The sequence below is a fragment of the Aspergillus stella-maris genome, assembly GCF_047715825.1.
Source record: "Aspergillus stella-maris strain CBS 113639 unplaced genomic scaffold BDV14scaffold_34, whole genome shotgun sequence".
Lineage (NCBI taxonomy): Eukaryota > Fungi > Ascomycota > Eurotiomycetes > Eurotiales > Aspergillaceae > Aspergillus > Aspergillus stella-maris.
In genome coordinates this window covers 1-255,038 of record NW_027396828.1, presented here as the reverse complement: position 1 = coordinate 255,038, position 255,038 = coordinate 1, and the positions used below count along the sequence as shown (strand labels likewise).

Below are 255,038 nucleotides of genomic sequence, written 5' to 3'. Positions count from 1 at the left end.
AACAGCTTCCTGGTAGGAACAATATAGGCTTGATAACGAGTGTTGGTTGTCGCGACTGTTCAGGGTTGAAGACTCAGAGAAAGAATGCGCATCCTATGCATTCATGTCTATGGGTTTCTTCTACGCCATAAGCCAGTAATTACATGGTTGAGGAATAGTGGACTACAACTCCACCAGCCCTAAGCCAAATTCCTCAACCTCCTCGTCGCTCATCGAGCCCAATCCTAGCAGCTCATTGTCAACGTTTGTATACTCACCCCCATAGTTCCCACTGAATAGAGCAGCAGCAAACATTCCCGGAATAAGAGCTGGATCAAACCTCTGCTTCAGTTGGACGAGTGCATTCTGAACCTGCTCCTCCGCATCCAGGTGCATCTCGCTCCAGTCCTCCCCAGGCGTCCACTTCCTCGCAAACTCATAAATCTTGTGCTGCGTGAGAACAGCATCATGAATCCGCAAGAGCCGATTCCTGCTCTCTTCAGACATTCCCAACGACGCAACAACAGCCTTCGCAACGGTACTCAAGCGACTAGCACTAAACCTCTTCTCCCCATTGTCAAAAAGAGCCACATTCCTCCCCTTCAAATCTACAGCAAGAGGCATCGTAAACAACAAATGCATAAACACGCCCACCGCAAAAACGGTAAACTCGATCTCGCCGCGCTCGGCTACTTCCGCAAGATACCGGTGTATCTCCACAGCGTCAGCGTGAAAGGGTAAGTCCTTGCCCACGGGGTCCGAAGTCATGGCGCCAAATTCCGCGGGGATAAAGCGCTTTACGCCGACGGCGATGCTAGCGTCAATGATTGGTTTCTGGAGCGCAATAGCGCCGGGTGGAAGCGTTGATATTACGACGGAGTGACCTGTTAGGGCGGGTTTGAGGGAGTCGAGAGAGGTGTAGTCGACTTCCTTGATTGTAGCGCCGGGCGGAATTCCGACCAAGGATTGTGATTTTGCGGAGCGAGTAAGGATCGTCACCTCGAACTTGGATTTTAGGAGCTCGTCCAATACGAGGGTGCCGAGGGATCCTTTCTGTTGTTTGGTCAGCGGTGTTGGGACTAAGTTATGGTACGTACTTAGAATGGAGGGACTTACGCCAAGCAGGGCGACTTTCTTGAAGGGGCTCATGTTGAGGGATCTTGAGGCTGCAGAGAATTGCTTTTGGGAATAGAGTCATCAGTAAGAAGCAATTCTCGGCCTCCGTAGAAATACCCGTCCGTGTCACTGGTACTCGTCAGCCATTTCGATGGCTGATATCAGCATCCCGCTGCACAGGGATACATTAGGAAGGGACTAAGTCCAGTGGCAACTTCCCATGTTCTTTGTTTGTCTTCACCTTCGCTCCTTCCCTGGCTTCCTTGACGCTGTTCATCACCAATCAAAGTCCTGAAATTCTGTGTTTTGCTCGGATTTCGACTGCAAATTCCGACTGATCTACATAGTCTAGATGAGCCCGCCAATCATGCACAACGTGGCTACTGGCTTGCTCTCAAGCGTCAACCTGCAGTCGTACTTTTGAACGAACAAAGAAAATGTCTGGGCCATTTGTTATCAGCGACGTTGAGCCATCACTCCTAATCTACCTTGGCGGGATGGAAGTTTGAATGGCAGCGCTTATATAGTATCAACGCGGATATTGACTGGTCCTTGATAGCAGCCAAAGATGGTATTCCGGGGCAAGGGCAGCCCGTTTTGTGAGGGCTGTCGTCGCAGGCGAATCAAGGTACCAGCGTCTTCTTGGACCTTTAGGAAGCCTACTGCTAAACATATCCAGTGCGATGAAGCCCGACCGAGTTGCTCTCAATGCGTCCGAGTGGGACTTACATGCTCCGGCTACAGAGGGAAACTGGAGCTCCTATTCCACGACGAAACTACAACCGTCTCCCAGAGATGTAAAGAACTCGTCAAGCCTAACCGTCTTGGAAGTGACTCAAATAAAACAGTTTCTCCATCCACCTCTGAGTCCTTGAGCTTTATCCGGCCGGCCTTTGATGTTGATGAAGCAGGCAGACAGTATTTCCGGATAAATTTCAGCACAAGAGAATGCAAGCCAAATAGGATAATCGAAGAGATCTTATTTACATCAAAAACCAGCCTGTCCAGCATCGCGTCAGCCGGTCTAGTTTTGATGGCTCGGGTGCGCAGCGATGGTCAACTAATGGGACTTGCACGAACGAGATACACAGCTGCCCTTCGGGCGCTTTCCAGTTCAATTCAGAGCCAAAAAGAAGTAGAAGGCGTACCACGTACAATTGCTAGTCTTCAGTTAACGATATCTGAGGTCTGTCAGGCCCCATATTGTCGTTCCTACATCATGGACTAACCGGACAAGATGTTTATGTCGAATAATCCCGACGATATTCATACGTGGACCAAGCATCTGGGCGGCTTGACAGCACTCTTTCGCGTTACTCCGATTCAAGACGATGATCGAATCGATGCCATCGTTGGACTTTTCCCGGCCATCTTCACGATAGTAAGTCCAGTCACTTTCTGGTTCCATCAACTCAACTGATGTGGAATCGTAGATCATGGGTTGTCTTGTTACTCTCAGCCGGTGCCCCCCTCCGTCGTCCAGCGCATCAGAGAATTTCAGGCGATCAAACAAGGGGCGGGAGTATTACTCTGGCTGGAGTATATTGTGGTCTCGATCACTCTAGTCAATCTATACGTCCAGTATAGGCGTGGTTCCACAGGGCAATATGGCCCTGACCTTGAGTCAAAATTGTCAAAGATAGATGATTACTTGGTGGCACGCATCGAGTATACACGAGTGCTGCATGGTAGTACCTCGCTTGAGGGCGACTCTCCTTCCACGCGATATCATCGGTTAATATCAAGATTGGGCAGTATCTGAAATTCTGCCGTGTTCTCACGCATGAATTGTCGATCCGTCTGGGTGGCAAAGAGCCACCGGAAAGAATGTCGCAGATGAAGTCGAGGTAACTGTGCGACGAGCTTTATGCGAGTTTTCCGTTCCTGGTACAAACGTCGATTACCTCTGCCACCCCCGAGCATCCCAATCGGTTTGTGGTAAATGCGGAAGTCTTCTATCTCACCTCGAACATGCAAGGACTCTGTACTATATTGGGCCGGGAATTAGTCGTCAAGCAGTGGGCTCGTGTGGCCTCGGAGGAGTATGGAGAGCGATTTGAGCCGCTGAGGGTGTTTGTCACTGGACAACTTGGGCCACCAAACCCTTGAATATTGGTTTAAACAGATGGGTCTGAGACTCACGAACGCATGTCTTCACGAAATACAAGTGTGTTTGTTTCGCCCCTATTCCTCCACAGTAATCAGGCTGCGGTATGCTCCGGAGCTACGAGACAAGGCAACATAAGCCCGAGCTCTTATAAGGTCCGGAACGTGGTCCTTTCCAGCGCACGTAAGATTATGCGATCCTGGTCATTCAAGTAAGAGTAGTCTGTAACGCCCGTTGACGCTTCACGATTCAGACAAGGTCTAGCCATGCCGGGAGTGTGGACCGTAGAAAGCCACAGGATCACGCCCGGATAATGGCAGCGAGAGCTAATCGCGGCGTCCCTTTTCCGAGGAAGGAATCGAACTTAAACAAAGACGTTGTCAGTCGTCTGACTCGAATTCCGCAGATCCAGACAGTCTGGACGACTTTCGCGACGTCGCCAGCAACCACCAAAGGTCCAAAATCCAACCAAGAAGCCAATTTCTCAATGATTGCCCAGAACCAAATGCCCAGCAGCAAAGATCCACATGGCACCGATCATACTTTGACTAACCAGGTATCTGGGTTCGCTAGGTCCTTGTTTCTGTGGGGAAACACTTCTAGAGCCGGCTGTGCCCACCAAAGCGAGTAAAATAACTGGTCGATCCGCAGAGATTTCTATATAAACTTTCCAGACAGTCCTTGGAACTGTTTGCCCCTGACGCTCTGAAACACTGGGCTTATAGTGATCTCCCCGGGCTGTTGTTGGCTTGGAATTAGCGATCATCTAGACTAGGCACTGGTCCTTCGATAAATTAGTACTTGCGCGAGTGACGATCTTTAAATTCGACGTCTTTGACCGTTACCGCGGCCCCAGCCATGGCCACCTGGAGGCTATATCGTCGGCTGTCCCCGCAATCCACGTCCTGTTCCTGTTCCTGACCCTGCTTTTCTCAACGTCGTCTCCATGGTCTGCCGTCTCTGGCACCTGCCAGCGATAGCCTCTTCTACCTCTCGACGATGGATGAGTCCGATGCATCCGCCAACAGAGGCTGGATCCTCCTCGCCGTCTCATGGCCCTTCTTCGCCATCTGCACAATAATAACAGGGTTACGCTTCTACGTCCGCACCCGCCTAATCCGCTCGCTGGGGTGGGACGACGCATTCATCTTCCTCGCCCTCGTTTGCGCGACCCTAAACAGCGTGCTCATAAACATCAGCGTATCCCACGGCACAGGCCGACACACATCCACTCTCACACTAGAATCCCAAATCGGCGCAATGAAATACCAGGTCCTGTCGCAGGGATTTCACGTCATGGCTACGAATTGGGGTAAGGTCTCTGTCGCGCTGTTTCTGATAAGGATTATTTCCGAGGTCAAGAACCATAAGCGTGGCATGTATGCGCTTATTGTTGTTATGACAGTGATTAATGCGGCTGCTGTTGGGACGATCTATGGGCAGTGTTCGCCGCCCGATCTCATTTGGGATCATCGTGTAGAGGGGAGTTGTTGGCCGCCGGGGGCGCAGAAGAAGTTTGCTTATTTTCAGGGGTGTAAGTCTCTCATCCTGTCGTATCTAGTTATGTGAGGAAGCGGGGAACTGACGGGGTGACCGGCGACAGCATTCTCGGCTTTCACCGACCTCATACTCGCCATTTACCCCCTCTTCACAATAAAAGACCTGCAAATGGCAATGAAAGTCAAAGTCGGACTAGGTGTTGTATTGTCGCTGGGTATAATGTGAGTATATTGCTATCCCACCACCCTACCCATATCGTTGTGCCCATGTTAATGACGAGCAGCGCCATGGTAGCAGCAATAATAAAAACCACGCACCTCCCCGCCCTAACCCTCTACAAAGACTACACGTGGGACACAGTGAACTTAACAATCTGGGTCCTCGTCGAGGAATACCTCATTATCCTGGCCGCATGTATACCCTCTCTCACACCGCTCTTCAACATCATCGTTCGACACAGAAGCAGTAAAAGAAGTCGCTCAGACGCAAATGTTCTTGCGGACGTAACGAGTCCTCATTCAAGACTCCACTCCCATTCCCATCCTCATTCCCGATCCCATTCAAAGATCCGATCGAACAGAAAAGGAAGCAAGCATCGCGCGGGAGAAAGTACCACAACCTTCGACGCAGGAAGTCACCAGGCCTACGTTCCCTTCGCTAGCGTCGGACGGGAATTCGTCGAGTATCCCTTGACATGGACGCAAAGGGATGAGCCGTTTGACAGTCATATGAGTAGGGGGAGTGCTGGCGATGGTGGAATGGGTATGAATGGGCATGGGAGCGGGAGCGGGAGTGATTCCGAGGTACCTATTACAGCGGGTATGGGTGGGTTTCCGCAGGAGGTTGAGGAAGGGAATGGGATTTTAAGGACGACGGAGTTTCGCATTCGAGAGGTTTCTTCTGCTTCAGGGTTTGGGGGGCGGGGGGTTTGATAGTTGGGTTTATTTGAGGGTTTCCTGTTTTCTTGTCGAATACCCATGGTCATCGTGAAGCGTTTTGCGGTATGGTTATGACTGTACGGTGGCTATCTTATGGTTACGATTCGGATTGACGATAATGAAGAATTATTCGGTCTTATCTGCATGACTTGAGCTAGATTTACCTCGCTTATCCGGGATTCTTCATTCAACGCTAAGTATTCCCTGCATTCCTGCATACATTGCCTACTCCGAATCCGAGTCTAGACCATCCGATAGAGCTCCTCTGAGATGGCACCGTCCACCGTCCACCGTTGCTGAAGAACGAGAAGATGGGGCCATCGGGGTTGGCTCAACACATAAAACAACGTCGCCTTTTAAGATCAGTGACTCTTCAGATGAGGCTCCCGACATCTCCATCCCTGCCGGCCCTCGGTGACCGAATGGCCCCCAACAGGCCGAGTCGGGGATCCGGCTTATCTCACATCACCCAGCGTCATTCTTGCGCATGGCAACAGATGGAATGTTGTATCAGGAGCGTTGTACAGAGCCACGTGTGCTGTAACCTCACTTGGAATTTTTTCCAACGGCCAGACCGTCTTTTCTTCAACTTCTCGAGTGTCTTTTTTTCGCACCGTTTTGGTTAACAAAGAGGTAACTGAGTCAAGGGAATCATGCCCAAGGTCCTCGCCCTCCACGGGCACGGCACAAGTGCGTCGATATTCAAGTCGCAGACTTGTAAGTCCTGCCTCCTTCCCAACCTCACGACTTATCCCCCAGTCCCTCAAACCCTCATCTCAACCAAAACAAACTAACCTCCTCTTTTTTCTGTTCTTCGTACAGCCGCCTTCCGCTCCCGCCTCCCCGCATCATACACATTCGACTTTTTAAATGCCCCGTACCCGTCCTCCCCAGCCCCCGGCATAAAAGCAATCTACCCCGACCACGACACATTCACGTGGTTCCGCGAGGCCACGCCCTCAGCGTTAAGAGAAGCGCACGAACGCGTCCTGGCGTATTGCGAGACACATGGCCCCTTTGATGCGGTTATGGGGTTTAGCCAGGGGTGTTCGCTGCTGGCGAGTTTGATTTTGTTTTGGGGGTTTGAGGAGCAGTATAAGGCTAGTATTGGGGTTAATGGACATGCGAATGGAGGTGCAAATGGGGATAAGAGTGGTGAAGGGGGTGGTAATAGGTTACCGTTTCGATCAGCGATTTTCATCTGCGGCGGTATCCCCCTCTACGCCCTCTACGACATCGGCCTACCTATATCGACCGAAGCAGAAGAGATCAATAAACTATCAGGCGCACTCCTACAAAACACCGCAGGGTCCCTAACAACATTCGCGAAAGATACAAGCCAGATAAAACGCGGGATCGGCCTCTGGGACAAGAATCTCTCCTCAAACTCCCTCCTTCACGATCCCACCACGCGACCAGAAAGAGATAACGTCTTCGGGCTAGATTTCACGTCCTTCCCCGACTGGGCGAAAATCGATATACCCACTGTGCATATTTACGGAGGAAAAGATCCGAGGTGGCCTGCTGGGATCCAACTAGCGGAGTTTTGTGAGAGGAGTAAGAGGGAGGAGTTTGATCATGGTGGTGGGCATGATATTCCGCGGACGAGTGAGGTTTCGGGGAGGATTGCGGGGTTGGTGAGGGGGGTTGTTGAGCGGGCTTAATCTACGTACCTACCAACCATCTGAGATGCAGCGTCCCAAGGGAATGGAGGCGTCGAAAGCTAGCAGATCGATCGATCGGATAGATGCGACGGGATGAAGATGTCAGGATGTGAAGTTGTTAGGGTTGCGATGCGTGGTGTGGTGATGTCATGGTCCGGGCGTCATAATGACCGCGATAGAGAAGACAATTTTACAGCACGGAATTCATGAAGGTTATAAAGCCATTGAAGTTTAATACTAGATCTTCTTACTCATGTTAAGAACTTGTAAACTGCGCTCGGCTCAATTCCTGTCTAGACTATATTTCCCGCGCTCGTCATTCCATACTTTTCCTCACTTCACCATGCCCCAAAACCCAAAGAACTACACAGACCCCGAACTGCGCGAACAAGTCAAAAATGAAATCCAGGAGGGCGACAAAGGCGGGAAGCCAGGGCAGTGGTCTGCGCGAAAGGTGCGCCCTTCCTCCCACCTACCCCCCAATCCACCGCCAAAGAAAGTTCTTGATACTGACACGCGCAGGCCCAAATGACCGCCTCCGAATACAAAGCCCGAGGCGGCGACTACACGACCTCCAAAGACGAAAAACAGCCTCAGCAGAAGAACCTCGATAAGTGGGGTGAGGAGGAGTGGCAGACAAAAGAAGGATCAGGGACAGCGAAGGAAGATGATGGGACGCGGAAGAGGTATTTACCTAAGAAGGCGTGGGAGAATATGAATGAGCAGGAGAAGGAGGAAACGGAGGGGAAGAAGAGGGCGGGGAGTAAGAGGGGGAAACAGTTTGTTGGGAATACGGATAAGGCGAGGAGGAAGAGGAGGGAGGTTAGTAAGGGTGAGAAAGGGAAGGGGAAGGAGGGCGATGATGTTGATGGGGAGGAAGAAGAAGATGAGGAGGATGAGGTAGAGGAGGGTAGTGAGGAGGGTGAGGGTGACGAGGAGGAACACAGTGCTGAGGAGGAGTATGAAGAGGATGAGGGAGACGAAGATGTTGAGGAAGATGAAGAGGGCGAGAAGGGTGATGAAGAAGCCGATGGGAAGGAAGATGGTGAACAAGAGCAAAAGAAGGAGTCTAAGGGCAAGCAACCAGAGAAAAAAGAACAAAAGAAGGATTAAATATGTTCCTCTGTTCTAGATCAATAAGGACATATGTTTGTGAGATTATGGTGTCGGGCTCATACTCCCGCTTCCTAGAACTGCGCCGTCTTATCCTCCGGCGCAGGACTATACAGCTGTTGCCCATTCTTCTTAAACCCAGTAATAACACCCTGTCCCTCCTCACTAATAACCCACTGCACAAAGTTCTCTGCCATCTTCCCATTACTTGCCTTAGCTCCCACCAGAATATGCGCCGGATTCAACAATGGATCCTCCGCATCATCCGTCGCAGCCTTATAGATAACCGTCTGATTCTGCAAAGCCCGATCAATAGACAAATACGTCCCCCGATCAGTAATAGTATACTCCTGCAATAAAATCGCAGCAGTAAGAGCCTGAACCGGATAATCCGCGTACTGATGGTACCACTTGGAGTAAGCAAGCGCCCACGGAACCTGCCCGATCTCCGTCCACAGGGCAGACTCCTTGATATTGGTCGCGGACTTGTCGTAGCGCGTCAAGAACCGCGTCGGGATAGAGTTGTTTGTTTCACTGGCGAGGCCAGCTTCTGCAGCAGAGAAGATATCAGAGAACATCGTCCGAATATCATCGCTCTTCTTTAGACCAGCGGGGTTGGCCTTTGGGCCGACGAGCAGGAAGTGGTCGCGGAAAGCGTACCAGGCGGGTGAACTGGCGATGCCTTGGTCAATGGCGATTTGTTCGGCGAAGGGTGTGTATGTGATGCCGACGTCGACGGTGTCGTCTTTTAGGTAGTTGATTGATTCGGTTGTGTCGCTGGTGTACCAGGCGATGGGATAGGGGTCGGAGCCGTTGGCGACGGAGGATTGGATGAATTTGTCGGCGAGGGCTATATGAACTCTCTATCAGTCCTGTTTGGTATGGAGGAATCTGATTTCCAGAGGGGTTCTCATTTGTAGTTGACGCACCTTTGACGAGTCCACTCTGACCGGCACCACCGTTGCCGATGCGAAGCTTCACGCCTGATCCAGTAGATCCGACAGTCAGGAAACCCGATCGATCGAGCTGTCAATAGTTCATGGGCCGTGGCCCGCGCTGGAGCCTTATCAGCCTCTGCTATTGGGCCACATCACGAACATGTCCACTTTGACTTAAGCTCAAGACCCTTGGCGAGATCCTACGCCGATCTATCTCCTAGATCAGATGTTGTGAAGAATATTTTGTTGAGTTGGGTCCAATCGGGAGCTTGTGCTACGGACAATTGCCGAGGGGTTCCGGAGGGGGATCCTGCTGGTTCTTGGAATTGGGTCATCGACAGTGTTCAGCGAAAAGGCAGTGAAAACAGGGAGTATTTTAGGTACTTGAAGTTGACATATGTTTCACCGGAAAGCTATAAATGGCGTACTCAAGCTTGAGGGATCTTAAACCCCCCCGGACCCCGTCTCTGAAAGACTCCCTCGGGATCAACCCTAGCAGAAACTTCCCTCATCTTTTTCACATTCGCCTCCCCATACTTTGCAATTGGTTCCTGGCTCCCATCACAGTAATTCAGATATCGAAAGTCTACATCGCCATCAAACGACTTGGCAAAGTTCTCAACCTCCTCAATTGCGATCTTCAACGCCGGTCTTCCCACGTTGTTATTCAACTTAGCGCTCTGGGTCTCAAGTGAACAGACGAGAATTATGCAGTCGTCTTTTATACGCTCAAGTCCAAGCATATTACCGCCGCGAGCAACGGAATGTTCTGCAAAGGAAGCAGCTAGTGGTTGCAAAACCATTTGCGAGCTGAAATCGTGGTCTGGGATCTGAGTTTTCACTGTTTCGATCAGAGCCTCGAAGACTTGTCCTGCCTTGAGGACGATACGTATGTCGGCTTTGAATGTCAAGGTGAACCAAGTATGACTGTTCTTATTAGCAAAAGTGAGACGGGCGTAAAGTGACCAAGTGCTTACTGCCCACCAGTCGGTACAATAAACCCCTTCAACTTCGTCGCAACAGACGCCATATATTCTTCACCCTGACCAGGAATAGAAAGGAATCCTGCAAGGGTACCGGGATTCTCAGCACCGTCCAAGTTCATCAAATCAAGCACAATGACATGCTCTTCGGCGTTTGGCGTATATACCCACATGACAAGGATGTGATCATCCGGCGCCGCAGTGATGTTCTTCGTAAAGTCAATAAATGCGCTTGCCACCTCTGCGGTGTGCCCCTTTGATATCATCCGCGATGCATTCCAGATATTCTTTGCCGGAAACGTCACCATATCGAAGCGCGTCACGATGCCAAAGTTGTTCCCGCCGCCTTTTAGGGCGCGGAAGAGGTCGGCGTTGTCGGTGGCGTTGGCGCTCACAATGCGCCCGTCTGCGAGGATGACTTCGTAATTTATGACTTGGTCTGGAGGGTCTCACTTAGCGAGGTCGTAGCAGCTAGACGAGGTGTAGATGATAGAAGCTCACCACAACCCCAACCAACGCGACAAGTATAGAATGTCTTTCCACCACCCGTCAGTAAGCCCGCTATGCCGACTTTGCCTTCACGGCCACCGGCGACCATTCGTCCGTCTGATGTACTTAGCTCTGGCTTCATCCTTAGGTAGAACTATACAAAGCATACGCTTCTCCCACTCCCTATACGAAACAGCCCATGACCCGCCCGGCTGCAAGGATGCAACCTCCGTCTCAGGTTTGTAAGTCGTGCTAGCCATAAGACCAAGATCAATCGTGATGCCGTCTTTGATACTACTTGCTCCAGGCCATTGCATGTGTCCACCACTGGCGACCATGTTAGCTTTTCCCTCCGAGCTGAGCTGGGGGTAATGAAACAGAGTCTGATTAACCTCCGCACCGCGAATTTCAGATCCGTAACATCAACAATTGCCTTGACTGCCTTGCTAACCTCTTCTGTTGTTCGTGGCTGTACAATCGCCCACGGCTTCAATTGCGCAGTTTGCGACCAGTGTGATGCGACGCGGTCGTTGTACGCTTCTTGGCCTGGGCGGTATAGCACATCGCTTAGCCCGGCGGCTTTGAGGTTTGCGAGCGCTTGGTCTTTAAGTGTTGTCATTTTTCATGCGAAAATGACAAGATAAGATTGGATTTGCAGTTGGCAATCTTTTGTCGTGTGGAGGAGTCCAGGACGTACCTACCTACCTACCTATATTTAATGACTGGAGGGGCTCAGGCCTCCCAGCCTGACAGCTGTCACCCCGCATACTGCAAAAACATCGCAATTGGTTACGCCGTAACAGATCGCTAGGAGCTAAACCATGCCCGGAAATGCTTTACGCTGCGGCCAGTAGTAGGGTATCTTGAGCTTGCGAGCTCTTTGCTTGGCAAGGAGATGCTATATGTGGCGGACACAGGTTCTGGGGAACGATGGCACTGCGCTGGGACATCAAGTACAAATTCATTACCGCATTCAGATAAACTCCAGATGCTCTGTAGGCTGCCATGGCCTTCGAAAAAATGTGAAACCTTTCACTCGGAAGGACTGTTTGCTCCCTGTCCGACGGCGATGATGGGTACTTTTCGCGCCCATCTCGAGTCTACAGGCAGGTTGTATACAGGGTCCCGTAGGATCCGCAGACCCAAAGGGGCCTAAGGCACAATTTTTTGAGTTCTGGATATTAAGTTTATGCCTTGGGGAACGATAGATAGAGCTTTGTTGGGACGCGGGTTTGTCGTTATATATTTGTAACCTTCCCTTGGCTGCCGCCAGCGAACCAACCCAAGACAACCCCCTTTTTATCCGCCGCCATTAATTTGGGCTTACCCACTCGCATGATAATTCATCTGAGGGAAACCTTGTTTTTATCTAGTATCAACCCACACCAAGCATTTGATAATTTGGATGAGGGTGATATCTGCCGCCGTCGATGAAGAAGGAGTCCAATCTGAGTAGAACGACTATGCAGCGCTACCTGGCCGTCAAACTGATAGACCTACGTGAAATATCATAAGAGTTTCCGAAGCCATTTTAGAGGAAATGGGCTGTTTGATGAACATAAACTCAGTCTACTGGTAAGACTACTTCAGTCTGTTAGCGTACGAAAAGATCGCATTATTCAGCCGAAGACGCAGAGCGAACAATCTCTGGCGCAGGGGATACTCTTGACATCTTGGAACGTCCGAGGAAGAATAACAATTACGCATCGCCACCGCGTGTAGCTAGTTCCGTAGCGTATCCATGCGGTTAGACTACTATCCTCGGATAGTTTACTGTACATTCCTGTGGCTGGCTGAGCACCACTGCCACACTCCCACTACACCCCGAGAAAGCTCCACAGATGCCATCGGCGGTGCCGGTGGCTTTGCTCTGTGATGATCGGCGACGTCATATACTACATGGAGATGCTCCCCGGGCCTACTATGTAGCAAGTTGATTCTAGCAAATGCGCTAGGCAATGCAGTAGACATACTTCGCAGTTCACACCCTTTGCAGCTAGCAACATTGGATCAGCCCCAACTCCCAAGCAGTTGGACATTCAATGCTGGAGTTTGGACAATACTGCTGGGCCTTTCCTACCCGGAAATGGAAGGTCGGTGACATCGCCCCAGTGTGCACATCCCGTGTGAATCGATAGGAACTGCTGTCTTGCAGAATTCGGCAGACAACCAAGTATAAGGCTAGGAACGAACCACTCAAAGCACATTTTTAATGAACAGCACAAACGCGAACCCCGAACCCGAGATAAACCCGCGTCTCGTCAAGAACAATAACCACGGAGGATGTGCCAAATCAGCGAGATGTCTCAGTCGGAACCCAATTTTGTCCTCCCGAGTCCTCGTGCATGTGGGCCCCAGGCTGAAAATAGGGCTACGCTCCACTCCTGTCTAATGAGGGTCCCATCATCCTGTGAAACTATTGGACCGGTGCCTGAACCAAGCAAATTTTGCATGATGATCGTCCAGCAGACTTGCTTTCTCTGATCGGGATTGGCAGACGTTGGAGGGTTCTTCTCGGGGTGGCTTTAGTCTCCGAGACATGCGGCTGTGTAGGGTCCAACATGTCGGTTCTCCTGTATATGGCAGGCAAATGCCGAGGAGGCGATTCCAGGGGGACCTTCAGATTCAAAAACCTGGTATGGGCAGACTTTTGGCTCCCATACACACACTTCCAATAACAGCTTCGGATGTGTAACTCTCTCCTTGCACCGTAAACAGCCTCTACCGACCGACTGTCCTGATCTGCCCTCGCCGAGGAAGAACTTTGCACATCATGATCGACAACCTTGTGCACGCTAGTTTCAATTTCTCATCCTGTTCGGTCCACAGTGGAGTATACTGCCAACAGTGTCGCTGGATCTCAGGGACCTGAATCATTTGACGTTCAAGGCTCTGATTATTTTTCCTGCGCTACGCTGCCCGATTGGCTGAAGATTGAAGAAGGACTATTATACGATTCGATTTAGCGGTTCTTCAAGTTCTTATAAAGACCTTGGTGCGCCTCAGTTCGATCGCAAAGCCGATCTCTATATCCCACCGTGTTCACTCTTTTACCATCAACGACGAAACAACAATAGCCATGCCTTCTTCTATAATCAGCAAGCTGCACCGACTCGAGCACCACCACGAGCCATCGCATGATCATACGCATGAATTACCCGCCGCTGCCTCGCCGTTTCAGTATGAGCAAGTCCAAAGCGAACTCGACGAGATTGAGCCGCACGACGCCATGATACAGGAAGTGATGGATACCAAGTCAGTCTCTTCCTCCTTGCAGATTACCACGGCTCGAAACAGTAATGCTAACATCGTTACAATTTAGCCACCTACACCATGAACCCCATCACCCGCACAGCCCACCAATGCTACACCTCCCACACGATTGCCATGACGCAATGGCGAAACTCCCCGGGAATATAACATTCTACGTCGCGCTTCTCGTCCTCTTCCTTTTCGCTCGGTACTTCATCACATCACTTCTTAAACAACTGCGAGGCGGGTCGCCGAAGACATACAACCATACGCCGGCGGTAACAGTCACCGATCCCACGAGTATAACAACAATCCACATCTATTCCGACAGCGAACAACATCCGAAAGTCGAATACCGATTGAGTCCTGAGAGGGAGTTTAAAGTTCTCAGCTGATTGAGTTCAAATCCTAATACCGATAATCCGCGACCACGTTCCACGGCTGTTTTACTACCATATAACGCTCACTCGACCATTTTCTTTCTTGTTCATAACATTTTCCTCGTGGGGGTTATCGACACACCATGTCCGAATGCTCCCGAGATCACTCTTTATTTTTCCTTCTCTGTACATACTTTCTCTACATTTTGACACCATGACGGACTAATACGATGATTTCCTTCCCTTGATTCATGCTTCACCTCACCTCACGGTGCAGTTATTTTAGAGTGACTCCAATTGGCGCACTACGCATTTTGTCAACTGGGTGCTGCATGGACGCTACGGCCCAATGCCGCTGATCCTAAGGCGGCGAGTATACTTCGATACTAGGTAACTGGCAGTCTGAGGCTCACATCTCGCCGGGAGGTTTCCAGTCCTGCAGGTGGTGGTCTGTCATGACCAAGAAAAGAACAACCGGTGTCCCAAAGACGCACCTTTCCCACGCTAAATCTTGCGGGGTTGGGGGGCGAGGAAGACGCGACTGCTTCCAACCATTCATGGAACCTACCACGGAGCTTTCATCACCAATGCCGAAGACGCCTGAGAATGATGACCATAGTAGGCAGCCCAGGATGTAGGGAGAATACCGATCTAGGTTCGATAATGTGTCGTCTCATTGAAATAATGTCATTAAGCCCCCTTAAGAGGGAAGTAACAAAACTGTCCACTGGGTCTCAAAGCCGCGATAGCTCCGCTTGCCACAGGGATCAAGCCTTAACATCAGGATAAACAGGCGGCGGCGTAGCCACTCCTTCTTCCGTCCCAATAACCCTCATATCCTCCTGATCCTCGATCCTCCCAGCATCCCCAATAACAGAAACGTGCTGATCACCGCCAAGTTCCTCCCTCAACTTCTCCCCCTCCCCGATGCGATTCGGCGGAATGAAGACATCATAGTACCTCGGCATAACAAATCCGAGCAATATAACAAGCAGGATGATATGCGCCAGTATAAACCCCGTAATCATAAGCGGGTCGTACCGAAGCGTATGGAACTCGGGATACGCGAAGGAGAAGATTATTGCTAGCACGGGCGCGCACACGTACCGCAAAAGCACTGGCCAAAAGGAGGGGATTTTCCAGTTTTTTTCGCCGCCGATTATAGCGTTGAGGTCGCGGCGGATTTGGTTTCCCTAGAATCTTGGTTAGTAAGCGCGTCCCCTATAAATATGATATATATGGGAAGTGGGGGGGGGGGGGGGGGGACGACGTACCGAATAAGCAGCCAAATACCAAAACCGACTCAAAAACTCATTCCTCCCCCAGAAGCTCGGCGCCGGAACAGTAGGCGTCTTTGACAAGTAAACAGCCAGTATACTAAAAAACACATAGACCCCGAATCCCGCCCCAGCACCAATAGCAGGATCTTCCTCCCCATGCGCAACAGCAACACCGATAACCTGCCCGCCGAAGTAAGCAAAGTTATACGTCGCAAACCCGTAGAGCCCGGTATGCTCAACAACATCCTTCCATCTGTAAACTGTACTTGCGCTAACAACCTCGGACCACACAACAAAAATGAGGCAGATGTTGTTAATCCACCGATCTATACCGTCGAGAAGGTAGAAGCCGAATTCCGTGCAGTATGGGAGACACATTAGGAATGAGACGAGGGTTAAGATTGTCACGACGATAGGGCGCGAGAGCTTGACATGTCCCGAGTCGATGATCAGCGTTGCGACAGCATCGAGCATCACGAACGCAGAACTGAATCCTAGCACGACGAGCGTGAAGAAGAGAAGGACGGCCCAGAAGTTCGCGCCGGGCATGTGCAGGACTGCTTCGGGGAGCGTGAGGAATCCAACAACAAATGCGCCGAGGCGCTCGCCGTCTTGGGGCCAGCGACGGAGGTATCCAACGACACCGAAGACAGCGAATGCGGCAAAGTTCTCGAAGAGCACGTTGCTGCCGCAGATCAAGAGAGCGTCCATGACGGCATTCGAGTGCTTCGCATTGTAGGAGGCGTAAGAAGTAAAGTATCCGAATCCGATTCCAGTTGAGAAAAAGACTTGTCCGACGGCTGTTTGCCAGACTGTTCCTGATGCAAGTTGGCCGCCTCGCCAGGTTGCCCAGAGGAGCCGGACACCCTCGCTTGCGTTCTCGAGGGAGAGGGAGCGGCCGACGAAGATGATTGTCGTTACGATGGGGAGGCCCATTGTCCAGTAGACGACTCGGCCTGTTAGACCGACGCCGCGGAATATCGAGATCCAAATGAGGAACCAGATGAATGCGCTCCAGCCGACTGTTTCCCCAAGTAAACTGACACCGGGGTAATCCGTGTACGCAACGACTTCCTTATTGTCGGAACTTAACGAGCCCAGCACGGGATCAACATTATGAATAACATCGCCCATATAGAACTCCTCGATCCGATTCTCCCACGGCAGGGGACTCCGGAACGAGTTGCGGAAGTAGTTCATGATCCATGCAAGATTAACAGTGAAGTACTGCGTCACGATAAAACTGACCAGGATCGGACCCATCCCGACACCCTTCAACCGGCGATTAATATTGTTGAATGCGATGACCGTTCCACCCTGGTATGCCTGACCGATCGAAATCTCGAGAATGAGCGCTGGGATCGCGACGAAGAATATCGCTAAAAAATACGGGATAAACCACTGGAGGCCGTAGTTATTGTACACGACCGACGGATACCGAATGAGGTTTCCCTGCCCGGCGCATCCGCCCATCGCTGCGAGGAGGAACGCAGCTCGCGAAGGCCATTGGTCTCGTCCCTCGGCGGATTGTTGAGGGGGAGGGGCAAGCCACGAGGCTGCCTTCTTGAAGTATTGGGCCAACACCATGGTTGAAGAGGTGAAGTCTAACACAAGACTTTGGAGTACATGTGTTGCGAAATCGTTGCAGAGAGCACAAGCAAAAATCAAATGAACTGCAGGGTTGAGACAAAAAGTCCAGAACACAGCTCACCCCAGCTCATCTTGGCAGGGCACGCGCGCGTTATATGGCCTTCCCCGCCAAGGCCCCGGGGGATCCTCTGGGGAGGCGATTGCATGACTCTGGCCTGTTAACGCCCAGTTCACAATTGCCCAAGTGGGGATTGTAGTCTGGGCGGCCCCAAACAAGGTGAATGCGATTGTGACCTTGACCTTGAAAACTCTGGTGCTACCTGGACAGCTCTTCTAGCGCGGTCAGAATACTAATTTGCCCTGTGAAGAGAGGGGCAATGGCCCCGCCCTACGTCGGCCACGCCGTGCCAAGATCCCGCCGAGAAGCCAAGCATGACGCGAGGCGAGCTGTTGAAGGCGTTATCAGTTGTTTAAGGGATGTGCGATTGGTTACTTGTTCAGATTTGAGATCATGCAAGCTACCGCATGGGCCGTTTCCGCTGGATCGGGTCGATTTCCTGCAGTTGAGATGCCGGCTCCGTTTCTGTGCTTCCGCGGGTTGCGCCGGCGCTCGTGGGGAGAGCGTTCTTGGTAGAAATGAGGATATCCACAATGCGACTCGTGTGGGTTTGAGGGCTTGATCTGGTGTTGTAAGCCAAGAGGAGATACGAAATGTGGTGGTTCTACCGCTGGGCGCGATAGGTGCTCTGCTGGAGTTGCTTTTTTGATCGCGCTTTTACAAGCGCGTCATTAAGTATAAGATCGCGACAGTTGTTCAACATGGAAGGACTGACCTCGTGGGCGATACTCTCACCTGACATCTCTCTGTACTGTGGTCATCTGACTGTTGACTACCAGTCTGCTGTATAGCAGGTAGAGTAGGTAACATGATCCTTTTATGTGGGACAATTTGGCAATTATCATGGAATGTCACTAGATATCCCGTCGCCATGGAACACCGTGGTTGTAGGTTTGTTGAGAGTGCCTTTGTCAACCATTTGAATGGCTATAAAACTGTCCATGTAAATCGAGCAGCGGTTTCGTACCCTTCATTCCGCTCTAACCTCTTTCGTGCACCCTACGAGTATCATGGCAATTTTGACGAGAAAAGACACCTCGCACCCTCCACACCCTTAACGCCATACTCAGTCCTCGTCACTACCACCTCGCTCGAGCTCCTCCAACCTCTCTTCCACGCCGCGCCGACCCTCCTCACCTACGAGTGGATTGCGTAAAGCTCTGTGTCCATAAGCGCCAATTTAGCCGTGGATTGTGGATGCTTACGCTCTCAGTCCTGTCGCTACCCGGCTTGGACTCTTTGGCTTCTCCTGCTGCCTATACATCTCCTGTCGAGCCCCTTCCTCATCTAACTTTTCGAGCATTGAAGTTGCCTCTTCTTTCTTCTCTTTCGAGACGCGAGGATTATGAAGCGCCCTGGCCAATAACCTTCAGTGATCGATATTGCACTTTCCAACTGGTCGGGGCAGCACATACGCTTTATAGCCCCGCGCTGAGTCAATCCTCTGCTGTAGTGATAGAGAGTCTATGTTCTCATCGCTAGGGAGCTCTTGTGGCGCCATTGCGTGAGATGATGTAGCAGGTTGATGTTCAGTAGGTTACTGACGTCTCTTTGTGCATCGAAAGGAATCGACGAAGCCCGCGACTCCGTTCAGGTAGGCTTCTGGAAGGATACTACTGACATCACATAACTTTATATTAAGCCATACCCCACGGGATCGACCCCAGAGTTTATGGATCGCAACCGTGGATCGCAGTAACCTTCAAGAGACTCTCGACCAAGGAGCACAAACATTTTTCAAGGGTGGAATTTGATTGTCTGATAATTATCATCCATGACGCAAACCAGGCAATGCGATTAAAAAGACACAGACCTTACGTTCAAGACTGCTTGCCGTTTCATAACCCATCAAAAGACGACAAGGTACATCTAGAAGATCAAGCGAGCGACCAAAGCCAGCGACCAAAGAAGAACGGTATCAGGTTGAGGAGGCCAAAGGGAAGAAAGGAGCGGTGGGCCCCCATCGCTCCTTCCGGATTCAAGATATATCAAAAGGGGGAAGGTGCAACTATCGTTAGAGGAGGAATGCGCGATCAACCTCTCTCCATGCACCTGCACGTTACTCAATGTTCACCATAATGGGCGGTCCCTTCCCGATGCAACCGATAATGCTGTTCTACATTGCTCTTCTGTTCTAGTCTGCGCCTGACGTTGTCGGCCTTGTCTCATTTGAATCGCACCGTACATTCCATCCCGGCTTATTTCCCAAATCCAGGCTTGAACCCTCAATACTCCAACTAGTACCAGTGACACTAGCTTGTTTATCAAGTACAAAATCTTTACTGCACGATGAATCTGAGCTCACACATCATGGAAACAGATATCACAAACAGAGCTCTCCCGTCGGCCCAGCGGCGTGAACGCATCGCGGGTGAGAAGCATCCCGATGCGACAGAGGCTCATCCGGTCCATCGAAATCCGCTTAATGCAAATACAGAGCCGATAGGGCTGCATGATGCAGAATAATGCTCAGGCCGTTTCGATGCCCGGTATATTCTATGCGGATCCCGCACTATTCCAGGCGACTGCTGAAAGGTGGTATACTCAGGAACAAAAGAGATATGCTACGGTAGGCACGGATAGGTGGTGTGATGCGAATCCTTTTCTAGGACTCTGAACTATTAATTACTTGACTGATCACTTTTTGCTCATGATGCTATCAGGGGCTCACACATGGGATGCTTCGAGAGTTACGCTTATGGAAGAGAAAGGTTTGCTTCGGGCACTGTGTCGGGCCTCGAACCCGCCGACAGCCGCGATGCGCATGCAGGCAATGCTGCACTAAATCTCCGACTGGACTGTCACCGCAGGAACTGGACGAGCCCCTTCGACAAAGAATTCTCTCGGCGTCACACAGCACCGCACCGAAAACATCAACCATTCCAACAATTTGCAATCGCATGACCATTGCTCAGCCCATCCAAGCTCCCTTGAATAGCCAATACCCAGGCAAGGTCAACCCCAGAATCTCTCCAGACTTTCAACGTCCCACACCCCAACATTAGAACACGCGATAATTGGCCCCTCCACGCCAAGACCCAGCTCAAGCGGGCGTTCTTGGCGCGCCGGGGTAGAGTGCTCGGTATATCTGATTCAGGAAACCCGGCAGCGCCACGCGACATGGGTTTCATCCTGCCAAGGGTCAGATTTCTTGCCTTTTCGCACAGTCCAATAAGCAGAGGTAACACTGGCGAGAAGGCGGGCAAGGATGTGGTCAACTGAAGGGCCGTGATCCTGCGGCGCCAGAGGCGTGCGACGGATGGTCTTGGCACCGCGCTCAGATTCAGTCAGATGGCGGGGTGATCCTGGCTTGCAGTTCGCTGTGTGACAACGTTTTGGGAATCTGTCTACGAGGACGAAAAGGGCAGCTTAGCCGCTGGATTGATAATTAGCGCATGCGGGTGTCGAGGGAAGGTGTATCTCGACATGAAGGAGGGCTCGGTACCAAACTGCTGGATCTCTAGCTCTGTTGCGGATAGATTGTCGTGCCACAGGGAAGACACCTACCCCGGTCTGTTCCGGACCCCTCCGGTCATAAGGGAACTGGAGCTTAGGCGACGTCTGAGTTTGGGACTGTTTGTCGTCACGAAATTATGCCGAGTCAACAACAACGTCGTACAGAGCACAAGTTCAGACAAGGCCACCCCTTTTCAGCCGTGACCTAAATTTCAGGCGCGCAGCACAACGCGTCTCAGTTCTCAACTCTCAACACCAAAATACCGGATACATATAGGTATCCAAGGAATAACAAAAGCACAATGACGCACCTCGCAGCCACATCGGCCCCCAAAGTGCTTGTCATATGAGTCGATGCTTACTTGCGCCCTTGATCACTTAATCTGCGCTGCTATATTATATAAGGATTGCGAAATATACCGTCCTAATGCACCGCCAAGGTCGGTATATTGCATGCGCGGCCAAAGCTCTCGAGCTCGGGACGCACTGGGCCGACATCAGATGGGAGCTATCAATGACATCATTTACACTCCGTACATTAGCTAGGTAAGGAACATGTGAGGCTGAGGGGAGATACTGTGGTGACTTTCTTTGCATTTCCGGGAAACAATGGGTTGTCGTGGATTTAGGCAATGAGGATTTTGTGGGCCGCTGCGATAGACAGGAGAGCCGCAGCGATCAACAGGGCCGAACATGTGGTTCGGAGAAAAAGCGACGACCGAGCTGTCGCTGGTCGTCGATACGATCATAACACCTGTTGGGTAAACACTGTTGCGGGTCTGGGCTGATCTCCTGTCTGCATGTGGTGTTGATATGCAAGGGATTTCTCTACGACGTACTCGATCGTTTGGTGGGTGTGTAAGGGTTGCTTCGTAACAGGGTGGAGTGTTTACGGAGATCGTAGTTCATGCATACATCAGAACTCGATTAAGCTAGTCATCTAACCATAAATCCGTCTAGAAGCTCTAACTATCGAAAACAACTAGAGTAGACGAGATCTCATCTCACGACGTAAAATCCATCAAAATAAAGATGCGGACCGTAGTCCGGCATCGAGGGTATAAAACTACCAAATCCAACTCAACTGATATCATCTCCCTTCTCAATCTATCACCGCCTATTGGCGTTGATCTACCTCTTCTCGATGTGCGACTCGTTGGTACTCTCGTCGCTCTCAATCTTGGGGTTAGGAGCATGAGTAATACTCTCGCGACGGATCGCTTCCTCGATGTACTCGGACTTGAGGTTGCCGTGCTTGTCATAGCGGTAGGGCTCCTTGATGGAGTGCTGGACTGCATCCCAGATACCGTGAGACTTTTTGAAGATGGCGTCCATTTCTTCGAGGGAGCGGTAGCGAGTTTCGGGGAAGCAGAAGTAGACGACAGGGAACATGAAGGCGTTGCTAGATGACGTTAGTAATTTGCCAGAGCAGATTAAAAGGCAGAACAAGTAGGACTTACATAACGGCAAAGATGATATATGTCCTGTATCCGATGTTGGTGAACGACACTGGGGTGATCATGACAACCATGAAATTGAAGATCCAGTTCGCGGAGGTCGACAAAGCGTTGGTGGGCGCACGGATACGGAGGGGCACAATCTCAGCGGGGTACAACCAGGTCATACCGAGCCAGCCGATGGCGAAGAAAGTGTTGAAGACGAAGAGGAAGACGGCTTGACCGATACCAGCTTGGGTGTCGTTGAGGTGGGTGACGCGGTAGTTGGTGCCAGCAAGGACAGCCATAGAGAGCGACATACCGGCGGCCTGGATAAAGAATTAGTAAACCAAACGAGCTGGGCATGGAATAGTACGTACACCGAAGAGCATTAGCGGACGACGTCCGACCTTCTCGATGATGAAGATGGGAATGAACGCGGCCATGAGGTACTCGGTTCCGTTACAGGCAGCCATGAGTTTGGCAGTGTTCCCTCCACCAAGACCAATCTCGCTATACAGTTGGGGAGCCTATATTGATACGTCAGCGGGTGCAAAATCCCAGCCATTGGAACAGGCACGTACGTAGTAGGTGATGAGGTTGATTCCGGAAATCTGCTGGAACATCTGGTTGACGTAGGCGAGAGCGACACGGTGGAACTCGCGGTACTCGGACATCTTGAAGAGGCTGCGGAAAGATCCCTTCGACATCTCTAAGACCGTCTCCTTGATCGCCAGTAGTTCATTTTGGATGTAGGGGTCCTCGCGCGGCAGTTCGTTCAGCAATTCTAGAATCTCCACAGCTTCTTCATCCCGGCCCTGCATGACAAGCCATCGGGGCGACTCGGGGAGGTTGAGGATAGAGGTAAAGATGATAACAGCAAAGACAATCTGGAAGGCAATTGGGAAGCGCCAGGAAACTTCGTGGTCGGGGAGGAAGGAGAAACCTGACAATCGTTAGATGAGCGCACCTTCCTCAACTGTTACCAAATGGTGACTTACCGTAGTTGACCCAGTAGCTGAGGGTGATACCTGCCGTGATCAACATACCCTCGATCATGACGAGCTTTCCACGATCGTGCGCTTTGGACGATTCAGACTGCCAGGTTGGAACGGTACTCGTGTTCATGCCGTTTCCGACACCAGTGACAATACGTCCGACAATCCATTGAGGAAGACTGTAAGATGTGCATTGCAAGATGGCTCCAGTGGTCATGGTAATGCAACCGCAGAAGATAGTCCGTCGTCGACCCAGCAGGTTACCGATGAAAACAGTCAAGATAGCCCCGAGGAAACAGCCCAAGTTGTACGATGCGACAGCGATACCCTGGTTCAAACTGCGCTGCGACGCGCAACCAGGACCGTCGGCGTCTGTGCAAGAGCCCTCATCAATTTCAGGGAAGTATTTGATGAACGAAGGCAAGTCAAGAAGACCACCGGTAACACCTTGATCGTAACCGAAAAGCCTGTAATTGTCAGCCTGAAACTCCAAATATAGTGGGCCATTGGTCGTACAGAAAGTCGAGAGATCCCAGCGAACTAATGGCAAGGTTGAGCGATCTGCCCTTCCAGCCGAAGTACTTTGGAAACCCGAACATGTTGATGATGACGTTCCAGCACAGCACGAACGACAGCGATTGACAGCGACGATCTTGAGATGGAGTCCGGGGATGCGGGAAAAATTGCGAGCAGCCGCATATATAGCACAATAGCTCCAGACGCGACAGGTCCCGGGATCCCCAAAGCAGTAATCCGGGCTTTGAACGCGACCTGGGTAGGCCAAGGGACCGGGGGTGGTTAGCGGGGATGGGGGCCACGTTCACTTGGCGCCATCTACTCTATGAGTCCGATTCACAGACGTCCATCAACGCTGAGAGGTTGACCAGACTCACTTGGCGACCCACTTGAAGCAGCAGCTAATGCCTGGCATTTATCCAAATGAATTCCAACTCATCCTCTCCAACTTAGGGCTGTCCCGAGGGGATTCACTCCTGTGAGGCTGATATTTCCAGCATCAAATCACATCCTGGTGCAGTTACACAAAGCCGGGCGCAGAAAGCAAACTTTTCATCCAGTGAAATCTGACAAACACCACCTAGGCTCGCAAGATCGCCCTAGGCGTGGCTTACTCTGTCTCAAAGTTGGCCAAGTGAGCGCAGGTCGACGCCATGACCAACCAATCCCCGCGGGGCATTAGGCCGTCGCCCGGGGCACCCCAATCCGCGTTTCCTCCAGATTATGACAGCAGTGGCTTCCCTGGCTGGAAGCCAAGCCAACCGTGGCTCAGAGTTGGCCAATACCCATGAGATGCTGTTCGGAAACCTACCAGAGTTTCCCTTAATCACACACCACCCTGCCATCGCGGCTACCGGCACTTCGGCTGGGAATGAGGCCACTCATTGAATTTACCCAGAATCCGAGAAACATTGTGGCTGAATAGTCTCAGAAGCGCCCATCACATGACAAAGAAAGTGGCAACTCGGGCTGAAGGAGAAAGAAAGCGAGAGTCGACAAAGAAAGTCAGCTTGACTCACTACCACTGCCAAGCCCGCCTACCTCCGCGCCAAGACTTCGGGTCTGTCCACGGTCTACCCCCCGTCGACCACTGCATCATGACCCGGCCACCACCCGGAGTCCCCCCGGCTCTCGTCCCGGGCTCGGTCAAGTGTGGCCATCAACAGAGATTCGGCTATATTTGCCCCGGGCATGTGGTGTCGCAGTCTGGGGCTCTTCCAGCCATGGGAGATACCCCAGTCTTGTCGTTAAGCGCCCGATAGTACCTGTTGGAGACGCTGGGAAAGACAACGACATTAAGTTATTAGGTAAGAATACTCCAAATTGAGCCCCATGACCGGTGTTTCGAGTCATTAATCTCGTATCTCTGGCAGGGCAATATCTCGGTTCCTCTGCATCGATCTCTACGAACAAAGGAGTCTTGCAGAAAAGACTTTTCTCGAGCCGCCCACATCCGGGATCCCAAATATAGATCTCGTTCCTTCCCCATGGGCAGAATATCCCGCAATACCGGGAAACCGTCTTCCAGATTCTGGGGATCCGGGGACAGTCACGCGAGCTGATACTCGCCACTACTAAGAGTGACCTGACCTCACTTCATCGAATGACTTTGCTGCTGTCCAGCCAGATTTCTTGCTTTTAGCCTAGGTCAGGTGCTGGAGGGTTTTGCTCCTCGCCTGCGTGAACTGCCTTTTGCCTCCTCATAGTCACAGACATCGCCCTGCTCTGGACATGGATCGCTGAGAGAATCTTTCGGCTCCATATACACTGGTTGCGGCTTTCCCGATCTTGTTTGCTTTCTTCTTCGAAGGGCGTCAAGGTTTAATTGGAAACACGGGAATAAATCTTCCGCTCTCCTCCAGTCCTTCTCCCTAGGGCTGCCCTCTCCGCACCACTCTTGATGCAAGGCCATTGCATCTGCCAGTGGCTTCGACGGGAGTAGAACCATCTCTCCACAGTCAGTTACAGCACCATTTTGATGGCTAGAATTGGAGTATGCTCGGGTGCAAGACTCCGATAAATAGCTGTGAGGCACTGGCTGATCAACAGATCTCCTACTACGGTCATCACATTACCGCTAGATTCGACGTAGTGAAGATCTGAACACTTGTACCTCTCCTTTCCGTGTGGTTGGTTTTTGTACATTTAAAGCGAGGGTTCCAAAGTGCCTGCCGACAATATCGAGTACTTCCGGGGTTGACCAGGCTTGGTAAGGGTGTTCCTTCAAGTCCATGGCGCCGCAAGTACAGGAATGACATACATATACTCGTATCTATAACGTCATCGAGAGCACGGACGATGCTCACCCGGTGTCTATTATTTTGCACAGTGAGCTTCGATTAATGATTTCCGATCCTCGGCCCAGACGCTCCTGTTCTGTGCCCCATAAAAGGGGAGGCTATAGCAAGCTGCATTGCTATAGGAGGCTCGTTCTCAACGATACGCTAGTCTGTGGACACGTCACTCGGTCCTCTCTCTGCCCGTAGCGTCCTATCGTTGTGGGGTGGAGAGGTTGTTGAGTATTGTGTGCATTCTGCTGGGCACCGAATATATATCACGGCCTTGGTGCTTGCGAGGACTACAACAGCAACCAAGTAATGCACATGAGTGAGCCAAACAACAACTCTCCCAATACGCAATTAAGAATTAATAGGTCCTTCGTATGGTCTTCCGCCGTAAATTCGGGGTCAAATTGTAGTTCAAAGACACTGACAAGTGACAGCTGGAGAGCATGTCACGGGTCCTGTCGCAAACGGCACCCGGGCCGACCCGGCTATTTCAGCCTGAATACTTAGGCATCAGCCCCAAATTAGCAGCTCAGCCGCAGTTTTGGCCCCTGACAGATAACAATTCTTCATCCACCCCACCAAATAAAATGCCGAGCAGGCCTCAGCAGTAATTGAAAAGCTTGTCTCTAGGACAAGTCATCCGGATGGCCTATCACAATGACCACCGGCGCCACGAGCTCAAGAGGTAGCTCGATTGGGCCGTTGAGATCACGGCGGGGGTGTAAGACGTGCAAGTAAGAGCTTGTTTTGGTCTCAACCCTGTTCTCCAAGAAGCAAATACTAATACATCGACAGAACTCGACGAGTCAAATGCGGAGAAGAGAAGCCTTATTGCCTCCGCTGCTCAAGCACCGGTCGGCGATGCGAGTACCAGAACCCAGCATATGGGACGTTCTCGTCTAGCTCGATTGTCTCTGTCGTGCAGACTCCGCCATCGGCATCGCCAAATAGGTCATGGCGAGAGAGGAGGGCGTTTACTTATTACTTCCAGCATGCTGCCCCGATGATTGGCGGGCTGGATGCTGATTTCTGGAGTACTATTCTCCCCCGAGTCTCGCACTCTGAGCCGGCCGTTTGGGATGCTATTATCTCGATTAGCTCACTGTTCGAAAGTTATAAGCCTGCTACCCCGACTCACAAATACCAAGATGCACTGGGGTGGTACTCGCGCTCTGTATCTGCCGTTCGACAGCGGATTGAGCGCGGCGGAGCAGACGTCTTCGTTAGTCTTATTAGCTGCGTGCTATTCATCTGCATCGAAGCATTACAGGGTAGTGCGCCAGAGGCATTCCGTCTATACAACCAGGGAATAAATCTCATCCTCGCGCTACGAGAACACGTTGCTAGTGGGAATGTTCCGAAATCCAGAGCCGCCCTGCTAGAGGACACGATTGTCCCGATCTTCTCCCGACTGAGTCTCACGGGGAATGCGCAGAACCAGATATCAGCGGATGCGTTGCTGCGGGATATGGATCGGGCTGTACCGCAGGGGTTTGAGTCTCTCAAGGCTGCCAGGGAAGCGATATTCATCCTAACATCCGAAACGCATATCCTACAGAAAGCGTGCGAGAAATACCACGATACAACCTCTGACTTTCAAGTCCCCGACCATTTAATGGTCGAGCAAATCGCCCTTCTATCACGACTAAAGGAATGGCGCTCCGCATTTGACACACTGACCACCAACCTGCAAAAGAACCTAACACCAATTCCACCCACCCAACACCAACACCAAACCCGCATAACTGCCCTCCTAACAACGCACCACGAAACCCTCTGCATCCTAATAACAACCTGCATATCACGCTTCAAAACGACTACAGACACCTGCATCCCCAATTTCCAATCCATCGTCACTCAATCGCGCATTGCACTCGACGCGTCCGCACGCGCAGACGGGTCCCAACCGCCATTTACACTCGATATCGGCGTTGCATTCCCATTGCTCGTTACGATCTTCCGGTGCGCGGAGCCGAATATTCGTCGCGCGGCACTGGCGCTTATGAGGCGCGCGCCGAGTGTTCAGGGTGTTTACGCGAATCATTTGGGGGCGGCGTTTTGTGAAAATGTTATTCGGATTGAGGAGATGATTGCGGGGGATATTGCGGCTTCCCAAGCCCTATCTTGCTCGCAAGGTCAAACGCCGCCGTTGTTGAGTCCGCCTTTGACTATAGATCGACAAAGTCCGTCGGCATACAGCTATGCTTCTGATACAGAAAGCATGACGATGAGCATGCGCGTTAATAACCCAGATCGCTCACCGAGTCCGTACCCGGTTGGTATGGGCATGCCTGTGCCACTACCCGAGGAAGCGCGCATCAAACCGTACGCTGTTTTCAGACCACTTGACGGTATTCCGCCGGGACTGGAGGGGCATGTTGCGAGGTGGAATGTTAGTCCTGAGCAGTCGTTTATGGTGTTCTCGAGGAATGTTAGGGATAGTCAAACGGGGTTGTGGAAGGTTATTGATGAGTGTGCGCCGTTGGACTTCAAGTGGACTTGATATGGGATCCTAATGTTGAGCTGGGCCGTTGCGTGTTTACATTGTACTAGATGGTGCTCAGGGTCTAGTGATTAGGATTTGTATATATTCTGTTACTTATCAATGCAAATACGGTAATGATTTGAATTTCCTTCTTTGAAAGCCGTACGCCTGGCGCCCATGGTGGACTTTTTCCAACTGGCCAGCGGGCACCCACTTCACCCATCCCGGGCCCTGTGGGACCATACCTGGGTATGGCCGGAGAAGAAGGAAGCTGTGCAGGGGCCTTATTATCGTGGGCAGGAGGCAGAGGCGTGTGGCTTGGTGGAGTATTTGGTTGCATTTACCAACCTTCTATTGTCTTTGGAATGAATTCTAAGACTTTATTCTGTGACTTACTGCTTATAAGCGCCGGGCAACAATGAGGTTCCGTCCTCAACTACCTAGTGAGTTCATTTTACTAAAATAGTATTCCGGACTTAAAGCTTCATGCCGGGGATCTATAAAGGGATTGCAAATGGATTCTTGTCATTATTGACGCATAGCCCACTCCCAAAACGTGTATATACATGCATAACGCGATTTTCTTGCTGCCAAAACTAGCTTCTCTGCTGGCCAACAAGAAGCTCAAAGCTGCAGTTCATGCATTCAATGACATTGCCCCAAGGATCAGCAATATACAACGCGTATTCACCACTACCCATGCCCACAGGGCCACATATCTGCCTGCCACCATTCTCAACGGCCTTGTCCGCCAAAGCACCCACATCCGGAACAGTGATTGCAAAATGGAACAAGCCGCCCCTTGTAAACTCGCCTTCCTCAAAGGTCCGCCCCGGGTCTTCAAACCCCGGATCGACAAACTCAAACAGCTCGAAACCAATCCCGTTACCTGCCGTCATGAAGGCGATTTTTGCCTTTTGCATAATCGGGCCGTACATTGTGAGTACTGGCAAATCGGGCGTCTCTGGACGAGACCGGGTCACTTGGCGGAGGAGACGAAAGCCGAAGACAGTAGAGTACCATTTGATTGCGTCGTCGAGGTTCGGAACGGACATGCCGATGTGGTTGATGTTTAGGTTCTGCTTCTTCTAAGCGGGTGCTCGTGGGATTGTATGGGAAACTTGACTCAAGGGGATTGATTTGGAGTACTCACTGCGGTCATTGTCGTGGTCTTTGCCTCCTGGATATGTCTGAGTTAACGCTCTCTCATCTCGGAGGGGGGGTGTGGATGGGGGTTCTGAATTTAACAAGAGGTGTGGGCGTGGGGGTGAACGCAATAACGCAGACATGAAGGTCCATGTGGGTATTGCAACTGGTCATGAAAGGCTCTCCGAGGGCTGCCAAAGGTAGCATGGTGTCTCTCCTCTGCCTGCACAACCCGCCTATGCACAGTGTCACTGTCACAAAAAGGCAAGACAGAACCCACATTCCAGTGGCCAACCGGTAACTCGGCACTCAAAAGATCATCACGGGTCGCAACCCCCCAGGCTCCGGCTTTTACCCGCGATTCAAGGCCATGTAGGGTCGATCATTCGTGGGTTAGGTTCAGATTCTAAGACCTCACGGCTACTTACGTTCTCTGGAGAATGCGATGCCTCTAAGCCCACCTTTATTCTTTTGTGGTTTTGCACGGCCTTCAGATTGGGTATCAGCGGGCAGAAATTGCCACAGCGTTTGCTCATTAACTCCATCGCGACAACCGAGTCACTGAAGGTATTCTACTTCTCGAGCCGTGCATACAACTAAGGCAATATGTGTTCTAGGGACCAAAGGAAAGCTTCCACACAGTGATGTAGTTAAAATCAAAGCTAGCATTTCCGGTACCGTAATCATTCAAAGATGGCAACTACCCTATGTCAAGATCACCTATGCACTCCCTAACCTAAAAAACCTACCCTAGCTACCTATCTGAGCGGTAGAGTTCACCCAGTTGACGTGGTCACAGCCCACCCACTCAGCAGGCGAGGCATCAAAGCATCACCTCACACTTCCTGCCTCTCGGAGCGATGAGGGAGTACTGCGCAATCTCCATGGACTCTGGCGTGGTAGATGGGGCCAGTTTGATACACGCGCATTGACGGAAGAGCAAGGCAGTAGCGAACCGAAGCTCCATCTGGGCGACGTGAAGCCCAATACACGTTCTGCTCCCACCGCCAAAGGGCGCAAAAATTGCCTTTGCATGCTGTGACTCGTCCAGCCACCGTTCAGGATGGAATCTGTGTTTTCAAGCGGTTAGGAACTGTTGTGGAGAGAGGCAGGTTGCAGGGTCAGGTCAGCTTACTTATCAGGCTCAGCCCATACACTACCGTCTCGATGCAAAGAGTAGGACTGGGTAGTAACGATAGAGCCGCCGGGGATTTGGTGGCCACATACATTGAAACCGGCCATGGGAACAACACGAGGCAGTCCAAAAGGCGCGGCACCATACAAGCGGAGCGACTCGTTGATGACTGCGTTAAGGTAAGGCAGCTCCTCCAGCTCCGCGTCTGTAAAGTCCACTCGCAGGGCTGCGACCTCATTCACCAGCCGCGACTGGATCTCGTGGTTCGCCATCACTGCCCATGTGAGGAAGGTCATTGTCACAGCTGTTGTTCCAGAGCCGGCTACGATCAGCATGACGGACTCTATCAGGACTTCGCGGTCGGCCATTGTCTCGTCGCTGCTCTTGCCGCCTTTTAAACCTGCAAAGATGTTTGCTTTCGGCAGCTCCCTTTGCGAGGCCCGCTGGACTATCTCCGCGCTTCTCTTTTCGATGTACTGATCCGCACGAGTAAGAGGGTCAAAGTAGCCAAAGGTGCAGGTTCTAAGCGCACAGTACAGGCCGTAAACCTCCAGTCGGAGCGCCCGAGCCTTGTTGACAAACTCCAATTCGTCGATATACTTGTTTTTCTGAAGGAAAGTAGAGTCTCTTAGCATAGGTAATTGAGTTAGGGCTGACGCACCCACAGCTTTTTAGGTATAAGAACGAACCTGTCCGGTTTTGGTCATGCTAAAATCTTCACTGAAAACCAATGCCCCCGTTACATCAGTGGCCATGGAAGTCCACCATTTCATTGCATCCGAGGGTCCAGATACTGCTTCCTTCTTGATGCCTTGCACAGCGGCTTCCGCCAGTTGACGCACGGTCGGTTCCCAATGCTCGCGGAGAGAACTCTTGCTGAAGGGACGCGAGAGAAGCCTTCGCTTGCGGGCATGGACCTGCGTGTCAGTTGCAGTAAAGCAATTTACAGCCTCGCGGAATTTGATGTACCACGGGGATTTGATGAAGGGATTGCTGATCTTGTGGATCTCGCGATATCCATCATAGTCGCAAACATCCACCTCGTCGGGGGAGATACGAACGACCGGACCATATTTCCTATGCAGCTCATCGACCCATTGAGACCGGTAGCCGTTCAGCGCATGGAAGCGAAGCACGAGGCCTGTCACAGAGGTATACCACGGCCCAGGAAGATGGCGGAGGGGATTGAAGAGCGTTTGTTTCAAGAACTGCCCTTGGGTTATTGGAAGCTCGAGTCACAAGCTGTGTGGTAGATAGGGAGGAAACTAACAATCAGTGAAAGGACCAGGAGTACCAGATGCACCGCCGGTATCTGAAGAGGGGGATCGGAAATGGGGATATCCACTTTCAGCATCCTGAGATTATTGAGCAAACATCGATTAAAAAGCATGGAACAAAAATAAAAAAACCATGCCAATGGAGTGGGAGGAAAGCTGCGATTTATGTCCCGATGTACTGAGCTGGTTGATTCCAGTTGCATGCAATGCGTCACCTAAGGACAATGAGTTGAATGCTGATCCCAGCGATTACCAGCAGCTTCCAGCCGGTTGATCCGATCACTTTCTCAATGCAAGCTGTAAAGCTCGTGCAAACCAGGCTCTTCTGGATTAGGAAAGATTCGCGGCATACGTGGGGTTTCAATCAGTCTTGCTATTGCTTGCTACGCAGCCTATGCTGTGGATCGCACGCAGGCCTTGCAGTAGTGATAGCAACTATACAAACCAAGAATTAGCCAGACCGCCCCAGGTAATTAGGTAGTGGGAGGATACGGTGAGGTTCTCCGACCAGAGGGATGTGCCAATGCCAAAATGTGCGAGTGCCCAATGGAGCCGTGGCACTAAATCATGCTATGGGGTGACTAAGTACATATTATGACTCTTGCCAATCTACACAGCAGGAATGCAGTAAAGCTTATACCAAAATCCGCACCTGACGAGTGGCATAGCTTAGGTTTATTATTGTTACAAACCCCTTCCAGGTACAGGTTACATGTATCAGACTTCGAAGTCCAAGAGACAGGCTTGGAGGCTCCGGACACAGGTTTGCGTCGCGGTGTAGGCACAATGCATGCTGGGTAATTACTGCTACATCGTGTTACTACAAAGTATCGCTACGCTGCGCCGACGCACGAGAAGTCAAGGACCACATGGCAACGACGACCGGGAGACGGCGACCGTGGCGTTCAGAGAGAGGCGCTCAGACCAGGGGGCCGAATGCATAGCCAGCTATATAGAGAGAGCTGCCCAGGGCAGCCACTTCCACACTGACATGGAAGTGTTTGGCCGCCTGGCTCATGGATGGGCTGAAGACGGCCGAGTCGAAGGTCGAGCTGATGCAGGTGAAGGCAAGAATGACCCTGATGAAGAGCCTAAGCAGTAAAGGACAGGCCAGTCAGTTGCATCGTGGAAATCCTGGATGGAGGGGAACAGGGGCTTCGTACCTGGTTCTCAACGGCCAGGTTTGGGGAAAGGACGCGTCGTCAGGTCCGTCAAAGTCGACAACATAGTCCTCGCGGTCTGGTAGTGGTGGCGGATGCGGCCTGCCTCGCCCAAAAGACATGGCTTGAGCTGCTTCGTTTGGGGCCAATCCGGCTTCCAAGTCGCGCCGATGGCCGCTGCTCGAATGGAGTGATTGTGTTCGCGATGATTCGGGTGTGTAGGGAACTCCAGTGGGCAGATCAAGGGTGGTATCCTTTTCATCAAAGCACGAAGCCTTGAATTGAGGATCGGTTTCCTGCATGCCGCCGATCTCTTCTCCTTCATAAGAAGCGTCTCTTACCTGTGCAGACTTATATACAGCACCATTGCTAGGAGGCACAGATACACTAAAAATGCATCGTTTCATAACTTCTCCTTCCCGCCATGCCGAGATATCCGGCACGGCGGTCACGCCGACTCAGGGCGTAGTCGAGGTCTCACTGCGATAAAGAAATAGGCAGGCAGCTTTATCCGGTTGCCGGGTTAGCGCAACTAAATGAGACGTCAGCCAATGTTGTCCATGGTCCCTCAAGGCCCGTTTTGCGCTCGCCGCGATCCAAGGTCTATGGAAAGCAAAGATCCACTTGCGCCCACCTCCCCTCCCCCCCTCTCCCTGCCGGCGCCTGGGCATTCCCTGTGCCCCAAAGGCACCTGTGAGAAACGACTTCCAAAGGACGAGACACCTGGGAATGCCGTTATACCCGACCCTTTGCTACGCATATCGGATTTAGAATCTCATCCTGTTTAGGACACTCAGTGGCATCGAATTAATTCGGTGCTGGGGAACGTGACGCCACATTCATGGCTCAACAAGACCGGAGGCCCGTCCCTGGTTCCCTCATCATGCCGCGAGCACTGCCTGGAGGACGGCAATATAAAAGGCAATGTTCATCCTTTAAATCGCATCAGTATTGTATTCAAGTCGTTCTCTACGTATCTCGAAATTTGCGGCTTTCCAAGTTCATAGCTGGACTTCTCGTTCAGACGGCCTTTGCTGCACCCCAGTTCCCAAGAGGCTTCCAGTCCAAGACAGCCTCCACCATCTTCCAGCTGAAGAACAATGGCACTTGGATCGAGAATCTGGCTGTACGGTCCGACGGCTCACTCCTTGCTACACGGATTGACGCCCCTGAGCTCTGGTCCATTGACCCAAACGCCAACGGCAGCAGTTCAGCGCGTACTTCCATCATCACCACCTTCCCCCATGCCATGAGCACGCTGGGCATTGTCGAGCTAACCCATGACATTTTCGCCATTGTCGTGGGCAACCTTTCTCTCCCGAGCGTTACGCCAACCCCGGGCTCTTTTAACGTCTGGACGGTCGACCTAACCGGCCATGCTCCCTGCACCGAAATCCTAGCACGCATGCCAAACGCGACCTTCCTAGACGGGATGGCGAAGTATGCCGACAATCTTCTCCTGCTCACCGATGCCGCCAAGGGCGCAGTTTGGCGCCTTAACACGACGACGGGCGACTACTCCGTGGCGCTGTCCCACCCTTCCATGCCCCCGGCAGCCGGGTAGCCCGTGAAGGTTGGGGTGAACGGAATCAAGGTGCGAAAAAATTACGTGTACTACACGAGTTCCAGCCAGGAGGTATTTGCGCGCTTCCCGGTTGACGAGAACGCAACTCCTACGGGCCCGGTCGAGATCATCGCCAGCGGGTTCTTTTTCGACGGATTTGCGCTGGCTGTGGATGGTACGGCGTATCTTACGACCAATCCGCAGAACGAGGTGATTGAGATCTCGCCGGAGGGACGTGTGCGGCTACTCGCGGGCAACCAGTTCATGCTTGTGGTTGGCGGATCGACTGCTGCGGCCATCGATCAGGAGCGTTCGGTTCTGTATGTGGCGACGAGTGGTGCACAGTTTGCGCCGGTTATGGGCCGGATGGAGCCTGCGAAGGTTGTAGCCATTCCTTTGTAATCTCTTTGATGTTGTAAAAATGCATTCTGTTGTTTGGCTAGGCAGAGGCAGAGGTTGAGCTGTATAGGAGAGCTAAATACTAAATGTTTGATAGTTTTAGTATTATATAATCAATTCCATCAGTGTGTCTAGAGTAGTTTGACCCAGCATGATTAAATGAATGACCTTCTCACTGTCTGCATTCACAATAATGACTATCGTTGGCATTGGTAGTCTCAGTCATGTGACCTATAGATGAGCAAAGGCGTCCAGGGCAGAGTCAAAGTCCGCAAGATTAAAAAAAAAAGTGGGAGCCGAAGACAAGTTAAGGGAATTCGTCGACGCCCTCGGGGACATTTGATCCACTCGCTTGTGCAGCCAGAGCGGAGCCCCTGTGGGCTTTCTGTGGGCCGTCTGGACTTGGCGGCATCTACACTGAGTACAAAACTTCAAAGTAAAAACACCATCACCAGGCTGCCAAGTCGGGGTGGAACATATTCTGACTCCCCATGTAGTACAGAAACTGACTTGTTATAGTAGCCGCCGGAGAGGACGACGGGCTATAAAGGCCCCCCAAAGGACCTGCTCTGGGAATTCAGTTGTGCTACACATTCGCAGGAATCAATCTCCTTCACCATGAACAACATCTACGGAATTCGCGCTGCAGACAGCAAAGTCGCCTTTGTTACCGGTGCCAACGGTATTAGCGGCAGTGCTATTATTGATCATCTGATCAAGCAGCCAGCCCGGGAGTGGTGAGTCCTCCGCTCCCTACCCAACACCCATGATGATGTCTCGCCTCTTGATAGTCTGTGTCTGCTCACCACTACCCAAGGTCCGAGATCATCATCACCTCGAGAAGCTCGATCAAGACCGTCTACACCGATCCAAGGGTGCGCTTTATCGCCATAGACTTCCTGGAACCGGCCGAGGCTATCGTCGAGAAGATCAAAGGATTGTGCGCGGGCGTGACCCATGCCTTTTTCTCATCCTACATCCACAACAACGACTTTTCGCAGCTGTATAAGAAGAATGGCCCCTTGTTCCGTAACTTTATTGAAGCAGTGGACCTAGCCTGTCCCAAGCTGCAGCGGGTAGTACTGCAAACCGGAGGCAAGGTAAGCACGGGTTGCAGACTTTTCACTCCCCCTACATGAGATAGCAGGACGAGACTCTCTAACCTACTGCCGGCAGCACTACGGGTTTCAATACAGGAACATCACAATGCCCCTTCTGGAAAGCATGCCTCGTTACGAGGGCCCAGAGAACATTTTCTATTACGAACAGGAAGACGACCTTTTTGCCGCCCAGAAACGCCGCAACTCCTGGAGTTACAATATCATTCGTCCCATGGCCATCATCGGGTATAGTTGCCAATGTACGCATACCTAGCCCAGTATAACCCCCATCCGTTTGCTAACCCATTCTGCAGACCTGGGAATCAACGAAACACTCCCCCTGGCTCAGTATTTCTTGATCTGCCGAGAACTCGGCGAGGCCCCCCGCTGGCCCGGGACGTTGGAAAGCTACCACCGCGTCGAGAAGCAGTCGTCCGCCCCAGGAATAGCCAACCTGACTCTCTGGGCAGCCACAAACCCCCAGTGCAAAAACGAGGCCTTCAACCACGACGACGGCGACGTCATCGTGTGGATGTTCCTGTGGCACTTGCTCGCCAAGTATTTCCAGGTTCCGATGGATAGATTCGAGCCCCCCACGGCTGCGACGGAGCCATTTGATCTGGGCGAGTGGGCCCTGGACAAGAAGGCTGTTTGGGAGCGAATTGTCGCTAGGTATGGTGGGGACCCGGAGGCTTTCCAGATAGACGCGTTTAAGCTCATGAACTGGTACATCACGCCTGCGGCGAACTTGGCGCCTTTCATTAGTACCGTTGTCAAGGCGCGGCAGTTTGGCTGGGACCATGGTGATGATACCTACCAGTCTTGGCTGAACACCATGCGTGTGTATGAGAATGCTGGTGTTTTGCCAATTCTCCCCTGATGGCATCCAATGTGTTGCTGCGTCGCGCGGAAACGAAGACCATTGCATTTGCCGAGTCGGGTCAACATAGACAAAAGTTAGGACAGTTTTTGTTTTACTAAGATAGAATGAAATATCAGCGAAGAATTTGTCAATAACAAAAGCTTCCATGTTCCCTTCTTGCAAATTTGATCTTTTGAACATTGGCCAACTACGCAGTCTAGCCTTTCAGAATGACATAGCAGCATCATTAGCCATGAAGCTTCTAAGACTAATACTGTGACAGGACTTTAGGTTAAGAAAGACTCAATTCACCCCACCATCTGCTATTCAATATATATATACAATCCATCCACAACGCCATCATTCATCCCCTTCCAGAAAACGCTCCGGGTCCGGGAGAATACCCGCATTTTCATAAGAGCGAAAAGTACTAATCCAAGCCTCATGCGAGTCATCAATCCGCCCCCAACCAAACTCGCGCGCCTTGTGCGTCGTAGTCAAAAACGTCGCCCCAGGAGTCGGCGGCGAGAACAATCCGTCCAGCATGGCAAAGCCCTGGTCTTGAAAAGAATCTGCAGCCCCACCGTACTGTTCCGTAATGCGCATCCAAATCGCGCGTTTGTCGCGCGCCCACTCGGCCATTTTGAAGCGCGGCTGCTGGTTATCTGCACCGGCATAGGAATCAGGCCCCTCGATCTCAACACCGTAGTACCGCCCGAAGAGCGTCCACAGGAATCTCCAGACAATGGCGTCGCCGTTGCCGTGGTTGAAGGCCTGGTCGCAGGCTTGCTCGCTTGTCGCGGCCCAGACGTGCATATCTGCGAGGCTAGGCGCGTACGACTGGCCTTCAACCTGGTGCCAGCCGTTGTAGTTGCCTGGCCACTGGGCAGAGTGGCCTAGCTCGCGACAGATGAGGAAGTACTGCGCGATTAACAGGGCTTCGTTCATGCCGGAAACTAAAGAGGAAAGGATTAGCTCTGGCCCGTGCCCGGGTTTGAAGTCTTCCCGCGCTACGCAAAAGCACATGACTTACACTGGTTTGTAAAGCCGACGATGCCAAAGGGTCGGATGATGTTGTAGTGCCACCGCTTGGTGCGTTGCTGGACTGCAAAGAGAGTGTCCTCTTGTTGATAGTAGAATAGGGTTTCGGCGCCTGGGCCTTGATACCGCGGGGTGTCTTCGGAACAGGGGAAGTCAAACCCCCGGTATTGAATGCCGTAGTGCTGTGAGACGTCAGTTCAACACACCACGGATGAAGAGAAACAGTCCACTCCACTCGCAACACACCTTGCCTCCAGTCTGAAGACTGACTCGCTGGAGCCGCGGACAGGCGGCGTCGACGGCCTCGAGAAAATTGGAAAACAGCGGGCAATTTGTCTCGGGCAGCTTAGCTGGTTTGCTGTCATGGACATACGAGGTGAAGAAAGCGTGGGTGACCTGTCGACACCTTTTTTTCAACTTGGCTATGAGTGCCTCGCGTTCTTCCTGCAGAAAATCAAGGGCAATGAATCGGACCCTTGGGTCAGTCCAACAGGTCTTTGGTGCATTGCGCGAGGTTATGATGATTTGCGACCTTCCCCGGGGTAATTAGTCCTTGCCTTGCAATGTTCAGGTCGGAAGATGGGGTTACCATTCATGCTTCGGGGTCCGGATGAGGTGGTCAACAATCGCTTGGCCTCCCATGCCGTTGGCGCCGGTGACAAAGGCCACCCGAGCGGACGGAGGAGCGCAGACAGAAATTTCCATGGTGAGATCTAAGAAAACGTTGGTGGCCGAAGGTTGGAAATGCTGGGTACCGCTCTATATAATCCCTTTCTGGAAGATGGTTGCTACGTCATGATGAGTAGCATGATGTCAGGTATCTTAGATCGGGTCCAGTCTTTTTTAATAGATCAATCCTGATCGTCTGGGTCGACTGGGGTATACAACTGTTGTTCTACTTGGTTGCAACCATGAAATAACCTGTTGTTGAAGTTGATCTTGAGGGGCGCAGCAGCCATAGCATGGGTCCAATAGATGACCGCATTTAACCTTCACTGCACATAATTTGGTACTTTTATAGAGCAGTATTAGCTCTAATGCTATGGCACTCTCATTTCAACAGCTACTTCATGCAGTTCAGTCCCGGACATTAAAAGCTGGGTGCCATCTGCACACTGTATATACATATATTGGATAACTCCAACACATTTCCAAAGTGTGTCTCGATTCAAAGACACCACAACACAAACGAACTGACACCAGCCTATCTGGCAGCTACCCTTCTAAGCCACGCATAAGTTCACAGTCGTAGTTACGGTCACCGCCAGCGCGACAGCGTGGACACTCCCTCCCATGCGTGATGAATAGTAAATGCAAGGAATACTTGAAATCATCAGGAATCCTGCGCTCTAGATGAGCCCGAGCAAGCTCCGCAGATGCACTAGACGGCCTCCACCCCAACTGCCCCGTAAGTCGATAAATATGCGTGTCGACAACGAACCGGTGCCGCTGCAGCGTCAAAGCAAGCACACAACTCGCTGTTTTCGGCCCAATCCCGTAATACGAGAGGAGCTCCTGCATGGCCTCCGAGTCTGTCGCGCGGAATAGATGGTTCAGCGTATATTCACCGTGGTTCTTCTTGACCTGCTCGAGGATCCTAATGATCATGCGAGATTTCCGCTCGTGAAGGCCGCCGCATGCCAATGCGTCTTTCAGCTTGGATTCGCCGCCCCCAGCGATCGAAGTGAAGTTCGTCCAGGATCCGAATGTTTTATCGAGACTGTGTACTTGGCGGATTGCGTTCTGCTCGTTTGTTGCTTGGCAGAGGACCCCGTAGACGAGACCGTGCAGCACGTCAGGGAAGCTGCTGGGGCGGGCGACGTTATCGGCGTTCATTGCATTGCTGGAAAGCGGATCGCGGGCGCCGTGCAGCTTGGTGAGGATGCGGTTGGCGCGCGAACATTCTTCGGGCGAGGGCGACTGGAAGTCAGGGTAGGGGGACTCTGAGGCGTAGCGACGGAATTGGTTCCATTTGTGGGATGCGCGGGGTGCGGGTTTAGGGGACTGTACTGATGATGTTCTAGCTTTGACTTGGGGTTTAGAGTTGGTTCGCTGGGCGTGTTGACGGAGAACAGGCGCCATGACATGTATGTGGCGGAGCATAGAAGGGCAACTGAGGCGGCCGGACTGCGGTGGTTGACCCTCTTTAACGAAGCAGTAGAAATGCTCATGACGTCCGGACCTGATCGGAGGATCGAACCTTGAATTTATCTGACCAATCACAGGCCTTCGATCATTTCATCGTGCAGTGGTCTGTGGGTCACCGATCCCGTCTGATCCGGAGCCACTGGAGTAGGTGTGGACCTGAATAGCCAAGGTAGGGGTAGGTGTGCTATAAGGACCTCGCCCTCATCTGGCACCAGATCATAGTCCCTTCCCACACCCGATGTCATGTCGTATGCCAGAGAGTCGCGCTATACCTATCGCCATCTCCGCCTCCTGCAACAAGGCTCGCCGAGGAGCCCGCTACGGGTGATTGCCCTGGTCGACTACGATGCATTCTACGCCCAATGCGAGAGCGTCCGCCTAGGTCTCCCACCGACGGTTCCACTTGCAGTTCAGCAGTGGAATGCAGTTATTGCCCTGAACTACGCTGCGCGGGAACACGGTTTGAGTCGGGGCATGTCCGTGGATGAGGTCAAGGAAAAGTGCCCCGATATTGTCCTGCAACATGTCGCCACCTGGCGTGAAGGATCACCGACCTGGGCGTACCGATCGGATGTTCTGAAAAGGATGAAAACAGACAAGGCTGCATTGGATCCCTATCGAGTGGAGGCCCGCCGGACAATGGCCCTGGTCCGGGCATGCTTTCCGGCTCCGCCCTTGATTGAAAGGGCAAGCATTGATGAGATCTTCATTGATCTTTCCTCCTTGGTATACCAGGAGCTTGTTAAACGGCACCCTGAGGTAGAAAAGCCCCCATCGGTTGAATTAGACGCACATCTTCCGGTCCCCCAACTAGAGGGAAATTTGGAGTGGAATGATGCGCACGTTCAGGAACGTCCACAGGTGCACCTTGAGGTCAAGGACCACGCCACTGACTGGGACGAGATTGCGTCCAACATCGGGTCGCAGATCATCAACAACCTGAGGCAAGAGATACTGCGGCAGCTGAAATATACCTGTTCGGCAGGCATTGCCCCGAACAAAATGCTAGCGAAGCTGGCCGCCGGGCGTAACAAGCCAAACGGCCAGACTGTAGTGCTGCCAGGCGCAGTTTCCAGTTTCCTGTCATCTAGCCGAGTGACCAAGATCCGCGGACTCGGACGAATACTAGGACGCCATCTCGTGCGTGAGTTTGAGACCGACCAGGTGTCTTCTCTATTATCAGTGACTCTGCCGCGGTTACAGTCGGTTTTGGGCTTGGAAGCCGGTCGCTGGGTCTACGATGTCATCCGCGGCATCGATAGAAGCGAAGTAGTGCGTCGCATACACGTTCAATCGATGCTTTCAGCCAAGACATTTGTCCCCAAGCTTCCAGCCGGTCGTGCAATGTACTGGCTTCGTATCTTTATTGCTGATTTGCTCGGACGGATCCACGAACTGGAAGCTGAGGGATACGAATTGCGTCCGACAACTCTTGCACTGACCCATCACATTGATGGCCGGTTCGGGCCCGGACGTTCAAGGCAGGTCGTGATTCCTGCAGGAATGCCCATGTCGGAAAATTCGCTCATGCCAGCCGCGCAGGCCCTGTTGATGAAATTCGCCGGCGACACGAGCTTATGGCCTTGTCAGGGACTGTCCTTGCGGCTTTCGGGATTCGAAGTTAAGCCTCAGCGCAGTCGTTCCATTTCGTCTTATTTTGCAGCGCCAATGGTACGTGGTGCGGTGGACTCGGTGCAGGCTGTGGAAAGCTCGGGGTCAGGGAGCTATACTTGTCCGCATTGCAGTCGGCCTGTCCCTGCGGCTGGCGTTTTGGAACATTTAGATTGGCATCTGGCTATGCAGATTTCTGAAGACCAACAGCAACAAACTGCTTGAATGTTGACGAACAAGCTGCTCCGTAGACCAGATTTTCAATATCACCCTAAGGTCCGCGATACGAGTCAATGAATTTGGATAAGACAAAGAATTTAGTGATATGACATAAACCAGGTATCTCTATGTATTTGTAGTGGTGTTTATATGGCCGCAATAGGCAAACATTTCAGCCAATAAAGACACCTAAATCCACCAAGTAGATATGGTACCAGGCACTGCGAGACATTCCGGGCAGCGACCTGCCTCCACCCCAGCAACACCAAAGGACATTACGTGAGAATTGCTGCAGGTCACTCATGAGGCGTTCGGCATTCTAGATTCTGGAGAGGTGGATGTAGTTAGGAGGTTGGGCTTTGGGCTGCGTGACGCTGCGGGCGAGGTTAAGGGTTGGATAAAGGCCTGGCAAAGACAATGATGGTCGACGCCAGTCGGGGCAACAATACTACGGCACGTGGGATGATAATATGGTCTTGTAGCGACGGCATGACCCATGATAGTCCGCCACTGAGAAAGGAAGGATGCGGGGGACCTCCAGACACCAGATTCCGCAATCCTCCGTCTGGGCGCATGCAAGCGCCTATGGTTATCAATGCAGTTTTCTAGATAGCTCCTGCTTCAGCACAGTGATCTAGTAGCATGAGCAGGTCCGTCTCCAAGCTCGCTTTCCATGTTATATATTACCAGGGGCCAAGGGTTCAAGCATCATCTAAGAGCAAGGTGAGTTTGGAGAAGTCGTCGTCGTGCACAAAGGACGTGAAGTATGCGTGGGTGACACCTGAGCAGATCGGTTTGAGCTCTGCGGCGGTCTCCTCCCTGGAACAAAGTAGGTCGATGGCCATTAAGTCAACCCGAGGGTCAATTCGATAGTTTGTTAAGTGCTTTCGAGATGTGATGACTATCTTGGACCTACCCAGGAAGATGTGAATGTCAAACTCAGTAGTACGGGCTATGCAGGGTAAATGGAGGAGTGGTTACCGCTCGGTAGACGGTGTACGGATCAAGTGCTCGATGATGGCATATCCAGTAGTTCCATTAGCCCCGCTGACTAAGATGACATTGACCTGACTGGGTGTCTTCGGCAGGTTCTGCATTTTGTTGGCCGGGCTAGATGTACGCTTTTCTGCAGTGTGGCGCATAACCACTACTCTTCCTTCGCAGAGCAATGGCATGGAGAGTGAGTAACTGCGCCGGGTGGGTCTGCCCAATCAGACGACCCTTCCAAGCCTGTGCAAGCACGGGGCATCTGCGACACAACTAAGCGGCACTCGGATCTCGCGGACGCCGAAAGCGTGGAGACCAAACTCGGGGGTGTCTCGGTGCAAATCCCTATAGGGCTCCCCGGCCGGGATCTCCAGCTTCCGCTGTGTGAAGAAACACGAAAGCCGGAGATGGCAGCATGTACTATAGATACAGCATAGCCTGAAGAATATCCTGGCACTACTGAAGTCTAAATCAACAAAGCTTATGCACTATGCGTCTCTCTGTCTCCCTCCTCGCCTGGCTCGCCACCCTTTGCGCAGCCAAGGACGCCGGCCAACCCTCGCCCTTCTATTCCCCGAGTGCTTTGATTGTAAGTCAGGCTGTATCATCTTCTCAACCACGTCTTTCATTCTAACCATTAGCCCAGGAAGCACTCCCCGTCTTTTATGACATATCGGACGTCAACCTGGTCGAAGCCAACCATGCCCTTGATTCCTTCTGGGCAGTCAACTACATCCGCACCACTAACAACCGGTCCTTCCTCCTCAACGTGAACGCACTCGTCCGTAACGGCAGTGCGACCCAACGCGCCGGTATCATGTCGCTCGATAACCCGTCTGTCCCATACCCAAAGAACTATCAAAACGTCGGCCAGGTCAAGAACAACAACGGCACCCTGGACCCCTTCAACCTGACAATGCCCGGCGGAAGGTTCGGCCTCGAGACCACGGGTCAGGGCGCTGCTTCCTCCTCCAAAGAGGCGGTACTCCCCCCCATGCGCATCTTCAGCCATCACCCCGGAACAGAATTCGACATCGACCTCGACTTCCAGGGCCCTGTCCTCTTAAACGCAGGCTTAGGCTCCTGGCGCTGGGGCGGCGGTATCCAGCATCAGGTATCGCTACCAGAGGCCCGGCCTCGCGGCACATTCGTCGTAGACAATATCACGCTCACTATTGATCCTCGCCACTCTGTAACGTGGTATGACCGGCAATGGGGCCCCACGCAGCCCGACCACTTCACCTGGTTCGGACTGTACCTGACCGACAAAACCGGCACGGAGAGTTATATCTCTATTTGGGACTGGGAGGACGAGATCAACGGCAACAAGACCTTCGTGACTATGCTCGATCAGGACGGCGCTAATACCGCGCTTCCTGTGTTGGACTTCCAGCGCTCTACGGATAATGTATTTCACTCTAAGGCTACTGGCGTCACATATGTACTCCAGCATAACATTACACTGGCGGATGGCTCCGAACTTATCGTCACGGCCGCGCAGCCGGACCAGGAGTATGTCATGGATGGTACTACTGTTGGCTTTTATTCTGGATACGTTGAAGTCTCGGGTGATTACATGGGCCATGGCGCTATGGATATCATGCCTCCGATGTAAATCCTGGTCGAGGTCTTTCAGGTTCGGATGGTTCGCCGTGGATGGGTTTTGGTTCTTTCAATATAGACGAATCCCGCTGTCAGGTGGATCTTCAGTTTCTCACACTTGGACGCTCGTTTTGCTGGACCCTTGTATAAATATCTCCTGTAATAATATAGCGCTAAATTTAGATTGCAGTGTTAGTATAAATCACGGAGTATATGGCTGAATAAAGCACATATAAAATTAAATGCTCCAACTGTTCTGGCTGGCCATATATAGCGCCCTGCACGTCCACAGGTACACCCCATGTACAACCCCTTGATGTTGGTAGGCAATATGAGGACTAGAGCTTGAGAGGAGTATGTTTGAGGTTTCTGGTCGCGCTGCCAGGAAGCCCAGGCCTATGGAGGTCTGACATAAGACAGCCCGGTTATAAAGCCTCCGGAAGTTCATTGTGTATGAAAGCTGTTTACCATCCGGTTACACCACAGTGACAACTATAGACCCTGCCTCGACTGAACACAATCTAAGTAGTAATGGGTGTACCTAGCAGGATGTCTTAGAATGAAGATTTACACTGGTTTCCAATGCTAATTGGGACTCGCATTGTGCAGTCTGTTAGTCCCAAAATGTGTGGAAGTTCATTTAGGATGGTTGGACTCTCGTGAGGTAGTGCAGCCCTAGCGTTATATATTCATTGTTTAAATCTCTGGATACGTATAATATCGGAGGCCTACCGCCCCTATACAAGCATTAAAGCATAACGCACCCACAGGACTTTCTCAGTTCCACGGGTCATTTGCGAGCCTTTGCGGCGTCCATATCTTACTGCTTTATCTCAGCGCGAATGATACCCTGCCCATCACCAGGCGGATAAAAGAACTCGGCCTCAAATCCGGCATCACTCAGCAACTTCCTCCAGTGGCCCTCCGAGCGCTCCATGCTATTCAAAAAGACCATCATCTCCCAGTCCCACATGGCAGGAAGGGTGGGGCAGTCCTTGTCTGGGAGAATGAACTCCTCGATTATCAGCGTTGAATAACCTGGCTTCATGGCTTCGCGGATATGTTTTAAAATCTCGATGTTCTGAGCGTCAGACCAGTCGTGCAGGATGAACTTCATGTAGTAGATTCGTGCTCCTAAAGGAAAACAGCCATTAGCCAGCTACGCAGCAGCACAATTTGTAGTATAACCATACCTTTAACGGGTTGTGGCTTGAACAAGTCAAAGGCTATCTTGTCCGCATCCAGTCCCTGCACGCTTTGCTCAATAACATGCGGCAAGTCTTCAAGAACGAACTTCCCCTTTGTGTTGGGAAATTTATGCTTGAATGTTTTGATATCATGCCCTCGCCCACCGGCCACATCCACAAAGAAAGTATCATCATCACCGCCCCTCCAATTAGTAAGAATCTGCTCCTGTACAGGGAACCACTCCACCCACGGCGGCCGACTCCCACGGTCAGCCTCCATGAAGCTGTTCGTGATGTCAAGCCGTTAAGGACTTTCAGCAACCCACTCCCAGATTATTCTGTCCTCGCCCATCGCGTAATTCCAGGGTCCGACTGTGAGCCCTCAACGACCTGATGGTTATGGTTGCGGAGCCATTCGGGAATCTTCGCGAGGCTTGACATGCCAAAGTCATAGCTACGGACAGAATCAGTCAGTCAGTAATGGCCTCTGGCTTTGCTCTGGGGAATACATAGTTCTTACTTGAATTTAACCATCGCGACGCTGTATCGGTCGGCCATCTGGTGGGTCATTCGGGTCGCCGTGTATACGTGGACGTCGCGCTCCGCAACATACTCAATTCCAGACAGGATGCGTAGGACGCGCTCTGTAGAAATTGAGATAGTATGTAAGCAGGCAACTAAGGCGTTTAAAAGATTGTTGAGGAGTAGGCAACCGACCGGCAACGAAGGGATTGGCACCCTCTACAGCAGCCAGCTGCTTCAACGTCATGGGCTCCGTCGCTTTGCTGAGGGTTGAAAAAATCTTTAGATCAATCCCAATTCGTACGCACATGGCCTGCGTTGGCTGTAGGGAGAATAGTAATTATCGTTAGCAACTGCTGCGCTGGGACGTCGCGATCGCGTTGGTCGCAGGTGTGGCGCTCCAGGCGAACATACCGAGTAAGCCAGGTGGTAGGCATTGTCCTTGGGCTCATGAAGAGCTCTGACAAGCTGCTGTGCTGCCTTTAGTGCTTCGAGGCGGTCTTTTTCATCTCCTCCTGTCTTAAAGTTGCCAATGGACTGCGTAACCTGGTCGAGGATGTCGTCAACAGGGCCCAGCTTCCTCCCATACGTGCCATTAGTGCCGTTCATAGTACTTCCGTTCGTCGCCATTGTTATTGTCGTGCTTGCCTATATTGACAACAATAGGTAAAAAAGACTGGGGGGAAACATAGGAAGGTGCGGATGTCTGCGCGAGCTCAACGTTGGAACAGCAACTGCGACCCCACGACCGGTTGCTCCTGCTACGACTCGAAAGCAACTCAGGTGGAGACCAAATGCTGCCTCCGAGTGTCCTCCAGCGTATCATTCCATTCCAGGCGTTTATCTATCGTGCGTATGGATAGCGCTATGCAGCTCGCTGCACCTTCCCCGTCCTGTCATATCACCGACAGGGGTAAGACTGGACCCAACGCCATTGATAAAAGGGCTGGAAACTGACAACGGAAGGATTCGGCAGACGCACTAGGGCTTATTGCTTGAGACGCTTAAATGCCGTTGAAACTAACACAAGCTATCGGCCAATTCTAGATCCCCGTCACTGCTGATCAATTCATCCTCGGCCCACTGGAAATGGACCGGCTGTACCCTAGCTACCCTTTTGACCAGCCCATCATGGCCAGCTCTTATGAGGCGATGGAAATGGCCAGAACGTTCGTCACTTTGCTTCGGTCCTTACTCTGTAGATGACTCCTGTCCACAAAGGTACGGCTATGTGGAGCTCTCTACAGTTCTGCCCCGTAGGTTCTGCAAAGGGATTCTTCGTCTGCTTTATATGTCAAAGTCCCTATGTTTCCCGGTAAGGTGCCGATCAAAGCTGTGGCCTTACAAGCGTCAACCATTCGACAACGCAACCGGCCATGGGTATTGATCAGGCATCCACAATCCCCGGCGTTTCCTGGACGCTGGCAAGTATTTCTATTGCCCTGGTCGGGCTCAGGGTTTTTATAAGAGTGTTCCTGACGAGGCGACGTGGTTGGGACGACTTTTTCATTGTTTTCGCTTTGATACGTCTGGAGCCATATTCAACCGAAAAGGACGAGAGGAATAACAGCCACAGGTCAATGCGATCATTTGTTCAGCTCTTGCCCATGTCGGCGTTTCATACGACCTAGGCAAGCACTTGACTGCCATTTCCAATCCCAGCAACCGAGCAAACGCAGTCAAGTATACGGTGATCGCTCCAAACTTTTGCGTCGTTAGTACAACCACCGGGAAGATCAGTGTCGCGATCTTCCTCCTGCGCCTCATGGGACAGACGGCAAAGCTCTGGCGAAGGTGGTTCTTGGAACATCCTAGCAATCATAGTGATCATCGGGTTCTGTCGTCCGATTAAAAAACTTTGGATCCCAGACACCCCGGGCACTTGCCTTTCGCTTCAGCTGCAGTTGATCGGAGGCACTTCGCAGGCGGCGTTCAATGCGTTTGCTGATTTGGCGTTGGCCTTTTTCCCTGTCATTATTTTTAGAAAGGTACAGATGCATCGGTGGAAGAAGATTGGTGTCGTTGCAATTCTGGGAGCAGAAATATTGTATGCTGGTTAACCCGTTGCGCATGACATACAGATATGCTTATAACTCAGTGCGGCGGCGGCGACGTTTGTCAAGTGTATCTTGCTAAAGATCCTCCCTGAGCATGTGGACATAACGTGTTTGTCTCAATCCCAGGGCATCGAGTGAACTCCGGCTGACGACGACGAACAGGGTTCTGGGCCCCAATAACGACATGGTACTCGTAAGTCCACGAAATCATCGGCCGTTTGTCCGTTTTTGACTTTGACGTACCTAAACTGACGGTGGCAGACTTGAGGTATAACTTTACTTAGCCTTATTACCCCGCTGTCATAGGTCTAATGGTGTACCAGATGTACGTGATAATAATCTGCGCCACACTCCCAACCCTCCCACAATGCTACAACGCCATCCGCAACAAACGCTCCACATCCTACAACAGCGCCCTGTCCGCCGGACCCCAGTCAGGCAGTTTCGAGCAGCATTAACACACGCCCATTCGCCTGAAGCGGATGCTAGACGCGAGTCTGTTTGAGACACAAGAAGAAGGTGAGCGCAATGGCAACCAGGAGAGCATACTCGTCCATAAGCAAGCATGCTTGAACAGGAACATCAAAAAGACTACGGAAGTCCATATCGTCGACGAGAGTCTCGAATTAGCTGCGCAGGAGAATGACAACCCAAAGTACTTCCCCTGACCGAATCCGTTCCGCAGATCGGAATTCAAATGTGAGGACGGAGGGAGAGGGTCAGCGAGGTAGACTTCATGCTCGTGCTATGTTCCGCCGTTATGCGAGTCAGAATTTTGAATCTGCAGACACAGCCACGCTGAGGTCGTCAGGCCATTCCCGACGTCTCCTATGCCAAGCCATCCACCGTTCACAAAAAACACCATTAGCAACGGCGATGATCATTAAACAAGCACAACACAACATCTAGCCCGCTACCTGCGCTCAAGCCCAATCAGCTCTCGGCCCCGGATTCAAAGATGTTTTTCTCGCAGTCCACTAAAGCCCGTAATAACACCAGCTGCGAATCAAACCTGCTAATATATTGACGTCTGGCGCAGGACGCCCGATGGAGGCTGCGCTATGCAACGCAACGGTGCAATGAATACCCGCCGGACGGCATTCAATCCACTACGCCACAAGGGACCAGAAGAGGTTACGCACCAGAGGGTAAAAAGGGCAGTCTGGTAGTTGTGCAATAGGTATCTGTAGATAAGTTCCATACCGGAACGTACATTTCATCTTTCGGATCGTTTACCTGGGGAGTCAGAACAAACAGTTGAAACCCTTTCGTGGTGCGTAATTTGCTGATTTGTGTTGGAAAGCATAGATAGGGATTGGGACTCTACCTACCTAGGTGTTTTGGTCGAGCGTTACAGTAGTTGAAGGTGGATAATGACGTCGAGGTACATGAACATTCTTCAACTAGGCGTGGTCGTCTGAAATCGTTCTATGTTGTGTGGGTTATGGATCAACGGGTTCGAGAAATAGGTTAATAGGAGGTGTAAAGTCCTCGTCCCTCTTTGATGACACCCGGTATCTATGATTTTGGCCCGATCCTCGCGATAGTCTACAATTCAGAGGCTTTATCTTGTGTATCGGCTTTTATCGGATTGATCAGACAGTGCAGATGAGGAAACGCATCATTTAATCCCACCAGACAAACCGGGGAAATACAGAGCCATAGTACTGCCGGTCAATTTTCAAGTGTGCGAATCCTTCATTTACGGGAAGGTGGACTTCCCATTCAATCCATGTAACCATCCCTTGACCTGGAACCTGTTCTCCCAGACCAAGCCCACGAGTAGTCATAAGAAACTAGAATTAACCAGCTATATCAACGGCTGGACGAACTAGAACACTCCGACGAAAAGCGAATTAGGACTACCAAATTCTCATTGAGACCGATGAAACAGCCCAGCAAAGTACGAAGCAAGAACCCCCGTCAGCAAGAAACAGATGGCAAAGTTCCGCGCCGCAGCAATCCCAACTTTCACCATGTTCTTATCATACCGCCTATTCGTCGTCTCAAGCGTATTCCCAGCAGGAAACGGCTCGTCTGGTATAGGCTTCCCCAGAAACCTACAGCCCCATTAGCAAGACACGTTAACACACACAAGGAGCTGAGTAGAAAAGACTAACCTGCAAAGTGGCTCCCATCCATCCTGGACCGTCCAAACAAGCAACCGTCCGGGCTCATCAGCCAACGCCCCCTTAATCGTCGCAGAATGCTGCCGATAAACCCACTTCCCATTCCTTTCCAAATCCCCATAAAAATGCATATTGAAGCAGTGAATCGTATATTGCACAGCCCAATACATATCCGCCTGAAACCAGGGTAGAACATTATACCAGAACCCCCTTGCATGAGGCAATATCAGCGCAGTGATACTCTCATACCAGGAGTCTACATCGCGGTGGTTAAGTATGACCTTTGCCTCAGGATACGCGTCTATCAACTCCGTCGCGAAGATCGAGCAAGGTTGATCTGTAACGGCTTCGGAGTGACCTAGGATGTTGTCAAAGTCGGCGCGGGTTATGTGTGGATCACCCTTGTGCGATGTACCGACGCACCCGTATTTCCGGCGGCCGAGTAGTGCCCACTCTTTCCAGTGCATGGGGTGGGATTCGGTCATGTCGAAGCCGTGGTAGACGTGGTCGTAGCCTAGAATTTGGAGGGCGCGGCGCAGTGACTCCGTTCCTGAGCGGGACATGCCCAGGGCCAGGACCTGCATGGGTTTTGTGCGGGGGCGGGGAGGTTGTGGGGGGATGGCGTAGAGCCATTTCTCCAGATATGAGGGGGCTGTTTGGCTGGGCATTCTGGCAGCTCCGCTCGCGGGTTGGTGTGTCTCTGCGTTGCCTTGGAGTCGAGATCGAAGGAAACTGGAGGCGGAACTGGGTGTTCCTGGGATGCACCCGAGAGTCAGATCGATCTGAGCCGGTGGTGTACTGCGGGGTCGAGATAGATGAGTAATACGTGGGCTGGCTAGCTGTTTAGGGTGTTATCCTGCGCTAGCCTCTGTTTATCAATTTGATCTACGCAGTGGTGTAGACTATTAAGGGCGCGGCCACTCTGGGGCCTAGGCTCCATAGCCATGGGTCGATGATCGCGATCCAAGGATGGTCTCACTCTCCAGGACCCAGTATAAACCGCTACGCTCATGCTATATCAGCCGCATATATAGATTCGTTTGGGGGGCTAGAGAACATGATTGTCGTGCTAGAACCAAGTAAGATCGCCTAGCATCTGTTCGGGCTTGGGAAGCAGACCCCCTGTGCCCAGAGGAAACCCCGACCTCTTCCGTTTTAAGCTAGCACAGCTCTTCAAATGTTGCATCTACCAGCAGAACTCCAGCTATTAATCACTCGACAGCACCGTCCACAACTTGTACTCCTTGCTCAGCACCCTTACAAAACCGATGACTTGCATGTAACCTCGTTCTCTCAGAATCTAGACATGGGATCCGATTCCTGGTGATTAGATCGAGGTAAGGGTGGACGAGGAACTGTCGGGCAATTCCGCGGAACAGACCCCAGAATACTGGGGGTACCGAACTTTATTACGATGTCGTCTACCCACGACCGCCGGTCCTGCTGGGGGGAATGGTACCGTCTGGGCTTGCGATACCGAAGATTCAAATCCGGGGATTGCGTTGCTTCTCGTAACTACACCTCGTCTGGCTCGCCTGAATGCCTAGCTCCCTGGGGACGGTGACTGGGTGTAGCGTGTTATAGAGTGGACTATTTACAGGTAATTCGTTCGTAATAATGACATGCTTCCACTCCAGCGCGTGGGTTATATACATGCAACGGCACGATGACCCACTTCGAGGGTGGTGCAGAGCGTATCACCCATTCGAAATTCATCTTCCTGGGCTTATCGGCGCTGTGCCGGATTGTCACAGACGAACCCTATGGTAACGAGGATAAAGATATGGGGGGGGAAAGCTATCACAAGGCCATTGTCCCTTTCAGCAAGTCACATCGCGATCAAGTCCTGCAAGGACTTGACAATCCTCGAGCACCTCCTATTCAATCTTCTTAGTTTGGCGAATCATAAACACAAGGGTTAATCTGCTGGGAGATACATGGTGAGCTACCGAACCTGTTACTCTCCTCTGATCCATGTCATGGTACATATCAATTTTCCTTGACTTGCTACAATGCTTCCTTGGTGGGCCTACGTGCCCTCCACTCTCGCATCCCGATCCGTGGATCTAGATGGATCAAATTTTTACCAATGGGATTATACCAATTCCTATGAGACCTTCCGAATAGAACCTAGTCATCCGGACAGCGGTGCTTGCTGGGAGATCTCGGCAGCTCCCTGATTTTTGTTATTTACCACACTGTCAGGTAGTTCGCTCAATGCCGGTGACTACACAGCTGTACTATGCGACCCGCCAAAGAAAAACCAGTAATCATCAAATTCCTTGACTACAACTCTCGAATATTAGGGAATTCTCCGATTCCGTCGTTGACGAAGTTCGGTTGAGTTCAACTCTGCGGCACCCAAGTCGCGATGTCCCGATGTGAATCTGTGTCCAACGTCAAGGTCCCGTCTCAACCTACCATCACGATGCGCAACCAACTTCCACTCGAACTTCTCATCCAGATCGCCGGATACCTTGAGGCGGAAAACGTATCACTGCGACAATACGCGCTGGTGTGTCGGGCTTGGCAAGTTGCCTTTGAGAGTTTCATCTATAAATTCGTGACCATGCACAGCGACAAGGTGTCAGAGCTCGAGAGCATCATTTCAAAGTATCAGCGGCGGTCTCACATATCGACCCTTACATGTAAAATTGACGTTCCATATGATCTACGGGATTATAGCGCGAGGCTTCTTGAAGATGCTCGTCAGGGCGAAGCTTATGATCAGGAAAATCTGACGCGAGCAGCGAAGACAAGGCCTTCCAAATCGGAATCGTCAAGTTAATGGATTACCTGAAATGCTGGGGCGAGTTGCTTCGTTTACACCTCGTTTTAGCAATTTCAGGCCGTGAGCAAGCGCTCGAACTAGGCACTGAACGCGACGAGGAACTTCGAGAGTTTGCCGGGCGTCGCAACGGAGACCTCACACCCCGACCCTACCGCGCACGCTTTCTCAATAACGGCAATCACCTCGAACTCCCTACTCTTTCATCTGTACATCAATTAAACTTCGACAACCGTTACGATATCTTCAATCCTGTTCATCGTATCTGGCCGGCTGCGGCACTGCATATCGCCAGTTGTTGCCCTAATTTGCATTCCCTGTTTCTCGATATCGAGGAGTATGTCCGACCAGACCATGTTGATTATATGCAGAAAGGGCGAAAGGGTATGCCCCTTACTCATAATACCAACTCTTACATCAGACGCCTATCTGACCCTCTCTAGCCTTGGGCGAGGGGTTATCCTCTCTTCCTGCAAGCCTTCGGGTTTTCCGCGTCAAGAACCGCCATGACGACGTCTGGCACGGGGGTCAGCCTGGTTCTGATCTCTTTGCAGGTGCGCAAGACATATTCTCGCACAATCTACGTGACCTCAGCATGCGCCTCCAGGAACTCGATATATCTCGCACACAGGCTGCCTTGGAACTTTTCTGTCCCTTGAATACACACAAAATCTCCTCCATTCAACCTATCGGTAACTGGGCCTCTCTCACGGCAGGTACGCACCCTTAACCAGAACCTCAGCTCTCAGATGTAGATATTCCATCTTACTTACCCTGTTTGGGCATCATCAGGCGGATGGCTTCTTGACCCCACAGAGAAGAAGAGGAAGAGAACGAGGTCCCGGATTGGGACAATCAATTCGAAGACGACTACGAATCAATCCGCATAATCAAGGAATCACCGTATCATCGGTCCCAACTCCGGATTGATCTTGCTCACCAGTGCTTTACATCGCTTGGTCTTGCGGCACAACATATGCCGCGCTTACGATCGGCCGCTTTTTATTTCACGGTGCGCCCAGAACTTGCATTGCTGCTTCGTACGGATCCTGTCAGCGCAGCACGAACCCTCACGTGGTAGGGATACTATGAGACTACGGGGGGTTACATGCCTGACGCTGGCGTTGCGCGTGCTTGGGGGTTTGAACTTGGTGACTTGGTGGATGTTGGGAGATCTTTCCCGACGTATAGTGTTGAGTTGAAGGAGTGGCCGCTTGCTTCGAGTTGAACTTGAAGGATGGATCATATCCTGGGTGTTTGTGAGGCTAGGCGCACTTCTCTTGGTCTTTGCAGTGGCGCTGCACCTATCACTGGACATGTCTGTCCTCAATCCTCGTAATCCATGTTCCATGGCCAGCCTTTTATCCTATCAGCTGGATTGATCACATGTATATAAACACCGCGCTGTTCCTGCATACGCAGTTTGTGCAATAACTAATGAAAGCCTTGTGACTTTCATGTTCCCGATTCAAACCATGTTTCCAACTTCTCACTCAGCATGAAGATTCTAACCGCGCATTCCCAGGTATGAAGCCAAACCACCAACCATACTGTCATGATAGAGCCCTTGCTTCACTATACAATGCGTGTCCCCCAACCCTTTCAAAGGATCTAGATGACATCTCGCCAACGGATACGTTGCTTCTTGTATCTCATTCATCACTCACCCAGTACTATCAAACGACCGGGTTTACTTCTGGCCAACTGGAACTGGAAAACTAAGACCCTTCCGCACCAGCGCTGATAGCATATACCACTCGCGCTGCATAATGCTAAATTGGCCTTCATATCCTCAAATGAGGAGCGCAGCCAGAACACCTCTTTGCCGGACTTAGAGATTTATGTCAGAGCGGGGCCGACTACTCGTGAGATAGGGCCTTTACCCAGTCCCAAATTCAGGCGTCCTTTCGGATTATACATGTCTCTACGCGTCGTCCGCGTGGGCGTCCTATAACATACCACTGCGTGCCCTTCCCTTTTAGCACGTCCATATTAACCTGTAAAAGACCTAGAAACATCCGGTCGGTTATTGATTGAAGATTTAATGATACAGCAATAGACGCGATTTGGTTGGCATCCGTTCCGTCCGGTCTTGCTTTGTAACACACATTCTCTGTCAGATCTAGCCAACAGGCAACCTTACCAATACGCGCCATCAATGACGAAATGCAGGAATCGACGAACGAGAATGCTGGCGGGTCGCATCCATAGTCTATCTACCTGCCGCAACCCCTTCTCCAGAAATGATTGCTGAGCAGTGTCACTAACCCATCCATCAGTGTAACTCGGCTCCGGAGAGACCTGGATAGGTAGTTCAGTATGGGTACCTAGGTGGTTTGGTACGCCCGCAGTGAGCTTCGGCCCGTTCCGCTAGGGATGGTAAGGAGGGCCGGGGGCCCGTTCACGGGACACCCCACGGCTGCAAGTACGATATGGGGGTAATTCCTTTGCTGGCATTTACTCTTGCTTTTCCTAACTCTGCATACGATGTTCGCGTGGAAGTGGTGACGATGAGGGAACCTGGGGAAGGTACGCCAGAGAGGCTTTGCGAAATGCAACATGTAGATTCAGACAAAAAAACCACTAATTGCCTCGCCTGGTTAATACAGTATAGCGCAGATAACAAATGTCCACCTTGGGCCGCCAAGTAACCAGCATACCGAATGAACGCTGCACGTATGGTAGCGCATACACAGGCCTGTAAATCCACGAAAACGACAGAAATCCTCCCAGTCAGAGTCAGTTCCCAGCCATGCAGTAACAATAGCAATAACAGTAATTAAAGGAAGCTAAGGGCATTCAACAATTTCATCAATCAATCAATTAGCCACGGCCAACCCAAGCCGATCCAACCAGTCAATAACGAGGTCGGTCAAACTTCACGACCCCCTCCTGGACCTGGACGCGCTGGCCCGGATGAATTTCTCGAATGACCATGGCGTCATTGATGCCAAAGCCGACTACTCTTCCCCCGTTCCTATCAATAACGACGGCGGAGGCGCCCTTGAAGGACATGATCAATCGCGTCTGGGGATCGAATGTGTGCTGATGGATTTCTTCAAATTCGCCTGAGAGGGCCAGTGCGCCCAGTGGCCTGTCCAGTGGTCTGTCCATAGTGTGGGATTAGAGGGTTTGTCACGAGAAATTGGTCTTAGCGAGTGTCGGGTGTTTGAGTGATGTGAGGGTATGGGTGGATAGCTTCTAAGTGTAAACTGTCAACCAACGAACCTGACAAACGCAGATGGGAAGATAGTTACCTTTGTGAGATGCAGGAAAGAGCCAAAGCGCAGACGGAAAACACAACCAGGGAATCAAGGTAATGCTTGCCCGGGGTCAGTCGTACTTTTAAGGGCACCATCTCCATCACGTGAGACAGCCTAGGCCCAGCTATCAGGCTACCATCGCAGAGGTCCGGGGAGACGGATTGGTTGACAATAGGTTCTCAACTTGCGTCTTCATCTGCGGCGCAGACGTGGTGCATGCGTTCTGCAGCTTGCATACTAGGGCGCCAACGGGGCGTGCGATGGGGCGCATGGGACGGCTCGGGATCACACCCTTGGTATCCAATCGGAGCGCCCTATCCAAGCAATGGGACGACCCGCGAGATTGTTTTTAGGTCTACCGTGGGACCTTCGGCACTGTTCAAAGTCTCTCTGATCGATTCAGCCGATGGTAGATAAGTCGCATTTCCCCAAGATGCCTCCACCAAGACATCGCCGTCAGCACATGCCCTCCAGTGTGTTTTCTTTCACCCCACGAGCAGGGATCTGACATCTGAACAAAGAACATGCATGAGGCTTATGCATGGCCCTTACCAATCGGCTCAACCCGCGGGAGGCCGAACTCGAGCGCGCCGCTTATCGTACTTTGGCGCGGGGTAAGCAGAGTGATGATCGAGCGATGTAATGGTATAATAGGCAGGAGGCCGAGACGCAATTTTGGGTCCCGCTTCTGATGCAAGCCACTTAATTTGATGCGCAATATACGTAAAATGGAGAATGCTGTTTAGCCTGAAGCTAGCCGGGGTACGTTGGAGACGCGGGTGGTAGGTAGTGGGCCACCTCACAAAGTTGCATCTGAAGAACTGAGGAAAGGAGATCCAGTTCGGTAAGGTGCAATACTAGTGGTAGTCTCATCGGGCCAGATGCGCATTGTCAAAGAAAGCATGCTTCTCAGCGGGGATCTCGCGTGTGACGACTTGACAAACGATGCAGAGTGTTGAAAGGGGGATGCGTAGGGTCACTAGGGTGTGTGATAGCTAAGCGCCGACTTTTAGCTCCTGCTTTTGTTATTGGGTCAGCCCCGCGTCTTTCATTTAGCACCCGCGAGCTTGCAGGGTACGAGCTGCAGTGTGATTAATTCGGTATGCCTCTTTGGCGTTGCCGGTGCATACTCGTAAGGTAAGGTGAGATCTCTTTACCCGAATCAGGCCCATACAGGCCGATAGCGTATCCAAAGGCAATTCTCAATAGACGATCTAGTTGTGATAGCGAATAACCCTTTGTTGCAACCGAAATGCTCGCTTCGAAGATATCAGCACCGGTGTTATCCGTGCTTGACGGTTAGGCAACCATCGGCCGGTGGATGTTTTGGAAAGGATGATGGTCTTTATGTATGATCGTTCCTAGGCTATCGTTCCTTTTTTAGGTGTACTTTTGCACGCGATTACTCTCCATCACATGGAAAGCACCAGTCTGCTGGCGAAAGGAATATTTCGGCCCATCTTCGTACCTGCTTAATGTGGAAGGACTTTCCTTCATTTGCTGTCTACCTACGCTTCCGCAGTCTGACGAAACAGTGGGCTAGATACACTCAATATGCCCAAACTAACCTGGGCCAGGCGGCCACTACTCAAATTGAACAGTGCATCCTTCATATCCATACGGCACGGGCTTCAAGTCCTCCAATCCAACCCCCCAAGCTCTGGCAACGCGCTAGTCAGGCCTATACCCCTCTGTAACAGAATCCTCGCCCGACCAGTGAACCGTACGTTTCCCACCCCAAGTACGTATATGCAAGAGGATATTCGGAGCAGTTGTGATGTAGTACGTTACTGATTCGAGGCGCGGCATCCGTTGCGCTGCATATCTGGATGATATGAACGCTCGGTGACAAATTTCCGTGTTCAGAATCGAACGGCGGTACGGGATCGCTTCGAGGTCGCACGGGTTGAGGCCTTCCCAGTCCCCGACGTCGTTTATGGCGAGTTCCTCCTCTGTCGGGGTTAACAGCCAGTTGCCTGGTTCTGTTAGAGAGACTCGTGGTGGTGAAATGTTGAATGCCGGGTTCTGTAAAGAACCTGTGTGTGGTTATACATACCGTTTGGTAGGAAATTGAGGCACAGTATTTCCAGGATTTTCAGATTCGGCCAATCGAAAACTGGAAGGGATAAAGGGTTCGCGTCATCGGCGAGAGGACAGAGAAACTCGCGCGAAAGAGTGACATTCTCTAATTTAAGCTCTTCGAGGCGCGTGCTGATCCCCCGGAGGTTGTTTGAGAAGCTATCATTCCGGCCTCCTAGCAGATCAAGACCAGGGTGACTGTCATGCCATGGTGCCTCATCATAACTATCGTCGTGCATTATTCTGAGAGTGCTAGGCAGGTCCGGCATGTCTTCAGCCAGCGCTGTACGAAGATTGTCAGTTATCATATCAACTATCGTGGGTGGGTTAAAGGCGGAACAAGTCTCTATGGCTTACCAGCCCATCTTTCCTGCATGCATCCCACATGGTCCGGTCGGACATATGCATCCACATCAACAGACAATCAAAATCTGACCATATACTGCCGGTTCCCAGCCGACAGGATGCTTTTGAATTGGGAATGGTGGTCCAGATCACTTCGGACAGTAACCGACTCGTAAATAAGCGGCTCGGAGGCCATTTTCCATGCGCGACAGACCAATGCACACTGTCCTAGTGGAAGGCACTCTGCATCGAGGCACTGCGCAATTTGCGTCAGTGACTCAACTAGAAGCCGAGTGATCATCGCGATTATGGAGAGGTTGCACTCGAGTAACTCCTAAGTCATTGGTATGATCAGTAAGGGAGACCGATTGAATATACTTAGGTAATTCCCACAGCATCCGAGGCAGGTGCTAGATATATCGTTGGTGGCGTTCGAGGCCAGGGGTATGTCCAGTCGCAAACAAACGGTCCTGCCAAGTGCTAGGTACTGCACTAGCACCTATCAAGCAGGTCGTGAAGTGATCCATATTTTTGTTCCGTCCAGATGATGTGAGTACATCCGCTCGGCAAGCGTAGATCAATCGAGGGCCACGATTCTGCAAGGGGCTGAGGAGAATCCGACTTGAATATGGTGAAATAAGCGGGATCTCAGGTAAATTCACAGCGCCGCAAATGACAGCATTTTGGGGAAGGTGCGTAAATGAACCGGGTTGGTCACGCTTGCCGACTTTGGGTGCCGATGAGCCAGCCCTAGCGACTGGCCTGTATTGCAATACATTGTATGTAGACTATGTAAACTGAATGTAGATTGTCTTGGATCTCTTGAAGTATCTAGTATTTGTACAGTATCCTCCTGACAAAGAGGTAGGGTATACTGGATGTCCACTGCCTCACCCATAGTCCCTCTGCAACCTCGAACCATCTATACACCCTCCTTTCGATCCCCAACCTCACCAGCCTCGCCAACTTCCGCAACCCTCCCAGCACCACCCTCATCCTCCTTCCCTCTGCGCGCTATGACACTAACCCACCCCATCCCCCCCGCCGCCAAAACCGCCGCCCCCGCCGCAGCAGCAGCAACAACAAGCACCCTCCCAACAGCCCCATTATAAGCCCTCAACACCCCCCTCAGCAGCTCCTCATCACTCCCAACAACACTCCTAACCGCACCCGCACCAGCAGCCTCCAGTGTCCGCGCATCAACACCTGGCGCATACCTGCCCAACTCACTGCTCAAACCAGAACTAAAAACAACCTGACAAACCGCCAAAAACACCGCACCGCCTAGATTCTGCGAGAGGACAACGAGGCCCGTTGCAATGGAATGCTGAGAGCGCGACGCGACTGTTTGTACGGCGAGCAGCGGCATCTGTACGCCCATGCCGCGGCCTATACCGCTGATTATTTGGTAGCCTATCCAGTTGCGGCTTGCTGTGGTGGGTGTTAGTGTTGTGAGGAGGGCTGAACCGATTGTTACGATTGTGCCACTTAGGAGGGCGAAGGGGAGGTAGTAGCCTATTTTTGTTACTGCGGAAAGACAACACGTTAGTCATGGTCTCAAAATATATGGACGGGGGTAGAGAGGGAACATACCGAGAACTCCACAGATACCAGCAAAAAGCATAGTCGGGACAATCGTTGGTAACAGGTCAACACCACTCATCGTCGGACTCGCGCCCCGCACAGCCTGGAAGTACATAGGTAGATAGTAGGTAGCGCACATCATGCTCCCGAAGAGGAAAGCATAGTTTGCGCAGGAGGCCCAGATGATTCGCTGTCGGACAAGAGAGAGCGGAATCATTGCTTGGTCTCCAACGCGGTATTCCCAGATGATAAAAACGAGGAATGTTACTCCGCAGCCAACAAAGAGGCCGATTATGGTTGAGGAGTTCCAGGGGTGGCTTGTGCCGCCCCAGTTCAAGGCGAAAAGGAGTTGCATTACGGTTCCTGCGAAGAGGGCGAAGCCGGGTATGTCGAGAGAGATCAAGGCTGTACAGAGGGAGAGTGACTTTTGTTGCGTGGTGCGGGCTTCGGGGATTGGGACGAGGATTAGACCTGGGTAGATTAGGGCTGCGCAGGGGAGGTTTATGTAGAAGCCTATCATTGAAATATTCTGTCAGCTTCCAGGTTTGAACAAAACGTGAGATATATGTGGGACTAAGAGGGTGAACTGGGACGACGTACACCACCGCCACGAAGCGTGCTGCGTTAGGGCACCACCAATTAACGGCCCCGAGAGCAGGCCGAGCTGGGATAGACCCATAAGTATCCCCGTCAGAGCTACCAATTGTTAGCTATTTCTCGTTTGCAGCGTCGCTTTGGACAGAAAGACCAACCATCACGCCGCGCAGGTGGAACACAAGCATTAAGTATCGTAAACGCCCCGTTCATGAGCCCCGATGAGCCGATGCCGGCAAGGGCGCGTCCGACGATGAGCATATTCGATGATTGAGCAGCACCGCAGATAGCAGAGCCGAGTTCGAAGATGGTGAAAAATGTGATGAATGTCCACTGCGCTTGTCGGTTAGGTTCCTCTCTGGAGTTGTTCGGATGACTGAGCTCACCTTGCTGTTGAAGTGGGTATACATCTTGCCGCTCAGAGGTTGGACGGCGCAGCTGCCACAGTATTTGTCAAATTTCATATGCTTAATAAGTGGGGTTATATTGGAATTGCTCACTTTGCAACAAGGTATGCCGTTCCGTACCAGCCGACGTCGTTGAGGGAGTGGAAATCACTTGTTATCCGGGGGATTGCCTATGAAGCCGTTCTCGGTTACGAAGTGTACAGATACTGCTGCGGAGTCTGCCATTCTTACAGTAGACACTATGGAAGTGTCAAGAAGCATGAGATATACCACGAGGACACAGCAACTCAAGGTCGAGACCAGGTTCAACCCAGCAATATAGTTTCGCTCATCGTTTGTCTGCTCGACGGTGTCGCTAGGCTTTTTGCCATTTTCAGAAGGCGATCTGGAGTCCGTGATGTTGTTTTGGGAGTCCAGAGATTTGTCCAGAGATCCTGTTTGCTGCATTGTTGAGCTGTGTTTTTCAAACACCGATGAGCTTTGGGCCAAGAATCCGAGGAGCGTAAATTTATATATTCAGACCCCGATCGGAGCCTCAAGAACAAGCAACCTCCGACTCAGAGTCTCCCTAAGTCACTCATCAGAGTCCGAAGACCATTATTCTTCAGCACCGGAACTAGAAAACGAAATGGCATTGTTTACCCAATGAATTGTGCTCTACAAAGCCATCGGAGCCAGGAGCTGAGGAAAAATCGGAGTCGGAGTAAGAGTGGCGATCCGACTCCGGATGGGGCCAGGCCAGGCTTCCTTCTTCCCAATCTTACGATCGGAGTCACTTTCATCTTCCTACTCCTCTTTCCTTCTTCCAAAATAAGTGCTCATATCTAGAGATTATCTGAGATTATGTCGGATAGCAAGAAACCGCCCATCCGCGCCTGTACCAACTGTGTGCGCGCAAAGGCCAAGTGCTCCCCGAGGCTGTTGAAGAAATGCGACAGGTGAGCACACCGATGCTAGCCATTCAGTACAATGTCTAATGAAGCAGATGTCTTCGAATGAACAAAGAATGCCATGCATCACCGCCTGTTCGGAAGCGCCGCGCGACCAAGGTCAGCAAGAGCAGCCAGGTGCAGAAGCTGGAGGAGCGCGTCGATGGCCTCGTGGTCATGCTACAAGCTGCGACGAATACGAATACGAAGTCTACCTCCAATAGCACGTCTATCAGAACACCAGAGTCCACGAACACATTCAATTCCCACCATACAGGTTTATCGACTGCTCAGGATACAGCAGGCACAACCGAGGCCGCCGCTCCTTCCCCGTTCATTCCACCATCAGCTGCCCAAGTCGACCCGGCGGAAGCAGAGGTAGCGTTGGATCGATTCCGTAATGTCTTTCTTCCGAATCTACCGTTCATGACCTTGTCGTCATCTGTAAAGGCGCAGGAACTCCGTCGCGATAGTCCACTGCTCTGGCTGAGTATCATATCTGTCTCATTGCCACATCCATCGCTACAGTCTGCGCTTTCGGATGAGGCAAGGGCAATCTTTGCGCGGGAAGGCTACATCGTGGGTACGCGCAGCATAGACTTCCTCTGGGCGCTGCTGGTCTATGTGACTTGGTATGTGAGATATGGATGAACTCGATCGGGAGCGATCCCACTAAACTTTAAATAGGGATAGATTCCACACGTGGGCAAAGTGCCCATCGCTCAGCCTAGTCCATCTCGCGGCCGCAGTCATGTATGATCTAGCGCTTGATAAGCCTCTTTCCTACGACGCGGGACTTGGCTTGATGTACGATGTCAAAGGGATGAAGAGGGCGCCGATGCCCCCGCGCGCACCAGGATTAGAAGAGAAACGCGCTGTTCTTGGGTGTTTCCTTGTCAGCACGGTGTATGTTTGCCTCTATCCTACTCCTGCGTACGCGATATACTTGCTAACAACCGATGCAGACGCTCAATGCACGGAAAGGGCGAGAGTCTCAAGTGGACGTCTATCTTCGACCAGTACGTTCGAGATATTGAAGAAGCGCAGAAATTTCCATCGGACTCTGTCCTCGTGCAACTTGTGAAATTGCGCCTCGTTACTGAGACCGCAACAGAGTATTTCGCCTCATGTGCTACCAGTTCCAGTGCCACTGGTCGCGGCGCGGGTTCCGGACTAGATGCAACAGCAATGCTAAAATCATTAGAAGGTCAGTTGCGCGCTGTCAGAACCCAAATCCCGCCATATCTTCTAGAAAACAAAACGATCGCTATGGAACTCCTCTACACCGACGCAACGATCCACCAGATCGGGTTCAACGCGGCAGATGCTCCTTTCTCCATCCAGTCAACCCACCGTTTCACATGCATCTACAGCTGCCTCCAAGCGGTCAAATCATGGGTTGAGACATTCCTCTCCCTTCCTCCAGGAAGCTACATTGGCCTGTCAACACTAAATCACAACGAAATGATGCGGTGCCTGATGAACATCTGCCGATTAGCGATCTGCGACCACCCAGAGTGGGACGGAACGCTACTGCACGAAAACATTAATGTCTCGGTGGCGTTAGAAGAAACGAGCAAGCGTTTCGCACAGGCAAGGGGGGCAGCGGGAATGGAAAGCGGAGATATGAGCGTTGACATGCACGCGCTTATATCTCAGAGGACGCTGGGTATGAAGAGTTTTTGGGACTCGTTGACGATGCCGACACCGGAGTCCACTGAGGAGATGGGTCTGGGGACTGCGGGATGGATGAGCTTTGTGGATGAGCTGGGGAATTTCTCCGAGGAATTTCTGGGGTTGTGGGACTTTGCCTGACCCCAGACTATGAGACATTTCTCCGGATTCCAGATATATCTCCAGCCTAGGTACAGAGCATGGGGCTTAGAGGACCACGTCACTGCCGAGCGCCCTCGACTCGAGGCCAAGATCGGATATCCTCCGATACCGCTTAAAAGGGAAGAGATCGTGGATCTTCAGGACAAAACTTGCAAATCTTCCTGGTTCCGAATTAGACACTCTGGAGGAAAGAGACCTTATTGGCCCTTCTTCCCCCAAAGTCCCCATTTTTGCCTAAATCCCCACAATCTATTGGAGATCGCCATCCCCAGCCAGGCACTTAAAGGCTTGACCCTCCCCCGACTCAACTGCAAATTCTTCTCCAACCTCAATTTCCCAGAGGAGACACTCGCAGTCTGCACCCAAGCTCCAGACCAGGCCTGCATCCCCGAACCCTGCCGCCAATATGAAGTACACCACCGCCCTCCTCCCCCTCGCCGCCGGCACGCTCGCAGCAAGCGGCGCAGGCCCCCGCCCCAACGCAACATTCCAAACCTTCCAACCAGGCTTCAGCGAAATCATCTCCGCCACATCCAAGATCGAGCTCCTACACGAAAACACCACATACCCCTTTGCGCACGAAGCACCCGTCTACATCCCCAGCACAGGCGACCTGTTCCTAGTAGGAAACTACCAAACACCGAAGGGCGGCGCGCCTATTCAAATCTCGCGCATGTTCAAGAACAACGCCACGTCCAGCACCGGAAACGGACAATACACCTACGGCCGCGAAATCATCCACCCGGATGTCCCCATGGCGAACGGCGGAATTAATTACAAGGACGGCATCCTCTTCTGCGCACAGGGGACATTCGCACAGAAGTCCGCGCTTATCTGGATGAATGTCACTGCGCCGTATAATACCAAAGTTTTACTGGATAATTTCCACGGGCGCCGCTTTAACAGCCTCAACGACCTCTTCATCCACTCTGATGGGTCTATCTGGTTCACAGACCCGACCTACGGCTACGATCAGGGCTTTTCGCCTGAGCCGGAACTCCCGAACCAGGTCTACCGCTTTGATCCTGAGACTGGTGACGTCCGTGTTGTTGCTGATAAGATCGGCCAACCGAATGGGATTGCGATCAGCCCAGATGAGAAGATAGTTTATGTTACTGATACCGATGCGACGTGGGGGAATGGGAACATGTCTAGACGGCGCGGTGCGACTATGTAAGTCATTTTAACGCCCTCCAGATTCTTTCTTCAATCCATAACGTACTAATTGGTGATCAGCTACGCCTACGACATAGTCGAATACTCTGGGGCCCCCTTCCTCACAAACCGGCGCGTCTTCGCCTACGACGAGTCCGGTATCCCAGACGGCGTGAAAATCGACACAGAAGGGAACGTCTACGCCGGTTGCGGTGACGGCGTGCATATCTGGTCTCCCGCCGGTGTACTCCTCGGCAAGATCTATCTGAACAGTACATCTGCGAACCTGGCGTTTGCGGAGAAGGGCGAGTTGTTTGTGCTTAATGAGTATAGACTTTGGAAGGCGACGCTGGATGATGTTGTTGCGGGGGATATTTTGAGGTTCTGACTAAGTGTTTCTGGGAGTGTTGGGTTGGGGTTTTTGGGATTGATGTATATATGGAGAGTTCGTGAGTGAGGAGAGAGGGGGATTGTATATATGAATGATTCAGATGATGTATAGATGATATGACAATGCAATGATTACGAAGAGTTGCAGTATTCTAGTTGTGTTTAACCGCGACAATCTTGACTTGTGATATAGAAGGGTCGCTGGATAGCTTATGAATCAACGATAGTTGTAGAAGTACATGATTACTTGCGAGCAATGGAGTGGTAAGCCATAGCCTGCTAACGACATGAAGCGCAGGCCGACGAGACATGTGGCGACTGCCGGGGCAAGAATGTTTGAGCCCTAAAACAATGCCCCGACCTCCCTGAAAAAGTCCCTCACATACTTAAGAACCCCTAGACGGCGATCTACACTAACATCAGCCAACCCCGCGACGACGAAAGCAAGTGCCAAAAACTTCAAATAACGAAAGAACTTGTCGAGGAGCAGACCTCGTTTCACAGCCTCCCTTTCCTTCTCGAGGGACCAATTCTTTTGGATGCCCGCGCTGTTCTTCACTGCCAACTTCTTGATATCTGTTACCGAGTACGGCGGGCGCATGAAGTTGGTCATCATGAAAAAGAAGGGTGTTGGGCGTGCGATGGTGCGATAGTGCGTGAAAGATCTGAAGCCGTAGTCGCCGTGGTAGGCACCGTGGCCAGAGTCGCCGACACCACCGAAGGGGGCATTTGGGACCATTGCGTGGAGGAGGACGCCGTTAATGCAGACGCCGCCGGAGAGCGTGGAGTTCAGCACTAGATCGAAGCTATTAGCCATGGCTAAGGGGGGAGGGAAAGGACTCACGTTGCTCAGTTTCATTCTGGTCATTGCTGAAGATGTAGATAGCCAGAGGATGAGGGAGGCTTGGAAGTTAATATTTGGAGGTCAAATGGAACACCTGAGGACATACCTGTTAATTGAGTTGATGGCATCCTTTGTCGAGGCAGTGACGACAGGACAAATGGTACCGAACAGTTCCTCAGAAAGTAAAGAGTCATCGAGCTTCACGCCAGTGACAATGGAAGGACCCAGCCTCCTGGTCTTCGCATCAGAAGAACCATCATGCTCGACATTGCCGGTGGTCTTCTCGGCCAACCCCTTGAGCCGCGCATAGTTCTTGTCGTTGACAATATGAGTGAGAGAGCTTGTAGTCCCCTTGTTGAACTCTCCCAACCAGTATCTCATCCGCTCAATCAACTTCCGTTCAATCGACGGATGGGCGAAGACATGGTTGACGGAAAGACAAATCTGCCCAGCATTAAGATACTTAATCCAAGCAATATCCTTCGCCGCAGCCTCAACATCCGCCGAACTTGTCACAATAGCCGGACACTGCCCTCCCAGTTCCAGCACCGTCGGAGTAAGATGTTTCGCAGCCGCAGCAGCAATATGCCTCGCAACAGGCACACTCCCCGTGAAGAAAATATGATCAAACTTCCTCGTCAACAACTTCCCCGTCTCCGCCGCACCACCAGTAACAACCCTCACAGCCTCAGAATCAAGATACTTCGGCACAAGATCAACAAAAAGACCCTGGACATGACTTGTAACCTCGGACGGCTTGAGCAGCACCGCACAACCAGCCGTAATAGCAGCAATAAGAGGCTGTACCAACAAACTGAACGGAAAATTCCACGGCCCAATTATCAGCGCCACACCCAACGGCTCAGGACGAACAGTAGGCCTCAGCATAAAGCGCATCATTCCAGCCGCGGGAGTCTGGTCAGCCGTCCATTTATCGATGTTCTTTAGGTGGTCGAGGATATCGGTCTTTACGTTCGCGATCTCAGTGAATGTTGTTTCGAAGGGGTGCCGGTTCATGTCTTTCATTAGGGCGTCGTGGATAAGAGTCTCGTTGTCGTCGACCATCCACCAGATTTGCTTGAGTTGCCATTTCCGCCAGGCGATTTCTTTGGTTTTGCCGGATTTGAAGGTGGACCGGAGGGTGGTGTAGGTGGCTTCGACGTCGGCGTCGGAGGTGTAGGGGGTCATTTTGAGGGTGGGGTTGGACGGTGGGTTCACGAATAAGGCGATAAAAACTCAAAAGAGGGGAGAGTTGGTCGAGAGACGTCTGATTTAAATTGCTAAACAGAAGCACATGTCTGTAGTGAAGTTGAGGGGCGAGACGCGGCCAGGAGAGTCCGTCGCACAGGCTGAGGAAGGAGCAGACGAACAGGAGGCAGGATCGCCCCTTCCCGGCGAGTCAGAGCCATAACTCTAGATTGTTGATACCAATAGTAAGCTACATAAGCAATATGGGTTGTCGCCGACTCTGTCAGTAGTGTCTATAGTAGTTTCAGGATCTCCGCACCGGACAGCCGATAGCACCGCGGCCCGTCGAGTACCGAGCGTTATCCACATGAAGGCCCTCCACTGTACCCTATTTTGTGGAGTATAATGCTGAATTCGGTCTATTTTTATCAGGAATTGTGTCAAATGTTCATTCGTTGAAGGTTCCTTGAAAAGTCATGAAATATATGTACAAGAATGAGAATATGGATCGCATCGGATCTATCCGAAAGTCCGATGCCACCAGTCCTTCTTCCACGTCCCTCCAAACCGATGATTGACACAAGCATGTTCGCTCCGGAAACTCTCCGCGCCGCTGTGTCGCTGCCCATTGCCCCAGGCATTCACCGGTAGCACGCAGAGACCACCCATTGACTCCCCTTGTTTGGCCTCGCGCGCGTCTACGCAGACAGGTTCGTGGATCTTGTGAAACGGCGCCCAGGTTACTTTGCGTGAGAGTGATCCAGAAGGCGTGAGCAGATCGCCAATCCCTTCGTCGGCTTGGATAGAGGTAGTGATGAGCGGATGTGTCGTTGGCAGGGTACGCGACAGCGCAACAAGAATCGCGTCGGTAAAGACCCCAGGTCCGGTCACCTCGAGAATGGTTTTCTCGTTGTATCGCGGGCCGATAATGGGCCAACTGTGTTTATTATGCTCTCGCGTGTGGGAAAGAACTTTTACGATGACCTCGCGCAGCAGCGGGCTGAAGCGCTGGGGTGCGTAGAAGGTATACTGAATAAATCCGTACGTTCGAATCCAGTGCCAGTCCCGCATCAGCTGTGCAGAGGCATGCGGCTCATCGATTTCAATTCCAACAGCGAGCGAGATGTTCCCTGTCCCAGATTTCAAGTCCGTGAACACAGGTTGTAGTGACGGGCATCGCTTTATCGGTTTGGCGGGGTAGACATCCATATCCGCGTAGTAGCCACCAAAGTACCAGAGGAGGAGGTATCGCAGGAGGTCGGATCGGATGACATCGTAGGGGTATGAGTCGTAGAGCTGTTTTAGTTCAGGGACGGTGGAGAAGACGTTGTTGATAAAGTGGTTGGCCTTTTCATCTGTGACAAGCTGGAGAAGTTAGACTCAACCTCCGTTGATAAACTGGAAACTGACATACTGTATACTGCCACTCATTATTCCTCTCGCTAAACTTTACCGAGTCCGGCGACCGTTCTGCATCGCCTTGACTTCCCAAACGAATCTGCCAGATGCGGTCTTCTGCTGCGCGATCGCCGTCAGCGGATTCCAACGCATACTCTTCAATCTCTTGCAGAGCCTCAGAAACGCGAAGCTCGAACAAGCCGTTGTCGTAGTCATGTTCATAGGGCGAGCGATGTAAATAGTGCGGACGTTCTCCAACATTGTAATCTGGTAGCCATTTACCGTTGACGATGCGATCGTGTCGGGAAACGGGCAGGAAATGATAAATCAGGAACAGGAGAACCACAACGACCAGATAAGACAGCCGTCGGTGTGGAACAGCGGGAGCCACTGGTGTCTGAGCCTTTGGTTTGAACATTTTGAACCATGGAGGGTAGAGTAGCCGCGGTAGCAGTGGACTTTAAGGAAGGCGGATTGCGACAAAGTTGTCAGACAAGTGACAAGAGCGCGAAAGGCGACAGCCGTAACCTGAGAACCATGGGCAGTGCTAGTGAGACAGGCCCGGTCGCGTTTCCAATTCACAGCTCGAAGAGTGGCAGCCATGGGGCCAAATCGTGAAGTAGGGCCGGTGATCCTGAGGCTGTGGGCGATTCACAGTCCCTGAAAAGTGGTGGCAGGCCTATAATCTTGCTTGGTCAGTTCCACTCGTGCTTCGCCTTTGAGTCAGGCCAATTGATTCATCAGCGTAGGGCTCAGTGGAGACTTCAGGCCTCGTGTTGGTCCACTGAGACGTTCCACCACTGCGAATCATGACTCTTTTTTGGGGCGGTTGACGTCGGACAGATTGTGAAGTGCGCCCATTGTTTTGGGTCGCGCATTGTTCTCCCAGGGGCAAGAAATGGAGATGCGAATTTCTGGAACCTTAACTTTGGATTGGAAATGTAGTTAGAAAGGTATTCAGACACAACGTCAACGTTCTGTGGAGGTATAAGTGCTGTTGTGACTAAAAGGACAGGCCACTACCACAAACGGTCATTCGCAGCGCACCAACAGCGACACTCATACAAGGATTGGGCTCTCGGGGTGTCGGGGCCGAGCAAGCGATAATAAGCAGTTAAGATGGTTAAAGCCAATTGCTTGCGGCACAGCATAGCGTCTTGGGCTGAAGAGATGAGTCAAGTTGATCGCTCGTCGACGAGATATATATAATTGCGCATTGCCCTCTCTGCAGCTCTCTTTTCAACACCACAACAAAATGACATCAAGAGTACGATCAATACCTCACATCCTCCCCCTCGCTCCTACTCACAGCAGTCGACGGGGTCCTCAAATACGAGCGACGGCATTCTCAACTAGCGCCATCAGTCTGGATAAATCCTCACCAAGCTCAACCCAAAAAAAAGAGCCAGTCAACCCGGAGGTGCCCCGCTTCAGCTTCGAAGGACTAGGCATCAGCAAAAATGTGAAGATCGTCCTGTACACACTCCTCAGCACATGGGGAGCATTCGAAACATACTTTTACTATCAGGCGTTTATGCGGTGTTGGAGGGCGCGAAGTCAGCTCGATGATATTCAGGATGTCGATTAGTTAGGGTACGTCTTGCATTGAGCCGCGGTTATGTTCTATCGCTGATGAAACGGTAGATGCAGATAGCTGCATACTCCCTCTATCGGCCATATGGGTATTTGTATATTATCACCACTGTGTACTTGGTTCTGACGGAAGGCGCGACTATGTCGAGGTCCGGCTCAAATCCACCGTCTCTACATGTTTCCCGTCTTCCTTCTGTTTCAACACTCAAAAAACCTCGCTCATTTATTACCAAGCTTTACTATCCATTCGCATACTATATTGTTGATTATGTCTACACAAGCCGAAAAATTGCAACGTTTCGCAGCCTTGACGAACCGCCTAGGATGGGATTTATGCATAGAGTACGACGACCAAAAGCCGGAATTCCACCAGGAGGGACGTGTGCTTTCTCCAGTTGGCATTACAAGCACAATTGCAATGCTCGCAAGCGGCGCGAACTTACAGGACGCAGAGATGCTTTGCCAAAGGATTGGCATTGACGGCACCGAAGACCTAGAATTGGTGGAGACCGTGCTAAGGGAGCTGGGCGGTATACCGAAATCAATGGCATTCCTCTTCTTGACTGCCTGGTTTACCAACAATAAGGCTTTGCTCGACTCCGAGTATGGCGCTGCCATTCGAAAGTTCAGAGCCTCTATCATATCACAAGACAAATCCAAACCAACACTCGCTAGCCAAATCAATGACTGGGTGAAAGAGGAGTTTCCTATTTTCCCCCACGTCATGTGTAGTGTCGAGGGCAGTTCGAACTGGCATATATTTATTGGCAATGTCCTTAATTTTACGGCCTTGTCGGAAAGTGAGTTCGACCTGGCGCAAACTTGCAAGATGCCTTTTGAGACCGACAATTGGGTGGAGGTTGACGCCCTGGTGCGCTGAAATGAGTGTCTCCTGGTGGCCGATCACAAGAAGTTCACTGCCGTAACCCTTCCTTACTCCCACAGCCCTCCCAATACGTAGTGATTAACTGCCGTTAAGAGTAAGGTCGACGATCTGGACTGGAAAGATCTCCATGAGACCCTGACAGGAAGCCAGTCAACGTTCAAGAGAATTATGATTGGCGAGTTCATGTTACCGAAGTTCAAAGTTCAAACGCGGCCACGCGATCAAACCGATGCTTGAGAACCTAGGCATCTTGCTCTCTGGTAAACTGCCAGATCTAGGAGAGGGTTTCCAGAACCTCGATGAGATCTTGCACAGCGTATACTTCGAGGTGAACGAGGGCGGTGCAGCATTGCCTGACCAGGCTGGATTATCCAAAGTGGACGATGTCGATGTCTCATGGAAGGAGCTCCGCCTTGACGAACAATTCATGTTTACGGTTCACAACAGGGAGTTGAACATTGCTGTGCTGATGGGCTTTTATGTTGGCCCCCCAGGGGACAACCAGGCTAGACTAATGCCATTCTATAGAACTGGGCATACATCACCGGGCGGCAGGTACAAGTGATAATAGTGTATGAGCTGGAGTAGATGGGTCTAGCTCTACAACAACTGATGGTTGAGAAACGCGGGGCTACAAGATAATAGATAGTTAGATAGTACCAACAAGATCATCACAGGCAATCCCACATCCATACTTAAAAACGTCAAAGTTCATCAGAATAGCCAAGGCCGAATCCTTCCTCCTCTAGCCCCCCATTTCCAACCCGGCACAACCTCCCATCAGCTTTCTGCTTCCAATCGTCAGACCCAACACCCGTAAGCGCATAGAACAAGTCATGCGGGTCATAAACACTCTTGGTAGAACGCAACCGCTCGTAATTTCTCCCGTAGAATGCGGTCTGGAAGTCTGGCTGTTGGAAGTCTCCCTGCCACATTTCCTATCGTTAGCAACGCCGCGAATATCACTATACTCTAGCAAGGGAACCAAAGGGGTGGAAGGGAAAACATGGAACAAACCTCATTCAAATAAGCCCCCGATCTCGGCGCCAACCGCTGCAAAAGCGGAACATACTCCTCCGTCATTTTTCTTTGCGCTTCCTTCATCGCGGTCACATCCGTCCAGTCCCATACCGTCGTTAATGTCGAATGAACAAGTGCTTCTCTCCACGCCGGAAGAACAGCATTATCGACGTCCCCTGATACCTTCTGTGAGACGTCTAGCGCAACGTTTATTACTGTCCCTCCGTCCTCGACTATATTTTCGAAGGCGGATGTCAGGTCTGCAGTGCGGTTTAGGACAACGGAGCGTGGGATAAGCCACCCGCCATACTGTGCGATTCCAACGGGGATAAAGCCTTGCATTCCCGTGAACTGGGAGAGATAGGTAGGGAATTGCGCGGAGTGCATTTCGTACTTTATGCCGAGGAAATCAAGTGTTGATATCCATGGTTGAAGCAAGCTAAGTAGTTTGTCAACGGGGATATCCGGTCCTGTAACGGGGGACAAAATAAACGATTCATTCGTGAACGTCGTTATTGCCATCCCGCCTGCGTCGACGATCTTCGCTTGGGTAGATTGGTAAGTAGAGATAGCAGTGTAATACGTCTCCCTCGATAATCCAGTCCGCGAGAAAGTGAGGTTTAACCCGCTGACTGGTGTTGAGGGATGGACTTTTACAGTAAGTGATAGAACAACGGCGTATGTCCCACCACCTCCGCCAGTTAATGCCCAGTAGAGATTCCTATGCTCGTTATCTCTCGTTGCGATGATATGGCGACCCTGCCCATCAACGACTTCCCATGCGAGTGCTTGATCGGCGCCGAGGCCGTATCGTGAGGAGAGAGCGCTGTGGCCGCCTCCTTGTGTATACCCCCCCGCGATACCAACGCTGGGACACTCGCCTCCAACAACCTGATACCCATTCTCATCGGCTGCTGCATAGGCCTCGAAGCCTTGGACGCCTGCGCCCATTTTAAGCGCGGGGCCGGTATAGTATCTATCCTTATGCCTTTTGAACTCCAAATCCTTAAGATGATGCATCCAAAGCCCCAAACCACCAGCCCCAGTTGACTTTCCTTGATAATCGTGCCCTGTATTCCGAATAACAAGACGTATGTTATGCTCTTTCGCAAAGGAGAGTGTTTTTGAGACTTGAGAAGCACTGCTAACGTTCACGGCGTAGGAGATGTAGTTCCCTAATGAGCAGGGTTTTGAGACCGGTTGGAAGGGATCGCAGCTAGCGTTCGCGAAGAAGGGGGCCATTATTGAAGAGGAGGATTGGTAGCTTTGCCATTTGAGTATACGAGCGCGAGGAACGGAGTGAGGGATGGCAGGGTGGGCTTACTGTGGTTCAGGGTCTGTCCATCCGGTTCGAAGCAAAGTACATATTTCCTCGTCGTAGGTCGGATCGTGGCATGGTAAACCGAGCGGTGCAGTCGCAATTAATTGACCGTCAATTGATTTGTTGAATTCGCCCCATGTTGACAGGGAAGGCCAGCATTCGTCGCCGGGGAAGCAGCGACAGGATGTGGAAGGAGATGCAGCAGCCGCCGTGACTGTCGCGCCTACTACCGAGAGGGATAGCAATCGCATCTTTAAGTTCGAGCTGTAGTTGAAGAAGTATTGGGGATTTGGAGACGGTGTGGGTGGCGCTGACTTAAATCAGCCTGTCAGACGTGATCGGCGCCGCCCCTCGCAGGGTGCATGAGGCTATACCTGAACAAGGAGATAGCGGCTTGCCAAGGGGACGAATCGATAGTCGGGCGTCTTGGAGGTCACATCGTGAGGAGATGAAGGTTTTCGGGCACTCTTCCAGGCATTGAGAGAATAGGCAGAGCAGTGCGTTATGTCGAGTCTGTCGAAGTGCCGTAGGTTCCCGGATATGACTATCCGGCCATCGGAGAGCTGGCTGGCTAAGCAATGCTTACAACAAGTCAGAACTCCCCCTTGACCAGTTCTGATAAACAACGATCATATTGTAGTTGAGAAAGCTTGTAGACATATCAAAATTCCCCATATGTCTGTCCCTTCAACAGTATAAGCCGACACAAGCTCGCCCCAATAAGAAAATGAAGACCTTTAGAGGAAGCTGCAGATCAATGTCCGTATTACAGCAAAAATACCATCCTCGACTCAATGAATCACGGCAAGTATGTTGCTTAGATTCAAATCCACCCATCTGGAATCGATACCGGAAGTCTCCTCACAGACACCGACAATCCTACCAAACCCCCTCCGGGTCTTCGTCAAAGTTTCGTCCAAAAGCCAACACTGGAAAGCTACCTGGTCAAAAACTGACACTCGGTTCCAATTTGCCCTCGATGTTCTTCAGGAGAAAACCCTGCTCGACCGCTCCAGACGCCAGACGAGGAAGGGGCGTTCATGGATGTGGAAAGAGCGATAGGTGACAGCGTCCATCGCGCCTTGCGACCCGCAGAATCTTTGAAATTCCAGCAGTGGAAGGCACGAACCTGAACAGAAGGAGCGATGGGTGATGACCGTCCCCATTGCACCTTCCCTTTAGATAGGGAGGGATGCATAAGGCCGTGCGAGGACCGATCCGGATCCCCAACACACCCCAAACCAGGTGGAGGCTGCTAGCGGGATTCCGGTACACGCGCAAAATATGATTCGCATTAGACATCGAGCATGGGCATACCAGCTACGACCCGTCACTTGCGCATCTACCTGGGTAATATAATAAACTTCCCATTATGATCGTCAATCTGAGTAATAGGGACAGGGCGTACCCTGCTTATGGCGCGAACGAGGCGAGGATTAACAAGACTATCGCGGACATATACAACCTATGTGAGAATAATGTACAGCACCATCCAAAAAGAGTAGCGTTACTAGGCTAATAATGTTCCTGCCAGTTATCGTAAATGACGGTCTATACCTATTGGATTGGCATAGGGCTTGTCGCATCGCGCCCTTGAGTGACAAGCGACCAAGAATGAATGGATCACTTTGAACAAGAACATAAGTCTGATCCTTGTGATCGCTTCCTCCAGATAACTGAATAAACCACTCCGAACGAACTGTGGCTCTTTGATGGAAGACGATGACGAAATGAGAACACATCGAGTCACACCCGATTCGGATATTTTTCCGAGGGCGCCCGCACCCTCCTTTCACGAAAATCTTCGGTTATGGGGCTTACCGTTTAAATCTACAACCGAGAGAAGAGCAAAAGCTTTGAAACCGTCTAGAAGAGTGCCATCTCAAGGCCGGAAAATCAAAAGGGGGGTAATTGCATAGGGCTGAGGAAGCGAACTAGTTGACCTATAGCCGCAGCCCTACGTATAGAAGCTCGACGGGGCTGGGGGTTCTCTCGGGTTCTCGGTTGACGCTGGCGGCTTGGGCCGATCGGTGACTGATCTGGGATCTGGGTATTCGTGATAAATATCGCTCGTTTTCCATTAACATACTTCTGCCTCCCCTTTGCCCCTGGACGACCGACAAGATAATGGAACTCGAGGCCAACGACGAACACAACCAAGCCCGAGCCCGCCTTCAAGAATGGGACAGCGATGACGACCCTGGCAATCCTCGCAACTGGTCCCCCTTACGAAAGAACCTCACGACAGTCGTGATTTGTCTCATTGGCTTTGCAACGACCGTCAATGCATCAATGTACTCCTCCGGCCACGAACAGGTCCAAGAAGCCTTTGGCGTCTCGACGACGGTATCACTGCTCCCCCTCTCGGCATACTCCCTTGGCCTGGCATTCGGCCCGATGATCTCCTCGCCCTTGTCGGAAACGTTTGGTCGGAAGTTCGTCTATCTCTTGACTTTGCCGATGGTCGATCTATTTACGATCGGAGTTGGTGCCTCGCAGGGGATCGCCTCGCTCATCATTTGTCGGTTTATTGCCGGTCTTTTTGCCGCACCGGGAGTCTCAGTTGCCGCAGCTACTATAACCGACTATACTCAGCCGTCGAAACGAATCATTCCACTCGGGATATACTATACCATTCCGTCAATTGGAAGTGCAATGGGTCCGCTCATTGGCGCCTTCGCTGTCGAACACCAAGGGTGGCGCTGGACAGCTTGGGTCCCCTTGATCATGGCGGCAGTCCTGCACCCACCAGCCCTGTTCATCCGCGAGTCCTACAAGCCCATCCTCCTTCGGAAGCGCGCAGAGAAACTCATTGGCGACGGTGATGGTATCCTTCCATTCCAGCAAAAGGGCGCCGTGCAACTATTCAAAGAATTTATAACATCCACTATCGTTCGACCCCTGCACATGCTCACAACCGAACCACTCGTCGGGTTTATATGCCTATACTGCGGGTTCCAATTCGCACTCCTCTACACATTCGTCGTCGCAAGTCCTCGCGTCTTTGCATCCGTCTACAACTTCTCAGCCTCAGGGCAGGGCCTCTCCTTCCTAGGAATGGTAGCAGGCTGCATAACCTCCCCCCTCATCCTCTTCACCGTCGACCGCTTCGTGCGCACCCACCGGGACCTCCGGATCCGCAACAACAACACCGAGTCTACCCCAACAACATCCCCAGAAAGCATAACCTACGCCCCCGAAAACCGCCTGTACACAGCCATGTTCGGCTCGCTCATCCTCCCCCTCGGCCTCTTCACATTCGCATGGACAAGCAGACCAACCATCCATTGGATCGTCCCGATCATCGCGCAGGGAATAACATTCCTAGGAAGTATGCTCATCTATATACCCTGCAACTTCTACATGCTCGACATATACGGGTCTAAATACGGTGCGAGTGCAAGTGGAGCGAGTAGTTTGACGAGGTATGCGCTGTCTACGGCGTTTCCGCTCTTTGTGCCGCAGATGTATAGTTCACTGGGGGTCGGGTGGGCTTCTAGTTTGCTTGGGTTTGTGGCGTTGGCGATGGCGCCGATTCCGTGGTGGTTTTTTTATAGGGGGCCGCTTTTGAGGGGGAGGAGTGGGTATGAGCATGGGACTTAGATTGAGAAGAAGACAAGGATATCATGTATATAATAGAGATTATAGGAAGTAGAGGAGGGTACCTACATCGGGAATACGAATCTCCGCTCAGGTGAAAAGTGCGTTCGACAGGCTGTATGTAACCCAAGATCGGGACTATGCGATGTGACTGCCGATCGCTCATGTAATGGGACTCGGCCTGGCATTTTGTGTGCTCGAGTGGTGCTTGTGGGCTGGTCCCCCAATTAAATTACTGCTTGATAAGGTATCTACTTCCATTGAGGCAGGGACGGCGGGTGCGGGTGGGTGGGGTCCAGTTCTTACCTCCTCGACGCGGACTCTATTCTTCTTTCCCAACAACGACGATATCTCTCTTCATCGCCATCCATGAGATTACAAAGGACTGCCATTGATGCATACTGTGGGTATTTGTGATCTACTCCGCCCCATAAACCTGCAAATAAGCGAGCAGTCACTGCCAACCAGAGTCGTCGACATGCGTGGCCAAGAATGGCAACCAATACGAAGTAATCTGACGCCCAGGGAAAATGGCAAGCAAAACCGGCTCAGCCGCACGAGGCTCGCAAAGCCCAGACTTGCCAAGTGTCAAGTGTCAGAAGTTTGTCTTGCGCAGCAGCTTATAACACTTCAATCACGGTCAAGGGTGCCCGGTTGGACGGCGAAAATATCTAAACCGCGAACTTCGAGCTTCGATATGCAGACAGAGAGGCTGAGCATTCCACAAATCCCTTGACCGAGCAAGCAAGGTGTGCTGTAATAGGCTGTTTCTCAATTCGCAGCAAGGCCAAGTTTCGAGGTCGCGACATCGCCCCAGGGTCCAGACACCAAGATACCTTCTTCAGCCTTTCGCTCATCTTAGCTGCATGAACGTAGAGTCTGGACCATTCGCCCGGCCAATGATTCTTCTTATCCGTAGGGCTCAGAAGTTAAGAATAGACCCTGCAAGGTAATCAGTTTCATTGGGGATAGTTGCCAAGGACAAGCCGTCGCGGCGTGCATGACAGCCTCGTGGATTTCCTTTTTCGGGCAGCGCTGGGACCGCCGACTCTCCGCCGAGCTTGGCTTCGCCCCATGTTTGTGAAGGCTGTTTTTGCACTTGAGAATGAGTCTGGGGGCGGATAATCCTGGACCGTCGATAGCAAAGAAAAAGCAAGAAATATGACAGGGGGATTGAAGGCCGGCAGGAAGTGGCGTCCTCGGCTGAAGCGTGGTCGACGACGTATAAGATGCTGGCGAGGCCTGATTCTACTTCCCCTTTGACCATCTCACCCTACCACCCCCTCCCCCCAGGATTTGGGTACTTACTGTTCTCTTCCATTCATATTATCCCTTTCTCCCTGCCTCAGTCGCACCAACCGCAACCATGCCTCCCCCACCGCAACGCAAAGCTGTCCCTCCTCACAACCGCTCCCACTCCTCGCCACAACCTCGCCCTCCAGCCCAAGCGCATATGCGTCCAGGCGGAGCTCAACCTCGCCCTCCCCAGCAAATGCAATATCGCCCTCCTCAAGGTCCAGCACACCGCCCACCACCAGGGCCAGTCCACCACCCACAGCCTCATCGCCCACAGATGCAGCATGGCAGACCAGCGTCTCTGCCCGCCAACCCACCACCCCAAATGCAACGTCCTAGCCCACAACAAGCGCAGCAACTGAACCGTCTCCAGGCCCAATCCGCTGCGCACACCCAACAACTTGGCAGACACAATGCACAACTCTCGTCCAGCCAACGAGACCTTGCCGCGCAGAAACAACAGTACGCCAATCTACAGAAACAAATGAACACCAACAACAAGGAACACCAGAAGCAACTAGCCGCGCATGACAAAAGGATGGCTCACGAGATGCAAAACATCAGAAAGCAGAACGAGCGGGACCACAAGAAATCGAATAAGCCCAGTAATGCCGCTATCGCGGGTGGTGCGGCCGTGGGTGGTGCGGCACTCGCTGGTGGTGCCTACGCCATTCACAACCACTATACCGAGAACCACAATTATGAAGGGGACAACACTTGGAATTCGCAGGAAAACAACTGGCAGCAAAATAGTTGGCAGCAGAACAATCTCTACCCGGAATATTCGGATCCAGAGGATGAACCGGAGGAATGGCAGCCACCTAGTTCCCCTGAAGGTGAAAATGAATATCCGCCATCACCCTCGTCTCCACACGACCCCGGCACTCCCGACGGCCACTGGGATAACAACAATGACCTGGACCAGGGCTTGGACGGTAATAACTTCGAGGACCAGCAACCCACCTCGCCGCCGGCGATGGAGGCGAAAGCACCGGAGGAAGAATCCGAGTGCTGTGGTGATTGCGGCTGTGACGGCTGCTGTGACGGCTGCTGTGACAATTGCTGCGATGACTGTGGCGGATGCTGTGGCGGCAATGATGATCAGAATAGCAGCTGCTTCGCCTGTTGTTGCTGTTGTGATTAGGGCTGGATGATGGATATCCCGTATGTAGGGAGTCGAGATGCCGAGGCCGATTTCTGATTCGTATATTTTCCAACACCCACATGTCCACCTAATTCTATGATTAATGATCCGAACTCCACTGTTTTCTAGAATTGCATTTGACGTCCGCTCACTTTTGTATTCCAATTGGATTGTGCCTCTGTCATCGCTGATTGTGGGTCGATCGCCCCGGCCTTACTTCCCATCTTGACCTCTCTACCGATCCAGGGAACATTTGTTGGGAAGGATTTTCTTGGCTAGTGAACAAATATCTTTTTAAATACCCCTGTCAGCAATTCTTCACCCTTCCCAGACTGAAGAACACTACTCATAATAAAAAATGTCGAAAAGCAAATTCCCCTCAATCCCCGGCTTCCACGCCTTAAGCACGCAAATCCACACCCGCGATGGCCTCAAAAACACCACAACCAACCCCTCCATAACAAACCCAACCCAACCACGGATCATAATCCTCTACGCATGGGGCGACGCAAACCCAAAGCATGTCTCAAAGTACCTCGATGGATTCCGCTCTCTCTATCCGGCCTCAAAACAACTCCTTGTTCTTTCGCCGATCCTCACCACGATTACACGCTCGTTGGAGCAGAGGGCTGAGAGCATGAAACCTGTTATTGAGGCTGTATACGGCCCAACTCATCGAAATGGAGAAGAAGAAGACCATGATGATAATGTTCTTGTCCTCGCAATGTCTAATACAGGCGGAATCGCATACGCGTCTACCCTCGTGGCTTACTTCAAACAATACAGCCGCGCAATGCCGCACAGGTTACTCATCCTCGACTCAACGCCCGGAAGTACCGATTTATCTCTTTCGAATATGGCCCGTCTCTCATACGCATTGGCGCTGGGTATTGCGCCCTTCATACCATTCCCATTCGTGGTTACACAATTCCTATCCGGAATATTCCTGTACATCATATCATTCATCGAAATCCTTCTTGGCCGCAAAAGCGCCGGGTTCCAGAGTGCAGAAATTATCGACAGTGCGGATTATTGCTCGACGGGTGCAAGGAGGCTTTATCTTTATGGGCGGAGTGATCGGATTATTTCGTATAGGGACATTGAGGGGCATGTTGCGAGGGCACGGGGGGAGGGGGTTAAGGCTGATGCTGTGGTTTTTGAGGGGAGTGGGCATGTTGAGCATATGCGGCTGCATGGAGAAAAGTATTGGGGGAGTATTGAGGAGTCTTGGGATGGGGCTTGGAAGGTGGGTGCGCTGTAGGATGGGTGGGGTTACGGATAGATTAGAGTGCTCAGGATATTCAAGGGGGAAAATGTAAATAGACTTTGACGTTTGTTATAATTACTAATTTTGTAGCTGACATAGGAAAGAACATATCCACAGAATACAAGCAAAATTGATCTATGTGGACGGAGCATCACTCCCAGCAGGAAACATCCCCGAATACAAAATCCTTACCATCCGATCAACATCCATCTCCTCCCCGCTCGAAGTAAATTCATTCTTATAAGTATGGCCCAACGGGGCATTTCCCTTCTGTGTTTGCTTTGTCTTTGGCGCTGTTGACAAGGTCTGCTATGGAACGGAGTTCTTCGCTGACTTTGTCAGCCAGCATGGATAGTTCCCGCTCGTCGTGCGCCTCCTGCGCGTTTAGCAGTGAATTAAGCATTTCACTGTCGCCGTTTCTAACCGCCGAGCTAGGTGCAAGACTATCGGCGAGAAAAGGTTGGGTGTTGAGGGGTTGTGGCTACCTTTTTACCTATTTCGAACCTGACACTAACGGCTCTGCTCTGTCAAGGGAGAGGTTTCGGGAGGGTTGTCCTACTTGGGGGTCTTGCTTGGTGTCTTTTCTTGCTATTCACTCTGTCGGTTTTGATGTATTATGGCGTTGTTCTTTGGGAATCTAGTCTAGGATCTGGTTTAGAATCAAAAAAAAAATGTCTTCGGTGGTGTTATAGATAGAGTCTTATGGATGGTCGGCGTCTTAGATAGCTACACACTGTGAGCCTCACAGGCAATCTAATATTGTTTTTCATGTCCTTCTATCTCTATGCAGATAGCTATAGCAGAGTGTTATCTGCCCTCCTGAGCAATGGATGGACTTCTATTGTCAACTTCGCTCTGGTTCTCTAACCTCACCTCCCGTCCAGTTGCTCAGGTACTTGTTGGCATTAGCTCTACTTGTCCGACCTTCATTCCCACGACTACGTATCAGGTCCAATAACACCGTAGGTCTGGGGTCGTTGGTAAACCCTAACCTAAGTTAATGGAAGGCTCCCTAGGTGCTCACCCGTGTAAGCTCCCATCTCCTACCCGGGCCCTACTATCACAACCCACGACCGCGCCATGCTATTAGCTACGAAGATCAGAGAGACGATTTCAGCGATTTATGTTAGCAAACTCCCCCAGCCTCGTACACATATTGGTATCTCTTCAAGCCTTTCAACGGCTCTACTTCCCTAGTAGAGTATGTTTTGCTGGCCAAGAGGGTGCAGCCTGCAGGTGCAGTCGATGTTGGAGACAGGCCCGGACAATCATCTCCACAAGGCACGTCTTGGCCATCAAGATTCCCAAAGACGGTTTAGTGCCTGCAGATCCATAGATGCTGTCTACTGCTTGGGAAGGTGAGCAATGGCCCAACCTATGAATTTCTGCGCTCTATAAATGGTTCCTTGTGCGCGCTCCTTAATCGATATTGGTACCCAAAAAGGTCACTACTTGCTTCCCCCTTCCCCCCGCCCCCCTCCTTCCTCCTCGTCTTCATACCAGTCCGCCTCGATACAATTCCAACCATGAGGTTGAAGCAGGATACCCTCGTCCTCGCAGCCTTTCTACTCCTCCCCACCACCTGCACCCTCGCAGCCCTCCACCCCGACATCCGCGCAGACACAAACCGCGACGGCCTCGTCGACATTACCGACGACACGGACGTCCATAATAAAGGTACCTGGTCCACCTCGCGCGGCGCAATATTCCTCCCCAACATCGGCGATTCAAGCGGAAGATGCGCTCAGACGGACCTCAACGGCGGAAAACTCAGCAACACCGAGTTGGCGTACTGCAATGATGCATCTGGAGACGTCCTTCTGGCTCCAGAGTACGCGGCGCCTCTGAGGACGGTTCCGATGCCGGATCTGTCGAGTGAGGCGTTTGGGCATGCCTATGCTACGCCTGATGCGGCGTATGAGCGAGTTAGGCTGTTCCTTGGTCAGACTGTGAATGACGATGGGGAAATGGAGTGGACGTTGTTAGATAGACGGTATCGGCTGAATGCGACGCAGTTGCAAAGTGGACTTGTTCTGGCCCTGGATAGTCGGGAGCTGGTTAGGGATAAAAGCAACTGGGATGGCAAAGTGTTGGTTCAGCTCGATGTCTACGATGGCAAAGACAGTGGTAGTGATTCCGTTGCGCTGAAGCTCGCGCCTGTCGTGACGCACCACCACCTACAGGAGGTCGAGACCATTGTCAGCGTTGCCGCAGACAGCGACGCACAGCGGCGATTCCTGTCTGGCTTGAACGAGAGCCGTCAGGAGGCGGGCATTCAAGAGCCCCTCCTGCTTTTGAACCAAACAGATGATATTTGGGCCCAGGATTTCTTCGAACCGGCGTATTCTAGCATGCCCGGTCCCGATGGCCCCATCGCTATACGCATCATGCTGCGCTCGGCACAGTCCACTCGCACTGCTGGTCGGCAGGTATTCGATACACTTCGTGGGAAGGGCATCGGGGGCTTCCAGCCTGCGCCGGGATTCGGTCACGAAGAGATCAACTCGTTTGGCAATCTCGAGACAATCCCTCCGTACGTGTCAAAGTCTGGTGTCGCGTACAATTCTGGTCGCATTATCACTGGCAAGCATTTCGGTCAGCTACCAGCGGAGTCCATGCTCAATTTTCTGAACAGCCAGGAAGTCCAAGCGCCATTGGTTCTTGAGACAGGATGGTTACTCATTGGCCACGTCGACGAGTTCGTTCAGTTTCTTCCCTTTGGGAACGACCTTGGATGGACAATCGCGATCGCAGATATCAATGTAGCCCTGGACCTTCTGAGCCACGCCAACGAGGCTGGACATGGGGATGCACATGCCATCTCCTTCAACCGCACATCGGGCTCCGGGGACTACGGCTCAGCAGACCCTGAAGATCTTGCCTTGACGATAGACGACCTCTTGGGTAATCAGACTTTCCGGGAGATCAACGAGTACGCGCAGCGCCATATTGACGCAAATCTGGAAGTTCTGCTATCGGAGATCGACCTGCCGCGAGAGCAAGTCATTCGCGTTCCGACCCTCTTCAGAACTCCGATCTGGGATCTGAATGACCTGTCCAAGCGAGGTGGACTACCGCCCCATTCGACGCCCTTAATGCCTGGGGAATACCAGTTGTGGCCTTTTGGCCCGCTGCAATTAATGGCGTTGTCCTAGGAAAGCATTACTCTGCGCCGCGCCCATGGGACCGGTGATTGATGGTGAGGACATATTGGCAAGGGTTTCCCAGCGGGCCTATGCGAGGGCCAATATGACGGTCAGCTTTGTGGACGACTATCTCTCCCATCATGTTGGCGGCGGCGAGGTTCACTGTGGATCGAACACTCTGCGTCAGATTGACGTTGAGTGGTGGAACTGAGCTAATTCAAGGCTGAAAATGGGCAGCCGTTTCGATATCCGAAGATAATTCATACAAAGGCTTAGAATGGCCTCAAAGCAGAAATAGCGGCGCATCAACGAAGATATCGTCCCATGTTCTCAGTGTCGCATCCGGTCTCGAGGAGGATGTTTCAATCCAGAGACCCTGTAGAAACAACACGGCATCCCTCATAGAGAGCGTCCCAAGGTCTGCTGCCATCTCATATAGCCGTGCACAGATGTAGCCAAAGTTCTCCCGATCGCGGTTGCAGACAGTACTGTGTACACCAGCCACAACCAAAGGCCAGAAAATGAATTTCCAGTAGCTTTCCTGGCAATATCTGTCCTTCTTTGCCTGAAACAGAGCATGTATTGAGTTTATCAGAGAGACGAAAGCGACATTTCGAACTTCTTGAATGACTGACGGAGCTAGCATGGTGTCGGTAACCCGTCCAAAGCTCATCTCCGTGTTGGAATATCCCTCAATTGCATAAAGCATGACGGCGGAGCGAAAACATTCCGTGAACAATGCGTAGCCAGAGGGTTTGTCTGGGCGCTTTAGAGTTTCGGTCCTGGTAGTCAAGGAGCTGGGTGAAGATGCGTCCTTGGGACCGTTGTCCCACGAGCGATTAACCTCCAGCTCAGCCAGAATGCCGGATAAAGAAAGAATTGGGATTTCGACTCCGTTAGTAGGTCGGCAACGGCTAGCCCTTGCAAGGTTCACCAGAATTGCGGATTCCAATACGTCTTGCGGAATTGGAATAGGAGTTGGGCTTGAATTGTAGTCAACGTGCGGCAGCGCTTTGAGATACGCGAGGTGCCAATTGATGGTATCGGGAGTCATCATCCCCACTGGAAGCATGGTTGCTGAGACCACATCAATTACGAGTAGATTCGAGAGCACAAAGTTGCAATGGGGCTGTCGATCGAAAAAGGCCTCGTATCCACCGTAGAGGTTGATGAGTGTCTTGAATCCGTCGAGATGGATTCGCCAAGGTCCGTATGCTCCTTGTTGCAACTGCATCCAATTAGTCCAGTGCCATTGCAATCAGAGATGGCTTACCTGAGCAAATAGTAGCAGCATAGCCCCAGCAAGAGCAGCGGCGCTGGCATTGGATCTGTTCTTCGATAACGCGTCGTTGAGACCTCGCAGAGCAGATGCGCGATATCGACAAAACGTGGGCTCTTCTGGATCTGACGATAACAAGTCGGCTGAAAGATTGGTATTCTGTGACGGTAAGGAATCGGCTTTATTGATCGCCAAGCGCCGCCGGGCCATACGGTGGAAGGCGCTGATTGAAGCATGGATGTGGTTGAGAAATAAGGGTACATTCGCAGTCCCAGTCACCTTCAGCGGCCACCGAAATGGGTTAGAAGGGGAATCAATCGGGACAAGGTCTGGAGCAACGTTCTCGTTATCTGGAAGCATTAGCTCGATCTGTTGAGATTATTTCTGGAAGACCAACAATATACGATCTCCTGATCAATCGAGGATATCTGCACTAGGCTAGACCAGAGCAACGGCCGAACCTCGATCAACGAAACTATAACGCAATCAGTACTAGTACCGAGAACTTCCAAGTTTTAATGTACAGTTAATAGTTACCTTGGTTTCTCTGCCGGTTTCCCATTCTAGCTGGATTCTGTGGCTTCTTCCATCGCAGTGGCTTGTTTGGCCCGTACCCCGGGCAAACGAGGCCCTTGGCCTCACACTTTGCGCACTTAGGAGTCTCAGAGCCACACCGGACGCGTCTCTCGCGACACTTCCAGCACTGGGGACCAAGCGACATCTTTCATGGCTAATCATTTGAATTCTGGAGTCGAGGAAAGAGCGACAAAGCCATCAGCACAGCCACATAACGTTGCCCTTGGCCCTCGTGCCTGGATCACGTGTTATCACGGGCTACGTGCGCTGTATGCGCTTATGGAGAGAGCCCCTACTTGAGGCATGTTGAGACAACATTTTACCAGCAGGAGAGAATCATCAATAGGATTAAACCGCCCAATCACTTTCGATCGATCAGTAATCATCTTTAGCCAGATCAGTAATCGCAAATCGTGCTTGGCGATCGTATTCCACCTTGCCAAGACCTCCGTTCATAGGGGGTGACGATGATCTAAATCTCACCAGCTAGATCCCAAGACGATGAAGCTGGAAGGATAATCCTTCATTATTCGATGGAGAGCGTCGTAGCTTTGGGCACCTAATGAGAAAAAAAGTTCTGGATACGTCGTATTTCAGCAGTGGCGCTGGCTGGGTATCTTGGGAGCTCGTATTGTACAAAATATATATAGCGGGCGAGGCTAAACGGATGAGAACCACCAAAAACCATCTCTCCGCAACATATTCCTGCAGCACAAAGCAGTACTACTATCAATTTGTCTTGAGGTTAGGATTTCAAAATGGACTTCGGCCCGAACAGCGAATTTGTCCCCAGTAGTCGCATCGATCATGTCGGTATCACGACACCAAGCGAACAATTCGAATCGCTGGTGGAATTTTACAAGAATGCTCTCGCACCGCTGAATTACAGAGAGCTTATGCGCTTTCCAGGCGCCGTCGGTCTCGGCGACCAAGTTCCGGACTTTTGGATCAGCGAAGCAAAGACCGACGCGCCGCAAGGCCTGCATTTCGCGTTTGTTTCTGACGGCGAGTTCCTGTCGCTGGTGGAAAATATGGTACAGAACTAACAGCAACTAGATCGAGCAACAGTCGACGCCTTCCACACAGCAGCGCTTGCAGCGGGAGGAAATTGCAATGGCAAGCCCGGTCTGAGAACAGAGTACCATGCCAATTACTACGCGGCGTTCATCTGGGACCCGCGAGGGAACAATGTGGAGATTGTACGTTCAAGCTTTGTTTATCGCGCTCTGGGTCTGAACTCTGAATGCTCGACTAACGGTGGGTAGGTTTGTCATCTACCCTGCAAAGAGTAGTTCGGCCGTGACGACTGACGACGTGTTTGTGTTTGTTGTCATGAGCCGTGGCCGTGGGCCGGCGGTGTCGGTTCCGGGTCCATCTTGATACTGATAGCCATAGCTATATAACCCGTTTGTCAACGCACGACAAGATATCATCCAGATAACGTATCTTCTAAGCTCTTATCCTTAGTCTGAGCTTAACTCAATCAGGCATTCCTGTCCCGTAGTAGATTGCCCAGCCGTGCTCTCTCCCACTCTTGAGTGCTGAGGGCTGGCTCAGGCACGGCCCGCCAAAGGCACACGGAATGCAACCGAAGTGGACCTTTGCAGTGGATATGCGAGATTTGATTTCTAACAGCAGCTGCAGGAGCATTTGCGTTTCCACCAGCAATGAGCGGCAGGGGCAGGTGGGCCGTTGAGCCTACAAGAAGCTCGGGATGCATCGGAGGAACACCGGAGTCGGGAGACCGAGGCGTGAAGTTTGTCCAGAAGGCAGCGACATGCTCTGCCCTCTGTAACTGGTTAAGATGGCCTCCGAAGTTGCTCCGATGACTTTTCTGGAACTGCGGTGGAATCCGCTCACGTGACCGGGCCACAGTCAGCGTTAACGGCGACGTCATTTGGCCCGCTGATATGGGTCGCGTGGCCAACATCCAATTAGGGCTTCTTCCACGACGCCAACCCATGGAACGGTTGCAGCCACTATTCCATTCCAGGTTACGATTGGCCTGATTAGATAACCGGGGCGCCGCAGAGATAACTCTGGCAAATCAAGAGGCAGAAGCTGAAGCAGCCCATCTCGTTCCATCTTAGTCTGTCCTGCGCTCTACGCCTGTTTGGCAGTTGCTCCCCGCTAAAACTTTTTCTTCTGTCTTAAAGCTCAGTCTCCCTCCCTCACTCTCAGTCTTGGTATCCAACTCAAGTCAGCCCTCGCAACACTGTACTCCCGGACAATGCCCTCGCGGTAGACCCCATAGCGCCATCCCCGATTTCTTGACTCCGGTTTACTCCGCAGCCCAAGCGACACTTCCCCGCAGCACCTTTTACTACTACAGCCATGGCGACCTCCGCGAAAGATTCAGATCTCCAATGGGCCCCTGCGACAATGAACGACAGCGCCTTAGAAACTGGCCCCGACAAGGCCGTCGCCGATGCACTCCTTGAAACCCTCGGTTACACCCCAGAGCTGTCCCGCAACCGGTCAACATGGAACGTCGTCTTCATGTCCTTTATCCTCGCCTCCGTCCCCTACGGCCTATGCACCACCTACCAGTACGCCCTCGCGGGAGGCGGCCCAGCCAACATCATCTGGGGCTGGGTCCTCGTATCGCTGATCATTCTCGCTGTAGCAGCTTCCCTGGCCGAAATCACCTCGGTCTACCCGACCGCCGGTGGCGTCTACTACCAAACCTTCGTCCTCGCCCCGATTTGGTGTCGCCGGATATCCTCATGGGTTTGCGGCTGGGCCTACTTTGCTGGACAAGTCATGATCACACTGGCAGTGAACTTTGGAACCGCCCAATTCTTCATTGCTTGCCTGAATGTGTTTAATGACTCGGACGGCAAGGGACTGACGGACAGCTGGGGTGCCTGGCAGACGTACGTGATCTTCCTCGCGGTGACCGTTATCTGCCATGCCATCCCGGCGCTTGGAAATAAATGGCTCCCCTGGCTGGAGGTAGATTTTTCCCCAATGCGACTTTCATTCGTTCCCTGTCCCTTGTCCCCTGTCTCCCCGTTTGCTCGTTTGCTGATCTCTTCAAGTATTTCGCCATCTTCTGGACTCTGGCTGGTGTGATTGCCATTGATGTTTGCCTGCTCGTTATTGCCAAGGAGGGCAGACAGAGCGGCAAATGGGCGTTTGGCCACTTTGAGCCCCAGACGGGGTGGCCTGGTGGCTGGTCGTTCTGTATTGGTCTCTTGCAAGCCGCCTACGCCACTTCTTCCACTGGCATGATCATCTCGTAAGTTGCCTCACCTTTCCTGTTCAGGAATTTGCTAACCAACGAGATAGTATGTGCGAAGAAGTCCGCCAACCCGCCGTGCAAGTCCCCAAAGCCATGGTCGGCACAATCGTCATCAACCTCATCGCCGGCCTCGTCTTCCTCATCCCCGTCGTCTTCGTCATGCACGACCTTCCCGGCCTCGCAGCCCTCGTATCAGGCCAACCAATCCCCTCCATCTTCAAGTCAGCCATCGGCAACTCCGTTGGGACCTTCCTCCTCCTCCTGCCCCTCCTCATCCTAGGTCTAATCTGCGGTATCGGCTGCGTAACCGCTACATCGCGATGCACATGGGCGTTCGCCCGTGATGGCGCCATCCCCGCGTCGGGATGGTGGAGAACCATCAACAAGAAGCTCGATATCCCGCTCAACGCGATGATGCTGGACATGGTTATTGAACTGCTGATTGGATTGATCTACTTCGGTTCCACGGCCGCGTACAGCGCTTTCTCTGGTGTCGGTGTTATTCTCCTGACGCTTAGCTATGCGTGCCCGATTGCAGTCTCGCTTTGTCTGCGCGGTCGCGAGGATATCAAGAATGGGAGCTTTGATCTCGGCTACCTCGGTGTTTTCTGCAATGTTATTGCGCTCGGTATGTCCTTTCCTTTCTTACCCCTCCAATCAACACCCGCTAATATTGTTTCGCAGCCTGGACATCAATCGTAACCCCCCTCTTCTGCATGCCCACCTTCATGTCCGTCACTGCCGAAACAATGAACTACGCTTCCGTCGTGCTGGTCGGCTTCATCGGCATCTCGGGCGTATGGTACTGGGTCTGGGGCCACAAGAACTACGTTGGCCCGCCCACGGACGCAATCGATCCCGAGGTCGAGGGCGAGGCGAATTCGAGTACGGGTAGTCATGGCGCAGAGGAGCGGCCGAAGAATATCTAGACTGGACTACTTGACTCCGATTTTGTGGGTTAGGTGGTTTTGTTGTTCGATTCGACTTTCTGATATGCTGGATGCGCCTGGTCCTTTTACTCTGGTGATCTGGTTGGATCAGTGGATCTGTGTATATAACTAACTTACATTTTAGATACAGAATTAACGTGTAAACATATGTATTTCCTTGCTGTTCTTCATATTCTACTTGGCAAGCTATCAACCTGGTCGAGATCACGTGGCATGGCTCTCTCGTTGTCTACCACTCAACCCAAGTGTCAAAGTCCCTCCACGCTGAGCAAGCCGGTCCCTCAATCGTTCCTGCCCTTCTAAATAGCGTTATAGTCGTGTCTTCCTTAATAGGTCGACGGCGTGCTGGTCCGTAAGGCAAGGGCGATGGATGGCAGGCTGTCGCTCTTTCTCTGAACACTCTTTCTGGCTTCTAGGTAGGCTTCACTGGCGTTGCGGAGCTTATAGAGAGCAAATCCGGATGCATTGTTACAATGACTCCCTGCGTTCATCCAAGCGTGATTGGATTTGGGATACTTGATCTGTCGCAGAATAATTACTGAGCGGTTGACAATGATTGGACGGCCCAGTTGCTTCGTGGGCTGGGTCGGCCGGGGCTACCCTAAGCATCATGCCACGGATACGGAAGAACAGTGTATGGTATGTACATAATTCATGACTAGCTAATAGCTAACCTCATACCCCCAGTTATCAAGAGACTCATGAAAGCCCCAACCGACTCGCCTCAGCTGCAATAACATCCGGAACCTCCTCCTCAAGACTCCTCTCCTGTGGCTTCCACCCCAGCACCTCCCTAGCCCGCTGCGCCTGTCCACGCGAATTCCACCCCCAACTAGCCGCCTCAAAGCCAGCCGGAGTCTTGAGCGCATCATCAAGCGACAGTTGCTTGACCTCAGGCTTCTGCTTCAAATAACCCAACTCATGTGCCTTCTCACCCACAAGCTTCGAAAGCTCACCCCAGACGTGCTCCCCTTTCTCGGAGAGGATATACCCCTTCTCTCCCCAGATCTCGGCATCATTCTTTCTAGATGGATCCGTGGCCGCCGAAACAAGAAGCGAGAATAGCCGACTCAAATCATAAACGTGCACATTATTCCACCTTGCCAGTCCCCTCCCGATAACAGGGACATACCCCTGCTGCAATACAAACGTCGCAAGTTCATAAACCTGTCTTCCGCGCAGACTAACAGGCCCTCGTCCGCGTCCATAAATCGTAGGCGGACAAACAATAACAGTCTTGACTTTATCAGCATGTTCAGTTCCAGTCCTGAGCACGATCTCGTCGACATTGCGATGGAATGCAGCGGGGGGGAGGTTCGTGAGTTCTGAGACACCGCCGTAGTCGTTAAAGACCTTCTCGTCGTGCTCGCCGTGTGTCTTTTTCACTTCGGAGTCGAAGTATGTTAGGATCCCGGTTCCGCCGGTGTGGAGCCAGTAGCCTGGTCGGTCGGCGGAGTGCCCATTTACGAGACCCTTTGCGATGGCGTTTGCGGCGCCGACGTGGTCGGAGGAGTCTGCTGTGTCTATCGTCATGCCCAAAATCAGTTATTTCCAAGGTCCCCAATGAGAATGGAATGGTGGTGGAGGATGGTGTTCACATACGGAGAACGATATCGGCCCAGGCAGCTTCCTTCTCAATCAATTCGGCATCGTCATTCCCACCGAGAACAATGCGAACATTTGGGTATAGTTCTCGAACATATTTGGCCTTCTCTTCTGTCCGGATGAGCGCGGAGAATTCAATGTCTTTGTGTTCTTGCGAGAGGACGTGGAAGGCGTCGCCGCCGATGTAGCCGGTTATGCCGGTGATGAAGAGTTTTGTGGGCATGTTGAGTCTGTTTATGAGTGTGGATTGTAAAGTAGAATGGAGTACAGTATGAGTGAAGTTGAAGTGGTTATATATGATGGCATCGCGGGGTCCTCCAGAGCTTGTGTGGGGCGGGAATGACTTCATCCATCGGAGTTTATGCAGTTCTTACAAATCAAGGGTCACGTTCTCGGTCCTCATTTCTGGTTTTGATATAGCCTGTACTCTGTACGCATGATATAGACAATATGAATGAATGATTTAGATCTATCTGCCTATGCCCTGTGGTCTTTCGATAATACCCCCGATTGGCTCGTCCATGTTCGTATACACGGATATAATATCCAGCAATCCCCACTATGACTTCAGACACAAAGTTGATGGTCATTTGTAAGGCTCTGCGGAATGTTCCGTTGGGCTGCTTGTAATCAACAGCATATGACAATATGCGATGTCATACTGGTCTCGCGGCGAGAGATGCAATCCCAGCCGTGCCTGCTCTGTTGGATCGCAAAGGTCGCTCCTTCCTGCTATTCTTTGCTTAGCAATCAATGCAGGGTCGTGCCTTCCTTGTTGGATATGGGTCATAAAATTTGGGAAGAGCGATGGATGGTGATTGATCCTTCCACAATCCTCGAGTTTTGTGCAGTCCTGCAGCTGCGCGATCATGTCATCCCCTTATAGAATCGCGCAGCATTACTTCCTTTCCTGCGCAAGGAAAACCTCGAGGCATCGGCTCGTCCATTTGGTTCCTCAATCTTCGGCTGCAGGAGATGCGTGTGCCAGTGGAAACCAATATACTCGGCAAGCTCTTCGGCGATCAAACCATTCACATTTCTTTGCATCAGATCGACCTGCCCTTGACCATTCCCTCGTCGCAACTCGGCAATTAGAGCCGCCGCTCTCCTGAGAACGGACTGTCTTGTTTGACCTAGCCGAAGGTCAAGCTCCACGCCAACGACGACATCAAGCACCCAGTCGACGTCCTCAATATCCGCGCCGACGGCGTTGAAAACCAGCTGGAACCATCGGTCATTTGGGGCCGGTAAGGCTCGGATGGTGCGTCGAGCGATATAATGCACATCAGCCTCGTATCGAACTGGAGCAGCGGTCTTGTCAAAGTTACCAAAGTCTTCAAAAACTACTCGGATGGGTGTTCGGTAAGCAAAATCCTCGTTATCAATTGTTCCAGGACTTTCGACGGCCAGAAAGTCGATGAAGTCGAGATTAGGATGTTGCAGAGCGAGGTGCCATGCTGTCCCACCGGCATTTCAGTTTTCGTTATTGTCTAGGTCGTCTTCAATTATCGTCTCGGAGAGGTCGATGTTATGCTCTAGGAGACTTCGTGCGGTGGCGCCATTAACCATCTTACAAAGGTTAGCCTTCTCCCGCATTGTGAACATTCCTTCTGCATCAAGAACTGAAGTCTCGGCGACGGCTCGAGCCCAGCTCTCGGTAAAGGCGCGGGCCCAAGAGTGTTCAGCAAACAAGGCCAAGTAGTTGTCATCGGCTGCGGGTTAAATAGCATCCTCAACTTCCGTCGGCTGAAGGAGCATTGCGGCAGGGTAGCGACACAACATCTGCGCCCTTTCACTTACAACTCCTCCGGCCTGCAGAGCTGACCCTTGAAAGGCGAAAGACATTGTCTTCACCAGCCAGCAACACCATCGCTCTGCTCTTCTTGCTCCTCCATCAATAGCGTCGAGGCCCACGGGTGGGATAGCGATGTGCCTTCCACAGCGGAGTAGTCGTAGGGTTGTCCTGCGGGTTCTGCTGCCAAATTTCTTCCTATATACTGCTCGCCTGGTGCTGTGAACGGTGGTCCCCATTTGCACTGGATGATCCTGTCTGCAGAGACGTCTCCAACACTTCATTCTGCTCCATCCTGTGGTCTGAGGTTTCAAGAGCCTGCACAATTACAGGCCATTGTTTGATTCGTGCGTACTCCAGCGCCGAGATAGTGTCACTTATTACGAAACCCTCTCGTTACGGACCAGATGTACCGTGCGACTGTGTGTTCGTAGACGGGGATTAGTTGCGAGGTGAAGGCGTCTATGTAGCTTAGCAGGTCGGTGTGGGATAGGTGTGAGATGATGGAGTGGATTATTGGGAGGTAGATTAGGTTTATTGGGGGGTGGGGAGCATGAATTCTGCTGCTGCCATTGTGGTTATAGGTATATGAGATGCAGTATGAAGTCGAAAATCGTCGGGTAGGTCTACGGGTCCACGGCGGGTAGTTATGTACGATGTTGACAACGTCGTCGTTATGCGACATCGTTATTTCTAAATCACGGAGTATGGCTGATTTGAGGTGCAAGAGAGACACCGTCTGCGATGTTTGAGATTGAGATGGGAATCGAAAATTTGCTCTTTATCCAAAATGTAGATAATGAGGCCAAAGCTACGGTAGATGATGGATGTACCTGTCTCAGGTCTTTGTTGCCCGACGAAACAGAAAATGATTATTTTGTTCGATGCTACGCACAATGAGCAGGTAATAGGGAGCACGACTGGTGTGAGGTCTTATGATGCAGTGGTCGTAGATTGTATAGCATCGACATAAAGTAGGTTTTACTCAGACAAAGCGGACTATGTCTTATACGTCGCGGCACTTGCAGCCCCGACTTATGGACACTCCTACAATAATCGGCGGCTGATTCGACTGGCGCTGCCTATTTCAATATGGGTAACGACGCTGATATAGAAATTTAGTAGTACATCACAGTTCCTGAGGTTGAGTTATAAAATGTAAATTCCAGATGGTAATACATCGAAGCTATTATAAAGTTTAGAGCTACCACCGAGCCACCCTTAGGTATCGGTCAAAAACATCTAAGAATCATCGAATTATGTACAGGAACCAGCAATGGTCATTCTCTTCAAAAGCTCATCAGCTTTATACCCCCCGTAACCTGGCCACCCTCCGCGTCTCATACCGATGCCCCCTCTGCGGCCCAAACGCATTCCCAGCCCCCGGAGCTCCAGGAACCCGATTAACCTGCAGTGCCTCCTCAAGCTCGCGATACCCTCTCGCCCTAACAAGATCCCGCGCCGTCCGGCCCTGAGAATCCTGGGTGCCCAAATCCGGCCGTCCATGGCGACTCCCCGCCCTTACAAGATAAATCAGCCTCTTGGCCCGATCAATAAGCCCCTTCCGCTGCCTCGCTTTTTGAGCCCCAGTAAGCCACGTATTGTTCGCGAGTTTATCGAGCTCGAAACTTATCCCGCTGATTACAGTGTGCAGGAGCGTTCCGCCTTGAACTCTCTGACCGGGAGAGGGGTTGATGGCCCGGTAATGCGCACATGCAGCGAGGAGCCATTTATCGTTGACGCGGGGGAAGGACATTAAGTCTGAGCGGACCATGGCGTCGCACTCTGCGCCAAGGGAAAGGAGCTTTCTGAAGTGGGTTATTTTTCCAGTTGTTCGTGCGTTCTGGAGGGGTGTTTCCATGTGTATCCCGCGGGAATTTATCGAGTTGGGGGCAGCCCAGACGTGAATAAAGTCCAGGAAGTCGGTGTTTCTATTGGAGAGGGCCAAGTGCCAAACTGTGTCGTGCGTTGAGGCGTTGACGTGCGCGAGATTGATACCGCTGCAGATGCGGATGCGCTCGGCTTGGTGGCGGGTTACGGTTCGGCAAAGGATGATTTGGCTTTGGTTATGTAGGGGGATTGGGGTTTGGTGTCTGAATGAGGTGTTTTGGAGGTATGACCACCAATTTGTGAAAGCCTGGTGTCCGGCGTTCTGGATGATGAGGTCGACGTGGTTGATTGTGTTGTTGATTTCGGCGGTTAATTGGGAGGACTGGGCTAGTCGCTGGGCGAAATTCAGGTCGCAACGTGCCGTCGAGAGGATGTAATGCAGCACATATGTGCTGCGCCTGTTGTTCGCCATAAGGAGATAACTGCCTCCATTCGCAGTGTAGCCGGTGGGTACCCAGTGGCCAGCTCGGTGTAGCGCCGCCAGGGCAGCAACGGCATCCATCTCAATCAGGACCGTGATTGGGAATACGGCACCACTGAGATTCCGGTTAATTTGGCCCAGCGTGAAAGGAGCATTGGTGCCTGGGGCTCTGGTCGCATGCCATGCTACCAGAGCATTTTCGTCGGCGAACTGGGCGTGATGTGGCCAGAGGCCATTTGGATTTTGCCCCCATTTAAAAATAGCGTAGGCATGCTGTGGATAGCATGCCATAAGTTTGACTAGCTCAGCGAAGGGGTACTGAGCGAGATTGTTGAGATCAGGTGGACGAGGAGCTCCATGGACGGGGAAGTTCGGTAGACCACCTGCCCATATCTCCCTCACTCCTTGTGAGATCTCCTCCTGTGATCGGTGATGTCTTTGTGGCGCCGCCATCTTTTATACGGTGAACTTGTTTGTTTCTGATAATATCGTAGATAATCCTCGCTCCTCTTCGTTCTCCGCGGGTCTAATATGTAGTGACATCCTGTCGTAGAGCTATACTTGGAAATGTTGACACCTTCCATCCTTTGTAATGGTTGTTTAAAATGAAAATGCAAGACCGTTGACAGTCTTTGTAGTGCCGGTCTTTGTGGGAGTCACTTGAGCCATGTCTCCAGAGCACACGGCATTGCTTTATGCTCCCCATGAAACTGACACTTTCTACTCTGTAACTTCGGTAGCTAAAATAGATGATATCTGTTACATCCAGTTTATAGGCTTACTATTTTAGGATTCTGGAACATTGGTGACTGTGCGAATACCTTTGAGTGTGATTCTTGATGGTGCCCGGGCTGGAGGGAACGAAGGCTCTAGGTGACATTGAAGCGATGATATACAGCGCGCTCATCGTAGCAAGAAAATTAGTACAGTAGAGCATTCATTTATCAACGTATTTACAAGAAGGTATAGATGTTGTTATTTCCACCCATCATCCCCTTCAGCGAGAGTCTCGCTGGTGGTTTGAGGATTATGGATCACATCTCTAACGTTTAATTATGCACAGGGGGAGACTCCATTAACCCGAGCAATGTTTGATCCTCAGCGTTTTGCGATTGCTCCAGAATTCGGCAACTTCTTGAAACAGAGAAAAAGTGTCGAAAGGTTCATTGCTGAGAAAGAATTTGAGGGAAATGACAAGACTTTGGGCGGCTCGGAAGTGATTATAGCAGTCATTCAACTCGGGTGCTATGGCCTAATCCAACAGATGCTTGAGCACTGCGATGGTCTGGATGTGAACGCGGAGTCGGAGTTGGATGTGGAAGGGGAAAACGCACTTCATGAGGCATTGTTCTACTGCGACTATAGAATCGCCCAACTGCTTATTACAACAACATCTATCGACGTGAATAAGAGAGATGGTATTGGCTACCCGCCCATCCTCGCCACCGTGGAAGCGGGCCGAATCGAATTAGTTCAGACCATAATTGAGGGCCGGGATGACCTGGATGTCAACGCAGAACACTGCGGACGCACCGCCCTAGGTGAGGCCTTGGAGTAGGAAGACGTGGATATCATTGAGATACTCCTCAGTCATCCTCGCATCAATTCGAACGTAACAAAGTCCAAAGGGGTGTCTCTTCTACATGCCGCCATCGAGCAGGGTTGGCACGACATCAGAGATCAGCTGCTTAATCAGCCAACGGACCTAAATATTAACCTACGAGACAACCAGGGCCAGACAGTCTTAAGTAGGGGTGTGCTTGACAATGGTTTGGAAGTCGTCAGGTGGATCCTGGAGACTTAGAGTGATGCTGACCTTCACATGGAATACGGCTTTCGCGATTCCGCTGACTCGACTAGCGACGGTGAAAGATGGACACCTTTCCATATTTGTGCAGCAGAAGGCTATCTGGACGTGCTGCAGAGTCTGCTAAATTATCTCGGAGAAGGCACAAGCTTTGGTGCTCAGGATGATCATGGACGGACGGTGATACATGTCGCTGTCAAGCGTAGGCGGATTGAAACGCTCACACGACTCCTGGAAAGAGGGGCTTCTGTGTGCATCAATACAAGCCATGGAGACGGACTGAGTTCGTTGCATATCGCTGCTCGGAACAGCGATGTTGATTTAGCTCGACTCCTCTTACAGCATGGCGCAGATCCGAGTATCACTAGCAATGGCGCAACGGCGACAGAGTTGCGATTAAAAGCGGGCCTTCCGACGTTGCTGAACTGCTCCGAGTCTCGACATCTTCACATGTGGAATAGACCGTTCGATCTACACCTGCTGATCATGCGGATCCGATGTCATAGAGTATAGATATGGCAGGCTCTACTAGTTTCCATCTAGGCGTGGTTGATGAGAGGGTGTTGGCTTACAAGGAAACAAAAGAGGCATAAAATTATACACAAGCTCAAGGCATTGTACAAAGATTCTGATATATGTTGACTAAGATCATATGGATATAAATCCACAGAGCACTGTTCGGGTTCCACCTTTCTCCATACCTAATAAACAGTAATCGAAGCAGACCCACTACTCTGATACCCCTCCGTAGCCACAATTTGGTAATTGTGAGTCCCAAGGGCCATACCAAACTGCGCCCAAGCATTAAAGTGATTGCCAGTGTTAACACTCCCCGAAGTGCGCTTCGACTGGCGAACAGACCAGAACTGGGTAAAAGTACGCGTGCCCTCAATAGAAGGCGCATTGACGCGCTGCGAGGTGTAGATGTCATATGTCGCGCCGTCGGAGTACACGGTGCCGCGGTAGGTACCTCCACTGCCGGGGTTGTAGGTGCCGTAGGACTCGACAATGTAGTATTCGATAAGGGGGTTCTGAGTCCAGCCGTAGACTGCGAGGTAGCCGTTGCCACTGGGGTTGAAGGAGCCGCTGTAGCTGATTGTTCTGCGAACTGTTGGTATGGATATACGCACAAGGATGAGGTAGACCCTTACCTGGTACTACCAGGATTCCAGCCTTTTCCGCCTACAAAGTTGCCTACATTGCTCCATTGCACTGAGTAGGAACCTCCGTTGCCGTTTGTGTAGGTCACATCGCCACCGCCGTCGGTCCAGAAGGAATAGTAGTAGCCGTTGTGGTAGCCCGTGGAGCTGGGGGTGGAGCGTTCGAGAAGAGACGTCTCGCCGCGTTCTGCAAGCTGGTTGGCCGGAGCAGCAAATGCGCCGAGGGCAGCAGTGCAGGCGAGGAAGAGGGCAGAGAAGGAAACCATTTCGATGCCGAGTGTCAAGTTGAGGTTGTTGGTGAGGATGTTGTCAAGGGCAGACGCTATGCTTTATAGTCATGTTACACGGGCCATGGAGACTCGATCTGCATGAGTCTGGCCCTCCATGGTGGGATTCTCGTATGAAGCCCGTCGTATGGTGGGTGTCTTGCATTTCAGGCTAAATGTATATGAAACGAAAGCCATCAGATGCCTGACCCAGCACAGGCGCATGATTCTTCAGGGAGAAGCTTAAGTACCGTGAACTCCTTGTCCCGAAGGGAATATGCAGTGATCTCCGCACCTCAAAAGCGGGCTAAAAGCTTCGGGTGGGAGCGTTGCCTGAGCATATTAGGCTGATATATCAAGTAAAATAGCCAATTGCTCCTGAAGATCAACAAACCCTCCTAAGGATCAAAAATTCTGGCCAAGGCCCTACTGCGGGGTAGTTGTAGACCCTGCTCTTGAGCCTAAACATTGATATTGGAGAGCTTGAGGTCTTGTCGCTCTGTCGATTTCGAACTGTGTCGACGCGGACGAATGGACGAACGGGGTCTCGGACCGTTTTCCAATCCCCCGTCTTCTTTGTATCAAGGAGTCTAAATCAATATGTGCAAAGGGAGTCATCTGATATGATGGGCATAAAGATGGCTCATTCATGCAGATTTGTCCTTCCGACGCATTGCCGATATCCTGCATATCTCGATGTTGTTTGTTTCTGGGGCGAGCCGTTTACGGTATCTCTGCGTGACCCTCTTCATTGGAGAGCTGAAACCGAGAATATGTTCCCCAGGTTCGTTGCTATACCTGCTAATCGCACCTCACAAGGCTGAGCTCAATTTATTGGCTGGGGTGGCAATTTCCACAGAGTCCGCGAACGTGCAAAATCTTGTCTCATGTTTAGGCGTGTAGAGCATCTATCGGGTCTAATAGTGCAGAAGAAATACCCCCTTTTCTACAAATAATTCCAAGTCCAGGTTCCTACCAAATTTTCAACCAAAGGCGATTGCTACATTAGGTACTATAACACTTATACTACTAGGTACTCCTCCAGCGCCCTCGAAGCCGTTTCAGCCCGGGACCCTAACTAACTAAGAGCTAAGTAGAGCCTCCTTGCGCCCTCCATTGCCCACATCTTACCCATTGCACATTAGGGCGTCTTGCATTAAGAAACTGTTAATGTCTTCAGAAGGGAATGGAATAAACACACACTTACCTGAAAGACCACCAATCAAAACCCAACCCGCATACGCAAAAAGGGAAAAGAAAACAGGAACTGGACCTTCTTGGAACGGAAAAGCGAATGGAAAGCAAAGCCAGAATTTGAATGGATCTAAACCTAAACCAACCCACAACAACTAGCTCTATACAACTCTCTGAAAAACCGCCTCTCATTCTCACTCTCCCGCTCACCCTCACCCTCACCCGGCCCTTCCCCGTCGTTCCCAAGCAAAACCGCCGGCCTCCCAACCTCAACAACAACCCCCCCATGAAGCACAACAACGCGATCACAATCCAAGACCGTTTGAATCCGATACGCAACCATAATGACCGTTCGATCACAAAACCACTTCCTAATAACCTCCTGAACTAACCTATCAGTCTCCTGATCCACACTAGCCGTCACCTCATCGAGGACAAGGACAGATCCACTTCGCACCATCGCGCGAGCCAGACAGAGAAGTTGTCTTTGACCGACACTAAGCGTTTCGTTTGCACTTGTAAGTGGTGCGTCCAGACCGCCGAGTTGGTGTTGGATTGTGGAGTGGAGATGCACGCGCTGCAGGATGGTGTGCAAGTCTGCGTCTGGCAAGGATTGTGCAGGGTCGATGTTTTCGCGGATTGTGCCCGGGATTAGGATTGGCGATTGTGTTACGCAGATTAGTCGGCTGTAGAGGGTTTCTGGCTGGATTGTGGATATGTCGATGTTGTCGATTGTTATGCTGCCCTGGTTGATGGTTAGGAGGTGGAAGAGGGATGAGACGAGGCTGGATTTGCCACTGCGTAGGTGGTGAGATGTTAGCGTTGGAACACCTAGAAGATAATCGAGTAGAGAGAGTAAAGCCAGGGTAGGTACCTTCCACTCCTCCCACAAAGAGCAAGCTTTTCCCCATGCTGGATGTTCAGGTTCACGTCCTTGATCACCGTCTGTCCCCGACCGGAGCTGTCGTAGGACGCCGTCACATTGCGGAACTCGATGTGGCCTTTTGCAGGCCATGAGGCGGGGATATCAATATCTCCTTCATCATAATCATCATTGCCGTTGTCAGTGCCATCTTCTCGAAAGGCACCCGGACGAGAGCTGGAGCTGGAGCTGAAGGCAGCATTATCCTCAGCAAAAGCCCTAATCCTCGCCACAGCGCTAATCGAAATCTCCAACTGGGTCCAATTACTCAAGAGCGCCTTAATATTAATCCCAAACTGGACAATATTCACGAGCGCAATCCCCATAAACCCCGCATCAAGTCCACTACTCCTCCCACTTAATCTGACACCAATAGCAACAACCATAACCGCAATCCCGGCAACCACCAAATCCAGCACGAGATTCAGCCAGCGCTGCACACAGAAGAGGAGGTAGAACGGCCGCTGCGAGAGATCAAACGTTTCCCGATTCCGAGTTTCAAAGTCAACCTCCCACCCGAAGGCACGGATCGTCACGAGGCCCGATATGGCTTCCAGAAACCGTGTGAAGAGCGGCGCTTTGGCTTCGATGTCGAGGAGGCGGAGTTGGCGCGCTGTGCGGAGGTAAAATTTTTGCACGAGGTAGAATACGCCTAGGAGGGCGGGGAGTGCGGCGCAGATGTACTTTGATGCTACGGCGATGATGATTAGTCGCGCGATGCACATTAGGAGTTCGACGGTTGTGTTGAATAGGGCGAGGGGGAGTTCCATGTCTGCTAGCTGCAGGTCCTGGGCGAAGCGGTTCAGGATTGAACCCGTATCGCTGTTGTGTTTGGAGAAGAGCGAGATTGGGGCTTTGAGGATTGTCGATAAAAGCGTTGTGTGGAAGGTGGCTGATGCTCGGGTGAGCATGTGTTCTGTTAGTTGCCTGTACAGTACATTCCATGTTAGGACTTTGCACGTTAAGGCGGGAGAAAGACCAAATACCAAGCGCCAACAGCAAGAGAGATAACGGCCAGGCCTGACATGGCACCGTATATGCCTAGGTACTGGGCCCGGTGGGAGATGGTGTACTCGTCACTTGTCTGGAGCCACCACCGCACCACGAATTCTGATAATCCCCAGTATTAGCACCCTCATCGACCTAGGAAGTTAAGCTGTTACTAACGAGGGATAATGAGCCCAACAACAAACAGCGCACACGCAACCACGAACACCGCTGCATTCCACGGATGGACTGCTTTCGCGTAGTACTTGTAAACAGTCATATCCCCTGTCCGCCGTTCGCTCCCCTGAGGCGTCTCAATCAGAGATAGCGGTCGAGAGGCCTCTGCTCCAATGGGCACTGTATTCCCTCCAGGTGAGGTCCCGTCATCATCTATGCCGGTATCAGTGCTGGAAGTAGGCGTATATTCGTGAGTGATCTCTGCCGTTAATACACTGGCCTCCTTATGCCCGCCGTCTGGGCGAACAAGATATCCATTACTATCGAGGACTATCACAGTATCTGCATACGCGAGGCGGTGCACTATTTCCATATTCAGTCAGAGCAGGGTCCCTCGAGGGTGGAGGAGGGTGTCAAAAAAGTATGGTAAACAAACCAGCATTCGTAGCCAAAACCACAGTCGTATCAGATCCCCTCAGTAGCCCATTAACACCGAACAGGTTCGCGAAAACGCGCTCTTCAGTCTTTGCATCAAGCCCGCTGAAGACATCGTCTAGCAGGAGGAGTTTCTCACGCGCGTACACTGCGCGTGCGAGTCCCTAAACAGCAGAAAGAAGGTAGGTTAGCTCTCAGCCCTCAGCTCTCGGCTCTCAACTTCGCATAGTTCATCCATCCAGCCATCATAGTAGGTAGGTGCAAACGGGTAACATACAACTCTCGCCCTCTGCCCACCACTCAACTTCATCCCGCCATGCCCAACAACCTGCTGATCGCCACCTCCACCCGAAAGCTCCAGTCCACGTATATCCTCAGTCAACGCACAAGCCTCAACAACCCGATCATACCACTCCCGAACAAGCAGACTAGTGCCTAGAATATTTTGCTGGATAGTATCATTGCTGATCCAGGGTGTCTGCGCGCAGAAGCTGATTGTGGTAGGCACCACTGTCGCGCTTCCGCTGGTGGAACTTGTTTCGCCGAGGAGGGCGTGCAGGAGGGTGGATTTTCCGCTGGCGACAGGGCCGATGACGAAATTTACACTGCGACTGTAGATGTCCAAGGTGAGGTTTTTTAGGATGAAGTTTGGTGTGGATGGTGCAGGTGTGTCGGCTCCGTCTCCGTGCCCGGCCCCGGCTGACCAGCCTGCGCTGAAATTCTGGAGGTGGATGATTGGTTTTCGTGTCTCTTCCGGATGCGCTTCTTTTTCTTTGTTGTATTCATTTTTTCCGGGTTCTGCACCTGAAATTGGCTCCTTGTGGGGTGGTATGTCCTTTTTCTCCTCATCTGGTTTCCATTCTACAACACCAGCAGCAGGAGATTGAGAGAGGTATTCGCCAATGCGCTGGAGGGCACCAACGGCGGCTACAATCCCAGCGATGGCGTCAAGGATGAGCGACATGGGTGTTTGGAGCAGGGCAAGCAGTGACAAAGATGTATACGCCTTATCGTAGTTGAGCACCTGCGTTCCGTTCCGGATGGCGAGAAGTGTGTACATTGTGAACGCTAGAAGAGGGCCCAAGGCGGCTGTTGTGAATGCTGTAGTAATTCCCCTGTATTAGATTGTGACTGGCGAACTGGGGTAGTGTAGTTTAGGTAGTTTAGGTAGGGTGGGTAGGGTACGCACACAGGGTAACAATAGCAACCAACGCCTTCTTAAACGGCCGAGACTGAGTGATTTCTTCCCCCCGTAGGGCTTCTAGCTTCGATGCCATGGATGCCTGCAACCCGCTCAGGCGGATCTCTTTCATGGACTTGAGCATCTCCGACGTTACTTGGACCCTTGACTGGATGGCTTCGAGCCAGAGACGCTGGCGGGTCCCCATGGTGCTTGCCACGCCGAGACCTAGAATACTGCATACTGCATGTTTCTCATCAGCAACCTAAGCTTCCCCACAACCTTGGGTGAAGGGAGAGAGGGAAGTGGAACTCACAAACAAAAACCGCAGCGGGCGCAACAGCCGCAACCCCAAGCTGCCTCTGCAACAACCACAGCGCAAGCGCAACATCAACGGGACTCGCCCAAACCTCATGCAGATTCCTCAGGCCAGACGCGACGCGCTCAGTATCAACGCTCATAAGCGTGAGCGCCGCGCTATCCCTCACCGCGCCAACATCCAGGCGCAGCGTCTGGCGGTACATGAGCGGGACCAGACTCCCTCGGATCATGGTGATCAGCCGGTATGTTTTGTGCTGGCTTGCTGCGCCGCTTATGGCGAGACCAAGGTAGATGAGGGCTGTTGCGATGATGAGGCCTGTGCCGTGGGATGTTGTTGCAGCGGTCGAGGGGGTTGTGGATGATATGAACGTTATCACTCGTGTTAGTAGGAAGGGCTGCGCGAAGGTGAAGCCTGTTAGGGCGAGGCGGAGTGGGATTCCTGCGAGAAGGGCGCTGCGGTGGTGGAAGAGGAGGAGGAGGATAAGCGATGCTGAGGACTTATGCGGGACTGTGAAGTTGTCAGTGAGTATGAGGCCTGGGTATTCATTTCTTGGGGAGGGGGGTAGGTTGGTTGGGTAGGCATACCGGCGTCCCATTTCCTTGCGAACTTGTCCGTGTCAGTCTCGTTGTTCACACGGTGGTCTATAGCAATCAACTTGTCCACCGCTAGCACTTCCCTGAACCCTTGCAGCAGCAGCGGGTTGAGCCACCAGAACAAGTTCCGATTGAAGACGTTGCCTCTGGCCTCGCCGGGAAGTGGATCTAAAGGCCCATCCTTCTCTAGTGATTCCAAGGCAAATTGACGGTGTCGCATACTAGTCCGACAATGAAGACAATGACAAACATGCGAGGCTGGACCGCCCAGATGGTTCGCGCACGAACTGCATCGAGAGAGATGCATGCGCCGAGGAAGAGAGTTAGGAGCGTTGAAGGTCTCGGCGACCGGCGATGGAACCAGTACGATGAGGCAAAGGCAGCGAAAGAGGCAGCGACAGAGACAGCCGCTGCGGCGATGGTGGCCCGGGTTCTAGGAATGTCAAGCCTGGGAATGACGAGCAGGACGAGGAGGACGAGCTTGATGGCAGTAGAAAGGAGATGCGCTAGCTATGTACGGTCGGTCGGTCGGTCTTTGCTCTGCTCTACTTGAGGATCTTGTGGTTTACTTACTAGCTTAATCACGAGAGACAGACCGGCACTCGAGCCTTGAGGCCGTTGTGTGGACAAAGGGTACAGTATCAATGGCAAAGTCAAAAGAAATACACTGCAGGGGCCGACGACAAAGATGGCCTCTTCGAACAGGAGGGTGAAGTCGAACCCATGGCGACATTCCGAGACCACCGTTGGGCCAAAGACGTCCTCGACGACGATGGAACACATCACCACCTGCAGCAGCGGGTCTGGTCGGATTCGCTTCCATCAGACCAGGGAATCTGGGCTTAAATGAAGGCTTTGCAGTCCGTTTTTCACGCTGCAGCTGACAGCTGACACGGGTGGTGTACATCGGAATTTGTACATACAAGCAGTCCCCGGTGGGAGTGGGCCTGGCTGTGTCGGCTCCGAGATGGAAAGCAAATCAGGAACAACAGAAAGGATCAGAAAAGAGAAGAAAACAATGGGGAAAAAGAAATGAGACGAGGAAACTAGTGTGGCACTACTGCGAAGCTGCACCGGGTCAAGGCAAGGCTACACCCCATAAGCTAATAATACGCCCTGCTAGCAGCGAGGCTAGATCCATACAGAACCATACACATGCACCGTTTCATCTCTTAGTCTCAAGTATCTAGGCTGACATTGTTTCACTCCAATCAGAGAAGGCCATCGAGACCCTTGCCGCTAGCAACAGCCACTCACGCAGTATGACCTCTGTGACTGGTCTGTTTGCCAGGTACCTAGAGCTGCTGCTGCAAATAGAGTGAGCAGGCTTGGATGTCTGTATCGATCTCAGTTGCACAATGAGCCATGCAATTGCTGCGACCTGGAGAGGTTTGGTTTAAAGCCATGGCTGTCCTGAGGTTTTCTCCAATGCTGCTCCCGCTCCTGTGTCAGATCGCTGGAATTTGATCAGGCTCATGATGTATTTATCTCGCCTCTCGCTCGCTCTTGTGATGGTCTCTGGGGTCGCTGTGCTCGCTGGTCCCGCGCCGACTCCAGCGCCAACCACCGCGCCAACTGCCACCACCAATTCCATCGATACAAGAGATGTTGATCTCTCACTCGATCTTCCCACTATATCGATCGAGCCCTTTACGCTCTCCTCATTAGATTTGCATCTGCCATCCAATACCTGCACTCCCACCGTCACCCCCGACGCCAACGGCTATGTCCCACCAGAGGAGTGCAATGCCCTGTACCAGTACTATCCCTCGTTCGCCGCCGCAGTGGCATTCTCCGTTCTTTTCGGAGTCTTGATGATTGCCCATTTTACCCAAGCCACTGTCCACAAGTGCGGTTTCGTCTGGGTGATTCTAATGGGTGCGGCATGGGAATGCGTGGGCTACGTGGCGCGCGCAGTGAGCACCAAGAACCAGCAGGATACTACAGTCCTCACAATCACTCAGTTGTTTATTCTTCTCTCTCCGATCTGTACGTGCCTGTCTCTCTTTCCTATATCTCGACTAATAAACCCAGTGGTCAACGCCTTCGACTACATCGTGCTAGCCCGCATGATCAACTTCTTCGTCCCCGAGCGCCAAATCGGCATCTTCAAACCTTCCCTGCTAGCCATCGTTTTCGTCTTCCTCGACATAGGATCCTTCATCATCCAACTAATTGGCGGCGGCATGGCCACCCCCAGCGCCGACGCCGCAACAATGAAAAAGGGTCTTGACATTTACATGGGGGGCATGGGCATCCAGCAATTCTTCATTCTATTATTCCTGATCATCGCCATCCAATACCACCGTCGCATGCTCCAGCTATCGCGAGAACACCGGCTCGTCGGACTCAAAGTACAATGGAAACGACTCCTCTACGCGCTCTACACCAGTCTCCTATTCATCACAGTCCGCATCATCTACCGCTTCGTCGAGTTCTCCGGCGGAAATCATGACGACAACCCGATCGCGAATAACGAGTGGTACATGTATGTTTTCGATGCAGGGCCCATGTGGTTCGCTATTGCGGTTTGGAATGTCGTTCATCCTGGGACGGTGATTAAGGGGCCTGATGCGGTGATGCCGCCGAGTCCGCTGAGGGAAATCTTTTGCTGCGCTTGTTGTAAGCGGCGGATGGATAAGCAGATGCAGAAAATTCTGAATGAGGATTCGTCGGGCGGCGATGAGATGTTGCCTTTGGCTCTCAGGGCGGCTTCGCCTGCTACCTACCCTAGGTAGGTGATCTGACTTCCAGATGGACCGGGCCTCTAGGTTTCTTCTCTAAATGAGCACATGTGGTTCTGAACAAACTCCGAGATCCTGTTGGACCCTTCCTTGATGTACATACTTTGTCTCTGTCTTCAACTTTTCTTCCACTCTATATAGATTGCCATAGCTGGGATTGACATTGGATGAACAATCCTCACCCCCGGCCCCCCCCATACCCGACCCTTTGAGAATGGATAAATCTCCAAATCCGAATCCCGCCCAAACACCTCAAACCTCGCACTCTCAAAGAGCCCAGGAAGCGCATCCAACCCACAAACCCCACTCGCAGATTCGATCCCCCCGGTCGTCACGCCAGATGCAGATGCAGCTGCCGCATAGAACTAACGCGACACCTCCACGCTGTTCTCACACAGGTAGAAGAACAAGGCGAATCCTTCGCAGGGCAGACCGTGCTCATTACGGGCGCCGGTACGGGGTCCATTGGCGCCGCCATGATCCGGCATTCCCTACAGGGGGGCGCGAGAGTGGTCACGACTACATCGTCGCTTTCGCCTAATGTAACGCGCGCTTACCAGAAGATCTACATGGACTATGGTGCTCGTGGCTCGCAGTTAGTTGTTGTCCCGTTCAACCAGGCTAGTACGCGGGATGTGACGGAGCTTATCGAGTACGTCTATTCACCGAAGACCGGGCTCGGATGGGATCTAGACTATCTGGTGCCGTTTGCTGGGATCAGTGAATCTGGACGCACACTCGATAGTATCGACTCGAAGTCTGAGCTTGCGCACCGGCTGATGCTTACGAATGTCTTGCGTCTACTGGGCATGATCAAAGCCTGCAAGAAACGGTATGGGTGTAGATCCCACCCGACACAAGTCATCCTGCCGCTCTCACCTAACCATGGAGTGTTCGGTGGAGACGGTCTATACGGCGAGTCCAAACTCGCGTTGGAAACGCTATTCAATCGATGGCATGCCGGGGAAGGCTGGCAGGATTACCTGTCTATCTGTGGTGCGGTGATTGGATGGACGAGAGGGACGGGGCTGATGAGCCAGAATGATGCCATCGCCGAGGGAATTGAAGCTGGTGAGGACATGCGGACATTTTCGCAGGAGGAAATGGCCTACGCTCTGGTTTGTTTGTGTGTTCAGATGCTTAATGAGCTCTGTCATGAACGGCCGCTTTATGTTGATTTGACGGGGGGAATGGGGAGGGTCCAAGGGCTTCCTGAGAAGCTGAAGGTCTTACGACGATCGATTAAAGAACGAAGTGAGATCCAGGCTGCGTTGTTTGCGGAGTCGATTGTCGAGCAGGAATGTTCGACCACCACCTGCAGTCGTGTATCAACGGCAGGAGGACCCAAGAAGCTACAGCAAAGGGCCCATGTCCGTCTAGACTTTCCCAAGCCTCTTGATTACGAGGTGGATATCCGATCTCCGGTTCCAGATCTCCAGGGAATGGTAGACTTGACGCGAACTGTTGTCGTAACAGGCTTCGCGGAGCTGGGGCCCCTGGGCAACGCTCGTACGCGCTGGGAGATGGAAGCAAGCGGGCACTTCTCGCTAGAAGGGGTCGTGGAAATGGCCTGGCTAATGGGCTACATCCGTCACTTTGCCGGGACAATAAACGGGAAGCCGTACTCAGGGTGGATAGACGCAGGGAACAAGAATCCCGTGGCTGATGTGGATATCAAGTCCGTATATGAAGAGAGGATTCTGGCTAACAGTGGAATCCGGCTTGTCCAGCCAAAAGATTAGAAAGGCGAGTCTAGTTTCCTGCATGAGGTTATCCTACAAGAAGATTTGGAACCGCTGCAGGTACCCCAGGCGTTCGCAGACGAGATGAAGGCAGAGCATGGACAGTTCGCCGATGTCATGCCATCAGCAACACCGGACCTTTTTGCGGTCCAGCTTCGCAAAGGTGCAAGAATATTTATACCTCGTGCAATGCAAGGCAGCCGCACTCGCACTGCTGCAGGGCTCATCCCATCTGATTGGGACCCTCGGACGTACGGCATCCCCGAGGACATGGTGAAGCACATTGATCCGGTAACGCTATACGCGCTCGCCTGTACGGTGGGGGCACTGCTGTCATCTGGTATTACTGATCCGTACGAGCTCTACCAATACATCCATATCTCAGAGGTTGGGACGTGCATTGGATCAGGATTAGGAGGTATATCGTCGCTTAAGAAAATGTTCAGCGGACGCCAAACAGACCCGGATATCCAGAAAGATATTCTCCAGGAGACATTTATCAGCACCGTCAGTGCCTGGGTGAACATGCTTCTTCTCTCAGCATCCGGACCACTCCGTACCCCCGTGGGCGCATGTGCAACGGCTCTCGAATCTCTCGAACTAGGCTACGACACCATCACAACAGGGAAAGCCCAATTCTGTCTTGTCGGCGGCTGCGATGACTTCATCCATGAGACTTCGCAGGAGTTTGCTAATATGAAGGCGACTGCCAATACTGAAGAGGAACTAGCTAGCGGTCGAGCGCCCCATGAGATATCACGACCAGCAACCAGCACCCGCAGCGGGTTCGTCGAGTCAGAGGGTGCAGGCATCCAGGTCCTTACAACTGCCGCATTGGCATTGAAAATGGGCTTGCCTATCCGCGGTATTGTAGCCTTCGCCAGTACGTCCAGCGACAAGGCTGGGCGTTCGGTGCCAGCGCCTGGCAGGGGGGTCCTAACAAACGCGAAACAAGTCGCATCGAGAGTAGCCGCCCCCTCGCCTCTTTTGAACATACAGAATCGCCGAAAGCGATTAGACCTCCGACTACGCCAGATTGCAGAAGCCCGAAACACGGCAATGCAAGACCTCCTCGAGTTCGAAGTGCCCGCCGTACTCGCCCAAGACGCCACCGTCAATGTCGACGGATACATCCACGAACGCCGCCAGCAAATCCTCAATGACTTCACTCGAGAAGAGAGCGAAGCGCGCTTTAGTCTAGCCAACGCCTTCTGGCGCAATGACCCACACTTTACTCCCCTGTCCGGCGCCCTAGCAACCTGGGGCCTCACGATAAACGACATAACAGTAGCCTCCTTCCACGGGACATCGACAGTACGAAACGACATCAACGAGTCTAGCGTTATCCAAACCCAGATGCGCTCTCTTGGACGACGACCGGGGAATCTCCTTCTAAGTGTCTTTCAAAAGTACCTAACGGGTCATTCTAAGGGTGCCGCGGGCGCCTGGATGCTGAACGGGGCGCTGCAGATACTCGAGACAGGAGTCGTTCCGGGAAATAGGAACGCAGATAATATCGACGCGGCCATGAAGGAGTTTGATCTCATTGCTTATAACCAGCGAGCTATTCGCGTTGGTGCAGGTGGTATCAAGGCTGTTTCGTTGACCTCGTTTGGCTTTGGGCAGAAGGGGGCGCAGGCTCTTGTTGTTCATCCGCGCTATTTGTTTGCTACCCTAGGTGAAGAGGAATTCCGGGGGTATATCAGCCGGTGTGATGAGAGGAGGAAAAGAGCCGATATGTATTTCTATGAGGGGATGAATGGGAACTCGCTGTTTAGGGCGAAGAGTGCGCCGCCTTGGGGGCCCGGACTGGAGACCCCGACGTACCTTGATCCGAAGGCGAGGTTTTTTTAGTATGGTATTTGCGATTGGTTAATATCGATGTGTATGTATTGTCTTTTGTATGAGATGACAGGGTTTATGTTCGTGCTGCGTTCCTTTAAAAAATATCGAATCTTTATGTATGATGTCCCTCCCTCTTGTTGACCAACTAGCCATGACTGTTTAAATACATTACTGTGATAACACCCATTGTACAAAGATCGATTTGCTCGAGGTCCTGGACCGAATGCCTCCGACTCCGTCGGATTTGGTGGCTTCCAGCTTCGAGACCCCCAAGTTAGCTTGTTTTGTCTATCTCTGCCTGCCCCTTAAGAGAAGTAGATACCTATGGCTATTTATCTTTTACATGGAGGTGGGGTATCATAATGTTCGCTGTCATCAGCCAGCCCTGAGGCCTATCTCCAAAGGCCTCGGAGTACCGCCGGCCTGATATCGACTGCATCGAACGGATACGAAACCACATCAACCATCCATATATTAGGTATCCTACTGAAGTTCATTGACGTTTGATATTAGTTGGTGCTAAGGAGGTTGGCTGGAACGGCTACAGACGGCACGCCCTCCAAGCATACCCGAAAATTTATAATCTCTAGCATGCAGCATGCACCTAGTAGTTAGATTCAGTACCCTACATCTCTCGGCAATATATAAATATATATCCATAACCGATTCTGCTGTGAGTTAAAAGGACCCTTGTAGCGGGGATGTAGGGTACAACATCATGATTCGTACGGTGTAGTGGTAGGTACTGACTTAACCTAACCTTGCCTTATTATACAAACCAACCCAAACAGGTCCCTACCGGGCGTGACTGAACGAACTAAAACCAACACTCTACCGCCCACTCTCCGAACCGAAGATCGCGCCTCGCGAATACCTGTGTGGCTGGAGGCCACACATATATATATAGTAATATATCCATCCACATCCGTATTCCCAACCCACCGCTGTGTCAGCCCCAACGCCAACGCCGGCGCAGCTAGACACGTTAAAGATGTTCTTTTATCTATCATGTTTTCATTAGTCCTAATACATACGACCACAGGGTGTGGAGAACAGGGCTTCCCGTCCGCTCAGCCGTACTTAAGCCACCATTGTAAACGTGGTCAGAAGTAAAACAAGCCCTTGGTGGGTTGCCGCTTTTATGGATGACAGACACTAAATCTTGGGTGAGTGCAGGTGAGATGGGTGACAGCGAGGTGAGAGGGGTGATAGCAGGGTGAGAATTCTACCCACTTCGGGTGCGCAGAAGTAAGCGATACGGATCCACGCAACTCAGGCTATCGCTGTTATTTCTTAAGCTTAAGATAAATAGCAAGATTTCTTACTTTTATCCAATATTTTTGGTTACTTTACTTTTTCTATACTTTCGCGATCCCTATTACTCACGTGACCCATGGCTCCCTCGAAGGAAGAAGTAAGACTTAGAAAGCTCAAACTGCTTCGGAAAAACTGCAGAATCCATGGATTTACAGAAGAATACTAACAGAGCCTGATAAGCACTGAGAATGTTATCAGCCATGAGAAGAGAGCCCCAGCGACTAAAGAGATATACGAGCGTGCTGTTGATAAATGGAGATTGTAAGAAAGTCCGGTCCAACCCAATATAAGAATAGACGGTATTAATTTCTGTTATTCAATAGATCAAGCGGTTGCCGCTGTTATATGACATTAAATAAGTCTGTAGTCCAAGCATTTGACCTCCCGGGGATTGAGATGCGCCCACGAATCCTTGATGGAGTGGTGCCGAACGATTACCAAATCACTCATATCACGCACTTTAATCTTGATGTACACGGCAGGACAGTGTATGAGACACCATGTATAGCGCTCCCCATACTCCATCGACGACTCGTCTTCGTGACTATGACCCCTCCTTTCAGAGAATAAATCTCACCGCCACTCACTCACAGCTAGCTGATTGAACCGGAGTTCCCGGAATATGGCCCGAGGCACCTATTTGATCTAGGCAAGTCTGCCTAGCAACCACCCCGTCTCAACCATGTTATCCTCCTCTTTCTATCTATTAAACTCATCTCTAAGCCAAACCCTTCGAATTATCCCTTACAATGTCCTCCAGAGACGTCCACCCATGCCCCGAGATATCCCTCAGCAACCGCTCCGAATAATCTCCTGTCCTGACCACAGTCCTCGTCTGTCCGCCCTGAAAATCCCTCACGAACTCCCTCCCCCGATTCTGATGCCTCAGGATATCCAAAATCATATTCCAGTTATACTTGTGCGCGTATCCGTAGATACGCCTCCCACGGGCGTCGGGGTGGATTGCGCCTGCGACATGTAGGACGCCGACATCTTTGGCGTGTATGGTGTATTCTGAGGTTGATGTTAAAGGAGAATAGTCAAATATGGATGGGCTTGCTAGACTTACGGGGTAACTGCAGCTTGAGAGCGTCGATCTGGCCGTTCCATAAGGCTGGGATTGAGGCAGACGTTGTAGGGCTGCCTTGGTTTATGGGGTCTAGGCGTTCGCCGAATACTTGGGCGGGGAGGACTTTCAGGGGAAATAGGTAAATGTTAGACCATCTCACAGTAATGGCAGGCCATGGGAGATGACGTTGAGCGCCTACCAGAGTTAACCACAAGATCCGGGCGCCTGCTTTGATTCTCTTCCACAAACTTCCAAACGGCTTGCTCGGCCAGGGCCTTACTTGCGCCGTAGATCACGCAAGCGCGCACGAGTCCTGCCTCGGGGAGATCGGTCTCAATCCGTCGGACTAGTTCATCGGCGTAAGAGGTTTCATCTAAGACGATGTCGTCGCTCTGTCCGGTTTCCGGGACTAGTACGGCCGCGGACGACGAAGTCAGGACGAATCGTTTGACTGTGGGCTCGCCGTAGGCTGCTTTGATACCGTTGAGTGCACCGGCGACAGTCGGTGGGATGACGTTATCGGGGTTTTGATCGAATGTCACGATTGAGGCTGTATGGATGAATGCTGATGTACCTGAAAAGGGTCAATTCATTGATCTGGTACCTAAGGAGTAACATACCATTCACGACCTCGTCATACGCACCGGGCACAGTCATATCACTAACTGCCACAAGCTCAATGAGGCCGCTGCCATACTTGCTGTTGAAAAGGGAAGTAAGCCAGGCGCTCTTGACTGGGTCGCGGACTGTGCCACGGACTCTATATCCGGCGGCAAGGAATTGGTTTGCGACTTGCGACCCTACCCAGCCATTTACCCCGGTGATGAGTACGATAGAGCCCTTGGGGATTGCGGGATTCGTTATGGTGGCGGACATGCTACACACGATATTTTTCTAGCGTAGAGGGGATATCTGTAGAGGTCTCGAAGGCATACCAAGGGCCTGAGCAAGTCTTTTTATCTTTTAAGGGGTCTAGTATTCAAGTCAATATTTACTATAGACCTTAGAGCCCGGGGTGCACTAACAAGGTCATTCAGAAAACAGGAACTCGGGGTTCCGGTGCGACCTTCCTACGACTGACATTAAAACCCCATGTACATCCGACCAGCGGAGTTTCATGCGCTGTCTCTAAACACTCCGCTACGCTTAAGAATCATCACTAGAATGGATACCATCCTAGTTAAGACAGCTCCGGACTTGCAGTGCACAACATGCAAGAAGAGATTCAAGAGGAGTAAGTTAACCACCACATCACCACACACCACTTTGCTCGCCATCCGTTCTATAAGCTGACAAATGCCTCTGTAGAGTCTTCGCTCGTTCGCCATACCAAAATATGCCCTAATTCGAATCGAAAACCCCGACAGAGATCCTGTGTCTGGTGCGCTGCTGACAGGAGCAAATGCGACCTCCAGCGGCCCAGCTGTGGCCGCTGTGCCTCTCGCAAACTTCTATGCACGTACAAGCATTCAAAGCAAACCCCACGGCCTAATATTGCAAGTGGTACCTATGTACCTCTGTCAGACATAACTCAGTCTTTCGATACGTTAGACTTCAATCAAACCCTCCCTAATCCTGGACTCGGGCTGGGGCTCATCATTCCACCACCCCAGCCCCATCCTTCAGACAGCCCGAACGAAGTCTCTTTCGCCTCATTAATGGCCCTCTTCAGCGAAGACAACAGCTACCCCCAAAGCTTAATCGTAAATCCTGCCACCTGGCGCCAAAGCGTCCACCTAAGCCCCAAATCCCGGTCTCCCTTGTGTCAACACAGCTTGGAGTTCTCGTTCCGCGTGCTGCGCACCTGGCCTCGCATGATGGCAAGGGATCTCGATCCCCCACCGCTGTTTCACCTTACGCAGCTGGTGCCGGAGCGCATGGCGACGCCGCTGGCGAATTGCTTTGCTATCGTGAAGATGTGGCAGGGGCATTGGGGGATCGCAGCGGGGGGATTGGTTCATGATACGACGGTTAGAGAGTTGGTAAGGTTGTTGCGGGAGGTATATCTACCATTTTCTTAGCGTATACCCCCCTAAACTACCACTCTTGCAAAGCTTAACAGGTATATGTTAACTATACCATTAGTATAGAAAGTTCACCGAGCCTGAGCTAGTCGCCACCCTACAAGCCCTCTCAATCTACATGATCCTCCTTCTCTTCCCCTCCTCCAGCACTAACACCAACACCGACATCTCAATCCCCACGATTCACATGGTCATCCTTGCAAACATGCAAAAGCTCGTCCACCACGCCACCAGCACCGCCCCTGGCCTCACCCTCCCCGAAGAAACAACCCACACCGTTCCCCTCTGGCACTCCTGGATCAAAACCACATCGCGCCGCCGCGCCGTCTTCGCCCTGTACTTAATCCACTGGTCGCTGTCGACATACTACGGTCTTCCGGCGTTGGATTGTGAAGAGCTTAAGCTCATGCTTGCCCCGGCAGCGAAGGGATTATGGCAGGCGAAGGATGCAGAGGTTTGGGGGGAGAAGTACAGACAGTGGTTGGGGGAGTGGGCGGGGGTGGAGTATTTGCATGGGGAGGTTGCGGAGATTGTAGGGGGGGTGTGTTTGGATAGGAGGGGGGAGAGGTGGTTGGAGGAGACAGACGAGTTGGGGTTGTTATTGCTGGCGTTGGGAGAGAGGGTCAAGTTGGATCGGGAGAAGCTATAGCTGGAGTTGTTCGGGTGACTGATGACTTGTTTTGTCCAGGATGGTTGGAGGTGGTGTTGGACTTGTAGTTATATTATAGTATAAGTATGGCATAGTAATAGCATATCTTCCACCTGGTCTATATTTTATTTCACGTGCTGTTAACTAGCGGTGGTGTGATAGATGGTTACTAGGCTCTAGCCTTGATTTCATCCACTGCAGTTATTCTATATCTAGTATCTATATCTAGATCCCTACATCTCCAACACGCGTCCCAATGCATCTCCTTCCCAAACCAAATCATAATCCATTCCAGACCCAGCTAAGCAAATTACCACATATATTAGCCGCCATAACCTCAAACTTCCACAAACCAACTCCCCCCCTTCAACCAAGCGCCCCAAAAATAAAGCGCACAAAACGCCCCCATACAAAGACAAGCCATGCCAGCCAGAGAACTAACACCGCCCGCTACACCCATCGCGAGGAACATGGGCCTCCCAAAGACGACCGCTGCGGCAGCGAGCGTGCCCCGGGCTGCATTGTTGGCTGCGAATAGCGACGCCGCGTAGCGCGGGTAGATGTTTGGGAGGTAGGTGAAGAGCACGTTTAGGATAATGTAGCTGCTAGATTGGTTGAGGATCACACCTATTAGCAGCATGGAGTACAAAGCAACGGAGTAGGGACTTCGGGGTGCCCGGTGCGTAACCTTAGCATTCCGATTGGAGTGGAGTAGCGGGATTCGGAGTGCGGGTGCTGTGGTGGTTAGTATCGAGGAAGTGCCCCATTATTAATTCAACTTGTAGTAATCTTTACCTTATGAACAAGCACCTATTGCTTAGTGGAGGTTCCTCATCAGCATGTTTCTGTCACCGTAGATAGACTAAACTGTCGTGTAGACTGTGCTCCAACTAGATACTACCAACACGTGTGGAGGATTTTGTCTTTAAAGAATCTCCATACTGTGCACTTGACCTGATTATGGACTGAACAAGCTCCGCAAGTCTGTCAGAGTTACAGGATGATGTGATCATTTATGTCCCTGGACTTTAAGGAGTTAAAAGTGCGGTTTTTTTACTAGAGTACTCAAATAAGACTCCAAAATTAAAGCTAAGCTGGAAGCTTAACTGTAAGCTTTTCCATTGGAGAACCGAGCCTCTAACGCCGGGCGTGCGGTGCATCGGACTTCGGGGTGCTGTGCACTTCCTCTCCGTCGGGTTGAATCCACCAAACATTCATCCGAAGTTCCCACCACCATCTATATTACAATTTGTAAGCTGTCTTAGTATCTGTAGCACTCCTGGAAATCATTAGCTCTCGAGAGATTATAGATATAAATCCCCTATTAAAGCCTTACCACTCTGAATAGCATCCTAAGCCCAAAGCTCCATTAAACAACTGCAGTCTCCCAAAGTCCATTTAGCACCACTATTATACAAGCTATAGTTAATTCAACCAAGCCAAATTAAACCAAAAATGAAATCTCCCACCCATACCGACCACGACCTTATCCGCAACACTATCTCTTCTATCGCCATCGCGTTTGACACAAACACCTTCTCCGCTCTCCGCGCCTCCTTTACCGAAGACTGCGAGGCAGACTACGTCGGCTCGCTGGGCCTCCTAACAGGAATCGACCAGATAATCAACCAGCTTCAGAAGACAATCGGGCACGTGTCCACCTTCCACAGCCTGACCACGCAGTATATCTGGCTTACTGGGAAGGATACAGCGCAAGCCACGACCTATTGCGCGGCGAGCCACTGGTTAGATAAGAAGGCGTTTTTCGCGGAGGCGAGGTATGAGGATAGGCTTGTTAGGGTTGTGGATGGAGAGGAGGGGGAGGGAAGGTGGATGATTAGGAATCGGGTTGTAACTATGATGGGTGTGCCGAGGGGGGATGTTTCCATGTTTGGGATGGATTTGGAGGAGTGGAGGGATAGTTTAAAGGCTTGAATTAGTAAAGCCTCTTTTATAGGTCTTTTTTAAAGGTTTATTGGTGAAATCTTGCATATCCTCCACATGTTAAATATAATGTAGTACCAGTATTTCAACAGGGAAGCTCTGCAGGATTTTATTTAGGATACATAGTATAATTAAGAACAAGATTGGCGCGTGGTAGGGCATGGTGTCAGGGAAGTCTTCTTTCGTACCATGCATTTGCATGTTAACGAAGGCCTTAACTTAGGCATTATTATTACTAAAGGCTTTGTTTCCGGCTCTAGCATTCAATTTAGGGCTAGATGAAAATATCAAGTTCCCAGTTTAATACTGTGGTGTCAATTTGCGAGATCTTCTTACCGCGCTGGGCCAGCTTGAGGATACTATAATTGGCGGCAAGTGCTTGGGTATCATTACAAGGGCAGAGTCAGCGTCCGGATTTGAAGTGGGCGATCCAGTCTCTGCCATTCTATATAGCTTCCTCCAGCCTCGCCCGGGCCAAGGGCAAGACAGCTTGTCGAATTCCACCGCAGTTGGACCTCAAGGTTATTGCATTACTACCTATTATCTTTTATTTAGCATACTATGCCCTTGTACAACTCGCCAAAGTTAAACCAGGCGAGACAGTTTTAATTCAATCTGCCGTATGCGGCGTTGGGCAGGCTACCATCTAGATCAAGAAGATGCTAAACGCAGAAATATTCGCAACCATCGGTCCCGAGGAAAAATAGCAGTTCCTACGTACATAGTATGGCATCAACCCTGCACATATTGTTTCTAGTTGCCCTCTTCATGTCGCTACTTATATCAAGTGTCTCACCGCGGGGCGAGGCACAGATGTTATTGTGAATTCGCTGGCTGGGGAAGCCCTGCGCGTGTCCCGGGAATGCATCGCGCCATTTGGCCGCTATATTGAAATAGGCACAAAGGATATTAGCGACTTAGTCAGTGAGCTACTGCAGTCTGGATCTATCTTAACAACTGATGCCCCGTGGCGTCAACCCGATCTACTAATCCAACCTCTTGAAGCTCTTATAGAAGTACTGCGCCGACTTATTACCTGCTCTTCTGCCCAGCAAAAGCCATGCTGTTCTCGGGCTGAAACCTCCTTCTGCGCTTTAGGGTTCTGGTACCGAAAATTCACACTGGCTGCAACGACCTCTATATGATCACCTTCATCATTAGTCACAAGCGACCGATATATATCCGACTCCAGCCCTCTCCGTGAGAGCACCTAAACAAGGCCAGAGGACCAGCTAGCCTCGGCATTGTCCACCGAGCTCGTAATGAAAGCGTTTGTGACAAAACTAGCCAAGCTCCTCATCATGGACCGGGGCGACCTTTGGCTTGGTGTCCCTGCTTTAGCTTATGGTGTCGATTTGTTGGTGGCCGTTAAGTTGCGCGAGTGGTTCCGCAAGGCCGTCCGGGCTAATGTCAGATAACGTGTTTCCCGGGTCCACCGTAGTTCCCGGGTCCGCCGTAGAACCTCAAAATTTCTAACGCGTCTACCACCCCTGAAATTCAACAACCCACCATGCCACGAAAACCGCGTAAAACGAAGCAAGAATTGATAGAGCAAGAGGGCAGGATCGAATGCGCGATACGCGATTTAAATACTCGAAAAATTCCTAATATTGAGCAAGCTATACACGCCTACAACCTACCCCCTCAAACCCTACGTGATCGGTTAAAGGGACACCCTTCTCGAGCAGAACTCCGCAACCACAACCACAGGCTATCTGAACGCCAGGAGAAGGCATTAATAGGATGGATAGTATCTTTGGATATACGTGGCGCCCCTCCTAGGTCCTTCCAGGTACGGGAGATGGCTCAAATTATACTGGATGCTGAATCCTCAACTCCATCCCGACCAATTGGAAAGGATTGGGTTACTGAGTTTACTAAACGGCGACCAGAGGTCAAAACAAGATTTGCTAGAAGGATTAATCGCCAGAGAGCACTCTGCGAAGATCCTAAGGTTATTGGTCAATGGTTTGATGAGGTACAAAAGGTTAAAGATCAGTGGGGGATCCAGGATGAAGATGTCTATAACTTTGATGAAACTGGGTTTGCTATGGGTCTTATTGCAACAACAAAGGTGGTTTCTAGAGCAGAAATGCCTGGCAAACCATGGCTTATACAGCCAGGAAATCGGGAATGGGTTACCACTATTGAATGTGTTAATTCAAGAGGGTGATCAGTACCCTCTACAATTATCTTCAAGGGAAAGGTCCACATAGAGGGATGGTTTGATAAAGGCGCGATTCCTGGTAATTGGAGGATTGAAATGAGTGCCAATGGATGGACTACCAATGCAATTGGCCTTCGCTGGCTTCAAAAAGTCTTTATTCCAGCCACCAATGGGCGTACGAGGGGGGGGTATCGAATGCTGGTTCTTGATGGCCATGGAAGCCACCTAACGCCCGATTTCGATCATACCTGCAAGGACAACAATATCATACCTCTTTGTATGCCTGCCCATTCATCTCATCTTCTACAGCCTTTGGATGTTGGTTGTTTTGGCCCTCTTAAGAGGGCGTACGGCAAGCTTATTGAGCAGAAAGGGCGCCTGGGATACAACCATATTGACAAGCTGGATTTCTTGAAGGCTTATCCAGCAGCTCATCAGGAAGTCTTTACTATGGAGAATATCCAAAGCGGATTCAGAGCAACTGGGTTAATTCCTGCTAATCCTAAGGCAGTACTGGATAAGTTGAACCTTAACTTGGGTACCCCTACCCCCCCTCCCAGCGAGGGGAATGCTTCAATCCCTTCCTCTTAGCTTGGTACGCCTTATACCGTGCGCCACGTGCACCAAAAATGTTCCTCAGTCAAAAAGATGCTTCAGAGACGGTCTAATAGCCCTCCTACCCCTACCAAAAAGGTCTTGGATGACTTGGTAAAAGGTTGTGAGTTGGCCATTTACAATGCCAGCTTACTAGCAAGCGAAAACTGTCATCTCCGCTCGGCTATTGAAAATGACAGGCAGAAAAAGAGTTGTTCTAAACGCCAGATGGCTCCTACAGAAGGTGTTTCATTTTAGGAAGCCAGGGACCTAATTTTGTCAAGAAATAATGAAATAGAGGCAAGATGGGGGGTTACTGGCAGAGATGCTCCTCAAAGTTTAGGTGTACCTAAACGTGCTCCACCAAGATGTTCAGAATGTAATATTCAGGGCCATAAGAGAACCAGCTGTCCTAATCGTTTTGGTGCTTAGCTTATTTAAATTGAATTACTTTTGGTTGTTGTATAGTACTTTAAAGTTAAGCAAGCATGGTTTTCGGAGGGGGTTCTACGGCGGACCCGGGAACTACGGTGGACCCGGGAAACACGTTATCTAGCTTACTAATGAATGACTAAGCGAGGCTGACCTCTAGGGGCAGGCGGTACTGGACGGCAGTATGCTACGACAGCCTGCCAATACTTTTAAGCCTCAGGCAGAAACGTACGACGTCAAGTTGCAGACCTCGCGTTCGACAACCCAATGCCTGCAGGTCTACCCAACCCCTTCCCGGTCAGCACTAGCTCGTCGCCATCACGGCGGCGGAACGGTGGCCATATAGACCGCTGAACGACTCTCTAGGGGTTTACAGCGATTCATTTCTGTACAAGTCCTACAATTGAATACAAGCTTTTGATTGGCCCATTCCCGTTGTTCCCACCATCGTACGTTTACTCGGTAGTCGCTAGTCTTGCTTCCCTTACACCAGTACACTACACCAGTCAAGGTCTTGGATATGTTTATAAACATCTCTTTAACCTATATTGCTTACGAGTCCCTTGAAATATCATTTGAAAAGGTGCAAGCAACTTATCGAGGAGAGCTTACAGAGATTAAGATAGCAATTATTAGCAAAGAAGTGTAAGTATAGCTTAGACTTATAAGTTAATTTCTACAGATTTTAGAGGGCCTTTGTTACGAGTATAGCTAAGCGCTCGGAGTTGGAATATGTGATGTTCCACTAGTGAGGGGCTATATCAGTTGTACACGTGTATCTATCGTCTTCCTGTTCAGTAACTAAGTCCAGGAGCTTGCTCACTCTGTCAATATTCACTTGGTTCTCTCTATTCTGAAGCTATTTCCTCTGACCAACTGTAGGTTTCACTACAGCCTGAGTACATTCATGATGGGCTCGGTGTTATCCATGGAAATGTATCGTCTCCAAATATTCTTCTCTCTTATAGCTCATGCCGTATGAAGTTTGGTAAAGCAAGACTCTTACTCCTCCGCGACCCCCACCAACCTACACATGGCCTCCCAAACCCTCTCCTCAGCATCCACATCATACATCCTCTTCACAAAGCCAACACCAAAAACATCCCCATCATCAACCCCCTCTCCGGCCTCCCCACAGTCCTCCAGATACCATCCTCCCCTCTTCTCCCACTCCGCCGCAACAGCCGCCCAAACCGTCGTCGCAGCGCCCTGCTCAGGACTTTTGACAATCCGCGCAATTGCCGGGTTACTCATGAGAATATCCACAAACCCCTTCCCGACATGCCGCGAGATGGCGGTGTCAATCCCACCGGGGTGCAAACTCGTCGCGTGCAAATTGCGCGCACCGTACCGCCGCTCGATCGTGTTCGCCATGTATATTGCTGCGAGCTTTGCGCGACCATATGCGGCTTGCATATCGTATGTAGATGAGGCCCCTCTGAAATTGTAGTCGTACCCCTCCTCACCATCGGCATTAAGCTTGGCGGCCCGCGCCGCAGACGAAGAGACGACGACGACCCGAGACGATTTCTCCGGCGACGCCGAAGAAAGCAACGCGTCCTTGAGCAAATGGAAAAGATAGAGATGCCCCAGGTAATTCGTCGCAAAGTGCATCTCGTATCCGTCCTCGGAGAGGGTTAACTCGGGGAGGCCCATCATGCCTGCGTTGGCGATAAGGGTGTTGATCTTTCCACTCGATCGGCTGAGGATCTCAGTTGCGGCGCGCTTCACGCTTGCGAGACAGGAGATGTCCATCTCAATTAGATTGATGTGCGCTTTATCGTGGGAGGAGGGGAGGAGGGTGGACAGGGCGGTCTTTGCGGACTCGAGGTTCCGGACGGGCAGGTAAAGGGTTGCGCCGGTTGCCAGGAGAGCACGTGCGGTTTCGAGGCCGATTCCAGATGATGCACCTGTGAGGACGAAGTTTGTGCCTGGCAGGGCGTTGGTGAGGGACTCGTCCGCAATGATTTGCAAGGCCGTTGGGCGGGCATCGCCGGGTCCGCTGGGGTTGGTGTGCAGGTGAGCGTAGGGCTGTGCGGGAGACATTGTGGCTGGTCCTGGTAAGGCTCGAATTGAGTATGGTGAATGCGACGGAATTAAAGACGAGAGATGAATGATAGGAGTTTCTGGTGAGGGTATTGAGACTTTATATAGCTTTCGGAATCAGGATATATTGGTATAGCTCGGGGCGGGAGTAAGGAACAACGACGACCAACCCGGGCCCTCCTTAGCCCGTAGCCGTCGATGGAATCGGATGCTGGATTATCAACGTACTCCATTGTTGGTCATTCAGCTATAGCTGGAGCTCTAGTAACTACACAAACGTTTTCCGAGTCTTACTGATGCCAACCAATCAGATGCCAGGTGCCTGGGTGGAAAGCAATTCCAGATTACGGCGGCCGCCAAAACTTCCGCATTGCGCCCGCAACCGGCGGCCGAAGCATTTTCTTTCCCTTCCCCAACCTTGGGGGTCCGGCCGCCATCCAGCCATGGAAGCCGCTGCGAGACCCACACAAGCTCTTCAAGTTTGCAAGTCCTGCAAAGACAGGAAACGCAAATGTGACAAAGCGCTCCCAAAGTGCTCATTGTGCGCTAGGTGCTCATCGCCTGCCTCTTTCTCGAACGTTCCCCGCTGACACCATCCAGGAAGAAGCTGAGGTGCGATTACCGGTATGACCGGATCGAGTCGAATACCTTGGTATCGTCATCATCCCCTGGTGCACCTACAGCGACGGCCACTGCTACATTGTCGCACTCTTCGGCCAATGATAATATCAGAGCGGCCGTCCCTCCAGTAACGCTCTCGACCATCCTCTTCCTGGACCCAACGCTCCTTCAACATGGCCCGCTTCAGCTCGAGCTCGATCACCACGGTACACAGATTCCCACCGACCTCGTTGCTGGCCTCGGGGGAGTCGAGGAAATCCGCCTAGTGACCGATGAGTTCTTCACAACCGTTCACCTCTGGATGCCCATCATCTCGAAACAGCGCTTCTATGATGTCTGTCTTCGGCATGACTCTCACACAAGAGGAGACGTGGTCCTTCTCCTTCTCGCAATGCGTCTGATTGTGAAAACCCCAGTCCAAGACCCGCGGATAGGAGACTACGATCGGGTAAAACGCTTTCACCAGAGGGTGGAGGGGTCGGGCGCGCTTTCTGTCCTCGTATTGCAGGCGAATATATTCATCGCGCTATATGAGCTCGGTCACGGACTTTATCCCACGGCGTACATGACGATCGGCGCCTGCGCGCGGTATATGTACGCGCTCGGAATCAATGGGACGAGTTCTCGCAACGTGAATATGAATCCCCCAAGACCCATGTCGCTGGTCGACGTCGAGGAAAGGCGGAGGACGTGGTGGGCTGTTGTTATTCTTGATCGGTATCCTCCTTATTCCTCCTTATTCTACACTTTCCGCCCAAAGCGCTAATTTCCTTGCGTACGTACAGCTTTGTTAGCATCGCGTCGCCAACCCGCCCGTTCGCATCTCCAGATCCCGAACTCGACGATCTCCTGCCTGTTGACGATGAGGATTGGGATAATGGAGTACGTCGGACTTGCACCTCCTTTACTCACTATGTTGAGCCTTCTATGTACCGGCCGCCACTAACAAAAGCGTGTTAGAATATCAACACCTCGGACCTCTGCACCATCGCAACGCCCAGAACCACCCATATGAGCAGATTTTCCCTTCTCTGCCAAGCTGCCCGGGTCCTGGGGAAAGTGATCTGCTTCCTCAATCGATCTGGCCCTCGCAATGGGACTAACAACGATAGTGATGAGACAGATTCCCGTCATGAAGATGAAGAGCGGATCCAACTTGACACGACTCTGCATGCCATGCTCACCGCGGCTATGCAGGTTGACGAACCTGATCTGGATACGATTACTTTTATATATAGGTATGTTCACTTCCTCTCCTCTCTCTGCTCTTTCTTCCCCTGTCTAGGGGAGAACAAAAAAAGAAAGAATAAATGAAGGAATGAAAGTCACTCGCCGCCCATGAGCATCTTACCTAATAAATAGAATCCTCAAGCACCATAATGGCTCTTTACACCCCCCATCTCGCCTCCGCAACCAGCAACGCAACCCCATCCACATTTACACCACGGTCAGGAACCCTCTTCCACGCCCCGACACGCGCCTTTGAACTCATCACCGAAGTCACAAACGCGCAATTCCCAAACATGCTTGACAAGAAGTGCCTCTCCGGCCGCGACCCGGGAGGCATGTCTCCCTGGCGGGTATACTTTGCGTACCGCGCACTGGGCGTGCACATGCGGACCTTGCGCGAGGCTGAGGCTGGAAACGGAAACAGTGCGGAGCGTCCGTGTCCGACTGTGTTTTTAACTAAGGTTGAAATTGGCAATGATAGAGAGCCCGAAGATATGGTCGAGGAGGTACCCCTAAAGGAGGTGGTAGGGATGATGAAGGAGGCGTTTGGGGTTGTGGCGGAGAGGTGGAGGGTTTGTGGTTTGTTTTTTTTTTTCTTTTTTTTTTTTCGTCTCTGTTCCCTAGCGCTTGTTGCCGGTGGCCTACAGTACAATTCTCCTCAAGTCCGTCTACTGACCTGAATGTGGATAATAGGGATTTATTTAAGTTTACTCGAGGCGCAGGAGGTTCTTGCGGGTGGTTCTTAGCTAGGCGAGAGGCTATCTATGAAGCATAGTAGCTGATATACAGGGACAGCCGGGGAAGCGATAGATTCTGCTCTTCTATCATCGGCCGGATCCGTGTGCCAGTTCATCCAAGGCTTTTGTGCTCAGAGTTAGGCTGATATCAACTCAGAGTGGAAAAGAATTATGGCTAGAGGGAAGAAGTTGGGATAAGCCTTTGGCAACATGACAAGTACCCCCAGTACTCCTCTACGGAAACAGCTTCTTGTTAGACAAACCACCATTCCATACAATCCAATGCAATATGAAAAATCACTTCCTCGCAACAGTAATATAAAACTCCAGACCCAACGCCGCCCCCTTTGCAACCTCCTTGCGGAACCCGTTAATCATCTCCCTGAGCTTCGGATTAGACCCCAAAAACCTATCGGGACGCTCATCCAGGAGCTTGTAGCTCAGTTCCTCCCACACGCCGAGCACTGCATACAACGCGGTGACTCGCATGGCTGGGAAGATTTTTGGTGTGTGTAGCTTTGCCGAGGACATTCCGATGAATTCGCAGATATTTGGGAGGGTTTTGAGCCAGCTAGCAGGTAGGTGGAAATTAGTGTTAGTCGTTAGAGAAGGCGGCAATCAGGGAAGGAGGGTTGGAAAGTTAGAAGGTAGGGGCAAAGGGGGTGGGCGTACTTATAAAGTACCTCGGACGAATCAAGGTATTTCCGCCAGGACGGCAGATGTTGCTCTGGTGTTGTCATAACCCCTTATAGCGGACTATGTGTGAATTTCAGGACAGTCTGGTCGTAGATGTCCGACTCCATCCATTGAAAGTATCCACCGGGTTTTGCTCGTGCCAACAGTGTCAGTGCTTTCCTCACCTCAAACCAGATAGCCCACCGCACGCCCGTAAATGCGGGATGTCATATTTGAAATGGGTAACCATATAGAGACCTTTGTAAAAAAAGGACTAACTAGTTATAAACGATAGTATTTTGCCCGAGCTTGGCAACCTTATCTCCCTGTACTGACAAAGCAGCAGGCGGGATGGGTAACCCCAATTTCGACTCCCGCCGATGAAATTATTTGATAGGCAAATAATAGGTTATGATATCAAGCACCACAAGAAAGAAGTAACACGGCTGACGTTTCAGGATACCTTTGGGTTGCGAGATACATATAAACAAGTTTTCGTTGGGTTTTATAGCTCTTTAAGTTCCATAGGATAAGTTAGGGTTGTCATGTCTCAAGGGATCAGAGTTTAAGCCTAGCTGTGACATAGTACGGCCCAGGGAAGAGTGGGACACTCCATTGCTTCTTCAATATACTCTCTCGCGTGGATTCCATTTTAACTAGGGGAAGAAGAGATGTGGGTATCCATACAATAGGTAATCTGCTTTACTTGGCAGGCAGCACTCTAGCTTGCTGCTGTTTGTCTCCACTTATAAAGCTTGTGCTGACAGTAGCTTAGAATTAATTTGCGTATTCAACTTTCAGAGCGTTTTAATCATTGCATATCTGGCTTATGATTCCTAAACTACACCCCTTCGAGTTGTAACCCTATGTTTTGTTTCAGATGATTTGTAGCCAGAAGGAGTGCGTAGACGCACGGCATGCTACCTAAGTCCTAGGGGCGTTCCCGGCAAGCCAAAGACGAGCACACCAACTGCGGGCTGAGCAGAGATTATTGGCGTCAGGGATACTCCGCGGTGGCTAGAGCCGGAGAGGCTTAGAGTCTTTTTAACCCAGTAGCCTATTCCAAGTAGAGTAAGCTTTATTATGCTAAGTAACGGCGTGGCCGCATGATTCAGTGATTCAGGCTTCAGCTGCTCAGTCCGGTTCCACCCAGCTGAACCTGATATCTCGTGAATTCGTAAGACTACCACCTCGATATCCGATATCCCCGACTTCGAGTTCAAGACAGGGTCAGACAACTGGCCACTATAGGGTCTGAAAAGACAATTTAGCTTGCTATTCCGGGCCTAAATAATATACGTAGTTTTCTAACTAATCCAGTTTATGATAGAGACTGTCGTTTTTAGGGATGCCTAGGGGTAAATTTCTTTCCCGTTACCATTACTGTAATGCAACATGTTAGCCATTGTCTTTAACCAACTCCTATCTAAACTCTTGATCATGATAGCAAACATCTTAAAGGATGATCATGATGCACTGACAACGCTGTCCTGTACCATTTGCAACCTTAGAGCAGTTTGTGTCCCACATCTTTTTGTAATTCTTCGCATTACTTTCTCTGTATCTGGATTCACGCGCCTTAAGGAAGTTTCAAATTCTTTGTTTGCCCAGTATTTGACAGCTATTTGCTATAAAGTGCCTGAACTTATTAACGTAAGGGAAGAGTTCAATCCATGCCAAGATAATACTGCCATATAGAGGAGTCTAGTCCGATATATGTCCAATACTGTTTAGCGATAGGGTTATATCAAATGCCCAATAGTGAGGCCCATATTCCAGCCAATCTCAGAGCACAAATAATCTGACTTATATACGTGGCAGAAGATCGTTCACTACTTATGATTGATTCACCAAATCTGGTCTAGACTATTCCCTGATAATATTGTTCACGCAGTTGATTCAGAGTCTGTTTGGAAGGTGCAAAATCCCATGCCCAAGATTCAAGTGCTAATAGCTGGTTTATCACACAGCTAATGCAAGATGGCATCCTATTTCCTTTGGTAACAGGGCAGGAAAGAAGTAAACTACAGGGTAAACTTTTAGCAAGGCCTGGGAGATTACTAACTCTTTTCTCACTCGCCCAAGACACTATTCTTGGAGCCATGTGCGAAAGTTCTCCCGCAGCTTACACCTCCCGGAATTGACGACCTAAACTCCGCACTACTGAAAGAGTTTAGAGGCGGCAGAAATACTTGGCTAATTTAGTTTGCGGAGAGTGTGGTTTATAAGATTGATATCAACTATGCCGGATCGCCAGCTTTATATTAAGCTTAGCAGATGACAACTGCCTGCCTGCAGTTCTGGCTGTTTGCAATGTGTTATAACTTCGGATATATAAAGTTAGCAGCGCCTTATGTAGACGGTGATGTGGCACCACTCGTATATAAACTAACCAAGGAAGAAGCTAAGCGTCGTCTAGCCGCGCTGGCCTAACATTGGGATTCAATTCCAAGCGGATCTGGTCAGCTCATTCTGGAAATACAACGCTGTCTAGCACAAGGAAATTCTTGGGGACTACTCGTCCAGAGAAGCTCTATGAATACCCGACGGACTGGGAGCGAAACGCGTCTGGTAATATTTTAAAGGTCTTGTCCATTTCACGTGCGAGGAGTGAAAATGAAGCCTTCCTGCTGTTCTTGCCTTTAGCAGGGAAGAGAGTATGAGAACACCCCAAAAACAATGCGGGCTCCCTGTGGGCGATTTTATGCAGATGATTATTGTTTCCTGTACATTCCATATCCCTTGGTCACCATCTTCCGCGAAATTATCTTTAGCTTCTGGAGACGAGAACACTTCCTCCCCCAATGGCAAAGGTTATCTGATGGTTTATGGCCCTTTTCTTATCCAGTTATATCTTCTATTCAGAGCGGGCTCCAAGCGAGACGTTGTCCCTTCTGGAATCAATTGAGCTTACTTCGCATCAGCCTGGCACTCCACAGTTCCTGCGGACCAGGATTGAATATTGATGAACGCTTCAGAAATAACGACGACTAAAGCTTATAAACTTAGAGATGGTGTCAGATGTCCCCATTGCCATAGGATTCTGTCAAGTAGCCAATGTCCGTTCTGTTACTGGAGGCCAGCGGGTACTAAGGTTTATTGATAGATCAGATGGGCAGGTTGCGCGAGGCAAGTAAGGCATGTGAGCCGGCAGTGAGATTCTCATCCTTATTGTGCACTCACCGTAATCTCACTCAGTGAATGCGCATTGCTTAATATATATAATTCAACTTATAACGAATTAGTACATACGACCACAGGGTGTGGAGAACAGGGCTTCCCGTCCGCTCAGCCGTACTTAAGCCACACGCCGGTAGGTTAGTAGTATGGTGGGTGACCACATGCGAATCCCTACTGTTGTATGTTTTTGCTTCTATTTCTGCGAGCGCAGCGAGCAAGAGATGTATTTTTTTTTGGTTTGAGAGAGGAGCAAAGACCCGAATGCAGGCCTGAATCCTCCCTATGCGTTGCTTGGCTGGGAAGTTGGCGGCTCCTCCCTGAAATTGGCCAGGGCCTTGCAGTACTTTGAACCAGGGCTAGTTGCCCGCATTGCCGATAAATGACATTTTTGAAACAGACGAAATCATTGTACTCGCGGACTTAAAAAGTATTACACCAGGAAGATTGTGATTGTCGGGGCCGGATTCGGCGTATCGGCTAGAGGTCGTCCTGGTTGAAAGATACCGGCAGTCCCATGGTTACAGAGGTATGAAGAGCGTAACATGGTCAACAGTCACACTGAGGTTCATCGGCAACAGCTTGCAGCAGTGGCGTCGATCAATGAGACGGTGGGGAGATACAAAGAGTACAAAACTACAGGCACTCACTGCACCAATTTCTTGCAAATAATAATGCGGCATGCCTAACAAGACGGTCTCACACTTGGCCCGCTTGAATGTAGGGGTAGGTCATGGTGGATCCTGGGGACAATGCAGGCCAACGTGGGCTGATTGTATATCTACTTTTGATTGATGGACAAGGGCTTTGTTGGCCGGTCCTTGCTGGGGTTGCCGCGGACTCCGAGCGCTCTACTGGAAAGTCCGTCGGCCTGGGTTCATGGCCCAAACAGTGGAAACCACCAAGGCAAATCTGCAAAGGAGATCGGCGGCGAATTGTTGTGTTGCGTTGTTACTATGGGGGGAGCTGAAGCAGTTGGTCACGACAAGGTCGTAGGAAGCATTAAGGCTGGCAAGAAAGCAAACTTCATTGCTGTGGATCGTGATCTTAGTGCTAGAAACTTTGACGGCGCAACTGTGCTGAGGACTTGGTTTGAGGGAAGACTTGTGTAGAGAGATATGCTTGTATGATACCGCCGAGGACGTCATTCAGTTTCTCTCAGACTCTCAGACTACAAGTCTTCGTTGTTCAAATTTCTTTGCACTGTGTCTACACACCTGGTTATATATCCAGCTTTTTTTGTCTACTGTAGATTCTCTTACACGGACTCTGCCCCGCTGTGACGCCGCCTGACAGATAAGCAGTAACTAGCCTGTTCAATTAGAAAATAGCCCTTTCGACTCCCGCATCTCGAGCAATCGGCCCTTGAATTGGAGTCGAACACCTGCATAATATTTGGGGCCAAATGCTGAGGGAACATGTCGCGATAGTGGCGGAGTACGTCGACGACGGCCCGCCGAAAAGTAGGTCAGGCTTTAGCTCAAATTGAGTGCGATGATCGCGGGTGGTAGATCAGGGGCAGCGCGAGATATGCCCGGTTGGGGTCGAGCGCGGGAGGCTCAGCGGTGGTCTAGACAGTTCGACGGACCAAACATGAGGGTTGTCGGTTTGGGCCGCTCTTTCTGGGTTACGATGAGGGAGCGCAGAACGGAAGGAGCGACCGGTATGGAAGGTCCCTTAAATTGGCGCCCGTTGTTCTTTCCCTGCGAGGCTGATGTTGGTAAGCAGCTGGCAGCACGAGCGCCAACAAAAGCTGACCTTGTTATGACTCTTGACGGTCATGGCCAGTTTCTGTACCTAACATCAATTGTAGATCATCTGAATCTCAGCGAGCGTTGTCTAGCTAGGTAAACCAGAACATCGAAAGCCCTGTGCATAGGGACGCCGGGATTTGCTTTAGGGATGCAGCCCCCATCTTGGTGATTCTACGCCAACGCAACGACAGCTTTGCGGTAGGGGGGAACACATTTTCAAAGTGGGCGATGTCAAACTTGAAGGATCCAAGACCCTGTCATCACCTAAACCGCAACCTTGCAGGTGGTTTGTCAGAGTTGACAGTATGCACTACAGGATCAAACCTCATCTCCACAAGGAGCATCAGGGTCTATTTTCAGGCCGCTTCGCCCAGTCAGCATGCAGACTCGGGGTCTGTTCCTGAGATGGCGCAATCTTGGAATGCGTCGTATTGGTTGTTCGCTGGGGTTGGCGCCTGGCAAGGTGGTCTGCTGGCTCAGCCTCAGCCCAATACGAGGTCGCGACCATTCACTGACAGCCTTGGGCCCTTGGCGTAGGGGCCATGCATGTACAGCGCCAAAGAGTAAGGTTGTAAACAGATGCTTCAGCCTGGCAGTAATTATAGCTTCACTTTCAAGCAAAGGGGGCTGACGTTGTGTTTGGGGAATATAAATACGCCTGTAAACCCGGCGTTCGTCGTCAACAGCAGTAACAACAGCAACAGTCCCATACCAGCAATAGCCTCACTCCTACAAACACATCGCTAATCAATCCTTTACCATATACAATATGCACTTCTCCAAGCTCGCGCCCGTCGCCCTCTTCGCGGCCCTCGCCACCGCATCACCCATCCCCTCCCCTCAAATATCTGTCGACCAAGGGCAGCTCCAACAGTTTGCCGCTACCGTTCAGTCCTTTGCTTCCAGCACTAGCGCCGGAATCTCTGAAATTGGCAGCCAAGCCAGTGTCATCTCAGGAAGCTTCACTGGCTCAGCTAGCGTATGTAATCGTCGATCCTCCAAATTCTCTTTTCGCTTTCCGCAACACTAACACTCAACAGCAACAGTTGCAGCAGCAAATTTCCGCGCTGAACGCCGCAGGTAATGAGATCCAACAGGCTGCCGCGGCACTGGTTGAAGCTGTCAACAGCGCTTCGAGCTCATTGTACGTTACTTTCCTCCACTTTTCACTCTGCTATAGACTAACAGCATCTAGCTCCGAGACAGAACAAGATTTAGCCTCTTCATGGAGTCGCCGAGATTTCGACACCTATAAGAATAAGCCCCCGACTGTCGACTGGACGAGGGTCGGTGGCTCCCAAGGGGAAACTAATACAGGCGTAGAGCAAGGGGAAGTCAAGCAAGCCGAGACAAGCGTCGACTCAATCAAGGAAAGCGACTCCCAAGGTGAAACCAATACAGGAGTCGAGAACCAGGATGTCAAGAACGGCGGATCAAGCGTCGAGCCGATCACAGGGACCGACTCTCAGGGTGAGACTAAGGCTAGCGATCAACAACAAGCCTCCCAGCAGACCGAGACCGGAACCAGCGATTACAATGTTGGTGTTCCCGTTAGCGGCGAGGCAGATGCTAGTGCAGCTGCTTCTTCTCAAGGAGAGGCGCTCTCGGCTGGTTCCGCGAACTCCCAGGGAACTGCACCTGATGCGTACAATGTTGGGGTTCCTGTTAGCGGTACGGCCTATGGTTACTCTGGAACGGCTTATTAGGCTGGGGCTTGATGGTTTGCCGCGTTTCAGGGGTGTCTTCGCATCGCGGAGAGGTTTAGATGCACGGTACTATAGACCAGCGATTCCGGCAATGCGGGCTCAAAAACGTTTACATTCTGTATTTTAATACTGTTGTTATATTGTCTTTCATCTTTTCTATGAACCAACTTTCCAACATATTCGCTCCTGCATCCATCAACTTCGGACTACTAGCACCGGCAATAAAGCATCGCTGCATCCGGACCGAGATTAGGAAGTTGCTGCATAGTCCCGTCGTGGTATTCCCATCTCAGATAAGGAATCTTTGATGCTTACAGCGAAGAATTCAAGTGCAAGGATTCGCGAGCTGAGCCCTAGATCGCTCATCGGATACAGGATCCCGAGTCAGAGAGTGCTATACCTATCTCGCCCATTCTTTTGGCTGTCAGTTGGAGTTTATGATGTGATATAGCCATCGGCCTACCTCCGACCCATAACTCCCATTATATCGAATTCCTTCAAAGTCCAGAGGAGATAAGCCATTCCATGTCCTCCTGACCATCTGACAAACAAGGGAAAGGGAGTTGATGACGTGGAGAAACCTCCATCTCCACACCGGATATCCACGGGGGAAAATACCCCGGCTTCGGCTCCAGTCAACTTATTTGCAGCGATATTATTGGTTCGTCTCAGGAGCTTAGCGCTTTCGGCTTGCCTATTCCCAGTTGCCACCCCGCGCTGCAATGTTAAGTTGGAAGTCTCTGCTGCCGAGTAAGGGGCCGGGGCCGTGAGTCGGGATCATTCTTCTGTCTTTTTATTCAGGGAGAAGAAAATACAGATGAGATTGAGTGTGTGCAGTGGAAGAGTGTTTACTCGGCAGACAATACACCGAAATCCACCATCCTCCACACCCCCGCCAGTCTCCCCAGAATCTCCCCGGCCACAAAGCTCGGACATGGTCCGACCCACGGCAGAGACTGCAAGCTGAACGCTGAGTCGTAGAGTCAGAAGACCAGATCCTGAACTGGAGACAGGGAAGGTCTACTCCAGACTCCACAGGGCTGTTTCTCGCTTAAATGGCCCTCCGCGCTGCTGTTTCCCCCGCAATTCCCCAGCTTCATCCCTTTCTTTCACCTCTTTTCTACTTACCCACCTTCCTTTATCTTCGACCAGGATCAGCTCATCATGGCTGACGTCGAGGAAAAGGCTGCGACTAGCCATATTGATGCACAGAAGAAGACACAGTTTGAGCACGATGAGCTTTATCAGGTTTATGCGTCCAAGAGCGAGGAGTGGCATAAGCAGATGACGAGCAAGTTGATGCGCAAGGTTGATTTGCATCTTTTGCCGCTGCTGGTTGTTATGTATTTGTTGAATTTTTTGGATCGGAAGTATGTTTCCTTTTCATTTCCAAATCATATCGTCAATAGTCTCTGAGCGCTGTGCTAATTGCATGTTCTGCAGCAACCTCTCGCAAGCCCGCCTCGGTACCCTCGAAGAAGATCTCGGTATGGAGGGGACAGACTTTAACCTCGCAACGTCGATTCTTTTCGTCGGATACCTACTTATGCAACTTCCGTCGAATCTCCTCCTTACGCGCGTGCGACCGTCGTTGTTTCTGGGCATTGCGATGGGGATTTGGGGTGTTATTTCTGCTTGTCAGGCTGCGGCGCACTCATTTGCTGGGCTTGTTGTTGCGCGATTCTTTTTGGGGTTTGTTGAGGCGCCGTTCTTTCCTGGTGCTGTTATGTTGATGTATGTCTTTTGATTTATCTTGACTTTGTGAGTTAGGGGCTTGTGCTTACTATCGCAGGTCGAGTTGGTACACCCGACAGGAACTCTCATATCGTATCGCCTGGTTCTACGCCGGAAGTTCCCTCGCCAACGCCTTCGGAGGACTCATCGGTGCAGGCGTCCTAGGAAACCTGCATATGTCGCACGGCATCTCCGGCTGGCGCTGGCTCTTCATCATCGAAGGGTGCATCACCGTCGCCCTCTCAATGCTCATCCCAATCCTCCTCCCCAACTATCCCGCAACAACAACCTGGCTCGAAGACGAAGAAAAGGCCTACGCCCAATGGCGCCTAATCAACGACGCCGGAGAAGCAGACGACACAGGCGACTCAAGCATCAAGGAAGCGCTCTATTCCGTCTTCACAGACAAGCGCATCTACCTCTTTATCCTCCTCCAACACGCCTCCCTCCTCAGCCAAACATTCCAGTACTTCTTTCCGAGCATTGTTCAGACACTCAACTACAGCAACATCGAAACCCTCCTCATCACGGCCCCCGTCTGGATCGCGACATTCCTCGTCTCGCTAGTCGTAACATGGACCTCGGGAAAGACGAACGACCGCAGCATTCACATTATCATACTCATGTGCGTAAGCATAGCAGGGTGCATCATCTGCACGGCGAGTACAAACATCGGCGCGCGGTTCTTGGGGATGTTCCTCATGCCCATGGGCGCCGTGTCCGCATACCAGATTATAATCGCATGGGTCGCGAATTCTTTCCCCCGCCCGCTTGTGAAGCGCTCTGCGGCTATTGCGACGGCAAATATGATTGGAAACACGGCGAGTATTTATGGCAGTTATATGTGGCCTTCGTCCTCGGGGCCGAGATATATTCCTGGTGGTAGTGCGACTGCTGCTGTGGCGCTGCTTGTGGCGGTTATGGCGTTTGTTATTCGGACTGTGCATGGGAGGATGAATAGGGGGTTGGTGGAGAAGGAGAACGTTGGGGATGATGAGGTTTTGGATGCGCCGAGGGGGTTTAGGTATATTCTGTAGATGGTGTTTGTTGGACGTTGAGGGGAGGGGATGGGTGGGTGGGTTTATATAATGTGATACCAGTATGATAGTCACGGATTATGAGCTTTTGCGTTTTCATCAAGATCTCCCATCTAATCCCAAGGTAAGTAATACCAAATCTAAAACTGCAAAGAGAGCGCGGCTGCGAACGCTGCCCGTAGTAGCTCAAGGGAAGCAAGGGCTTCCCAGGTACGCACGTAGCCCAACGCACCTTCCTGGTTGCTGTTGACAATTGACATTTATGAAGGTAAGGAGCTACCCTGGGGCCTAGGAGTTGCAGACTAGGAAAGAGCGACACTGGTGACTGAAGATTGGGAAGACGCGAGTTGCTGTCGCAATAGGGTCGTCCATCGCACTTTCCTCTGCTTGCGATATCCATTTGGTTCTTCTCAAGAACGGAAGGAATGATTGTTCATGGACTCCAGCCAGTGTTTAGTACTACGCTTCTCTTCTTTCGCAAGTTGCCTGCTTTCGCGGGAGACATGTTAGATATATATATTTTCACCAAGCCCTCCCGTGACCACAAGCGAGGAACCTGCACGGGATTGGACACCAAGATTCAGCTCCATACACCTTGCAAGTATGACCTGTTTTTCAACATATAGTAAGTTTTTATTCACTTCGCCGGCTCCTAGGATTGATAACTGGAAAAGATTCACTTACAGCGCCAGTAGGTACCCAGCGCCACGCCGCCAAGTCTGCATCAACAATCATAGCGCTAGATGATGCGATGCAGGATTCAAGATAACAGCCACAGTTGACTTCAAACTAGGGTCTCCCTGACTGTCAAAGTTCTCTCGGGCGAGTTAATGGCCTGGGCAGACGACTTTATTCGCTGTTGGAGGTGTTGCGCACGCCATCCCGTGCTTGGATTGCTTACATCCTCCCACTTTGCTGAATCTAATCGCTTGCATCGTTGGAGCTGTCTATTGCGACATTGCCATGCACGTCAAAGCGAGGAATGTATTGACTCGTTTTTGCCATGGGCGTGGGATAGTCGAGCCACATGGCTGGGCGGGTACCTATAAAGCAGCCGCTTGTCATTTCTTTTTCTGGAGCACTGTGAAGCAGGCTCGATTATTCAAACCGCCACCATCGCGATGACGGACGTCAAAGCCGAGGGTGACACCAAAGCGCCCGTTCAAGATGTCGCAAAGGCACCCAGCGAAACGAGCGATGAAGACCGAAGGCGTCAGTTCCTTTCGTCGTTTACGCCGGAGGAAGACAAGCGGATTATGCGAAAGGTCAATTGGCGGTTTCTGTGGTTGATCGGAGTTATTTATATTATCAAGACGGTATTCTTACACCCTTCAGACAAATGGTCTAGGGTGGAAAGACTGACGGTTGGCGCCTTAGATCGACTACACGAATGCTGCGTCCGTCAAAGTGCTACAGGTTGGAGAGCCGCGGAATGTTCTTACAGAGTTGAATATGAGTACGGATGAGTATAACTGGGTGCAGTCTATTTACTTTGTAAGGATCCCTTCATGTGGACCATTCTCCCAATGGAGACTGATAAGTCGGGTATACAGATTAGCTACATCGTCTTCGAAGTCCCTAGCAATCTCCTCCAAAAGCGCCTCACACCGCGCCTCTGGCAAAGCCGAATAATGCTAACATGGGGAGTCGTGCTCGCTTGCCATTCAGCGGTCCATAATAAGCACGCACTATATGCGCTGCGCTTCCTTCTTGGTATGTGCGAAGCAGGGATGTTCCCTGGTATTGCGGCGCAGCTCTGCGGATGGTACCGAAGCGACGAAATGGGATTGCCGATCATGTGGATGTTTGGGTTTCAAAATTGCTCGGGGATTGTTGGGAGTTTAATTACTTATGGCATTTCTTACATGAATGGATTGCAGGATATGAGTGCCTGGCGATGGTCGGTCTCCTCCCTTATACTAGGGTGGTCTGGATGTTTAACTTTGTTTGGCAGGGTATACCTCCTTGAAGGCCTCTTCACGATCCTGTTTTCAGGCGTCATATTCTTTGTACTCCCCGACTGGCCTAAGTCCGACCGGACGAGGACGTGGCTTACAGAGCGAGAACAAGAATATGTCGAAATGCGATTATCTGAGAACGCAACCAAGGAAAGCGACGCGGCGTTCAATATGAGTGAAGTGCTCGACGCACTCAAGGACCAGCGAACATACTCCTTCATGATCTCGCAAGTTCTTATCAACTTTGCCGGATACGCCCTGAGCTGGCAATTACCGACCATCACGACGAGTCTAGGATTTGCGAACCTTCCTCGGAATCAGCTTCTCAATATTCCGCCCGCCGCGGCGTCAGTTCTATCAATCATCTTCTCAGGATGGTTCCTCAAGCGCGCGTACATGACCAGACCAGCATACATAATGACCGTCATCATGGGTCCGATGTTGCTCTTCTTCATCCTCCTCGCGGTCTTGGACAACAAAGTCGGTATCTACGTCGCTTGCGTGTTGGGCACAATGTATCACGCTGTGTACTTTATTCCCTTTTGGGCCTGTACGTCCTCTCTCGGCTACCTCCTCTAATACATACTAACCTTCTATCAACAGGGCGCTCCTCCTCCCTCAAAGGCATGACCGGCTCAGCATTCACACTCGCCTTCCAATCCTGCATCGGCCAAGTCGGCGGCGTTATTGGACCTCAACTCTTCCAGTCCCGCTTCGCGTACAACGGATATAAAACGCCATTTGCGATTTGCGCGGCTGTTATTGGCATCTCGTGGGTGACGAATGGGTATACGTGGTGGTTGACGCGGAATGTTGAGTATGATGTTCTGAGGGTCCGACGGTTGAGGATCAAGAAGGAGAATGAGGGAAGAGTTTATGCTGGGGAGGATGTGAAGGTTTATGAGGAGAGGGTGTTTTATGAGGGAGTGGGGAGGAGGAAGGGGGAGGTATAGCCAGCCGTACCCGTACTCTCTGCCCGCTGAGAACGTATATACCTGTCCTCTTCGTGAAGCTGCAATGGGCTCGCGATGGGATATATAAAAACGGATATAGCTAGAACTAAGGAGAAGAAACCAGGGTCCGTTCCTAGATCGGACCGCGGAATGAAGCCGAAATGCGGGGGTGGCAGACCATGAATAATGCCAATATTGTACACTACACTGCTGCCCGAGGTTGCGTGCTTGTTTGGAGTTACTGCAAGCCGGAAGTCGGCACATCGTCATTTTCAGGTAAAATGTCCTCAAATACAGTACAGATCCCCAGGATTCCCTCCCATCTCCCAGTCATGGATTGGCGACGAGACACTTGCAACTCGGTCCTTCAACATGGCGACGGCAGAGAAAATAGCGGATAAGGGTATTACAGCCGATGGCTCTATTATCGAGCCATCGACGCCAGAACAGCTACCAGAGCCACCGAGAGAAGGGGGACTACGAGGCTGGCTCCAAGTCCTCGGAACCCTCTTCATCCTGTTCAACGTCTGGTGAGTCCTCCCCCCTACTCTTTTCGCTTGCCAGAATCTAATAACAACACCAGGGGCCTAGCATTCGCCTTCGGCTCCTTCCAAAGCTACTACACCCTAACCCTCCTCCCAACCTCAAACCCCTCCGCAATATCCTGGGTCGGAACGATCCAGTCATGGCTCCTCATAATAGGCGGTCTTGTATCAGGTCCGCTATTCGATCAAGGGCACTACCGCGTCTTGTTGATAGCGGGTTCATTCCTATCCGTGTTTGGAGTCATGATGCTGTCGCTGGCCAGGGAGTATTATCAGATCTTGCTAAGTCAAGGGATTTGTGCCGGTTTGGGGTTTGGATTACTTTATATACCCAGTATTACGCTGGTGAGTCGGAGTTTCACCAAGAAACGGGCTTTGGCATTGGGTGTGTCGACGGCTGGGGCGCCGTTGGGGGGTGTGGTTTATACGCTTTTGTTTGAGCGTCTCTTGCCGAGAATTGGGTTTGCTTGGACTGTTAGAGTTATGGGATTTCTTATGCTTGGTCTTTTCATTATGGCAGGTGTGATGCTACTTGTGCCATCGAACGACGCTACAAGGACCAAAACACCCAGCTCATCTGCGACAGCATCACCAGCTACACCGCGAACCCGAAGTCGTCGCCTCTTCGACATCCGCGCCCTAAAAGACGCGCCCTTCTGGTCTTTTACGCTATCAAATTTCCTGCTCTACTTGGGCTACATGACGCCGTTTTATTATATCCCAATCTACGCGGAGACGAAATTGGGGACGTCCCGCTCAACGGGATTATATATCCTTATTATATCACAGGCTGCGTCGATTGTTGGACGGGTAGTGACGACTGCGATAGCGCACTACTTTGGCGCAATGATACCCTGGATAGTCACAGGTGTGCTTAGCGGTGTGCTCTGTTTGGCGTGGATGTCTGCGGGGAGTTTGGTGCGGTTTATTCTTTTTGCGGCTTTCTACGGTACCCTTGACCCCTATTCCCCCCCCTTTTCAGATCAAAACATGCAAACTAATACGGTTTGTCTTGTAGGAGGAATCTCAGGCGCCCTAATCCCCCTCCCTCCCGCCGTTTTCCCACATATCTGTCCGGACCCCTCTGCGCTCGGAACATGGCTCGGTATGGCGCAGAGCATAACCAGTTTCGCGACGCTAATTGGGGCGCCGATTGCTGGGGCTCTGGCGCATTTGGGGAGTGATGGGAGTGATGATTTGAATTTTTTGAATGTCCAGCTTTGGTGTGGGGTTCTTATGCTTGCCGGTTCTGTTTCGTTGGGGGTTTTGTGGGTGTTGTTGTGGAGGGTTCGGGGGAAGAGGGGCTTACTCTAGTCTAATATGACCAGAGATGCAGAAACAAGAGATAAAAAGAGGTATTATATGCACGTCATTAACTAGCATAGATTGAATTAACGCCCCTCGTAGCATCCATTCAAAATACCCCGGGAGACTACCGACAACAAAACCACATCTCCCCCCGACTCCGATAACAACTCCCCCCACTCCCATCATCAACATCCAAACTAGTAGCAAGCGTATACCCCTGCTCCTCAAGACACTGCAGTAGTTCCAAAACAAGCACACGCGCCTGGATCCCGCCCTTCGCACCGCTCTTCGTCCACGGCGTATTCCGCATTTTGATCTCGAAGTTCCCAGATACAAAGTCCTTGTTGCATTTCAAGACGCGCTCGCCGAAAAAGGAGATTAGTGCTTCTGCTAGCTCGGTGGGGGCGTTTATGAGGTGCAGGAGGTCGTCGGAGTCGAAGGAAATGCACATCCAGGAGGTTGTTAGGGGGGTGGTGTGGTGGAAGGTTAGGCTATCTGTGAGATATGTCTATTAGCATCTTCCGGTTGTAGGAAAAGGGTATCGTAAGGGGAATAAAGACATACCCCCAATCCCATAAGACCGATAATCACCCATCCTCACAACCCGTCCAGCAGGCAAAACAACCCATCCCTCCTTCGCAAACGCATTAAGAATACCCATTAGCACAACCCTTATCGCAACTTTATCGTCGTCCTGCGAGTAACTGAATGGGTTCCCCTTGAGTTTGAACTCGAGACTCTCATCGTAACTCTGGACCCTTTGAATTCCCCTCGGCCACAATGTCGAAATTACCTCTGAGGCTAGGGCAGTCATAGCTTCTGGAAATCTCAAAAAACGCAGTTTATCCGTTGGCGAGATCACCAGCATTGCGAAGCGCGTGTCGTGCCCTTTTGTTGGGTTGCGGGGGAGGAAGGGCGTGCTTGATGTTGTTGGCGTACTTGTTGGATTCGAGGTTGTCATTGTTGATGTAGTGTTTGTTGAGATGAATGAAGAGCGCGATGAAGTTGGGGTTAGGTCTGTCCTGGGGGCTGTTGCTTCGGCGTAGCCAGGGGGGTGGTCGGGGTGGTATGAGGATGGCATGCTGCTTTTTTCTGGGGGGTAGTTGTATACCATTTTCGTATGTCAGCGGTCGGCGTGAAGAGATGGCAGTCTAGCTACGGTGCCTTGAGAATATCGATGTCCTTGGTACTTGATTCTTGGGGGTGGGAGAGTTATACGAGGTCGGGCACACTGAATGGAGTACAGTCTTCTAAATCCCGATTGGCGGGGAGATTACTGTGTTGCCTTGTACAGCCTCAGCCTCAGCCCCGCGCTATCCACGCCCGTTGACAAGGGTAAGCTTGGGTTGTGACACTAAGAGGTGGCTCTTCTCCGAATGCTGCGCCACAGCTGAAAGGGTTGATCAGTTGATAAGACGATATCGTACGGGAAGAATCCGGCTGCCTGTACGACGCGTCTGTATTTGACTATATATCGCGTTGGCATGACATCCAATCACTTACCATATTGCATGATTTATTGTCGCTGGAGCAGGCGACAAATGCCCTCCTGGCCTTGCTTCAGAGTTCCATTCTGATGAAATTCAATGCATTCACTGCCATGTAAGGCAACATCCCGTCCCTTCCATGCGGGAGTTGGGGGTGTTCCACATACGGCATAGGAACGTTGAAATAAAGCTACGGCCAATTATAAAGCACTTGGGTTATAGTTCCATAGCATATCCATGTATTTACAAAGGATACCCTTATCCTTTCTACGGCCGAAGCTTTAACATTGATGCCCATATATCAATGTTGGCTTAGAATGAACGTTAAACACCATTCTATACCTGATCGGAAGTCGAATCAACGAGGATTCGTTCAAATATCATTGAGCATGCGTATATGAAAGACCCCCAACTTCTCCCCGGGCGGGTTTCATTGATTTCCGCATTGAGCTCCTTCCTCTAGCTATCCAACCCAGGTCACTTCGATAACAGCCAAAAGCGAGCCTTTCTGCTGCTGCACTCCCTTTACCTGAAATCTCTCATCCGCACCTCGAATCAACCCCTCCCAGTCTTCCTTTGTCCTCTCCAACGCGTTCTGGAAACCGAGCATGTGCATGTCGAATTCGCTGTAAACAAAGTAACAAGATACGATTAACATTTTCTGTAAAGCAAGTGCAGACGCGACTTCTGTACTCGGGTAGACTCACCGGAAATGCCTCTCAACCAGGTAATGCGCCTCGTGGAAGCCCGGCACGATGCGCTCGTTGATCAGGATCTTTGCGCCCTTCTTCAACCCCGGAATCAGGTTACGGAGAATAATCGTCGCGTACTTGTCGGACCAGTCGTGCAGGACCGAGCGGAGGAGATAGACGTCTGCGCCGTGGACATTCTTTGGCTGCGGCGTGAAGAAATCGTGCGCTTGGAAGGTTACTCGGTCCATGAGGTCGTCCGGTAGGAGGATCTCACCCTGCGCAACAATATCAGGCATATCCTGGATTATGAACTTGGTCTTTGTCGCCGATGGGTGCGGGTGTGTTGCTAGGGCACGTGAGATATGCCCTATACTGCCACCGACGTCGATAACCGTTAGTTTAGCATCATCACTATCTTCCCCAGATGTCTCCCATGGGAATATATCGGCGAGGTATGTCGGGGAGAATCCCGAGTTCTGCATCTGCCACTTCATGGTGCTAGCGATTTTAGCTGCTCTGGGAGGCTCTTTTGCAAGAGCGCGAAAGACAGGTTCGCCGGTGCTGTTTGCAAGTGACCAGCCCTAGCCTTGCATTAGATTGTCACTGACATCATTACATGGTAAAAGAGAGCCCATACACAATGTTCCGGCTCCTCTGAATCTGGGTATTCGGCTATGGCATCGGCAATCTGCATACAATGTGAGTATAAACTGCTGCGTCTCCGTGATAAGGAATGTGGTATGGCAAACCTTCAATGTCCCCGGCAGGACCTCATTCCCACCAACGCAAATCCAATCCCGCATTCCCTGGTTGTCACAAAGGTGTCGCGAGGCCGCAGTGTGGATATAGAAGTCCGGCTGCGATTCGTAAAAGACATGATAGGTTGAGCTATGTTTTAGCAATCGGCGGACAATACTTTCGCGGAGATTGACCGATTTCGCCAGATCAGTAACGGTTGTTCCTGGCTCAGGGAAGTTGTCCGCAATACCGAGGCGAACAATGGGGAGAAGACTTAAAGTTGGAGCTCCCTGCGATAAAGTGTCAGATCGCGCATCAAAACGTATGGAATATCGCAGACGTGTTTGAAAAACGAGGATAACTGACCGTGTCAGTGCCAAGGGTGCTGGTAGGTTCGGTGAGTAAGGCGCGGAGTTCATCAACCATTCGAAACAGTTCTTGTTTCAGGGTTCTACCAGTAGACTCGGATGCATCGCCATAGAGATGCGGAGCGAGGCCATGTTCAAAGGACGGTTCTGGATGACCTCCTAGGGCCAAGTCATCGGCGAGTGAATTGGCAGTTCGGAAGATATCAGCTGCACGTTGCTTCAGTGTAAGCGTGTCCATGTTGAGGATAAGAAGCGCCAGGGGAAAGCTTCTGAAAGTGCCGAAGCAGTGGCCTTCGAGGATATTTAAAGCAACTGTTCGTGGTTGCTCCTAGAGGGTTTGAGACGTGGGGATCCTCTTGTCATCCGATCACGATAGGCAAGAATTGGCACGGCGGGGTGTTGAGGGGTTCGTCTCAGCTCGTCACGGACGATTTCTCGCTTCAGGATTCCAGGTACAGTTGTCTATACCATATCGGTGCAAGCTGGCGCATAACAGGAACATCTTCAGCTTAGCTTGCATGGCTAGTGGTCTGAGCTAAATAGATTAGGTTTTCCTGCTAGTAATAGAGTCAAAAGACTCGGCGGCAAGAGCGGGATGTTTGTAAATTAGCTGTAAAGGCCGTTACCGAGGGATAGGGCATGCACAATGATTGGATAATTTGCTGTCCCTGCGCTGCTAAACGCTGCTTCAGGAAGCCGCCTACGGAAAATACAGGCGATAGGCCAAAAATACCAACTCGCTATAGTGCAGTGGTGGGGCTTCCTGGAGTTGCAAACAAATCCCAAGGGCCCATGGTCTCATACAAAGGGCCAAATAGCTGATCCGATTGCAGGAACATGGGATCAGCTTCGGCCTCCGATCCATGTGAAAGATGCCGCGGGTGGGAATACCGAGAGTCAGAATCTATGTGGTTAGTGGGTTGGAAGAAATGGTTTCGACCTGCATTGTCAACGACATTATTTCCGTCATCGCGACTCGGGAGTTGAGTATGATCAATCTCGGTAATAGGAGGCGGTTGTGCAAGTCTCGTGCGAGAGGCGACTGTAGACTCAAGCTCGGCTATGCGGTACTCCAGTGACTGACCAAAGGGAGAGGCCTCGCTGCCACAGGAGTAAAGATTGGTGATATCCAGTATGTCAAAGAACCCCGATATATCAATTGGTACGCCGCTGTGCTTCCCGTTTTCCAGACTAGACTTGTGAAGGGCCGATTGAGATTGCATTAGGTGCTCAAGTCTAGTTGCCTACAATGTGTATGATCAGGATCCAGGCAATATATCTTACAAGACAACGGCTTGTATTCTTGAGTACTTACAGCACATGCCATGAATGCCCAACGATCTCCCAGGCCGCGGATGAAGTGAACGCAGTACTCATAGTTGGTCTTTCGCTTCTCTCTTGTGAATTCATCGGTCTCAACGAAGCTCTGGTGTAACTCGATTGTTGCCAGAACAGCAGCGCAATAACCGAAGCTGGGATCGGAGACGAAAAACTCCCTCGAAACCACGAAATTGAGAAAGTGCAAGACCCAGGCCGAATGGTGCGCGCGGGCGAAGGTGGTCTGCTGCAGGAATACCTCAGATACATCACGGTTCCCTTGGGTTTGAAGCATGATGAGAACCGGATGATTGAGAATGCACAGCGTAGTATGATAGAGTAACCGACTGAGCAGCCAAGGAGCCCAGTAGTCCCGAGCGCGTCTCAGTTCATTCAAGTCTACACTGGGTAGATGTATATTGCGATATCTATGCGCCGGTGGCAAGTTGTCCCCAAGCTCCATCACGAGCTCCATGGTTGCCGAGTACTTGGAGGTTGAGTGCCAGGGGGGCACCTTCCGTCTGGTACGATGTATAACCCCATATTTATAACTGCCGTTGCTGGTTTGCCCTCCACGGCTGCGAATGTAGGACTGTGCCATACACCATACCTCACTCAACTGAATGACGACGGAGCTGATACCGTGCTCATCCGTTTGTACTACAGAAGCTGCCATTTCCCTTGCTGCTGGGGTGAGAGCGGCAGGTGGAGGGGAGACTGAACTTGCAGGAAAATGTGGTCTTATAAAGCCTGAGAATTCGTTTGCTGGGTGATCTCCGATGATGTGATGAAGAAGCACAATGCTCCAGTAACAGCGACGGCGTTCTTCCACAGCATGTTTATCTTGACTTGGACAGAGACGCTCCTGGTCCAATCTGGCTGACCGTGCGAGGGTCATGGCGAGGGTTGAATGAACTCGGCATTGTACAATTTCTCCATCTAATGGGTGGGCAGTGTTAGCTCGTCGCTAGGCTTTGAGGACGTCGGCGGTATTACCGTTGAGCTCAGTGAGAGCAAGAAGACACACGGTTTGAAGTGTTGCCAGCTCTATGCGACGATTGGCAATGTGGCCCATAACCAGCCGATGAGCTTCCCGCTTGCAGTCAGCGGGATTTGGAAGGGCATCTTTCCAAATCGACTGATCGGCTAGATTGCTGAATCTGAATACTGCAGCCAGAACAGCGAAGACAACATCGAGCGACCTATTCGGAAACGTAGCAACGAAGGATTCGGGATCAAACAGTGGCAGTGGCTGCGATTCGCAGTACAACAAGAATGTTTCAGCCATACGCACAGCAAACCCCCATGACCGAATTGCTAGTCCTTGTGGGCTGTCGGAGGCAAAGAAGGAAGAAGCCTCCGTGCTTGCAGAGGTACTCTCGGCGGTAAGTGCGCTCGCAGCGAGGGTTGCTTCCTGCATTGTCCTTGGTCTCTCTGAGGGACCGAACCCAGATGTGAAAGATGGTAGTGAAGGGGGCGACTCGAAGGCTGCTCCTGCTACCGAGCCATTGTTCAGCCCACTAACGAGCGTTGCGAGTGTATTCTCCATCTGGGTGAGTCGATGATGCTAGTTATCAATCGTCAATTTCATTCCGTAAATCATTCTGCATCAGGCCATGTTTCAATACCCACTGTCCCTCATATTCAGCATCTGGCAACATCGGCCTATTGGGTGACTGCTCCATCTCCATCCCTTGCGCAGTGTCACCAGGCGCTGGAATCTGGTAATACACGCGCTTGTAAAGGCACTGTTGCCCTAGCCTGTTGCAGGTCGAGCATTCGGGATGTCCACCATTGCACTTTGATTTCTTCCGGCTATAGAGGCTGGCATTAGAGTATTCTTTGGCTCCAACGGAAAGGAGTTCCCTACCGGCATGGCTCGCAGGCCTTTAGCGTTCGCTTACGAGGTTGACCGCTGATTGTTCTGTAAGGATTACGTTCCTCCATCGTGGGCCCGGCTTTATAGAGTGTTTAAGAAGGTGGTGTAGAAAGACATTTGGGAGTGGAAGTCCACCTACACCGGCACAAGTTGGAGCATTTGCAACCTACAGCCTCACGTGAGAAGACAATATCAGACGCTGATAACGCAATTATCTAGACTACACTCTACTGAATACAAGTCGTGATAAGGAGAATAACATCGGTCGGACCCAATGGCAAGGGCACTGAAATTCATGATATACATTCTGGTAGTCCCGCACGTGGCAATATTCAGTTTCTCCCCTTCACACTACTGGATCATACACGTCGGCTGCCATGTAAGAGACGTCGGAAGGCGTCCAGCACGGCCTATCTGCCTCCGGGCATTTACCGTGCCCACAACAGTGCCGTCCTATCAGCGCTGGGCGAAGACGGCTCTTATCGGACGATTCCACTCCAAGAAAGTGGAGATATTATAGAAAACACGTGCTTTCCATTGGCTCTGGAATAGACAACGTAAGGCCATAACGGATGTTATCCGGTTGCATGAATATCATACTATATCCGACAAACATGTCATTGTTAGGTACATAAGCTATTAACTGAGTACAATGAACTCGCAGAATATCATAATTACTTATTTCACGTCTTTGGTATACCGCCTTTTTATTAAATTATACCACAATGGCCATTGGAACTACAACCCAGTGCGACGAAAGCCGATTTGCCAAGATCAAGCCGGCTCCCTCGGGGGGTGCCTTCGCGTTAGCAGGGAAATATCAGCGAGATACAGACCCTCACAAAGTTGACCTCCTTATTGGCGCGTATCGAGATGACGCTGGAAAGCCATGGCAGTTGCCTTCTGTCATTGAGGTAAGCTTAATCTACCGGTGCTGGAATGGGATGAAGCTTACGCCAGGGACAGGCCAAACGCCGAATAAACCTAGAGTCGCAAAGCCACGAGTACCTCCCTCTCCAAGGAAACCCCGAGTTCCTGGACGTTTCTCGGCAACTCGTCTTCGGTCCCAAAATCCTGAAGCAGGAAGCGAGCACCATCGCATCCATCCAGACGGTATCGGGCACCGGCGCCAACAGTCTCATTGCACAGTTCCTACACCGGCACAGTACCCCGAGAAATATATGGCTCCCAAACCCAACGTGGGCGAATCACCATGATATCTGGCAGACGAACGCCCCAGGGATCCATGTACAATATTATCCCTACTACGACGCCACGAACAAAGCATTCGACTTCGCAGGCCTGATGCGCGAACTTGAAACGAAAACCCAAGAGCGAGATGCGATACTACTCCACGCGTGCGCCCACAACCCAACTGGTTTGGATCCAACACCAGATGAATGGCGTCAAATCGTCCTCCTATGCAAAGCCAAGAAATTGTTTGTTATATTCGACCTTGCCTACCAAGGCTTCGCATCGGGAGACCTCGATCTGGACGCCTGGGCGATCAGGCATTTCTTTAGTCATAGAGACATAGAGATGGCTGTCTGCCAATCATTTTCGAAGAACCTCGGCCTGTACGGAGAAAGGACAGGAGCTCTACATCTGGTCGTTTCCCGTAACTCTCCATCACGATCGGCGGCTGTTCTGCAAGATCATCTTACCAATATCCATCGAGCAACAGTGTCAATGGCTCCGAGATTTGGATCTGAGGTCGCAACGGCAATCCTTACGACCAACTACTTACGACAAATGTGGACGGATGATCTGATGATAATGAGCGGTCGCATAAAGGTGATGAGGCAGGCGTTGTATGACGAGCTTCTGGGGCTGGGGACACCGGGTAGTTGGGAGCATATCATTGATCAGACTGGGATGTTCTCTTACCTGGGTCTCAGTTCAGACCAGGTAGATGTGTTGGGGAAGGAAGATCATGTGTATATGTTGCCTTGCGGGAGGGTCTCTATTTGTGGGTTGACTACTGCCAACGTCAAATATGTGGCTCAGGCAATTGATAAGGTGGTCAGGAATAGTGTCGCGGGGTCATTCAGGTAGTCTATTATTATCTTCACGACGTTCTACTCAAAGTTCCGCGAGCAAAAAAATCTTTCTCTTCGTTCCTAACTACTGTTTCTACAGTCCTTGTCGAGCTACGTGCCACTTACTCTCATCCAATGAAACGTAACAAGGAAGGACTCATATAGTAAGACCAGATTCAAGGTCGAGCTTTGTATTATTTTCACGATTGTGCTCTCGGTGATAAGCCATGATGTTGTTGGAGAGGCCTACTCCTGAGGGGCTCCAGCTGACTTGGGCGCCTGACCTCGACTACCTTATTGTAGAACAGGATTCTCCCTTTGCTTCATATCTGACTTCATGACTTTGCAATGGTAGATTGTCTCGGCGCCGCAGCCACAGAACCAGCAGGGAGGTCAAAAACCTTGCCCGGGTTCATGATCCATCTGAAGCATGTCAGCATCTACTGCATTTGTCAGTTGTTAGGTACTTACTTTGGATCCAGCGCATGCTTAACCATTTGCATAACGCCAATTGTATCGAGCCCGAGCTCCTGCGATAGTGCTTCCTGTACGATTGTTAGCGACGTACATGTCAATGCTTTCGACGAACATACCATCTTCCCAATCCCAATCGCGTGCTCCCCTGACACTGTTCCCTCCATCTCCAGAGCACGGTCAATCATCCTGTGGACAGTGTCCCCAACTGCTGTATGTAGCGCTCCATCCTTGGGATCATACATGATGGCCTCGTGGAAGTTTCCATCACCTACATGGCCAACTACACTCGCAAACACACCCAGCTTTCCCGCGTCCTGTTTTGAAATGTCGATGAGCTCTGCTAATCTGGAAATTGGTACCGCGACGTCAGTCGACCAGATTGCATGTCCCTCTGGTTTTATTGAGGTCATCGTCCACAAGGCTTCCTTTCGCGCTGCCCAGATGCGTGTCTCGTCCGGCTTGTTCTTTGCGAAGACGTATCGCGATGGGCGGTATGGCTGCACCAGAGTCTTTACACGGGATATATCCGAATCAACAGTCTCCTTGGACGGTCCAGCGAATTTGAGGAACAGTGCCGGTGTCTCGTCCCAGTTCATGGCACGTACCTCCGCACTGCCATGCTGGTTGACGACTGCCATCTGCACATCATCCATTAGCTCCAGAGCAGCAGGCTGAACACCAGATCGTATAATTTTAGCAGCAGCCGAAGCGGCCTCGGAGAGGGTTGGGAAGGAGACGACAGCAACGCTGGTTTCTTTTGGAACCACAGCCAGCTTGAGGGTAATCTCGGTCACAATTCCTAATGTCCCTTCCGCCCCGACAAATAGCGATGTGAGGTTATACCCTGCAGATGTCTTTCTTGGTCTTCTTCTTGTCTTGATGATCCGTCCATCTGCGAGCACAACGGTCACGTTGACCACCCAGTCCTTCATTGTCCCATACCTAAATGCGTTGGTGCCGCTACAGTTTGTCGACACCATTCCGCCGATGGTTGCAGTTGGCGATGGGTCCAGTGGTAAGAACAGCTCCTCATGCGCAATCTCTCTGTTGAGGTCGACCCAATTCACACCAGGCTGGACCACAACATCCATATCTTCGGGGTGGAACGCGACGATTTGGTTCATTTGTGCGAGATCGATCAATATCCCACCGTACGGCGACGATGCGTTTCCTTCGACTGAAGATCCTGCCCCATATGGTACTAGACGATAATTGCAGGTCAGCTTGCTTCTTTCCAGTATTCCATGGGCAGTCGAAGCGAACCGATCGGAACATTGTGCTTATAGCAAATCTGAGCTGCCCTAGCCACCTGCTCTGTCGTTTTAGGGTAGACAACGGCAACTGCACGCCCAGAGGAGTTACTCGTCGACCAGTCTGAGAAGCCCCGTGCTTCAATCTCGTCCTCATCGAAGCTAACCGCGTCGTCTCCTAATATCTCTTGGATTTCTCGGGCAGCCTATATGAGGCGGTCGCATGTCAGAGCCATTTATGGCGAGGAGAAATGAATAGTGTACTAACCGAAAGCATCCCCTTTCTATCCGCATAAGTCACTGGTGATAGCCCATTTGACGTCGGCGCGGAGACTTGATTCGTGAATTGGGAGATCCCAAATCCAAGCGCGACCAAGCCAAATCCCCCCAGAACAAGAGAGAGTGAACCTCGTTTCTGACCTGGTTTATTTATTATCGACATGTGTCTAATTTGCGAGACTCTACTGAGACTCGCGCTTGACTGGACTCGAGCCCTAGCGAGTTGACGCGTCGCCCTCGTGAGGCCCAGCAGGCTTGGTGTCTTGCGCATTGTGATTAGCTATACACTCACCCCTGGTCTCCTGGGCTGCAGATCAGGTCTGAAAAGCCAAACGTGTATGGTAGAAGCAAAATATTGTTATCGCGTCGATAGCACTGACAATGACTCCAAGAATATCCGGCGGATACGGACCGCATCCCCAGCTTCCGTCGGATGTTTATCATGCTCCACTGCTCCACTGCACGCCAACTGCCAATCAAAGGGCCCATATACCGCTCTTATCTATACGTGGATTGGTCTAGATACTCTGGACGCACAATATATGGATGATGGTGCACTAAATAAACCAACCCTCCAACTGGACTCTTGCATTTCTTGGAGACACCCCTATTGAGTCTCGGTACGATCTTGCCATCAGAATGTGCGAGAAACCTGACAAAGCTCTCGCTACTAACGTGTCAATGGGCGAGGAGTTGGACGAGGGTGAGGGTACCGTTGTGGTAGACTGGAGTGCAGAGGAAGAGTCGAGCGTCGTGCGCCGGTGTGTACCACCAAATCATGGCTCAAGAGGTTAAATAAGCATTCAATTGACAGAGTACAGGATCGACTGGGTACTGCTTCCGGCACTCATAGCAGCCAACTTCATGGTAGAGATTGACCGCGGCAACCTCTCCAACAGTCTCACATCGACAATAACCCAAGACCTGAACATTACTAGAGACCAGATTAATGTTGCCTCACAGCTGTTTCTTGTTGGAGTGGTTATCTTCGAGCTACCTTCCAATATTCTGATGCAGATTGTACGTCCTCCAAGTCTCCCTATTGCTCCTCGCGTCTTACCGACAACCACATCTAGTTCTCACCACATCTCTGGCTCTCGGCCCAGATTTTTATCTGGGGAACTATAGAGACGTTCCAGTCGTTTATCCAGAACTACGGGGCACTGCTCGCGACTCGGTTCCTCCTCGGCCTTTTCGAGGCCGGCTTTGAGCCTGGCGGCATATATCTCCTGACAATGTGGTACAAGCGCAGCGAATTCGCCACTCGCATCGCGCTCTACTATATGGGGAAGCTTCTGGCAAATGCCCTCCAAGGACTTCTCGCAGCGGGTATTCTCAACCTAGCTGGTGTTGCTGGATGGGGTGGATGGCGGTGGCTATGGCTTAGTATGTCCCGCGCTCTACATGTTCGTCTTCTATACCAGAGCGACAAGCTAACTCCTTCAAGTTGAAGGAATTATGACACTCTTTGTCGCAGTTGTCTTCCTCCTTATCCTCCCTCGAAGCATCCGCAATCCGAGTCCCGTCATCAGCTTGAACCGCTGGACATACTTTAATGAGCGCCAACGACACATTCTATTGAGCCGTCTGGGCTTGTCGAGTGAAAGTGCTGATCAACAGCGGCCACGCAGGGAAAAGTTCTCTTGGAAGGAATTCTTCGCTATGTTCAAGGACTTTAAGCTCTGGTTGCATATCACCATTACTATGCTCTCTGCTTGTGCGCTACACGGTTTGACTCTTTATACGCCCTCCATGATCAAGTCATTTAACTTTAGCACGATTCATTCAAATGCCTTGTCTTCGGTCGCATATTTTGGGGCTATGGCTATGTGTGGGACCTTGGCTTATTTGAGGTTTGTCTCTACAATCTCTCTATACCCTATAATTGGTGTTTAAGCGGCTGCTAACGGCCAAACAGCGATCGAACACAACAACGAGGCCTCTTCACTCTGCTCTCGGCAACCTGGTCCCTGATATCATGGGGGTGCCTTTTAACGGTAGCAGACCTGACAAACAAGTGGCACAAATTTGTCGTCCTGATGCTCTCAAACTTCTGCGGTGTCACCACCCAGTAAGGCTCACCCTCTTCGGCTTCTCCATCAACAACCGGCTTTCCAAGAACGAAGCTAATTCTCAACACCCAACAGCGTCCTGAACGTCTCCTGGCTCCTCGGCTATGCCAAAACCGACCAAACAAGGGGTATATCAAGCGCGTGAGTCCCCCTCCATTTGAGACGACACGTGACACGTGACCAAAACAATACTGACAGTTCGCGACGCCCAGTGTCATGACGATCGCAGTCAACTTGGGTGGTCTTTCTGGTGGACAGATCTTTAGCGAGAAGTATGCTCCTACGTACCGTCATAGTATTCTGGATATGACTGCCATTGCGGCTGGGGCGTGGGTTGTTGCTGCGGCTTTGGTGGTTATATATTTTTTGCAGGAGAGGCGAGGAGGAGCTTAGCTGTAAACGTAGTTAAGGACCATATGATAATAGAGTGTAGCATCCTTCTGATTACCATTTGATATGGAAGATCAATTTTGCATTCCAGTCGCATAGACCACCCGTGCTTATAAGGTACTTACATTGAATCTACCTCGAAGACGAAGAACAGACAGCGAAAGAAATATGTTTTAATACATTACGATTAGAATAGAATAATCCAACAACAAAGGTACCTAAGATACCTCACCACCTCCCAGCATCAGCAAGAATAACATCCGCCGCCTTCTCACTAACCATAAAAATCGGCAACGCAATATAATACCCCGGAATCTTCGGAAACACACTCGCATCAACAACACGGAGCCCCTCAACACCACGCACCCTAAAGTCAGCATCGAGAACAGCCATCTCGTCATCGTCATTCCCAATCGGAGCCGTGCAACAAGCATGGTGCCCCCACGCCTCGCGCTTGATATGCTCCTTCATCCCCTCCTCATCCGCTTCACTGATATTGGTCCGGCCCGGCCAAACCTCGCTGAAGTCGCCGTCTAGCGGGACGAGATTGTCGAAGATCTCGCGGCTGAATTTCATTCCCTCATATATGGCCTGCAGGTCTTTTTCGTTGGCGTCGGTAGCGGTCGTACCTGTGTCAAAGGAGTGGAAGTTGATAATTGGTGTATCGCGCGGGTCAGAGGATCTTAATTCCACGGTTCCTGCGTTATTGCGCGAGCGGGATTTAAGGACAATCCAAGACCAATGTCTCGCGTCTTCAAGGGCGTGGTGCGCGAAGCCAGGGAAGTACCCTGGGAAGTTACCCGGCGCACCACTGATAAGCAGATCAGGCTCGTCATGCTCCGCAACAGAAGACTGCTTGATGATCGCAATGGCAATGCCGTTCGTCATGTACGTCCCCTTGAATCCGACTCCATTCTTCCAGTCCTCGTAGCATGGATCCGGCATGGACTCAAGGAATGTACACTTTGTCGTGAGTGTGAAATCAGTGGGTGTTTCGCCGATTATTGTTGCTTCGTACCGGTCTTGCATGTTCTTGCCAACACCGGGGAGATCGACTAGGGTTTCGATGCCATGCTTTGCTAGTTCAGCCTTGGGTCCGATTCCGCTTAACTTGAGTAGTTGCGGGGTGTTGAAGGTTCCTGTTGAGATTATGACTTCCTTGCGAGCGTATGCTTTGCCCTTTGTTCCTGCATCCGCAGAGCCAGAGCGCGGGTCGGCGCGGTACAGGCTCTTACCCTGCAGGTAGTCGACTCCCACTGCGCGCGGTGTAGAACCGCTCTTGTCGAAGATGACGTTCGTAACGAGCGTAGTCAGTTGCACAGTCAACGAGTACCCCTGGTCCACAGTATCAAGCACGAAATCCCTCGGTCCCGTGCGCTTATAATCAGGCACCTTGATCGCAAGCGGGACCTGAAAGAGCCCATCTGCCTTTTCGCGCCAGGAGAGACCGCTGTTAAGGTCGCGGAGGAGAATATCTGTTAACCCTGTAACGGTGTTGATGACCTTCCCCACAAGGTTCTGCCCTGCTGCTGTGCCTGCTGCAATGACAAGGGAGAGGAGTTTGATGTCTTCTAGGACCAATGTAAGTTGAGTCAAGGATGTCTGTAACCACCCTGTGAACCCATGCGAGATGATATCGGAGGGTGCGTAGCGGTTATTCTCGAGTTTCTTGAAGTACCCACGCATACTCTCCGCTCCCCAGGTTTCGTTGCCGGTTAATGTAGCCATGTCATCCCAGTCGCGCTCGTAGGGATAGATTGTTCTGCAGTCACATCAGCCTCTCCCACCCTAATCCAATCACACCGTCAGTCAATGGTAAGGTCTGGTACATACACCATAGCATTATGCGCCGTACACCCGCCCAACGTCCCAGACCGGGGATAAAGAATCCCCAACGCCTCCGAACCCTGCGGTGCACCGGCCTCAGCACCGGTATACAAATCCCCCGCGGGCGTGCGGTAAACCATCTTACTATCCTCCTTCTGCCGCGTGATATTATCATAGTGGTTCACGAAATAGTCCCACTGCATAGGCTCGTACTCGACGGAGTGCAATTGGAGCGCCGGGATCTGTTGATGGAGGGCTTCGCCCTGGTCGTCGCCTGCGTCGAGGAGGAGGACGGAGTACCCTGCTAGTGCGAGGCGTGAGGCGAGGGGGGCGCCGCCGGCGCCGGAGCCGACTATTATGTAGTCGTATTCGTTTGAAGTAGCATTGGTGTTGGAGCTTGTGTCGCGGTGGGTGTGGTGGTGGCCGTTGGTGTGTGAGGATGTAGTTGCGAGAGCGGGAGTAGCGAGGAGGTTCGCTATGACAGTAAAGAAGCCCAGGCCCTTTAGGACGAGCATGGTGGGCGATTAAGAACGGATAGAATAGTACAACGCAATATCAATAAGAATGCTAGTAAAGAGCGACAAGAAACGAAGTAAAAAAGGAACTGCCGACGCTATCTGGAGAAGACCGGACGAACTCCGTATATTTAGCCTACTTATACCGACGAACCCATGAAGCTAAAGCTACCAAGCTACGTAGGGAGGGCCTCCTGACGGGGAGCATAAGACAAACTGATGTCGCAGAACTGATTCAGCGACCCAGCAAGTCCAGCTCATTTCGGAGCTACGAATGCCGAGTTACCCATGCCGTACATACGCCGCTCAGAATCTTTAGTGCTAACTATTCTCCCCTGATGGGTCATCGGGCACCGGCCATGGCAGGGCAGGGAAGGTGTGCTCCAGCTTGCAGCTCCAGCTAGCTAGCAGATAGCTACCTCCCACTCGCCCGGTATGCAGGATTTAGCCAGGATTCAGATCCCAGAGCAAGGATGGGGCAAGTCCCGCTCTCATCTCCATCCTGTTGGGGTAAGAGTACGGCGGGCCAACGGCTCTTAGTGCTCTTAGTCTATGGTGATGCTCCACTGTATCCTACGCTAATGCATCGTATATTAAACACCATGCATAGGTACGGTCATGGCTTGGTGACTATGTACGTTAGGTTATCACAATTCTACTCACCGGCATGAACTAGGGGTCGTGGGTGACGATCGCTATGCTCCGCGTTGAGAGTAGTAGGGATTAGGTACACGACAAAAGAACGGTTATTATTAAGTTATTAACAGTAACGCTACGAGGCAGCCACACCATGACCGAATAGGGAATTAAATACCCCAACCTCTCCTGGCTTTCTGGTCCTGACTCGTGTGTAAGTCTTACGTTTCAGCAGACCGAGCGAGTGTGGGAATGGGTCTGACTGGCATTCACTTCCACCAGGGGCACAAAGTGATCGTCTGCTCCTTTGAAGCCGGTGCTCCGGGAGGTCGTTCCAAATGAGCGAGTTCGAGACCCCCTGGTTACTGTGCCGCCACCGGATGTGTCGCCGAATACACTGGGCCAGAGCTGGCGGAAGAGGGAGCGCAGGGCAGGAAGGCTTGCGCAGATGACGCCCACATGCAGCTCAATTGTGCTCCAGTAGCCGACTGATGTGTAGTCCCCTGCAAGCTGTTAGTACCTGAGAGCTGGCTAAGAGAGGAATCGTGAGCATACATGTAAGGTTGGTCGTATTGGCAAAGACGATGAGTGACTCGAGCCGGATGATGCTCACAAGAGTGACGCTGTTCAGTCAGTACACATATCCTCCGCTCAAAGTTGGAAAAGACATACAATATCCCCAAGCTAAACATGCACATCACAAAGGCTTTCTTCCGCCAGGATAGATTCAAGTTCCAGAGCTCTCGCAGAGGCAACGCCATAACAATGATATCCAGAGCCATGTTGACCACTGCAGCGGCCCACCCCTGCGAATTGATGTTGCGGCACTTGTATTCCCCCGTCTGTTCCCATCTGTACCACGCGCCTTCAAGGGGGCTGCACTGGAATATTGTGATAAAGTCGAAAATGAAGATGTAGGCCACGTTCATCGCCATGACCACGTAGACAGATATGCGGAACGCCCGGCGGGGGAAGACGCGGAGGTAGAAGCACAGGATCGATATTTTGGTCAGAGCCACTGCGGCGAGGTAGAGGCATTCGTCGATGAAGTAAATCTGTCTCGTCAGCTATTTTTCTTTTTTTTACCAATTTCTGGTGCTCAACTCACGTAAAGAATGTGGGTGATATTGTCAAACGGTACATTCCACAGGTCCTTTCCGAGACCGTCCTCGGCGACTCGAAGATTGAAGTTAGCTGCGAACTGTCACAAAAGCTTTGCATAAGGAATACATACGGACATAGGACATTATTGAGATAGGAATCACTAAGCCCTGAAGTGTCTGTCAGCTGCTTTGTTGAAACGGACATTGTCGGTATAGCGCACCATGGTCAGCGTCATCACCCAGTCGTCCGCACCAAACTGACCTCCGCAGCAGGGGAGACGAGCAAAAACACGCAAGAGGTAGACCAGAAGCGCAATTGCTCCACCAGCAAGACCAGTGATTGAGATGGCGCTGGTGCGGTCTCGCACTGGCTGGCCACAGGTTGTGGCAGTGACATTTTTCGTCGCTGTCAAGTCAGATATCTGGGTTTCACAACAAACTATGCTGCTTTACTTACTCAAAGACTGCCGGACAGTGCAAGAACCCGCTACACATAGCTCAACCGCTGCTGTAAATTGAACATCTGTGCACATGCATGCCTGGTCTGTTGCTTCACATGAAGACTGAGGAATAGCCTTGGTAAAGCATTCGAGCTGGAGTTCGATTTAGCATTGGCGCTGGTGTCGCGTGTTTCATACATACAGCACATGGAGGCAGAGCCTCAGCGAGCTCCGCCAAACTGGCTGTGGCCGATACCGTGAAGAAGGCTAACAAGGCTAAAAGGAAGTACCACCGCATGCTGAATTGACAAAAGAATGACAAGCATGAAAGAATGAACGTGATGAGTGCAATAGGTCAAGAGAAGAGAAGGTAAAGCATAGCTCCCCAACGGATCTGCCTTGTAGATCTTGCTCTTGGACCTCCTTCATCCCGTCCAGAATCTACCAAGAATTCAACTCTGGGCCCAACCAAGAAATTGCATATCTTCGTGGGACATGCGGCAGCTGTCCCTGCCTTCCGTGCCGTGGTCTGGCGTACAGTGCATCCTGGATAGGCCAAGACATGGCGATGATTGTGATCGACAACAGCCCGTCTCGTCAGGGCCAGGCTCAACCCCAGATCTAACGGCGAGCGCCCTAGCATGACAGCTAACGGCCCCAACCGCCATCTCTGGTCAGATAATTTCCGACGACAAGAGGCCCATTCGTTGCTTCGGTGCCTGGGGAAAGTGGGCAACCCACTGCGGCGCTGCTAGCAGGACCCACACATAGCTACCGGTCCGACTTCCGGGTGGAGATTATAAGCTCAACGGCCTGTAGGATTGCTATCAAAGCACCGTAAGGCAACAGCGAGCGCCTCCTCCGTCATGGCGTTGCTCAAGCTTATTCGGCGTTGCTTGTCCCTGCCGGTTTGGTTGCTAGAGGGTGCATCTAGAGTTCTTGGCAGGAGTACTCGACTCAGATCTTATGAATCGATCGGGTGTGGATGTCTTTCTAAATTTGTCGTTGACAGCTGGGGCAGAATTCGAGGCGAGTCAGTCACAGAAAATTCATGATTCAGGGCAGGTCCCCGGCGATAACTTGCTGTTGAGCTCGGCAGGCGCATCCCTCAGCACCCGTGATTCCGAAATTGGGAGTAGTGCCCTAATCTCTTCGCCCCTGGAGTTGGAGGTTCGTTGCTGGTTCTGATACGTAATATAAACGGCAGTTGCACGACTGCTTACTGAAACCTTGACGCTCATTCGTTCCAACTTTAGTCACTCCTTTTTATACATTATCGTTCCTTCATACCATGAAGCCTTCGACGCTTCTGCTAGGCCTCGCAGCCTGCACTGTTGCTTTTCCCTCCTTTGATGCCTCACATAAGGCAGGTGTGCACAATCATAAAGCAACCGGACTATCTTTGCAAGGGCTCAGAGCCAAGATACTCGGTCAGCTTGAAGCACAACAGAAAGACAAGCGTTTCCTGGTTAATGGATTGGATTCGCCAATTGACCGTATTGAACACATCCTCGTGCTTTTAGTATTAAGTTTAGCTGACTCATGTTGCAGTCACTGGAGAGCATGCTTTTCAACCACCTGATTTCGATGCTGGTGACCACCGCGGCCCATGCCCTGGTCTCAATGCCCTCGCCAACCATGGCTATATTCCACGCAACGGTGTAGCCTCGGTGAGCCCGCCTTGGAGTCGTTACAGATACTCCCGTACTAATCAGTGCCTGCAGCTTACCGAAGTTGTCAAGGGAATAAATGAGGGTCTGATCATATCACACACTCCTGATAGCTAGCACATATACTGACATCCACGCAGTATACGGAATGGGCGTTGACCTTGGTTTTCTTTTGGCCTCACTGGGAACTATCTGGACCGGTAACCCTCTGTCCGTCAACCCAGGCTTCTCCATCGGTGGTCGTGACACTGGCTCCAATAACATCCTCAACAACGGACTTGGCCTGCTGGGTACGTACAACACATTCCAGTAGAAGCCGCATCTAATTGTCCAAGGTCAACCCCGTGGCCTCACCGGCTCTCACAACATTATCGAATCCGACGGTTCCAACACCCGCAATGACTTTTATGTTACTGGCGACGCCTCGACGATGAATCTGACCCTTTTTCAGGAGTGGTATGCCATGTTTAGCGAGAGCGACGACAACACACTCTCCTTCGACCGGATGGGCCAGCGCGCTGCGGATCGTCTTGAGCAAGGCAAAGCCACGAACCCGGACTTCTACTATGGCCCCATCACTGGAATGTTCATTCGCAATGCCGCGTATGTGTTCCCGGCGAGGCTGTTCCGGAATTACTCCACTGAGCAGCCAGATGGTGTTCTCAGTAAGCTTCCCAAATCTGGTGGTCACCCGAGCTGGAGTTCCAAGCTCACATGCCCATTCCAGCAAAGGAAATCGTTCGCAACTTCTACGGGGTCTACGGCGATGACGGCAACCTTACCTACCGCGAAGGTTGGGAACGCATTCCCGAGAACTGGTACAAGAGACCTACAGACTGGGGCATCCTCAACATGAACGCGGACCTCCTCGAATGGACCATGAAGTACCCTTCGTTGGCAAGGTACGTACCAAGCTCACTCCGTCATGCCATGTCTCTCTCACCAAGCTAACCCGATCCTCACCCAGCATCGGCGGCAACACGGGCACTGTAGACTCCTTCACCGGCGTCGACCTGTCCGATCTCACTGGCGGCATCTTCAACCTCACCACCCTGCTAGAAGGCAACAACCTCCTCTGCTTCGTCTTCGAGGTCCTCAAGTTTCTCTCTCCAAACGCCCTCAGTGGTGTCCTTGAGACCCTGACTATTCCGCTGGACCTCCTGACGGACGCACTGAACGTTCCTTTGCTGGATCTGGATTGCCCTGCTCTCGATGATCTGACTATTGATGGACAGCCGGCTTGGGACGCACTGCTGGAGTTATTCCCTGGGGCTGCAAAGAGTACGAGCGTGCTCTAAGCAAGGGGAACAATGATTCCTTCTTATATTATGACCTCGCAAGTTGATGCGTGTAGATATCTGGTCATGTACTTTACTTCTTTCTTTCCTTCTTTATCTCGACTTTATTCCCTGTACTCCTTAGCAGGGAGATACATTTTTAAGCTAATCTTGATTTTCCGCTATAATGCCTATCGTCAACTTGAATGAAATTGTTATTGCACACCAGAAGTTCCATATACCGCCTACGCACTCAGTTCTTCCTAGGTTGCTTTACGCGGTTACTTCTCATCCTTCTCCCTCTCCTCGTTGATAACCTCTACCTCGGCAGCCCTAACAAGAATATCCTTCCTCTCCTTAACAACCTCAACATCAACCTCCGGACTCGGGCTCCAATGACCCCCCGGAACAACAAGCGGCGAATTCTCAAACAAATCATCCATAACCTCCAAAGAGACCCCCTTCGTCTCCGGCAAAAACACCCAGAAGAAAAGCGCATTCGTAAAATCACACACTATAAACAAAATATAGTACCGCCACCCAATATGTTCCAGTGCAATCGGCGTAACAGCCCCAATCATCGTATTAAACGCGAAACTCACCATCGTCGCCAGCGACACGCCCTTCGCGCGCGTAGCCGTGTTAAACACCTCAGCGGGAATAATCCATGACATAGTACCGGAAGCACAGAAACAGAAATTGAAGAGCCATGTGCTGCAAACTATAAACGCCCAGTGTGCGCTGGTGTTTGTTGAAGAAGGTGGGTAGACAGCCATCAAGCTGGCGCCGATAGTGAATGCGATTCCACACGCAATGTTCCCGCCTATTTGTAGCGGGCGACGGCCGACGCGGTCGATTAGGAAGAAGAAGATCAATTGCGCGACTTCGCCGATTATGCTGTTTATGCCTTGGTAGAGGAGGGTTTGGGAGGTGGATATGCCGATTTGGGCGAATATTGCGGGGGAGAAGTATTGGATTGCTGAGACGCCGGTCCTTTTCATAGTGTTTAGTATGAGGTTTATAGGAAGAATTCAGGGGTGCTTACATTTGCGATGAAGCTTGACAAGCGCAAGCAATGATAATGCGGCGTGTATTTGATCTGTTGGCAAAGAGGTCTTTGTATGACTTTGCTCCGTGCTGATGCTCTTCTTCGATCTGCTGCTTGATTATTTCAAACTCCGCCAGGACGTAAGGGTCCGTCACATTTCCGTTGGCGTGCAATATGGCTAGGTTCTTTAAGCCCTCTTCGTGCCGGTCATGATCAATTAGCCAGCGTGGAGACTCGGGGAAGAAGAAGATGCACGACGCAAGCCCAATGGCAGGTACGACCTGCAATGCAAGGCTAAACAGCTATTAGCTATATGATCCATCGTCCCATCAGATCAGGAGTACCAACGGCAACCTCCACTGCACACTATTCCCAGTCTCAGACCAATGATGCTCACAGCCATATCCAATCCACGACGCTGCGAGCGCTCCAATACCAAGCATAGTTTGCTGCAGAGACCCCAAAATACCACGGATCCGCGCATGCGCAATTTCAGCTTGGAACATGGGCACCGACTCAACCAGGATACCAATCCCGAAACCAGCAAAGATGCGCGAGAAATAGAGCATCCCGATGTTAACCGCTGCCGTTTGCAAGGCACCGCCGATAATGAAGAGGACCGAGCCTAGGGCTAGGGTTTTTCGCCGGCCTAGGGGGTCCGTGAAGCCTGCCCCGAAGGCTCCGAAGAAGGCACCCGCTGTGAACAGGGAGACGACGATTCCAGATACAGTGGTACTGCCATTGATGAAATGGTCGATGAATGAGTCAGAAGCGACTACCGAGGCGATAACGCCGAGGTCGTAGCCATACAGAAACGAGCCGCAGGAGGCGAATAGGGCCACCAGGAACTGGTACAGCTTTGGATTCATACGAGCCATCTTCACTTTGGAGATATCTGCTCTTGTGCTTGATCTTTTCCATACTGGCGAACTCGGTTGAATAAGAAGACTCCAGCGTAGATGGTCGATGCCTGATTGGTGGAAGTCTTTCTTTGTGATGAAGCTGCATTGGGCAATCTTCCGATGGGCCACCGGGGTACCAAAGCCGCGGGATAGACTAGCTAGGTGATGGTAAACTGGACGATAGGTATTACCGGCTGGGTTTATGATCTCTAACGAGGCAAGATTGTTTTCTATCTTGCTTTACCTCAAGATCCAAAGTTATCTCCCACTTCTCCACCTTCTTAGATGCGGACGGGCCCAGACGAAGCGATATCATCCTACCGTGGTCCTCCTTAATGTGGTACTATTGACCAAGACTCTGTAAGGTTGGGACCTAAAAAGGTTTAAGCTACCTGAGGACCAGACGGGAGTATAAAGCTCCGCCGTCGCTCCGTCGCTGCTTCCGCCGTCGCTCCGTCGTTGCTTCCCATGCGGACCATGGGGCTGGCGTTAGACCATACCATATGCATCCATGGAAACAAAATAGAGCAACCCTCCTAGAATCAATTCGTCATTAGGCCTTCAGGCCCCCCAGAATTATTACTGCTGACTTCGCATTCAAGATCACTGGAACCGCCAAGCAGTCGGTCGTCTGCTTCAAGATCAGACCGACCATTGCTCACGAAAAACACCAAATCAGAATGTTGATGCCGACAGCCGCGGATTCAGCTGGTCTTTGTCTCAGTAGTGCTGAGTTTCCCCGCATCTGAGCCAGCATGGTCGCCAATAGCTTCTGCATGTTATTCATCCTTCGCGCGCCATGCTCCCGCTTTGGTGTTTACTTGTGATAGCCCCTCTTCTTGTTAACTGTATATAAGCTATCATCCAAGAACTCTACCGAAGACCATGGTACTACAATTAAATCCTCCACCTGAAACACTCCATTTTTCACCTAGTTAGAAGCGCTCAAGATGCCAGAGCTTGAAGGAAACCCCAGCAACTCACCAACCTCAATCGAGGAATTCACCTCAACCACATTCGACTTCATCATCTGCGGTGGCGGAACAGCCGGACTAACCATCGCAGCACGACTAACCGAGAACCCCGATGTTACCGTCGGCGTCGTCGAAGCAGGCAAATACAAGCCCAATGACTCCCTAATCGACACCCCGCTGGCGTTCCCGCAAATGTTCGAGAACCCGGAGTACGACTGGTGTCTGTATACTGCTCCTCAGATTGCAAATAAGAACAGGATCCACCATATCCCGCGTGGGAAGACGGTAGGCGGGTCTAGTGCGATTAACTATATGATGTATGTTCGTGGCTCATTGCAGGATTATGACGATTGGGCTGCGTTGGCTGGTGATGAGGGGTGGAATGCGGAGAATATGGCGGCTTACATGAGGAAGCATCAGGTATGGGCCATGCCATTGTATGTTCCTATCGTTTCTAACCAGAGGGGCCAGACTCTAGAACAAGTCAACCCAGCCGCCGTCAATTCCTCCTCCCCCCTCGAAGCTGCATTCCACGGAACCTCAGGCCCCATCCACACCAGCTTCAACGATGCCGTCCTGCCCATCGAGACCGACTTTATAAAAGCTGCTGCCGAAGTTACCGACTTTCCTAATCTTCCCGTCGACGCCTGGAGCGGTAATCATCTTGGCTTCTATAATACACTGGGAACAGTAACCCGCACTGGACCCAACGCCGGGAAACGAAGCCATGCCGGGCGCGAGTGCTACGAGGCGAACAAATCGAGACCTAACCTCAAGCTGCTTACCGAAGCGCGGGTTAACAAGGTGATACTCGATGGTAACAGGGCAATTGGAGCTAGCATTACCGTGAATGGAGCAGAGTACACCGCGGCCGCAAAGCACGAAATTATCGTATCCGGCGGAACAATTCAAAGCCCTCAAATTCTCGAATTATCAGGCATCGGCGACCCAGAGGTCCTCGCAGCCGCGGGGGTAGAATGCAAAGTCAGAAATCCTGGCGTCGGCGCCAACGTCCAAGACCACAGTCTCTCCATCGTATCATGGGACACTCAGCCAGGCGTATTCACATCCGATTCCCTGACCCAAATCCCCGAAGCCATGCAGGAGGCTATGAAGCAGTACGCCGAGACTGGAAGCGGTCCTTTGAGTTCTATCGGCAGCACACAGGGTTTCTTTCCAGCGAAGCGCGTTCTCTCTCACTTTGAACTGGCGGAGATCATCCAGGATATACGCGCCATCGAACCGACGTCTCCATTCCACGAGCAACAGCTAGAGCAAGTCATCGCCCAATTGGAAAGCGATATCTCAGGTAACATGCAACTCGTTTTCTTACCGAGCAGCATGAACCTACCAGCTGGAATCGAGCATCAGGGTCAGCTTTACCTGCCGCGGCCACCGGACACCCCACCGAGAGTCAGCGTTGCTTGCTGTATTGAGTATCCTGTTTCGCGGGGGTATATTCATATACATAGTAGCGGTACGTTTTCTTTAATTTGCTGACCGAGAGCATCAACTAATAATAATCTCTATCTGCAGATCCCGCCATTCCCCCAGTAATCCAGCCAAACTACATAACCCAAGAAGCAGACGTAATCCTCCTCGCCGCATTCCTCCGCTGGGCAGACAAAGTCGCCCAAATCGCCCCCTTCAGTTCCTCGATCTCAAACCGCGTCTTCCCATCCCCTTCGGTGGATTTACAAGATCTTGAGCAGGGTAAAGAGTACGTGAGAGACATAGCTATAGGCGAGTACCACATCTGCGGCTCCGTCGCGATGGGCGATGCACTGGACTCGAAGTTGCGCGTTAAGGGGACGACTGGGCTTAGGGTTGCTGATGCGTCGGTGTTCCCGAATAATATTAGTGGGAATTTGGTGGGGAGTGTCTATGCTGTTGCTGAGAGGGCGGCGGACTTGATTAGGGAGGAGTATGGGCTCTGAGTTTTAACTGGTATTAATGTACTTATGAGGTAAATGATGCTATATGGTATTTCAAGAGTCCGTCTATGACCTTATTCTCTATCGTACTCTTCCTACTCACCGGATCCGCTACCCCCTTCTAGCTGCTTATGTCTAAAGCATATACCTAAACAAAGGCGACCGATCACCCAACTTCGCCATCTCATACCCATTTCTACCCGTGATATCCATTTTATCCCGTTTCTTATTTATCCTCTTATACGAGAACCGCAGAATAAGTACCGCAATCATTCCAACAACACAGAAGCCAAGTTCCAGCGCGTGGCCGAGGATGTATTTCGGGGCGTCCTGCTCGCGATAGAAGTTTGACGCCATTGCTAATTATCTCTGTTAGTAAGCATTCATGAGGAAGGGGAAGGGTACGGTGGAAGCCTATATACCTCCAGCTAGATTTCCCAGACCAATATGCATCGCCATCCCAGCAGCCCGTTTATAGTCACCCGCCAGATTGACACTGACCCAGGTGACGTTTCCTGGGAAAGCTGGGTATATACCTATCACCAACCACATCAGCACACCTACCTAAACGTCATACTGGAACGTAAAGTAGTTTCAGGATAGGGGAGACAAACCAACAACAGCAACAAACACACCAAAATACACCACTCCCGGCACCCCCCGATCCGAACTCGCAAGTACAATAATAAACCCGATGGCTATTAGACTCATGAAGAAGAGTATAAACGGCGAACGCTTCTTGTACCGATCTGACAGCCAGGCTCCCCCTACCGCGACGACTGCCGCGGTGATGTAGATGGGTACTGTGAGGAGTTGTGCTGTTGACGATGTATATCCTAGATCTTTGATGATGGAGGGGAGGAAGAAGGAGATTCCGTAAAGGGGGCATGTTATGCCCCAGTACACTGGGCCGTTTAACACTTTTTCCCTACTTCTGAAGAGAGGAAGAAAGAAAGAGTAAGAGTGAAGGAAGACATACTGAAAAGCGCGACATAAATCTGCCAATCACCCAATGCATCGAGGACATATTTCCCTCGAAACTTTGCGGTCTCCTCGACGACCTCTTCCCGAAAGGCATCGTTTCCATTCGTCTGATTCCGCAGTGCAAAGATAACATACTTCCTCTCCTCATCCGTCAAGAAATTCGCCGTCTCGGGAAAATCATACATCGTAAAGGGTGCAATTGCGCCAACGAGAACAGTCAATATCCCTTCGAGAATAAAGATCCAGCGCCAACCAGCGTAGTTAGCTACACCGTCCATTTTCTACCATCCACATTATTACTAGGTCGTGATATCGTGAAACGATGAGTAGGAGCAGGAAGACCATACCGCAATAGCCCAAGCCAAAATCCCCGAAAAGGCACCTGCTATACTAGCCGCACTAAAGAAGAACGCCTGTCTATATTGCGCCAGGTGCCGGGGGTACCAAAGGGTTATGTAGTATGCGATCCCGGGGTATAGGCCTGCCTCTGCGATGCCGAGAAAGAGGCGCGCGATTAGGAGGCCGTGGTAGTTTTTGACTATGCCCATTAGTGTCTGCAAATAAACCCAGTCAGTATGCTTGATTTTGTGGTAGATGTAAATAGGGGAAGGTACCATGACGATCCCCCACGCAACCATAAGCAGCGGCAAAAGTCTTGACGGCCGCAACTTCTTCAGCAGCAGGTTACTCGGTAGTTCGAGGGCGACGTATGTGAAGAAGAACACCGTCACTGTGAGCCCATCAGCGTCACTCTCTTGTCATATTTGCTTCCTAGCAGACTCGAAGACACTCACAACACCAGTTATACTCTGACCCTGACATATTCAAATCATCCAACATCCCCTCGATCTTCGCATTGCCGATATTGCCACGATCAAGGAATGCAAGGAGGTATAGGAGCGCAAGCATAGGTATAAGTCTCAGATCCATCTTGCGAAGAACACGCTTCTGCATTTCGTCTGAGAAGGCTGGAACGTCGACGGGATTTGAACCCCCGACTGAGCCGGGGGGGCTGATATTCCCCTCCAGCGTTGTCGCGGAGGGTTTTTCGAGGTCTGATTCTGAGAGGGTCATTCCGAAGGCTTCAAGGACGTGATCGCAAGTTTGAAGACAATGATAGCTGGGGGTGTGCATTTAAAGAAAAGGTGACAGCTCATCCCCGCATTCAACCCCAAAAACCCTCCCCCAGATCAGATCGCGGAATACTCCGCATAGGGCCAAGACCTCGGCCTAGACCTTGGGGAAGCTTTTGCTTCTAACTAGCGAGATGATAGGCTACTGGGAAGCAAGGGAGGGGAAGTTCGTATCGCCTCTTCGCCAATAGTAGAACCGGGTGATGACGATCCAAGAATTCCACCAACTGCAGGCTTGGGATGGGCGCTCGACAATCGGTTCTTGTCCGATATGGTGTGGGTTGGGAGTAATAGAATCGGCACTTGTGCCCTTTGTCATAGCTAGAGAGGCAGGAAATAAGATCTGGACTGTTTGTACTCGTGCTGTCGCTTGTTTTTCTTTGATTAATTCAAGGGCAAGCCTTCGTCGCGTGGTAGAGAATCGTAAGCAGCCCCCTTGCCTACGGTGCTATTACGAATGCAAGGTCAGTCGGTGGGGTGCTTCGCCCACATCTAATTTCGTTATGAAGTATCAGATTGCATTTCATCGCTAACAGCATAAACTAAAATAATTACCTAACCCTGTCGTTTCCTAACAACCACATTCGGCCCCGTCTTCGAAACAACAAAATGATCCACAAGCTTGAACTGCCCACCCTCATCCTCCCCAGTGCCATCCGCCAACTCAAAATTAAAGAGGAACATCAACCTCGCCAACGTAACCTTCATCTCCATAAGTGCCATGCTCTTCCCAATACACCCGCGAGGCCCGATACTAAATGGACAGAAAGCCTTCCGTGCAATCTCGAGATCCTCCTTTGTCACTGTCCATGCTGAGGACTCGGACTTGCATGTTGCACCTTCGATCCAGCGGTCAGGGAGGTAGGAGAGGGGGGAGCGGTAGTATTCTGGTTGTCTGTGGATGGCGTAGGGTGGTACACCGCAGCCTGTTCCTTCGGGGAGGATGAGGCCGTCGACTGTTACGATGGGTTCGGAGGCCTCGCGGGGGACAGAGCCGGGGACGGCGGGGGCAAGACGCATGGCTTCGTCGATGCAGGCTTTTAGGTAGGTTAGTTGGTTCAGTTCTGGCCCGGTGATGATCTCCTCCACGTCGGTAAAGTGAGACCGGACTTCGCTCTTGAGTTTCTCGAGTGCATGCGTGTTGCGAACGAGGTAAAAGATGGCGGCGGAGAGACTGGTGGATGTAGTGTCGCTTCCAGCAATCATGAGGACATTCGCCTCACCCCAAAGCTCTTGCGTCGCGAGACCCTTTCCGGTTTCGGGGTCTCGGGCGTTGAGCAGGTAGTAGAAGAAGTCCTTCTTCGCGTTGTGGCCGAGCGATGCCCTCTCCTTAGCCCGCTTGTTGGCTTCCTGGCGGGACTCCATGATGAAGTTCCAGCGGTCATTCGTCAAGCGGCGGATGAAGAGTTGATCGAGGTGCCAGCGGTCAAGGGGCATCCAGAGTCCGCACTATATAGTCAGTCATGGTTTCTCACCAGATTGGTGTAGAATTGTATACTTACAACATAATGCCGATAAGCCGCCCGATCAACCAAATGCACCATCCTCCTCTTCGCACTATCAATAAGCATATCAAAACTCTTGCCAAAGCACAACTCGCCCATAACATCGTACGTAAGGTACCCAAACCAATTCGCCATGTTAAACGTCGCGCCATCCTTCTCACCCGCAGGCCTTGAACCCGGCCGCTCCCTCGCAAGAATCGAACACAACTGCCTAACATGCAACAGCATGACATCTTCCATTCCCTTCAACGCATTATCGGAGAATGCTTGACTGAGTACTCTCCTCTTCCGTCCATGCACCATCTTATCGATTGCATTATGCGTGTTGTAGACGCCCTTGATGGCGGGGAAGGCATTGTAAAAGTCTGCCTTGCGGAATTTGTTCCCATGCCCGTAGATCTTATGCAGTCCTTCAACGGTATTTATCGAGACGAAGTTCGGTGCTAGTCGGACATGCGGGCCGTATCGCTGATGTAGGTCGTAGATCCAGAGGTGTCGATCGCCTTTGAGGCCATGGTAGAGTTGAACAAACGGGGTGATCGAGGCGAGGAAGGGACCCGGGACTTTTGAGAGGGGATGTAGGTATTTGGCGTAGATAGTCCAGATTAATGGCTATGATGGTGCTGCGAGTCAGTTTGCCGCTCTTTATATTAATCTTGTGGGGTACGGGGTAAGTATACGCACCAAAACAACACTCGCAGCCAAAAGGCCACTCGACCAAGACGTTGGTAAGATATTCTGAATCATGATACTTTTCTCATCAATCTGCCAACTTTCCCTTGCTTGTTTCACCCTTATCAGCCTGGGTGATTGACTTAAGTAGGCAGGCGCGGCTAGCCTCGGAGCACGTACATACGTCAGGGCTCGGCTACCGGCGGACCAGTCACGATTTCTAATGGGTGAATGAAGATAATCAGCACCCTTCCATTCGTTGATTTAGTCGATTGTCTCGTTTCACTCGGTCTAGTCGCTTGCGGCTATTCCTGCAACCGGGTATTTTGAGATGCTGGGTGGTGTAAATAGATAGCGGGGAAATGCCGGGTACCGAGTGTGGTGTGCGGGGACGGGGAAGGGGCCGTGAGAATATATATTGCGCACTTGATATACCCCCATTATCTATTCATTCACTTATCCGACTCTTCCGTCTGACATGAACTAAAACTGTCACTATAAATAAAGCTTGCAGGGCTCGTAAGATGCGTTATTCCAGGTGTTGGAAGTAGTGGTGTCGCACTCGAGCGTGTCTACCGCAGCTGCGTAGCCGTGCAGTTGGCCATGTTTAAGAGGCTCAACCCTTTTATGATGAATAGCTCGAGAACTGATTGACCACGTCATCTGTCAGGTTAGTCCCCTCATCCTTTTCGAATGCCCTTCAGAATGCGAAACGCGATATGTCCGACCGGCTGTTCAAGTTGGATCTCAGCATCCTAACCTAGCCCTAATGTATCCACCGAGGATGGGTTGCCGGTAACTCCGCGCACAGGACAGACGGCACCCAAGGCTTCTCCACAGCGAGAGCAAGGAAAGAGGGAGTAGAGAAGTTTGCATAGGCTATATTAGCTCGGAGACTAAGTTTCTATACCCTGGTTAAGAGAGCAAGGCGAGACCGTGTACAACGTCGGGGAATATTCGCCGGATCCGTCGGAGCGGAGTGCTTAATTGCGCATTGAAAAGAAGAGTCAAGTCAATATACCTACTACTATTACTCTCTGTTGGTTCTGAAGATTGAATCCGGTACCGAACAAACCGTCAATGCGTCAACCGACCTAGAGTCCGGATAAGGCCTCGGTTGTTAGCTTGTACCAGAATATCGACAGTCAAGTAAATTCCAGTGATTTTAGCTTGCTCAGAAGCCTTGAGAGTACACATACTACACCAGACTTAAGCAAAACTGGTGCTTCATTTCGGCGAGTGAAAGGATAGGTTCATCATCGAAGGCTATGGTAGGGAAGGGCTTGGGGAGGGCATATCTCACCTACTACAAGCTCGGTAGTTTCATAATTCTGATCAACAAGAGTCGAATGCTTATCGCTAAGGAAGGTGCTTCTACAAGGCCATTCTACTGATGAAATAACCCTTATTTATGCTCCAGAGAGCCTGCAGATCCGGCTAAATACGAGGTTCCCTCGAGTCCACTTTCATCGGGCACCCAAAGAGGAAAAGAGCTGTCAGACCTAGACGTGAGATTGTCATTCTAAGGGCTACCATATATCTCGGCACTACAAGATCATTGGTAAAGAGAGCAATGGTCTCCTTAATCCTAGCCAGTTCCTCGTATTTGACGGGTAGCCATGAGTCGAACTATGAGTCAAGCGGGGAATTGTCGAATTGCCTCGACTCACGGCACATTGCTCACAGGCGAATTTTGCAAGCAGATCTTGGACCCCTCAGACAATGTCAAGCTCTATCTATACTGCTAGCGATAATCTCTGGATGATCTGGTAGGCATGTTATGGTGACAGGTCACGTGATGGCAACTACCTATCGAATTTTGCCACTAGACCAAAAAGGGTCAACCCTCATTAGTAAGGGCTTCTATTCTGGTTGTCACTACCTGTCGGGAGTACACAGGTCATGTGCACCTTGAAAAACCTCGGGCGCACGCTACATACTTCTTGGCACGCGCAAGGGGCTTCTAATCTTATAAATATAATACAGCATACCTTGAAATTTCAATTTTAACTTTCATCCCTAATTATTTTGGTTCCTGATCTCTACTTTGCAATCACTTGCTTATTAGTTATTAACTACTCGGCCATTAAAATAAATATGGATTTACAAGACTTTTTATTTGACTTTAATTAAAATAAAGATGGTTCACTAAATAATAATTTAATTAAGGTAAGGTTTCTTATTTAAGTCAAGTACTTATTAACTAATTTGCAACTGCTTAGCAACTAGATGCTCCTATACAACTTACTAATGTAAAAACCAACCCACTGCAAACACTGCATCTTGAATATACAGATAATCTTTCTAAGTATCCCAGAACTGACCCTCACGGATATTGTTATATTATTACCATGAATGGCTGGTCGCAGGAAGAAATAGAGCATTTAGTCCAAGACGTAAGTAGTATACAACCAGTTCCCAACCACTTACTAAGTAATCCTCAAGCAGTTCTAAACTGGTTAGCATCTATAGTCTGTAATTAAACGCATTGTAAGGTACTGAAAACCCTAAGTGCTCTGTAATTTTTACGTGTAGCGGTATCGGGCATGTGCACCGCTAGGCCTATCACATGACCAGTTTCGGGGCGGGCGGCAGTTCGGACGAGGCCAGGTCATCTGTAACCTGACCTGTCGGGAATCGATTAATGCCCCAGGGCAGTCAACCTGCCAGTAATGACGCGGATCAGGTGACTGGCCATTTCCTCTCTCGTGTAGGTAAACACGTGCTGAATTTGGACTACACGTGACACATCACATGACCAGCTATGACGAGGGACTGTCGGGACCTGGAAGAAACAAGCATTCCGCAGGCTGTTTTCTTCTCTCCAATCGAACCAACAGCCTTGGTGCCTGAACGCTGTGTCATCGCCGGCAGATGTCTCAATTTTCGATCTCTGGAGTCCCGAGCCCCACAGCTCATTTCACGATTCTTCCAGCGGCCCTTGGAAACAGGCTGAGGAAGGCTCTGTGCAGCAATTTCATTGGCGGGTTTAGTGCCGGCAGTCACGTGCAATCCGTTCCAAGGCAGAGCGGCATGCTGGAGGGGGCTCGGTTTCCACCCCTCTGGACGCTCCTCATGCCAATTCCCAGCAGACAGCTTTCGGAAATGTCATCCTCTGGCTACCCTCGCCTGCTGACTTTGCTGACTTTGCTGACTTTGCTGCCTTTGCTGCCGTGCTCACTGTGGCTCCGACGAGCCCCGCAGTCTTCCTTGAAATTAGCCTCGATTCTCTCGCCCTTTTCGCTTCATTCTCCCCGGATCTGATGCCACTCTCCCTGCGATCGAAACAGCCTCCTCTATCAGATCGAGCCTAATGCACTAAAGTCGCTGACTGCGCTTGGACTTCCTGCGACATCCCGCTCCTTTTGCGAGCATGTCCGATCAGCCCCCTGCCTCTCACCTGGCGGGTGACCCTCCCCCTCGGGACAACCTCACCCCAGACGCCTCACTATCAACACCAGAGAGCGGACCAGGGTCTGCCCCGCCATTAGACACTTCTCACGACCGAGTATATCCCATTCGATCGCTTGTTTCGCTCGATCGCCCTGTCTCCCTCGATCCAACCTCCCACATCACCAAGACACCCTTATCTCCCACCGGCGGAGCCCGCCATTACTCGATCATCAACGATCAGACATGGACGCGGATCCGATCGGCGTCTGACAGCAGGACGAATTCTATAGATATGAGTGGTGGGAGCGATACGACGCAACTTACCCCGGGGACGTCGGAGCCCGCTTCCCAGCGATTGTCGGAGTCCTCAGGAAGGCCACGGGCCAATACGTCAGACCTAGGGAGAAGCGAAGATGCGCCGGTCTTTACTCCATCATCCCAGGATGATCCCGACAGAGGAGACTATGAGCTCATGACGTCTCGATTCAAACATATTACGACAGACGATGGCCACGCTGTGATTACCGGTAGAACGGTCGATTCATTCAAAAGATGCGAGGACGAGCCGATTCATATTCCTGGTGCTATCCAGAGCTTCGGCGCTCTGGTGGCCGTGCGCGAGCTGGAGGAAGAGAAGATGGAGGTCCGCATCGTAAGCGAAAACTCACAGGCTATCTTAGGCTACACTCCGAACGAACTGTTTTCACTTCCAAGCTTTTGCGATATTCTCCCGGATGAACATGCGGATTCGTTCCTCGATCACGTCGACTTTGTTCAGGAGGATGGTTATGACCCTTCCGTGGATGGCCCGGAGGTGTTCATACTGACAGTCAATCTCCCCGGAGGAAAAACGACGCGAGTATGGTGTGCTATGCACAAGACGGCCGCAACAAACGGTATGATCATTTGCGAGTTTGAGTTGGAGGATGATCTCGAACATCCCTTGACTACATCCGGTACAATATCCCCCGCCGTTCCAGCGAACACCCTAGATGTCCTGCCTACCATCGAACAAATGGTAGGGAGTACACAGTCGATCAATCAGCCTCTGCGAGTTCTACGCCGTGCTCGTCGGCGAAAGGGTGAAGCTGCCGCAATGGAGGTCTTTAGCATTGTCAGTCAAATCCAGGAGCAGTTGGCTCGTGCAGATAGCATGGAGCATCTGTTGGACACAACTTCGGGAATTGTCAAAGAGCTCACTGGATTCCACCGCATCCTAATATACCAATTCGACTCCGAGTTCAACGGCAAAGTTGTCTCGGAGTTGGTCAACCCTACAATGAGCATTGACTTATTCAAGGGGTTGCACTTCCCTGCGGGTGACATCCCAAAACAAGCACGCGATCTGTATCGAATCAACAAGGTCCGCCTCTTGTACGACAGAGATCATGTCACCGCGCGATTGGTTTGTCGAGCGCTCGAAGACCTTGAGAAACCACTTGACATGACTCATGCCTACCTTCGTGCCATGTCTCCGATCCACATCAAGTACCTCGCCAACATGGAGGTCCGGTCTTCCATGTCGATTAGTATCAACAGCATGGATGATCTATGGGGTTTGATTTCATGTCATTCATATGGAAACCGCGGCATGCGAGTATCGTTCCCAGTTCGAAAAATGTGCCGGTTGATCGGAGATACCGTGTCTCGTAACATCGAGCGCTTGTCCTACACATCTCGGCTGCAAGCTCGCAAACTCATAAATACTGTTCCAACCGACGCAAACCCCTCCGGATATATTGTTGCTTCGTCTGATGATCTTCTTCGTTTGGTTGATGCCGATTATGGTGCGCTTTGCATTCGTGGTGAAATGAAAATACTTGCAAAATCAAAACAGTCGCAAGAGATGCTGGCCTTATTGGAGTATCTCAAAGTACGAAAATACAATTCAGTCCTGACCTCGAACCACATCATCAAAGACTTCCGGGATCTTCACTATCCTCCAGGCTTCAAAGATATTTCGGGTCTGCTATACGTTCCATTGTCTACCGATGGACTTGACTTCATCGTCTTCTTCCGCCGCGGTCAACTTACCGAGGTGAAATGGGGCGGGAATCCGAACGAGGCCAAGTTCACGGAGGGTCACCTCGAACCGCGCAAGAGTTTCCAGACTTGGAAAGAGACGGTTCTCGATCGATGTCGCGACTGGACGGAATCCGAAATCGATACTGCCGCTGTTTTGTGTCTGGTGTATGGCAAATTTATCAAGGTGTGGCGGCAGCAAGAAGCCGCCCTCGAAAGCTCCAGCCTTACGAAATTGCTCTTGGCAAATTCTGCGCATGAAGTCCGCACACCATTAAACGCCATTGTCAACTACCTCGAAATTGCGATGGAAGGGGCGTTGGACGTTGAGACTCGCGATCACCTGACCAAGTCATACTCCGCTTCAAAGTCATTGATATACGTTATCAACGATCTTCTAGATTTGACCAATGTGGAACAGGGCCAGAGCCTTATCAAGGATGAGCCCTTCAACCTATCGACCACTTTCACTGAAGCAACAAACATGTTTGAGAGCGAGGCAAAACGCAAGGGTCTGAACTACACCGTCTTGTCGCACCCTGGCCTTCCCGAAGTTGTTATTGGAGATCAACGCCGCGTACGGCAGTCAATCAGCAACCTGATTTCCAATGCCGTCCAACATACAACCCAAGGTTCGGTCACGGTGGAGATTTGGCATGCGCCAGGTGAAGGTGACGAAGGTAAAGCGACTATCAAGATTGCAATTCTCGACACAGGAAAGGGTATTTCTTCGTCCACTCTTGAACGCTTGTTTATCGAATTAGAGCAAGTTTCTGGAGAAGATGATGGCGGGTATTTTGGGAATGGCGACGAGGATGGCTCTGATCATGCCCCAAGCAACATCTCAGAGAAGACAGTCCTGGGTTTGGGTCTGGCTTTGGTCGCCCGGATTGTGCGAAACATGCATGGACAGTTGACTGTTCGCTCCGAAGAAGGAAAAGGCAGTCGGTTCCAGATCTCATTGCAATTCCCAATACCTCCAGGCTCTACGACAAACAGCCCCAAGCTGGCCAACCTGCCCGTTGTTACGAAAGACTCTGTGACCGCATTCCCTTCAAAGGAAGACATGGTGCTTGTCGACAGTACTGCTGCGTCAAAACGCAACAGTCAAGACAACTCTCGCATCGGCCGCCCCAGTCTGTCTTCAAGAGGCAATTCTGGCGAGTCCAATGGCTCTCGGAAATCTCGGCATGCTGTACAAGAGCTACCCGACGGTATTGATGCACCAGCCGCCGATGGAACTGAAGACAAAAAGGAGCCACCAGCTTCTACTGCAACAGCAGACCGTCAACAAGCTGAAGCGTCAGCTTCAGCACCAACAAGTCAACCCACGTCGGATCCAGCGCCAACCACCGAGGCATCAGAACAGAAACCTCTTCGAGTTCTGGTCGCGGAGGATGATCCAATCAACGCAAAGATCATCCAAAAACGACTCGGTAAACTCGGCCACAGTGTCTCTCATAAAGTCAACGGAGAGGAATGTGCGAACGCATATTCCAATGATCCCACTGAATGGGACATTGTGTTGATGGACATTCAGGTAGGAGACCTCTTCCAATCGCCGAAGCAATATACTAACAGACAGAAGATGCCGATCTTAGATGGTATGGAATCGACGAAACGAATCCGCAAACACGAAACAACCTTTGACAATGCGCATCGCACCCCCGTCTTCGCCGTATCCGCCTCGTTACAAGAAAAGGACAGGCAAATGTACATAGACCTCGGCTTCGACGGATGGATTATGAAACCGGTCAATTTCGACCGACTGAACACGCTTCTCGCAGGTATATGCGACCATAAAGCGCGCAATAATGCCGTATACGAAAATGGACAGTGGGAAAAGGGCGGATGGTTCACACCGCATACGACGTCGTGATCATTCTATGGGATATCGGCTATCTGTTAGGCGTTCTTGGTCGGATTTCATCTCATTACTTGCATATTATACTGGGACACGACGAATGGGCGGTGCCCGGTGCATCTGGCTCTCTTCTCTGTTATGATACCATACCACCTGTACATACAATTCATTCATGTTCGATGAGCGACTAGCGGGCCAGCCACACCATAAGCTATACTGATGTCAAAATAACTCATGAGCTACACCTAATCAACCAAACTAAACATAACCAGGCTGCTCCATCCCCGGAACTGCCTTATAACTAATCCTCCCCGCCGGCAAAAAGAACACCGCAACAAGCGCACCCCCTCTAACCTCCGGATAATGATGCGTCCCCGCACCCGGACACGTCCACCCCTCCCCCATCCACCCATTCATCCCCTTAATCCGCGCGCCCTCAGTTATCGGCACAACGCAGTTGATCTCCCCGTACGGATGCAGATGGTATTGGCCCCTATAACCCTCTTCTTTACCCTCGCCAGCAGCCGTAGAGTCCATGTAGACGGTCGTTATACTGAAATACCGTGTTCGCTCTGAGGGGGGGCAGAGCCGGGATCGTCGGTATCGGGGGCCGTCGAGGGTGTCGCTTGCGAGCCAGGGTTCGTTTTGGGATATTGCGGTGCGGATTAGGGTTGAGAGGGAGTCATATGTGCGGCTACCGGGGGCGTAGTGCGTGTTTAGGTATTTTTCGAGGTTTGTGCCCGGCGTTCTGGTGGGATGTTGGTTAGTGGAAGGAAGGGTAATGGTTTACTGGGGAGCGTAGTGCGTGAGGGGTCATACAGATCCGCAACTTCAGCGAAGAATTCTTCTGCTATTTGTAGGAGCTTTTCGGCGTTGGGGTGCAGCGTGCTTTCGGTCATTTTGCTCTTTCCTTGGGCCTGTCAGGATGTTAAAGTGGTAACAGATGGTTGTTCGATAGTGGTAAAGTCTTATCTGGAGAAATGCGGGGAGATTGTATGCGGAGAGTATCCGAGGTCCAGATGCGCTGGCAGTCAGCTTGCCAATCGCCAATCAGTGCATAGCGATTACAGGTCACGTTGAGCATGCATATCGGACCCCCTTGCATGGGACCTCAACAAGCTCCAGCTGTCCTCCCTCGAAGGTTTGTAGTCTATTCTACCAGGTCTCGGTACTACCATGGCTACCGAAGTAGTTGATTTGCTTATCGTGGGCGCAGGTATGTCCTCGTGTTCTAACCACCCCCAAGTCCCTGACAAACGGGATAGGCCTCCACGGCCTCATAATGGCAAAAACATACCTAGAAGTTCATCCCTTCGCAAACCTACTAGTCGTCGACGAATCAAATACGGTGGGCGGAACATGGGCCGCTGAACGGTTGTACCCCGGTCTGAAGACGAATAATGTTTGGGGATCTTATGAATTGAGTGATTTTCCTATGGTGCCGGAGAAGTATGGCGTGAAAGCAACGGCAGGAAAATGGCAAGATCATATCCCAGGCAAAGTGGTGCATGAGTATCTTTGTGATGTTGCGAACCATTTCGGGATAGATCGCTTTCTGAGGCTGGAGACTAAAGTTATAAATGCCGAACAAGATGAAGATAGGATATGGAACGTCGAGTTACAGTTGGGCAATGGAGATGAAGTCGGCCCTAAGAAGACTGAGACCGTCCGCTCAACAAGATTAGTCCTTGCAACAGGCCTAACTTCTAAACCACACATTCCTTCCTTCCCAGGGAGTCAAACATTCGGCCGACCCATCATCCACTCGAAACAGCTCCTTTCCCACGCAGAACAACTCTCGAAAGCAAACCGCGTCGTTGTCATGGGTGGGAATAAATCAGCCTGGGACGTAGCCTATACGGCTGCGCGATCTGGGTCACAGGTCGATATGGTCATTCGACCATCAGGCGGTGGACCAAGCTACGTCTGGCCGAGGCGATTCAGTCTTACCTTGCTGGGGTTCACATTCGCGACATCCCTAGCAAAGTTATCCACAACTCGCCTCTTTACACTGTTTGACCCTGCGCCATTCGGCAAACTCCCTTGGCCATTGTCCTGGATAAAGAGAGCCCTGCATAGAACTCGCCTAGGTCAGTTCCTTGTACGTCTATTCTGGACGCATCTTGACAGCACAATCCGCAGAATAAACAGTTACACTTCTCACCCTGGACTACGCAAGCTCGAGCCCTGGACCATGCCTTTCTGGATGGGTAATTCACTGAGTATACATAATTATGAGAGCAGTTGGTTTGATCTTGTCCGTGAGGGTAAGATTGGGGTGCATATTGGTGATGTTGAGGGGCTCGAGGAGGGGGTGGTTCGTTTGAGGAATGAAAATGGCGAGAGGGAGATGGTGGGGGTGAGGCTTGAGGCGGATGCGCTGGTTCTGTGTACGGGATGGGGGGTTGAATTCCCTGTCAAGTTTGAGACGGTGCAAGGGTGTCCAGAGAGGAACGAGGAGAAAGACGAGGAAGATGATGATGAGATATTGAAGGAGATATCCAAGGACATACCCTACCTCTTAACCCTCCCCCGACGAACACCCAACGCACCACTCCCCCAGAATACAACCTCGGAGAAGAAGTCGTCAACCATGCCACTACTCTATCACGACATCCTCCCCACTCATCCATCTTTCCTCCAAAACCGCAACCTAACAATCATCGGCATGTCAGTATCCATCCACGCCATTCTCGTCGCGCAAGCACAGGCGCTATGGATAACCGCTTTCTTCGAGGGTAGGATACCGCATCTACACCCTGACTCTATCGCCATGGAGGAAGTCAAGAAGAGGGCGCTCATTGAACGCGCACACGGTGAAACTCGACGGCCTAGAGAAACTGGCGGAGCGGCAGGAACCCATGCAGATCTCGTATTTGATAGTCTTCCTTATGTTGATTGGTTACTCTCCGAGTTGGGTCTCAAACCGTACAAAAAAGGGAGTCTATGGAAGGAAATGACAGAGCCATACGGGGTTAGTGATTATCGAGGGCTGGTCGAGGAGTGGATTGCTTTGCAGTCACAGTTCAAGACAAGTCGGCAGAATCCAGCTAGATAGTAATGCAAAGTGAAAACTAGGATAAACATCTTGTTCAACCAACTGAGGCGTTACTACGCCCTAGAAGCGCCCGAGACAGCTATGCGAACCCCCCGGCCTGCGTATGTATATACCGAATGAAGCCCACCAATATCTCATCAAAACGGAGCATGAGTGATCTGTATACTAAAAAGACTAAGCATAGAGTGTGAGCTACATGATCAACACAAAAAGATGTACTGAGAGTACGACGTAAAATCCATTGTGAACTAGGTCTAGGGCAACGCCCAATTAAATGCACAGAGCACGCTAACCCTGACGCAGTTTAGTCCCGGTTCTTCCCAGATTTACCTGTCCACTCACTAGCCCACCCACTATAAAAAATGAGAGTGGCAAAAAGAGAAGAGGTCCTGCCCGGGATCGAACCGGGATTACCAGATGTGACTCTAACTGATATCAGAGTCTGATGTCATGACCATTAGACCACAAGACCTGTTATTGAATGCCTTTTATTTTATTTTGTTTTATAATTAACCCAGATGAAAAAGGTGTAATGGGGCTTATTGGTTTGGCGCTCGACGCATCGCGAGATGAGGCTTTCGCGGTTCTATGGGAGGAAATTGCAGAAAATTGTAAAAAAGACGCGTTCTTTTGTTGTTAATCTGATTATATATGGTAACTGAGTGGTTACGTTGGGTTTGAGACGCGAATGGATCTGATTAGGCGATTGAACGTCGGTCGCGTTGGATATATATATTTGTCCTCTGACTGTCGGATGCACCTTGAGAAAGTTTACGAGCAACATATAAATCTGACAAAGAGCTAAAAAGCTCAGCAAGAAAAGACTACACTTTATCGAAGGATAAAAGATTGTAAATGCTTCTAAAACATGACCAGGGTATTGTAGTCTATAGCAACAGTCCAGCGAATCCAGAGTAGTTGGGTATCCAGAAAGGAGACGTGCCAGACAGGTCGAAGCTTAACCCCTCTAGGTCGGATACCCCGGGCGACAATTGACTGTCGTTCAAGGAAATGTTACTGCAGTTTCCTGTCAGGTCAACGTTGAACTCTGGTTGTGCCTGGTTTCCAGGTATAGGGGCACCGCTGCTCTGAACACGAGAATCGGATTAGAGAGAAACTAGGTAAGCGTATTTGCTGAAGGTGACTGACGTACCGCATTGAAAGGCTTGTCATGCGCATGAATATCTGTACTATTACTAGATACTGTATCTTGCGCCGTCTTCCAGGCCCTCCAGGCGTTCCTTCCGCGCTTTTCATCATTGATCTCAGGCGGGGGATGACTAGATAAGTTCGCTCGCACATCACCCCCTGATCCATTGTTCGCGGTCAGTATGACGCGGAGGAGATACCGTAAGCTTGACGCCGCCGCCTCGCTGTCTCTTGCAAGAAGTAAGAGGATAGAGATACCCTTGTGCAGAATACCAGCAGGTACCTTGGCAAAGTCACCCAGCTTTCTCTCAACCAAGAGAAGCACATATAATGCCGAGCTGCAGTAAAGTGCGTCATGGAAAGAGTAACCACAAAGAAGAGAGCGCGACTTGAGATCCGACATGATCTGTATGACTGAAACAGCTGCATCAACACATGCCTGGGTCTGCTGTTGTAGGAATGCCTTTGACTGCTCGCTGGATACTTTTGTCGACAGGTTTAGGGCGACAGCGGAGTTCAGGCACGGTCTTGTCAAAAGGAGGTTAGCTTGTTCATACATGAGATGGAGGTGGGCGACAGAGCGAGTTCGATATCCTTCGCGCAACAGATGGGCAGGGAGCTTTGCGCGCCAGTCCTCGAGCTCTTCTTTGAGATTTGTAAAAGTGCTTGGACATACGGAAGCGCTCTCTTCTGCAGGGCTGGGCTTGCAGTAGACAGAGTCGACAATACGGCCTAGCAACTGGCAGTGGCGGGCTAGGACAATCATGGTGTCAACCTTGGTGGAGTCCACAGCTTCGTTGGTCCAGTCGGGCATATGTTTGGGTAGAGGAGCGTCTATATCGGCATCGTTGGTTGAGAGTGGCCGGCCCATGTCGGTGGTATAGAGGCGATCGGCAATGTAGACACTCCACCAGAGCCTGTTACGCAGCTCTCGAACATGAGTATGGAGAGAGCTTGAGCTAAAGGAGCGATGTAGCCCCATATTGATTGCCATCCGCATAGCAAGACCAAGGATGTTGTAACTGGCATTTCTGCTTGTTGTGCTTGGTAGGAAGAGGCCTTGAAGGAGACAGACCTGGACGCTGGTCATGGATGAAGAGCAGATAAGGTCGGGCAGGAGCTGCCTCGACACTTCGTAGAATCGCCACCCTGGGTTCTGTGATGGGGTTGGGACGACAATGCGAGCGAGGTCAAGTGACAAAGCGTCGTCATGATCGGTCTCTACGCTGCTTTTTGCAGTCATGTCGCCGACCTCTGCAAACTGACTTCCGATGGCCAATACCATAAAAAGCAGCGAGATGAACTCTACTGACCGTCGAGAGCCGAGAGAATCGCTGACTGCAAACTCGTTCACGCCGTCATAAAATGCCACGAGCTTCCTTGAGAAGATCTCAGGATGAACGCAAAAATAGCCAGACTGGGCAAAGCGAAAGTAAGTCGCAGTGAGAAAGTCGACAACGCTCCGGGGTGGAAGGGCGCCGAGAATGCCAGTCCTCCAGTCTGATCCGAGGCTGATATTCGAGATCTGATGGATAGATCCTCCACAGTCCTTGCGAAATCGTTATTCAATCTGCTAACCAAGTGGGAAGAGGTCTTGAAAGGATTTACAGCTTCACCATTGTCCTCATCTTGAAAATTTTCAGGGCTCACGGCCTGCCTGACAGAGCTGAAGAATGCCCAGTGCGAATACGTTCCTTCGAAATCTATATACGAAGTGAGCTTCCGCGGTGGTTTCTTCTGACCAGTCGGCTGACATACGTGTCTTCCATTGATTCACAGTCACCATTGAAGCAGAAGGTGGTAGTGTGCCATTGATGACAACGGCCTCGTCTTGGTCCGCTCTCTCAAGGTCGTCGGGTGTCCTGGGTCGCTCCTTCCCATGACCATTCTTTCCGCCCTGCAGAGAAGCAGCTGCTCGTGTATGGCTGCTACCGCAATCGCAGCTTGTAAGGTGTAAGTAGGCGCCTTCCATAGAACAACTGTCCGGGCCTCTTGCTTCATCTTCCTCCCGAACTCGAGACAATTCAGCATGCTGCAATTGCGGCTGTCCTTCGCGGACCAAGGAAGTATGATTGTGATTTTGGGGATGATTGGAACCTCCCGATGTTGATTCATAGAAACATCGACGTCCGCAGCTTCGGCACCTCTCACAAGGCGACGAGCCATTGCAGCGCAGCCTGCTTCTTCGGCAGTTTTCACACCTAGCATCAGTTAGAGAGGGCAGGCCATACAACGCCCAAGAGGGCCAGGATGCCTCGATACTTACGCCACTCTAACTCGTTTTCTTTGCGCATCAGGCACTCTAGGTCGCTTGCGCCGTCCGCTGACCTGGCGATTAGTTCCTTTGATAGCGTCTAACCCGTCGACGTGACCGACATCGGACGAGAGACCTGAATCCTCGAGCATAATATTCACAGATCCGGGAGAATGGATACACAACAGTGGGGTAGCAGGCGCAATATGGGATAATATCCTGCTTCCCTATATTTGGCCACTCGCGATAAGAGTTGGAGTAGTCGGGTACACGCACCCGGCTGAACTGGCCATACAAAGTTGAAAGATTTAGTCTTATCTCTCCACACAATTACTTGTTTTCATGAGTGATAAGAGCTTGTTAATCAGTTGAGGTAGGTCTGTGATATCTACTCGGTCTCTCCACCTTCCTCCGCGTCCTGGATACTGCTGCCCCGTGGGGGAAATCGTGACAAGAAGAGAATAGCCACCGCCGCAAATGCAACTGCCTGAAGAATGTCGTTAGATGTTGATGGCTAATATTGGTAAACTGTTCACTTACCGCATTGCAATAGAATGTTAGATATGCTTTCCCAACATCGGCAAAGGTAGAGAAGATCAGACCAAACAACCCAAGGGTCGATAACATCGCAACATTCTCAACTAGAGTCATGGCTTGGAGAGCATCTGTACGTTCAGATGGTCGACACATTTCTGTTATGACACCTTTGCTAGCAGGTGCGGACCCTGAAGCAAGGGGCAACAGGAATCCCGCTAGATTCATACGTCAGCTCAAGATCTGAACCGCAAAATACGAAAGACAAACATATGTATATGTGCCATCCAACAGTGGCAAAGGCCATATACGCGGTGGCCAACCCATCCATGAGAAGACTCCAACGCAGAAAGAACAAGTCAAATTCCTGTCCGCTCTCTGTCATAGCGGAAGCAGGCGTCTTCGAAGCTTCTTGCTCAGGGACTACGCCAGATACGACTGGATCGTAGTCCTCTGGTAATGTCGCGAACGGATCCGAAAAGCCTTCAGCAGCTTCACTTATCTCCTTGTTGCAGAACCATTTCCGACCGGTAGATATGAGTTTTGGAAAAACGAAGATCAAGAAGAACCCTCTTATAAGAGAGTTGGTTGCCATGAGGTATCCGTTCTCTGTGGGCTGGAAGTCGAATACAGCCGTGGCATACATCTGGATCAGAATCGGCGCATAGCCGGTGGCTAGAACACCCATGAAAACACCCAAAGCCAGAAGGGTGATACCATAATGGCGTCGAATTCTCCCGTCTGCAAGATGAATCCTCTTTGGTGAAAGAACATTCAGCCCGGAAACGAGCGCCCGCCAACCCTTTGACTTGGTAGCGCTGTTGCTATCTGAGAGTGCCTTTGGGTCGATGTAGGGAACAAACTTGGCAGAGTATGCACTCGAAAGCGAGAATAAGACTGTTGCAATCTCAAAAGGTCGCCGGATTTCCCAAGCATCGCCGATAATTCCGCCGAGGAGATATCCAATGGATGTACCTAGCATTACACTTCCCTGCAATCTACCAAACATTCCAGTACGTTCTGCCACGGAGACCACTTCACCCGCAATAGTATTGAGAACGAGGAGATACCCAGATTGACCTCCAATCAGAGTAATGATTTGACTGGCTTGAACGATAAAGATGCCCTCTTTGAACCCTACAGTCACTCCAAGGGTTTGAATAGCAGCACGGAGCGCGGGAGAGGCTGTTTGAACAATAAGTGCTATGCGAGGCCCCCATGCCTTGATCTGCCAGCCTGCAAAGAGAAGGTTGAGGACGCCACAGAATGCGGTAGATAGACCCAGGATAGAGACCTGGGCCGCGGTGCCAGCATCAATCTCATTTCTGCTGCAAGTGCGGTCGGTGTCAGTGCCGTAACGGTAGAACTCTCCGCATTCCATCAACCGAAAGACATAGAGGATGCTGTTTATATCAGTATCGGCTCAAACCTCGATAAGTATAGGTAAACTTACGGCACTTGGGTAAAACTTAGGGCAACGGATATGAGAAAGCCCGCCACCAGGACGCGGTTGGCAGGCGAAAAGAATCCCACTCGATTCTGCACGGTCTTTGCAGACGACTCGTGTAGCAGAGGAGTGCTCTCGTTGGCTGCCATTTTCGCGTTCGACCGATTGATAGCCAGTTGCGAGCCAAGATGTCTGGACGCCGCCCTTTATGGCTCTTATCTGGAAGGATCCCGAGGTGTAGTGACACTATCCTATCTACTCGGATGGCGCTTATCTTGGTCCTTATCTTTGGAGTATCTAGTTCTGCACACTTATACTTCACGATATATGCATTCACTAGCTGCAGCTGTGAGAACCTTCGTAGCCATTGTCTTGCAATCGGAGCTATCATACGAAGTGAAGACTAGCAATGGCTTCGGCAGGGACTGTCCCGCCAAAGGAGTCCTTCCTACACAGGATCAAGGGTATTCACTCTCTTGCCCCTGTGAGAACACAACTGACTCATATAGTTCTCGTCTTTGGCGACGAGGCCAAGAGTAAGGAGGAGAGATGGCTCGTTCAGAAGCTTGGTAAGTCACGTCTCAATCATATGAGAAATTGCCGTTGCTGACCATTCAGACTTCTTCATTCTCGTGAGTAATATAGGACTACGCCACCAGACTGCGATCTAACTCCGAGTTCCCACAGACATACTGCTGCCTCAGTTTCTTCTTCAACTACCTTGACAGAGCTGCATTTGCCAATGCCTATGTAAGATCCTCGCCTCGCCTGCTGCTTTGGATACTAACAACACAAAGGTCGCTGGGCTCAGCGACTCGCTTAACCTCGGCGGCAATCAATACAATGTGCTGCTATCAATGACAACGGCTGGGTAAGGCAACCACCATTCGACTAACTAGTCAAGAAGGCAAGTTTGACCGCGTCTAGCTATGTCATCGGTCAAGTCCCGCACGGAATTGCCATCCAGAAAGTCCCGCCCAGGATCTGGTTTCCTACAATGTGCCTCATCTGGGCCGTCTTGACGGGGTCCAGTGCAGCCTGCAAGACTTATGCTCAGCTTTGCGTTGTTCGGTTTCTACAGGGGCTCATTGAGGCTTCGACGTACTGCGGTACCATATATTGTATTGGATCTTGGTAGTATGTTTACAATTAACATAAGTTGAGGTGTTCGAAGACAAGCTAACACTTGGCCCCCAGCAAACCTCGTGAAATTGCCAAACGTACCGCCATTTTCACAGCCTCAGGACAAGCCGGACAAATGTTTGCTGGTGTGATGATGACTGCAATTCATTCAGGGCTAGACGGCCACGTACGTACCCACCTAGGGCGCTAGCCCAACACCCTCAGCTTCTAACCAAAAATCCATTGAATCTAGTCCGGCCTCCAAGGCTGGCAATGGGTCTTCATAATAGACGGCATAATCACCTGCCCTATCGCAATAATGGGCTACCTCTACTTCCCCGACACCCCCGAGCTCACCAAAGCGCGCTGGCTAAGCGAATCTGAGAAAGAACTCGCCCTCTCGCGCCTCCCTCCAAAGAAAGAAGACGGACACAACATCAACCCGTGGTCCCTCGCCAAACGCGTCTTCGGCTCGCCCACCTTCTACATCCTCTGCTTATTCTCCATGGTCTGCTCCGCGCTCGAAGCATACTGCCAGCAGAACCTTTACCTGCTTTGGCTTAAACACTTTATGGCGCAGGGCTCATTTACGCAGGCACAGGTGAATACGTACCCGCTTGGTATTCAAGCTATGGGTATTGTGTCTAATATGCTTGCGGCTATATACATCGACGCTACGGGGCGGCGTGTGCCGATGGGGATATTAGCTTGTTCCCTACAACTCGTATCCACAATCATCCTCTTGATCCCTTCCTCCGGCTGGGCCGCTATAATGTTCGCCTTTTACCTCGCTGGCAGCTCGTACATCGTTAATCCCTTACTCTTCGGCTGGGCAAATATCATCTGTCAGCGCGGGGGAGATGATGCGCGCCGCAGCGTGATATTGACGAGTATGAACTCGTTTGCTCAAATCCTGTATACGTTCTGGGGCATCGCGCTTTATCCAGCTGATAAGGCGCCTTATTGGCGGGATGGGTATATCAGTATGTGCGTGGTTATTGTTATGCTTTTTGGGATGTTGTGGGTTGTTCTTTGGGTGAGTGCCTCCATTTCTTCCCTTCTTCTCTTTTTGTTTGTAGGTTGTTTGGGAACATGGAGGATTGTAATGGTGCTGATATTCACTGCTTGCAGCTTGATCGTCGCACGGCCGCGCAGTATCCCGATGCAGCGTATTATGATGGGTCTGATCCGGTAGGTGTGGCGGAGGGGAAGATGGAGGATGCTGCTAGTGTTACAGAGAAGGGTGTTGAGGGGCATAATGAGAAGGCTAGACGCGCAACGTCTGTCAATGCTTGATTGATATAGATAACCATGTACGGGTCAGCCTGATGCACTGACGAGGTTGGTGAAGGAGTAAGGGTTTGATGGCGGTTGGAGTTTTGGATGTTTATGATTTTGATGAACGGATGTTTGAATCTTCTCTTTTGTTATATAATGAGACTGGAAAGAAGAAATGAAGAGAGTTTACAATGCTGATCTCTGTAAATTCACATAGATAAGAAGCTGAGCCTAGGGTAGATGCTCTGTAACCAGGGGTCTAAGATGGTCTTTGTTCCGCAACGGGCTTCATGCTTCTGATATGGTTAGCTCCAGTCCCTGGCTGGTAATTGAGGAGAAGGAGATTTGCGAAGACTATACAGTATTGGATATGATATTTGCCTAATTCCACTCGCACCCCCTCTCAACCCTCACCCCGTCAAGCGAACTCTTAACAACCCTCCCATCCTTCATAACAAGGACAAGATTCTCTCTGCTATCCAAACTCGCGACATCCAACAACGGATTCTTCTTCAAAAACAACAAGTCCGCAAAAGCACCCTCTACCAACTCCCCAATCTTCCCCTCCATATTCAACTGTTTCGCGCCGTTGATCGTTGCCTGCCTTAACACAACAGGACTAGGAAGGATCTTCGACCGCACGACAAATTCATACGTCTGCATTACGAGCGTTGGGCCCGTTGTATCTGTTCCGTAGCAGACTGTTACGCCTGCGTCTTCGGCGATTTTGATTCCGCGAACGCCGGCGTCGCCGACGATGGCGTTCTTCCTTAGACCCTCGGGTGTCTCGAAGCGGTCGTAGGGGGGCATGGTTACGAAGGTGTGTAATGCCAGTGTTGGGGTTAGGAAAACGCCCTTTTCGGCCATGAGTTGGGCCGTGGGTTCGTCGACCATGTTTCCATGTTCGATGCCTCTCACACCACCCTTGATGGCGTGTCGGATTCCATCAGCAGTGTAGCAGTGTGCTGTAACGAGTGTCCCGCCCATGTTCTTGCAGACTGTTGTTATGGCTTGGAGTTCTTCGACGGTGAACTGCAATGACTCCAGTTTATCCGTTGCGCTTGCTATGCCCCCGCTCGTGCAGACTTTCAGGTGATTTGCGCCCTTGCGCATGCTATCTCTTGCCGCTAACAGACATTCAGGGACACCATCGCAGAGTCTACCCAGTGCGGACGATGCAATCCTGTTACTTCGACAACAGTGTCCCTCGTTCCACGGTTCAGTGTCGTCTCCGTGTCCCCCTGTTTGGGAGAGCATGCGGCCGCCTTGAAAGATGCGCGGACCGGGGATAAGGAATTCTTCTGTTGCCAGGGCGTGCGCGATTGTTGCGCCGCCTGTGTCGCGGACTGTTGTGAAGCCGTTGGAGAGGATGCCGCGCATTGTACCTGCCGTGCGGAAGACGGCGGTTTCGTGGGGGAAGGTGAAGGCGCCGTGGAGGGTCTTGTTAAAGCCAGGTTAGCCAGAGGTCGGATATAACGAGTTGAACTTTGAGGAAGGCGACTTACTGCGCTTCCATGGACAGCCATAAGATGGACATGGCCTCCAACAAGATAATTAGCATATAATCCAAGCAAGTGAGTTCGATTTTACGTTGAAAGACATACAGTCAATGAGCCCAGGACAGACAAAGTAACCCCCTGCATCAATCTTAATAACCCGCTGCCCATTGCAGTAGTACTCGGACTTCAGATCCCTCTCCGTCGTCGGCGCAACCTTGAGTACCTTGCCACCAGCCAAATGCAAACTCATGCCCTCAACCACGACTCCATCGCGCGGATCAACAAGTTTCGCGTTCAGCAGAAGGTACGGTGTTTGCGGACCAGGGAGCCATGGCTTCTCGGCGATATTGTAGTTAGGATTAGGAGAGTAAATGCGCGAACGGAGATCATCGAAAGTCGAGACAAAATCTTGATCAATTCGAGAGTCTATTGAAGATCGAGTAGGCACTGACGCTGTCTCGTAGTATGCGACAAAATCGAAACTTGATTCAGTGTCGCACATTATGTTGGATGTGGTCGTGGACATGGGCGTGGACGATCGCGCTCTCATTGTTTCTCGAAGGTACAATAGTCCTGCCCGCGCAATCGGTGTAACAGTCCTCAACGCAAAGAAACTAACCGCTGTAGTAATTTATTCTTCGCTCTTCAATTGATGGATTTGGGGTAAATTGTTGCATATCGCAGTCGGGTGCCTGTACCCGATGCCTGCGATAAGGATGTTTCTCCAACTGCGGATGGTGTTTGAACCGGGAAAAATAGGAGTACTAGACCTAGGAGCTTGCGCCGAAGATATGTAGGGGTTCAGGGATATCACGCCTGGGCAGCAGAGGAGAAAGATTGAGTGGGAGCCCAATGAAACAGCCATGAAGGAACCCCTGCTAGAGACGAGGCCTCAACGGAAGGCGCGATGGCGACCTAGAGCGCAAGCCATATTTCTACATGGCCTGGCGCTCATGGGAGCCATCCACATATCCTCTTACCTATGGCCACACCTGAGCCCTTTCCATGCTGCAACTGTCAACGAGAGCACCAAGGAACCGATCGACATCTACCCAGACACCGACTACCCCCTCCGACCAGCCCACGAACCATGGGATATTTCGACTTCCTACTCATACCCAAAGAATGTATCAAAGACCGTGACAGAAGGAACATGGCTTCGAATTACGGCTCATCCAGTCCTGCCCGAGATCGTCTTCGATATGCTTGGCGACCTCTACTGCATGCCGAGTACACTCCGAGACGATGGCGTAGCGCAAACCGCACACCCTATCCTGAGCGGTATTCCCTACGACAAGGAAGCCGAGTTCTCAGCTGATGGACAGAACTTGGTCTTTATTTCCGACGCGGGCTTCGGAGTGGATAATATCTGGACGATGTCGTACAGCACCTGCGAGCAGATGGCAATGCGGAGCCACGAAGAAGCTAGAAGCTCAACAATCCAGCAGACAAATTCAACGTTCCGCTTCTTCTCGAGCCCGGCCTTCCATCCAACAGAGGACAAAATCATCGCGACAAAGTGGTTCCTCACAGGCCGACCGAACGGCGCAGGCGAGATCTGGGAGATTTCTTTCCTGGATACCCAAGACGCCAATAGAGTCCTCCCCGAGCGAGGCGGAAGGAGGATCATCGAGCGCAAACTCCCACCGTCATGGTCAAAAAAGCGTTACTTTGAAAGCCAGCTCGGCGCCGAACAAGCACGGTACATCCCCAGCGGCGACGGTATAATTTTCACCCGGAATGTTCGCGACGACGATAGCGGAAAATTCTCCTATAACAAGGACGTGCACGCTGGTATCAATGCTGCATTTCTCCTGAATACCACCACCGGTGTCACGACCGAGCTCGTTGCCGCTGCGCCCAGTGCAACTAATAAACCTGCTAGTCCCGGCGGGGCCAATATGCCGCGGCTATCTCGTGATTGGAGGACGCTTGCGTTTGTGAAAAGAATCGATGATAAAGAGGTACTGGCGCTCAAGGATATGAGGTCGGGCACTGTGCATTATGCGTGGGATGGGCTGGATTATGATCTTAGTACCATTCCCGCGTTCATGGGTGCGTACCCAAATTACGGGTGGACCAGGAATGATGGTGCAATTATGGTATGGGCCCAGGGAAAGATCTGGAGAGTTGATGTCGGTCTGAATGAGCTGGGTGAGAGGGTTGGCAGTGGAAAGCCTGCTATATTGTCATTCGAGGCTCGGATTGAGCTTGCACTGGGAGAGACAAGATACCCCGAGAGGAATATCACCGATAGCGAGCTGGCTGAACATCGCCAAGTCCGTGCCTTCAGAGGACTTAGAAGTGATTTGACGGGTAAAAGGGTCGTATTCGAGGCGGCTGGAGACAATATCCTTGCGGACGTTGGAACGGGCACCGTACAGGGTATCCTCAAACCAGATCTCCAAGTCTCATGCTATGCGCCATCGTTTGTTCAGAACTCGGATTACATTTTGCAAGCTTGCTGGAGCGATCGGAATCTCACGAGCTTCGTCTTGGCTGATGTGAAGGACGGCAATTCTACCCTCGAAATTGAAGGATTACCGAGAGGCCGCTACCTATCCCCTGTGAGTGATGGCCGGGTCATAGCGTACGTGCGAACCGGAAAGGATTACATGTTTGGTGATGTTGAAGAGACATTGGGCGAAGGTATATGGATTGCCGGTATAGAATTACCCGATAGCAGTGGATTTACTCTGACAGCGCGAGTGTCTTCTGTCCGGCGCCTGGAAGGTCTGACATCCAGCGCTGAAACGAAGCTGACGCTGGCTGAGGATGGAGCCCTTGTTATCGAGGACCCTATGTCGATTGCACGGTACAACATCCACACCGGGGAGCTCAAAGACATTGCAAAGGGAAGAACGTCCGTCGAGATGACAGCCTCGCCTGCATCGAATGGCGCCATTGCGCTGAGGGACTTCCAACACATATGGCTCACCAGAAGCGAGCCTCCAGCAGCCATCTGGAGCAAGCCAGACGATGCACAAACACCAAGTAACCTCATCAGGTTGACCGACGCTGGTGGACACGATGTGACATTCAGTGGTGACGGAAAGAGGGTCTTCTGGCTGCTGGGAGCGATATTGTACGGCGCGGATGTCAAAGGACTCACCAACGCATGCTCCAGGGTATCGCTACAAACTCGCGATTCCGGCGCTTGTGCAAAACAGTTCATTTCAAGCCACCCCCTCAACGTTACTCAAGCAATGGCACGCCCATCGACCGATGCTATTGTCATCGTAAACGCTACTCTCATAAGCATGAACACGAACGCCCCCGAAGCAATCCAAAATGCAACGATCATCATCCAGTCCGGCCTCATCACGGTAGCCGGCGCAGGGTCATCAATTACACTCCCAAAGACACCATACCAAAATATTGACGCCCAAGGCGGCGCGGTTTTACCCGGCTTCATCGACTTCCACGGCCACTGGGGCGGCTTTCTCAACCCCTATCCAACAGCATCCTGGGAAATGTCCACATTCCTCGGCTACGGCGTGACAACCATCCACAATCCCGCGTCTAGGAATGTAGCGGGGTACATCGAGCGGCATCTGATCGATAAAGGGCGGATGTACGGTCCTCGTGTCTTTCACACAGGCGATGTCCTCTACGGCTCTACGCAGCCGAGTGTATATACGGAGATAAATTCCCTTCAAGATGCACGAGATGCGCTCCTACGCATCCGAGATGAGGGTGGGAGGGATCTCGCGCTTTCAGCGAAGAACTACCAACTCCCTTCCCGCGCCGCACGCCAACGGCTCCTCACAGCCGCAAAAGAACTAGATATGCTCGTTGTCCCCGAAGGCGGATGGTCCTTTGACTGGGGCTTAACATATTTCATAGACGGGTACACAAGCCACGAGCACCCGCTGCCAATCCCCTGGCTTTACGACGACATACTGTCCCTGATCGAAGCAAGCGGGAGCTCTTATACACCGTTGGCAGTAATGAACTACGGTGGGATCTTCGGGCAGCACTGGGTTCATCAGAACGAGGATATCCCCACAGATACGAAATTGAGAAAATATGTGAGACATGATATCCTCGAGAGCCTTACGGAAGTTAAAAAGGCGCCGAGGAGTTCATACCTCTTCTTCAATACGACGCTTTCAACGGCAAAACTTGCCAAACGCGGAGTGAGGACAAATGTCGGCGCGCATGGCGAACAACCCATCGGGTACTTATATCACTCAGAGATGAAAATGATGGGCATGGGAGGGCAAACACCTTATGAAGTATTGAAAGCAGCGACTATCGGCGGCGCGACCTCGTTAGGGCTTCAAAACAGTATTGGGAGTATTGAAGTAGGAAAACTAGCGGATTTGATTATTTATCCCGAGGGCGTGGACACAATCCAGAAGCTTTGGGAGAGGAGTATGCACATGCAATACGTTGTTAGTCGGGGTACGGTATTGAGTGTTGAGGATGGGTTGGAGGAAATTTGGCCGAGGGCTGGACGGAGGCAGAGAGGGCCAAGGTTGAATGCTGAGGATGAGATCTAGTAATTTTCAGGAAATGTGGAGATTGTACCACATGAAGATGGCTTTTTGGCATGTTTACATTTTGCCGGATATGGAAAATATAGTATACGCCACTATGAGGTCAATATCCTCCATCCATCTTAGTCGACGAACCCTAATAAATCCTTGAATGAGCGCATCCTGATGTCGTTTGTCCAGACCACCCTCAATATCTATCATCAGCTTTTACCTCTTTCATCTATCCGTAGTCAATCCGTAGTCAATCCATCGCATTGATCCTATCTAGTCAACCAAGAACAAATCGGCTCACACCCTTCAACATGTCGCAAATGGCAGAAAACAAAACATTCCAAGCGCCTGAAAGCGCGCAGACACAACAGACACCCGGGTACATCGCCACCTCCATTCCCATTCTCTCCAAATACCTACGAATACTAACAATGGTTATGCAGCCTAGAAAGCAAAATGCAACCCCCCTCCGAAGCAACAAAACTCGAGACACCGGATGGTATAGCAGAGTATATCGGGTCGAACAAGTTGAAGGGGAAGAAAGCATTGATTACGGGGGGAGAGTACGTGCTGCATCCAACATCAATCCCCACCGATTCTAAACAACCCAACCATTCCGCCATGGAAAAATGCTGATTATGTCTATTGGGCCGTAGCTCAGGAATAGGCCGCTCCGTCGCAGCCCTCTTCGCGCGTGAGGGAGCAGATGTATCTATCGTTTATTTACCCGTTGAAGAGGATGATGCGCAAGGCACGAAAGGTCTTGTTGAGAAGGAGGGGAGGGAGTGTCTTCTTATTCCAGGGGATTTGCGGGATAAGGAGTTTTGTAAACAAGCGGTGGAGGAGCATGTTAAGAAGTAAGTCTACACCATCTTCCCGACGCCGATATGGTTGGTATGCCGGAAGCTAGGATGGAAGAGCCGGGTTAATCTTATGGCGCGGTGTGTGTGACTGTGCAGATTCGGCCATATAAATATCCTCGTCAACAACGCCTCAAAGCAATACATGTGCCCCGACCTATCTGAAATCGACCTCGAGCAAGTGCAGGACGTCTTTGAGACGAATATAATCCAGATGTTTGCCGTAACGAAGTTTGCTCTGCCGCACATGAGCAAGGGAGATTCGTACGCAGCCCCATACCACACCATCTTTACCACCCCCCTCAAGAAGAGATTTTAGCTAATATGCTTACATGTACAGGATAATCAACAATACCTCCGTAACAGCCTTCCGCGGCACAAAGTCCATGGTCGACTACGCATCTACCAAGGGCGCGATAGTCGGTTTCACGAGGGCTTTGGCGCAGCAGTTGGTGAGTAAGGGGATTAGGGTTAATGCTGTTGCGTAAGTACCTCCCTTTCTAACCAGACACTCTTCACCCACAGAAGTATAGGCTGAAAAGTTGGCTTATCGCAGGCCCGGCTCAACGTACACCCCCATCCAAGTCGATACGCGCGACGCAGAGAGTATGCAGAATTGGGCATCGGGTAAGCCGTTGGGTAGACCGGGACAGCCGAGTGAGGTAGCGACGAGTTTTGTGTTTTTGGCGAGTTCGGATGCGTCGCTTTTTTGTAAGTTATATCCATAACCCACAGGAGTGATGGAATGAGCCCGCTAATGTCTTGGTAGACGGACAGATATTGCATCCGTATCCGTTGGGTGAATAGGAGGATGAGAGGTGGAATAATATGTATCTGGCATTTCAGCAAAACAGTGAAAGAAAAACTCGCTATGCTACATTTTCCCGTAATCAAGTCCGCTAATCAACACCATGCTAGTATAATCGTGCCAGGGTCGTCGCTGCAATCAACAAAAAGATCAACAAAAGGGTATATAGATGTTTGCCGAATAAAGACGCAGCAGGTTTGAGCTCGCTGGTAGGAGCTGACTGAATGGTAGGAGCAGAGAATAGAGGACCGCTGATCTTTTTAGAAGTTGTGTTGGTCTTTTCTTCACTGGCAGCACTAGGTTTAGCTTCAGAAATTTCGGTGGGTGTAGGCTCAGGTTCTGGTTCAGGCTCAGGAGTAGTTTCAGGCGTGGGCTGGCCACTGCTCGACTCAGACTCGATAGACTGCTCCACATGTTTAGTCTGCTCCGGTGCAAGCTGTAGGATCAACTTGGCCAGTTCATCATGATCTTTCTCCTTGGCAAGCATGTATGGCGTCTTGCCACTTCCATCCTTCATCCAAACATCTGCTCCTGCGGCAATCAACCGCCGAATAGACGTCTCCCAGCCAGCCTGCGCAGCGTATCGAAGAAAAAACTCGAGATTCGCACGGTCGCGATCGAGTTTGGCACCGTTTTCGACAAGCACAAGACCAATCACGTGAGCCATTCCGAGCGGCGAGCAGTCCCATATGTCTTCGATGTCAGGGTCAGCTCCCGCTTTCAGGAGCATCTGGAGAGTGTCCCAGTTGTTCGCCATGACCGAGAGATGGATCGGCGTGCGGCCGTACTTGTTACGTAGGTTGATGTTGGCACCGTGATCGATGAGCAGACGAACAATGCTATCGTGGTTATCAGCAACGGCCCAATGAAGTGCTGCTTGGCCCATATCAGGCTCGGTCTGATCTATCTCCTCTTTGGTAGCGTCTGGAAGCCGTTCTTTGAGCTCAGTAAACTGCTTCGCTATGACGAGGGACCACAAAGGAAGAGTGCCTGGCATGGAGAGACCGGTGTCGGATCGCTTGACTTCGTCAATGATGGTGCCCGACTCTGTGCGCTGAGGTGCCCCGTTGGATTTGTATCCCGCCTCTCTCTGTCGTCGACGAGCTGATCGGAGAGACTCAAGAACCGCCGGATGATGCTTCTCATGTGCGATGAGGATCGGGGTTCGGCCGTACTTGTCTTTGATGGAGGGATCGCCGCCATGTTCAAGGAGGACTTCTAATGTTTCCAGATGTCCGGCTCGCGCAACGTCATGCAGAGTAGTCATTCCATTCACATCCTGCATATTGACGTCCAGTGTCGGGTCATGCTCGAGCAGGACGCGGATGATCTCGGCGCGGTGATTGACAGCTGCGGAATGAAGAAGACCGCGATCAAAGCAATCTTTATGATGCAAGTTGGTCCCTCCCTTGATCAGCAGCTTAACAACAGAGGTATGTCCGTAGTCGATGGCTCGCATGATGGCGGTACCGTTTGAGCCCTCCTGCTGTACTTCTGTGTCGGCCCCCTTGGCCAGGAGAGCCTTGACGACATCGTAGTGGCCTTTATCGGAAGCGCTGGTCAGAGCCGAGTTGCCACCGCTATCCCTGTGGTTGATATCAATTTCAGGATCCGCAAGCAGTACATTAACCCCCTCAGCGGAGCCCTTTCTGGCGGCATGAATCAAGGCCGTTGACTTGTCGGCGGATTGTTTGTTCACTTGGATGTTCTTGTTTGCTAACAGCATTTTCAGGTACTGGGGAGCCCCAATGGCTGCAGCAACAATCAAGGGCGTGAAATGCGACCATCGCTCGCTTGAAATGTTGACATCGATGTACCTCTGGGCCAGGAGACATTCCAAAACATCGGTTTGCTCGTCCAGGATCGCCCGGTGCAGCATAGCACGGCCGCTGCTGTCGATGACATTAGGCGTCGCGCCCGCGTTGGATAGCATTTGCATGATTTCGGTATATCCTCGTCCGGCGGCAATTGATAGTGGTGTCGATCCATTAATGTCCTTGACGTCTGGGTTGTGTCCTCGTTTGATGAGCTCCTTTACCACACGAGCGAGGTTAAAGTGCACAGCAAGATGCATCGCAGAGCCATTCTTTGCAGACCAGCTCATGGACCGTTCGTGATCATCCAGATACCACAGTGCTTGAGTTACCGTACCTAAACACGCAGAATCAGCGAGAAGGTCAAGCGCTCGATCGTACAAGTTGTCTGTTTCCGCTATGCGTAGGTGCTTGCCCCAGCTGATCGCGGCATATGAAAAGAATGGAAACTCTTGGAGACGGTTCTCAAAGTCAACAGCCTCAGACGGCCCATAACAAGGACCAGTTCGGAATGCGTCAAATCGAAGATAGGTCAGACAGGAAGAAGCAATATGGGCGTGTCCGTCAGGGAACCACCGGTCGCGATTCTCTCTAAAGTAGTCTTCAGCAGAATAGTGCACTAATTTGAAACAGTTTGACTCGTCCAGTTGAACCAATCCAGCGCATTTGTTGGCTAGGATCCGTGCTCGAATGATATTGTCGTCGTCAATCTCTCTGTCGTCCTCGTTGATGGCAAGCGCGTGCTCGATGGCGTGTTCGTGGAGAGGGCGTTCGGCAAGCACGACCCAGCGCAGGAACTCCATGACGCTTTCCTTTATCGATGGAGGCAGCTCTGAGATCCGTTTCATGGCGTCTTCGTATGTTCCATTAAGCTCCTGGGGCAGAGTCTTTAGAGCGGCAACCAGCTGCTTGACATTGAGCTTCCACTCCAACGTATCCATGTTGAATCTTGCCAGCAGGAACATCCCCCCATTATTCTTGACCACGGTCTCTAGGATCTGATCCATCAGACCGGGCTTGAGCTCGGTGCACTGTTGCAGAAAGTCCGAAGCGCTGGTCCGCCAACGGACATATGTCGTCAAGTCCTCTTCCACCGCGGCGATGGGAATAACGCAAGCATTCAATTGGAGATAATAAGAGTGTCCCTTGTATGCACAGCGGTTTCCATTCTCATAACATCCGGGACACAGGTCATAACTGATGTCGTTCTGTGCATCGCACTCGGCACAGTGGTATTGTTTCGGAATGTTCTCCCCCCCATCACCGTCGCAGATGATATAGCTCTGGGGAGTATCACGGTGTCGAAAATGCCTGGCAATGTTGGGCAATGGGCGTGAAGTCACCATCAGATTGATCTTCACATCGCTGGGATTGTCAGGGGTGCTCCAAGGGGCCAGGGCCTCCAGCAAGGGCAGTCGCTCATTCTCTTTTTGCAGTTCGTCCAGCCCATCCAGGATGATAAAGACCTTGGTGAACTGTCTCATCAACAGGTTGAGCGTCGACTTTAGCTGGTCACGCCCTGGCCGTGTGCCGTCCTTGTTGTGCTTTGCAAAGATCTCCATCATGTTGTCGATCTCAATATCGTATCGCTGTATGAACTGCTTGATGATGCTGGAAAGCAGATTGTCGGGATTTTGCGTTGAGGGATCGTCCCATTTGCAATACAGCATGATCACTGCAGCGCCCTTGAGTCCTCCTTCCTCGCGCACACGCAGTGCTTCCAACTCATTGTATACAATCGAGGCGAGGAACGTCTTTCCAGCACCAGGAATACCAGGACAGAAAATGCGCATATTCTCTCCTTCTCTCCACTCTCGAAAATCGTCGCGCTCTAGGAACCACTTGCAGGTTCCCTTGTGATGCTGGTTCCAGATCATGCTCTGTTTGGCGACAAAGTTGAGCGGCGATATCCAGTCGATCAACTCTTTCAGTTTCGCCTCGTCCATGACCTTTCGTACATGTTTTCCATCGCGGTAAATATCCTGCGCAAGGGAGTGCGTCGACTGGTTGATCCCATCCTGCAGCAGCCCTTTGAGACGGTATATGCGGTTCGTGAGTTTTTCTGCGTCTTTCTGCGTAAACGGCCAAGCGAGCGACTGGGCGATTTTGCCATGGGTGGACTGGCTTTGGATCTTGCGCTTCAGCTCCTCGAGCTGGATATTGATTTCCTTGATGATTCCGTCGGGCTCGAAGAGTGGTAGTAGCGAGTCGGGGATCCTAACGTCTTTGTTTTTATCGCTCGGCAGCTGGTCAAGAAGGGACGTTATCAACATCCATAAGTGGGTGATTTCGGTGCAAAGGTCCAGCCGGTCTTTACCTCCAGCGCGGACATCTCCAAGATAACCGATGATCTGGTACGCGAGGGCAGCGAGGGCCGCGACGCTGGTCGTGATACTCAGCGGATCCATAGTCGGCCATTCCTGTCAAAAGTCAATGAAAACCGAAATTGCTGGGCAACGGTCGCACAGCGCGAGACCAGAATTTAAAGCACCCCCTGCATTAATAAAAATACGAGGTGGCCGTCGCACAGATTAAAAATAATCACACCCTGCAGCAGCCCCAAACTCAGCCGCGGGGGCCAAAAGAATGCACTGACAACAGCAGCGGATTCCACGGAAGTTCCCGTGCATTTCCAATCGATTAGAAGAGTCTAGCAGGTGGGCTTCCTGGTCTATCACACCAATCATGCTGGTGCGGCTGGAATGGCGTCTGTCTAGGCTGTATCTGCAGCCAATCATCCTTACAAGGCAACAAAAGCAAACCCCATAACGAGCCCAAAGCAGCACAACTATCCGAGCGCGGCTTGGTTGGGGGTGCAGAGGACGGACTCTCTGCTCATTCCGAGTCCGCGTCTGGAGGCTGGGTTTGTTGTTGATTGATGGTGACAACAAATAACATCTCCTACTAACGAACTCTGCCTGATCTATTTTCTGGGAGGCGACAATCAGCTAAGCCAGACTCTATGCCTACTGCATACACATTGCATTCGTTCTTCAGAGGAAATCTCGTGCATACGCGCCCACGCATCCTGCAGCTGTCAATCTGTCATGGGGCAATTCCGCAGGGCAGTCCGCACAGCCTCTGCACATCAATCGACCCATCCGCGTAAGCATTCAATATCAACTTTATTTAGTTATGGAGATAGCTGGAGTCATCCAAGGTAAATATCTCATTCGCCCCATCGTAAGTGAACCCTTTGCCCCGCTGCCGATCGCGACATCATCGCATTCAAGATATCTCTCATCCCTCTTAGCTTGATGTATCTTCTACAGAGTACAAGATGATGCTTAGTTACTGAGCCTCGCTGACTCACTCCGGAATCTCATGGTTCGCCACCCCAGCATCCCACCTGTACTTTGCAGCCGGATGATCCTCAGGTGGCCCCGTCTGCCCGGGCTTCCCATACAGATTCTCGCGATACGTACCGCGCGGCGCAGCATAATCTTCATGGAATAGTCCGCGTCGACGGAGTTCCGGGATAAGCAGGTCAATAATGTCCTTGAATGAACCGGGTTTGATCGCGTATGCCTATTCATCAGATCAGCAAAGACTGTCGCATGAGTTAGGTAGATCCGAGGGATATCCATGGGATATCCATGACTCACCAAGTTGAACCCATCGACGTCAGCCTCGCGCACCCACCGCTCCATCTCGTCTGCGATTTGATCTGGTGTTCCGACTGGTGTTGCGCCTAGTCCGCCGACAGTGATGTGTTCGCCGACCGTCTTTTTCGTCCATTTGGGAACTTCGGGGGTTGCTTTTGACCAGCCTTCGACGGCAGACCTACACAAGATACACTGTTAGCCCTCTTCCCAATTCCCAAGAAAGCCACATGATAAGGGCATACTAACCGAATAGCATTACTAGGCACACTCCGCAACTCCTCATCCTCGCCATAAACATCCAGATCAATCCCCGTCCACCCCCCAAACAGCGCCAACGCCCCATCAATCGACCCCAAAGACCTATAATACTCAAACTTCCCTCTGGCCTCCTCTTCCGTCTTGCCCAGGATAGGACAAAGCAACGCAAGAAACTTAATACTGCTTCCATCCCGTCCATACTCCGTCCTCGCAAGTTCCCGAATCTCCTTGATATTATTTTTCACAACAGACGGACTATGCCCCGCGACGAAAATCGCCTCGGCATGCTGCGCTGCGAATTGCTTTCCTGCCTTTGAGGTGCCTGCTTGCAGTATCACGGGTGTGCGTTGCGGGGATGGTTGGCACAGGTGAGGACCGGGGACGTCGAAGTATTTTCCAACATGGTTGATTTCGCGCACGCGGTTAGGGTCTGTGTAGATTCGTCGAGACTTGTCGAGTACCACAGCGTCGGAGCGCCAGGAGGATTCCCACAGTTTGTAGGTTACTTTTATGTATTCTTCTGCGACGGCGTAGCGGTCGTCGTGCTAAATACCGTCAGATCTGGCGTAAAGGAGAAGAAACAGGAAACAATAAGGAAAAGATACGTACCTGAGGCTGATCCTTCCCAATCAAATTTCTCGCCGCGGAATCAAGATACCCCGTTACAACCTATTCTTCATATCAGCTGATTCCTCCAGCTCGTTCGTACTCTACCCATCCGCTGCTGCTATGGGATACTCACATTCCACCCAACCCTCCCCTTCGTCAAATGATCAACTGTACTCAACCTTCTCGCAAGATGATAAGGCTGTTCATAAGTCGTCGTAACCGTAACCCCAAAGCCAATATTCTTCGTTGCGGCAGCCATGGCAGGAACAACAGCCAGCGGCTCATTAACGGGCCATTGCGCCCCTGATGATATTGCGGGGTGCAGATTGCGGGGGCCTTTGTAGACGTCGTAGCCGCCTGCGTTCAATTAACATAAAGTACGGGTGGTTAGCATGGATGATGAGGTGGTTCGGGGGTTGAATTGAGAGTATGGTCATGCCGGGGGTTGGTGAAGTACCAAGAACATCAGCAATGAATATCCCGTGGAACTTTGCGCCCTCGAGTAATTGCGCCAATTCAATCCAGTGCTCTATGTCGTTGAAGCGGTGCGATTCGTCGTCGGGGTGTGTCCAGAGACCGGGGGATTGGTGGCCACTGCCTGTACAGGACGTCGAATACGTTAGCGCAGTTGAGTGGAGGGAGGTTGGAGAAGGAGAAGCGTACACATCTCAACAAAAGCATTGAGAATAAGCGACTTGCGCGGTGTATTTTGGAGTTGCTCGGTTGTCATTGTGATTATGCTGGATGATGGTATCCGGAGTGTATAGATATAGAACCGTAAATATGAAAATCAGTACAGATCGTGCCCATGGACCTATCGCGCATATTTATATCCCTGCGCTACCCCTCCCCCACTATGTCGAGAGCTGTGTCGCAATTTCACTACGTAAGTTATAGCTACCCCGCGGGCTCATTCCACTGCTCGATATCTGTACTATCTATATAGCATCAATGTGGGCCTCGATGGCGTGATATGGCAATTCGGCCGAGGAAGAAGCACGAATCCTTATCCTTTTCTTACATTTATCTACTCGGATACGTTTATAAGGAGATGCAAGGGCAACTAGATCGTCGATTGACGAATTTTAAGTGTTGATGATCTGCGGATTTGGTGATGGTGCTTGGTTCTTTGGGTGTTGATTATTTGGTACGTCAGAACGGGAGGACATCACGCCATTCCAATTAGAAAGGTTGATTTTCCAGTGGGCAATTATTGGATGAAGGTTATACTTTAGAAGAATGAGGACTTGCTCGGCCGAGAGGCGGGGATATAACCGTGTTTCGCGTTGCGTCGTCATTGCTACGGCCCAAGATGGTCCTCTATAAGAGAAGACACTTTAACACTGTATACAATTCTCGGGATATTTCTTGAAAGACGGGAGAGCAGACCTGGAATAAAACACGCCACGGTAAACTGTAAGGACTATCAAGTCCAGCACCGTGAGTCTTTTCCGATCCTTGCCCCGTTCAATTGACCGCAACCTCCCCCATATGAAGTTAGCTCTCTTATGTACCTAGAAGACTATGTACCTCAGTGAGCCTGGCACCTCTGGATACAATGCCGGAAGTATCTTCCTGACGGAGCAGTGGACCCGCGCGGCAGATATGATGTGAGATCGGGCCCGGTATGGAAGGCGAGCGCCTCTTGCCGTCAGAGTGGGCGAGGGCTTGAGTTTGAGGGGACGGGATGTCACAAGGGTTTAATCAATATGCATATGTGGGTGTCGGTAGGGGCTCCCCTGGTATATATCGCGGCCCCTGAACAACCACCATACCAAGCGCAGATTTCCTCATTCCCAAGACTGGCAATGTGTGGCAACTTCCCGGCTCTAGTTTCAAGGCCAGATATGACGTGTACGGTTTAATTAAGTGGACATCCGTCAGGCCTAGGAAGTATTATTTGGCTGGATATCTACTTGACGGATAGATTCGGCTCCAAGGATCTTGGTTGTATTAACTACTGAGAAATACCGACTGTAATTGGGTGTAAACACTTGGCCAAAGTATGAAATATGCCATCTGTATCTCTTTGTTATACCGGGAGCAAAAACAAACATTTTCCAGGCTACGGGAATAAATAGGCACGAAAAACATGCCCGTGGGCAGGGGCTCCCATCATACTGATGTACTACCACCCTTAGCGTAACAAGTACCTTGGGTTTCATAGTATCAATGATTTCGCTCTGCTACCACCAAAGCAGGTACTAAACGGGCAGGTACACGTATCCAGTCGCTCCTTCCTCGACAACCGCGCACTACTAAAACGGCAACTGCGAAGGACAGAAGGATCCATCGCGCCTTCCTATACCGTGCATGGAGTCAGCCAGCCAATCAAGGAAGGATCGACCCTCTAGAGGGTCAGGAAAGTAATCTGTGGGTAGGAGCTGCAAGACCAGGATATTGAGTTGCACTAGTAACGTGCGTCGAATAGGGTATTAGATGTAGAGTAAGTAGAATAGGAGACAGGAAAGCAAACAGAACTAAGAGTCGTTACTCTACCATTCTATAAGTAAACATCCAGCAATAACAACAACTCATTTGAGCACTCCAACTGTCCTACCGCGCCATAGGGCATCTGTCTATCTAGATTGCATTGCAAACGTAGAGGCGAGTGGTCTATACCGCCAGCGCAAAGAACAACAATCTAGCCGAATTGTTCTTACCCATGGTCGATTCCACGTTGTCAAATGCCTCCATAATATCTGCATGAAGATCCTTAAGCACGCCGCGGACATAGCCAAATGTATCGGCGGTCTTCATTGCGTTGAGGATATGTCTCTTGACTTCTTTGTCGAGAACGGTTGTTCCGGGGGCCCGATTATAGACTGTCGACATGATTCTATCTCTATCTTGGAGAGGTGCCATCTGGAGCAGGTGGATGAGTGGGAGGGAGAACTTTCCCTCGTCTAGGTCCTCCAGATAGCCCTTCTTGGACTCGTACTGTGTGGTTTGTCTGTCAGCTTTATTGGACGTGCTATATAATTTAGTAGACCGAAGGAGGGGAGTATACTGACATCAGCAGAGGTTAGATTCAAATAGTCGTCTCGGATTTGGTAGTATCGCCCCGTAAGGACAAGCAGTCTCTCGAGCAGCGATTGACTGGCAGAATTACCGTTGGGACTGATCTGGCCGAACGAGGACTCTGCCTCCATGAGACGCAATAGTAAGCGGAACAGGCCACCGGTTTTATTATCGACCATCATGATGTATTCATCAACGGTTGGGCAGCGAGCATGGTGGCGCCAGTAGAGATCCAGGCTTTGGCCACAGTGGAGGTTCGTAAGCTCGTCGATGAAGGCGTCCATGCATCGCCTGGTGCTCTGCAATTCCATCGTCGCTTGCACTGCTTTGACGTACATAAAATTAGCGCTGTTGATGGTTTGGCTCGCGCCGTAGAAGGTCGATGTGACGGGTTCGCCTCGTCGGAGGCGGGAATGGTCCTCGATGTCGTCCAGCCTGGGAGGACTAGGTTAGTGTGTTGAGAGTAGAACTGCTTAGGGACCAGGTACATCAGTGAAGTGTTGTGGAGTGTCTGGACGATGTCTTTAATCGTTTCGAGTGACCTCGAGGGAACGTTCAGCCAGGCGTCGAGGGCGTCTATCAGCCTGTTCCGCAGCCCCTTGGATGGAAGAGACTTGACGTAGTCGTAGGGCGCTTCGCATGTCTATGGGCAGTAGAGTCAGTTGAAACTGTAATCTCGGTTCGTTGCCGGTGACGGGGGTAGGGGGCATACATGACTCGGTGCTCTTAGAAACGGTGCTGTAAACGGAGTATGAAGAGAACGGTCAGTGGACACGAGACTGTTCCCATTTGCTTGGGCAATTGAAGCACCATTGGATTTGCCGTTGCTTAAGTTGGATGACTTGGACGCCTTCGGTGGTGGATAGTCCTTCAACACACGAAGTTGCCCGTCGCATTTTCCAATCCAGGCGGCTCTGTCTTCGGCGGTGGTTGCAAGGTCAGTTCTATTGTATCGCGCTGCATGCGCAAACCAGAAAATGGCCCCAGAGAATAGAAACAAGGCCATGTGCCAATATCTCCGTAGTTCGTTGGACTTGGGACCAGGCGCATCCTCCCAGGCATTGTAGGCAGCAATGAACTTCTCTTCACCATTCCTCGCCTCTTGTTTGATGATACTGTTTGCCTCGTCCTCCGTATATCCATAGTCTCGCATTAACAGGAATACGGCATTCTTCATCCGGTGGAGCATGCCCTTCTCGTGTAGTTCATCGAACTCCTTCGCAAAACTATAGTAGTCGTTTACGAGCACAGCCATCGTACCGCAGGGGAAGACAACGTCAGCAATCGTATCTTTCTCTTCCTGCGTCGCGTTAATTGCTGCAGACCAGCAACCAAACTCGAGGCCCCAGCTGAGATGAGCCGTATTAGCAATCTCCTACTCTCTTCGGTGCTTCCAGTCCCGGGAACATAAAACTCACTGAACCGCGCCATCCTTCTCCCTGCCTTTCTTCAATTCCTCAAACGAAATGTTTCCTGCAGGATCTTCCTGTCCATCGAGATATGTGGACCACCCCCTCAAGTTGCCGAACCCATTCTTCCAATCTCGACCTACAAGCTCCCTAGCGAACTTGAGGCCAAGCTGGCTAATCTTGTACTTGGACTTGTGCGGCGGTGCTCCTGGTCGAAGATCCGCTGTGGCAGTTGCAATAAGATCGTGCACCACTTCGGCACTTTCGCGCTTATCCAACAGGTCGTTGATGTCTGTCAGAAAGAGTGTCGGTTAGCAGACCTGGAACAACCGTAAGCCGAAGGGTCAATATCAAAATCATGATACCTACCATCCCAAAAGAAGGCAAAGTCGCAGTATTGAGCTGCGAGGCCCATGCGATCGGGCAGGGATTCCGGATAGCACCAGCTAGCAAAGTTTCCCCATTCCGTATTGCATGCATGGTGGGCTCGTGGCTCTTTGAGTAATCCGTCGGCCACGGCTGCTTCATTCCACGTGTGGAAGAACTCGTTGCCAGCGTCCATGGCTCGCTTCACGTATTTGGAACGCCTCAAAGGGTACAGACAGAACCACTCGTCCGGTAGTGGGCCATAGTCAAATGGCTCAAAGCCCTCGCTGTGTTCGCAGTAATCTCCGATTTTATCCATTGTTGGCGGCGAATGACTGATATTCTGATGTTATCAAGGCGGTATGTGAGTGGAAAGCGAAGTAAACACTGGCCCTGGCACAGTGACTCTGGTATATTGGGACTTGGGGTTTTCAAGGGCAGTATTTATGAACCATGTTGAAGGTTGTAAAGTGCTGTTGCACCCCTTCGGAAGAGTAAACCCAGCATGGCAATGCATACCGGATAAATAATAGAATTTGAACTAGAGAATTTCGTGACTAGGTGCATTGAAACGCCTATCACGCACGGAATAGCCAATTGAACCATATGCTAGCACGCCCTCGTTTCTCAACACTTGTCGGCTTGTTCCACGATTCGGGGAACTGAAAGTATTCACGAGCCCGTTAATGCCGGATTGCAAGCGCAGGAGCGTTCGGCGATTGATGTGTCAGGGAAGAAAGGAGGCATCCTTAGCGGGACTGGAGCGTGGACGGCAAATCAACGGGCATATTCCGACTCAATCATATCACGACCAATTGGTGCCACTTGTCTCTGGGTCAGCTGCTTTATAACGGCCCGAGGTTGTACTATGTAACCGTGACGGAGTCGCAAATCGCTGTCATGGACCTTGATTCGAAATGAAGGATACAAGGATCTCTGGTTAACTAGCGGCTTTATTGCTCATTGCTAGAACCGTTTAGATAACCGACGATTGTTTAAAAACAGGGGGCCCGAGCCCTGTGCCCAGGGAGGGTGTGTGATTTATACTTTATGCAGTACGTTCCGAGATGTTCAGGACTAGGGATTCCTGCTCCCACAGGCCTCGCACGAACAACCTGTCCTTCATCCTCGGTCCTTTTGTGGTGTAACTAGAAAGAATGATCCGGCCTCTCATGCATTCAGACTAAGCGATTGATGGCTACATTTCACGGCCCCGGAAAACCGCTCTATCCACTTTGAAGCTGATTTCCAGCTGCACAAACGTCGTGCTTGATCGGACATAAGGAAGTGTCAAGTTGAAGCAACAACGAGTGTGGTGCGCTTGCTACAACCAGGCTTTGGGCGTTTAGTCCCTCATAGAAGAGGATATATGGATTAAAAATGAAAAGAGGAAGCACCCTGGTGGGTTGCCCACGGGCCGTAACAAATGACAAACTTGACATGAGCGATTCAACCCGCGTAGGTTGGCAAATATAACCTCCCAGTGTCACCGACTGTCTTGGTCATGGTCTGGTTGCCGCCAGCTAGTCCACGGGCGAAGACGCGCAGCGAACTCCCACCCGAGATCATCATCAGAACGTCCGCACAGAAGCTCGAGCCAAGATGTTACTTCTATTCCCGGAATATCTTTTGGCATCAAACGCTATCACAGCCCTCGTCGCCATCATTGCACTCGTCCTACTGTCGAGGTCCAGGGGTAAAAGGGCGCAACGGTTTCCGGTCGTTAACAAACCTATGATTTTAGATATTTTCTCTCTTCACCCGAAATGGCAGTTCTGGACCAATGCTCGAAGCGCGATCCGCAGTGGATTGAAACAGGTAAAGTCCATCATTCTCTGGAGTGTCGAATGAGATGGAGTAATCATGACACATTGGAAGCTAAACAAACGCCTACTAGGCTGATGTCTTCTGCCTGATTAATGGCATTGGCGACCAAGTTGTACTCGCTCCCAAATATGCCTCTGAACTTGCAAGTCAACCGTTGTTGAGCTTTTGGGCGATGCTCTCCGAACAGTTTCTGTCACACATTAGGGGTTTCGATCCCTTTGCATCCCTGGCTACGTGGGATGTGATGAATGACGCACTTCGAAGAAAGCTCACGAAAAACTTAGGTATGAGGACTTCGATATCTGAGAAGTCTTCTAGGAGTTTGCTGATACGGGTTTCTCTACTTTTCTCTGCTCCTTGTAGGGATTATTACAAAGGGCCTGTCCGAGGAGACGACACTTGCCCTCGAGGACGAATGGACAGACAATCCTGGTAAGTACTTTACTTCAGAGATGGCGGTACCTGATCAGGGAATTAATAAGTTAATTCAAAGTATCAGAATGGCATACTGTCCCCCTCAAACCGACGCTGGTCAACATAGCTGCTCGCATATCGGCACGCGGGCTCCTCGGCGAAGAGCTCGCGCACAACAAGGAATGGATACGCTTAAGTATCAACTACATCAAAGACTGCTTTATAGCATCGATGCTGCTGCAGCAGTTTCCGCAGTGGATACGGCCGTTCTTAGCGGACCTGCTACCACCTTGCCGGAAACTCCGGCGGCACCTTGCCCAGGCCAGCGCGCTTATACTTCCGCTCCTGCAGGAAAGGCGCTGCAGGGCGACAACGGAAGGGCAATCTACTACTCCTAGTATTACTCCAAATGATAGCCTCGCCTGGATGGAGGAAGTCGCCAAGGGCCGACGTTACAGCCCCGTCGATGGGGAGCTTCTCCTTGCTTTCGCTGCGGTAAACACCACGACCGATACGCTCTCACAGGTCTTACTCGATATCTGTGGCCATGAAGGGCTTGTTCAGGCTCTCCGGGATGAGACTTTAGACGTGTTTCGAAAGAATAATGTTAATCGTAATGACGCTCCCTGGCACTCTGCTGCGCTGCTGGCCAAGCTGCATCTCATGGATAGTGTATTGAAGGAGAGTCAGAGGCTGAAGCCGGTAGCAGTTGGTGAGCCGATCTTAACTCTGCAACGTTCTGGATACTTGTTTTAATTTCGTTTATTCTAGTACAAATGAACCGTGTCGCCCTCGAGGATATCGTTCTGTCCGACGGCACACTACTCGAAAAAGGAACAACATTATGCGTATCCAATGAGAAAATGTGGGATGCAAACACATACCCAAATCCAAACACATTCGACCCCTACCGATTCCTGCGCATGCGCCGGCAGAGTCAAAGTCCGAAATCGGCGGAATTTGTTTCGCCGTCTGTTGAACATATGGGCTTTGGATTCGGAAATCATGCGTGCCCGGGGCGGTTCTTTGCTGCTGCTGCGCTGAAGATTGCCCTGTGTCATATTCTACTTATGTACGACTTTGCGCTGGCTACCCCGGCTAAGCCTCGGGTGTGGGAGATAGGAGTATCTTTGGTTGTTAGTCCTAGGGCGTGCATTACTGTGAGACGGCGGAAGGCGGAGGAGCAAGAGTGGGAAATTTAACCCGGTGCCGCTGAGGCAATGGAGGCTTCTCGGACGACCTTTAGACTAGTATTGATGTACGTTTGTATGCAAGTATTTAGTTCGGAAGGCCAGTTATCCCCAGACAAGAAATGCCCCATACATCTGGTGATCCTCCCCTTTCCACCTGGACCTTCGTATCCTCATCAATTTGCAATGGTGGTTTGCAAGCCTAGTGCTTCTCATGGTTACGGCTTGATGGCCTGGGTGACTATTATGCTACACCTGCTTTCACACTTATGCTGCTTTCTGCAGTGCATTATCAATTTTGCGTTGCATATTGATACGTTCGCCCCGATCCCCTCTGCAGCGAAAATCCTTGTACAACCTTCCTACTATTCAGAGAACGGCAATGAAGATTCCCCGAGAGTGGAGACGATGGGCTAAGCAGCCAAGGTCAGCCTGTCACACAGCTGTACTGTATTGTAGAGTTCGGTCCCACAGGCAGATTCATAGCTGCATGGCAGTCCAACGTTATGCAGGTGATTCTTTCCTCTCTGCTCCGGCCTGTTTTCGTTTGTGCAAATCTCGGGTGGAACAATGACACTGTCTGCTGTCAATTCCGTTCGTATCCAATGTTAACCCTATCACCACGTGTTAATTTAGCTACAACAACTTTCTGAGTTTCGAATGCTTTAAATGGGCCGCTAACGGGTCGTGGTTTGTCTAGAAGTGATGCTCTATACGACCCTGACGAGAAGCTAAACAGCAATGCTTGTTCACTGCGGATATCTCGGGTTGAGCATCCTTGTAGAGGGCGTTACAATACCCTCTGCCCCCCTGACAAGCCTCCTTTCCCAGTAGATATTCGATCAGAAGATGGAAATCAGTCTAACGATAAGGCAGCGATGAATTCAAGGCTCAATCGCCATCGTCCTCATTCACCAAGTAGCTCGAGTGCGGATGAGCCGACGGAGGTCCTAGTTCCGCATTTTATGGTCTTATCTACTTGATTAATACCCCGTTTAAATCATATAAAACGTCCCTCATGAATTTTACCTACAATTACTTACGATTCAACGCTCTAAATGGCCCTGATTCGTCGTTCCTGCACACGGCGAACCCAGCGCCGTCACAACCGACCGCAGTTTTACTCAAAGAAGATCGTGAGTTGGATAAATGGTGTCGACTGCAAATGATTTGGCTGCAACTCGATAGAATCCAGGCATCGGTATTGCATTATCTACTCCACTAGGTAGGTTTTGGTACTATCCATAAACGCCACTACCGCCATCACGGTGATCCCGGCCTTACAACCCCTATTACCAGGGGACCTGAGAATGCAAGACTTTACGCCAGGTTGACTTGGCTGAATGATTGCGAAACGGGTATGGGGAGACGAGGAACCGCTTACTCCAAAGATTCCAATGTTTGACTCACATTCTACGTCCGCCACCTAATTAGGAAGGTCTCTCCATTCGTCGGCGTTGGTCCCCGCCACGATAGCTGGATAATGAGGTATATCTAGTAGCAACTTCTACTTGAGAGACGTGAGGTCAATGATCTGCTGAGCACTCTTTCAATTCTTCTCTACATAGTATACAAGAGGTCCTACCGCTACAAACCAACACGCACTCGGCCAACAACAACGAAACCCAAAGACCCAAACCCAAAGACCCGAACCCAAAATGTCCATCATACCAAACCTCCACGGCATCCTCGTCGCCCTCATAACTCCCTTCACCGACGACAAAAAAACAATCGACGAGTCCCGTCTCCAAAGGCACATAAACCACCTCATCACCTCCGGAATCCACGGCCTCGTCCCCGGCGGCAGCACGGGCGAATTCACCACCCTGTCGCTCTCCGAACGCAAGACATTAACTGAGCTCTGTGTGAAATTCGCGGAGGGGCGTGTCCCTGTCGTCGCGGGGACGGGAAGCACATCTACCTCTGAGGCAGTGGAACTCGCCATCCATGCGAAGGAAGTCGGTGCTGCGGCGGTCATGGTCGTCCCGCCCTTCTATGACCCTGTTAATCTGGAGCAATTGCATGAGTTGTTCAAAGAAATCCATGAAGAGAGCGGGTTGCCAATTATGTACTACAATATCCCCTCAGCCAGCGGCCTAACTCTCTCACCCACCGAAATAGCAGGGCTGAGTAAAGTCGGCGTGAAATGGCTCAAGGATACATCCGGAAACGCACCGGCGCTTACGGAACTTGTTTTCGGGCTCAGTGACCAGATAACCTCCTTTAACGGGTGGGATACGCTTACCTTTTATGGTCTTGCTGCTGGGTGTCCAGGCGGTGTTTGGGGTGCTGCGAATATTATTCCGGAGTTGGCGGTGGAGCTCTATGAGGCTGTTAGTGTGAGGGGGGATTTGGAGAGGGGACGGGAGTTGTGGAGGAAGGCGTGGCCTGTTTGTAAGTTCCTCGAGTCGCATAATTATGCGGCTGCTGTGAAGACTGGGGTTGAGCTTAGGGGGCAGGCCACGGGTGGGTTGAGGAAGCCTTTTGCGTTGTTGAGTGCTGAGTTGACGGAGGAGTTGAAGGGGTTGTTGAAGAACGCTGGTGTTCAGACTGTCTAAATGAGTTGTGTTTGATAATATATATACATGAATGGAAGAATAGAAAACCATATCCAAGCTACTTGAATATATACATGAAGCGTGGGGCCATCAGCAAAGAAGTGGCCATATGTGTCTCTCTTGGATAAAAGTAGTCCAAGTTGGCATGGGCGCGCCGCGGTTCGTCTTGAGATGTTCATCATGCTGTTGCCAGAGGCTCACCATTATTTCTCTCGCACTACTAAACCCGGCAGGACCACAGCTCGCGATTGCATTATCAACCCAATGAAGTATCGTCTCTCGTCTGGCAGTTGTCAGCGCCTCGCAGCCAGCAATAAATACAGGCCAAGCAGCTCCAGGTCCTGTTCGTTCATCCGGTGGTAACGCCGCTGTAAAGTCGGACAGGGATGAGATGACGCTGTCGACATGGGCAGCAAGAATCGCAGGGTGGACTCGACGAATCCGGCGGTAGAAGAAGATGACGAGTGCAGAGTCAAACGCCCGAAGAATATGGCGGTGTGGCTTTGAGGGGTCCTTTGTGGCAGTCAAATCACAGGAACAGACCAGGTTCTCTAATCGAACGCTCCGTCGGTGTAGTGTTTCCCACGCTTCGAGACTTGTGTTCTCTGTAGACGCTTGGGCAATGCGAAAGGTTTCCATTACATTGGCCAACCGCGTCGTCTGAGAAAGAAGACTGAGCCATGTCTCTGGTATGCCATAGACCTGCTTGTATAAAGTGTCACCAAAACAGCGAGAGTCTTGCAGATGGATGTCGCGCAAGCCTGTCTTCGCGTCCTTTGCTTCGTTGATATTCAGATCACTATCGGCGTCGTGGGCCTCTAAACGAAGGAAATCATCCAGTCGTGGATTCGACTCGTCTGAATTCGTATCCGAGGAGCCGCGCTGGAAATTGGAGTACAGTGCTTCAATGAATGATCTTGACGGGCTGTAGTCGTGCAAGACATATGTGCTTTCGCCGACTAGTCGCAACCACGTATAGACGTGATGTAAGAGGCGAGACTTTTGCGATATGCGATGCTTGAGCAGACCGCGTACACGAAGGATGTATTCAGCGTTGATCATGAAGCTTCGCGAGTGCTGGTGATTGCCTGACATGACCTATGTACTAGAGTCAGCTGACCGGTCAAGCCCTGGGTGGCGGAAAGAGGACTCACTGTATACTGTATCAAACAGCATATGGCCATCAGCTGGTCTTTATACTTTGCTCGCTTCGGGTCCCTGGTTTCATACTTCAACGATCGTTGCATGTGGTCTCTGCCTTGTTCGAACATTTGGTGCGAAGCCTGCTGCCAGTAATCCGCAGAGCCGACAAGGTTCTGAGACGAAGATAGATGCACGGCGGAGCATGCTAGTAGCCCGTAGAGGTTAGCCAGGCGTGCATGACTGATCTTCTGAGAGCCAAGTATTGTCAGGTCATTATACGTTGCCATCGCCGCAGCAAGATTCAAGATCCTCCACGGCGACTTATCGCCAAGCGGCATGATGACCATCTGAGGCACGACGCTCTCGTTATAATGTCTAAACAGGAATGGACCATCAGATAGCGCAGCGGCGTCAAGGAATGTGGAGGCCATCTCATTCGCGGCCTGGGGAGGAGTGATCATAGCGGCATTCCCTTGGGCCGGAGGAATGGCCGCAACGGCGAAGGGCTCCTGTACGGGATCAGGATTGAGATACATATCGAAACCCAGCATTGATGGCTGGACGAACCCGGGTTGCTCGGGACTGAGGCCCAAAATATCGGACCAGTGCAAGAAGTCGTCAATATGCGACGGGGTGTCGTTAACTAGGGTGGGCAACTCGATCTGGGCCTCATGGGGCATACCGCTATGAGGCGCGGTCGGTGGCGGGCTGCACGGGGCATTGGTAGGCTCTGAATTTAGGGCTACCTCATCCTCCGGCTGTTGTTTCATATCTTTCGACGCATCAGGCGCAAAGTCAAGCACGCCAAAGGGCCCGACGACAAGATCTCCGACCGGGGGGTGATCGGGATCGCGGGTTTTGGAATCAATTTCCGCAAGGGATGCACTAATTGAGCCACAGAGGAGGTTAGAACTGAGGGACGTACTCATAAACTCTCGCGATTTTTCTAGGGAAGTCAGCAAGGAATGGAAAAGTGATGATTGTGGCAGATAATGACCTGTGTAGAGGTGTCGCCGAGTGCCATTTTGGTCCCCGGACTTGTCGCTATCATCATCCCCATTCTGCATCCATCTGACTTCGTTGGAGAAGCCCTCGCAGGCGACGCCTAGGTTACGACAAGTACGACACACAGGCCGTTTCTGATCACACCTAACATGGCGGCGACGACAGGTGTTGCACGCCCCCAGCGCATGCGACCGGCGGGGCCGAGTGGATCGAGTCTTCATTGAGCGCACGGTGAAAGGAATGCCATAGTCTTGACTGATTGGGAATGTCGCAAGTTACGATGGCAGAAAGCGGGCGATGAGGACATCAAAAGAAGAAGGAAAATACGATGAAAGGGCTTGGAGAAGTCGCGGGGGACACCGTGGGCCATCGGGATCGCTTTCCTATTGCAATCTGCCTACTGTGGAGCGTCCCATTACCAGATAACTATCTACCTAGGTACGTACCATGGCACCAAAATATCCTAAGTACCCTACTAATAAGAGTCTCTTGTCCGGTTGGATTGCAGTTTCTTATTTGGCATTCCTTGGTGTTTGAATGGGTGTCATTTTCCATATTATTGGAATATATATAAACCGACATGATCTTGATAACAGGAAAGTTTTACTGATAAATCAACCTACGAACCTATTAAATCTCCCATCTCTCTTCGTAAGAGGAAATAATATTAGTTATATTTTCATTATTGCTTATCACTCCGTTTACATTGTATTGGAACGTCTGTCCGGTGGTGGGGGTACTCGCTGTCATTACAAGGCAGGACCTCCCGAACTCCCCCAATGCCGCGATAGGAAGCCACCACCGTAGGCGGGCCCGGGGACCTAGTATAGCGATGTTGTCCATGATGGACGACAACATGTCGTGCCATATCCTGCCATACTTTGTCAACCGCTTTAAGGGCTTTTTTGCTTGATTATAATCTGCTATCACCCTCAACTCACCTGAGCCACTGAACCAGGAGCTCAGAATACGACATGGCGCACAGAGGTGAAAGCTTCCACAATGACATCTCCTGCATTGCAGACCTCAAGGCACTGGGAAGCAGCAGGCTTCCAGCCATGGTGCGAGGTACGATCGGGACAAAGAATACTCTGTCCATCGCAAACTGACGGTCTAGACTACTACAACGAAGGCGCAATGGACCTGATAACCCTTCGCGACAACGAAGCCGCCTACGACAGATACAAAATTCTTCCCCGCATCCTTATCAACGTCGCGATAATCGATACGAGTACAAAAATACTAGGGACAAATGTATCCCTTCCTTTCGGGTTCAGCCCAGCGGCGTCGCAGAAATTAGCACACCCGGACGGCGAACTCGCGGTCTCCCGCGCAGCGGCTAAACATGGAATATGCATGGGGCTGTCCTCCTACTCAAATTATTCACTTGAGGACGTTGGGGCGCAGGGTCTGGGAAATCCATATGCGATGCAGATGTGTGTACTTAGGGATAGATCTTTGACGTTGCAGTTGCTAGAACGGGCGGAGAGTATGCCGTTTGACTAGACACCATGCTTGCTAGCCTCTGGCTAACTTCATACAGAGTCTGGATATAAAGCGCTGTTTCTCTCGGTTGATGTCCCTGTTCTCGGTATGCGCCTAAACGAGTACCGAAACAAGTTTCTGTTGCCGGAGGACATGGAGTGGCCAAATATCCTAAGCAATGGAAGTGATTTGTCGAATAAAACAGACTACGGTATGTATCTCATCTCTGCGATTACTCGATTGTTACCGATGTTAATAATGTAGACCCGAGCTTGGACTGGGAACAAACAATACCCTGGCTCCGCCAGCATACCTCAATGCAGATTTGGCTGAAAGGAGGTTCGTCATTCTACTCTATACTACGAATGAATAGTCTTGACAAAAGTAATAAATATTGATTTTTGACAGTCTGCGCTCCCGCCGACGTCGAACTCGCAATCCACTACGGCGTCGACGGAATCATAATCTCCAACCACGGCGGCCGGCAACTCGACGGCGTGCCAGCAACCCTCGACTCTCTACGTCTTTGCGCATCGGTAGCAAGAGGCCGCATACCCCTCGCGATTGACGGTGGTATCCGGCGCGGATCGGATATGTTCAAAGCGCTTGCATTGGGAGCCAGCTACTGTTTTATGGGACGGATCCCGATCTGGGGTCTTGCGGTTGATGGACAGGCGGGAGTGGAATTGGCGATTAAGATACTGAAGCAGGAGTTGAGGGTAACCATGGCGCTTGCGGGGTGTAGGACTGTTGCCGAGATTCGCGAGAGTCATCTTTCTGTTTTGCAGTCTGATGGGAGACTTTCGAAGTTGTAGACGGCAGCCGTCGGACCCCGTTCAAATTATCTAGAATTCGTCTCCTTTGGAGTCAAGAATTTTCAGGATAGCGAAGCAATGTCATACTTTGATCTTAGAATCCTCAAATATCACAGAGAGATATGAAAAAAGCGTCGAGTGGAATCGAACAACCGGATGATTTCTATACGGTTATTCATGAATAAGGGGTCAAATATAGAGACGTTAAGCAAGCATAACAGTTGATTCTGTGAATACTATTCAAATTTACAACTAAAATGACCCAAGCCCGTAGGAAGCATGGGCGATTCGATCACTGTCGCTCTACGCAGTATTCGCACAGGAAAAGCTCGCGCTGGAAGTATCATCATGGATAGCCTTGCCAGAGGCATAAACACCAAGACCGCACTGTATCGACCTTGTTAACTGAAACTAGCCCATAATCCAGGAGAGAGGGATGCGTACCACAACAACACCAATAATGAAACAAAAACAATTCAGACAAGTGAGAGCAATCTTCTTCGGGGACGTAAACCACAGGCCCTTGTTCATGAAGAGCCAAAAAGCACCCGGGAGACTGAAGCTGAACCAGCTGGCGAAGAGGGCAGTCTGAGGAAAGAATGGTAAGTATAAGAAAGTTCGAAAGAAAACCCCAGCTAATGAGGTGCTTGGACATACCATGAGACTAAGCAGACTACTAAACACAGGAACAGCAGTAGCGATAATCCAAGCAATGACCCACAGCGCAACGCCAATACCAATCCACGACCCGACGGCCATAAGGTCACGCTTGTGCATACGGTCAGTGCCCGCAAAGACACGAGTGTAGATTGATTTGCAGGCGATGTGGCCATTTATAACACCGGCAATGATGATTGTTGGCAAGGCGATACCGTACGCAACCTTTGAGACAGTTGGGCTGATTGAGCCAAGGGCAGGCGACGCAACGTCGGATCCAGCATAGTAGTAAATTACTACACCTGCGACTAGGTAGAGTGAGATGTCGATTGATTGCAGCAGGGTGAGAGCTTTGGGGAAGTCCTCTGGCTCTTTGAGTTCGGCAATCACGTTGAAAAAAGCGTTGTGGCTGGCTGAGTATGGTCAGTATTTGATGATTGCGGAATTATTGTAGAGGGAAGACACCATAGGACAGAATAATGTTTAGAGCAGAAGTAAAGCCAGTAACGAGATTTGTCTCGGTTGTTGCTTTCACTTTGCTTCCAGGGTGTTCGATGCCGATGGCGACCATTGCAATGAAGACCGCGATGAAGATGCTGATAAAGGCTGAAAGAGTTAGTTGGGGAATTCATTGTTCCAACCTGAGAGTTACACTCACAGGCCAGCGAAAGCCAGGACATATTCTTCATCGTCCTCGGCAGCGAGAAAACAAGCGAGACCACAAGCCCAACCACTCCAAAGACCAAAGAGCAAGTCCCATGGTCGGTAAGGGTATTCATCGCCACGGTAAACGTGAGGATATGGCTAGCCATGAGGAAAATCAAGAACAGCATCTGACCGGTAAAGAGTATTTCGCGGCCAAATCGACCCAGGAGGACCTCTCCGGCATCCGCCATACTGACAACGTGTGGATACCGCCACTTGAACTGTCCGATGACATAGCCGGTATACGACGCAACAAGCCCCATCGAAAGGAGGATGACAATGGCAGGTGCGAGGCCAAGTCCTGCAATAGCCTTTGGTATAGAGAGTATTCCGAGCGATATCGTTTCAGCGACCATGAGGAGGCCGCATTGCCTACGGACAGATCATGTCAACACGGTAATGAGGGGCGGGCTTCATGACTGTACTGCTTACCACCAGGTGAGAACTTTGTACTTGACTTCCGCATGTTCCTCGTCACCGAAGACGTCTTGTCGATAGAGCATGCTCTCAGCTTTCTGTTCGTCAATAGCCATACCGGGATTCTCTTCGTGTGTCTTTTCAACCATCGTACTCTCAATATCGGGGTTGGCCGGCTGGGCTACATAATGGGTGGCTGTGGACATCGTGATGCAATGGAAGGTAGTATGTAATTTAAAAGCAAGAAAAGCAGATTGGGAGTAAATTGTGAATGACAAGATAAGTGTTGGGTTTGAAATGGTTCAACCCGGGTGTAGGCAGGAAGGTGCTGATATTGTGAGCAAGGGCGAGATATTGTGACTGATGTAGCACACTGAGTAGACAACGCAACTGGCTTGTGAACAGTCACCAGAGGCAAAGGCAGGTTAGCTGTGGAGCCTGGCAAGCATCGACAAGCACAGATAGCGAGTGTGCCTCGTCCCCCCTTATCTATGGGTCTATAGAATCCAGATAATGGCCGATACGTAACCTAAGTGAGCCGTGGTCGAGAAATGGTCTCACTACCGCGCTTAATCTGTAGCACATTCCACTAGGGTTTGTCTCTCTCCCTTTTCCATAGCCCTTTCACCCAGACGTATTGGTTGTGTCCATCTACGGGAATAGCCACTCAACCTGGGGACTCCGCGACATACAGTCTGGGGAAGTGTTTGAATAGTGTTTTCAACTCCACGGGCCATCCGAGTCTGTCGTACTCTTCGTTATAATTGGACGTGCAGTATTTCTATCTCGTAATTGATATTGTATCTGGAGTCTGGGGCAACCCCTTCCTTATCGAGGAAGTGCCTACCCCTTGTGCCGTGGCGAAACGCCCCTGTCTAAGGGGCTTACAGCGGCTTATCGCAGCCGAATGCGAGTATCTGGTGCTACATTTACACTGCCATAGATTCCTCCCCGAAGGCGCGGGCTTGCTACGGGACGCGGGATTGCTTGCCTATCCGAGATGCTGGGAGGAAACGACCAAACTCCGGGTCGGCACCCCGTTTGCTATCGAGTATCTTACCTCTTCACAGGCTCTCACGGCCAACTGAGTTTTATCTATAAGCACACAACCGTATCTTGATCGTTATCCAGGATATCATTGGCCATAGTGTCCGAGTAGCAGCTTCCGGGGCTCTATGAGGGGAGAAGTATCAGCAACTTGGACCCCCGTTAACGTCATGTTTTCCTATGTAGATGAAAGCATATTAGCGCAAGTACTCCGGTAGCAACCCTGAAGAGGGCTCTAGAGCCGGTGAGCCTCCTTGCTCCAGAACAAAGCCTCAATCCTGCAAATCGATTACTCAGGCAGTATGCAAAGACATCAAGTAAAGTATGGGCTAACGAGCCAGATCGCGATGTACCAGGTACCAACCAATGACACTTCATACATTATCCAATGAGATATACTGAGGTTTGAAGTATACATCGTAGTAAATCAAGTTTTGATGCATATTAAGGACCCACTTTCTCGAATCTCTACAGCTTGTTGCCCATATTAACATGCACTGCCTTGACCTGCGTATAAGCCTCCAGTCCAGCCTCTCCCAACTCCCGTCCAATACCACTCTGCTTAACACCACCGAAAGGAACACGGGGGTCGCAGTCCTGGCTACTATTCACCCAGACCATACCAGCCTCAATATCCGCAGCTACGCGGTGGGCTCGTTCAAGGTCACGCGTAAATACCGCTGCGCCGAGACCGTATGTTGTATCATTCGCTCGCTTGACCGCGTCCTCTTCACTAGTGAAGGGCAGGATCACGACGACGGGACCGAATACTTCCTCACGGACAATAGCTAGGTCGTCACTTGCGCCGGTGAACACGGTAGGCTCGAGGAAGTAGCCATTCTTGTTCTTCTCGTCGGCAGGAGTGTGTGCTGAGCCACCAATGACTACTTTAGCACCATCTCTCTTCGCGGCTTCGATGTACGATAGAATCCGCTCATACTGTGCCCTCGTCACCTGTGGACCCTGGAACGTACTCTCATCCCACTGATCACCAATCTTAGATGTCGTCTCGACAGCCTCCTTGAACCTTCCCAGAAAGTCCTGGAAAATATCTTGGTGGACATAGATCCTTGACGTAGCGGTACAAATCTGCCCCTGGTTCGACATGATGCCGAAATGAGACCACTTGACTGCCTGCTCCAGATCTGCATCTGGAAAGACAAGCAGCGGTGACTTCCCGCCTGTCTCGAGAGTAACGTTCTTCAGTGTACCCGCTGCAAGTTTCATGATCTCACGGGCTGTCATGGTTGATCCTGTGAATGCAATTTTGTCGACTAGGGTGTGGGATGCCAGAGCTGCGCCTGCCTCGCGACCGTAGCCATTGACGATGTTCACCACACCGGGAGGGAATCCAGCCTCCTTGATGAGGCTTGCGAAAACAAGAATGCTTAGGGGTGTTTGTTCGGCAGGCTTGAGAACGACTGTATTTCCGCAAGCAAGTGCAGGCCCGAGTTTCCAGCATGCCATGGACAGAGGATAATTCCAAGGAATAATTTGACCGACGACACCAACAGGCTGGCGAATCGTGTATGCGAATTTCTCAGGTGTTGTGCTGATTGTCTGTCCGAAGGTCTTGTCTGCCCACCCGCTGTAGTATCGGATCGTTCCGATGGCTTCAACGAGGTCTTCGGATAGAGCGACGTGGTAGGGTTTGCCTTGTCCGCGGAACATATGTCAGCGTCGGCTGTGACGGGGAGAATGAAGCTATCAGGGTAAAATACCATTATCCCAAGCATCAATCGTCGCGAATAACTCCTTGTTCTTTTCCATCAAGTCTGCGAGACGTGCCATAAGCTGGCCGCGGTCGGTGCCTGGAAGCTTCTTCCATGACGGGTGGACCAGGGCAGCCTTTGCTGCATAAACGGCGCGGTCGACGTCGGCTGCGCTGGCAGCGTGGATGGTTGCGATAGGTTTATCAGTGCTGTTTCCTCAGTGTTAGCCTTGTAGCTATCATCAGATATGCTTGGAGACAAACGCGGGGTCAATGGAAGTAATAGTCTGCCTACTTCCCGCGACAAACTCATTGTTAATGAAAAGTCCCGTGGGCTGGGTGTAGCTGACGCCGTTGGGCGCAGTAAGATCGACAGTAAGGTCCGACATCTTAATTTGATATATTATCGTACTTTGATTGTAGATTAAAGTTTACTTGTAGCTAGAAGCCTGTCCTATATGAACTGTGGTCTTTGTTGCGGGGTTAATGCATGTCGGAATTACTTTCTTTGCTTTTGCCCGGTGTGTCGCTTTAGGAAGGCCGTTCCGGCGGTCGACAGAATCGCTACAACAATGGCCACACAAGGACCTGTGTCATTCCAATGCCTTTTTATTCATCGTGGAAGTAGGAGGAACTGATCTGGCAGGCCTCAAGCTACTCGAAACTTTGGCGGTTTGGCCATCATTATCACGCGCATTGCGTTTTGTCAATTGCTTACGTATATATACATTTGAAGACTTGACCAACTAAACCCGAGATATCTGGATAAGAAAGCTAGTCCATACATTAGATCGTTCAATTGATTCAGAAGCACACTCTTCAGGCATTTTATTTTCCATTTACGCCCTTCGACTCAATTACACTTCCACTCAATAAGCCTGGGCGAGTATCCCTACCACCCAAACGCCTCCTCGAAATACTCAACATCCCTAAACTCGCCCTTCATTACCTCATACACTGTCTTGCGACAGTCATCCGCCATCTGCGCCGGGCCGCAGGTGAGAACGGCAAGCCGCGATGAATTTTCGCGGGCCTCTTGTGCTTCGTTTGTAATGATGGCTTGGACGTCTGGTCGACCAGAACAGAACTTCACAGATTTGCCGACGGTGCTAGGTGCTGTTGAGATTCCGAGTTGAGATACATCAATGTTAGCCTCCTTCTTGCTCTCGGTGATATTGGCCGTGTTGATCTCGTCCGGATCAGAGGCAGATATACTATTCCTGGACGCCATCGAAGGCGCAGGAGTGGGCATTGGAGGAGTACCGGCATCAAGCTCATTGATGGTCTCCGAAGCAGGAGAGCCAGCGGCAGATTTGGAACCCGTACAGTAAACAGTAGCATCGATTTTTGCATCCCTCAAAAGTCCAGCAAGCTCGCCCGCAAACACGCGCTCGTACATCTGCCTCGTCCGCGCAGCCCAAATCAATTTGACGCGCAGAACACGAGTAGAGCACTCTGCAATGCGGGAAACATGGTCAATAATGTACGGCACAGCAGCGGCGATACCTGTCCCGCCGACGATCATGAGGACGGTGTCGAATGTGTGCAGGGACGCGGAGTGCCCGTATGGTCCTTCAAGGAGGATCTTCGGGGTGACCACAGCCGCCTCTGCGCCCTTGCTGCTCGCCTTTCGGCATTGATCACGCAGACGTCTTGTCCAGCCGTCATAGGGACGGATGTAGAAGATTAGTTTGGAACCTTGCTGGGATTTCTCGTTGTTGCTGCCGACTTGCTGCGTCGCGCTGGAGGTGGAAGGAACCCATGCGCCCAGCGTGAATGGATGATTCTCCCACCCTCTGAACAAAACAGGCTGGTAGAGATAGTAATGCTGGCCTGGCCGGGGAATAACTGCGGACGAAGCGGGCTGGATTTCGACCTTCACCAGGTCGCTGTCTTCGAAGTACTCCACTTTCGATTTTGTCGTCCTGGAGATTTGACCGCTGAGCCGGACGTTAAGGTTACAGTATGCGATTCGGACGAGGCGGACTGTGCGGTCGAAGCTCCAGATTGCGACCATGGGCCAGAGGTATCCGTTCCATTTTGTGCCGTCGAAACTCGTGTGGCTGCGTGGAGCGTAGGTTAGCTCGCGCAAGATAGAGATAGGGCGGCAGAGGGACATGGATATAGACAGGCGACGTACCGGAACAGGGCATAGACAACCACAATAGCAAAGACAATGTGGATGATTAGGAAGGTCTCGTAGCCTTTGTGACGGAGGATAGTCATGGACTGGACGAGCATGAATGACATAAGGATGGTTGCCACAACGCCCATGTACCAATACTCTTGGACCCAGACGCTATCGAATCTTCCATCTGCTGAACTTAGATATGCTTTCACCCAGTGACAGGATACGTACCGTAAACCTTGAACACAACGCTGTAGTTGATCGAGTGCACGATAGCCAAGAGCGTACAAGCCCACGCCACATGACGATGAAAGATGTTGAAAGACTGCGAGTTGAAGTTGGTTGCCCAGAGGAAAATGTTGTTCCTACCGCCGAATAACCAAAGAAAGGGGAGACAGGCGTAAGACAGGATACCTGTTCTGTCAGAGGAATATTGTCAGTTCTGTTGGAAGAGACTCCCGGATCTATCCAAAGACAAGTGTTAAATAGGGCACTTCCTCGAACTGTAGAAGGTGGGGGTAAGCGAACTCACTGAATATTTCCCGTAAAGCTCTAGTAATCAACGCATGACAGAATGATACATAGGGCCCAGAATCCGAAGACGATGAGCAGATCAAGTCGTCGAGGAATGGTATGGTAGAAGTATAGTTGCTGATGGTTGTTCAGATACGGTGCGAAGCTGGCGGGAATGACGACGTAAGTCTGGAGGAGGTGCATGGGCTTGGATAGTATACCCCATGTTTTCTTCTCTTGACCTTTTTGATGACCGGTGGATTCCATGTCTGGCGAGGCTTGTCGTTTGCTGGACAAAAGGCCGATAAATTTGGCTATCATACCGAGTACGAGAATTCCACCCCAGTATCCAATGAGGCCCCAGCCAAATCGTTTATCCTTTGAGAGGGCGTAGTCGTGCGTTACCTAGATCACCAAACATCAGCAAAGTACATAATCATAATATGGCGAAACACTGACATAAGACTTATAAGCCCTCTTGTAGTACTCCTCACTGAGCAAAACCGGAGACTCAATAGTGCCCGTAGTGGTCGTATCATTCATATCCGGATCAATCACGGACAGAGACGCAATATACGCATCGGTAACATTGCTCTCAATGCCAGAAAGGTTCATAAGCGTGAGACTGTTCTTTTCACACAGGCCCTGCCAGTAGGGAATTGTCGCTGCGAACTGCGCCTTATTACACCAGGCCTTGGCACTCGCATACATCGAAGTCACCTGGACTGTGCTATTGCAGGGACCTGTGGATGTACCTCCCCCGCCGTGACCTCTGCGTAGGAGCATTCGTCTGTTTCCATTATGGGAGGTCGAGCCCTGGGTTTGGTCGGCGGAGGTGGAATCTGAATCTGAACCTGATCCATGGCTCGTTGAAGACCATGATGAGGAGGAGGATTGGCTATCTCCATGGCTGACGGAAGATGATGAATCTGTCCCAGAGGAAGAGCCATGAGAAGTCGACGAGCTGGAACTCGAGGTCGAGTCACCCTGAGACGTATCTCCATGCCCGGAGCTTCCACCGGTGTTTTGCTCGATAGTAACGCTTCCGGCGAATGTGTACTCGGACAACGTGGTGTAGATTGAGTAGAAGCAGTACTCGTCCAGGTTATCAGCGGACATAGTAAACCCGCCGGCCATGACCGGCACTCCGGCCGAGCATAGTGCCAAAAGGGCTGCTCGTCGAAGCATCTTGAAGGAGTTTCTGGCGACAACAATCGAGCAAGTGGTCCCGAAATAGCGAGGTTACGCTGGTATATAAAGGAGTCGACACAGGGATTCGGGTTACAAATACATCGAACTCGGTCCTAAGGTCTCGCCGGACTTCTCTACAATTCTTTTTCTTGCCATCGTATCTTCCGTGGGCCTATTTCCTCCTCGGCAATCTCGCAGTCCTTCCGACTCATGATCCCGTTATCGATGGTCTCGATCAAGCGAACCGAAGCAAACCGATATACAACGCCACAAACATATCCAAATACAGTGCTACCTTGCGAGTTATAGTTTTTGGTAGATGCTAAGATCATGCCAATGAACCACCACGATATCCACTTCAAGAACCGATATTCGGAGAACCCGACGCGTCCGGAGAGTGATTGCAGAGATTTCATGGCTTCGGGGGTGTATATACCCGGGGTGATGGAGGCCGTAATTCTTGGCATTGCAAATCCCGAGACTTGGTATGCTTGAACAATCTTAGCATTGGCTAAGCCTGGCGCTAGCTATGTTTTGTAAGGCTGGAATGGTCTGGATCGAGCGGAGATGGAGACAGGGGAGGGTGGTATGTGACAGGCAGACAGTGGCGATACATGTACGAGCGTGTAAAATACCGTATATCAGGTTTATGGTGACGGTCTTACACTTCGGCCTACTCGGATGATGCGGGACAAAATTATCTCCGAGATTCAACTGCCGTCCTGTTGATGGTGGGTCGTCGACAGACATAACTGGGGGCCCACAAACCAGCGGACACTGCATGCCAAGACCACAGATTATATTGTATTCTACTATATAGAGGAATAACGCCGAGAGATTGCGATGCTACGGCGCATGTTCGGCGCTGTCTGACTCAAGTCTTGAGAAGTCCGAGCTTTAGGGCTGCATCCGGACCGGGGGTGCAGGGGTGTGGGTCGCACTATCGGCCCGAATAAGTCAGGTTTGCGAGCTTATCCTTATCAATCAGTGGGAGTTGGGCACGCTAATCATTGATGCCTTGAGTTTTGACGTGGACGGCTTCGCTTAATGGGTGAAGCATGCTTGTCTAGAGATAGCATGCGCAGAGTTTTCACGCCTTCTTGTATGCCATGACCAAACACACAGCGGAGGCGGAGTTGGGAGCAAGCTACCAGCGAGGGCATCTGTCCAGCCAGGGCGACCCAAGTAAAGTGGTTGGCAGTAACGAGTACAATGACTTGTTTGATGCCTAGTGGACTACAAATTATGTGACAGAGCTTGCATCTTTCTCCTATCCCTGGGATAGTGATAACCCTCAACTCTATTCACACAACCTGTAAACTCAATATCCTGATGTGGCTATCTCTGTATCCTCCCAAGCTGTATCCTCCCAAGATTTGAAGTCGGGGCAAGGGCTCCACTACGTTTGAATTTGGAGCGGACATGTTGAAAGCAACTTCTCAACAAATGTTGACTTACTACATCTGCGTGAAGATTGAAGTACCTGAAGAACATCATTGTAAATTGATCATTAAATACAGAAAGACAATCAACCGGCTATACATCCCTCCGCAACTGCGTAGTAGAAGCCATCAAATACTGTCAAAGCTAGAAACCCCCTTGCCCTCCACCACTATAGCGTAATCCGATTATTCTTAATCGGCGCAATACCATACCAAACAATGGAAGCAAGGCCCAGGAAGGCCGCAACACAGCTAAAGACCAGCGCAACGATACCCCTGGAAGTGAATCCCGCAGGCAGGGGCGCAACGGCTCTATTCTCACCGGTAAGATCGTAAAAGTCCTCAGTGTTGCCGGCCGCGTTACCAGTTGTTGGCGTTCCCGCGGCAGCACACACATCATAGTGGTTTTGCGGAATTTGCAAGTTTTCTTGGAGGTAGAGTGGTGCTTCGACCATTACGGTTGCGAGGCCGGCGTCCATGTGCCATTCGATGTGGCAATGGAAAAACCAAACTCCTACAATTGTTGTCAGTATAAAACGGGGGAAAACTGTTCGTCAGTAAAGGAGCCTACCTGGATTATCCGCCCTGAAGCGAGCAACGAAGTTACCCATGGGACTAACGATCAGTGTGTCCCGACGGACGGGGACGGAAGCAAAAGTCACATTGTCCGGGTTATAGTGACCTTCATAGTCGCCGCTGCGCCAAAGGACTTGGAAATTGTGACCGTGAAGATGGAATGGGTGTTTGCCCGTGTCATCGTTATTAAGCACAATGTCAACGATATCTCCCTTCTCGAGGACGTAGGCGTGTGTGTCTGTGCCATATATCGACGCATCTGTCGCTGCGGACCCTGTTGTAAGGGCCGAGTATAATACAGGGACCTTAGGCTGCACGTAGGAGATTCCGTTGAAGAAGGCACTATCGGGTATTTGTCAGTATACCTTGGGTGGGGGCTGGTTGGGGCGCTTACTAGTTTGCTCCGTCGCCCAGATTGTCCATTGTTAGATCGAGTGTGATTGTGAGGTTGGCGTCAGGGTAGGCTTCAATTCCGTCGTAGGGGGTAAGAGTGAAATCGTCAAAGTAGTCGAGGTCATCAACCGTTTCGGCTGCGGGATTGTCGTTGGATTCGTCATACACAAGCCACCCGGTGACATTGTAGTTAAGTGTATCTGGAAGGGTATCGAACAAGCTCTGTTGAAGTCAGTTGGTTGTGGAGAATTAATCAAATTCGAAACTCACAGTGTCCATACTCCCAACCATGGCATAATTCTTGTCTGTGTCGTTTTTCATCGTGACCAGAAAGCTGTATCGCTGAGCCGAAGAGATATAAATCCTCTCGGCAGTGGCAGGCTCAGTCCACACGCCATCAACCTCAACAATCTGCATATCGTGGTCCTCAATCCAGAAATACTGACTAGCAAAGGCTCCAATATTTGCCATACGGAAGAGATAAGTCTTCCCCGGCTCGACGGATATGGTCAGGTTCTGGGTTTCGTTCATCAAGGCGGCCTTGGGAACGGGCTCGGCACCTGTGGGATTTTCGACGCTGATGAATTGTTTGAGAAGGTCGGGCATCTGACCATGGTACCAGTCTGACAGAGAGAGAACAAATTCCTTGTCGTATTGTCCGATATAGGGGTCCTCTTCGTCGTGGATGACGAGCGCCTGGCGCAGGCCGTCTGGGTACTGCCCTCGGGTATGCGAGTGGTACCAATATGTGCCGGATTGGTCGATCTGTTCCAGTCAGTAGAAGCCAAGACATAGTCTCAGAATTTCGCTCACAGTAAAATCGTAGACCATCGTCTCGCCAGGAGGAATACCACACTGAGTCAAACCAGGCGGACCGTCCATCTCCGTTGTACCATTTTGGAAGAAACCATGAAAATGAATACTGGTAGTCTCATTTCCCAGCCCGTTGTAAACGTTTGCAATGACTCGGTCACCCTTCGTGAAGTTTAGTAGAGGCAAGGGCCATTCGTTGTTGATGCCGATGACCGGGCGAGGTTGGAGTCCATCAGGGTTGGCAGTGACCCAAGAGATATTCCAGTCGTAGTTGTGCGTTATCGCATTGGCAGCGGCCGTAAACAGCACGACTAACAAAGCCGACAGGAATCGCATGATTGCTGTTTCTCGCAAATACCTTGAGAGTTGTGTCCCGTAGCCCTCCGAGCGAAAGGCGCCCTGTTTTATGTCTCTCGTATATCTAACATCGCAAGGGATCCCGGGTTCCTGTACCGTGAATGAGTGGGTCTCGTATTCTTCAATACAGAGTCCGTTTTGTTACAATCGCTGTCTAATACGTAGACGAAAAAGGTGATTCGGCCCGAGTTATAGACCTAGAGCCCTTGTATAGTTCGCTTTATCGTACGATCTTGATGGGAGCCATCAACATGTTTCGAGAATTGGTGCATCGAGAGTGTGTCAAAGTAATATCGTAGGAGGTGGTGGCGCCGTCGGCGAAGGACGGCTCGCAAACCTGGCCATCTCCGGGTACAGGGAACGGCGTTATCCGGTTGCACGAGGAAACTAGAATGTAGTTTGTCAGTAGTCAGAGTTCTACATTTCTAAGACGCGGGGATCGGAGGCTTGGGCGATATAAGAACAGTGATATGCCCCATCAGTCAACTCTATGCTCAGCAACATTGACAACGCCCATATCGCAGCAATATGGCCAACAACGTCTTTGCGGTTACTGGTATGGTCCTATGATCTAAACTTTTGAATATTGCTCATCCATACAGTGTTCTTTATTTGTTTTCGAGAATGCCTTGAAAGCAGTATCATCGTCTCAGTGCTTCTAGCCTTCTTGAGCCAGACACTCGGAGCCGAGGCGGATAAGGCGGCTCTCAAAAAGCTGCGCATTCAGGTACGTATGCTTCTTCCTGCAACGTGCAAGACTTATTTAGCTCAACCGATGTCCTGTTTAGGTCTGGGTAGGCGTTGCCCTCGGGTTATTCCTCTGTCTATGCATCGGTGCCGGTATGATCGGAGCCTTCTACGGCCTCGAGAAAGACACCTTCACCAACACCGAGGACATCTGGGAAGGCGTCTTTGGTCTGATGGCTTCAATTATCATTTCGATCATGGGCGCCGGCCTGCTCCGCGTCAACAAGATGCGCGAGAAGTGGCGCGTGAAGCTCTCAAAGGCTCTGGAGACCAAGACCAAGTCCCACACCTGGATGGGCAGACTGAAAGATTGGTCTGAGAAACATGTTATGTTCATTCTGCCTTTCATCACTGTGCTTCGTGAAGGCCTAGAAGCCGTTGTGTATATTGGTGGTGTTGGTCTTGGGCTCACTGCGTCTTCGTTCCCGTTGGCTATCTTTTGTGGTCTTCTTGCTGGGTGTGCTGTGGGTTATGTGATGTATAAGTGAGTTTATCCCTTGATCTGGAGATTTCTGCGCTGCGACTAATAGAATGACACAGGGGTGGAAGTTCCGCTTCTCTGCAATATTTCCTGATCATATCCACCTGCTTCCTCTACCTCGTCGCAGCCGGCCTATTCTCCCGTGCCGTTGGGTACTTCGAGACAAACACCTGGAACCACATCATCGGCGGTGACGCATCCGAGACAGGATCTGGTCCCGGCTCATACGATATCCGTCAGAGCGTCTGGCACGTCAACTGCTGCAATCCCGAGCTCAATGGCGGTGGCGGCTGGGGTATCTTCAATGCGCTTTTCGGGTGGACCAACTCGGCTACGTACGGGTCAGTCTTGTCGTACAATCTGTATTGGATTGTGATTATTCTTTCGTACATGGCGATGAGGTTCCAGGAGCGAAACGGATATATTCCCGTCGTCACCCCGCTTGTCAAGGCTCTTGGACTTGATCGGTTTAGGAAGAAGTCTGAGAATGGCGAGGTTACTGAGACGGTGGAGGCTAGAAAGGAAGGAAATGATGTACCTCTACAGGTGGTTACCCGGACTTTGAGCGAGGCGTAAATGTGCAGTGGGAACCGTCAGGGCCTGGAGCAGAAAGGAGAGGAAAAGTTTTGTCGCGAAGATACTTGCGTACCAACATGGTGGATGAATATGGGGAAAGGTACCCGATCATGGAATAGTACTTAGTGGTTTGTAGATATCGAGTATGTTTAGTGAAATTGAAGGGTTTCCACAAGGGTGCGCACGAGTTAGGGACGTAGAACTAAGCACCTTCACTAAGTGGACCACGCGTAGAGATCTGATAGCATGGCATCAATCTGATAAGAAGCTGGCAGACCATCGTGAAAAAAAAAAAATACAAAATTGCAGCACGCCTCCTTGCTTGACATAAACCAGTGCCCGTCGGAGAAAGCGTGACTCCAATCCTATACTGGCATTCCTGTTCAAGAAGGGTCGAGAAATCTCTCCTGATACGTGTATCTTTAAATATTAAGCATTCAACCATCCGTCGATGTCCCGACAAGAGGCGACCAATGTGCACGGCTTGACAGCCAAAGGCAGCCTCGCCTTACCTTCAACCGTAGCCCTACCGAGTGCACCACGAGTGGATCACTGAGTTTGCGTTGCGTACGTCTACCATGAGTTTGCATATGAACATATACCGTGGTCTAGGTAGGCTTTTAGATCGGTCTAGTTCGGCAATCCTTTCCCAAAATTGGGTGGGCTTGCGAGTGCGACCATGGTCCGGTGTCAAGGTTGCTGCAAAGAAGCTCCGGCACGGCGCTGCCTTGCCCGTGAATCACAGTCGGTTGCAGGGCATGATCGTGCCCTGGTAGACTGTTGGCGTATGCGGAAGATACCAGAATCTCCCAAGAACATCGTGAAATGTGCTTTGATGCCGCCCACATGATGGTCGCTTTTGAGCGCAGTGTCAAATGGTGAATCGCGAACTTCATTAGTATGGCTGTCTGGGGTGAGGAATAGATAGGAAATAATATCACACTTGCCTTATCAATACATCTAACTTGTTATGCCAGGATTGAAACTGCTTTCTCCATCCTGTCCCAACCCTGATATTGCTGTCATTTTCGAGGCCCCAGATACATTGCGCTCCTTCTGTCTTCAAGGGCTTGTCAACGCCACCAGCATCGCTTTGTCATGCCGTACCAGTGGAGACAAGGAGCATAAATAGGTTCTACAAGAAACAATGGACCTTTGAGACATGACAAGATAAACAAAGGTTTTATTGATTGCATGCAGTCCACTCAAGCGCTCTGTGGAGATGGTCAAGCCTCTTATAGAAGGCGATTTTCGCCGGTACTCTCTAACCAGCCTACAACAGTGCGGATCTCCAATTTGAAAATGGGCGATCTAACGCCCCTAGACGTGAATATGGGCGTCTCATACGACTCCGACCTTGAATCCGAAGAGAACGAATCATCTAACAAGCGTTCAACATTCAAAAGACATGCAAAGCGCGACCGGTACAACTTTTGGGGGGTGGACTTCTAAGAATTTCTAGGGACGGTGACAAAGAACGGACCTACAAAATCCGTAAACAGTTTCGTGTGGATTCTGCATAGCATATGTTAGGTTGCCCTCCTTTATACGTCGCTGGACTCAACCCCTTTCTCACAACCCGCGAGATGGTGCCGGCCCAAATTTTGGTTCGCTTCAGAATTGAACTTGAGTCTAGATTTTGATTGATGCTCACACTTTTGTAATTCTGTGATTACAACAATATCCCAAGGCTAATGCAACGAAAGATGCTGCCCTTTGTACTCTGTACGGTGAAGAACAAGACAGACCGGACCAGGCCATCAGCACCGCTGTCAGACCCATCGTACATCTCTTAGATCGTCGATAGCCGCACGAATATAATCGTCTCGAGAGCACGGACGTTGAGGAACGACCGCATAGACACGGCGGACATAATACTGGGCGTAAAAACCACACGTCTCGTTCTTTGATTCCTATACATCGCGCTAGACAGCGCCTTGTATGTACTCAAGCTTACACCGGGAACTGGCTAGAAATGCACACTAAAATGATGATATGGCGGGCGCAATTGGGCTTGGAACGTTGACAATGCCGGGGAGACCAGCTGTCAATGCCTCGCCGTTTCCACTGGGCTGAGCACTACAATCTGCCTTCTCGCAATCCAGGAAACGGGTTAACTGGCCCGCAAGCCTCATAGAGCAACGATGGGTTGCAATGTGAAGACCGCCAAGAGGAAGCGATTGGATCACGCTTCCCATGGCTCGTAGTGATCTTTGTACGCCCCTTCTCCGGGAACAAATAGTTAGGGATTTCGCTGTGGGCAGTTCTACGGTTATGCCGGGCTACGTGAATCCCGATTTCCTTTGCATTGTTGGACTCATTTCTCATGTTATCTCTACAGATGGACAATGGTACTACGTCTAAAGGTAAAGGCGTCAAGATTGGAGGAAAAGCGAACAGTCAAGCTAGTCTATCATAAGCGAGGCTAAAGTGCCACAAACAGTATGAGATAGTAAATTGTAACATCAGCACCTATGTGATATCAATGACAGAGAAGGTTGTCTAAACAGGCAAAATAGGCAGAAAAAATAAGATCATCCAGTATATCCCCGTCACCCGTGCCGTCAAAAAACAGTCGGTCGCAATGCCCATGGATAACTCTGTGGGGCAGGCAAGGTAGTTGCCAACACAGGGCATGCGGCGGCGACGTTGCGTTAGGAACGAAGAGAAGCATTTCGAAAAGCGCGCAGAGGGCTGTAAGCTGCGAGTCTAACAACGTAGAGCCAAGGATGGGTTCTGAGTTCGGACGCCTGCTCGGACTCTCCGTTCTGGATCCCCGGGCTGAAACGGTCTGGGACAGATGAAAATGCTGAGTGACCTACATGACGACCACTAATCGACAATGGAGGGGCTCGGGTAGAAGGGACACGCTGGATATGATGTCGGTGAAATGCAGACGGGTCATTGAGGTACAGCGGGTGGTTTTTGATGGGGCTGGCCAGTTTTGTTTCTGGATTCGTTGGGTATAGTGAATTGATTTGAGAAATATGCCCCCCGGTGCTGGTACATATCTCTGAGCGCGTCGGGTCTCAATAGCGGTCTCGGTAGGGTTTGGGATCCGGAACCCGTGTCTTCTCAGTGGTTGTGGAAGGTGCTGAACGGCGAGGGCTGGCGTTGACGGCCGGAGCCCAATTACAGGCTCCTTCTGAGCTCTTCCAGTCCGGACTCCCCGGACTCTCCAGTGTCCCTGCTAGTTGAGAGTTTCACGCCGTCTCCCAACTTCCACAGCATGGACTTTCACCACCCATACCCCTGGGAGCCGAATGAATGGTCTCGCAGAACCGCTCAGAATGCACAGGTGCCTGTATCGCCCAGGCCTGACTATTCCGTCCACAACATCTGACCAATCGAGATGGTACATCATGCCGAGAACGCCATTATCTCGACTGGTGACTATCCGGAATGGGCGTGGTACGGGCTACCACTTTCGGGAACGACCCTCGTTGGTCTAGTGAGTATAGTTCCGGCCAATAACTACAGGGGCCATCCACATGCTTGGTCGCGGAATCCCTCCTCTATACTGTGATAAGGGTCTGTCAAGTGATTGAAGTGATTGAAGGTCGGCTAATTCTCGCTCTGTGAATTCCCTCTCACGGTTGTAGTAAGGATGTTGTCTGCGACCTCGACCGTTCCGGCTCTCGCTATCTGGAAGTGGAACATTCGCCATGACTTGCTCGATGAATTGCTGCGTGACCTCGGGGGATCCGGGGGGCGATACGAGACAGCCTGGAGGGAAGGGGTAAACCTAGGTTAGCTCGGTCAGCGTAAGTGGGCTTGATTTAGGACAACGGTAGTGCGAGCCTGGGGGCCGGAAAAACTGACCTTTTCAAACGTGATAGCCATGGTCCTGAACACTAGGGGTGGTTTTACAGCGTTCTCGAACTCTGTCTCAGGAGAAGAACCTTTGTCGATGCTAGAAGATGCTCAGGAGCTATTGTGGTTGATTCCATATTTTCCAGGAGACTTCTATTAATACCAAGTGGCATCATGGCCATCCTGCGTCCGTTTGATGATGTTTGTTCGACTTGTTCAATGGAAGATCAAAGAGCTTTTGTCTGAAGACATCCTGAGTGATAATTCACCCTAGGGAAACCCAGCCCAGAAGTGACTGGGTGCAGTAGCCGACGTACTAAAAAAATAGATACTATTCCCAGACCACGCACCATAATATCTCATGATGTTTCAATGTACAGTATAGTACTAGCATGTAGTACTACTAGGGAGACCCTAGGTCACAAGGCAACAAAGAGCCAACAAAGAGCCCACAAAGAGCCAACAAAAAGCCACCACCGCTACGTTTCGGTTCTGAGGGAACAATGAAAACATACGCCTTGCGACATAAGGCCAGTGTCTGGTGCGCATGCAGTGCCAGAAATAGCACTCAGTCATAAGCCAATTATGCAAAATTACAAAAGCGCTAAACTCCCCCCCTCACCCTCCTCCGAAAATAAAACAGGTAAGTATTTCAATCCAAAATCATGACGACCGAAAGTTGTAATCAGGCTCCTCTGCCCACTATTACCTTGCCACCTTCCTCTAGCAGGATGCGCATATTACCGCCGATAAACGTGAGTTCAGAGTTGGATGTGAGTGATATACAGTTTCAAGTGGGACAATACTCAGCTTTCGAAGCCTTCCATGTCGTCAAGGAATATCTCGAGGCTTATGACAATGAAAGCGAGATGCCTCCCGCAGGTTGTCAGCTATACAATCTGTTGTCCGCGGTAGAGCCTATAGATCCCTATGAAAGAAGGCTCTATCGAGGTGCGCAAGAGAACATAGGACTCATGATTGTGGATCTAGCCGAGAAAATCCCGTACGACCACCGTGCCCAGAAAAGGCTCGTTAATTTTCTCGTCATGCTTGGACGAAGTGGCCGGTTTCCAGAGCTTGTCGATATGGGTTACTTCTGCAAACATCCAGACGGCGAGCTTCCATTTCGGGATGAGTGTGATGCTTCTGCCTCTCGTAAGGCCCTTTTTCTCTATGCATTTCACTTTCATTTATAGCTGATTAGTTGTTCTTTTCTCTCTGTTAGCATTCTGGGAGTTCGGCATGGACAGCCGGAAGCTAAATTCAGTCGCATTCCAGGCTCGACTCGCTGCAATGGGTATTGTGGACCATAGTGTTGCTATGATAGCCACCATGGAGGAGGCCTTGGAACAACCCATCCCCAGTGACCCTGGTTGTACACTAAGCACGCGCATTTGTCTCTCCGCCTTGTGGGTTCTCTGCAATTGTCAGAATCTATACTATCATGCGGTCCTGAAGCATGAGAATCTTAGCAAAGATGCTTTTCCATGGCCCAGACCCACGGGCATGTATGATGGCCCTGCACGAGGATGGGAGCGTTGGGACTTTTGGCAACAGAGGTTTATTCAGCTCTGCAAGAACCCCCTTATCACGGAGGAAGCTCGCCATCTAGGGCGCAAGGCAGCGAGCTTGATGAGGAGCTTTTCTGACAATGTGGAATGGTAATGCTTGCCTGTTCATTTTATGCGTTTGTTGTTGATGAAGATCCAACTGTTCAGTCGCTCTTTTGTACCTCGCCTTGCTTTATCATGTCTATTTGGTTCTGAAATCTATATCAACTGCTGAGTGACTCTCTTCTAATCTCTCGCAGCATTTCCCACAACCTACCCCATTTCTACCCTTGTGCCTTCCTGCTAACACACCTGTTGTGTTAGATTGACCTTTTCTACAAAGCCGGCTTCGCTCCCTCAACATCACCCTCCGTTAGGCATTTCCTTGATTGAATCTTACAAAGGTTCCGTACCTTTAAGTTCAGCTAGAGATTATGAACAGTCCATCACATCCTGACGGCGGCGGAGGGAGCCACAGAACCCGCTGTTTTCGAGCTTTCCAGTCGCCAGTGTCTGGGACGGGATCAATGTCAAAAGTCACTCTTAAGGCCCGAGATCACGCCAAACCCTATTAAACCTTAAGGGAGTGACGAATACGTCCGCTATGTACTGAAATCTTTTCTTCATCACGTCACCCGGCATGCATCTATTCCAATATAGATGATTGTGGATTTTTCTGGGTCTCTATCTCCCGTGCTATTATGAGAAACTGTTGACCAACGATGGCAAATGGGAGATGAGGCAACGAAAGCACAACATTTAGAAGAGGAGTGATATGTCTTTATTGGATGAAGATACTTTGTCGCGTCCAGAAGAGTGGGACGCGTTTAAGACCGCGAGCGAAGCGCAGAGAGGCTGACTTACAAGGATGCGATGCCCTACCTAACAGGCCTCCAGGAAACTTCGACGCTGTCACCAAGGGTCACCTCCATAACTTGCGCTCTCATAAAAGGGCGCCGAATTTGCCTGTTACCACCGCCAGCATTAGCCAGTGCGCGAAATTCCCCTTGATCTATTATCCCGACGTCAACGTCGGCCTGGGAGACATGAGCAGCCATCCCAACAATGTTCCCATCCCTGTCTATGACTATACGATACCGTCCCACTGGCGGTTTCTGCCTTTCCCTCCCTTTATTAGCGTAGTCGAAGCCTGGGATGGCTCCGGCCATCCACATCCGGGGTGTGAGTTCTACAGCCATGTTGCCGCTCGACGTCCCTGTGAATATGAGCTTTGTGAATGAGAGCTCTTCGAACGAGGACGATAGAGCACGCCTGAGCCTGCTCCTATACATGAGTACTCTATCCATCCTCCGTCGCGGGCACCGTCTTTATCATCATAAATCACGAAGCCAGTGATGAGTCATTGTATGGCTGGTGAGAGCCCCCAGCTGCGATTTAGTATACCAGTCGGTAGCATTGGTTGCAGCAATGGAAACTCTGGCCGCGGATACTGCATGTCTAGGCAAAACAGCTGAAATTACTGCGAAGGCGAGGGACTTGTCTATCTAGGCATCGACTGTGAAGAATGTAAGTGTTTGAGGGCTGCCTAGTTCCTGGTAATCCCGCTCTTCATCTCCATCCTTGCTGTTCTGGTCGTCTTCTATGGTTACCTTGATTTGTTGCTTTCTCATAAAGAAATGCATATATACCTGATCATCCCATATATAAACCCCGCGCGGGGAGCCCTCCGTGTCTTATGCAGCTAGTGCGCGCCCCGGTGAACTCTAGTATATAGCTACCGTAATTCCTGCAAACGGGAAACTAACAAAAGAGCCGGAAAAAACAGATAACTTCATCACGGACGAATATCACCAAGGGCATCCGCAAAAGACCCACAATGGCCGCATCAACCGAACCAAGTAAGTAGATCAACACGGTGTTTGTACATAATTTTATCCCCATCTAACAACCACTCACCAGTCACGTTCGACAAAGAAACATTCACCCTCACTGGCCGCAATTTAACCTACAAATTCCACGTCGACGCCTCAACCTCGGACCTCCGAACCGATCACTTTGGCGCACGCATAACCGGTCCCATACCAAACGACCCAAACCCCATAATCGACGGCTGGACAGGAATGCCTGATCGCGTGAGAAGGGAATTCCCTGATGCAGGCCGAGGCGATTTTCGTGTGCCGGCTTTTAGAATTAGACAGGCGGAGGGGCATACCGTTTCGGAGTTTAAGTATATGGATTTCGATGTTGTGAAGGGGAAGGAGGGGGGGTTGAACGGGTTGCCGGGGACTTTTGGGGAGGAAACTGATGTGAGTACGTTGGTTGTTAGGCTTGTTGATGAGCTTAGTGGGATTGAGGCGGAGTTGAGGTATAGTGTTTTTCCAGGGTTGGATGGGGTAGTGAGGAGTTCGAGGGTTATCAATAGGAGTTCGCAGGCTGTGACTGTTGAGGAGCTTAAGAGTTTGAGTGTGGATTTTCCGGTCGACGAGTTTGAGATGATTGGGTTACGAGGTGACTGGGCGAGGGAGGCGCATCGGGTCAGGAGGAAGGTTGATTACGGGGTGCAGAGGTATCCATCTTCCTATGATATGCCTTTTCATACTGATGGTGGTCCAGCTTCGGGAGTACAACAGGGTTCTCATCACATCTACATAACCCTTTTGGTGCCCTAGTCCACCCGTCAACTACCGAGTCGCAGGGCGAAGCATGGGGTTTCTCGCTAGTATACAGCGGATCATGGACAATCAATGTCGAGAAAGGATCGCAGGGTCTGACGAGGGTCTCGGCTGGGCCGAACCAGCTCTCGTGGGAACTGAAACCAGGCGAGAGTCTAACATCTCCAGAATGTGTATCCGTTTATTCGGCGAACGGGCTAGGAGGGGTCTCTCGATCACTACACAGACTCTACAGAAATCACCTCATGCGGAGCAAATTTGCAACTAGTGACAGACCAGTACTTTTGAATAGCTGGGAGGGTCTCTACTTTGACATTGACCAAGAGCGGATGGTGAACCTAGCTGAGGAGTCGGCTGCTCTAGGGGTGAAGCTACTTGTCATGGACGACGGGTGGTTTGGCAAAGAGTACCCTCGTACATCGGATGCAGCGGGTTTAGGAGACTGGGTTCCTAATCCTGAACGCTTTCCCGAGGGACTAGCTCCTTTAGTAGAGAAGGTCACCTCGCTCAAGGTCGCGGATTACTCGACTACCCTGCGCTTTGGTATCTGGGTCGAGCCGGAGATGGTCAATCCGCAGTCTGCACTCTACAATGAACATCCAGACTGGGTGCTGCATGCTGGAAAGTACCCCAGGACAGAACAGCGGAACCAGTTGGTGCTTAATCTTGCATTACCTGAGGTGCAGGAGTTTATCATTGCTGCCATGTCCACTCTTCTAGAAAGCGCCGACATAACCTACGTCAAGTGGGACCACAACAGGGGTCTCGCAGAGATGCCCTCACAAAGCGCGAATCACGCATACATGCTGGGGATGTACCGCGTGTTTGACGTTCTCACGACGCGTTTCCGAGACGTCTTATGGGAGGGATGTGCATCCGGTGGCGGAAGATTCGACGCAGGGATTCTGCAGTACTTTCCACAGGTCTGGACCTCAGACGATAGCGACGCCGTTGAACGTATCTTTATTCAATTTGGATCTTCCCTTGCTTACCCCGCAAGTGCAATGGGGTGCCATGTATCATCTGTTCCCAATCACCAGACGGGAAGGACAACGCCATTATCATTCCGCGCGCACGTTGCCATGATGGGCGGATCGTTTGGTCTAGAGCTTAACCCGGCTGATATGAGTGATGATGATAAGCGGGCGATCCCTGCCCTGATCGACCTTGCAGAACGGGTCAATCCGATTGTGCTGAAGGGTGATATGTATCGGTTGGCACTACCAGAGGAGTCGAATTGGCCAGCGGCATTATTCATTTCCGAAAACGGCGCGCAGGGAGTTCTCTTCTACTTCCAACTCAGTCCGAATGTCAACCATACGATGCCCAGGATAAAATTGCAAGGACTGGAACCAGAGGCGACATATCTCGTGGACGGAGACGGCCAGTTCTCTGGCTTGACGTTGATGAATCTTGGATTGCAATACTCGTTTAGGACAGAGTATGGGAGCAGGGTGGTACTCATACAAAGGATAGTCTAGAAGCCTGGAATTTGTCAGTACTTTGTTTTGGCAGACGGAAGTACATTCTTGAAACACACCGTATCTGCAGAAGCGGCACTGAAATTCTTGAACAATACCTTTGATCGCCATGCACAGATCACTTCATACCCATCACTCGTAGAGTACATGAAGAATGAGAGATGTCGACGGGTGGATTCCACTGCCCAGCCTCTGGACCCCGACCGTGCAGTCCCTGTCGAACGTGCGCGGCTTGAACGTAGCAGCCCTACTTGGATTGGGGGAAGGAAATGAAACTTCCGTCCCCGCGCAGCCACAAATGGCACTTGAGCTTGGCCGACAGGGATCTCGAGAACTTGACAGGTTCTCATGTTTCAAGCGCGATCTGACTGGTCGATTCCCCCTTCGGACGCCGGAGCAGCGGATCTGTGCGTCGCCGTTATTGTCGCCGAGGCTGGTATATTAAGTCTTTGTTCGGTATATAACAGGGCGTTCATCCCGTGGGGTTGAAAAGGATAGGGGCGAATTTTCTCATTCAAGAATTATTCGGGAAATGCTGTCTGTTGTCCTGCGACCGATATGGCCAGGACTTGGTTCGTCCTGCTTTTGCTGGCGTTGATCGTACAATTTGCTATGGGAGAGGACACCTGCAGAACTATCGAGAATCTACCACAATCCGCAGTACGTTACTGGACACAAGATTTAAACCCCTGAGTCCTGTTCTAATCGTCCGCAGGAATCATGTCTTTCCAACGCCGCTGTCTCCGGGAGTTGCACCGACATGAGTCGCGAAATCTGTACAACGCAGTACACCAGCATCACATCGTGCTATGAGAGTCACTGCGGCTTGCGGGATTATCTATGTATGTTATATCCAGACACCGCCTCTGAGGGGCAGTCACTTACAAGAGAATGATTGGTAGACGCGATGAACATGACCAACACCCTCTGCGGCATCCCCCCACGGAAGCGTCAGGGCACCCAAATCGCCGTCGGAACAATCTTTATAGTTCTTACCACACTCGTCGTCGGATTGCGCATAGCTGGGCGACCACCGTGCTCGGATTCGTTTGGTATTGACGATATCATTGGGCTGATAACTTATGTATGCGCCCACTGTTTTCCGGAGGATACATCTGACAACAATAGTGCACGGCGATGGTGGACACGGCGGTGATGCTTGCAGGAGTGAAAGTCGGCTGGGGAACAGACATGTGGGCATTGAACAAGGAGGATATCATTCAGCAGATGAAGGTGCGCTGGTCACCCCTTCCCTCCGTCTTTCTTCCTTTCTAATCGATATCTTCCCTACGCAGCTGTTCTACATCGGCATCATCTACTTCTACTTCTCCGTCGCCATAACAAAACTCGCCATCCTCTTCTTCTACCTCCGTATCTTCACAACCCGGACTTTCAAAAGGGTAACATACGGACTGATAGCACTCTGCTCCGCATACGCCATGGCAGCGATATTCCAGAGCGCATTCGACTGCTCGCCGCCATCGTACTTCTGGACCCGCTTTGACGGTGTGAGTCAGGGGACTTGTTTGCCCTATGCGGCGTTCAAGGTTATGCCGCCGATTAATATTGTGCTTGATGTGGCTGTTATGGTTCTCCCGTTGCCGTTGTTGCTAAGGCTGAATTTGCCCTGGGCGAAGAAGTTGAGGGTTGTTAGTATGTTTTCGGTGGGGATTTTGTATGTCTTTCGCGTTCTCCGCATGATTGACAGGTGCTGATATTTGCTAGAATAATCATTGCTGGTACCCTGCGCATGACGCACCTATATCATTCGATCACAGCGTACAACATCACCTGTGCGTCTCTCCGTCTCCCTTTTCTTATTCTTTAACACGCCATCCCTCCTAACATATAACAGACAACGGCGGCGAAATCTCCTACTTCGGCGTAATCGAAGCCGACGTCAGTGTAATGTGCACCTGCATGCCTGCCATCGCCGCATTGCTAAAACGCGTCTTACCCCGATGGTTCGGCTCAGCGCCTGATTCAGGCCTTACATATCACACATTTCAAACTGTTACGTCGCCGCGGACGACGATTAGAGGTAGTAATCTTGCGAAACAGACTAGACCTACTTGTGAGAGTGCGGAGGATATCCAGCTTATTACGGTTTTGTCGGATGAGGAGAGGGGGTTGGAAAGACAGAGGGGCAGTGAATTTACTGGGTCTGGGAGTGGGATTGGGGTTGGGATTGCGAGGCCCGAGAAGTGTTTGAGTCCGTTGTGAATATACTCCTATCAACCCATCCTATCTTGCCTGAATGCAGTGGAATCTAATAATAAAACTCCCTCGCCAACCCATCCCCATCATCCCCATCCTGATTCTCCCCCATCTCAAATGGCGGACTCTGCGGCACCAGCAGCGTCTGCGGACTCTTAACCTTGACATGCTGACTCGCCCACGCTTTCTGTCTTCCAATATTATCCTGCGCGAATGTCACAGCCTCACTAAACTCTTTATCCCAGAGTGCCTGACTAGCCGGTGTAAGCGCCGTAAGGTGGCCCTCGATATAACCGAGGAACATCTGGAGTGATTGGAGTACGATGAGCGTTTCATAGGCATTACTACATTCAGGATTGTCCTCCATTGGGAAGAGAGCTTTTCGCAAACGCTCACAGACGCGACGCCCGTATTTGCGGGACTCGTGGTACCGCTCGACTATGGGGTCTAGTTTCGATATACTATCGTGCGTAATCTGTTTGAGTGTCTCCAGACCAGCTTGGATCTCCATATCGTGCACGAGGCGGGGGATGATATTACTGTATATATCGCGCAGCATAAGGAGGGCTTCATGTGTAGCGCCGAGCCACATTTCTAGCCAGCGGACTTTATGCGAGGAGGAGTCGGTTGTTATATCATGGGCGTTGGGCTTGGATTGACTGACTTGGGTGATTGTCTTGCTTTGTTGTTCTGGTGCTGCGCGGGTGGATGAGGATGAGGGTTCGGTCTGGATGATCTTTTCGATTCGCACGCTGCCGGATTTGAATGTTGGTTGTTTGGAGACGGGGTCCCATTGTTCTGGACACAAGTCAGTTGGGCATTGTCGTCGGAAGGTATAGGGGGGTTAGTACGTACCGATGGTAAGTTCATTCGCAGCTCGTGCCCTCCCATCTTTACTATCAAAATACCCAAAATGGAATGGGATAAAGACGTGGCCCTGATTAATTCCCTCGATCTTAACAGGTAATTCAACCTGTCCCCGTCTCGACTTGACTAAGACCACCTCACCAGCAGAAACACCCAGTTCTTGCGCATCCTTCTCGCACAGAATAATAAACGGCTCCGGGTCAGCACCCTGCAACCTCTTCGATCTCCCCGTCTTCGTCCGCGTATGGAAATGGAATACGTTTCGCCCTGTAGACAGGTAGAAAGGGTAGTCGTCATCCGGCATCTCCCAAGACTTTTTATAATGGCAGGACTTCAGTATCGCGCGTCCAGCGGGGTTCATAGCAGCGTACTGATCCTTCGTCAACGGCGCGCCAGTCTCCAGATCATGGCCAAAGGATTCGCAGTAGTCGATATCCGTAAAGAATTTCCCGTCGTTGAATAACCTCTCTTTACCATAGGGATACTTCTTCGTACAGGGCCACTGAACCCCACTACCCCCCGAGAGCTTCGAGTATGTAAGGTTTGAGCAATCAAGCGGTCGATCGTAGGACATCTTCTTCCATTCGCAGAAGACTTCCTCGGGTGTATTGAATGGAATAAGTGGATCCCCGTCTTTATTGCGAAAGTCCATGCGTCTCGCGAAATCGAGGAAGATATCTAGATCGGATTTCGCTTCACCGGGTGGATCGACGGCTTTATGCGTTAGGTGCATCGTGCGATCAACGTTCGTAAAACACCCCGTTTTCTCGCCCCATTGTGCAGCGGGCAGTACGACGTCCGCGACGGCTGCGGTTTCCGTGAGGAAAATATCCTGCACGACAAGGAAAAAATCAGGTTTCGTAAGCAATTCCCTGACACGCAGCAAATTCGGCAATGAAACGAGCGGATTCGTGCCGCTCACCCAAAACATCTCAATACTCCCGCGCTCAATATACTTTAGCATATTCTGGATATGAGTCGGTTCATTCCAATGCGGAACCTTCTCCGGCTCGATGTTCCAGATCTTTGCGATTTCAGCCATGTGCGCTTTGTTCTGGTGGTTCCTGAAGCCCGGGTACTCGCCGTCGCAGCCTGTTTCGCGGTTGTTTTGGGCCGTGGGTTGCCCGTTCATTTGCAATATGCCGGAACCGGGTTTGCCGATGTGGCCCAATATCAAGTTTATGTTGTTGATTTGGCATGCGGCGGCTGTGGCCTGGTTGCTTTGGTACACGCCTTGCAGGGCGGTTGAGAGGAGGGAGCCGGATAGGGCGAGGGCTTTGGCTGTTGAGTGAAGTTGGGGGATTGGGACTCCAGTAATCTTAGACACGTAGTCGGGAGTATACTTTTTGACGGTCTCTTTGAGCTCATCGAACCCGCAGACGAATTCGGACACGTAGTGCTCGTTTACCCAGCCGTTTTCGATGATGAGGTGTTGCAGGCCGTTGAGGAGGGCTACATTTGTGCCGAGCTTGGGTGAGAGGTGAATGGTTGCTTTCTTTGCTGTATCTGAAAGTCGAGGGTCGACGACAATGAGCTTTGGTGGATTTGGTCCTTCCAGTCGATCGAGGACACGAGCCCATAGCACCGTCTGGGTGGCAGCCATATTGTGGCCGACCAGGAACAGACAATCTGTGTAGTCGATGTCTGCGTATGACCCTGGTTGACCATCACTACCGAAATTCTCACGCATACTAGCTGCAGCAGTAGCAGTGCAAAGTCGCGTATTGCCGTCCCTACTTTGTTAGAATGGCCTATATAAAATGGGAGTTGGCATACATATGCAACGTATTCAACCCAGCCTTTCCAACCATCGCCAGAACATAGTACTCCTCAAGTAACAACTGACCACTCGTATAGAAGCCAATACCGTGATTCGTGAGTCGACGCTGAATATCCTTTGCCCGGTCGACAATCAAACTCATTGCCTCGTCCCAGGTGGCGTTCTCCAGCTTGCCGTTTCGCCGGACCAGGGGGTGCTTCAGCCGGTCGGGGTGGTTGATTGACACCCATCTAGACCTGTAAATACTTGAATTGAACTGATGAGAAGGTATATACATACCCATTAAGACCCTTAGGTCCCAATCGCCCTTTATTGACCCGGTCGGCCGCTCGTCCTCGTACACCAACGACCTTGCCATCCTTGACGCCGATATCCATGCCACAGCCATTGCTATACCCATCATCAGTACAAGTAGAAAATATACACATAAAGAGGATCATACCTGCAAAGCACACAAGCACTCTGCACCCACTTATCAGGCGTATCAACTAGATGCTCATCACATCGCGTAGGCCACTGGTGCTTGTACGGCGTGCGATCGCCCCAGATGTTCTTGATGGAGTCTCTGCTTTCGCGGACTTCGGGCATCTTGGCTGTGCTGAGGTGCACTCAGAGACAGCTGAGACTGGGTATAGTGCAGGGGAGGATTGACGAACGGCAGAAAAGAATTTACCAAGCATTGATTAATGTGGGGATGTGAGCTCACAATGACATATGAGGCTTTCTCTCGATTGGGTGATGTTGAAGTTGCCAAGGAAGGATCGTGAAATGATGAACACCTGTTCATCTGCTGTACAGAATAGTTCATATTACGTGCGATATGGGATTATCGTATACTGAGGCAGTCAGGTTGGTGGAAGGGGAGGCTGAGGGACAGAAATTATGCCAGACAGAAACATGTCCGCTATTCAACGCGTGCGACCGGGTAGTGGCACAGACGATCCACAGCCCTATCTCGACACCGCAATATGATACTTCTGCTATGGATGGATTTGCTTTGGGCTCGATAGCAACAGAGACAGCTACCCCTGAGTCTCCTGTCACGTTTGAAGTGGTCGCTACGACGACCGCCGGCGACAGACCTCATTCACCAGATAACGACCTGAGAGACGGGATTCCACCTTGCGTCGAGATCATGACTGGTGCACCATTTCCACTCGGTCGCGATGCCGATATCTTCGACTGCACTGTTCCAGTTGAGGATGTCGTTGTTACAGAGAACAAGTTCTCGAGTCGTCGGTATATCTCTGTGTCGAAAGCGGCGCGACCGCGGCAGCATCGGAGGCTGGCAGGCGGCGACTTTCGCAAGGCCGATCTGATTGTCGAGGCTGGAGGGAGTATTCAACCACAGCATATCATGGCCATGGCGTCGGTCGGTTTCATAGGAGCTCAAGTCGTGCGAAGGCCTCGCGTGGCTGTTTTCTCGACGGGGTGTGAGGTTGTATCGCAGGACAACGACCGGTCGCATCCGTTCATGATCAACGATGCCAATGGACCCTATCTCACATCGATGCTTGGAAAATGGGGAGTCGACGTTGACTTTCGCGGTGTTGTTCGAGACGATCGTGAGGCTATGGAGGGAGCGATTCTCTCTGCGTTAGAGGAGCAGTACGATGTTATCATCACATCTGGCGCAGTTTCTGCCGGTCGCTGCGACATCATCCCCAGCCTGATCAAGCGGATAGGGGGCAGAACTGTGTTCCACAAAGTCGCAGTCAAGCCCGGCCATCCTATCCTGTTCTCCATGCTTCCTCGTGGCACCGGCGAGTCAGCATTCTTCGGGCTGCCAGGGAACCCAGTCGCAGCGGCAGCATGTCTTCGGTTCTTTACCCTGCGATATCTAAGGAGCCTTCAAGGACAGACGGAACAAGAGCCCAGAAGGGCAAGTCTGCGATTGTCACCACCAGATGAGGAACATTTGTCACCGTGCGACGCCACAAAGAGCCAAGTCCTGGAATTTAAACCAGAACCAGACATCTTCCGACCGGCGGTACTGTCGAAATGCGGGCAGGAGGTCTGGATAATCGATGACCATAGTCCTGGGAAGACGAGACCCTTTCTGCAGGGCAACAGTTGGGTGCACATCCCCAGTGGCGTCTCGGAAGTCCAACAGGGCAGCCAAGTCACTGTGCTTCCGTTTAGTTGATGTCCGTGACAATTGATTCGATCTCTCGAGTCATCCTCAAAGCTTGTTCGTATTCAGTTTGGGTATTCATGTTATACAGCCAGTTCTGATTCAACGGGCGAATAGTCTGGCCCTTTGTTCTGAGGACAATTTGTTTCGGCCCTAGAATGCCCTTGTCCACGTTCTCCTGAAGTAGAGCCAAGGCACCGGGCGACCAAATCCCAAGAAGAGGCTCGTAGATCCCATCCAGGTTCTCAAAGCAAGTAACGGATATAATCTCCGAGCCAGAACCAGATTTCGTCACCGACTCATACGAATCGTGCAATTGGTGCATAGCGGGGACACTGAAGAATGGGTAATCGCAGGCGATCACAAGCCAGGTGGCGCTTTTGTCCTGGCGATGCGCGACCACGAGACCGGCTGCCGGGCCGATTTCACGTTGATTACATTCTGCAGACCCCAGGGGTTCGTCCGAGTGATCGTAAATAACTTGGACTAGGAAACAAGTAGATTGGTGGCGGAGGCGCAACGTGGTTTGGGTTAGACGCTCTACACGTGGACTGGCAGTAATTTCATTTAGAGAGCGGGGTGAAGGTAGTGATAAAAAGACGGTGGAGTTGGGAAAGGCCAGATGCAGTCGGAGCAATTGAGTGAAGAAGATCGGAATGGAGTCTGTGATGCAGAGCAACTCCTTGCGCGAGCCCATGCGAGAGGAACGACCCCCGGCCAGAAGGAGCGGTTGGATTGACATGTTGATGATCGATTCTGTGACAGTTGGCCGTGCAGAGCAAAGTATATATTGTTGATCTAGTTATGTCTTACATAACTGTGACGCCACTCAAACAAGCTACATTAAGAGGCGTTGCTATTAAAACTGTATACATGCATGGACGTTGTCAGTGTCAGTTCTCGGGGCGCACTTACTTCTGCTGAATGTAAAGCACGCAACCAGTTTGTGAAGGAATTTGTTTCAGACTGCCTCTGTGATGCCTGAGCGCCAGAGCAGTTGCGATCCTGGCAATCTTAGTCCAGCCAGTTCCAGTGGGTTTGGTTCCCCAATAAGGGATAAGCACAGCCCCAGACTCACTCCTTTGGGAGCAATCAGGGTCGATCCGGTGCGGACTCGGGATTTTCGGATGCTCTGAAACAGTTAATTTTGGACGCCGTTGGAGCCTCGCATACCATCTTATCTTATGCCTGTATCACAGTTCGCAGACAGCAGACGTCAAATGAGCTAGGATCACTCATTCACAAGTGCGACGGACTGCTTGCGTGATGACAGCGGGGAACACGGTACAGAAACTGGGACGAGCCAGGAACTTGGTTCAGCTGTTTCGGTTGGTCCTCGAGGTGAACTGCCGTGGTTTTCTTCCTTGCCTTGTTCAGCTCCCATGACTCTGTACCTACAGCATCTGGAGTCTGGACTCGAGTATGCCGCTGCCCACCAGCCAAAATTTCGCCGCTGACTCGTGAAGCCAGCCCAAGAGGACAGCTTGGAATAGCGCACGGCGGTCCTACTCTATCCAGTCTAGATTTCTCCCACGAATCGTATAGCGCCAACTCTGTCGGGAACCATCGATCGATCTGGAACTGCGTGGAGTATACGACCTCGTGCGTCCCCACCGATCTGATGCACAAGATCTGTGCTCTTGCAGAGTCTGCCCGTTCGTTATGGAGTCTATACGACTCTTTACGTCTCTACACTGCCCCTGTTGGGCGCAGGCCGTTGATTCATGAAACAGCGGCCATCAACGACCTGCGCGCGATCTGCACTTTCCCATGCCGCCGATCGTTCGTTTTTGAATACATCAAGGCCGCACCTGCCCTGCGTTTGCCAACGAACTGGGACCTGGGAACTTATCCTCCTCATCCTCACCATGGTGGGCACTCTGCCTTTTAACAACCACAGCTTGGCCATTTTTGTGGCCACTGCGGTCATGGTCGGCCTTTCGATCATCGCGGTGCTGATGCGGTGTTTCGTTCGGTTGTATCTTGTTCGCGCATTCGGCTGGGACGATGCGTTGATGCTTGTAGCGCTGGTATGGCTGTTTGCACTCTGGTTGGCTTGTATATACTAACGGTGGCAGGCGCTATTCATGGCACTGTCCGCCCTTTGCATGATGGGATCAAAGGTAGGCGTTGGCCACAAGGTAGAAGACTTTCCAGACCTGAAGACCTTGCAAGATGCTCTAAAGGTATACTATCTTTACAAATTACATCTTAGCCCCCGTCTAATGATCCTAGGTCTGGTGGCTCGGCCAAATGCTATACCTCTGGGCATCCGCCGTGTCCAAAATCGCCATCGCCGTCGCCCTCCTCCGTCTGGCCGTTCGCCGTCTCCATCGTTTCATTCTCTGGGCCAATTGCGTGGTCATTGTTATTATTGGCTTGGTATTCTGGCTGGTCCTGCTGTTCGACTGCAACCCGGTTAGCTACTTCTGGGAACGCACGAATTTCCTCAAGCAGGGCACCTGTTTGTCGACTCACGTCCTGCTTATTATTGCGTACACATACAGTTGCGTCACGATCGTCTGTGACTTTACGTTGGGTATACTCCCGGTGTTTTTGGTATGGGGGTTGCAGATGAACAAACGAACGAAATTGGCGTTGATGGGTATTTTTGGGCTGGGTGCAATGTATGGACCATACTATAACTGCGCTGGAGACCAGACCAGCTAACGATTACAGTGCGAGCGTTGCTGTCGTGATCCGATTGCCCTATCTCAAAAACTACTCCGACATCGACTTCCTCTGTATGTGCACTCCCCCTCTTCCCAGCATCTCATCAACTAACAATTACCTCTAGATTCCACTTACCAAATCGCCGTCTGGTCCGTTATCGAAACCGGCCTCGCCATCATCGCCGGTTCCCTCATCACCCTCCGCCCCCTATTCAGATGGTTCCTCGACCACTCCTCCCCCTCCTCTTACCACGACGACGACCGCACGCCCGCGGAAGGCGGCAAACATCCTCTCTCAACCTTAACCGCCAACGCAAGCAAACCCGGCTACGAAGATCCGAAATACTGGCGCCCCGATCTCGACGATATCGGCACCGTGACAACGTCCATAACAGCGCCACTGGGACGGAGTAGACAGGATAGTGAAGCTGCTTTATCCCCGATCCTCCCATCGCCTAGCCATCGCAAAAACTCGGTCTCCGTCCAGCAGTCTTTTCGCGTGACCAAGGATGAGCGTGAGCCAGCGTACGCTCAGGGATTTACGGAGGGGTACATGGCGGGGTTTAATGCAAGGTATAACGGGTTCCAGTATGAGTTGGGGCCTTAATTAATTTGGCTACCTAGATCATACCTGCAAGACTCGTAATGCTGTGGATACTCTACTTGTAATTATACTTGTGGTGATGGAAACGTGGGATGTATGACATCATACTGATGCGCCATGTATATAATGCCTGATCTCGTCTGGATCTCTCTACAGCTCTGCCAAGCGAATTAATTTCTTTTGTTAATCTTCTAAACACCTTCAAACTGCCAAGACTGTCAAAATGGCTAAGCATGATGATACCAAGACGCATCGCTTCCACCAGTATGTTGTCCTACTTCTACCCGGCATACCCGAACTAACAGCAACAGAGTCGGCCACTGGATGCCCCCAGACTACGACGCCCACCACAAATGGCTCGGCGGCGTAATCGCACACGTCGACAAAAACAAAGAGAAAGAACTTCATCCCGTCCTGCAGGAATTCAGAGACCTCATCGAATCAAACACGAGAGTCTACATGCTCATCTCGTCGATGTTCGCCGAGGTCCCCAAGAATCGCCAGTACAGCGAAGACCCCACAGGTTGTCCCCAGATAAGAGACTACCACCACATGCTACAAGTCCTCAATTATATCCTCACGACCGCACCATCCTGGAATGATTTCTCGCTCCGCGTCGGACTAGTGGGGTTACCCATTAATGCAGTACTGGACTGGAGCATGGGTACACCAAGCGGGTACGCAGCATACTTAGACCCGGACATCAACGGCATGATTAAGAAGGTTCTCAATGCATGGGGCGAGTACCTTACATCCCCGGACTCGCGCGAAGTCCTAGGCGACGACCAATACGGCTGGTTCGGGGAAGTCGGGAAGGGCAATCTCATGAACGTCGCGAATATGCCGCGCGATACGGGGCACCAGTTCGATGAACTGTTTGTTTGTGATCCGTCAAAGCCGTATCATGGGTATAAGAGCTGGGACGACTTCTTTACGCGGCTTTTTCGCGAGGGGGTCAGGCCTGTTGACAAGCCGGAGGATGATCGGGTGGTTGTGAATGCGTGCGAGAGCCAGCCTTATAAAGTTGCGCGGGGTGTTAAGGAAAGAGATACGTTCTGGATTAAGAGTCAGCCGTATTCGGTTTCCGATATGTTGTCGCATGATGATTTCAGTGAGCAGTTTGTCGGCGGGACGGTGTATCAGGCGTTCTTGAGTGCGTTGAGTTATCACCGGTGGCATGCGCCTGTCTCGGGTAAGATTGTGAAGGCTTATGTCGTTGATGGGACGTATTACTCTGAGCCGCTCTTCGAAGGGCTTTGGGGAGATAGAGAGGATAAGCCTCACGGGCAGAAGATCGACAAGGGTGGTGAAGTGACGACGCAGGAGTATCTTAGTTGTGTGGCGACTAGGGCGATTATCTTCATCGAGTGTGATAATCCGGATATTGGGCTTATGGCGTTCTTGGGGATTGGCATGTGCGAGGTTTCGACGTGCGATATTACGGCTAGGGAGGGACAGCATGTTCAGAAGGGAGAGCAGTTGGGCATGTTCCACTTTGGAGGGTCGACGCATTGTCTTCTTTTTAGAAAGGGAGTGGAACTCGAGGGGTTCCCTTCGCCAGATTTGAAGAGGAATGTCGCTGTCAATAGTCAGTTGGCGGTGGTGAAGGGGGCGTAGGGTGGTATTCACGGGCTGCCAGCAATAGTGTCATTTTTGTAGAACATACGAATACACGATCAATTTCACTTTCAAGTCATTTTCATCAGGCTCGTAGTTGGTGTTGATCTAGCCGCAATGATTCTTGTGCCGTCATGGTTTATTCACTGTTGCTGTGATATATATATCTCCGGGGTAACTCCGGCAAATCTGTATAGGCCTCTATCCCCGTTTATTATCGCCGTCCTTCAGCGACATCCTCAACTACGGCAATCCTTGTTCTCAAGTTGCTTCGAACGGCGCAAGGCTGTTTTGTCTAACTGATTTGTTGCCGAAAGCATCGAGATCTCTGTCCAAGACCGTGCCGATCATCCGAACTCACATTGCCACGATGTTCATCCCACTCCACCCACGCGTGGACGAAGCACAGCAACTGGAATGCGGGGGAGGAGAGACAAGGGACACAAACGAGCCCTACGTTACTGTCTCTGATAAGACCGTCATTAAGGTCGGCGTCGGGATAAGCTTTGCCATCATCTTCCTCTGTCTAGTGATCGCCGTGCTATGGTTCCAGCCCTGGCGAAAATGGAAGCGCAGGACCTCAACGCGCGAAGAGCAGTCGCCGTTTATGGGAGGACAGCCTGAGGCGAGGGAAATTCATGAACCTAAGCAGTCTGCACATACGGACCGACCGGGAATACTCCACCAGCGTCAGCACCAGATCCAGCGCAAACCAGTTCCACTGCAACGCCGCCTGACTATCAAGCTCCCAAGGCATGTTTCCGGGGCTAGGAGATCAAGGACACCGGAGGATCAACTTACCTCACTTGGCCCGGACCCGTTGGATGATCCGCTTAATGATTCGAACAAGATGAGCACGCCGGATGAAGCGTTGCTCAGAAAGTGAGTTGTCCGGATAGGGTATTGGGAAATTACCATGGAGAAAGAGGGCCAGGTCGGAAGGTCCGGTGGTGCATCGATCTTTGAGAGCTTATAATGGTTGTTGAGGCAAATGGGAGTCCAGGATGGCGGCTCTAGTGCTTTATCCATGTCCCACGGAAATTGTTGATGGTTTTTATTGTCTTGCTTCATTCTAAGGGGTCCACGTTTCCTTGATTTTAGTTCATCTGATCTCTGTGAATGTTGCTGTGAATGTTCTTTATTGTCCCTTATATATCGAAACAATCCCAAGAACAGTATTTATACATCTGGATACCCGCAGGGCCTCAAAAATCCACCCGTACAAACCATCCCAATCCAAAACAAGGGTTTCTCACAAGCCATCAGTCATCAACATACAGTTCTGAACTTACTAAAACGTCCTTTAAAACTCACCCAACATGTTCATCACCAAAATTTAATGGCTAAAACTTGCT

At 51.1% G+C, this 255,038-nt stretch overlaps 96 protein-coding genes and 1 non-coding gene across 97 annotated transcripts in view; 51 read left to right on the top strand and 46 right to left on the bottom strand.

Annotated features, from left to right (window-relative positions):
- The window catches only part of BDV14DRAFT_209442 (aromatic alcohol reductase), a 1,252-nt gene extending 56 nt beyond the window's left edge, over positions 1-1,196 (bottom strand). The window contains exons 1-2 of the mRNA XM_073775646.1: positions 1,096-1,196; positions 1-1,032 (exon numbers count right to left, since the gene is read on the bottom strand). The exon at positions 1-1,032 is cut by the window's left edge and continues 56 nt beyond it. Of these exons, the coding sequence (XP_073627269.1) occupies positions 163-1,032; positions 1,096-1,128 (903 nt within the window). The 5' untranslated portion in view covers positions 1,129-1,196 and the 3' untranslated portion in view covers positions 1-162. The remainder of the gene's footprint in view (positions 1,033-1,095) is intronic.
- Positions 1,197-1,552: 356 nt separating this feature from the next.
- On the top strand, positions 1,553-3,166 carry BDV14DRAFT_175181 (Zn(II)2Cys6 transcription factor domain-containing protein). The gene is made up of 4 exons (XM_073769024.1): positions 1,553-1,723; positions 1,775-2,281; positions 2,333-2,476; positions 2,529-3,166. The coding sequence occupies exons 1-4, from the start codon at positions 1,664-1,666 to the stop codon at positions 2,658-2,660; spliced, it is 843 nt and encodes a 280-aa protein (XP_073627268.1). The 5' UTR covers positions 1,553-1,663; the 3' UTR covers positions 2,661-3,166.
- An 802-nt stretch (positions 3,167-3,968) lies between these two features.
- Positions 3,969-5,846, top strand: BDV14DRAFT_78356 (uncharacterized protein). The gene is made up of 3 exons (XM_073777518.1): positions 3,969-4,736; positions 4,806-4,923; positions 4,986-5,846. Exons 1-3 carry the CDS (start codon positions 4,202-4,204, stop codon positions 5,632-5,634), a joined length of 1,302 nt encoding a protein of 433 aa, XP_073627267.1. The 5' UTR covers positions 3,969-4,201; the 3' UTR covers positions 5,635-5,846.
- Positions 5,847-6,293: 447 nt separating this feature from the next.
- On the top strand, positions 6,294-7,304 carry BDV14DRAFT_201076 (serine hydrolase FSH; the record flags this gene model as incomplete). Its single annotated transcript, XM_073773662.1, has 2 exons — positions 6,294-6,357; positions 6,463-7,304. The coding sequence occupies 2 exons, from the start codon at positions 6,294-6,296 to the stop codon at positions 7,302-7,304; spliced, it is 906 nt and encodes a 301-aa protein (XP_073627266.1).
- Positions 7,305-7,647: 343 nt separating this feature from the next.
- BDV14DRAFT_201075 (uncharacterized protein) lies at positions 7,648-8,417 on the top strand (the record flags this gene model as incomplete). Its single annotated transcript, XM_073773661.1, has 2 exons — positions 7,648-7,758; positions 7,827-8,417. 2 exons carry the CDS (start codon positions 7,648-7,650, stop codon positions 8,415-8,417), a joined length of 702 nt encoding a protein of 233 aa, XP_073627265.1.
- Positions 8,418-8,491: 74 nt separating this feature from the next.
- On the bottom strand, positions 8,492-10,158 carry BDV14DRAFT_190390 (uncharacterized protein; the record flags this gene model as incomplete). The annotated part of the gene is made up of 3 exons (XM_073771329.1): positions 8,492-9,267; positions 9,347-9,400; positions 10,104-10,158. 3 exons carry the CDS (start codon positions 10,156-10,158, stop codon positions 8,492-8,494), a joined length of 885 nt encoding a protein of 294 aa, XP_073627264.1.
- Positions 10,159-13,491: 3,333 nt separating this feature from the next.
- BDV14DRAFT_78339 (uncharacterized protein) lies at positions 13,492-13,795 on the bottom strand. Its single transcript, XM_073777517.1, has one exon. It carries the CDS (start codon positions 13,702-13,704, stop codon positions 13,549-13,551), a length of 156 nt encoding a protein of 51 aa, XP_073627263.1. The 5' UTR covers positions 13,705-13,795; the 3' UTR covers positions 13,492-13,548.
- BDV14DRAFT_175175 (uncharacterized protein) lies at positions 13,492-15,133 on the top strand. The gene is made up of 2 exons (XM_073769023.1): positions 13,492-14,082; positions 14,150-15,133. Exons 1-2 carry the CDS (start codon positions 13,907-13,909, stop codon positions 14,472-14,474), a joined length of 501 nt encoding a protein of 166 aa, XP_073627262.1. The 5' UTR covers positions 13,492-13,906; the 3' UTR covers positions 14,475-15,133.
- On the bottom strand, positions 15,127-17,436 carry BDV14DRAFT_175174 (sodium:neurotransmitter symporter family protein). Its single transcript, XM_073769022.1, has 2 exons — positions 15,734-17,436; positions 15,127-15,652 (listed from the first exon to the last, which is right to left on the bottom strand). The coding sequence occupies exons 1-2, from the start codon at positions 17,324-17,326 to the stop codon at positions 15,227-15,229; spliced, it is 2,019 nt and encodes a 672-aa protein (XP_073627261.1). The 5' UTR covers positions 17,327-17,436; the 3' UTR covers positions 15,127-15,226.
- Positions 17,437-18,513: 1,077 nt separating this feature from the next.
- BDV14DRAFT_201071 (Con-6 family protein) lies at positions 18,514-18,948 on the bottom strand (the record flags this gene model as incomplete). The annotated part of the gene is made up of 3 exons (XM_073773660.1): positions 18,514-18,607; positions 18,653-18,802; positions 18,863-18,948. The coding sequence occupies 3 exons, from the start codon at positions 18,946-18,948 to the stop codon at positions 18,514-18,516; spliced, it is 330 nt and encodes a 109-aa protein (XP_073627260.1).
- Positions 18,949-21,818: 2,870 nt separating this feature from the next.
- On the bottom strand, positions 21,819-24,199 carry BDV14DRAFT_78304 (general substrate transporter). Its single transcript, XM_073777516.1, has 6 exons — positions 23,854-24,199; positions 23,341-23,804; positions 22,924-23,285; positions 22,720-22,869; positions 22,364-22,668; positions 21,819-22,305 (listed from the first exon to the last, which is right to left on the bottom strand). The coding sequence occupies exons 1-6, from the start codon at positions 23,934-23,936 to the stop codon at positions 22,035-22,037; spliced, it is 1,635 nt and encodes a 544-aa protein (XP_073627259.1). The 5' UTR covers positions 23,937-24,199; the 3' UTR covers positions 21,819-22,034.
- Positions 24,200-26,717: 2,518 nt separating this feature from the next.
- Positions 26,718-28,893, top strand: BDV14DRAFT_175167 (Zn(II)2Cys6 transcription factor). Its single transcript, XM_073769021.1, has 2 exons — positions 26,718-26,875; positions 26,937-28,893. Exons 1-2 carry the CDS (start codon positions 26,799-26,801, stop codon positions 28,642-28,644), a joined length of 1,785 nt encoding a protein of 594 aa, XP_073627258.1. The 5' UTR covers positions 26,718-26,798; the 3' UTR covers positions 28,645-28,893.
- Positions 28,894-30,595: 1,702 nt separating this feature from the next.
- On the bottom strand, positions 30,596-32,261 carry BDV14DRAFT_190385 (cytochrome P450; the record flags this gene model as incomplete). Its single annotated transcript, XM_073771328.1, has 4 exons — positions 30,596-30,842; positions 30,908-31,515; positions 31,597-32,136; positions 32,178-32,261. The coding sequence occupies 4 exons, from the start codon at positions 32,259-32,261 to the stop codon at positions 30,596-30,598; spliced, it is 1,479 nt and encodes a 492-aa protein (XP_073627257.1).
- A 1,966-nt stretch (positions 32,262-34,227) lies between these two features.
- Positions 34,228-35,310, top strand: BDV14DRAFT_209431 (uncharacterized protein; the record flags this gene model as incomplete). Its single annotated transcript, XM_073775645.1, has 3 exons — positions 34,228-34,270; positions 34,352-34,866; positions 34,909-35,310. 3 exons carry the CDS (start codon positions 34,228-34,230, stop codon positions 35,308-35,310), a joined length of 960 nt encoding a protein of 319 aa, XP_073627256.1.
- Positions 35,311-35,925: 615 nt separating this feature from the next.
- On the top strand, positions 35,926-37,287 carry BDV14DRAFT_209430 (SDR family oxidoreductase; the record flags this gene model as incomplete). The annotated part of the gene is made up of 4 exons (XM_073775644.1): positions 35,926-36,044; positions 36,125-36,407; positions 36,484-36,667; positions 36,722-37,287. 4 exons carry the CDS (start codon positions 35,926-35,928, stop codon positions 37,285-37,287), a joined length of 1,152 nt encoding a protein of 383 aa, XP_073627255.1.
- A 293-nt stretch (positions 37,288-37,580) lies between these two features.
- On the bottom strand, positions 37,581-39,127 carry BDV14DRAFT_175160 (SDR family oxidoreductase). The gene is made up of 4 exons (XM_073769020.1): positions 38,900-39,127; positions 38,557-38,842; positions 38,303-38,492; positions 37,581-38,225 (listed from the first exon to the last, which is right to left on the bottom strand). The coding sequence occupies exons 1-4, from the start codon at positions 39,013-39,015 to the stop codon at positions 37,630-37,632; spliced, it is 1,188 nt and encodes a 395-aa protein (XP_073627254.1). The 5' UTR covers positions 39,016-39,127; the 3' UTR covers positions 37,581-37,629.
- Positions 39,128-39,317: 190 nt separating this feature from the next.
- On the bottom strand, positions 39,318-40,449 carry BDV14DRAFT_175159 (endonuclease III domain-containing protein). The gene has a single exon (XM_073769019.1). It carries the CDS (start codon positions 40,411-40,413, stop codon positions 39,526-39,528), a length of 888 nt encoding a protein of 295 aa, XP_073627253.1. The 5' UTR covers positions 40,414-40,449; the 3' UTR covers positions 39,318-39,525.
- A 182-nt stretch (positions 40,450-40,631) lies between these two features.
- BDV14DRAFT_175158 (DNA/RNA polymerase) lies at positions 40,632-42,374 on the top strand. The gene has a single exon (XM_073769018.1). The coding sequence runs from the start codon at positions 40,702-40,704 to the stop codon at positions 42,292-42,294; it is 1,593 nt and encodes a 530-aa protein (XP_073627252.1). The 5' UTR covers positions 40,632-40,701; the 3' UTR covers positions 42,295-42,374.
- Positions 42,375-43,747: 1,373 nt separating this feature from the next.
- On the top strand, positions 43,748-45,061 carry BDV14DRAFT_209428 (uncharacterized protein). Its single transcript, XM_073775643.1, has 2 exons — positions 43,748-43,864; positions 43,922-45,061. The coding sequence occupies exons 1-2, from the start codon at positions 43,766-43,768 to the stop codon at positions 44,888-44,890; spliced, it is 1,068 nt and encodes a 355-aa protein (XP_073627251.1). The 5' UTR covers positions 43,748-43,765; the 3' UTR covers positions 44,891-45,061.
- Positions 45,062-45,697: 636 nt separating this feature from the next.
- BDV14DRAFT_209424 (O-methyltransferase) lies at positions 45,698-47,350 on the bottom strand (the record flags this gene model as incomplete). The annotated part of the gene is made up of 6 exons (XM_073775642.1): positions 47,001-47,350; positions 46,782-46,908; positions 46,585-46,708; positions 46,438-46,518; positions 46,071-46,348; positions 45,698-46,011 (listed from the first exon to the last, which is right to left on the bottom strand). The coding sequence occupies exons 1-6, from the start codon at positions 47,214-47,216 to the stop codon at positions 45,698-45,700; spliced, it is 1,140 nt and encodes a 379-aa protein (XP_073627250.1). The 5' UTR covers positions 47,217-47,350.
- Positions 47,351-47,962: 612 nt separating this feature from the next.
- On the top strand, positions 47,963-49,311 carry BDV14DRAFT_190378 (uncharacterized protein; the record flags this gene model as incomplete). Its single annotated transcript, XM_073771327.1, has 5 exons — positions 47,963-48,097; positions 48,163-48,325; positions 48,381-48,641; positions 48,950-49,084; positions 49,133-49,311. The coding sequence occupies 5 exons, from the start codon at positions 47,963-47,965 to the stop codon at positions 49,309-49,311; spliced, it is 873 nt and encodes a 290-aa protein (XP_073627249.1).
- A 1,205-nt stretch (positions 49,312-50,516) lies between these two features.
- BDV14DRAFT_209422 (sulfotransferase family protein) lies at positions 50,517-51,529 on the bottom strand (the record flags this gene model as incomplete). Its single annotated transcript, XM_073775641.1, has 2 exons — positions 50,764-51,529; positions 50,517-50,703 (listed from the first exon to the last, which is right to left on the bottom strand). Exons 1-2 carry the CDS (start codon positions 51,438-51,440, stop codon positions 50,517-50,519), a joined length of 864 nt encoding a protein of 287 aa, XP_073627248.1. The 5' UTR covers positions 51,441-51,529.
- A 1,614-nt stretch (positions 51,530-53,143) lies between these two features.
- On the top strand, positions 53,144-54,290 carry BDV14DRAFT_201058 (F-box protein; the record flags this gene model as incomplete). The annotated part of the gene is made up of 3 exons (XM_073773659.1): positions 53,144-53,385; positions 53,523-53,944; positions 54,004-54,290. The coding sequence occupies 3 exons, from the start codon at positions 53,144-53,146 to the stop codon at positions 54,288-54,290; spliced, it is 951 nt and encodes a 316-aa protein (XP_073627247.1).
- Positions 54,291-56,081: 1,791 nt separating this feature from the next.
- On the bottom strand, positions 56,082-56,917 carry BDV14DRAFT_175153 (uncharacterized protein). The gene is made up of 2 exons (XM_073769017.1): positions 56,818-56,917; positions 56,082-56,761 (listed from the first exon to the last, which is right to left on the bottom strand). Exon 2 carries the CDS (start codon positions 56,672-56,674, stop codon positions 56,417-56,419), a length of 258 nt encoding a protein of 85 aa, XP_073627246.1. The 5' UTR covers positions 56,675-56,761; positions 56,818-56,917; the 3' UTR covers positions 56,082-56,416.
- Positions 56,918-60,169: 3,252 nt separating this feature from the next.
- On the bottom strand, positions 60,170-62,093 carry BDV14DRAFT_209421 (MDR family MFS transporter; the record flags this gene model as incomplete). Its single annotated transcript, XM_073775640.1, has 7 exons — positions 60,170-60,774; positions 60,841-61,344; positions 61,432-61,527; positions 61,584-61,758; positions 61,812-61,863; positions 61,926-62,002; positions 62,064-62,093. The coding sequence occupies 7 exons, from the start codon at positions 62,091-62,093 to the stop codon at positions 60,170-60,172; spliced, it is 1,539 nt and encodes a 512-aa protein (XP_073627245.1).
- A 538-nt stretch (positions 62,094-62,631) lies between these two features.
- On the top strand, positions 62,632-64,609 carry BDV14DRAFT_78193 (Zn(II)2Cys6 transcription factor domain-containing protein). The gene is made up of 4 exons (XM_073777513.1): positions 62,632-62,770; positions 62,818-63,393; positions 63,449-63,667; positions 63,727-64,609. Exons 1-4 carry the CDS (start codon positions 62,676-62,678, stop codon positions 64,574-64,576), a joined length of 1,740 nt encoding a protein of 579 aa, XP_073627244.1. The 5' UTR covers positions 62,632-62,675; the 3' UTR covers positions 64,577-64,609.
- A 305-nt stretch (positions 64,610-64,914) lies between these two features.
- BDV14DRAFT_78195 (SMP-30/gluconolactonase/LRE family protein) lies at positions 64,915-66,338 on the top strand. The gene is made up of 2 exons (XM_073777514.1): positions 64,915-65,770; positions 65,834-66,338. Exons 1-2 carry the CDS (start codon positions 65,004-65,006, stop codon positions 66,138-66,140), a joined length of 1,074 nt encoding a protein of 357 aa, XP_073627243.1. The 5' UTR covers positions 64,915-65,003; the 3' UTR covers positions 66,141-66,338.
- Positions 66,339-66,485: 147 nt separating this feature from the next.
- Positions 66,486-68,174, bottom strand: BDV14DRAFT_201054 (aldehyde dehydrogenase family protein; the record flags this gene model as incomplete). The annotated part of the gene is made up of 3 exons (XM_073773658.1): positions 66,486-66,937; positions 66,987-67,045; positions 67,093-68,174. 3 exons carry the CDS (start codon positions 68,172-68,174, stop codon positions 66,486-66,488), a joined length of 1,593 nt encoding a protein of 530 aa, XP_073627242.1.
- Positions 68,175-68,693: 519 nt separating this feature from the next.
- BDV14DRAFT_190372 (uncharacterized protein) lies at positions 68,694-69,990 on the bottom strand (the record flags this gene model as incomplete). The annotated part of the gene is made up of 2 exons (XM_073771326.1): positions 68,694-69,539; positions 69,589-69,990. 2 exons carry the CDS (start codon positions 69,988-69,990, stop codon positions 68,694-68,696), a joined length of 1,248 nt encoding a protein of 415 aa, XP_073627241.1.
- A 758-nt stretch (positions 69,991-70,748) lies between these two features.
- BDV14DRAFT_175148 (uncharacterized protein) lies at positions 70,749-71,332 on the top strand. The gene is made up of 2 exons (XM_073769016.1): positions 70,749-71,165; positions 71,217-71,332. The coding sequence occupies exon 1, from the start codon at positions 70,828-70,830 to the stop codon at positions 71,158-71,160; it is 333 nt and encodes a 110-aa protein (XP_073627240.1). The 5' UTR covers positions 70,749-70,827; the 3' UTR covers positions 71,161-71,165; positions 71,217-71,332.
- Positions 71,333-71,433: 101 nt separating this feature from the next.
- BDV14DRAFT_201052 (Serpin domain-containing protein) lies at positions 71,434-72,639 on the top strand (the record flags this gene model as incomplete). The annotated part of the gene is made up of 3 exons (XM_073773657.1): positions 71,434-72,036; positions 72,254-72,532; positions 72,580-72,639. 3 exons carry the CDS (start codon positions 71,434-71,436, stop codon positions 72,637-72,639), a joined length of 942 nt encoding a protein of 313 aa, XP_073627239.1.
- BDV14DRAFT_175145 (FAD-dependent oxidoreductase) lies at positions 72,582-74,660 on the bottom strand. The gene is made up of 3 exons (XM_073769015.1): positions 74,396-74,660; positions 73,069-74,335; positions 72,582-72,977 (listed from the first exon to the last, which is right to left on the bottom strand). The coding sequence occupies exons 1-3, from the start codon at positions 74,641-74,643 to the stop codon at positions 72,756-72,758; spliced, it is 1,737 nt and encodes a 578-aa protein (XP_073627238.1). The 5' UTR covers positions 74,644-74,660; the 3' UTR covers positions 72,582-72,755.
- Positions 74,661-76,416: 1,756 nt separating this feature from the next.
- Positions 76,417-78,225, top strand: BDV14DRAFT_175144 (MFS transporter). The gene has a single exon (XM_073769014.1). It carries the CDS (start codon positions 76,520-76,522, stop codon positions 77,993-77,995), a length of 1,476 nt encoding a protein of 491 aa, XP_073627237.1. The 5' UTR covers positions 76,417-76,519; the 3' UTR covers positions 77,996-78,225.
- Positions 78,226-79,255: 1,030 nt separating this feature from the next.
- On the top strand, positions 79,256-80,678 carry BDV14DRAFT_78173 (uncharacterized protein). The gene has a single exon (XM_073777512.1). It carries the CDS (start codon positions 79,359-79,361, stop codon positions 80,430-80,432), a length of 1,074 nt encoding a protein of 357 aa, XP_073627236.1. The 5' UTR covers positions 79,256-79,358; the 3' UTR covers positions 80,433-80,678.
- An 84-nt stretch (positions 80,679-80,762) lies between these two features.
- BDV14DRAFT_209417 (uncharacterized protein) lies at positions 80,763-81,875 on the top strand. Its single transcript, XM_073775639.1, has one exon. The coding sequence runs from the start codon at positions 80,791-80,793 to the stop codon at positions 81,691-81,693; it is 903 nt and encodes a 300-aa protein (XP_073627235.1). The 5' UTR covers positions 80,763-80,790; the 3' UTR covers positions 81,694-81,875.
- A 1,420-nt stretch (positions 81,876-83,295) lies between these two features.
- Positions 83,296-85,529, top strand: BDV14DRAFT_175140 (uncharacterized protein). Its single transcript, XM_073769013.1, has one exon. It carries the CDS (start codon positions 83,559-83,561, stop codon positions 84,852-84,854), a length of 1,296 nt encoding a protein of 431 aa, XP_073627234.1. The 5' UTR covers positions 83,296-83,558; the 3' UTR covers positions 84,855-85,529.
- BDV14DRAFT_201046 (Zn(II)2Cys6 transcription factor) lies at positions 85,129-86,845 on the bottom strand (the record flags this gene model as incomplete). The annotated part of the gene is made up of 4 exons (XM_073773656.1): positions 85,129-86,073; positions 86,119-86,474; positions 86,522-86,599; positions 86,662-86,845. 4 exons carry the CDS (start codon positions 86,843-86,845, stop codon positions 85,129-85,131), a joined length of 1,563 nt encoding a protein of 520 aa, XP_073627233.1.
- A 613-nt stretch (positions 86,846-87,458) lies between these two features.
- BDV14DRAFT_201045 (uncharacterized protein) lies at positions 87,459-87,831 on the top strand (the record flags this gene model as incomplete). The annotated part of the gene is made up of 2 exons (XM_073773655.1): positions 87,459-87,734; positions 87,757-87,831. The coding sequence occupies 2 exons, from the start codon at positions 87,459-87,461 to the stop codon at positions 87,829-87,831; spliced, it is 351 nt and encodes a 116-aa protein (XP_073627232.1).
- Positions 87,832-88,876: 1,045 nt separating this feature from the next.
- Positions 88,877-91,529, top strand: BDV14DRAFT_175136 (putative amino acid permease). The gene is made up of 4 exons (XM_073769012.1): positions 88,877-89,655; positions 89,742-89,941; positions 89,992-90,572; positions 90,629-91,529. Exons 1-4 carry the CDS (start codon positions 89,035-89,037, stop codon positions 90,871-90,873), a joined length of 1,647 nt encoding a protein of 548 aa, XP_073627231.1. The 5' UTR covers positions 88,877-89,034; the 3' UTR covers positions 90,874-91,529.
- Positions 91,530-92,947, bottom strand: BDV14DRAFT_175135 (uncharacterized protein). Its single transcript, XM_073769011.1, has 2 exons — positions 92,497-92,947; positions 91,530-92,417 (listed from the first exon to the last, which is right to left on the bottom strand). The coding sequence occupies exons 1-2, from the start codon at positions 92,846-92,848 to the stop codon at positions 91,594-91,596; spliced, it is 1,176 nt and encodes a 391-aa protein (XP_073627230.1). The 5' UTR covers positions 92,849-92,947; the 3' UTR covers positions 91,530-91,593.
- Positions 92,948-95,597: 2,650 nt separating this feature from the next.
- On the bottom strand, positions 95,598-97,055 carry BDV14DRAFT_201042 (uncharacterized protein; the record flags this gene model as incomplete). Its single annotated transcript, XM_073773654.1, has 1 exon — positions 95,598-97,055. One exon carries the CDS (start codon positions 97,053-97,055, stop codon positions 95,598-95,600), a length of 1,458 nt encoding a protein of 485 aa, XP_073627229.1.
- Positions 97,056-97,689: 634 nt separating this feature from the next.
- BDV14DRAFT_201041 (uncharacterized protein) lies at positions 97,690-98,160 on the top strand (the record flags this gene model as incomplete). The annotated part of the gene is made up of 1 exon (XM_073773653.1): positions 97,690-98,160. One exon carries the CDS (start codon positions 97,690-97,692, stop codon positions 98,158-98,160), a length of 471 nt encoding a protein of 156 aa, XP_073627228.1.
- Positions 98,161-99,110: 950 nt separating this feature from the next.
- BDV14DRAFT_190364 (glycoside hydrolase family 11 protein) lies at positions 99,111-99,835 on the bottom strand (the record flags this gene model as incomplete). The annotated part of the gene is made up of 2 exons (XM_073771325.1): positions 99,111-99,510; positions 99,561-99,835. 2 exons carry the CDS (start codon positions 99,833-99,835, stop codon positions 99,111-99,113), a joined length of 675 nt encoding a protein of 224 aa, XP_073627227.1.
- A 1,228-nt stretch (positions 99,836-101,063) lies between these two features.
- Positions 101,064-106,632, bottom strand: BDV14DRAFT_175123 (P-loop containing nucleoside triphosphate hydrolase protein). Its single transcript, XM_073769010.1, has 10 exons — positions 106,219-106,632; positions 105,637-106,155; positions 105,047-105,559; positions 104,740-104,973; positions 103,828-104,651; positions 103,552-103,714; positions 103,119-103,478; positions 102,938-103,061; positions 101,904-102,878; positions 101,064-101,826 (listed from the first exon to the last, which is right to left on the bottom strand). Exons 2-10 carry the CDS (start codon positions 105,950-105,952, stop codon positions 101,166-101,168), a joined length of 4,170 nt encoding a protein of 1,389 aa, XP_073627226.1. The 5' UTR covers positions 105,953-106,155; positions 106,219-106,632; the 3' UTR covers positions 101,064-101,165.
- Positions 106,633-107,028: 396 nt separating this feature from the next.
- Positions 107,029-108,535, top strand: BDV14DRAFT_175121 (RTA1 domain-containing protein; the record flags this gene model as incomplete). Its single annotated transcript, XM_073769009.1, has 2 exons — positions 107,029-107,634; positions 107,680-108,535. Coding segments are annotated over exons 1-2 (1,214 nt in total), but the record flags the coding sequence as incomplete, so codon positions are not given.
- A 330-nt stretch (positions 108,536-108,865) lies between these two features.
- On the top strand, positions 108,866-111,998 carry BDV14DRAFT_209409 (thiolase-like protein; the record flags this gene model as incomplete). The annotated part of the gene is made up of 3 exons (XM_073775638.1): positions 108,866-109,133; positions 109,251-110,113; positions 110,159-111,998. The coding sequence occupies 3 exons, from the start codon at positions 108,866-108,868 to the stop codon at positions 111,983-111,985; spliced, it is 2,958 nt and encodes a 985-aa protein (XP_073627224.1). The 3' UTR covers positions 111,986-111,998.
- Positions 111,999-114,011: 2,013 nt separating this feature from the next.
- On the bottom strand, positions 114,012-115,238 carry BDV14DRAFT_201037 (uncharacterized protein; the record flags this gene model as incomplete). Its single annotated transcript, XM_073773652.1, has 4 exons — positions 114,012-114,307; positions 114,363-114,485; positions 114,562-114,936; positions 114,983-115,238. 4 exons carry the CDS (start codon positions 115,236-115,238, stop codon positions 114,012-114,014), a joined length of 1,050 nt encoding a protein of 349 aa, XP_073627223.1.
- Positions 115,239-116,020: 782 nt separating this feature from the next.
- BDV14DRAFT_201036 (uncharacterized protein) lies at positions 116,021-117,035 on the top strand (the record flags this gene model as incomplete). Its single annotated transcript, XM_073773651.1, has 2 exons — positions 116,021-116,344; positions 116,448-117,035. 2 exons carry the CDS (start codon positions 116,021-116,023, stop codon positions 117,033-117,035), a joined length of 912 nt encoding a protein of 303 aa, XP_073627222.1.
- Positions 117,036-118,490: 1,455 nt separating this feature from the next.
- Positions 118,491-118,970, top strand: BDV14DRAFT_201035 (nuclear transport factor 2 family protein; the record flags this gene model as incomplete). Its single annotated transcript, XM_073773650.1, has 1 exon — positions 118,491-118,970. The coding sequence occupies one exon, from the start codon at positions 118,491-118,493 to the stop codon at positions 118,968-118,970; it is 480 nt and encodes a 159-aa protein (XP_073627221.1).
- Positions 118,971-122,982: 4,012 nt separating this feature from the next.
- Positions 122,983-124,522, bottom strand: BDV14DRAFT_78072 (putative short-chain dehydrogenase/reductase). Its single transcript, XM_073777511.1, has one exon. The coding sequence runs from the start codon at positions 124,216-124,218 to the stop codon at positions 123,175-123,177; it is 1,044 nt and encodes a 347-aa protein (XP_073627220.1). The 5' UTR covers positions 124,219-124,522; the 3' UTR covers positions 122,983-123,174.
- Positions 124,523-124,574: 52 nt separating this feature from the next.
- On the top strand, positions 124,575-126,190 carry BDV14DRAFT_78055 (uncharacterized protein). The gene is made up of 4 exons (XM_073777510.1): positions 124,575-124,768; positions 124,819-125,556; positions 125,625-125,721; positions 125,800-126,190. The coding sequence occupies exons 1-4, from the start codon at positions 124,662-124,664 to the stop codon at positions 126,151-126,153; spliced, it is 1,296 nt and encodes a 431-aa protein (XP_073627219.1). The 5' UTR covers positions 124,575-124,661; the 3' UTR covers positions 126,154-126,190.
- Positions 126,191-127,103: 913 nt separating this feature from the next.
- BDV14DRAFT_201032 (uncharacterized protein) lies at positions 127,104-127,546 on the bottom strand (the record flags this gene model as incomplete). Its single annotated transcript, XM_073773649.1, has 2 exons — positions 127,104-127,377; positions 127,479-127,546. 2 exons carry the CDS (start codon positions 127,544-127,546, stop codon positions 127,104-127,106), a joined length of 342 nt encoding a protein of 113 aa, XP_073627218.1.
- A 5,460-nt stretch (positions 127,547-133,006) lies between these two features.
- BDV14DRAFT_78052 (WXG100 family type VII secretion target) lies at positions 133,007-134,392 on the top strand. The gene is made up of 3 exons (XM_073777509.1): positions 133,007-133,391; positions 133,459-133,556; positions 133,608-134,392. Exons 1-3 carry the CDS (start codon positions 133,182-133,184, stop codon positions 134,116-134,118), a joined length of 819 nt encoding a protein of 272 aa, XP_073627217.1. The 5' UTR covers positions 133,007-133,181; the 3' UTR covers positions 134,119-134,392.
- A 486-nt stretch (positions 134,393-134,878) lies between these two features.
- On the top strand, positions 134,879-136,903 carry BDV14DRAFT_78045 (putative MFS transporter). Its single transcript, XM_073777508.1, has 3 exons — positions 134,879-135,488; positions 135,562-135,852; positions 135,911-136,903. The coding sequence occupies exons 1-3, from the start codon at positions 135,283-135,285 to the stop codon at positions 136,887-136,889; spliced, it is 1,476 nt and encodes a 491-aa protein (XP_073627216.1). The 5' UTR covers positions 134,879-135,282; the 3' UTR covers positions 136,890-136,903.
- A 1,107-nt stretch (positions 136,904-138,010) lies between these two features.
- BDV14DRAFT_209408 (major facilitator superfamily domain-containing protein) lies at positions 138,011-139,800 on the top strand (the record flags this gene model as incomplete). Its single annotated transcript, XM_073775637.1, has 5 exons — positions 138,011-138,205; positions 138,267-138,383; positions 138,443-138,789; positions 138,844-139,397; positions 139,451-139,800. The coding sequence occupies 5 exons, from the start codon at positions 138,011-138,013 to the stop codon at positions 139,798-139,800; spliced, it is 1,563 nt and encodes a 520-aa protein (XP_073627215.1).
- Positions 139,801-140,172: 372 nt separating this feature from the next.
- On the top strand, positions 140,173-141,725 carry BDV14DRAFT_201028 (major facilitator superfamily domain-containing protein; the record flags this gene model as incomplete). The annotated part of the gene is made up of 4 exons (XM_073773648.1): positions 140,173-140,330; positions 140,384-141,294; positions 141,364-141,613; positions 141,674-141,725. The coding sequence occupies 4 exons, from the start codon at positions 140,173-140,175 to the stop codon at positions 141,723-141,725; spliced, it is 1,371 nt and encodes a 456-aa protein (XP_073627214.1).
- A 52-nt stretch (positions 141,726-141,777) lies between these two features.
- On the bottom strand, positions 141,778-142,734 carry BDV14DRAFT_201027 (uncharacterized protein; the record flags this gene model as incomplete). The annotated part of the gene is made up of 2 exons (XM_073773647.1): positions 141,778-142,148; positions 142,218-142,734. The coding sequence occupies 2 exons, from the start codon at positions 142,732-142,734 to the stop codon at positions 141,778-141,780; spliced, it is 888 nt and encodes a 295-aa protein (XP_073627213.1).
- Positions 142,735-143,436: 702 nt separating this feature from the next.
- On the bottom strand, positions 143,437-145,497 carry BDV14DRAFT_78025 (S-adenosyl-L-methionine-dependent methyltransferase). Its single transcript, XM_073777507.1, has 5 exons — positions 144,937-145,497; positions 144,582-144,860; positions 144,470-144,520; positions 143,848-144,413; positions 143,437-143,766 (listed from the first exon to the last, which is right to left on the bottom strand). The coding sequence occupies exons 1-5, from the start codon at positions 145,174-145,176 to the stop codon at positions 143,604-143,606; spliced, it is 1,299 nt and encodes a 432-aa protein (XP_073627212.1). The 5' UTR covers positions 145,177-145,497; the 3' UTR covers positions 143,437-143,603.
- A 181-nt stretch (positions 145,498-145,678) lies between these two features.
- Positions 145,679-146,550, bottom strand: BDV14DRAFT_201025 (uncharacterized protein; the record flags this gene model as incomplete). The annotated part of the gene is made up of 2 exons (XM_073773646.1): positions 145,679-146,182; positions 146,254-146,550. The coding sequence occupies 2 exons, from the start codon at positions 146,548-146,550 to the stop codon at positions 145,679-145,681; spliced, it is 801 nt and encodes a 266-aa protein (XP_073627211.1).
- Positions 146,551-147,222: 672 nt separating this feature from the next.
- BDV14DRAFT_201024 (uncharacterized protein) lies at positions 147,223-147,804 on the bottom strand (the record flags this gene model as incomplete). The annotated part of the gene is made up of 1 exon (XM_073773645.1): positions 147,223-147,804. The coding sequence occupies one exon, from the start codon at positions 147,802-147,804 to the stop codon at positions 147,223-147,225; it is 582 nt and encodes a 193-aa protein (XP_073627210.1).
- Positions 147,805-148,784: 980 nt separating this feature from the next.
- BDV14DRAFT_78019 (pyridoxal phosphate-dependent transferase) lies at positions 148,785-150,229 on the top strand. The gene is made up of 2 exons (XM_073777506.1): positions 148,785-149,048; positions 149,101-150,229. The coding sequence occupies exons 1-2, from the start codon at positions 148,860-148,862 to the stop codon at positions 150,187-150,189; spliced, it is 1,278 nt and encodes a 425-aa protein (XP_073627209.1). The 5' UTR covers positions 148,785-148,859; the 3' UTR covers positions 150,190-150,229.
- Positions 150,230-150,508: 279 nt separating this feature from the next.
- Positions 150,509-152,450, bottom strand: BDV14DRAFT_190353 (FAD-binding oxidoreductase; the record flags this gene model as incomplete). The annotated part of the gene is made up of 5 exons (XM_073771324.1): positions 150,509-150,596; positions 150,645-150,718; positions 150,767-151,851; positions 151,914-152,106; positions 152,169-152,450. The coding sequence occupies 5 exons, from the start codon at positions 152,448-152,450 to the stop codon at positions 150,509-150,511; spliced, it is 1,722 nt and encodes a 573-aa protein (XP_073627208.1).
- Positions 152,451-152,818: 368 nt separating this feature from the next.
- Positions 152,819-154,644, top strand: BDV14DRAFT_209400 (vitamin H transporter; the record flags this gene model as incomplete). The annotated part of the gene is made up of 7 exons (XM_073775636.1): positions 152,819-152,940; positions 153,001-153,199; positions 153,256-153,565; positions 153,627-154,032; positions 154,098-154,250; positions 154,327-154,392; positions 154,464-154,644. The coding sequence occupies 7 exons, from the start codon at positions 152,819-152,821 to the stop codon at positions 154,642-154,644; spliced, it is 1,437 nt and encodes a 478-aa protein (XP_073627207.1).
- Positions 154,645-154,869: 225 nt separating this feature from the next.
- On the bottom strand, positions 154,870-159,830 carry BDV14DRAFT_209399 (uncharacterized protein; the record flags this gene model as incomplete). Its single annotated transcript, XM_073775635.1, has 11 exons — positions 154,870-156,403; positions 156,475-156,864; positions 157,975-158,122; positions 158,175-158,242; positions 158,292-158,674; positions 158,728-158,795; positions 158,854-158,890; positions 158,944-159,128; positions 159,180-159,261; positions 159,365-159,438; positions 159,809-159,830. The coding sequence occupies 11 exons, from the start codon at positions 159,828-159,830 to the stop codon at positions 154,870-154,872; spliced, it is 2,991 nt and encodes a 996-aa protein (XP_073627206.1).
- Positions 159,831-160,453: 623 nt separating this feature from the next.
- BDV14DRAFT_201018 (peroxidase family protein) lies at positions 160,454-162,130 on the top strand (the record flags this gene model as incomplete). The annotated part of the gene is made up of 7 exons (XM_073773644.1): positions 160,454-160,658; positions 160,714-160,832; positions 160,887-160,917; positions 160,973-161,122; positions 161,168-161,497; positions 161,560-161,734; positions 161,800-162,130. The coding sequence occupies 7 exons, from the start codon at positions 160,454-160,456 to the stop codon at positions 162,128-162,130; spliced, it is 1,341 nt and encodes a 446-aa protein (XP_073627205.1).
- A 224-nt stretch (positions 162,131-162,354) lies between these two features.
- Positions 162,355-164,035, bottom strand: BDV14DRAFT_190349 (sugar porter family MFS transporter; the record flags this gene model as incomplete). Its single annotated transcript, XM_073771323.1, has 4 exons — positions 162,355-162,372; positions 162,433-163,102; positions 163,155-163,451; positions 163,506-164,035. 4 exons carry the CDS (start codon positions 164,033-164,035, stop codon positions 162,355-162,357), a joined length of 1,515 nt encoding a protein of 504 aa, XP_073627204.1.
- A 974-nt stretch (positions 164,036-165,009) lies between these two features.
- On the top strand, positions 165,010-166,970 carry BDV14DRAFT_201016 (GMC family oxidoreductase; the record flags this gene model as incomplete). The annotated part of the gene is made up of 3 exons (XM_073773643.1): positions 165,010-165,453; positions 165,505-166,510; positions 166,570-166,970. The coding sequence occupies 3 exons, from the start codon at positions 165,010-165,012 to the stop codon at positions 166,968-166,970; spliced, it is 1,851 nt and encodes a 616-aa protein (XP_073627203.1).
- A 132-nt stretch (positions 166,971-167,102) lies between these two features.
- On the bottom strand, positions 167,103-169,025 carry BDV14DRAFT_209397 (major facilitator superfamily domain-containing protein; the record flags this gene model as incomplete). Its single annotated transcript, XM_073775634.1, has 7 exons — positions 167,103-167,326; positions 167,390-167,503; positions 167,582-167,872; positions 167,947-168,232; positions 168,299-168,505; positions 168,566-168,681; positions 168,746-169,025. 7 exons carry the CDS (start codon positions 169,023-169,025, stop codon positions 167,103-167,105), a joined length of 1,518 nt encoding a protein of 505 aa, XP_073627202.1.
- Positions 169,026-169,594: 569 nt separating this feature from the next.
- Positions 169,595-171,367, bottom strand: BDV14DRAFT_175105 (cytochrome P450). The gene is made up of 3 exons (XM_073769008.1): positions 171,274-171,367; positions 170,587-171,201; positions 169,595-170,533 (listed from the first exon to the last, which is right to left on the bottom strand). Exons 1-3 carry the CDS (start codon positions 171,334-171,336, stop codon positions 169,640-169,642), a joined length of 1,572 nt encoding a protein of 523 aa, XP_073627201.1. The 5' UTR covers positions 171,337-171,367; the 3' UTR covers positions 169,595-169,639.
- A 2,533-nt stretch (positions 171,368-173,900) lies between these two features.
- Positions 173,901-178,909, top strand: fphA (putative sensor histidine kinase/response regulator). Its single transcript, XM_073769007.1, has 2 exons — positions 173,901-178,216; positions 178,265-178,909. The coding sequence occupies exons 1-2, from the start codon at positions 174,635-174,637 to the stop codon at positions 178,553-178,555; spliced, it is 3,873 nt and encodes a 1,290-aa protein (XP_073627200.1). The 5' UTR covers positions 173,901-174,634; the 3' UTR covers positions 178,556-178,909.
- Positions 178,799-179,439, bottom strand: BDV14DRAFT_201012 (uncharacterized protein; the record flags this gene model as incomplete). Its single annotated transcript, XM_073773642.1, has 2 exons — positions 178,799-179,288; positions 179,360-179,439. 2 exons carry the CDS (start codon positions 179,437-179,439, stop codon positions 178,799-178,801), a joined length of 570 nt encoding a protein of 189 aa, XP_073627199.1.
- Positions 179,440-179,716: 277 nt separating this feature from the next.
- Positions 179,717-181,598, top strand: BDV14DRAFT_201011 (flavin-containing monooxygenase; the record flags this gene model as incomplete). The annotated part of the gene is made up of 2 exons (XM_073773641.1): positions 179,717-179,756; positions 179,806-181,598. The coding sequence occupies 2 exons, from the start codon at positions 179,717-179,719 to the stop codon at positions 181,596-181,598; spliced, it is 1,833 nt and encodes a 610-aa protein (XP_073627198.1).
- A 384-nt stretch (positions 181,599-181,982) lies between these two features.
- On the bottom strand, positions 181,983-182,070 carry BDV14DRAFT_t92. The gene has a single exon. It is a non-coding gene; the product is annotated as a tRNA-Gln (tRNA).
- A 415-nt stretch (positions 182,071-182,485) lies between these two features.
- Positions 182,486-187,131, bottom strand: BDV14DRAFT_201010 (transcription factor domain-containing protein; the record flags this gene model as incomplete). Its single annotated transcript, XM_073773640.1, has 10 exons — positions 182,486-182,686; positions 182,752-184,296; positions 184,356-184,450; positions 184,506-184,690; positions 184,762-184,948; positions 185,014-185,070; positions 185,407-185,488; positions 185,542-185,753; positions 185,806-186,938; positions 186,989-187,131. 10 exons carry the CDS (start codon positions 187,129-187,131, stop codon positions 182,486-182,488), a joined length of 3,840 nt encoding a protein of 1,279 aa, XP_073627197.1.
- Positions 187,132-187,391: 260 nt separating this feature from the next.
- BDV14DRAFT_201009 (major facilitator superfamily domain-containing protein) lies at positions 187,392-189,400 on the top strand (the record flags this gene model as incomplete). Its single annotated transcript, XM_073773639.1, has 9 exons — positions 187,392-187,446; positions 187,492-187,551; positions 187,601-187,614; positions 187,670-187,732; positions 187,780-187,853; positions 187,910-188,119; positions 188,180-188,291; positions 188,358-189,140; positions 189,236-189,400. The coding sequence occupies 9 exons, from the start codon at positions 187,392-187,394 to the stop codon at positions 189,398-189,400; spliced, it is 1,536 nt and encodes a 511-aa protein (XP_073627196.1).
- Positions 189,401-189,763: 363 nt separating this feature from the next.
- BDV14DRAFT_209393 (uncharacterized protein) lies at positions 189,764-191,383 on the bottom strand (the record flags this gene model as incomplete). The annotated part of the gene is made up of 3 exons (XM_073775633.1): positions 189,764-190,822; positions 190,888-190,922; positions 190,987-191,383. 3 exons carry the CDS (start codon positions 191,381-191,383, stop codon positions 189,764-189,766), a joined length of 1,491 nt encoding a protein of 496 aa, XP_073627195.1.
- A 361-nt stretch (positions 191,384-191,744) lies between these two features.
- Positions 191,745-195,386, top strand: BDV14DRAFT_201007 (uncharacterized protein; the record flags this gene model as incomplete). The annotated part of the gene is made up of 1 exon (XM_073773638.1): positions 191,745-195,386. One exon carries the CDS (start codon positions 191,745-191,747, stop codon positions 195,384-195,386), a length of 3,642 nt encoding a protein of 1,213 aa, XP_073627194.1.
- A 299-nt stretch (positions 195,387-195,685) lies between these two features.
- On the top strand, positions 195,686-197,041 carry BDV14DRAFT_190342 (uncharacterized protein; the record flags this gene model as incomplete). The annotated part of the gene is made up of 7 exons (XM_073771322.1): positions 195,686-195,753; positions 195,818-195,937; positions 196,031-196,231; positions 196,334-196,498; positions 196,575-196,718; positions 196,791-196,945; positions 197,004-197,041. The coding sequence occupies 7 exons, from the start codon at positions 195,686-195,688 to the stop codon at positions 197,039-197,041; spliced, it is 891 nt and encodes a 296-aa protein (XP_073627193.1).
- Positions 196,836-201,433, bottom strand: BDV14DRAFT_77935 (ankyrin repeat-containing domain protein). Its single transcript, XM_073777504.1, has one exon. It carries the CDS (start codon positions 201,262-201,264, stop codon positions 197,149-197,151), a length of 4,116 nt encoding a protein of 1,371 aa, XP_073627192.1. The 5' UTR covers positions 201,265-201,433; the 3' UTR covers positions 196,836-197,148.
- Positions 201,434-201,968: 535 nt separating this feature from the next.
- BDV14DRAFT_175096 (LLM class flavin-dependent oxidoreductase) lies at positions 201,969-204,197 on the bottom strand. The gene is made up of 7 exons (XM_073769006.1): positions 203,992-204,197; positions 203,786-203,926; positions 203,462-203,685; positions 203,329-203,388; positions 202,708-203,264; positions 202,462-202,639; positions 201,969-202,384 (listed from the first exon to the last, which is right to left on the bottom strand). Exons 1-7 carry the CDS (start codon positions 204,056-204,058, stop codon positions 202,166-202,168), a joined length of 1,446 nt encoding a protein of 481 aa, XP_073627191.1. The 5' UTR covers positions 204,059-204,197; the 3' UTR covers positions 201,969-202,165.
- A 1,747-nt stretch (positions 204,198-205,944) lies between these two features.
- Positions 205,945-208,443, bottom strand: BDV14DRAFT_201003 (bifunctional terpene synthase/polyprenyl synthetase family protein; the record flags this gene model as incomplete). The annotated part of the gene is made up of 6 exons (XM_073773637.1): positions 205,945-206,268; positions 206,343-206,784; positions 206,838-206,992; positions 207,062-207,698; positions 207,768-208,050; positions 208,128-208,443. 6 exons carry the CDS (start codon positions 208,441-208,443, stop codon positions 205,945-205,947), a joined length of 2,157 nt encoding a protein of 718 aa, XP_073627190.1.
- A 1,283-nt stretch (positions 208,444-209,726) lies between these two features.
- Positions 209,727-211,567, top strand: BDV14DRAFT_201002 (cytochrome P450; the record flags this gene model as incomplete). Its single annotated transcript, XM_073773636.1, has 5 exons — positions 209,727-209,942; positions 210,022-210,235; positions 210,315-210,383; positions 210,445-211,077; positions 211,137-211,567. 5 exons carry the CDS (start codon positions 209,727-209,729, stop codon positions 211,565-211,567), a joined length of 1,563 nt encoding a protein of 520 aa, XP_073627189.1.
- A 1,646-nt stretch (positions 211,568-213,213) lies between these two features.
- On the top strand, positions 213,214-214,113 carry BDV14DRAFT_209391 (dihydrodipicolinate synthase family protein; the record flags this gene model as incomplete). The annotated part of the gene is made up of 1 exon (XM_073775632.1): positions 213,214-214,113. The coding sequence occupies one exon, from the start codon at positions 213,214-213,216 to the stop codon at positions 214,111-214,113; it is 900 nt and encodes a 299-aa protein (XP_073627188.1).
- A 90-nt stretch (positions 214,114-214,203) lies between these two features.
- BDV14DRAFT_209390 (Zn(II)2Cys6 transcription factor) lies at positions 214,204-216,482 on the bottom strand (the record flags this gene model as incomplete). The annotated part of the gene is made up of 3 exons (XM_073775631.1): positions 214,204-215,211; positions 215,268-216,202; positions 216,254-216,482. The coding sequence occupies 3 exons, from the start codon at positions 216,480-216,482 to the stop codon at positions 214,204-214,206; spliced, it is 2,172 nt and encodes a 723-aa protein (XP_073627187.1).
- Positions 216,483-217,235: 753 nt separating this feature from the next.
- Positions 217,236-218,561, top strand: BDV14DRAFT_200999 (alpha-hydroxy acid oxidase; the record flags this gene model as incomplete). Its single annotated transcript, XM_073773635.1, has 5 exons — positions 217,236-217,329; positions 217,379-217,750; positions 217,805-217,957; positions 218,011-218,085; positions 218,155-218,561. The coding sequence occupies 5 exons, from the start codon at positions 217,236-217,238 to the stop codon at positions 218,559-218,561; spliced, it is 1,101 nt and encodes a 366-aa protein (XP_073627186.1).
- A 303-nt stretch (positions 218,562-218,864) lies between these two features.
- On the bottom strand, positions 218,865-220,546 carry BDV14DRAFT_200998 (transmembrane amino acid transporter protein-domain-containing protein; the record flags this gene model as incomplete). Its single annotated transcript, XM_073773634.1, has 6 exons — positions 218,865-218,948; positions 219,006-219,149; positions 219,219-219,631; positions 219,684-219,824; positions 219,877-220,295; positions 220,356-220,546. 6 exons carry the CDS (start codon positions 220,544-220,546, stop codon positions 218,865-218,867), a joined length of 1,392 nt encoding a protein of 463 aa, XP_073627185.1.
- A 1,292-nt stretch (positions 220,547-221,838) lies between these two features.
- On the bottom strand, positions 221,839-223,533 carry BDV14DRAFT_175094 (aldehyde dehydrogenase ALDH). Its single transcript, XM_073769005.1, has 3 exons — positions 223,363-223,533; positions 223,109-223,308; positions 221,839-223,042 (listed from the first exon to the last, which is right to left on the bottom strand). The coding sequence occupies exons 1-3, from the start codon at positions 223,485-223,487 to the stop codon at positions 221,856-221,858; spliced, it is 1,512 nt and encodes a 503-aa protein (XP_073627184.1). The 5' UTR covers positions 223,488-223,533; the 3' UTR covers positions 221,839-221,855.
- A 457-nt stretch (positions 223,534-223,990) lies between these two features.
- Positions 223,991-226,927, bottom strand: BDV14DRAFT_200996 (ferric reductase family protein; the record flags this gene model as incomplete). The annotated part of the gene is made up of 5 exons (XM_073773633.1): positions 223,991-225,161; positions 225,239-225,413; positions 225,458-225,640; positions 225,808-226,144; positions 226,199-226,927. 5 exons carry the CDS (start codon positions 226,925-226,927, stop codon positions 223,991-223,993), a joined length of 2,595 nt encoding a protein of 864 aa, XP_073627183.1.
- A 1,615-nt stretch (positions 226,928-228,542) lies between these two features.
- Positions 228,543-230,490, bottom strand: fetC (putative ferrooxidoreductase Fet3; the record flags this gene model as incomplete). Its single annotated transcript, XM_073775630.1, has 5 exons — positions 228,543-228,886; positions 228,944-229,290; positions 229,343-229,563; positions 229,612-230,106; positions 230,155-230,490. The coding sequence occupies 5 exons, from the start codon at positions 230,488-230,490 to the stop codon at positions 228,543-228,545; spliced, it is 1,743 nt and encodes a 580-aa protein (XP_073627182.1).
- A 549-nt stretch (positions 230,491-231,039) lies between these two features.
- BDV14DRAFT_209386 (FTR1 family protein) lies at positions 231,040-232,332 on the top strand (the record flags this gene model as incomplete). The annotated part of the gene is made up of 4 exons (XM_073775629.1): positions 231,040-231,067; positions 231,114-231,238; positions 231,300-231,742; positions 231,799-232,332. The coding sequence occupies 4 exons, from the start codon at positions 231,040-231,042 to the stop codon at positions 232,313-232,315; spliced, it is 1,113 nt and encodes a 370-aa protein (XP_073627181.1). The 3' UTR covers positions 232,316-232,332.
- Positions 232,333-239,515: 7,183 nt separating this feature from the next.
- On the top strand, positions 239,516-241,792 carry BDV14DRAFT_200993 (alpha-galactosidase; the record flags this gene model as incomplete). The annotated part of the gene is made up of 3 exons (XM_073773632.1): positions 239,516-239,537; positions 239,599-240,205; positions 240,253-241,792. The coding sequence occupies 3 exons, from the start codon at positions 239,516-239,518 to the stop codon at positions 241,790-241,792; spliced, it is 2,169 nt and encodes a 722-aa protein (XP_073627180.1).
- A 1,030-nt stretch (positions 241,793-242,822) lies between these two features.
- BDV14DRAFT_77866 (uncharacterized protein) lies at positions 242,823-244,038 on the top strand. The gene is made up of 4 exons (XM_073777503.1): positions 242,823-243,025; positions 243,088-243,467; positions 243,518-243,585; positions 243,648-244,038. Exons 1-4 carry the CDS (start codon positions 242,930-242,932, stop codon positions 244,013-244,015), a joined length of 912 nt encoding a protein of 303 aa, XP_073627179.1. The 5' UTR covers positions 242,823-242,929; the 3' UTR covers positions 244,016-244,038.
- BDV14DRAFT_77847 (molybdopterin oxidoreductase family protein) lies at positions 244,039-247,360 on the bottom strand. The gene is made up of 5 exons (XM_073777502.1): positions 247,099-247,360; positions 246,936-247,046; positions 246,653-246,886; positions 244,865-246,609; positions 244,039-244,807 (listed from the first exon to the last, which is right to left on the bottom strand). The coding sequence occupies exons 1-5, from the start codon at positions 247,242-247,244 to the stop codon at positions 244,062-244,064; spliced, it is 2,982 nt and encodes a 993-aa protein (XP_073627178.1). The 5' UTR covers positions 247,245-247,360; the 3' UTR covers positions 244,039-244,061.
- A 116-nt stretch (positions 247,361-247,476) lies between these two features.
- On the top strand, positions 247,477-248,802 carry BDV14DRAFT_190327 (molybdopterin molybdotransferase MoeA; the record flags this gene model as incomplete). The annotated part of the gene is made up of 2 exons (XM_073771321.1): positions 247,477-247,555; positions 247,586-248,802. The coding sequence occupies 2 exons, from the start codon at positions 247,477-247,479 to the stop codon at positions 248,800-248,802; spliced, it is 1,296 nt and encodes a 431-aa protein (XP_073627177.1).
- A 1,599-nt stretch (positions 248,803-250,401) lies between these two features.
- BDV14DRAFT_175077 (uncharacterized protein) lies at positions 250,402-252,230 on the top strand. Its single transcript, XM_073769004.1, has 5 exons — positions 250,402-250,820; positions 250,869-250,976; positions 251,026-251,417; positions 251,470-251,534; positions 251,588-252,230. The coding sequence occupies exons 1-5, from the start codon at positions 250,515-250,517 to the stop codon at positions 252,067-252,069; spliced, it is 1,353 nt and encodes a 450-aa protein (XP_073627176.1). The 5' UTR covers positions 250,402-250,514; the 3' UTR covers positions 252,070-252,230.
- BDV14DRAFT_175076 (phosphatidylserine decarboxylase family protein) lies at positions 252,231-253,758 on the top strand. Its single transcript, XM_073769003.1, has 2 exons — positions 252,231-252,330; positions 252,378-253,758. The coding sequence occupies exons 1-2, from the start codon at positions 252,290-252,292 to the stop codon at positions 253,681-253,683; spliced, it is 1,347 nt and encodes a 448-aa protein (XP_073627175.1). The 5' UTR covers positions 252,231-252,289; the 3' UTR covers positions 253,684-253,758.
- Positions 253,759-254,053: 295 nt separating this feature from the next.
- BDV14DRAFT_200987 (uncharacterized protein) lies at positions 254,054-254,569 on the top strand (the record flags this gene model as incomplete). Its single annotated transcript, XM_073773631.1, has 1 exon — positions 254,054-254,569. One exon carries the CDS (start codon positions 254,054-254,056, stop codon positions 254,567-254,569), a length of 516 nt encoding a protein of 171 aa, XP_073627174.1.
- Positions 254,570-255,038: the final 469 nt, after the last annotated feature.

Coding starts and splice junctions, on each gene's coding strand:
- BDV14DRAFT_175181 (XM_073769024.1), top strand. CDS start 1,664: ATGGTATTCCGGGGCAAGGGCAGCCCGTTTTGTGAGGGCTGTCGTCGC. Junction 2,282..2,332: donor TTCAGTTAACGATATCTGAG/GTCTGTCAGGCC, acceptor TAACCGGACAAG/ATGTTTATGTCGAATAATCC. Junction 2,477..2,528: donor TCCCGGCCATCTTCACGATA/GTAAGTCCAGTC, acceptor GTGGAATCGTAG/ATCATGGGTTGTCTTGTTAC.
- BDV14DRAFT_78356 (XM_073777518.1), top strand. CDS start 4,202: ATGGATGAGTCCGATGCATCCGCCAACAGAGGCTGGATCCTCCTCGCC. Junction 4,737..4,805: donor GTTTGCTTATTTTCAGGGGT/GTAAGTCTCTCA, acceptor GACCGGCGACAG/CATTCTCGGCTTTCACCGAC. Junction 4,924..4,985: donor GTATTGTCGCTGGGTATAAT/GTGAGTATATTG, acceptor AATGACGAGCAG/CGCCATGGTAGCAGCAATAA.
- BDV14DRAFT_78339 (XM_073777517.1), bottom strand. CDS start 13,704: ATGATTCAGGTCCCTGAGATCCAGCGACACTGTTGGCAGTATACTCCA.
- BDV14DRAFT_175175 (XM_073769023.1), top strand. CDS start 13,907: ATGCCTTCTTCTATAATCAGCAAGCTGCACCGACTCGAGCACCACCAC. Junction 14,083..14,149: donor CAGGAAGTGATGGATACCAA/GTCAGTCTCTTC, acceptor GTTACAATTTAG/CCACCTACACCATGAACCCC.
- BDV14DRAFT_175174 (XM_073769022.1), bottom strand. CDS start 17,326: ATGGTGTTGGCCCAATACTTCAAGAAGGCAGCCTCGTGGCTTGCCCCT. Junction 15,653..15,733: donor GGTATTTGGCTGCTTATTCG/GTACGTCGTCCC, acceptor CCAAGATTCTAG/GGAAACCAAATCCGCCGCGA.
- BDV14DRAFT_78304 (XM_073777516.1), bottom strand. CDS start 23,936: ATGTTCGGGTTTCCAAAGTACTTCGGCTGGAAGGGCAGATCGCTCAAC. Junction 23,805..23,853: donor CTGGGATCTCTCGACTTTCT/GTACGACCAATG, acceptor TGACAATTACAG/GCTTTTCGGTTACGATCAAG. Junction 22,306..22,363: donor TATATCATCTTTGCCGTTAT/GTAAGTCCTACT, acceptor AACGTCATCTAG/CAACGCCTTCATGTTCCCTG.
- BDV14DRAFT_175167 (XM_073769021.1), top strand. CDS start 26,799: ATGACCACCGGCGCCACGAGCTCAAGAGGTAGCTCGATTGGGCCGTTG. Junction 26,876..26,936: donor CGGGGGTGTAAGACGTGCAA/GTAAGAGCTTGT, acceptor ATACATCGACAG/AACTCGACGAGTCAAATGCG.
- BDV14DRAFT_175160 (XM_073769020.1), bottom strand. CDS start 39,015: ATGGAAATTTCTGTCTGCGCTCCTCCGTCCGCTCGGGTGGCCTTTGTC. Junction 38,843..38,899: donor CGGACCCCGAAGCATGAATG/GTAACCCCATCT, acceptor ACCCCGGGGAAG/GTCGCAAATCATCATAACCT. Junction 38,493..38,556: donor GTCTTCAGACTGGAGGCAAG/GTGTGTTGCGAG, acceptor GACGTCTCACAG/CACTACGGCATTCAATACCG.
- BDV14DRAFT_175159 (XM_073769019.1), bottom strand. CDS start 40,413: ATGCTCCGCCACATACATGTCATGGCGCCTGTTCTCCGTCAACACGCC.
- BDV14DRAFT_175158 (XM_073769018.1), top strand. CDS start 40,702: ATGTCGTATGCCAGAGAGTCGCGCTATACCTATCGCCATCTCCGCCTC.
- BDV14DRAFT_209428 (XM_073775643.1), top strand. CDS start 43,766: ATGCGTCTCTCTGTCTCCCTCCTCGCCTGGCTCGCCACCCTTTGCGCA. Junction 43,865..43,921: donor ATTCCCCGAGTGCTTTGATT/GTAAGTCAGGCT, acceptor CCATTAGCCCAG/GAAGCACTCCCCGTCTTTTA.
- BDV14DRAFT_175153 (XM_073769017.1), bottom strand. CDS start 56,674: ATGGACAGACCACTGGACAGGCCACTGGGCGCACTGGCCCTCTCAGGC.
- BDV14DRAFT_78193 (XM_073777513.1), top strand. CDS start 62,676: ATGTCGGATAGCAAGAAACCGCCCATCCGCGCCTGTACCAACTGTGTG. Junction 63,394..63,448: donor CTGCTGGTCTATGTGACTTG/GTATGTGAGATA, acceptor AACTTTAAATAG/GGATAGATTCCACACGTGGG. Junction 63,668..63,726: donor TGTTTCCTTGTCAGCACGGT/GTATGTTTGCCT, acceptor CAACCGATGCAG/ACGCTCAATGCACGGAAAGG.
- BDV14DRAFT_78195 (XM_073777514.1), top strand. CDS start 65,004: ATGAAGTACACCACCGCCCTCCTCCCCCTCGCCGCCGGCACGCTCGCA. Junction 65,771..65,833: donor AGACGGCGCGGTGCGACTAT/GTAAGTCATTTT, acceptor ATTGGTGATCAG/CTACGCCTACGACATAGTCG.
- BDV14DRAFT_175148 (XM_073769016.1), top strand. CDS start 70,828: ATGACATCAAGAGTACGATCAATACCTCACATCCTCCCCCTCGCTCCT.
- BDV14DRAFT_175145 (XM_073769015.1), bottom strand. CDS start 74,643: ATGCGATTGCTATCCCTCTCGGTAGTAGGCGCGACAGTCACGGCGGCT. Junction 74,336..74,395: donor TGGACAGACCCTGAACCACA/GTAAGCCCACCC, acceptor CAAATGGCAAAG/CTACCAATCCTCCTCTTCAA. Junction 72,978..73,068: donor CGGGGGCTTATTTGAATGAG/GTTTGTTCCATG, acceptor GAAATGTGGCAG/GGAGACTTCCAACAGCCAGA.
- BDV14DRAFT_175144 (XM_073769014.1), top strand. CDS start 76,520: ATGGAACTCGAGGCCAACGACGAACACAACCAAGCCCGAGCCCGCCTT.
- BDV14DRAFT_78173 (XM_073777512.1), top strand. CDS start 79,359: ATGCCTCCCCCACCGCAACGCAAAGCTGTCCCTCCTCACAACCGCTCC.
- BDV14DRAFT_209417 (XM_073775639.1), top strand. CDS start 80,791: ATGTCGAAAAGCAAATTCCCCTCAATCCCCGGCTTCCACGCCTTAAGC.
- BDV14DRAFT_175140 (XM_073769013.1), top strand. CDS start 83,559: ATGCCGGATCTGTCGAGTGAGGCGTTTGGGCATGCCTATGCTACGCCT.
- BDV14DRAFT_175136 (XM_073769012.1), top strand. CDS start 89,035: ATGGCGACCTCCGCGAAAGATTCAGATCTCCAATGGGCCCCTGCGACA. Junction 89,656..89,741: donor AATGGCTCCCCTGGCTGGAG/GTAGATTTTTCC, acceptor GATCTCTTCAAG/TATTTCGCCATCTTCTGGAC. Junction 89,942..89,991: donor TCCACTGGCATGATCATCTC/GTAAGTTGCCTC, acceptor CCAACGAGATAG/TATGTGCGAAGAAGTCCGCC.
- BDV14DRAFT_175135 (XM_073769011.1), bottom strand. CDS start 92,848: ATGAAGTCATTCCCGCCCCACACAAGCTCTGGAGGACCCCGCGATGCC. Junction 92,418..92,496: donor CTGGGCCGATATCGTTCTCC/GTATGTGAACAC, acceptor GCATGACGATAG/ACACAGCAGACTCCTCCGAC.
- BDV14DRAFT_175123 (XM_073769010.1), bottom strand. CDS start 105,952: ATGCATCTCTCTCGATGCAGTTCGTGCGCGAACCATCTGGGCGGTCCA. Junction 104,652..104,739: donor GGTTGCTATTGTTACCCTGT/GTGCGTACCCTA, acceptor GAATTACTACAG/CATTCACAACAGCCGCCTTG. Junction 101,827..101,903: donor CTTTGTGGGAGGAGTGGAAG/GTACCTACCCTG, acceptor CCACCTACGCAG/TGGCAAATCCAGCCTCGTCT.
- BDV14DRAFT_78072 (XM_073777511.1), bottom strand. CDS start 124,218: ATGTCTCCCGCACAGCCCTACGCTCACCTGCACACCAACCCCAGCGGA.
- BDV14DRAFT_78055 (XM_073777510.1), top strand. CDS start 124,662: ATGGAAGCCGCTGCGAGACCCACACAAGCTCTTCAAGTTTGCAAGTCC. Junction 125,557..125,624: donor GCTGTTGTTATTCTTGATCG/GTATCCTCCTTA, acceptor GCGTACGTACAG/CTTTGTTAGCATCGCGTCGC. Junction 125,722..125,799: donor ATGAGGATTGGGATAATGGA/GTACGTCGGACT, acceptor AAAGCGTGTTAG/AATATCAACACCTCGGACCT.
- BDV14DRAFT_78052 (XM_073777509.1), top strand. CDS start 133,182: ATGCACTTCTCCAAGCTCGCGCCCGTCGCCCTCTTCGCGGCCCTCGCC. Junction 133,392..133,458: donor GCTTCACTGGCTCAGCTAGC/GTATGTAATCGT, acceptor CAACAGCAACAG/TTGCAGCAGCAAATTTCCGC. Junction 133,557..133,607: donor AACAGCGCTTCGAGCTCATT/GTACGTTACTTT, acceptor AACAGCATCTAG/CTCCGAGACAGAACAAGATT.
- BDV14DRAFT_78045 (XM_073777508.1), top strand. CDS start 135,283: ATGGCTGACGTCGAGGAAAAGGCTGCGACTAGCCATATTGATGCACAG. Junction 135,489..135,561: donor TTGAATTTTTTGGATCGGAA/GTATGTTTCCTT, acceptor CATGTTCTGCAG/CAACCTCTCGCAAGCCCGCC. Junction 135,853..135,910: donor CCTGGTGCTGTTATGTTGAT/GTATGTCTTTTG, acceptor TTACTATCGCAG/GTCGAGTTGGTACACCCGAC.
- BDV14DRAFT_78025 (XM_073777507.1), bottom strand. CDS start 145,176: ATGGACACGCTTACACTGAAGCAACGTGCAGCTGATATCTTCCGAACT. Junction 144,521..144,581: donor TCCTGCCGGGGACATTGAAG/GTTTGCCATACC, acceptor CATTGTATGCAG/ATTGCCGATGCCATAGCCGA. Junction 144,414..144,469: donor CAGAGGAGCCGGAACATTGT/GTATGGGCTCTC, acceptor ATGCAAGGCTAG/GGCTGGTCACTTGCAAACAG.
- BDV14DRAFT_78019 (XM_073777506.1), top strand. CDS start 148,860: ATGGCCATTGGAACTACAACCCAGTGCGACGAAAGCCGATTTGCCAAG. Junction 149,049..149,100: donor AGTTGCCTTCTGTCATTGAG/GTAAGCTTAATC, acceptor CGCCAGGGACAG/GCCAAACGCCGAATAAACCT.
- BDV14DRAFT_175105 (XM_073769008.1), bottom strand. CDS start 171,336: ATGATTCAGAATATCTTACCAACGTCTTGGTCGAGTGGCCTTTTGGCT. Junction 171,202..171,273: donor TGGCTGCGAGTGTTGTTTTG/GTGCGTATACTT, acceptor GCACCATCATAG/CCATTAATCTGGACTATCTA. Junction 170,534..170,586: donor CGGCTTATCGGCATTATGTT/GTAAGTATACAA, acceptor CTGACTATATAG/TGCGGACTCTGGATGCCCCT.
- fphA (XM_073769007.1), top strand. CDS start 174,635: ATGTCCGATCAGCCCCCTGCCTCTCACCTGGCGGGTGACCCTCCCCCT. Junction 178,217..178,264: donor TTGTGTTGATGGACATTCAG/GTAGGAGACCTC, acceptor AACAGACAGAAG/ATGCCGATCTTAGATGGTAT.
- BDV14DRAFT_77935 (XM_073777504.1), bottom strand. CDS start 201,264: ATGGATCCGCTGAGTATCACGACCAGCGTCGCGGCCCTCGCTGCCCTC.
- BDV14DRAFT_175096 (XM_073769006.1), bottom strand. CDS start 204,058: ATGACAACCGAGCAACTCCAAAATACACCGCGCAAGTCGCTTATTCTC. Junction 202,640..202,707: donor GTGCCTAGTAATGCTATTCG/GTTAGTATGCCC, acceptor TATCTTGTGTAG/GTCTGCCGTCGAAGGCTGGT. Junction 202,385..202,461: donor ACGTCGATGGGTTCAACTTG/GTGAGTCATGGA, acceptor TCTGATGAATAG/GCATACGCGATCAAACCCGG.
- BDV14DRAFT_175094 (XM_073769005.1), bottom strand. CDS start 223,487: ATGTCGGACCTTACTGTCGATCTTACTGCGCCCAACGGCGTCAGCTAC. Junction 223,309..223,362: donor ATTACTTCCATTGACCCCGC/GTTTGTCTCCAA, acceptor CTGAGGAAACAG/CACTGATAAACCTATCGCAA. Junction 223,043..223,108: donor GATTGATGCTTGGGATAATG/GTATTTTACCCT, acceptor TCCGCGGACAAG/GCAAACCCTACCACGTCGCT.
- BDV14DRAFT_77866 (XM_073777503.1), top strand. CDS start 242,930: ATGGTGGACACGGCGGTGATGCTTGCAGGAGTGAAAGTCGGCTGGGGA. Junction 243,026..243,087: donor ATATCATTCAGCAGATGAAG/GTGCGCTGGTCA, acceptor TTCCCTACGCAG/CTGTTCTACATCGGCATCAT. Junction 243,586..243,647: donor CACAGCGTACAACATCACCT/GTGCGTCTCTCC, acceptor AACATATAACAG/ACAACGGCGGCGAAATCTCC.
- BDV14DRAFT_77847 (XM_073777502.1), bottom strand. CDS start 247,244: ATGCCCGAAGTCCGCGAAAGCAGAGACTCCATCAAGAACATCTGGGGC. Junction 246,887..246,935: donor GGACCTAAGGGTCTTAATGG/GTATGTATATAC, acceptor TTACAGGTCTAG/ATGGGTGTCAATCAACCACC. Junction 244,808..244,864: donor TGCGAATGAACTTACCATCG/GTACGTACTAAC, acceptor ACTTGTGTCCAG/AACAATGGGACCCCGTCTCC.
- BDV14DRAFT_175077 (XM_073769004.1), top strand. CDS start 250,515: ATGAAACAGCGGCCATCAACGACCTGCGCGCGATCTGCACTTTCCCAT. Junction 250,821..250,868: donor CGTTGATGCTTGTAGCGCTG/GTATGGCTGTTT, acceptor TAACGGTGGCAG/GCGCTATTCATGGCACTGTC. Junction 251,535..251,587: donor CTCCGACATCGACTTCCTCT/GTATGTGCACTC, acceptor AATTACCTCTAG/ATTCCACTTACCAAATCGCC.
- BDV14DRAFT_175076 (XM_073769003.1), top strand. CDS start 252,290: ATGGCTAAGCATGATGATACCAAGACGCATCGCTTCCACCA. Junction 252,331..252,377: donor AAGACGCATCGCTTCCACCA/GTATGTTGTCCT, acceptor TAACAGCAACAG/AGTCGGCCACTGGATGCCCC.